This window comes from Halichoerus grypus, chromosome 6, assembly GCF_964656455.1.
Source record: "Halichoerus grypus chromosome 6, mHalGry1.hap1.1, whole genome shotgun sequence".
In the NCBI taxonomy this organism is placed as follows: domain Eukaryota; kingdom Metazoa; phylum Chordata; class Mammalia; order Carnivora; family Phocidae; genus Halichoerus; species Halichoerus grypus.
This window is the reverse complement of record NC_135717.1, coordinates 17599251-17886562: the sequence shown is the minus strand read 5'-3', so window position 1 is coordinate 17886562 and position 287312 is coordinate 17599251. Positions and strand designations below refer to the sequence as shown.

The 287312-nt window shown below is 49.6% G+C and overlaps 3 protein-coding genes and 1 long non-coding RNA gene across 24 annotated transcripts in view; 1 reads left to right on the top strand and 3 right to left on the bottom strand.

Moving 5' to 3' along the window:
* Nucleotides 1–59228, bottom strand: part of GSG1L (GSG1 like) — a 230726-nt gene extending 171498 nt beyond the window's left edge. For 2 of the 12 annotated variants that reach the window (XR_013448788.1, XM_036066351.2), the window contains exon 1: nucleotides 58734–59224. Coding sequence is in view for 10 of the 12 variants with exons in the window: in XM_036066351.2 (XP_035922244.2) it covers nucleotides 58734–59085 (352 nt within the window). In the remaining 2 variants the exon portion in view is untranslated. Of the gene's footprint in view, nucleotides 1–58733 lie in introns of all 12 variants that reach the window. The other 10 variants (XR_004908983.2, XM_078074665.1, XM_036066339.2 and 7 more) reach the window with 10 other exon arrangements.
* Nucleotides 59229–83698: 24470 nt separating this feature from the next.
* On the bottom strand, nucleotides 83699–185668 carry XPO6 (exportin 6). 6 transcript variants are annotated; one of them, XM_078074657.1, is made up of 25 exons: nucleotides 185078–185668; nucleotides 156049–156139; nucleotides 152294–152406; nucleotides 151319–151516; nucleotides 145686–145845; nucleotides 143467–143544; nucleotides 133527–133980; nucleotides 130098–130224; nucleotides 124466–124575; nucleotides 115719–115827; nucleotides 113861–114013; nucleotides 112672–112741; nucleotides 106344–106503; nucleotides 102717–102809; nucleotides 99960–100104; nucleotides 98475–98621; nucleotides 97435–97624; nucleotides 92748–92903; nucleotides 91586–91700; nucleotides 91236–91407; nucleotides 89630–89791; nucleotides 87321–87419; nucleotides 86913–87143; nucleotides 86052–86304; nucleotides 83699–84396 (listed from the first exon to the last, which is right to left on the bottom strand). In XM_078074657.1, the coding sequence occupies exons 1-25, from the start codon at nucleotides 185078–185080 to the stop codon at nucleotides 84326–84328; spliced, it is 3660 nt and encodes a 1219-aa protein (XP_077930783.1). In that variant the 5' UTR covers nucleotides 185081–185668; the 3' UTR covers nucleotides 83699–84325. The 6 variants fall into 6 exon arrangements, with proteins under 6 accessions (XP_077930783.1, XP_077930784.1, XP_077930785.1 ...); XM_078074658.1 differs by having other exon boundaries at nucleotides 113921–114013; nucleotides 185078–185666; XM_078074659.1 differs by lacking the exon at nucleotides 143467–143544.
* Nucleotides 185669–194453: 8785 nt separating this feature from the next.
* On the bottom strand, nucleotides 194454–216823 carry LOC118519147 (uncharacterized). 3 transcript variants are annotated; one of them, XR_013448786.1, is made up of 3 exons: nucleotides 216454–216823; nucleotides 202931–203574; nucleotides 194454–194768 (listed from the first exon to the last, which is right to left on the bottom strand). It is a non-coding gene; the product is annotated as an uncharacterized LOC118519147 (long non-coding RNA). The 3 variants fall into 3 exon arrangements; XR_013448784.1 differs by lacking the exon at nucleotides 216454–216823 and adding an exon at nucleotides 215272–215409; XR_013448785.1 differs by lacking the exon at nucleotides 216454–216823 and adding an exon at nucleotides 214490–215090.
* Nucleotides 215550–264725, top strand: SBK1 (SH3 domain binding kinase 1). 3 transcript variants are annotated; one of them, XM_036066404.2, is made up of 4 exons: nucleotides 215550–216361; nucleotides 258563–258795; nucleotides 260116–260318; nucleotides 260887–264725. In XM_036066404.2, the coding sequence occupies exons 1-4, from the start codon at nucleotides 216336–216338 to the stop codon at nucleotides 261718–261720; spliced, it is 1296 nt and encodes a 431-aa protein (XP_035922297.2). In that variant the 5' UTR covers nucleotides 215550–216335; the 3' UTR covers nucleotides 261721–264725. The 3 variants fall into 3 exon arrangements, with proteins under 3 accessions (XP_035922297.2, XP_077930781.1, XP_077930782.1); XM_078074655.1 differs by lacking the exon at nucleotides 215550–216361 and adding an exon at nucleotides 239731–240571; XM_078074656.1 differs by lacking the exon at nucleotides 215550–216361 and adding an exon at nucleotides 239731–240586.
* The last annotated feature ends 22587 nt before the right edge of the window (nucleotides 264726–287312 follow it).

The following is a 287312-nucleotide window of genomic DNA, read 5'->3' as shown; positions in this document are numbered from 1 at the left end:
GAGGAGAGCCGGGAAGTCTTTCCAAGCCAGAAGCAGGAGGCCATAATGGTGCAACCTCACCCTGAGCAAGTGGAGGAAACCTGGCAGGGGCACAGGTAGAATGGAGGGAGGTGGCCAGAAGCAGATGCCCAGGGCTGGCAGAAGGTCTGGGGAGCGCTGAGGGTCGGCCAAGTTGCCCTTGGCATGAACACGTGGGAGTCCAGGTCTGGCTGGCAGTGGAAAGATGGGCAGCAAGTGGGAGGGGCGCTGGGGAGACCAGAGTCCTTGGCTGGGTCCCCAGATCCCAGGTCTGAGGGTTGTGACTTAATTCCATACCCCACCAGATGGTGTAGTTGAGGTTTCTGTGGCGGGCAGGGTGGGGAGCGGTATCAGGGGACCCATGGGGAGGGGACTGGTGAGAGAGAGGCAGTCACACTAGCCTCACAAAGCAAGCCAACAAATACTTGCTAATATATATGGGGCACGAACTTCGTGCTAGGCCCAAAGTGCTTTATAAACTACCATCCCCACTTTTAACTGATGAAGAAACTGAGGCACAGGAAGACCGAGTAACTGGTTTAAGTTCACTCAGCCAGTGGTGGGAGCCAGGATCCAAACTGAGTCGGCTCAGCGGAGCCTTTGCATTGGCCACAACCACCTCCTCGCAGAATAAGCAGGTTCTAGAAAATGCCATTCTTCCCAAGGGAAGTCCCAGATGCCCTCCAAAGAGGACTCCACATGTGGCAGGAGAAATCAGCAGCCACCAGGATGTGACCGCATTTGCAGATGCCCAGCCAACAGGACCCAAACGTGGCTGATTCTGAGTTGGGTTCTGAGACCCAAATTCCGTGGAACCCCAGCTCCAGGCAGATGCATGGCTAGTCTTTCTCTATAGCAGGTGCTTTCAACTTGCTAGGAGGGCAGAGAAGAGCTGGTCCTGGACCCCAACAGCCAGGGCCAATGAGAAATAATTTTAACTGTTTGGCAAGGGCAAAAGTTCACACACCTTCACTGGCTGAATTCAAGGAATTCAGCTCCAAGATCAGAGAATAAAGAAAAATGCCAGCAAATCTTGTGCGAAGCTTCTCCTCTCACGATCCAGGCTGACAGCGGAGCCTTGGCAAGCACTCCCTTAGAATTCTCCAGAGGCCTCTGCCAGTTCAACTGACAGGGCAGCAGATGGTACACACTTATCTGCTGATGATATTTTGATTTATTTATCTCTTACAGATGGTACCATGCCTTGATTTCTGGCAGGAGTCCAAAATGTGGGTCAACTTTCTGGGGATAATCATTTCTCCAAGTGGATAAAATAGTGGAGACTGAAATCCTGCCTGGCATCATGACCTCATCACCATGGTCTCCAGACATACCTTGCTCAGGCGTTTCAGGCACTGTGGGGAAACCGTAGGGAAAGAATTGTTCTAAAGACCTTTTTATAGCTGGAAGAACCTAAATGCTTATTGTTAAATTAATACCATACTGATTAAATATAAGAACTCTGAACTCACAGAGCCCTGAGCTGAAGCTCCATGACTCAGCCCAGACACTCTGGGTCTTTGTTTCCTCATCTGTAAAACGGGTATGATTGTCCTCTCTACCACATAAGTTGTGACAGAAAGAGCTGACTATCCAAAAATTGTGCTACTCCTTCTGTAGTGTGGGGTCACTGCTAGGAAGTGGTCACCCAGCCAGGCATGATATTTTCCAGCAGCCCTGCATCCTGGTGGGGTCACATGACTGGTTCTACCTGTAAAGTATGAATGGTGCATGGCCCTTCCTGGAGAGGGCTTTTATGAAGCGGGCATGCCTTCACTTTCCTCTGCCACCTAGATACACAGGCCTCCAAGACTGTGGGAAGCGGTGAAGTCACATTATGGAAATTGCCTGGTCCCCGAATCACCGTGTGGAGGAGTGCTGCCGTCCACTGGAATCACCTACACTGAAATGTTACATGAGCAAACAATGAATTGCTACTATGTTAATCCACAGACGTTGCTAATCCACAGATGTCTCTGGGTTTCTTTGTTACAGCTGCTACTATTGCCTTGTACATAGTCAGGCACCAAATGGGACCCCACACATGAGACAGCTGGTGCATGGCAAGGATTCAGTAAGTGTTCACAATTATTACTATCATCATCTTTCAAGGGAGCTTGATAAATTAAGGAGATCGTGATTTTTTTTATGCCATCCTATCTGTTGGATTTGGTTAAAGCTACACAAATCTGCTTTTCCTAATACCTCAGTCTTATTTCTGCCCTTTTTTTTTTAAATACCATCAGGAATCCATGAGCTGTCCTGTCTCACTCCCCAAAATCATGTTTTGAAAGAGAAATTTAAGAGGTACCTGAGTGGCTCAGTCGGTTGACCGTCTGACTCTTGATTTCAGCTCAGGTTATGATCTCGGGGTCCTGGGATTGAACCCTGTGCTCAGTCTGCTCAAGGATTCTCTCTCCCTCTCTCTCTCTGTCCCTCCCCCCATTCATTTTCATTCTCTCTCTCAAATAAGTAAATAAATCTTAAAAAAAAAAAAAAGAAATTTAAAAGGAGAAAGGGAGCATAGATCGTTTTTCTGTGGCACACAGGGGCTAACATGGAGATAATGGTCCTCCAACCTCGTCCTGGTATTTCCTCTCTGCCCTGGGCACAGAATTATCCAAATCAGCTAGAGATGGAGGAGGGACATAAGAACCATGGAGCCCACAGTTTCTGGATGTAGAAACAAAGGCCCAGGGAGCGCCCATGGGTTGCCTGAGTTCTCATCATCGGTCAGATATTAAGCTGAAGCTGGAACCTGAATCCTCTGCCTTCCGATCCAGGAGAAGGTAAGGGAGGATGAGAAGCCACAGTCCCTGGCTACAGAAAACAACAAAAGCAGACATTTCCTGAGCAATTACTATGTGCCAGGCACTGTTTGAAGTCTCCATAGGCACTTACTGGTCTAGTTCTCAAACCACATAAAGGAGGTACTGTTATTGTTCCCATTTATCAGATGATGAAACTGAGGCCCAGTGAGGTTAAGTACCTTGCCCAAAGACACAGAGATAGTATGTGGTGGATTCAGCATTCCACCCAGGGGGCTGTAACTCATAGAGGCCCCACTTTTAAGCATGTTTGGAGAGAGATAACTTAGAAGAAGGATTTGACTTTTCTGCTTGATTCCAAGGAGCGGAACTAAACCCACTTGGGCCCAAGGAGCAGGCATCTGTCCGATACAATTCAAGAAGAGTCCAGCCATGGAAAAGGCCCCTCCAAGGTAGCATCAAATTTCCCAGTGGTGACAATAGCCAAACTATGGAAAGAGCCAAGATGCCCATCAATAGATGAATGGATAAAGAAGATGTGGTGTATATATATACAATGGAATATTATGCAGCCATCAAAAAAAAACCCACGAAATCTTGCCATTTGCAACAACATGGATGGAACTAGAGGGTATTATGCTGAGCGAAGTAAGTCAAACAGAGAAAGACATGTATCATATGACCTCACTGATATGAGGAATTCTTAATCTCAGGAAACAAACTGAAGGTTGCTGGAGTGGTGGGGGGTGGGAGGGATGGGGTGCCTGGGTGATAGACACTGGGGAGGGTATGTGCTATGGTGAGCGCTGTGAATTGTGCAAGACTGTTGAATCACAGACCTGTACCTCTGAAACAAATAATACACTATATGTTAAAAAAAAAAAAAAGAAGAAGAAGAAGAAGATAGTAGGAAGGGAAAAATGAAGGCAGGGGAATCGGAAGGGGAGACGAACCAAGAGAGACGATGGACTCTGAGAAACAAACTGAGGGTTCTAGAGGGGAGGGGGGTGGGGGGATGGGTTAGCCTGGTGATGTGTATTAAAGAGGGCACGCACGTATTGAATGGAGCACTTGGTGTTATACGCAAACAATGAATCATGGAACACTACATCAAGAACTAATGATGTAATGTATGGTGATTAACATAACATAATAAAATAAAATTAAAAAAAAAAATTCCCCGGGGCGCCTGGGTGGCTCAGTTGGTTAAGCGACTGCCTTCGGCTCAGGTCATGATCCTGGAGTCCCTGGATCGAGTCCCGCATCAGGCTCCCTGCTTGGCAGGGAGCCTGCTTCTCCCTCTGACCCTCCCCCCTCTCATGTGCTCTCTCTCTCTCTCTCATTCTGTCTCAAATAAATAAATAAAATCTTTAAAAAAAAATAAAAATAAAAATAAAATAAATAAATAAATAAAAATAAAAATAAAAAAAAAATTTCCCAGTGGTGAAAGAATATAAGCAAGGCTTAACCCACCCCGTGGAGATGTTGCCAAGAGCTTCAAGCAGCCTGGAGTGGGTGGTACATCAGACTGGGCCAGTGTTTCCTCACACATCCCGTGAGTGGCTCGTGATGGGGGTATCAGGCGCTAAATCACATCATGGGGGAATGATTTCCCTTCCCAATTCCCTTCCAACCCTTCAGATTGCTTCCAGGAGAAAATTTCAGTTTTGTGCTAGCTTGTCCATAACATCGCTCTAATACTTGCTAATCTTCCATTTCAAACAAGGAAAAAAGGCAGAAGTATCCAGCAAGAATTTGATAGCACTGCTCTGTGTCAAGCACGCACACACACACGCGCGCGCACGCGCGTGCATATACTATTTCTTCTATTTTTGGCAAGTTGTGCTGGGTTTTCTATTTCCAATTGTAATATAAAGTTTCCCTTTTAAATTCATTTATGTAAGGAAAATGTGAGCCAATATAGAGCAAAAAAAAAAAATCATAGTAGAACAGGGGCATGTGGCTAAGAACAAATCCACAAAGGTGATATGAGAAAAACTAAAATGTGGGGAACAGTGGGATAAAAGAATTCTGCACTTCCAGGCCCAGTCCAGGCCACGAGCTTGCAGGGCCGCCACCCCGCACAACCCTGGGAGCACCATCCACACCGTGCTTTATACGAACGACATTCCCTGGAGTTGTGCAGTGCACAGCCTAGGTGGCTGTATACAGCTGCCATGAATATTTTTAGAGTAACAAATATCCCAAAGAGGGGAAGGAAAAGGGGTAATCTTCTGCTCAGCTGCCCTGAAACTGGCAGCCAAAAGTTCCTCCTTGCAAATGATGGCATTTGTCTGATCCCCCGACAGTGTCCCCATGCTCAGGGGGCCACCATGCCGCCCAAGAAGAGCTGGCACTCAACCCATCCTCAGGAGAAATGGAAGAACACAGGGACAGTGTTCTTGGGGGAGGCTTCAGGAAGATAAATAGCAAGGGAGCAGCACGTTCAAGTCTAAAGGCAGCGGGCTGACATTCTCAGCCATGAAAGTACTTGAAGAGCAGAGGATCCCTGAGCTGTTCTCAAAAAAGCTAGATGACACTGAAACCTGGCTCACCCTGGGAAGAGTCAAAATTAGCTCAAGAATGAAGAATTCATAGTAAAAATATCAAAGTAAAAAACAAAACAAAACAACAACAAAAAAACCTTATGTAAACACACAACCAAAATAAAACAATTGGAGATACTGTGTTACAACACCCGGACGTAACTGTAAAAGTCATAGGAGCGTCGGAAGTTACGCTTGTGCTCTCTCTCATCTTCCTCAGAAGGGGTCTAATCTGGAAACACCTGGTTCAAAGGCTACAATGACACATTTCTCTATTCCTCCCCGCCCCTCCCCCCCTCCCCCCCCCCCCACATCACAAAGGTAATTATCTGCCCAGGGTCAAAGCGAGCAGGTAGAAGAGAGATTAGAATCCAGGCCTCGCTTGTCTTCAGGGATTCCGGCCCCACACCCCACATGGCTCCTGACCCAGGGCCATTGAGAACAAGCCTCTCATATCCTAGGGATTTCCCAAACTGATTTCAAAAAATAATAAGAAGAAGAAAATCAACTTACACTAGGCCAGGCCAAGCCAGAACACATTCTCCCTCTCTTTCTCTCTCTCTCTCTCTCTCTCTCTCTCACACACACACACAAGTTCATCTCTCTTAAGGCCCCCTGCTTCAGCCTCTCCCCCGGCCTCCCTGCCACAGGGATGTTTACAGAGCCCAGATCTGAATTCTGTTCAGCAACCTCCATGTTAATTTCAGTTCTCACCAGAATCATCATGCCCTCAGACATTTATTAAAAATGCAGACTCCCAAAGATGCATATTCTCCGTGAGCCAACAATTTCACTTCTTGGAGCTCATCTTACGGACACACTCACACGTGTGCAAAATAGCACAAGGTCAAGATAACTGCAGCATTATTTTAAGAACAAAGGACTGGAAATAACTTAAATGTCTGTTAATTAAACAAGAGATATACATTCAATTTATGGAAAATTCACACTCATTAAAACAAAGGAGGCAGATCTTTCTCAGAATATTAATATTAACTAATATTAATACAGAATACAGAGTATCACTATTACATGAAAAAGTGGGAACGTCACAGAAATCTGAGACCTGGTGCTCATATAGAATAAATCTGAACAACTCCAACTGCCCCTCCTTCTGTCCAGTGTGGTCAACTTGACCTTCCCCATCAGACGCCATATTCGTTGCCCATTGCTGCAGTAACAAATTACCACAAGCTTAATGGCTTTAAACAATACAAAAATCTTTCTTGGAATTCCATATGTCAGAATTCCAACGTGGGTCCCACTGGGCGACAATCAAGGTGTTGGCAGCGCTGTGTTCCTTTGGAGAGGCTCTAGGGAAGATTCTGTTCCCTCGCCTTTTTGAGCATCTCGGCTACACACCCTCGTCTCCCCACCTTCCCTTCCACCATCTGCAACATCAGCCCTGTTGATTCTCTCCTCTCTGATAGACACGCCCCCTTCTCCCACTACAACTAAGATTCTTCACTTTTAAGGATTCATGTGATCAGCTTGGGCTCATCTAGAAAATCCAGGATAATCTCCCCAACTCAAAATCCTTAATTGAATCACATCTGAAAACGTCCCTTTCACCATTTAAGGTGGCACATTCACAGGTCACAGAGATTACTGTGGACATTTTGGGGAAGGGGCAATGTTCAGGCTGCCATGGATAGCCTGGACTCCAGCCCCCAGAATATTCATCACTCTCAACAGACACAAGACCTCGTGATGATGTACCTGTCCCTCTGCCTGAAATGCCCTTTCTCAGCTGTCTGATTCTTATGCAGACCTTCAAGGCTGAACTTCAAAGTCCTCTCCTCTGTGAAGCCCTCCCTGATTACCCCAAGCAGAATGAGGGACACCGCTAGCACTTTGAAAAGTGTGACACTTGTCACTTAGCATTTGAATTATTTGCCTACCTGTGCATCTCTCAGCAGCCTGCAAGCAACTTAAGAGTGAAACTGACTTATTCATCCACGTGTCCCGCCATTCAGTGTGATGCCTGGCACACGGGGTGTGCGGGGGGCTGGTTTCACAGACACTGAAGGAACAAGTGACCAAGTCCTTTCTACATTACCATGCTAATCCAAAACACAATTTTACCTGCCTGTGGTTGTTATGATGACTCCATGTGCCTGGCATATGACATAAGCTCAATAAATATTTGCTTTGGAAATAAATTAATATGCATGCTTAATATTTATTGAACATTTTCTACATGCTAGGCACTTTGCTAAGCTCTTTATAAGCTCTGCCTCCCTGTTTAATTTTTCACAATGACTCTCAAAGGAGTCCTACTGTATTCCTTTGTGTAGTTAACACTAGTTGCTGTTGCAAACACCCCAAAATCCCCAAGGTCCCGCATGACTCCCATCCACGCAGTGACTCAGGGACCCAGGCTCCTTCCATGACTTAGCTGCACCACAGACAGGGGAGAGAGAGCATGGGGAGCGAACACTGTATACTTACCCACCTCAGCCCGGAAAGGACACACATCACTTCCACTCATACCTCACTGGCCACACCAGTCACATGGCCAATCCAACAGCAGAGGAGGCTGGGAAATGCAGGGAGCTCTTGGATATTGATAAGCATAGCGATCGCTGCCACGTTTATGATCTTCCTCATTCTATTGCTGAAGCAACAGAGGTTCACAGGAATGGAGACGCTGCCCAGGGTTTGCAGCTAGGGTGTGTCGGACACCAGTTCAAGCCCGTCTACACAGACCACGCTCCTAACCATTGCTTGTTCACATGCACACATCCTGTGTTCTCCAAAGTTAGGCCACCATGGAGGGCGAGGCCTGGGACACTGCTGAGTGGCAGGAAGGACCCAATGTGGGGATGGGACATCCCCTCTGGACAATCCCCACAGCAGATCATCCACACAGAGATCACAGGGAGGCAGCTGGGTCGCATTTCCCCATCTATTTGCTTACCCCCGCTGGTGTCAGTTTATTCATCAGCGTCTAAATGATGACACGAGGCAGCTGTTATGTGCTTGATTTTCCCTTCCAGACTGTTGCAAGAGGGGAAATAAAATCTATTTTTTTAAGCGAGCATCAGATGAAGCTTGAACAAAACCAATAACTCTTTCAGGACGAGCAGCTCTCTGAGCTTCCCACAGACGCTCTTGGAGCGTTGTTTCTGGGGGTTATTTGGCAGTTGTTACTGTCTAGAAAGAAATATTGCTCCTTCCTGTGTCTGTTTCTCCTCTCCTCCTCCCTGCAACCTTCCCCCCATGGTGTTAGCCCTTTGCCCTTGTAGTTTAAAATTGTAATAAGAAAATGTTCCCTCACCCCCAAGTTGCTTCGCATTGACCCCGGATGCTGCGTCCTCTCTCCAGACAGACCCTTTCATTCTCGTCTGCCTGCTCCTTGTCTCCCAGACTCAGCACCTCTAGGCCAAGGCAACTACAATGTCCCGCCAACTCTCCTTTATTCAGGGCTGATTATTCAAGGAGTGGATTATTTGGGCTTCTTGCATCCTCCTCGCCGCCACCTCCCCCTGCCATAGCACTGCTCATCGGCACCTCCATCCACAGGCAAGGAAGGAAAAGAAAGTTTACCAAACTCCCATCCACTGAGACCAGCTGCTGGTCAACCGATTCTATCGGCAGGGAGGTGAGGGGGACCCTGGACCATGTCTGCTCATCCCGCCTCTTCCCCATTCACATAGGTAATTTGGAGTTTGCCATCATTTTTCCAGAGAGAAGGGAAGCTATGGCCAACACTAGCCCGATCTTCTACCCTCGGGGGTCTCCCCCCAAGCCTGTGATGTCTGTGCAGCCTGATGGCAGGGTGGTCTCTTTACAGCATGAAATATAGTGCGGGATCAGTGTGTAATGGCATATCTAATTAATACAATGAATTTTTAAAACAAAGCAGAGAGAGACAGGCAGAAGGCAACTCACCCTCACGTGAAATGGTCTCTCTCACCAGTTTATCCAAGAAGGGGCTCGCTTTCAGACACAAGACCCTTCCCCGGGCCAAAGTCCCCAGTCTTGGGGCATCTGAACTGTGGTCACTTACAAAAGGACTCTAGGAAAGACAGGGGACTCTCCTGGGGAAATCATTCCCAGGGTCCCCAAGAGAAAGAGCAGATACTTGTCCAGTGGGCGGAGCGCATGTCGGCCCAGAAGGGGACCGGAGGGGTCCAGGAGGATCTGCCACTCCACTGCACTCACCACCTCCTTGCAGCCCGGCCACCTGGTCTCTACCCACTGCTTGGAGACCTTTAGAACTATCACCTACTGGGTCAGAGCAGCCGACAGGCAAGAGGAGAAGAGGTCCTGTCTGTGCGGGAGAGTGAGAAGCGTCCTTTAACTCCCTCCCAGCAGACCCAGCCAAGCTCCAGGGCATCTCTCAGCCCTTTTACCATTTCTTTTGCATTCAATCGACAGATCTTCCTTAAGCACCTACTATGTGTCCAGCACCGTTGGAAGCACTGAAAATTCAGGAATGAACAAGACAGGAAGTTCCAGCAGAGGAGACAGACTGTAAACAAGTAAACAAAGAAGTAAACAACAGATGACAACTTGCACGCTGAATGAAACAAAACAGGGAGCTGGGATGGAGAGACGGGCGTGGGTGAGGCACCTTCAACAAGGTGACCAGGGCCTTCTCTCTGGTGAGAGCACATTCTAGCTTTAGCCTGATGAAGACAAGCCAGCCATGTAAGGATCCTGGGGGACAGCATCTCAGGGAGAAGCGTATCAAGTGCAAAGTCCCTGGGGCAGGAATACACTGGAGCACTGGAGGAGCAGCAAAGAGGCTAGAGGGCCTGGGGCTAAGTGGCTGCTGGGCAAACAGAAGGAGGGACACAGGAGGAGTGAGCAGGGCTGGATCGTGCAGGCCTTGGGCTGGGGCACACGTGGGGAGCTAAGCTGGGGCTCTGGGAAGTCACTGGAGGGAGCCAAGCACAGAGCGCTGTGATCTGATTTGCATTTTTAAAAGCTCTATCTGGAGGCTGTGTGGTTGCAAAAGACAGAACCCACTCACAGGGTAGGGCGTGGAAGCTCGTTAACATGGAAGGTTATAAGGCTGTCTCCCTGAACCCAGATGCAGGCCCTCCCGGAAGAGAGGAGCCGCCCGCAGGCAGAGCGGCCCCTCGAGAGGCTGGTTATCTCAGCTCTGAGGTCTTTCTTCTGGGCCCCTCTCTGCTCCTCTGAGCACAGGCAGTCACCTCAGCCCCAGCCCGGCATGCAGCCCTACGGAGCCCGACCGGTCTTTGGGTCCTCCAGGTTCCCAGGGCAGAGCAGCGGATTGGCCCAGCTCAGGTCAGGTGTCCAGCCCAAGAGGCCAATCAGCACAGCCAGGGAAGGGCAAGGCCACCCAGGAAATCACGGCCACCACTGTAGGTGAGAAAACTCTCAGAGAAGGAGGCCTGGGCTGGGAAGACAGCTCCAAAGTGCCCTGTGTTGGGCAGTCCCCAGAATTCCCTCTCGGCAGCCTGCCTTGACTTCCTCCAGCCCCGTCTCCATCTCAGTCCCCCTGCAACTCCACAGGAGGCCACCAGAGTTCCTGGAGCTTAGGGACGTGAGGAGCTCAGGGGCTCACTCAGAGCAACAAGGGGACCCAGACGCAGGGGCAACAGAGGGGACAGGCCAGGTCCTAAAAGTTGAGCCTGCGGTGTGGCGGGCAGGCCTGCTCTGCAGACGCCGAAACCAGGAGCCAGGAGCAGACAAACAAGAGTCACTGCGTCAAGGTCACGGTGATCGCCAGAACATGCCCAGGGCCGGTGTCCCGCGCCAGCCAGGCCTGGTGGGGCGGCTGGGCTGACAGCCACTCAGTCGGAAGCTCCTGTGTGCACAGCAGGGTCGAGAGGAAGGAGCGGGGGAGAGGAGGCTCGGCTTGGCTCCTCTTGCGGCTCATGGGCCTCCACTCTCAGACTGGGAAGCCTCTGCACCCGGCCCCCGGATGGCCAACCCAGAGCCACCGCCACCGAGGCCCCCAGCAGAGCCAGGGCTAGCACCCTGGGACTCAGACACACCTGTGCCTTGATCCGTCCGTGGTGCCATTACAGAGGAGTGCTCTGGGGGACACAGTGGCCGGAGGGAGATGGGGCAGTGGGGGGGGGGGGGGGCGGAGCTGGGAGGCAGGAGCCAGGGTCCCCTCTCGGTCCGCAGGGCAAGGAGGGAAGGAGGGAGACAGAAACAGATTCAGCAGGATTAAGCAATGAGGAGACAGGACACAGTGAATGAGAAAAAGAAGACAGGAGAAAGGTCGGGACAGAGCAAGGCAGAGGCAAAGGAAGTAAAAAGAGAGAGAGGTAGAGAGGAGAGCAAGGGGCAAACAGTCTGCCCAAGAGGGAGGCCAGGTTCGAAGCCACGTGCCACAACTAACATAAATTAGCTGTGTCAGTTTGCTAGCACCACTAAGTGGGGGCCTTAAACGACAGAAATCTACTGTCTCACAGTTCTGGAGGCCAAGATCAAGTCCAAGATCAAAGCATCAGCAAGGTACATTCCTTCCAAGGGCTGGGAGGGAGCATCTGTCCCAGACCTTTCTCCTTGGCTCCTAGCTGGCCGTCTTCACATTCACATGGCATCCTCCTTGTATGCATGTGTATCGCCAAATTTCCCCTTTGCATAAGGACACCACCCTAATGACCTCATTTAACTCAATTACCTCTGTAAACACCCTATCTCCAAACAAGGTCACAGTCTGAGATACCAGGAGTTAGGACTTCAACCTATGAATTCTCCGGGGACGGGGGTGTGTGTGACATAATTCAACCCATACCATTACTTCATCTCTCTGTACCTCAGTTTCCCCTTCTATAAAATGGGCATAACAATAAAGGATCATTCTGAGGATTCGGTGAGTTGCTGAACATAAAGCGTGTCATGTAGTAAATACTTAACAAGTGTTAATTACATTACAATCTTTATTATCATTATTTGGTGTGACAGGCAGACTAACGGTCTCCAAAGATATCCATGCCTTAATCCTCAGAACCTGTAAGTATGTTCCTTTCCATGACAGAAAGGATTTTGCAGACGTAATTAAGGTTGCAAATCTTGAGATGGCGAGATCATCTGGGAATATCCAGGAGGACCCAATGCAATCACATGAGTCCTCAAAAGCAGAGAACCTTTCCCAGCTCTGGACAGAGACAGACGCAACATGGAAAGAACCTGACTGCCTATTGCTGGCTCTGAAGATGGAGGAAGGGCTCATGAGCCCCAGACCATGGCGACCTCTGGAAGCCAAGGACAGCGATCAGTTTACAGCCAGCAAGAAAACAGGGACCTCACTCCTACAACCTCAAGGACCTGAATTCTGCCAATGATAAGCATAAGCAGAAACAGATTTTCCCCTAGAGCATCCAGAAAGGAACACAGCCTGCCAACCACCTTGGTTGTAAGTGGGTGAGATTACATGGCACCGTTGACTTCCAGAACTAAGATAATAAATCTGCATTATGAAACCACTAGATTTGTAGTAAATTTGTTACAGCAACAGTAGGAAACTAATACATTCTGGAAACACCAGACAAACGGGAGTGAGTGATCTGGTCGACCAAGCCCTCTGGCTGGAGACCAGAATGGCATCAGCGTCCCCTAAGGCCAGTGAGCAACTCTGGCGACCACAGAAGTCCTCTGCCCACCTGGAGGACCCCCAAAACACTGACCTTTGTTGCTGGCACAGCATTTGAAGGTAGAGAGCAAAAGCCAAGGCATAGCTGTGCCCCAGGCAGAGAGACACCTGAGGTCCCCAGGAGGAGCAAAGACAGTCCCTGGGCCCCAGACCACAGACCCTCCACTGAGGGCTGAATAATGGACCCAAAGATGTCCATGTCCTAATCTTCAGATTCTATAAATATGTTACCCGACATGGCAAAAGGGACTTTGCCGACGTGATTAAGGATCTTGAGTTGAGAAGATTAGCCTAGATTACCTGGGTAGGTCCAAGGTCATCACAAAAGTCCGTATGAAAAGGAGACCAAAAACTCAGAGTTGCAAAACAGAAAAGATTCGACAACAGAACTAGAGGTTGGCATACAATGTGTTTTGAAGATGGAGGAAGGGCCATGAGCCAAGGAATGCAGGCTGCCTCTAGAAGCTGAAAAAGCAAGCAGACAGATTCTCCCCCGAAGCCTCCGGAAGGAGCGCAGCCCTACAGATACCTTGATTTTAGACCTTCTGACCTCCAGAACTGTAAGAGAATTATGTTGGTTTAAGCCACTTAAGTTTATGGTCATTTGAGGGCCCCCGGCCAAGATGGGTTTCCTCGGCAGCCAGCTCTGCTCCCCACCCCCGCCCCCCAGATCACGGCAGCAGCCTCCCTCTGGCCTCACTGCCTTCTCTCCCACAGGCTTCCATCTGTTCCAAGTTCCACCGGGGAGATCTTCTAGAAAAGTAAATCAGATTGCATCGCTTCCCTGCCTGCCCTCCCAGCACTTTTGGTCACACTTAGAATAAAACTCAAGTCCTCACAGTGGCCTGCGGGGCCGTAGACCAGTGGTCCTCAACCCTAGCTGCGCATATGAGCCACCTGGATGCTCAGGAGGTGGGTCCAGGTGTCAGGATTTTTAACTCCCCACGCGGCTCCAATGCGCAGCCAGGACCCAGCCCAGGAGCCCTGTACGAGGTGTCCTTCCTACTCCCTGCCCCGGCCCCACCCCTCACTGTATCCAGTCCTGGGGCGTCCGCACTGCTCCCCACACCCCCGGGCACTGTCCAGCCTCCCACCTTTGCACCTGTTTGCCCTCTTCCTTCTTTGGTGGGGTTCACACCCTCAACGAGGCCTTCCTGACCCTCAGTAGAAGATCGCACGCACCCCTTCACCCTCTGCCCCTTGACCCCGCCGTATCTGGCTCAGCGGCACTCGCACCCAACGGTGGGAAGACACATTCGTGTGCGTGCTCACTGTCTCTGCAGACTCAGCTCCATGGGGCAGGGGGTCTCCCTCTGTCTCCTTCATGCACAGGCGGCGGGCTCCTATGTGCTGAATGAGGAAACAAACGTTTTGCAACTACCCTTGGTCTCCGGTCATCCCAGGAAGGCTCAAGATGGAAGCAAACTCAGCACCATGCGCCGGCAAAGAGCACTGGATCTGGACCCCGCGGAGTCACTGCGCCTCCCTATGTGTGTCCGTTTCTCATCTGTAAAGTGGGGGCGATGTCTTACTTCAGCCCCCTCCACGGCTGCGAGAAGCATCTCCAGGTGGGGGACCTGTCTCATCCTAGCTACTGGCACCAGAATTCCTCTGGGGAACAGAAATTACTTTGTTGAGGAAAATGGTTTAACAAGCGCTCGAGTAGAAGGTGAGGGCCCCACCACTGGGGGAGGCCTCAGGGGAGGAGGGGGGCCTCTGCGTGACAAAGTGGGGGCATCTGGTACTCCCTGGAAAAGCAGGTGGAAGGAGGCCGGGCCAGCCAGGTGCCGGAAGCCCCGCCCTGCATGATGCAGCCTCCCACGGATCCTCAGGAAAATCAGCAAATGCCCTGAGCCTCTTTGAGAGGGCTGCTCAGCATCTCCTCTGGGAGCTGCCCCCCTTCAGGAGGAGAGTCCGCCATGAGAGACCCCCACCCCCAAGTGCAGATAGGAGGGGGGACCTGGACCCCAGAGCCCACGCGCTCTGTGGGGAATCGCGCCCAACGTGCCTGGTCCTCAGAGGCGCAGGGGCCCCATCCGCTGCTACACGGCGCTCAGGAAGAACAAATTAGACCAAACTCGGGCTTGTACGGGAGAGCCTTTTGCACGTTGTGAAGTGCTGTATGACTTTGAGGGGTCACCATCCCAATGCCATTTCCTGCCACAGGGGCCTTAGGGACCCAGAAGCCGGCACCCGCTGGGCAGCAAGCCTCCCTGTTCTCCAGCACATGCATCCACGTTGCCCCCGAGAGGAGAGCCATCCATCCCCCTCCCACCTGACAGAGTCTCAGTTCCGGAGGCCCGGTGTCAGGAATAATGGATAAGATGGCACCTACAATCCCGACACGGGAAAGCACTCCTAGGCAACCGGTCCCCAGCAGGTGCGGGGGAACGCAATCTAGAGCTTCCCCGGGGCCATGACTGCGAACTTGTCCTTGGCGGAAAGTCTGAACAGCATCGCAGGTGGAATGGCTGGCCCCTGCTGGGCCAGCCTCAGCCCTTTCTAGGATGGCCGAGCAGGTGCTGGAGCCTCTGCGGGCGGGGCTGAGGAGGGGGCTCTGCGGGGCCGGGCGCGCTTGCCCCACGTGGGGACTCCCAGTCAGAGGCGCTCCCAGGTCGGGGAATGACGGCCCAGCACACAGGTTCAAAGGGCCATTTGGAGAGGAAGCTCGCCCTGATTTCCGGCACGGTCTCCTGGAGAGTCTCAGGATTTGGAAGGCAGAGGGACTAGCTGGGACCACATTCACCAGGAAGGAAGGCACAAAGCCTGGGAGGGAGGTAGGCAGAGCCAGGGCTGGCTCCGGCCCCCTGGCTCAGCACCTGCAGGGCCTCCGTGCCCCTCCGGGGTTGGGGGGTGCTGGGGGGCTGCGTGGGGGTATTCAGATGAGTGCTGCCCAGCTCCATCTGCTGGACAGTGCATGACCACCAGAGCCTTCCTCTCGTCCAAGAACCCGAATCCTGACTCTTACGTGCAATCTCTTAATCTTTCCAGTTTGAACTGAGAGGATCCTGTTTGACCCGAAGAACCACCCCGTCTGGTGGCTGGAATCTGGCCATGACCGTGGTCCATTTCAGACCGCGTGGACAAGGGCCGTGTCTTGGGGACTGGCAGAGCACCTATCTAGAAGAATCCCGGGTCCCCAATATGGACTGAGGTACCTACCTAATTGGGACTTCCATGTGGGAGAGGGAAAAAAGGCTTCTATCTTGTTTAACCCACTGTCATTTTAGGTGTTTGGCTCCATGGTCAGAATCCTAATAGACTTGGCCACGAATTCCACTGTAGGACACGCAGGGAGCCCGGCCGACAAGCACCAGCAAGCAGCCCTGACCTAAGGTGATGCTCTAAACGGAACCTACTGGATCATGTCACACACCACCCCCCACACCTACTTAGGAAGTTCTGAGAATTCCCATCAGCTCAACTGAGCCCGAACTCCCTGACAGCCCAAAGCAGGGCCTTCACAACAAGCCCACCATTTGGTCCCACCTTCCACACTCCCCCACGGTCGCTAGAGCTGCTCCAAACTACCCACGGCTCTGAGTCGTTAAGGTCACGGCCTCCTCCAGGGAGCTATTCACTCCCCCAGGCCGAGTCAGTCATGTCCTCCTCTGCCCTCCCACCACCCCTTAACCTAATACCCACTAATACCCTATTATAGCACACGTCATGAGGCATTCCCGTTGCATTTAGCTGTGAAGGCAAGGGCTCTAGAGGCAGATAGGCTGAAACCTCAGTGCCCAAACTCACCAGCTGTGTGATCTTAGGCCAGTCGCACAGCCTCTCTGGGCCTCAATTTCCTCATCTGTGAACTGGCAATAAAATGGGCAAGACATTTAACAAGTCAAGTGCCAGGTGTTCTGCTAGGTGCTGAGCACTCAAAAAGGCACCTGTCATCGTGCACCTTACACACTCACAGCAGGGACTGACTTGAAATAACATCTTATACCCAAAAAAGTTACTTCAACATAGTTGTGACAAAGTGACAAAGGAAAAGTACAATGTGTGGATGACGGGGAGGACCCAACCCAGTCTGGAAGGGGTGGGGGCAGAGAAAGCTTCCTTGAGCGGGTGACATTTATGAAGAAACACAAAGTAGGGGCTGGGTTGACAAGTGAGGAGGAGAGCCACAGGGAGAAGGAATAGCATATGCAAAGGCCCTGGGGCAGGAAGAGAATTTCCTTTTCCAGGAACCCATTATCCAGGAAAGGATAATGATAACAGTGTTTGAGGTCTCCAGGGCCCAGAACAGCGCGTGGCACACAGTAAACATTAACAGCTTTCTGCCGAGTGAGTGAATGATTCTGTTCAGGGTGCACCACCCTCGGATTCAATGACAGACTGCATCACCACACATCGACCATATGCCGGTGCTGCGTGGGCCTGAAGGAAGGTGCAAAGATGGGCCAGGCCTGAATCCTTCTCCCTCACCCTTTCCAATGCCAAAGCCAGGAAATGCAAACATGTAGATCCCAAACATGAGGTTAAAGGCTTATCAAGGCTTGTGGTGAAGACCAGCCACTGCCCACCAAACCCTGTTTCCCATTCTCCTATGATGTTGAAGCCAACATCTGGCTTCCAGGGCAGTAGGCACAGCTGTGCAAAGCTCTTGCCAATGGCTTGTGAGTGGCCACTCCAGCTCAGGGGTGAGGACGTCAGGCAGGCTTCCTCCGCACTCTGTCCCAGCTTCCCAGGGGGGCCCAGATTCAACCATGCAGACACTGGAGTGCCCTAGGGGATGTCGGAGCAAGGAGTTAGAAGGAACCAGGATCCTGAAATGGCTGGAGGGACAAGGCTGTCCCAGCAAGCAGGACTATTACCTAAGAGAGAAATAACCTCTCCATCCTTGAAGCGTCTATAGGTCTGGGTCTCTCTGTTACAGCAACATAGCTTTCCTCTGACTGATACAACACCTGAGCCAGGACGGGGCTCTAGGAGTTTGGAGCAAGAAGCAGCCATTTTGTGCTCCAGGAATCAAGGAAGACTTCTTGGAGGAGGATAGCATTTGCACTAGGCTTTAAAGAAGCCTATATTCTCAAGAAATAAAAGGGTAGGTACCCACTGGGGGATTACTAAACAGCTATTACAGACAAGGAGACAGAAAGAGAACAAGAATGTGATCCGTGTTACAGACTTGGGGTCTTGCCTGAGTTCTATGTCAGGGAAAGCAAGCAAGTGGGGCATGGTACGCACGTGCCTTTGTCGCCCTATGTGACGGTGTGCTGGTAGATGGAGAAAGCAACAGAAAAATAAGACTCAACTGAAGAGTGGAGCCAACAAACACAGGAAGGAGAGGAATTATCTTAATTTTCACTCTTCTGGCCTACTGGGCTAGTTTATCTTTTGACAATGAATACCTAATTACATTATAATAAAACGTTTCTGTGTCTCTAAAGCAAATTAGAAATGGGCTTTTCCTGCCCTCTCAGGAAAAGAGGCACTCCCGGTTCTTACCTGGACGCCGCCCAGCCCGGCCAGGATGAGAGCCTCGGGCAGACTCCTCGGTACAACTACCAGTCCTCAGAGTGTGGGTTCAGGGGCCCGGGGAACAAGGGGCCACTGCGGGAGGGGAGCAGGGGGGAGGAGTCAATTTCCAATCAGTTAGGTCTGAGCTCAGTGGTTTTGCAGAGACAGAAGTCGTAGAGGCAGGGAGTCTGGCCCTGCTGCCTGGGCCAGGAGCCAGGAAGTGTGACCTCACAGGGCCAGGACATGGCTAGGCCAGTGAAGGCCGGGACAATGTCCTATCAGATGGGGGGGGGTCCCCTGTTTCCTGGGGCACCAGGGATGAATGGTGACACGGAAAGGGAAGCTCACCCACACAAAAGGTGGCCAAATAAATCACAGCTGCTTCAATGGGTGACTCCTCAGAGCTGATCCGTCCTCGGTCACAAAAGAGAAACTGAGGCAGCTCGGCTGAAAAACGGTGAACTTGTCCCTACTGTTTCGTAGGGCCTCTTGGTTACAGCAGCAGAGCTTTATCATGACCCGATACTGGGCTCTAGGAGCCCAAAGCAGGAAAAGACCGTGGACACAGGAAATTGATGATTTTCGTAATTCTAGAACAGGGGTCAGAAAAGCCTGTAAAAAGCCAGATAGTAAACATTCTAGGCTTTGTGGGCCATTTGGTCCCTGCCACAATTCCCCAACTCTGACATTGTATAAAAAAGCCACCATAGGGGAGCCTGGGTGGCTCAGTCGGTTAAGCCTCTGACTTCGGCTCAGGTCATGATCTCAGGGTCCTGGGATCGAGTCCCACATTGGGCTCCCTGCTCAGTGGGGAACCTGCTTGTCCCTCTCCCTCTGCCCCTCCCCCTGCTCGTGTTCTCTCTCTCTCTCAAATAAATAAATAAATAAAATCTTAAAAACGTGGAGCTGACCGCGAGGCTGGATGCAAATGAACCCCAGGAGTTGACGCGCTCCAGTGTTTACGGGGACTGTTCCTGGTTTCGTCAGTGCTCGGGGGGGAAAGCTTCCCTAGGGGTACCCAGCTCTGTTTCTCTCACTGGCCATGTCTTAGCACATCATTGTCCAAATCATGAGCCTTCTGGGGCGCATTATGGCAAGATAGCTGTGATACCTGGGACGTCTCTCAAAGCCCCGCATCCCGCCCTATGGATGAGAGCTGCTAGACACGGCAGTAGCTGCTAACATTTATTGAGCACTTGCTGCATGCTGTGTTGTGCTAACCAACGACCCCCTCTCCCACGATGACCCTGTTTTATCGCCCCCGTTTTGATAGAAGGGGACACTGAGGCTCAGAGAGGTTAGGGGACCTGTCCACGCCAGTAATTAGACCCAAGAGAGTCAAAACTTCCTGCCTGCCCACCTTGTCTCCAACGCCCACTCCTCCCTGCAGTGTGCATGCCTGAGAATCCTGCAATTTGCCTCCACCTTTAGAGCTGATTATTCAAAAGAGAGAGAGAGAACCCAGGGAAAGACATTGGATGCTGACCTTCAGGAAAAGCTCTGGCTGACATGTGGGCAAATCGAATCAGGTGCTGTTCTCATGACTGAGAAAGTCAAACTGGTCTGTCCCCTTATTGGAAACTCCAAAATCAGTAAAACCCAGAGAGAAAGGCCACGAGCGAGATGGTGGCCTTATTTCGGGACCCCCAAAATCACTTTGGGGTGATCATTTAAAGAAGTATGAATGCTGAGCTGTGAATTGTGCAAGACTGTTGAATCTCAGATCTGTACCTCTGAAACAAATAATGCAATATATGTTAAGAAAGAAAAAAAGAAGAAGAAGAATGTAGCAGGAGGGGAAGAATGAAGGGGGGGAAATCGGAGGGGGAGAAGAACCATGAGAGACGATGGACTCTGAAAAACAAACTGAGGGTTCTAGAGGGGAGGGGGGTGGGAGGATGGGTTAGCCTGGTGATGGGTATTGAGGGCACGTTCTGCATGGAGCACTGGGTGTTATGCACAAACAATGAATCATGGAACACTATATCTAAAACTAATGATGTAATGTATGGGGATTAACATAACAATAAAAAAATTAAAAAAAAAAAAGAAGTATGAATGCTGATACATAATGGCAAATGGGGGGAGGGCACCTCCAAAGGTCAGAGGTCAACTCTGCTTGGCCACAGAGCCATTCAGAACAGAACGCGCCCAGGACAGAGTGTCGATGAGGATGTAAGCAACACGAGCAGCCAGGAGTTTAATTTGGCGCAGCCGCTCTGGAAGACTGCTTGGCATTATCTAATGGAGGTAGCAGGTACATTCCTATGACCCAGCATCCCCATCAAAGGTGTATGCCCCCAAGTGATTCTTGCACATGCCAACCACAGAATAAACACATCACCTGCAAGCTAATCTTACAGCAGAAAACTATACAGCCATGAGAATGACAGAACCATCACCGCACCCCCAAAATGCATGCAACTCAAAAACATGACATACGACAAATAGGACAAGAGACGAAAGTTACAAAAGAACGTGTATAGTTTGCTTCCGTTTGTAGACAATTTGAGGACAGGCAAAATTAAATATGATGCTGTTTAGGGACACATGAGGGGTAAAACCATGAAGAACAGCAGAAAGTGATTAGCACAAAATTAAGGCTAGTAGTTAGCTTTGGGGAGAAGGGGGCCTGATGGAGAGGGACATGCAGAGTGTAAGGTTTGATGATGTTCTGATCTTTAACTGAGGTGGTGTATATATGGGCATTTTATTATTATTCTTTATACATGTATTTTTTTTAAGACTTTATTTATATATTTGAGAGAGAGTGAGAGAAAGAGAGAGCATGAGCAGGGGGAGGGGCAGAGGGAGAGAGAGAAGAAGACTCCCTTCTGAGCAGGGAGCCCAGATGTGGGGCTTGATCCCAAGATTCTGGGAGCATGACCTGAGTTGAAGGCAGACACTTAACCGACTGACTGAGCCACCCAGGCGCCCCTATATATGTATGTTTTACACATTCTTCTGCATAGGTGATATATTTGACAACTGAATTTTTTTAATTTAGAGAAAACAGCCTAGGAGTAGGACAGAGAAAATTCAAGCCCCTGTGAAAGTTTAAGGGGCACTCAATTCTCCATATCCTCAGATGAAATGCTCAAACATTCTCTATAACATTAAAAATGCAGTTTTTGGCTGAAACAAAAAAAAAATCAACTAGCAGTGGCTTCAGTAATAACAAGAAGGCTGAACATAGGTGGTTAAGGGTTGATCTGGTGGCTCAGGGATACAATTCTCCAAAATTCTCCTAGAGGCACAAAATGGCTGCTGCAACTCCAGACATCACATCTTCACCCAACCACTCCCACATATAGGAAGTAGGGAACATCTGGGATGGTGAGAAAGACTTTACTCATACACCCAAATCCTTTCATCAAAAGGAAAATATTTCCCCAAAAAAGCCCCCAGCAGAGTCCCACTTACATCTTACTGACCGAAATTAGGTCATTTAACCATGGCTAGCCATGAGGGTTGGGAAAGTATCTGCCCTTTTCAGCCTCCTTGTCCGATGGACAAGAAGGATGACAAGGAAGGAGAGGGAATGTCCACTGGACAGGAAACCACAATGCCTATCCCAACCCACCCCACCTCTAGGCAAGTTAAGTACAAAAGCCCTACTGCTGAAACCCTCAGATTTGTCAAATAACCCAGATCCCACCTCATATGGAAACTGGAGTCCATACCACACAGCCCCAGAATGGACTATTGAGCTGTGCCTATTTCCTCCATGAGATGCTTGAAGGATGCTCTGAATTGCTTTGATCAGAATCTGGCACAGAATGATAAACCTCGCTTTGTCAATCAATGGATGCTATCAGATGAAGGAAGTCAATAAATCCTCCCCACTGCTATGATCTGGCCAGGCTGAACTCTGGTGTACGACGGAACCCAGTTGTACTGTGGTGCTCACAGCCTATGTGAAAGGGAGAAGCAAGTCAGAGGAGGCCACTAGCCACTCTATTCACTGGTTACACATTACCTGGAATACTCGAGCGTTGAGGGCCCAAAGCTTTGCTGTGGCGGCGGGCCGTGCAGCAGAGGACTGAGAGGAGGGGGCAGAAATCCAGGCGGCACTGGCCTGCGGTCTTGCAGACAATGGTCCTGGAGACAGAGCATTTGTTGGCTTATTTGCCACAGTCCCCACCACTCCCTATTGTCTCTCCAACACTGAGGCCAAGGGTCGGCTTGTTGTTTGGCAACACATGGCTCTTCTCACCCTTGGCCACTTCCCCAATTTGGGGTTACCTGTCTGGCGTTGTAGGGACTTGAGTTAGGGATCCTGGAACTCAAACACGGGAGATGGTCAGGTTTCCCGTTCTTCGGTGAAGTAATAAGTCCACTCTAACATCAATGGCTCTACTCATTCTGGGGCACTCATGTGGGAAGTGATTGAAGTCCAAGACTCAGTGCCTGTGCCCAAAGAGATTAAAATCAGCCCTCCCGTCTTGCTGGGCCTTGGTGACTCAGTCCATGCAATGAAGCCAACATGCAAACGACCCTGCAGGGTGCCATCTTTGTGCAGTGGCTCAGAAGCTGCTCTGGAGGCCACTCCAAAGGGCGGCTAGTCATGACTGTTACGCAGTGTGTCATTCCAGGAAACCTGAGAGCTGACTTACAATCACAAAACTGGGAAGTCAAAGGAAACCCAGAAAAATGCATTAGGGTGATGCATTTGGCAGCATTTCTGCAATAATACTAATAACTAGCACTCATATGAAGCTAACCATGCGCGCCGGCTGTTGCTCCAAGTACTTGTACCCCGACGGATTCACTTAACCTCACTAAAGCCCTAGGAGGGGGTGCTATTGTCCCTACTTCAGATGGGATGTGGTAGCCAGCCCCTACATGACTCCCAGGGAGCCTCGCCTCCTGCTCTTCACACGCTCGTACGGTCTCCCCCCAGCCACCCCTCGCACTGAATCAGGGATGACCTGTGCGACCGATTGAATCCTATAGCAGTGACAGCGTGGTACTTCCCAAGCCAGGTTACAAAAGGCACTGCAACTTCCGGTTTGGGCTGCTGGGCTCCTTGCTCTGGGGGAAGCCAGCCACCATGCCCTAAGGACTCTCAAGCAGCCCCCTGTGGCAGGTGCATGTGGAGAGGGACCCACTGGCCAGCCTGAACTCAGCAGCCATGCGCCTGGGCCACCGTGGGGGCTGACTCTCCAGCCCCCACCCATGTCTACTGCAGCCTCGAGAGAGAGACCCCAACCCAGAACCACCCACACCATTGCTCCCAAATTCCTGACCCATAGAAATCCATGACCAACAATCAACGATTATTGTTGTTTAAGTCGCTAAGTTTGGGGTGATCTGGTAGGCAGCATCCGACAACTAATCCAGGGAGGGAAAACTCAGGGAGGGGGACAGAAGTTAAGTAATTTGCCCAATGTCACACACCCAGCAAGTAGCAGAGCTAGGATTTGAACCCAGGACACCTGTTCTGCGACCCGTGCCTCTAACCACTCCACTATGCAGCTCTCTGGATGCTTCTGGAAGAAATTCAGTTTCTGTTTACCTATATCCATTTCCCTTTTCTGAATGCCTACTCCGTGCTCCAGATTTTATCTACATGAACTCATTTCCCCGTCCCCAACAACTCTGGCAAACAGAGTTTTCTCTCCATTTTATTCTTTCTGTTACAGTGTAATAAGCTAAGTAAGGCATCAATACATCCCTCCTTTAGAAAAATCCAGATCGTAGAGAAGATCCCTAAATCTCCTGAGAGCACCCCCATCCCTACATCCAGGCCCCTCTTCCAAACTGACATACATCCTCAATCTGGTGCATACCTTTCCAGACCTCTATTCCTAGCCATTCACCTTCATGTTTATGTCCCCAAAAAACTCCACAGCAGAGCAACTATGGGGTGAAGTCCCACAAAATAACGCTGAGCAGGACACCGGTCATAACAGAATACATTGTGTGACTCCTTTAATTTTGCCTAAACACAGGCAAAATTATACTATAGTGTTTAGGGTTGTAGGCTTAGGGGGCAAAATTAGCAAGTGAACCACAGCAGTGACCACTGTAAATGCCAGGAAGGGGGTACTTCCCAGGGTAAAAGTTGGGGGGGGGTCATTGCAGAGGCATGAGGCGAGTTTCTGGGTGGTGGCAAGTTTCTATTCTGACCTCAGAAGCAGTCATGTGAGGTTGACTTTGTATTAAGCAGAGCATCTTCATTTTGTGCACTTTATTTTTTAAGATTTTATTTATTTATCTCAGCGAGAGAGAGAGCACAAGCATGAGTGGAGGGGGGGAGGGGTAGAGGGAGAAACAGATTCCCTGCTGGGCAGGGAGCCCGATGCCGGACTCAGTCCCAGGACCCTGGGATCATGACCCAAGCCGAAGGCAGACGCTTAACCGACTGAGCCACCCAGGTGCTCCTTGTGCACCTTTCTATAAGCATAATTCACCATTTCTAAAGGCTTTAAGAAAATATAAGTGTTCTCTTTCTGTTTCATGTCAAATTTATCATTCCTTCTAAATGCTGCTTTTGTTCACTCACAAATTAAGTATCCATTTGTCACCTGTAGATTTACTTCATTCATTCCAACAGATGCAGTATATTCTATAGAGTGAATATTCCACTATTTACTTAGCCAACCCCCCAGGGATGAACATTTTGTTCCCAATTTGAACAAGACTGCAATGAACATCTTTGTGTATGGGTGCATTTCTCTAGCCACGGCCCCAGCAGTTGCGATTGCTGCTGCAAAGGGTCTGAACATTTAGGTTTTTGGGGGTTTTTGAAAGATTTTATTTAGTTATTTGAGAGAGAGAGAACAAGTGGGGGGGTTTAGTGCAGAGGCATAGGGAGAAGCAGATTCCCCACTGAGCAGGGAGCCCAAAGTGGGGCTCGATCCCAGGACCCCAGGACCATGACCTGAGCCGAAAGCAGATGCTCAACCAACTGAGCCACTCAGGCGCCCCCAAACATTTATAGTTTTAATAAATGTTGCCAAATTGCTGTCCATTGTAGCCGCACCAGCATGATGCGGGGATCCCACCAGCATTACGTGAAGACCCCCGTGTTCCTACATCCTTACCAATTTGTGATATCATCGAAGTGTTCAATGTTTTTGCCACCTTGGGGAAGGAAAATGGTGCCTCCATTTCATGGATGAAGAAACAGAGGTTCAGAACCTGAAATGCTTTGCCTGGGACCACACAGCAAGGAAGTAGCAGCAAGAGGACTTGAATTCAGGTCTTTTGCCTCCAAATCCAAGCTCCGCCCCAAGACATAGGGTTTTGCTCCTTAAAGAACAGGGGCTCCTGAGATACACCACGATGCCGCCTGTTGTGGGGCTACAGGCAAGTCGATGTCCCCAGGGTCACAACCAGATGAGGTGCGCGTGGAGCCTGGCCCAGGGGCTGGCAGGTAGACCACCACCTGCATGGAAATCATCAGAGAGGAAATGAGCCCGGAATGGAATTGACAAGGTGCTGCTGCCGACTCTGATGGTAAATTAGATACACTTGCCTCTGACATGATGCATTTCGAGCAAGGGCACACCAGGTTCTCGGCTGCTCCCAAGCGATGAGCCACCGGGAGTGAAAAATAAAACAATCTATGAAGCTACAAAATGCAATAATGAATGATAACAGGCCCTAGAACAGCAGGGGCGAATTATTGGAAAATCAGCTAAGAGCCCATCAGAAGAGAGGCCCGGGCAGCTGGCGCCAGGAGACGGTGACACGTGGCCGAGAGAGGACAGGGCTTGCAGTCAGAGATGCCTGGCTTGAAGTGGCTCCCACACTTGCCGACTAGGTGACCTTAAACAATCCCTGGAGCTTCTCAAAGACTCAGTCTGCTTGACTATAAAATAGGAGTGAAAACAGAACATATTGACCTCCTAGCACTGTTACAAGGATTAAATGAGATAGTGACTAGACAGGGCCCAGGGTTGCCAAGCACAGCTGTTCAGCTTGTACACAAACTTACCTGAGGCTCAGTGGGACTTCAGGGGAACCCATCCTCCATGCTCAGAGCAGGAGGCTTTCTCAAATTTACCAAAGCCCCCGTGTGCCGCAGCCACCCTAACAGGTGCCAGGCACATAGTAGGTGCTTGATAAACAGGAGTCTTATGATCATGGCAGACCGATTTCCCACCTGGGGGCTCCAGCTATACTGACCATGGCTGCGACAAGAACTCCTCTCCAGAACCAAGAGAAAGCCCCAGATCCTGAAAGCAAACCTTGCAGGCCTGAGCAAAATGAGCTGTGGCCCCACAGCAGTCCACATGGGAAAGGCAGGGGGCGCCTGGGTGGCTCAGTCGGTGAAGCATCTGCCTTCGGCTCAGGTCCTGATCCCGGGGTCCTGGGATCGAGCCCCGCATCGGGCTCCCTGCTCCGTGGGGAGCCTGCTTCTCTCTCCCTCTGCCCTCCCCCCTCACTTGTTCTGTCTCTCTCAAAATAAATAAATAAAATCTTAAAAAAAAAAAAAAGGAAGGGTAGGCATGAAGCGGACAGGGGCCCCACCTCTAAAGGCCAGTCTCTGTTCTTTCTGCCTCAAATGCTCTCCACTTGATCAACTCACCCATCCTACCAGGCCCGGCTCAAGTGTCACCTTCTCCAGGAAGTCCTCCCTGGTTCCCCAGGCCTCCGCACCCCCAGCCCAGGCCGGAGGGCTAACTGTATCTTAACCATCCTTGTAACCCCCACCCCCTGTATGTGGACATAATTGACTTTCAATGTCTGAGAAAGTCATGAATAAATCAGAAGAGAGCCGCGCCTTTACCCAGGAACCTATAAAAGAGCAGGGATCCCCAGCCCCAGCCTTGCTTTTATAATGAGGACCAGTAAGGTCTGAAGTCAGAGAACAGTGTGTTAGGACAGGAGAAGGCTGACAGTTGGCATGACGCACCTGTCACTCTGATGGCCCCAGGGACTGCAACAGGAGTAAAATGTGACCCACAGCCAAGGCAGAGAAATGCCATGGCAGGCGCTGGATGGAGGATAATGAGCTCGGGGGGGGGGGGGGAAGGTGGGGAATGTTCCTCGCACAAAAAGAAGAATCTCTAGAGCCCTTCAGTCTTGCTGGACGACCTACACTGTAGGACCACATTGCGACCCAATGGGCATTTTTAAAGAAACTAGTAAGACAAACACAGGGCTCTGGTCCAAGGCCAGCCCTTGCTCAGCCAGCTGAGCCCCCCGCTGTCTTGGCCTGGGTCTGCCAGAGTCCTGGTCCTGCCCACCCATCACTCTTCTCTCCAGCTGCGAGCACCTGCAGGGCGGGGGCGGCTCCCGTGAGATCTTGAGGTTCCCGCACCCGGCCTATTGCAGGAGCTCAGGAAACGTTTCTGAGTGAATGAAGGCAGCCCCAGAGAAATCAGGAGAGGAGCCCCATTTGCTCCAACCCCAGGTAGCTCTTCCCTGGAGTTTGCTTCTGCCACGGATCTGCCGCACACTACTGTGTGCCCTTGGCAGAAGCTCAAAGTTCGCAAGCGGGGGAAGCAGGATGGGACTGGAGCAAGAGGATCAGGTATGTACGAGGCAGCTTTTGCTGCAGCCACAGGGAGTCCTCAAATCTCAGCAGCTTTCAATACCAAACACTTATTTCTTGTTCTTGTTCCAGACAGAAGAGACAGCCACTATCCAGGGCACTGTGTTGGCAGGACAGAGGCAGGTGCTGAAGGAAGTCGAAGGCTCCTGGATACAACGTATACATCACATCGGCTCAGATTTCAATGCTCAAAGCAAGTCACGTGACCAAATCCAAAGTCGCGGTTTGAGCTGGTCTACTCATCGCCACCACTGGGTGGGCACATGATTTAGGCCAGCCAATTGGAGCACTCCATTCGCACCCCACCCCCCCAGGCCACAGTGATTGGTTCAGGAATGGCCATGTGATAGAAACAGGCCAATGAGAGCCTTCCCTGAGAGCCTTCTGCCAGAGCCATCAGGAAAAAAGCTCTCTTCTGTCTAGTCCTGCAAAGCAGTAGGGCGTGAGTGCAGGACTTACGGGTAGCACAGTCCAATACGATAGCAATGATGGAACGCTCCGTGCTGCACACATGAGAAATGTGACCGGTGCAAGTGAGTTACTCAGGTTTAAATTTTATTTGGGGTTTAATATAAATTTTGTTTTGTTTTATTTTTTTTTAAGATTTTATTTATTTATTTGAGAGAGAGAATGAGAGATAGCACGAGAGAGAAGAGGGTCAGAGGGAAGAGGGTCAGAGGGAGAAGCAGACCCCCCGCTAAGCAGGGAGCCCGATGCGGGACTCGATCCCGGGACTCCAGGATCATGACCTGAGCCGAAGGCAGTCGCCCAACCAACTGAGCCACCCAGGCGCCCAATTTTGTTTTATTTTAATCTGTTTGCATTTCAGTCTAATAGCCATGCAGCTAGCAGCAAACATATAGGATGCATCCAATAGAGGGGGAGTCTAAGATATGAAGGAGCCTCTGTGACAGTTTTGGGCCCCTGTATCTAATTGAACCTGATGCCACCCATACTTTGTTGTTTATAAGTACAAATCGATTTCTTTTCTTTGCATAAGCTGGTAGGATTTCCATCATTAGAACTGGAGTCTCAACTAATGTTATGGGCAGCACTATCACCTTTCTGTATTCTGTCCTACTGAGCGCCGGGCATTCAGCTGATGCGCCCGTGTCATCTCATGATCTTTCCAACTAAGCCTGTGAGGACCTCAGGAGCCAGACAGCCTGGGCTCAAATCCCACCTTCCCTGCTTACTGCCTGTGGGGATTTGGGCAAGGTCCTACACTTCTTGCTGCCTCAGTTTCCTTATCTGTCCAATGGGGATGATGGCAGTCCCTAACTCAAAGGGCTGTGAAGGCCAAGTGAGTCATTACATGACAACAGTGCCAGGCTCGTGGCAAATGCTCCCTCATGTTGACTATTTTTTTTCTTATTTTTCATCCTGACCCGGTGAGTAACCTGAGACTCGCCCAGGGTAAGTCACTTGCTAAGTGGCAAAGGTCACAGGTGACAAAGCCGGGATTGGAACACGGGCCTCCAGGATTCCAGAGTATCAACTCTTTACCACCACATTATTCTATTTGTGACTTTTCAACTCTGTCTGTGGTGATGATAAGAGTAATATTAATAAGAGTTAGCAGTCGTTGCATGCCCAAGAATTTAAATCCTGGGCAGTTTTGCTTCAAAGCCTAAGCTTTTAACTCTCAGAGAAAAAAAAAAAAATCATTCCCTTTTTAATGTTTCTCTTGCCCTTCTATTAATACCAAGAAGAAAGTCTCAGCTCAGTGCTGGTGTCTTTAATACCTCTCTAGACTATGCACAAAGAGAGAGCCAGCCTCGGGCTCATACTATCTAGAAGGGACCCAATAGGCCCTATGCTTAACTTCTATGTTACACGCCCAGGCAGATGCGGTAATTCCCTCTCTCTAGAGGTGCTATGGCTCCCTGTAGCCAGAAAGGCAGGGTTGGGTGGGGGTGGGGGGACCAGCTTCAGGAGCTCTCGGAGGCTGCAAAGGTGACCGGCAGTCAAGCAGGCTCTCGTTCCTGGCCCAGGTAAGTTACAGAGGGTGATGGATGGCAGGGCCCTGGGAGGCCAGTAGCCTTCTCTGACACCGCCAGATGTCACATAGCCCGCACCAGCTGATGGACAGACTCTCAACGTACAGGGAGCAGAGCTGCGCCTTGCCACACAGCGTGAGATTGGGAGCCACAGACCGTATCTGAGTTCCTTCTCCACCACGCTCACCACGAAGACCCTTGGGCAGTTCCCTGCCTCTCTGGGTCTCAGTCTCCTCGGCTGAGAAACAAATAGCAATGCCTACCCCCAAAGGATGGTGCTAAGAAATAAGTGAGGCCATGCATGAGAAAGCACTGTATAAAGACTGAACAAATGTGAACTGTTGCCATGTTCATGATTGGAGTATATGTGTGTCATAGGTAAGTGGGCATCATGAACATAAAGTAAATGGCTGACCCTGGGGTGAGATGGGGCCACCTGTCTCTTTTTAAATTATCTTTGCTTTTGTACTTGTCTCTCTCACTGGATTTTGCTCTTCCAGGGCAGGGATCTTCTTACCCATCTGGGCAGCCTACTGCCTAAGGCAGTGCCTGGCACAGCAGAGCATCAACAAATATTTGCTATATGGATGGATTATGGATGATGCATAAATGGATAACTGGATTGTGGATAGATGGGTGTGTGGATGGATGGATGGAAGGATTGTTGGGTGAGGGATGGATGGATGGATGGATGGAAAGATGGATAGATGGGTGATGGATGGATGGCTTGTGGGTGGAAGGATGGATGGATGGATGGATGGGAGATGGATGGATGGATCGATGGATGGGTGACCGATGGATGGCTTGTGGAGGGATGGATGAATGGACGGATGAATGGATGAAGGATTGATGGGTGAGGGATGGATGGATGGAGAGATGGATGGATGATGGATGGATGGCTTGTGGGTGGATGGATGGATGGATGATTGGTGATAGATGGGTGATGGATGGATGGCTTGTGGATGGATGGATGGATGGATGGATGGTGATGGAAGGTTGAGGGATGGATAAATGGATGAGGATGGATGGTTGATAAAATCCAGATGCATTTTAGGATGCATTTCTTGACTGGGTCAGATTCTTAGTCTGGTACTGGATCCCAACCATCCAACGCTCTCAAACACAATGAGTATGTGTGTGATTGGTTGTGCCATCCTGAGGGAGAATTTGGCAGAAAATGGGGTTTGTGGGGGGAGAAATTTTCAAATATAAATGTAGTTTTAAAACAGCTTCTGGAGTGTGCCCTCTGCAAGTCCTCCCCAATCTCTTAACACTGGCCACACGCCCAGACCCATGTGAGGAAGGCTTATATTCAGGAGGCTGCCAGTGAGGCTGGTCAAAGTGAAAGACCCTGAGAAGGCATCCATCACGCCATTCAGCACAGCACAGCCCCAAGGGGCACTGATTTATCTCAGATGGATTTTCAAGAATGGCTAGGAACAAGAACCCCCCGGGTAACTGCCACAGGCATTTTCAGTTTCCATCCCCCCGGGGCAGGCCTACTGATGATGGGTTGTCTCAGAGTTCGTCTGCCTCCCCATCGGTCTTTAGGGGCCACATTGAGCCAGAGGTGGGGACAGGGCAGTCATTTCCCCATCCATAGATAGTAACCCGGCACAGTGTGCTTGCAGCCCCTCTTTCTGACCTCACTCACGGGAGCACAGAGCAGTGGCCAACCGCGTCTCCAGGGGCCAAGGACACTTGATCAAGGAAGCAGCACTGACTCTGTATTAAGGCTTGAAGGACACGTAGGAGTCCACCAGAGTGGCTTGCCAAGCGCACAGTCCAAATCCCGGGGACTCGGCCGCATGCATGCCACACCTTCACTGCTGACACGGGGTGCGTGAAATGATGGCTTCACACTTCCCTGTGAGCTGTGGAGACAGAACGGGGTGTGGCGAAGCATGCTAGGTCACAGACAGAGGGAGCCTCATACGACCTTGAAGGAAGAGGAGGAAGGAATTTTCCAGGAGGACCAGATGGGGGCTGCTTCGGAAGGGAACCGTGCGCACAAGGCACAGAGTCAGGGAGGAGCTCTTGGAAGAAAGAAGCGGCAAGGCACTCGCCTGTCATTCTGCCTGCCTGGCATCGGTGTTCCCCCGCTGTGGGAGAGGGGCATCCTGACTCTCCTCTGGGGATACCACTCAGTCTAGGAGATTCTGTTGAGGCTCCAGAGGGGAGCAGATGACCCAGGCCTCGCCTTTCAGAGCCACATCCCTCACGATGGCAGGCTTAGGGAGGAGGACAAGTGACCCACGCCTGGCTAATGAGCCCTCCCTGGGAGGTTTACTGGTGCTAAACTGGGGGGTATAAACACAGAGTTGGTAGGACCTACTACACGAAGAAGGCTTGCATAGAGTGAAGCCAACAAAGGAAGCAGAGCTCTGAGAGAGGGAAGGAAAACAGAAACAGAAGGAGAGACAAAGAGATGGAGAGGAACAGAGACACTGAATCTTGTCGACATAATGCAAGCACCTGGATCTAGCTGACCCTGAAGCCCTGTTCCCTGGCATGGGCCAATAAAAATTCGTCTTTTTGCTTAAGGCTGAGTTGGAGTTGGTCACTTGCGACCAAATAAATTGCCTTACTCGTTTTTGTATCCCAATGCCCACACTGAGAACTCGGGCCATGGAGAAGGGAGGGATTGGGAAGGATGGGATTCAGCCTGGCCCCCTATGGTAACTCTACCCCTGCCATGCTGGAGCTCATCCGATAACTTCCCCAAAGGGGGGTGTCCAAGAGTGGGCGGCCCCTCTAGGTTATAAATGGATGTATCCATTTGTCCATTCATGAAAGCCTTGACCAGAGGGGTGACCTTCATTTCCTGCCTATTTGAAGATCCCAGATGCTTTGTGGCAAGCTGATATGGCCTGAGCGGTAAGCTCAGTTGTGACCCCAGCATATAGACCGTGCTCTGTAAATACCTGCCCGATGAATTAATTCATGCTACCTTATGTAAATGTTAACATAAATACGAGATATGAGATTCACTGGATGCACAGAGCACCACTTCTGACAGAAGGTGAACTCTGTGTCCATTTCCAAAAAAACCAGCCGCTCTGAGTAGAGGGTGCATTTCCCAATTCCACTCCGTGATGTTTGGTGGGGAGGCTGGGGGAGAATGCATCCTGGGGCTTCTGGAGCATTGACAGGGATCATAACCCCATTGGAAAGGAAAATAAGCTGGAAGTAGAGAAAATCAGGACTTAGATTGAAAAAGCAACTGGAATTCATTATAGCAAGATCAGCGGGGAGCCACATCTCCTGGGTATTCCGGAGACACGTGGAAGAGAAGAGCCAGCTCCAGCTCTTTACCAGAAGGTTCCTCTCCAGTGAGCACCCCTGACTTTCAAGGTAGACATGGCTGGAGATGCATGAATGCAGGAAAACCAGAAAGGCTTTTTTTCTTAATCTGGGTACCTGGCTGACTTTGTTCTCACCCTAGATGAGGGAAAGGCACTAAAACAAGGAAGACAGCCCTTAGAACCCCAATACAGGCAGCCATACAATGTCTTTCAATTCACTACAGGCCATGTTTGCTTTGAAAAATTAGAAACAAAATCAAGGACATAAATGAATGATAACACCCAGAGCTGGCACAGTCAGGGTGAAAGTAATAGATTCAGCACTGCTGGGGAACCCGGCTGGCCCCGGGGCTAACAGCCTCCTAAATCGCTATCTCTGGCCTGGCTCACACTCTGACCCCGGGGTACAGTTTGTTTCCCCTCTCCCCTCCCCAACTCCTCCTCCCCCACCTCCCCCCCGCCGCCGTTCCTCCCACCCGCACTCGACATTGCTTATTGGCCCTCATACAGACATCACACACTTAACCCGGCCAGGTCTGAACTCAAAATCCCTCTCTTCCCACTAAATAATTAAAAAAACCAAAAACCTGTTTCCACATCAATCTTCCCCATTACAGTAATAAACACATTTATTTGTTGAGGACAGACACCTAGGAGCTGTCTTCTGTGTCTCTCTCTTCCCCGACTCAACATCCAATAGGCCAGCAGGTTCTGTTGGCTCTACCTTCAAACTATATCCTGAATCCATCCAGTTCTCTCGTCTCCCCCCAAAGCCAAGCCACCAGCGTCTCTCACCTGGACCACCACCTGTCACCCCTCCTATTTCTGCCTCTACCCAGCATTCTCCACGCATCAGTCAGGATGCTCTTTCGTTAAATGCTAATCATATCCTACCACCTCCCTGCATAAAAACCATCAAAGGCAACCCAGTGTATTGAGAATGAAGTCCAAATGTTATACCACAGCCAACAAGGCTCTGCATGACCAGGTCCCTCCCAAGCAACTCAACCTCTCTTATTCTGCAACAGCCCCTTCGGCCTCCTCAGAGTCGTGCAAATCTGCCAAAAATCCTGACCCCAGGGCCTTTGCACTTGCTGCCTCTTCTTCCTGTTTCACTCTTCTTCCTTCTTACCATCCTCTAGGTTTCCACTTAAATGTCACCTCCTCAGAGAGGCCCTCTTTGCCTCCACGCCCCCACATCTAGAGGAGACCTGCTCCCACATACACCCACAGGCAGAACAGTGGGCAGACTGTCACACCATTTATAAAGAAGGGTTATAGACGAATACTTGAAAAATGCTACCAGTGCTTGCCCCTGGGAGAGGGAGTGGGTGGCTGGGAACAGGGAGACTTTTTACTGTGCATTGCTTTATGCCTTTGAATTTCAAATCATGTGCATATATTATTATTCCAAAAATTTAAATTAAATCAAATCAAATAAGGAAGGAAAGAAGGGGGAGAAAGAAAGAGGGACAGGGACAGGGAGAAGAAAGGGAGAGAGAGAAGACAGTGGGAGAGGGAAGGAGAAGGAGGGAGAGGAGGGAGGGAGAGAGAGAAAGATACACTTGGGAAATTGTTTCAAGGAAATAATTCCACAAACAAAAATGATCTATTCAAGAAAATAATCATTGTGGTATTAAACTATAAAGGAACCAAAAAGATAAAATAAATGCCCAGCAACACAGGAATGACTCAGGAAAGAGTGCTTTGTGAACAGAATGGAGTAGTAGGACCCCCTTAATCATGATCATTATTAGGACTGCAGAAATGTGGAGAAATGTTTATGACAATAACTAATGGAAAAGCAGACTATAAAGGAGTATATTAAGGAGCCCTCAGCGCCTGCTCTAAGGAGACCACGACTGAACCACGTCGGCAACATCTCAGCTCTGAGCACAGGCCCATCGTGGAGACTGGAGACCAGGGCTCATCGGTGCACATGCGGGACCGGGGCAGCGGCAAAGGCGGCTGGGGCCGGTGATAGGACTCCAGGAGATCTCGCCGGGGTGACGCCAGGCAGGGTTTCTCAGCCTGGGCACCGCTGACATTTGGGACTGGGTCAATCTTTGCTGCTGGGACTGTGCATAGTGACAGGTCTCACAGCAGCCTGGCCCTCACCCATCAGACACCAGGAGCAGCCCCCCAACCCCCGTCATAACAAACAAATGTCTCGGGACATCGCCAGGTGTCCCCTGGGGCGCAGAATCGCCCCCAGGTGAGAACCCCCGTATGAGGCAAATCACGGAGCGTCTCTGACTGTCAGTTTCCCCAGCTGTAAAATGGGAGTGCACCTCGCACACAGGTAAATTCTCCCTCCTCTGCTGTACACACTAATTACGGCTGTATTTTTTAAAGAATATGTATATTGTGTAAGTTATAGTGAGCTAGTTGGGTTCTTTTATGGTGCCTTTTAAATCCAATAAAATAGGTGAGGCTCCTGCTCCCATGGGACCCCCAGTCACTAGCTTGTCAGTGGCCCACCTCAGAGAAAGTATTTATCATCTACTCACCCCCTCACCCATCCCCGTCTGGTTTTATAGCACACGTGCGTTCCCTCACAAGGGGCTTTAATGGGGCCACGATTAATTCATAAAATATTAGGAAGCACTTTGCCACGCCATGGTAATAGCCTGAATTTCCACACAGGGTCTTTGTAGTTTAATGGCAGCTCAAATAATAAATTGCTTTAATGTCTTATTCAAGCTTTTCCGGAGACCGAAAATGTCAGCTCTAGAATTAGAGATTTCCTCATCCAGCCCTCAGCTTACAGATGGGAGATCTGAGCTCCCTCCACCCAAGGGAAAATGACCTGTCTAAAGTCTCCCAGCAGAGAGCTGGGATGAGGGCCATTCTCCTGGGTCGCTGGGCTACCTCATGCCGCCAGGTCACACTCCCTCGGGAAAACACCATTAATCAGCGCAGGATTCGTTTGGGTCAGCAAACTGGGCACTTCTGACCACCAGCTGGTATCTGAGTGGGCTCCGTGTTTAGAATTAGCCAGAGAGTGAGGCTGGAGTGGGTGGTTTAAGGAAAAAAAAAAAACAGCTTGAAAAGTTATTCTTCTACCATGTCCACCCACCTCCAAACTCCCCCAATCACCTGCGGGATAACAAGGTCTGGGATTACAGCATCTCTCAAGTGGGCAACTCGGACCAAATGCCCCGAAGATTCCACATCGCCCAGGGCAGACTCTGCCCAGCTCCCCATCAGCAGTCTCCCAGGGCACTGAGCCCATTCAGGAAACTCACTGCTGGGTCCCGGGTACCACCCACATGCCCCTGGCTCTGGCCGCCTCCCTAGAGTGGGGACAAGTTGGTGACGCCGTGGTCCCTGGCAGGTGGCGGGCAGGTACCTGATTCTTCATGTCCCAGAGGCATCTCCCAGAGTCCGCATGTGACCTGCTTAGGAGCACACGCTGCGCCACCCACACCCCCCACCCTGTCTCACGGCCCCCCTTTGCCACTGCAACTTCTAGAATCCCCTCCTAAGTGCACTGCCACACATAATGCCTCAAGTCCTCCACTCACAGTCGGCGTCTGGGGGCCCCGCTAAAGGCAGTGGCCCAGCAGCCCAGGCAACTTGAGCGGAGCTTCCTTCTGTCAGTCCTCCCAGCACTGTCTCCCTCTGATGGTGACTCTGGGTCTCATAGGACAAGGCAGACCCTTTTCTCCCACAAAAGCCCTTGACACATTTCAAAAGAGCTCCCAGATGCCCCAGACCACTCTGCTTCCGTTCGTCCCTTGGCTTAAAATGCTGCGCCCCGACAACTGAAACCCCCAATATTGTTAACTGCATCTCCCGCTGTGTACGAGAGCCATGTGCCTGCTCTTTACGCCCTAGAAGAGTATGCACTCCGCAAGGACAGAACTCCTCTGTTCCCTAACTCCTTGACTTGCAAGCCATTAATGGGTGAATAAGACAGAGCCTCCATTTCCCTGTGAATGTCACCCTCCTGGTTCCTCTCCAGAAGATCCACAGCAGTTCATTAATGTCCCTCTTAATTGGGGCTGCCCAGAACTGAATCCAAATGCTTCAGGTGTGCCTATATGGTGGCAAGGAAGAGAGGGACCACACCTCCCTCATACTGTATATAATGTTTCTATTGATATGACCCAAGGTCACATTCTGGTTTTGGAACCTATTTTGCGCTGTTGGCCCAGAATAACAGTAACAACAGTAACAGCTGCATTGATAACAATAATAATATAAAAACGCATATGCATCCTTATTATGCGCCAGACCCTATCCTCACATCAAATTCAGTTAACCAGAGCCTAGCCGTGTCTTATGCTGCTGGACTCGCCAGCTACATCCTGTTTGTTCACTCTTTGGATCTGAGTGCTGTACGTTACATTTTTCCATCTAATATTTCCCCTAGTGGGATGCAGCCACCTCCAACCTCTCCCCATGGCTCTGCACCCTGAGCCCTCCCCTGACTGCCTGATAGCTACATGTTTGATCTAAGTGCCCCCATCCCATCATCTTGCAGGTCATGGATTAAATGTTTCCACATCAGCACCAAGGACAGGTCCTCACCATCCACCACCTCTACACACACGCGCGCGCACACACACACACACACACACACGCCCAGACCCCCCCCCAGCCACCTGCCCTTGCAACTTATCCACGTCTCCCCATCCTGCCCCCAGCTTTGTGACCAGCTCTACTGAAACTGGATATCAAGCTTTCAGGCTTGATGAAGTTCACTGACTTCACAAACGCTCTAGCCAGACCTGGTCCCACCCGCTTTACAGGTATCCATCCGTTTAATCTTCATAACAACAACCGTGTGGTGGGTACTGCTATTATCCCACGTACAGATGAGGAGCTGAGGCACAGAGAAGGTCAATAACTTGTGGTTCCGTCTCCAGTAAGGCTGGAGCTGAGACGCGCACCCAGGCAGGCTGCCCAAGACGGCACCCAGCGCGGCTCCGAGCTGCAGGCTGCTGGAGTCATGGTCCTAGTTCAAGGGCTCTTAGTAGGGTGCCTGGGTGGCTCGGATGGTTAAGCGTCTGCCTTCGGCTCAGGTCATGATCCCAGAGTCCTGGGATCGAGTCCTGTATCGGGCTCCCTGCTTAGCGGGGAGCCTGCTTCTCCCTCTGCCTCTCTGTCTGTCTCTTATGAATAAATAAATAAAATCTTTTAAAAAAAAAACAAGGGCTCTTAGTAAACACATAAATAAAAAACAATGAGGCCACGCATGGACTGAGGGTGACCAGAGGACATCCTGAACCACAGGTTTGGTTTTGTCGGTTTTGCTTGTTTTTAATCAAGGATTTGATTGCTGTAATTCTGGGTTCCTGGGGTCTATATTAACAGTGTAGCAAGTGAGGTCACATTCTAGGCTTTCAGAGCTCACAGAGCACTTCTCCCTTCAAGACGGAGTCTGACCCTCCCCCCCCATAACCCTGTGGGGGGAAAGTACTTTATCTTCATTTTACAGATTAGGAGACGGAGGCTCCCAGAGGCTGAGCGATTTATCCATGATCACCCACTCCAGAAGGGGCAGAGGCAGGGTGTGAACCCACAATCCTGGCATTCAGATTCCAAGACACTGTCCCTCTCCAGAGCCTCCTCTGACTCCTCACTTCGGCCCAAGCCAGAAGGAGTCGTGGTAGAGGGAAGGGAGGACATGCGTGTACCGTGGATACACAGTGCAGGAGTGTGGAATCAGCTCCATGGAAAGAAGGGGGGGGAAGTCTGTCTCCATGGTTACAAGGAACCCGAACAAAACATCACACACAGATTACTGTAGCCTTGAGCACCACCACTCCATCCTCCCTGCAATATAGCCTGAGAGCTGATTGCCAGGCCTTCCAACCTGCCTGCCCACTTCTGAGAGCCTTTCTTTTCCATTATTCCCATTATTAAACCTGGCACTTTATAACAGCTAAATGTTTTCTAATTATTTACAGGTTCACCTTCACAGCACCCCATGAGATAATGATCCTGCTGTGCATTTCTGTAATATTCCACCCGCCTCCAAAAACTCAAATTGAGTTACCAAGATTATCTCATTGATCCTCCCACTTAAGGCTCTGTCACATCCATAGAAAGCAGTTAGCTTTGTTTTCAGCGGACATGCAGGGACACTGAGGCACAGATGGATAAAGACCGCTATCGAGGGTTTTACTGTAAATCAGTGTGTGGGCCACAGACAGCATTCTGGGTTCTTTCTTTTTTTTTTTTTTTTTTCCAGCCCTAGAACAGGGAGATTAAATGGGTTTCCTCTCATTACCAATCTCAGCCACTGGTGATGGCTACTGGTCCATTGCATTAAGAAGGATTCTGGGGACGCCTGGGTGGCTCAGTCGGTTAAGCGTCTGCCTTCGGCTCAGGTCATGATCCCGGGGTCCTGGGATCGAGCCCCGCATCGGGCTCCTTGCTCTGCGGGAAGCCTGCTTCTCCTTCTCCCTCTCCCTCTGCTGCTCCCCCTGCTTGTGTTCCCTCTCTCTCTCTGTCAAATAAATAAATAAAATCTTTAAAAAAAAAAAAAAAAAAAAAAGAAGGACTCTGAGGCGGCGTCTGAGATTTGTAGGAAAAAGTAATACGATCAATGAAGGATGCGGACCATGGGTGAGGAAGGGGGTGGTGCTGTCACTCCTGTTGTGTGTATTCCATTTCTTCCTATGATGACAGTCAGCGTCCCTGGGAAGATTGCACTGGTTGTCAGGCAGGAGCGATTTTGGCCCCCAGAGGACATGTGAAAATGCATAGAAACATTTTGATGGTCATTTTGACCCACTGAGGAGGGTGCTAATGGCACAGAGGCTTCTAAATGCCCTACAAGGCACAGGACAGCCCCCCACAACAAAGAAAGATCCGATCTAAAATGTCAACAGTGCCAATGTTGACAAACCTCCACAGAACACACACACACACACACACACACACACACACACTAGTTTGGACTTCTGTCCTTGGTCTTCAGCGGGTCAGATGTCAACATGAGTATTTATACCTCAATATGCCCAAAAACAAAATTACTGATTTTCACCCTTGAACCTGTTCCTCCCTGTTTTCCTCCATCTCTCAGCAAAAGGCACCACCCACCAGTCTCTCAGATCAAAACCCCAGGGGTCACCCCTGACTCCTCTCCCTCCTTGGCTGGCCTCCTCATCAAGTCCTGTTGCTTCTTCCTGCAAAACAGCTCCCCAGCCCACCCCCTCCCGATGCCCATTCCCCTCCCCCACACCCACCCCTTCCAGCTCACTCTACCGTCTTGTGAGGATCACTGCCATCACCTCCTAACTTGACCCCCAGCCATACCCACCTCTTCTCCATCCCTGCTCCCACTTCAGGGTCTATACACTTGCTGTTCCCTCTGCCTGACCCGCTTTCCCCAGATCTTCACTGGGAGGCTCCTTTTTGACAGTCAGTTCCCAGGGAAAACATCGGCTCCCCATAGAGACCTCCCTCCCCTGTGACCTCCCTTTCACTGTATTTCTCACTCTCTGAAATCACCTTATTAATTTGTTTATTTCTTGCCTCACCACTCTCCCCCTTAAAAAGGAATCAAAAGTTGGTAAGAGTAGAGAGACCTTGTCTTTTTTGTCACTGAAGACTTTTTTTTAAAAAAGATTTAATTTATTTATTTGACAGAGAGAGACACAGCGAGAGAGGGAACACAAGCAGGGAGAGTGGGAGAGGGAGAAGGAGGCTTCCCGTGTGGAGCTCGATCCCAGGACCCTGGGATCATGACCTGAGCTGAAGGCAGATGCTTAACGACTGAGCCACCCAGGCACCCTCACTGAAGTCTTATTACCAAAAAATTAGCCCCCAAACACAAAAACAAACACACAAAAAAAGCACTTGGCATATAGTATGCACTCAAAAAACTTTCTAAGGAGTGAATGAATGAAATTTCAAGGATAGGTGCCTTTCCAGCAAAGAAAATAGAGAACCCCTTCCGCTGAGTGGGACCCAGGAGATAGAGACAGTCTCCCAGCCCCCAGAACAGAGACCCTTCCCTCCGCTGAGCTCCTACTCTGGACACGCGGCAGGTGGGTGACTAGCCAGACTCCTGGGCTGCGCCCCCAGGCATCTCCTGGAGCCAGTTAAGAGCCTGGCATCTCTTTTCCCACCAGTGTCCCCATCCCAGACCATCTCCCTGCATTACAAGAGCTTCATCCAGACCTGAAGGCATCAAATGCGTTCCTGCACCCCAGTGCTGGGCGCTAGGGAAGAGACCTCACCCCATATGTTGCACCTTCTCAAGCTCACAATGACCCTTCAGATGTTTTGGGCTTTTATGGCCATTTTATCGACGGGTAAAATGAGGCTCCGCTAGGTTGAGTCATTTAGTCAGGATCACACAGAGCTGGCCCTGGAGGAATTCTTTGCCAGGACAGAGACCCAATGCTAGCCATTTTTTATCTCCAGTTCCTATCAGGATAAGGCACCTGATAAAATATTAACGTCTATCCAGAGCTTAGTGAGTAGTCGTGTAATGAAGGAGCGAATGAGTGAATAAATGGGTCACAACGCCAACTTATATTTTCTAGATTCTAAATCCAGTGGAGATGTCTACCACACTTTCCCCTCCTCCTTCTCAAAACCTGTGCCCATCAGAGGATGTGGGCTTCTAGCTTAAGACTGGCGGCGGGCCAGGGATGTGTGATTTTCCCCCCTTGTCCATCTTTCAACCAAAATGTCAAGGAGACACATAAAGCAGTGAAATGCTACAAGGGGAGCTACAGTTGGGGTCTATCGGCAATGATCTCTGCTGGACCAAAAAGGAATTTCCATGAGTCCACTTATCTTTGCAGCCAAGGAAGAAGAAGCTTAAAGGGCTCCGCTGCCCTAAGTCCACAATATCGCCGGCTGTGGCAGAGGCAGCGCCCATCCTCTGGAGCACTGAGCACTTTCTATGGAGACCAGGACCACTCACCCCAGCTTGCGGCCGGCCAGCCAGCATCTGCGATCCACAGTGAGGGCACATGCCTGAGAGCCTGAGTGGACAGGCAACAGCGTGTCGCATCTTGAATTGCAAAGAAAACTGGGCAAAGACGGGAAAAATTGTAGGCAGGGTGCACCTGGGGAAGTGTAGTTTTATATCAACCATTTCTGTTAAGGAAAGTAATTCCTCTTTGCCATATTCAAGGTTCATCAGGAGGTGAGCAAGGGAGGTCCAACCTCTAGCTAGCAGAGTCACAAAATATTTTTAAAATCCCCCAAAACAGAAATCAGCTTAGCGATATAAATGCCAGTCTTCAGGACCAGTTAAGGTCTTAAGACAGGTGAACAGGAATTAAGAGCAGCCAGGTGGGTGAGAAAGATCAAAGAGAACCCGCTCTATGTGTGAGCAAATACTAGGCCTGGAGAGACCATTCCATACCCAAAATGAGGAAGCACATGGAAAATAATCACACATAGGGCACTGGGGGGACAATCCTACAAACCTAGAAAGAGGAACAATATACTCAAGATAGAGAAGAGAAGTACCTCTTTGGAAGGTACTCATTAAAGGAAGCACGGATAACTCGTAAAAGCATTTGTTTATGTCCCTAAGAAAGCATAAACTCTAAACTCTATAACCGAGGCTTGGCAGATTGGAGCTAAGACAACAGATTTCATTTGAGGAGAGCTGCCAGCAAAGCAGTCCAGTTGAAATGGGAGCCACATGCAGACAGGAAGGATCGTAAGGTCCCACAGATACAAAGGTAGAGTTACCCATCAGAAGCAATGAAGGGCAGACCGACCCTGCAGAAACCTGAACCAGCAACGTGGAGTGTTAGGGACACTGAGCCCGAGACACTTAAACCTCTGCCCAAAGGAAGACATGACTTAGGGACATAATGAGACCCAACTCAAGAGGTGGAGAGAATCTTTCTTTCTTTTGTGTCTCTGCTCCTCTGGGCTGGAATTGAAACTGGGTCCTCGAGCCTCCTCTCGCCTTGGTGGAGGCACCACATGGCCCACCCTTGAAGTAGAAATGAGATCGGATGTATTTATAAATGTTGTTTGGTTAAGATGCCCCGGTTGTACTGGAAGACTGAATCTAACTATACTGCTCTTGCTAGATATGCACCTACCAAAAAGACATGGAAAGTTAAAATGAAAAGGCTAGAGAGAGACACATCAAAGGGATGCAAACAAAACAAAGCTGGGATAGCAATATTAAAATATGAAAAAATAGAATCCAAAGCAAAAAGCATTCACTAGGGGAAAACAGTCATTTTATCTTGACAAAAGATAAAATCCACAATTTCACAATGAAAATATAACTGTCATGAATCGTTCTGTGATGAATAACATCGAATCAAACTTTATAAAAACAAAAACTAGCAGAGACACAAGTAAAAATGGAAAGAATTCTATGGAAGGGAAAGACTTTGACCTACTTCAGCTTTTGTCACATCAAGACAGCAGAGAAATAAACAAGAAAGTCCTTGAATAATATAGCTATAGAGCTGCTTTACCCGACACACAGGGACTGTCCCTGCTTTTTCAGGGACATTTACCAAGACACTGCCCAAAAAATTCTTAAGGATTATGAAGCAGAAAGTTCACAGGTCACTTTATGATTCAATAAAACTAGAAATCGATGCCAAACATTTCAGCAAATAAGACAAAGCACTGGGAAATTTCTAGTGCTCTACTAAATTATTCTTGCATTAATGAGAAACGAAAATGAAGTTTCAGAACCATTAGAGACAAGGGCGCCTGGGTGGCTCAGTCGTTAAGCGTCTGCCTTCGGCTCAGGTCATGATCCCGGGGTCCTGGGTTTGAGTCCTGCATCAGGCTCCCTGCTCAGCGGGGAGTCTGCTTCTCCCTCTGCCCCTCCCCCTGCTCATGCTTTCTCTCTCTCTCCCACTCTCTCTTCCTCTAATAAATAAATAAAATCTTAAAAAAAAAAAAAGAACTGTTAGAGACAAAATTGTGATTTCAGAAAATCATTTCAAAGAAAGCAATGTATTTTGAAACTCACAAGACAGGGCCAAAGTGAGGCTCAGAGGCAAACTCATAGCATTAAATGCATTTTTTTTTTTTTAACTACAGAAACAAAGTTTTCAACTCAAATATGTGAAAATGCTAATAAAACAAACCCCAAAAAACTGAGCCAAAGGAAAACAGGCTGTATTCGAAAATTTAAACAAACAGAATTGATAGAGAACCGATTCTTTTTTTTTTTTTTTTTAGAGAACTGATTCTTAAAAACAGGCAGGGGGGTTGGGATGGGAGGAGGGCAGGGACCGTAAAACAGCCTGGCAAGATCTGGGCTGAAAAATAAGGAGGGGAAGCTGGACCAAATTATCAGGGTCTCCAGAGTGAGGATGTGACATCTCAGCCCAGGTCCCATGTAAGGATTTCAAGCCAGTCTGCATTTTCTGGAGGGTGTGAAAAGCAACGTTCACCAGGGCCCCTATCACACTCGGCAGACTCCAACAAGAAAAACAAGAGAAAGAAAACTCAAATCCACAGGACAAGGAGTACAAAAAGGAAACCAATCAAAGAGAGACTTTTCCTTTTAATCCTAAGAAAATACTGTGCTAAATTTTACTCAAGTCAGTTCAAAACTCTCGATGAATAAATTATTTTCCAAGAAAACACAACTCACAGAAAATTGACTCCGTGGATAGAAAACCAAAGTGACCCACCACTAAGGATGAACTACTTCTGCCTAGAATTCTCCTCGCCCCCAGAAGGCTGCCTCCCTTAGCTCATTCGGGTCTCACTTCTTGAGGCACTCCTTCAAGGAAGTTTCCATGACACCCTATCAAAAACTCTAATCTCGGGGACGCCTGGGTGGGTCAGATGGTTAAGTGTCTGCCTTCAGCTCAGGTCATGATCCCGGGATCCAGGGATCGAGTCCTACATCGGGCTCCCAGCTCAGAAGGGAGTCTGCTTCTCCTTCTCCCTCTGCCTGCCACTCCGCCTTGTGCTCTCTCTCTGTCAAATAAATAAATAAAATCTTAAAAAAAAAAAAAAAAAGCAACTCCAACCTTGAGTGCCACCTCATGGCCCTGTTCTGTAGCACTTACGTCTCTATGAAATTACTGAATTAGCTATTATTATTTTATTAACTTATCTATTCTCTCTCTCTCCACTGGGATGTGAGCTCCTTGCGAGCAGGGACCTTGTTCATCAAGTTCTCCAATATTCCTGGTGCCCAGCAGATAAACTCTCAGTAAACAGGCTGAATGAATGAGTGAATTAATAAATAAGTAAATGAAGACTGAAGAAGACAAGACAGCCTCCAGAAAATCCTTCCAAATAATCTCTTATTACAAAGGAGGATAAATCCTTGAAAACGGGAATAACTGTCCCAGAAAATACTTGAAGGTCGAGAACAACTTGGCTGGTAGGTGAGGGTCCATATATGGAAAGATGACCATAGGTCTCCAAATTCTACTCCACCACCGTTAGCAGGAAAATGAAAAGTCACAGAGATGTGTCGGGCTGGTGCAAGCAAGAACACATGTGGAATCAGCCAGTCAGCCTTCACTCCTGCAGGGAGTCTGATTGTTTCCCCAACCCCTGAGTCCCAGGGTCACTCTGGCCTGAATCTGGTGCCACATGGCCAGGATCACCAATAAACCTGTTCTCATTGCCTAGGATGTCAGATCTGTGAAGACAAGGCCTTTGTCTGTTTTGCTCACCACCAAACCCACAGTGGCCTTAGCAGGGGCTCAATAAATCTCAGTAAAATGCACAAATGTATATACAACCTCGTGTCTGTCTTCCTGCTCTAGAATGCAAGCTCCATGAGATTAAAAACTCCCTCTGTCTTGTTACCTGCTAACATCCCTGCACTTACAGACAAAACCTAACATATAGTAGGTGCTCACAAAACTCAATGAAAGAATGAATAAGAATCCCAAGGCTCGGGGCACCCGGGTGGCTCAGTTGGTTAAGCGTCTGCCTTCGGCTCAGGTCATGATCCCAGGACTCCGCATTGGGCTCCCTGCTCAGCAGGAAGCCTGCTTCTCCCTCTCCCTCTGCCCCTCCCCCTGCTCATTCTCTCTCTCTCTAATAAATAAATAAAATCTTTTTTTAAAAAAAGAATCTCAAGGCTTCCCTTCGGAGTAATTCCAACTGTTCACTTCCTACCCATCCCAGGAAAAGTGGCTTCTTGGGGAGCGGGGAAGGGCTATTTTTAAATAACCGTTCTTCTGACAAATCGAGCAGAAGTCATGAAACTGAAGATCAAGGTCTGTGGATCTTTAAGGGATAACAAAAGACCAGCAGCTAGAAGCCAGGGCCAAGGGGAACCAATCCGGGTCCCAGCGCCAGCTCTGCAAGGAGTCATTTTCCCTGCAGAGACTGAGTGTCCTTGTCCATAAAACAGAGTCGATGTAGCTCGTGATTCTCTGAGAATGGGCTGACTGTCACTGGGGCATTTGAGGTCCATGAATGTCAGGAGGAGAAGCGTTATAGGAAAAAAAATTAAGCTGAGTGGTGGAAGAGTGCTGGGAGTGGGGGGTCACGGTTTTAAACAGAGTGACCAGAGAAGACCCCCCATATTTTATTAGTGAAGGGGTGGGAATCTGGGAAAGAGTGTTCAGGCTGAGGAATCTGTAAGTGCAAAGGCCCTGAGGCAGAAACATGCCCGGGGGTGGGCACAAAAGCCCAGCAGAGGAAGCGAGGAACAATGTAATAGACAAGAGGGACAACTTAGGTCCGGTTCTGCAGCCACTGGAAGGACTTTGGCTTTACCCAAGTGAGATGAGACCACTGGAGGGACGTCATCCAATGAGTACAGGAACTCTTAGCAGACTATGGGGCACAAGGGGAGGCAGGAAGACCAGTGAGGGGGGTGCTGGGGTTGTCCAGGCAAGGGATGGTCCTGGCTCAGCCACGGTAGCAGAGAGAGGGCGAGAAATGTTTGGACTCCGGATATGATTTTCAAAGAAGCCAATAGGATGTGCTGATGGACTGAGTGGTGTGTATGTGCGTCTGTGTCTTTTGTCGTTTGTTGAGATGGGGCTGAGAGGGGCAGGGTGCGGGTGTGGTAGCCATCCCCGCCGCCGTCACCAGTCTTCCCAGCTCCCTGCTTCTAGGCCCATGGTAGGACGGCCATCCTCCAGCCCCTGAGGATGTTAGATGCGACCTTGGGATTTGCTCTGGCCAGTGGCAGGTGCCATTTCTAGGCAGAAACTCATCCCGTGCCCTGGCCTCAGCAGCCATGGAGGCCTGGAGATGGAGCCTCTCTTATCCGGGTCCCTGAGGAGGACAACATGAAACACAGTCGCCACGGTTGTTTGAACCTTCCCAGATTTGCAGCCGGTTACGGCAGCATGACGCAGCCTGTCCCGGCTGGTGAGGGCGCGACAGCAAGTGGTTAGTGTGGGGTTTGTCCATTCCCTTCAAACCCCCAAGTGGAGGCAGCAACAGAGTGGTGACTGGAGACTTGTGTCCACCCCACCCAACTGTGTTCCGGGGAGGGTCTCCCTCCCTCTCTGCTTCTTCCAGGACCACCCAGAAGAGCTCTCGCATGGCAAGGTGGGGGGATGCGGCATGAACGGGGGGACAGACAGAAGCAGGGAGTTGAGCCTCTCCCTCCCCTTCTCCAGAGCTGGACCCTCTGACAGAGAACGCAGGGTGGACAGAGGCCCGGAGAGAAGGGAGGACAAACGGACACAGACAGAGGGTTGTGGAGGATCCACAAGTGTGTCCCAGAGGCGACAGGGCGCAGATCCAGTTGGCTTGCTGAGAAGCTGCCTCCCACAGACTGAGTTTCCTAGCTTGCGAATGACTGACAAAAATAACCTGGTAGGTTTGGAGAGGCCCCCCAACAGGGCATGGGTGGAGTGAGGAGGGAGACTGGGCGAGGGGCCGGCCTGGCTGCCCTGCCTCCCCCCGCCCCCCCACGCCCAGGGCCAAGGGAGGAAGACCTGGAAGAGCCGCCCTGGGCAGAGCCGCAGACTCCTGGAAAAGGGCAGAGAAAGGGCCAGAGGTGCCCCCTCCTGCCTCCCGGGCTATGTCAGGCTCCCCTCCGCGGCTCCCCTCCAGCTCCTCAGGCCCGCTCCCTCCGCGTGCGCACATGTGTGTGCGTGTGTCTGCATGTGCCCCTGTGTCTGTCTCTCTTCCTCTCTGTCCCTTCATCTTGCTCTGCTTCTCCCCACCCCGCTCTGTCCTCTCCCCACCCTGGTCCAGCCATCACCTTGGACCCGGTCCCTGGGAGGCTGGGACACAGGACAAGGCCCCCACAGCCACTGGCCGTGACCCCAGCAGGGAAGTGGGCAGGCCCCACACCCTACAACCCAGTTATCCCAACGGCCTGGGCAGCGTGGGGCCAGGCCACCTTCCACATCTCACCACCATCACCAGCCAATTACAGAGTTCGGGTCCCTCGTGTTCATTTTTGGAGCTGAGGGACTGTTTGGGGGCAGGGATTCTGGCCTTCCATGTGGAGGAGATATCAACCAGGAATCCCTGGAAGGAGCCCATCCAAAAAGCCTGGTACCACCATTACCCCCACTTTTCAGATACAGAAACTGAGGACCACGTTTCCTCTGAAAACTCGGAAGACGAAAACCTCCTGCTTGCTCTGTTCTAAACCACGGTCTCCACCAGTGTCCCCACCCAAACCACACGTTCCTTGGGATCTGTGAGGTCCATGGGACAGGCCTGGGGAGCCATGGGGGCTGTGTGACCCTGCCCCGTCGCGTTGTCCCCCACCCCTCCCCCGACACACACACAGCCTGCCCACCCCCACCCCCACAGCCCTCCTCAATGATTCCGTGGGGTTTGAGCATTTCCAAGGCAACATGCACATTCCCAGGATGGGGAGGCACTGGGTGTCAGCTCTCCGATCCCAGGGGATTTTGCCACTTCCTAAGGACCACTGTGTCCCGCTCCTGGGACACCACAGTGAGAAGCTGAACGCCGTCTCTGGTCTGCTCTGAGGTGCTCACTTTGGGATGAGAGATACAAATCGTGAAGAGGCACGGAAATAAATAAAAAGGTCATTGCAGGGAGCCGCCTCAGGAGGAGACAGAAGCTAGGGCTAGGGGTTGACGAGGCAGAGACCTACAGATACAGGGGAAGGGAATTCTGGGCGAGGGACGGGCAACAGCCAACCCCCCGCAGTGGGAAATCAGCTTGGAGCATCCAGAACTGCAGGGAGGCCAGCACCTAGAGCAGGGGGAGCAGAAGGTGGTCCCAGGAGACCAGAGAGCAGGAGGCAGGGGGAGCCGGCTGGTAGGGGGAGCCGCCTGGAAGGGGGAGCCGGCAGGCAGGGGCTCGGAGGGAGGGAGCCAGGCCTGCCCACTGCCTCATTCCCAGATGCAAAATGACAGGGCTGGCTCCGAACACTGGTGCTCATGCCCGCCGTGTTCCCCAAAACCCCTGGGGAGCTATTTAGAAATACAGATTCCCGGGCCTCACCCCAGACACACCAAGCAAAAAGTCCAAGGGCAAGACCCTGGGGATCTGCATTTTAACAAGTTCTCTAGATGAATCGGGGGCATAGGCCAAGTTCGGGAAACACCAGGTGGATCAGAGATAGCCTGATGTGGTCTCCGGGGATGGACGTCAGGAAACTGTCGGCCAAGTGGTGTGTTTGGGGGTTGCCTTTCTCTGCGATGCGGGCACCTGGTTTTATGCCAGCATCATAGAGCCGCAGAGCCCCCAACAGTTAAGAACCCCTGGCCTCAAGCACAGCTGTAGTGTCTTGGCTAAAAGAAGGAGGCCAGGGTTGGAGGGCATGGCCACAAACTCCTCCGGTTCCCAGATGCACCCCTGCTGTGTCAGGGGGGCATCTCTGTTCCTACCTGACCAGCATCTACTGCCCCTTTTACTAGGACCAGCCCCGGAGTCTGAAGGATGCCTGTGATAGAGCGATTGCTTTAATACCCCCAATTCCTCCCCCTTCCATGTATCCATGCCCTTGGCCGCCATAACTCTGCAGCACCCCCACACGCCGACTCTGGGCTCGGCCATGTGACTTGCTTTGGCCAATGGGATGTAAGTACACGCGGTGTCTGCAAGGGCTGGAAGAGCACAACACAGTGTGGCTTGCTCCCGCGTTCACGTCTCTGACACGACCATGAGAACGGCCCCGGCTAGCCTGTTGGAGGATAAGAGGCCCAGGTTGCCTCCATCATCCCAGCCCCCAGCCAGTGCCCACTGCACGTGAGTGAGCCCAGCCCAGCCTAAGTTGCTGAGCCACACACTCAAGCTGAGTAAATGCCTACCATGGAGGCATTTATTGTTGTATGCCACGGAGGTGTTGTTGTTACACAGCGTTACGTGGCAAGAGCTAACTGCTACACTCCTCTCACTCTCAGACCACGTGGCTCGGGCAGAGATGTCTTCATCTCCTGCCCCCTGGGGTGTCACCATGTGACCAAGGGCACAAGTGACCAAGGCCTGGCCACCCACTTGGGCCACACTGATCAGTTCAGGGCTGGGGACACAATCCAGTTCATCCTCTGAGAACCAGTTCTGGGACTTTTGTTTCGACCTTGGGAAGGAAGACCTTGCTTTTCCACTGAAGTTCTTGGAAGGACAGGAGGGAAGCTCAAAGCTGTCAGGGACAGCCAGAGGGGAGGGTCCGCTTGAGAATGAAGCTAATCCAGAGGAAGGCAGAGCCAAGTGCTGGAAAGACAGAGTCCCAACAACCCTGCTTGATCCAGCCACGTCACACACCCAGACTCTTCTCATGAGACTTTCTATTAAGAGGCACCACGGGGGTGCCTGGTTGGCTCAGTCGGCGGAGCATGTGACTCTTCATCTCAGGGTTGCAAGTTTGAGCCCTAGCTTGGGTACAGAGATTACTTTAAAGTGGGGGGGACGCCTGGGTGGCTCAGTCAGTTAAGCGTCTCACTCTTGGTTTTGGCTCAGGTCATGATCTCAGGGTCGTGAGATCAAGCCCCGCATCGGGCTCCAAGCTCAGCACAGAGTCTTGCTTGTCCCTCTCCCTCTGCTTCTCCCCCCACTTGTGCTCTCACTCTCTCTCAAACAAATAAATAAATAAAATCTTTAGAAAAAATCAGAATCTATAAAAAAAAAGACCATAGTTCCCTTTTTTTTTTTTTTTTTTTTTGCTCAAGGCCATTTCAAATGAGTTTCTCTTGCTTGCAGTGATTCCTACAGTGCTGGCCAAGAGGATGGACTCCTTTTTGGAATGTCTGCCCTAGGACCCTCCGTTGCCCTGGCTCCCAGTTCTGGCCCTCTCTCCCACAGGACTGGTTGTGCAATCCTACCCCCCTCCCAGAACACAGCAGACGGGACCAATCGCGGCCCCCTGCACCACACCGTCCCATCAGATTCTGTCTCAAGACTGTGAACCAACAGACGTGGAATCAAATCTTGTTACCAGCAAAGCTCGGCTCTAGAAATTGCAAACTGGCAAGAGGAGGGTTTGCTCGCCCCCTTGGAAGTGTTTGCTTTTGGCCTGCAGCAGGGCAGGCTTCTTATTTTTTAATTGAATCGGTTCCCAAATTTTAACAATCAGGAGATTTCCTAGAAACACCTGGAGTTTTGACAAAATGGACAATAGGGTCCCATATGGGCCTCCACCCTGCAATGAGAATGGTCATCTAGGGCTCAGCAGCTGCCCTTCTAGTGGAGGCAGATGCCCCCGGTTCCCCACAGCCCCCACCACCCCTCTATGGCCCTCTCCTGTTGTTCCAGGATGGCCCCTGTAGGATTTTAGTTGGCAGGAGGGCCCACCACCTCGGGCCTCCAGGAGCCCGGGTGGCCTTGGCTCTGACCTGCGAGGCCTGGTGATTGCATCTCCACCTGGACACTGTGGGGGGCAGTAGCCCCCCATGAGGCACGCCTTTTCCATATTGGGGCTTGAGTCTGCTTCTGTCACTTGGGACCAAAAGAGCTTCAACACCACAGTCCTGCGGGCAACACAGAGAGGCCCGAGGTCATAGCATCCCCAAAAGCCTGGTCCCCCAGATTAGACAGGGGCAATGAGCACACTGAACCCCTCCAGCTCCCCACGGGGTCCCACGGAACACCGCTTCTCAGGAGCAGAACAGAAGAGGGGAGAGCGAAGAAGACTGACTGACAGGTCTGTGGGAATGACGGGCACGGAGCACAGAGCCGGGGCCTCTGGCTGTACCCAGAAGTCCAGAGAAGTTCTAGAATCCCAAATGCATTCAACACACCGTCACTGCACCCTCACTAAGTGCCAGCCCGTCTAGGCGCTGGAATGTGGCACTCTGTGACACGGACCACGTCCTGTCCCCACGGAGCTGGCTGGGGAGCAGGGGAGAGAGATCATAAGATAAAGGAGTATGATATGTAGTGGGTAACACCATGATCACAGCCACGGGGGGAGAAGGTGGGAGGGAAGTGCTGGGGCGGGGGGTGAGGTTGCTGATTGAGAGGGCGTGGTCAGGGAAGGCCCCTGGGAAAGAGGACATTTGAGCCCAGACCCGCCGGCCTTGCAGACATGTGGGAGAAGAGTTCCCAGATGGCAGGAACAGCAAGTACAAAGGCCCTGGGGCAGAAAGGCGTTGGCCTGTTCAAGGACCAGCAAGGAGGCTCCTGGGGCTGGGGCGGAGTGAAGGGGGTGCCGTAAGAGAGGTGAGGCGGGTACAGCACAGCGGGCTACAGGCCCTGGAAGGCGCTGGCCCTGAACCTGCGTGAGACGGACTGCACAGCGGACGGAGGTGATCTGACTTGGGTTTCACTGCTGGGTAGAAAGCAGACCAGGGGGGCCGAGGGCAGAAGCAGGGAGCCCAGGGAGGGCCTACTGCCCTAGTCCGGGGGCGGGGTGCCAGGACACAGGCCAGGGCAGAGCTGTAGGGCCTGGTCGGCAGGGGCTGGATTCTGAATGAAGAGCCGGCAGGACGAGATGGAGACAAGAGGACCAGAGGCACCAAGGAGGACTCTTCCAAGGCTGGGGCCCTGGAAGGGGGCAGGTCGTGTCCACAGCGAGGGGGCGGCCTGTGGCCTCCCGGGAGGGCCCACTGCCACTCCCACAGGATCCCGGGCCCGGTTGTTCACGGACCTGCCAGGCTTTTGAGGAAAGCCACAAATCCAGATGTTTCCGTGAAGTGTCTCCATTTTCAATTGTTGTCGACTCATTCCAAGACCGTAAACACTGCGGGGCCAAAGGAAACAGATGGACGGTTCCGAGCGGACCCCGGGCCACGGGGTCAGTCACAGCCCTTACTGGGTGTTTGCGGTGCTTTACCTCCAGCAAGGCTGGTGAGGCAGCTCTGATCGTCCCTGCGTCCCAGCCAAGGAAACTGAGGCCCAGAGACGGCGAGCCCCCAGCCAAGGCCACACAGCAGGCGAGCGGTGGCACGGGGGCTGGGGCCCCGGCTGTCTGTCCCTGAAGCCTGTCATCATGGGGTGCTCTGTTGCCTCTGCCATCCAGACAAAAAAATACAGAAAACCTTCCTTCTACACATGAGGAAAGAAAAGGCCAGAAAGGGTGGGAATGGGACTTAGCCAGAGCCACTCGGCAAGTAGGCATCGGAGCCTGGGCTCGAACCCGGGGCTCGTGACTCCGGTGCACAGCTCTTCTTCTATTGGAGGAGCCCAGGGAGCCTGAATGAGTTGCGTTGGTGGGGGTGTGGTGCCGCACAGCAGGCAAGAGCCAGCTTCTGGAACCTTCTGCCTGGGTGCACATCCCAGCTCTGCCTCTGGTTAGCTGTGTGACCTTGGGCAAGTCACTTCATCTCTCTGTGCCCCAGAAAATAGGTGTAACCATGGCACGAGGCTGTCAGAGAGCTGTTCTGGAAATGGAAGAAAACAACACTGATCTTGGTGGCCTTTCGCAGTCCGAGTCCTCGCCCATCGGACGAGCCTAACACAAAGCCCGTCTGATATTACACCGACACGCTCCGAGCACTAGAAGCCTCCTGGGTGGGGACATCATATCTGTCCTCGTACTCGTGAAAAAGGTTGCGGCCTAACTGAAGGGAACAGGCAGAAGATCTGGGGTTTTCTGTAGAAAAGAAGGGGAAGCAAGAAAGGGGGGCTCAGCTAGGGGCTTTGTCCTCCTGAGTGAGAATGGCCCCACCCCACAAGCACCTGGCTGTGTAAAGGAGGGCTGTGTGTAGTGGGCACCTCAGTGAAAGAGGAGGTGTCCCCGGTTGGCCCCCTGCCTCACTGCAGGGGAAGAAGACACTTGGAGCCCGAGAACGCGCAGCCCTCCCAACAGCATCCAACATTCACCCCACAAATGTTCACTGAGCACCTACTGCGTGCCAGTGTCCTGAGGCCTAAGAAGCAACAATGAACCAAGCAGATAAATGCAGATTCCGCCACCCTCACGGAGCTGGTGGGCAATACACAAAGCAGACGAGGTAAAGTCCGTGGCAAGTGCTAGAAGAAAAAGCAAGCAGGAAATGTGGGGAGATCAGTTTTGAACTGGGTGCTCAGAGAGAGCTCAGCACGGACTTGAAGAAGTTTCCAGAAATAGCTTTGCGGCCATCTAGGGGAAAAGCATTCCAGGCAGAGGGAAGGGCCAGTGCAAAGGCTCTGAGGCTGAGTGTGCCTGGCGTTTGGGGGCCAGTGTGGCAGGGACCATCAGTGACCACGATGGCGGGGGCGGGGGGGGAGCAGGAGAGGAGCCCAGAGAAGTGGCACAGCCGGGAGGAGCCATGGGAGGATGGGGTTTTGACTCTAAGTGACAGCAGGGCCATCGGAGGGGGCTGAACAAAGGAGGGACAGGATCTGGCCATTGCTGTGGGGCTGGGTGGAGAGCCGAGAGTGGGGTCAGCGAAGGAAGCAGGGTGACCGCTGCAGAAGTGTACGGGAGAGAGGAGGGTGGCGGCCCTCTGGAGGGGGCAGGGGGCACTCACACACCCAGCAGGTGAGCGGCACCTTCCCCACACTATTTCCCTGAATATTCCCACCTCCAACCAGTGCCACCTGCTCTGATCCCCGCTCTACAGGGGAGCAAACTGAGGCTGTTGCCCAAACCACACTGCCAACAGGAGACTCGAGAAGCTTCCATCCTTCACAAATGGCGTTGCTCCACCCATCCACCCATCCCGGGAGAAACAGTGCTCCTGCTTCCTGTGACCCGTCCCTCCCTTCCCTGCGGCTGCCTCAGTCCCACCTCCCTCCAGGCACCCCAGCAAGCCCTCCTCCACCCTGCCCAGCCTCCCCTCCAGGCTTCCCGAGTCACCTACTTACTCAGGTTCAAACACACACGAGAGGAAGCCCAACCTCACCTGTGCTCCCACTTAGCACAAGCACACGTCCCGCCAGCCCATCTCCCCAACCCCCAGACCTTCCCTGTTCTTTCTCCAGACCTTTCCTCCGCTGCCCCCACCCCCAGAATGCCAACAACGGGCAACCACCCAGCCCTGCTGACCGTCTAATACAGAGGAGAAATCCAATTTGCGTGAAGGGCTCGGGCTAATTCTGTGTTAAGGCCACGCTCCCTTTCTGTTTGTTGAAGGAGGTTGATGCTCCTTCTTGGAAGAAGGAGAAAAGCTTTCTTTGTGCCCGGTCTGGTGAGATTGAGTCTGTTTAGGACAGGCTGCAGTTTTCTTTGTGAACGCTGTAGACTTTTTCATGTGGGTAAAAGGGCTTATTAGATTTTCCTGTGGCTGCCCAGAGTGGGGAGAGGCTCTTCTGGGCACAGAGAGAAATTACCGAACAAGCGTTGGAGAGGAAGGAGCACTTAGCAGCTGCTTCTCACGGAGAGGTCAGGATTTCGTGGGTGGTGTTTTCGTTGGGGTGAACGTAAAACACTGGGAAGGAAAGAAAGCCTTCCCTGTAGTTTGGGCAGGAGGGAAAGAACATGGTCCTTGATGTCTCAGGGGTGGGGAGAGAGGAGCACAGGATTTTTTATGGGGGGGGAGGGTGTTGGGGCATTTTTTTTTCCCTCTTCGAATAAAAAATAAATTACAAAATGGTCACAGAACGCAGAAGAAAGGTTGTCATAGCAACAAAAGTTTGAGGCCAGGTACTCCCTGACATCCTTACAGGATCATGGAGGCGGTGAGGCAGGATTTGGGCATTGTGGGTTCAGCCAGGGAAACCATCCAAGCTGGCACAGACCTCCCCAATTTCTCACCGGCTCTGACAGGCTGATAACTATTTTCCAAGCTCTCGGGGAGGAAAATTGTGATTTTCTGGGAGGGGCGATCTCTAGCCAACAGCGATCAAGAGAAAAGGGAAAACTGTGGGTTTGTTTTATTTACCCAACAAACTAACCACCCGTGTTTTTATGAACAGAGCACTGGGGAGAGGGTCTCTGGCGGAGAGCCCCCCAAAATGGTGCCCATCCCGGATCCCCCAACAGCATCATTCACTTCACCCTGATGCCCTTCTGTCCCCGAAGATAATCAGGGCCCCCTCACCAGCTGGGACGCCTGGACAAAAACCTCTCTGAACCCCCAATTCCTCATCTGAAGAGTAGGCACCCTAGGAGGGCCTGCCACGGAGGTGTTGGCAAGGAGTCAGCAAGATCTGGCAGGTAAGAAGTTTAGCAGTGCCTGGTGCGCATTAAGGGCTCAATAAATGTAAGCCAACATTGCTTTAAATGTTTTTCAATTAATAATCTTTTAAACTGCTCGGGCTTAAACATCCCGAGTCGAGCCTTGGATGAGTGACATGGATGCGCGCCGCACAGGGAAATCACCACAAGAGGTGGGGCCGTGACCTTCAGGGAGAAGCCAGGAGAGACCCCAGTGAAGAGACTCAGCCAGCCATCGGCGGCCGGGACACCCCACGGAGGCAGGGACCGGACCACTCCAGAGACGCAGCCTTGGGTTTTTAAGTATGTGCGTAAAGGAAGGACAAGGAGGCTGAGCTTCTACACAAAGGAGAAACTTGGTGACAAGTGGAGGTGATGTGTGGGGACCTCTACCCCAAAAGGTGCAGATGTTCCCCAGGATAAGACATTATGAGGCCTCCGTGGAAAAGGTCAGGGTCAGACTGAGTGGAAAGCAGAAAATTTTAGCCAAGATACCTTTTGAGGTTCTTTTTTTTTTTTTTTTTTTTTTACATCCCGGAGTAAAGATGTGAGTTCTGAGTGCACATCAGAAGGGAGTCTGATGGGGCGAAACCGGTCAGAGGTGGAAGCCTATTCAAACAGCGGCTGTCTGACAAACGGCTAGCATCACAGGTGGTCACAGAGAAGTTCATCAGGGCACCTCCAGAGGCAAGGCAGAGCGCACGGCACCCCAGGAAACCTTGCAGGTTTATCATCCCAGGCCCTCTTCCCACATGAATCCCACCAAAGTGTACCGACGACCTCCTGTGCACTAGATGCTCCCCAGAGGCTGGGGATGACCGTCAAGCAGGCAACCCAGGCCCTGCCCTCACAGGGACATCCTGTGGAGACAGGGGACAAGAGGCTAGTGACCAGAGGCAGGCTCCAGGAAATCTCAGGTTGTGCCAAGCTTGATGAAGAAGATAAAGGTGGTGACGAGAGACAAAGTTAGGGGACCCTGCCTCCGAAGGGGATGGGGAGGTCTTCTCTCCAGAAGACCCTGCCTGGCAAGCGGGGTGGGGACCTGCCAGTGGAGTGAGGAGCCAGCCAGGGAAGATGTGGGGAAGGGAACTCCAGGCAGAGGGAGCAGCCTCCTTGGGTTTATTTTACACCTTCTTGTCTCTCTGTCCTTTAGACAACCAATCAGGCCAACAGCTTGTTCAGGGCAAACTCCATTGTCACCCACCCCCATGGACATCAGGGTACCCACATAGACCACGTCCCTGAGCGCAGAAGAGCTGTGCATGCACAGACTTTTAACCTTGGGGAGAGAGGTCAATTCACTCAAGAGGGTCCCCACGCCCCGACCTAGAGCACAACATGATCTGGGAGGTAGTGGGTGGTGTGGCCCTGCACCCCCACCCCGGCCCCACGGCCTCACTGCCCGTCTGGAGGACACTCACTCCGCCCCGGCTGCCCTGGGGCGCGCACGGGAAGAGGAGCGAGGCAAAGGGCGCAGTTCGATCTGCCTTCTGAAAAGTCACCCCCACCCCCACCCCCACCAGTTTTGAGCCGAGCCGAGCCGAGCGGTCCCGCTTTCCCGCCGCCTCGCCCCCCTCCCGCTGCATCCTCTCCCGGGCGGGGCCAGGACACGAAGGGCTCCCCGCACCCCCGACTCTCGTGCTGTCCGAGCTCCGTCTAGGAGAACGACAACCCCCCCCCCCACCCGCCCCTGGCTCCGGGGATCTGCGGAGCGGGGCGGGGCGGGGGTGGACCTCGTAGCAGCAGTCGGTGCGCCCTCCCCCAGGCGGGACGGGCCGGGAAGGGGGAGCCAGTGCCCCGCGAACGAAGGCGGGGGAGGGGGCGAGCCCAGAGACGAGTTCTGGCGCGGAGAGGAGCTCGCGCCCCGCCGACCGGCCGCTGGGCCGGGTGCCCGGGAGACGCGCCTCCCCGGGGCGCGGCGACGTCCCCAAAGGCGCCCGGCGCTCGGAAAGGGCAGCAGCTCCGCCCGGAGCCCCGGCACGGCGGTGCGTCCCGGCCGCCCCCCACTCTCCCCGGGCCCGCTCCCGCGCGCACCCCGTGCCCGGGCGTGCGGCCGAGTCCTGCGGAGCGCGGGGCTCCTCGGCCGGCCGCCGGGAGGGAGCGCGGGGCCGGGGCTCGGGCCGCGGGGGCCGCGCCGCCCGGGGCGGGGAGGGGGTGGGGTAGCCGGGCGCCGAGCCGCAGCTCACTCACCGAGCCCGCCGAGCTCCTCCTCGCACGAGTACCAGATGCCGGTGTGGAAATTCCTGAAGAGGAAGCGGTCGTCGCCCGTCTCCCAGCTGTAGAGCGCGCCGCCAGGGGGGCCGTTCCCGGCGGCGGCGGCGGCGGCGGCGGCGGCGGGGGCGGGGGCGGCGGTGCCGTTGGCCGTGGCGTTGGCGCCCGAGTTGGGGCAGTTGGCGCGCCCGCCCTGGCCGCAGCCGGGCTTGGGGACCCGCTGCGTGCCCTGGCACCAGTGCGTGGTGAGGAAGGCGGTGGTGGCGAAGAGCAGCGCCAGCAGGTTCAGGGCCACGGCCAGGAGCGCTCGGCCGCGGCGGCTCGTCTTCATGCCGCCCGCGCCGCCGGGACCGCGCCGCCGGGGAGCTCCGCGCGCGAAGTTGGCAGCCGGCGCCCCGCGTCAGCGGCCGCTGCCCGCCGCGCCCCGGGGCTCGGGCGCCTGCGATCGGCGGCGGCGGACGCGGCGCGGGCCCATGGCTCTCCCCGCCCCTCCCCGGGGTGAGGGCGCGGCGCGGGGGGCGCGGGGGGCGCGGGGGGCGGGCGGCAGCGGCGGAGCGGCTCCGGCGCGCCCGGAGCCCGGAGCGCGAGTGCACCTCGACGAGGAGCCGCCGGCGCCTGGCAGCGGCCGCGGCGCAGGGACGCGCGCCCCTCCGTGGGGAGACACCTGCAGGCGGCCGGCGACACTGTTGCGGCGCCCGCCCTAAGCAGGGAGAGGGGGCGCCCCGCGCCGGGCTCGGGCGGGGGACCCGGAGAGAAGGGGCGCCCCCGAGGAGCCCCGCACCCGATTGGAGGGGCTGAGAAGCAAGGAGAATGCCAGGCAAGGCGCTCTCGGAGAAAGAAGCTCCCCGCGGGGGACGGCGTGGGGGGCGGGGGGGGGAAGGAGGGGGCCACAAACCCGGCCAGGAGGGGGCATCCTACTCAGTAGAGCGTGCTGGGCTCCCCAGGAGGGACAAGGACCGGCAGGAGGGAGCCCGAGGAAGGAGCCCTGAAGGGTCAGGGCTGCAAAGTTTCCTGGGCTTCCCATAGCCAGGGAGCTTCAGGCTCAGCTGAAAGGGATGCCTTCTGCGGGACCCATCGGAAGGGGTGTCCCTCCAGGAACTCAGGGTTGTAGAGTCTTTGGGGCTTGTGCTTTCCCCCAGGGGGACTTAGACTGTGTAAACCAAAAGGAAGGACTTCTCTGGCACGTGGAAGCTCCAGTCAGCTGGGCTCTATTATGGCATGGGACGGCAGCAGAGGTGGCAAAGAAGTGCCCCATACGGGATGCCAGGTGCTGCGTATGACAAATGAGGCTTCCTCCTGCAGGCCATCCCCACTTGAGATCCAGGGCAGCATGACCCAAGGAGGTCTGGACACAAGGTTGTAGCTGCTAGGTAGGGATGCCCTACAGAGGCTGTCTACCCAGAAACTTCAAGGTTGGGGTGGGGGAAGAATGGTTAAGAATACTGACTTCAGGGGGGAAAAAAAAACAAGAATACTCACTTTGGGGTCAGGCCGTTCTGGGACTTGACCCGCTGGGGGCTTTGAACATGTCACTTAACCTCTGGGAGCCTCAATTCCGTACCTATTAAAAAAAAAAAAAAAAGGAAAGAAAAGAAAAGAAAAAGAATAAAAAGGGGGAGAGGCCTATCAGGCTGTTGTAATGAGATCGTGCCTTTAAAAAAGCATTAGGAGCATAGTAGGTGGTCAATAAATGCCGGCCAGTATGATTAACATCTGAACCAAGATCAGTGGACCAAATTCCCACAAACCCTTTTGAGCTCTCTTGTGCAGAGTGGGATTGCCCAACTGTAAGCACCCCCAGCCCCACCTCGGCTCTGAGGTGACCCGAACTCCCTTCACGCCAGCAGTGCATGGGGCCCAGATGCCCAGGGTATACGACAATTGATTACCTGTTGATTGCAAGAGCTCATCTGAATTCTGCCCAAGCTGAGAGCTGCTCCAAAAACCCCCAGCTTGTGGAATGGCAGGGCTTGCAGAAGTCAAGGTTAACAAAGTATGAATGGCCTTATTCTGGTGGGTGAACCTGTGCTCACAGTCAGCTGGTGGGTGACAGTAACTGTGAGCAATGTCCCTGGCAGGAACTCATATGAAGGATGGCCAGGGGTCTCCAGACTCCTTCATTAGATCCCTTTTCTGGCCCTACACAAGGCCTTCCCAGCTATTTTGAGAAGGAGGACCTCCGTGCAATAATCACGGAGTTGAGGGTATGGGTTGACAGAGAAAATATATAATGGCCAAAAACCTGCAAGGACTTCAGTGTCACTTTTAAATAGTGTGCAATACTGCAGGAGTGTCTGTACACTTTTGAAAATCAGTCCCTCAGATGGAGGCTTGTGACAATGGACATGTGGGCAGGACTCGGTGACCTTCAGGCTGGGAACTCTGTCCTGGGCATTCGAAGCCAGCAGATCCCAACTGAAATATGTCTCAGGGATCACACCCTCTTCACAGAGCGGGGTTGCAATGTCCTTCCACTCGTTGAGCACCCACTGGATGCTCAGAACTGGGGAGAAAAGAGAACACAAACATTAATACCTATGATGTAGGGTATGCAAGTGTTAAAAGCCAAGGGCAGAAATAAAGCAGGGGGCGGGGATAGAAGTGAAGGGAGCAGGTTGGGACTTTAAAGCAGGGTTTCGAGGAGACCTCACTGGGAAGATGACATTGGAGCCAAGGCCTGAAGGACGGTGGGAGCAAGCCATAGGGACATCCCAGGAAAGGAGGTTCCAGGAAGTGGGAGTAGCCAGTGCAAAGGCCCTGAGGTAGACCGATAACTCCGAGAGCAGTGTGGCTGGAGCTGAGCGGGCAGCGAGGAGAATAGCAGAAAACAAGGGTGCAGAGGTGATGGGGAGAGGGTGAGGATCATGGTCTGGGTAGGCCCTTACGAGGACTATGGCATTTACCCCGAGTAGGGTGGAAGCCTCAAGCGACTCTGAGCAGAGGGGAGACAGGATCTGACCCTGGGTATAACAGGACCTCTCTGGCAGCTGGGTGAAGAAGAGGACCAGCTAGGGGCTAGTGAGTAACTCCAGGCAAGGTAATGCCAGTGGTTCTGCCCAGGGGGGTGGCAAAGGCAGTGGAGGCTCTGGGTCCATTTTCAAAGCAGGTCCAGCAAGATTTGCTCAAGGATCAAACATAGGGTGTAAAGACACCCCTGGGGTGTTTGGCAGGAGCTCCTCCAAGGACAGAGTTGCCATTTGTTCAGACAGAAGTCCTTGCAGATCTGGGGCCACACAGGGAAGATCAGAAATTCTGGCTGCTTCCGCACCGGGCCTTGTACTCAAGCTGCAGATAAGATTGAAACAAATGCAAACTCCTTGGGCCGCCCCTTGGAGAGGACAGGTATTTTCAAATAGCCACTAACAGGTGAAATCACCTTGGGTGTGGCCAGGTGTTAAGGAAAACTTGATCGTGGCACCTGTTAAAGACAGCAAGGCACGCTTTCTTTATTCAAGGGGCCACAGCAATGGGGGGTTGGCCTGAGGGGAGAGAGATGGAGCTCAGGCAACAAGGCAAAGAGGGAGGCTAGAGCGGAGGCGCAGGGTGGGGTCGATGGGGGAAAATTACTAAGAGGAAAATAGCACAGCTAGAGGGATTCCCGCTAACCCGACTTGACAGGACTCTCACCGGCAGCCCCAGGTGGGGATGAGGAATCTGAGTGGGTTTCAAGGGTGAGGGATTCTTGCTAAACTGACCCTGTGGGATTCTGGCTAAAACGGGACTAAGCCGGCCAAGGACAGAGCCCAAGGTCAGGGCCTGGTTAGGAAGAGGGCTCAGAGGGGCCTGACGTTGCTTTAGTCAAGGAGAGTCTATGTCAGGAGTGAGTGGGGGTGGGATTTAAGGGGCCCGAAATGTGGTTCCCCTCTCTTGAGCCACCACCATAGGCCGAGACCTCCCATTTCCCTGCTGCACCCCACCCCTGCCGGCCCCCATCTAGCTCCCTTCCCTGCACTTGCTGCCACAGGGATGAGCCCGGCTCCTCTGTTTAACCTCCTCCCCCCATTGCTTGCCCCAGGACAAAGTCTAAACGCTGTTCCAGGTCCTTCCGAGATGGGCTCCGGCCTGCATCTCCAGCGCCTTAGCCCACTCCTCCCGCCACCACGGACACCAAACCACTTTGCAGGTCTGACCACCGGGTGCTCAGACCAGACGATCTCAGGTCCCTGCCTGCCTTCCTCCTTCTGCTGGGGCGCCCTTGCTCTCCTTATCTCGGCTGTCTTTCAAAGGGCTGATTAAACATCACTCCGCTGCAGAGGCTTCCCTGGCCCTGCCCAGCCCTCCTCTGAGCTGCGAGGCCTGTGTCCACACCTGTCTCCGCAGCAGGCCTGGGGGCCCCTCGAGGTCTCCCCCACTGACAGCCTGCAGGCCAAATTTGGCCCATAAGCGTGTTTTGTTTGGCCTGCTTGGACTTGCCTCCACAGCATGTCAAATTTTCATGAGTTACCAACGCTCAATAATCATGAGATTTCATACAAAAATCTAGACTTCTAACTTCTTTGGCAAGATCAAATTGTGTGCCCACACCAGGCCTGCTTCCTGGCCTGGTAACTATTGGCAGAAGTCCCTGTGCAGGGGACACGAGGGGCCACAGTCTCTCTGGGGCCCTTCCATCCTCAGGGATGCCTGTGGGGGCCCCGGGGTGGGGGTGTGCATTTGAATCTAAGAACCTGGAATCAAAGCCCAAAACATTTTTGACAAAACCAATCTACAGTGCTAAAAGTCAGCATGAGGGTTATGCTTGGGAGGCGGCCTGGTGGCTGGGAGGGCCATGGTGGGGGGGCCTCTGGGGGCCGCTCACACAGGTGGGTTCAGTTTATGAAAACTCATCGAGCCGTACAGTTGGGAATTGTGCACTTTTTTATATTCAACAAAATTGACCAGAAAAAAAAATGTTGCTATTCATAATGAAATTACTGCTTTTCAGGAAGTATGAATATGCATTGGAAGGACATGGCCCACTTGCATTTTGCTTCCGACTTTCCCTTGGAGTGGGCTGATACAAAGGCATTGGTTAGCTTCTGGGCCTCCTAAGTCCCTTCCTATATCCTAAACCTTCAAAATAGAGCTTGGGAAACCAGAGCATCCCTGGCCCCTGGGCCCTCCTAATTATAGCAAGGGATTAGTCAATTAACAATTATCGGTGAGGTTTTTTTTAAACATTCATTCTCAAGGTATCTAAGCATAATACCCTCTCTATTCCCCTGGTAAAGACACTACTCCAGGCTTTCCGTGAAAGCCCCCCCACCCCACCATCCCAGTGCTGCTGTGTTTAGAGGCAGCTTGCTCCTCGGGGCGAGTGTTCCCAGGGGAGGAAGGGACCCTAGGGCTCCGTGCAATCAAAGAAGTCCCAGGGGGTGGGTTCTCGCGAGGAGAAAGGAACCAGCTTCATTAGATGGGCCTGTTCTTTGAAACTGTCTTAGCTCTTCCAACAACCGTTCCAGAAGAATTATTGGGCCCCTGCTCTGTGCCAGGCATTCGGCGAACATGACAAACCAGGTCCGTGACTCTGTGGGGCTCACGTTCTCGAGAAAAAGACAATGATAAACAAGGACGCCGCTAATAAACTCGATAAATGCACATGGTAGTCTATATGGTCTATGCAGCAGAGTCTATGCAGTGGAATAAAGGAAAGAGGGAGCAACTGGGGGCCACGCTAAGGGGGGGGGAGTTGGAGAGTGAGGTGTTCGGTCGAGGGCGGAAGGTCTGAATTTTCATCCGGGCCCTGCCACTTCTGGGCCACACCTGTGTCTCAGAGCCTCTGTTTTCTCATCTGTGAACAGGGGTGGGGGAAGGGAACACTAGCATGAGCCGAGCGTGGGGACCCAGTGATGGTTGTGGAGCAGGAGCATGGTGTGACCGGGGCTGTGTCTCCGGAAGGTCGCCCAGGAGGCCAGCAGGGGATAAGGGGTGGTGCATGGGAGGTGAGGCGTCTTGAAGATGTGTCAGGCTCACGCCACACACTGAAGCTGGCTCTGAGCGTCGGTCAAGTCAGAGTCTGAGAACATTTATTTGGCACCAACTGCATGCCAGGCACTTTGGCCAAAGAGATATCATTGAACCCTTATGGGACTCTTACGGAGAAACTGAAGCTCAGGAAGGAGCAGGGGGGCAGGGGTCAGAATCCAGGGCTGATCTCCCTGGCGTCTTCGGGTGAATCAGGTGTCAGCCCCACGGCCCAAAATGAACCCCCCTTCCTCACTCACTGACTCCCCTCCTTGTTCTCAGCGCTCAGTGGGATTTTCCTCAGTCTCCAAGGTCTGAAGCTGGTTTGTTTTACTCCAGTCTTGAGGAGGGATGACAGGAAGACTGGGGAGAAAACAGACGTTTTAAGGTGTCTCATGGACCAGCCTCTTCTTGGGCTGTTTTTTCTGAGCGGACCTTCCGAAGCTGTTGTTTGCTTCCCTCTGCTGCCCCCTAGGGGCCAAGAGAAGCACAGCGGACCTTGCTTTCCCGACCAGGGAGGAAGCCCCCTCCCTCCCCACCCACCACCACCGCCAAGCTAACACTGCCTGGGGAGAGATCTGTGGGGGAGGGACCTGGGACTCCATAAGTGATTAAGAGCAGAAGCCTGGAACTGAGTATCAATATTTATAAACTCCCTAGTGATGCACAAATATATCACGAACAGTATAAAACATACATATAAAAACCAGAAAAATTTAAAGGGCATAAAGACTAGATCAACACTACTTTTAAGTGTTTCTATTTTATTTAATAACAGCATAACAGACCTTTTGGTTTTCACTTAAACGTTCTTAATGGTTTTTTTACTGCTTGCAATGCAGCTGCGTGTGTTTTGTTTGTTGGTTTTTGAAATGCGTGGGTTAACACCGCATTGTGGTAGGTCAAAGGTCTGGTTTTATGTAAGGTTCTTTCCATACTTGATTTGAGCGGCTGTTAAAGCTGAAAGCAATGTTGAAATTTTGATTTATACAAAGATTGATAAATCCAAATGGAAGAGCGGCTTGTGGGCTATGCTTTCTATGTATCGATACTCACATTTGAGTCCCATTCACAAAATAGGGAACCGTTTTTGGTGAAATTTGGCTAAAGTACATCCATCTTCCTTGATGTCCATCACTTAGTCTTGCAGACAAATCAGCAGATTGGTATTTGTGTGTTTTTAGCAAATGGATTCAAGTCTCCCTAAAAGTTTTCTTTTGAAAGATTTTAGAATTGGTTGAAATTCTCTGTTTTCAAGTTCTTAAAGCATGCAGACTTGGAGAGTTTTTGAAGGAAACATACTTTCATTGCTTTTTGGCAACAAAAGCTCATAACAATGGAAGCATTTCCAAACATCTGCTTTCAAAATGCTCTTCCGAACACCTGAGTTCCTCTCAAAAAGCAATTAGTCTCATGCATTGTTTGAAAGTCACCTTCTTCTTGAAAGAGCAGATTAGGTGCATTGTTTTTGGGGGGGAAAACAGCTGACGGTCACGTGTCACCCCAAAAGAGTTCAGCTAATGTGGGCACTTGTCTTTTTCATGAAAGAAAAACGCAAGATTCACATTCAGTCTCAGCAGCTGTGGAAAGTCATCCTCAGGGTCGCTCCCCAACTCGTAACAAAGGATCACTGAGAAGTCTTCTGTGTAAAGGTCTTGTTTTTAGCAGTAATAATATAAGTGATAAATATAACGATAGAAAATATGGATTCTGTGCCAGGAGCTATGTAAGCAGGCTCCCATCTATTAACTCATTATACCCACAAGCCATACGATGAGGCAGGCATGGGTCTAGTCCTCTTTGACAGCCAGGGAAACTGAGGCACAGAACTGGGCAGAACTCGGAGAGGTCAACCAGAAAGCGTTCTTAGGACATGATTGTTGTGGCTGTGATAGATGATACTGTCAAAAGGGATACTGTTGGGAGGGCAAGGGGGAGTCCCCGGGTGTGAACATGGGGACCCTTGAACTTGGGGATCAGAGCTTTCCCCGCCACGCAGGAGACACTGTGGGCTTCTAGCCAACTGAAGCCCAGGCCTGTGCAAGGGATGCCCAAGTCCCCCGCTCTCATGGAAGGTGAGGGGCACAGAACTCGCTGGAAAAGAGGGAGCCTTCCTGTGCTGCTGAACGCTGCCTTATTTTCCCCGGGTTTATAATCAAGACACATCTTCTGGAGTCTTTTTTTCTTTACCACACAATCTGTTAACCAGTGCAGATGCGCACACACACACACACCTGCCTAACCCTCCTTTCATTGGTTTAGTCTCCCAAGTAAAAGAAAAAGAAAGAACATCCACTAAAGGCCACACAGAGTACCCAGAGCTTTGCACACATGACCTTGATGGTGCCCTTATATACCCATTTTATAGATAAGAAAACCGAAACTGGAAGAGAAGTGACCTGCCCGAGGTCGATGGCACAGAGCTAAGCTTCAACCCCAGGCATGTGACTCCAACTCCAGTGGCCCAGGATGCCTTAACCTGGAAAGGGCCTCCCCAGGAACCCTCTGAGTGGTCAACTCCATTCTGTGTGTTGGAAGTTTTGGACCAGAAAAGCAATCTTTGTATTAGAAGAGGGTTTCACTGACATCGTGAAGTCAGTGAAGCATGGAGGAAAGAATGGAGCCCCCTCTTGGGTTAAGGATATTATTGAGAGAAAATCTACCCCTGGCCAGCACCCTCCACACAGAGTGCACTGTGAACCAAGGATGGGCACGCAAGTGGGTGGATTTGGGCTATAAGTCAAAGGGATTGTAGTAAGTCTTCACACTCAGGAATGTGGGTACTACTGGTCTAAAGGGGTCATAATCAATGCGGGGAGGAAGCAGACCAGGTGGTTGTGACCTAGTGTGGCCCCTCCCGTGTATACCTGTAGTCTGGCTGCAGGGCAGAGGGACCTGGGCCCTGGGAGAAGGTGGAGCCTGCCTTCTTGGTGGTTTGGGAGAAATACAGTGGAGTTTGGAAGCTAATGTGGCCTTTCTGCCTAGGCTGTTGTTCTGGCTCTGGTACTTATTTCTGTACCATATTTCTGTGTCATATCTTTTGCCATGTAACTTTGGAGTACTCTTCCACTATGGGCCCACTTCCCTGGCTCTTGACTTTGGATTTGGCCACGTGACTTGCTTTGCCAATAGTATAAGGTAGAAATATTGATGGGCCAGTTCCCAGGCTAGCCCTCAAGGTACCTTTCGTGTTCCCACTTGCCCTCTGTCAATACCAGGATAAGAACACACCTGAGCTAGGCTAGCTAGCCCCAGGAGGAGGACCTTGACTGACAGCCCCCCAACTGACTTCCACATGGGTGACTGAGCCCAGCCAAGACCAGCAGAGCTCCCTCACTGACTGCAGCCTAGTTTAGTCAACCAACCAACGCACAGGTCCTCATGAATAAACAAGTGTTGCTTTAAGGCACTGACTTGGGGGGGGGTCATTTTTTACATAACATTTTGGGAGGAAAAGCTAACCGATACAGTGGACATTTGTGTTCTCATTACTTCACATTTCCAGCCCCCAGCCCTCTCCCTAATGACCTGTGTGAGGCATGTCCTCAAAGATGGAATTACTGGTGGCCCCAGGCATCCAGTGCAGCAAGTCTGGGTCACCAGGAAGATGGGAAGAGGTCAACTGGAGACATCTCCCCATTAGAACTCACAGCTTCTCCAGAAACAACGTATATAGAATTGACAGAACTGAAAAAGAATGTGGAGAGCAGAAATGGCCAACATATGTCCCAGAGATGTTCATAAAACATGCCTTCATAAAACCCTTCCTTTTCGATGGACAAGAGGGAAGAAAGAAAGGGAACTCACAAGGACATCGGTTGCTCTAACTGCTGAGCCTTGGTGTCTTCTCACGACGTGGCATGATGGACAGAAGTGTAGTAGCCCCTGGAGCCAGACCATGTGAGTTTGAATCCCAGCTGGCCATTTAGTCTTTCAGGGTCTTGGTTTCTTTGTCTGTAAAGTGAGAATAATAGTAGCCTCTGCCTCAGATTTCTTGTGAAAATTACCTGAATAATACAGAAAATGCTTTAAGCCATACTGACTGTCCATGAGAGTCTGTTGAGGGGTTCACAATAAGAGTATTTGTGGATTCCTGGAAAAATGCAAGGGTCTAATAAACATGGGTTCCTCCCTCTTGGAGTACTAGTCAGCCATTGCTGTGTAAAAAAATACCCAAAACACAGTAGCTTAAAATAGCAAGAAGCTTTTATTAGCTTGCAGTATCTCTGAGTCAGGAATTTGGGACTGGGTTAGCGGGGTGGTTCTGGCTCAGGTTCTCTCACGGGGCCACTGTCAAGATGTCGGCCAGGGCTACAGTCTCTGAAGGCTTGACTTGCAAGATGGCTGCCCCAAAAGTTCATGCTGGCTGTTGGCAGAAAGCAGCAGACCCCCCCACCCACCGCCATGCTCATCTGTCTATAGTGTGGCTTGAGTGCCCTCACAAGATGGCAGCTGGCTTCCTCAGAGCCAGTGATCTTAGAGAAAATGAGGCAAAAGCTGCAATGTCTTTTTTTTTTTTTTTTTTAAGATTTTATTTATTTATTTGACAGAGAGAAACAGCCAGAGAGGGAACACAAGCAGGGGCAGGGGAGTGGGGGAGGGAGAAGCAGGCTTCCCGCCTGAGCGGGGAGCCCGATGCGGGGCTCGAACCCAGGACCCTGGGATCATGACCTGAGCCGAAGGCAGACGCTTAACGACTGAGCCACCCAGGCGCCCCTGCAATGTCTTTTATGATCTAGCTTTGGATGTCACATTTCCATAATATTCAAGGCATTACACAGGTCAATACCAACCAACATGAGAGAGGACTACTCAGAGATGTGACTAGAAGGTGGGGATCATTAGGGGCCAGTTTGGAGGCTGCGGGCTACCTGATCAATATCCAACACCAGTCCACAGAAGATGTCTTTTATCTTCTTGGAATTGTTATACCATTCGAGGGCCATTTTCCTTTCTTTCTCCATTCCTTCCTTTCTTCTTTCCTCCCTCTCTCCCTTTCTTTCTTCCTTTTTTTCCCCCTAAGATTTTATTTATTTGAGAGAGAGAGAGAGCACAAGCCTGAAGGGAGGGACAGAGGGAGAAGGAGAAGTAGACTCCCTGCTGAGCAAGGAGCCTGATGTGGGGCTTGATCCCAGGAGCCCGGGATCACGACCTGAGCTGAAGGCAGACGCTTAACCGACTGAGCCACCCAGGTGCCCCTATTTCTAGTTTTTTGATAGAAACAACATTTTAATGCACACCCCTTAACATAATTCTTTGTCTATACGTGCCCTAATGTCTTAAATGAAAAAAATCTATAAGTACATCCCCTGGATGCTCTTGTGCCACATATGCAGGAAAGTGTGTCATTTAGAGCTGGCTTAAACCATTCAAGGGACACTCATTGGCTTATACAATTGAAAAGCCCAGGGGGAGGTCTTGCTGTAGGTATGGCTTGATCAAGCTGCTCAAAGATGTCAAGGACATGGGTCCTCCTCTTCAGGCTTCTGGTTTATCTTCTTTGGCATTCATTTCATCCTTCTGCCCTTGGCTCCACATGGAAGTCCCCAGAATGGCTCCCTTGATTCCTGACCTCACATTTTCACAGCACACCAGCTCTTTCTCAGGCAGTGGGGAGGTGCTCTCTCTGGGAAGCCCCAGTACATCGTTCCTGATGCCTCAACATGGACTGGGAGAATGGGATGTTCCGATTGGCTTAAGCCAGTCAGGACACACCCCTAGAGCTGTGTGTGGCTCAGCCCCCACCCAAACCTCATGGCTGAGACTAAGAGGTGGCTACAGCTGTCATCCAGTTCCATTTAACAAACTTGCCAAACTCAGTGGCGTAAAGCAGCAACTGTTTCTCATGATGCTATGGGTTGGAATCTGGGCAACCCTGCTCCTCTCTCCTGCCGTCATGCATGGGTTGCAGTTTTCTGATGGCTCGACCGGGGCTAGGGGGTCAATGATGACCTCACTGGCACATCTGGCAGCTGTCAATGTGCTGGTTGGGGTATCTCAGCTCTCCTCCCCGGAGCCCTTCCGCTGGGGTGAAAGCTGCAAGACTTCTGGAGCTCCACCCCAGGCATGCACATGAGTCCCTTCCATGCATTCTATTGGTCAAACCACCTCAGCCCGGACCTCAGGGGAGGGCAAATAGACCCAATCTCTTGATGGGAGGGGCATGTTACAAAGGGCTGGTAGGTCTGCAGACACTCAGCCACAGGTGATTAGGGCAGAGGCGGGAGAGGGCGGCTCCCTCTGCCCGCAGATGCCCTGAAGACAGCGTTGGTGTCAATCACAGGAATGTTCCCGGGACCGACTCCCGGGGATGATCTCTGAGATCAGGGGGGATTACATGTCTCCCTCGCTAAATTGAGTCATGAAAGTTTTATTAAGGGATATAGTTTGTCAACGCCAAGGAAACAAGGCAATTCTGGGCAGACTCATTAAGAACAAATCCTTCTCCAGCAGAGCAGGTGCCGAGTCTGATGGGATTGTGAAATGAGACGGTGCAGTCAGGAGGGGTTTGCAGAAGGGCTGTCTAGCCTGCTAAGCACATGCAGAGTGCTTTCCTGGGCCCCGAAGACGCAGGCGCGGAGGGACACCCATTTTCCCAAGGTTTCTTTAACGAAGGGTTGGCTCCTTGGCAAACATGAGCAACAGCTGCTTCCATCAGACATGGGGGTGTGTGCCCGGCCACCTCTCCATCAACCGAGGAGAGTCACATGTGACCTTGTCACTCCAGGAACCTGAACCTCAGTCTCTGGCCCCCTCTGACTGGAGGGACAGGACCCACTGTCCCAGCTGGAGAGAGACCCTCTGAGCCCTTTGTCTCCACCCAGTGACCGCGGCCCAGGGAGCCCTCGCTCAGAAAACTGCAAGGTCACGGACACACAGACTGACCATCTCAGAGCTGTGTGCCGTTGGTCAAGCCCCCCTGAACCATCATAAGATGGGTGTGACAATATCCGTTTGACACATGGAAAACTCCTGGCATGACTTTTTTTTTTTAGTTTAAGCCAAGATTGTTTTTTCTTGAGCCAAGTTTTGAAATCAAGAGATTTCATACAAACAACTGGATTCTCTACCTTCTCAGGAACCATCTAAAACTCTGCCAGCACGGGGCCTGCATTCCCAGCTGGCAGAATTAGCTGGAGTTGAGGTGGTCTCCCCACTTTGCCACACTCCCCGCCACTCCCAATTGTCTTACATCAGACCTACTTGGCTAATTTACACTCCCGACCTAATCCCGGCAGCCACTGACCGGGCTTGCCCACCCCTGGGTTAGAGGTTCAGCTCCACTGTCCTCAGAGCTGTACCTGGATGGTCTGCCCTCATAAGTCCACAGCTCAACGTCCAATCTGTGTAGGGAGTGCTCCTGGCTACCCTCCGCCTCCTCCATCGCGTCAGCCATCATGGCCCAGACCAGCACGGAGGACCTGGGGACAACCTCCCCAGTCAGTTTGCTGGGCTCCAGAATCCAAATCTATTTTAATCGCCGGGGAGGTCAGTGTGCATGCGGCTTCCTCACGGTCCCTGGGCTAACTATTTGACTGGAGCCTCCAGCCACCTCCCCGTAAGTGTCTTCAATCCGTCAGCAAACACTCATCAAGCTCGTGTACAGTGGCCCCCACGCCAAATCCAGCCCACCACCTGTTTGTGCTCGACCCGCCCGCTAAGAAGGTGCTTTTCACATTTTTAAATAGTTGGGGGCAACAATCAAAATAATATCTTGTGACACTGGAAAATTCTATGAAATTCAAATTTTGGCATCCATCAGGTTTTATTAGAACACGGCCCTGTGGCCTCCCTATCGTCTATGGCTGCCTCGTGCTCCGTTGGCAGAGCTCGGTTGTGGCGACAGAGACAAGCGGCCCGCACAAGTTTGCTGTCTGGCCCTTTCCAGAGAAAGCCTGATGCTCCCTGTCCTGCTGCATTTCAGGCCCTGTTCTGGGTACTGGCGATACATAGGGGTCTGGTTTCCCAGGGCTGCCGCAACCCATCACCACAAACTGGGCCGCTCCACACAACAAAAATGGACCCTCTCGGTTCTGGAAGCCAGAAGTCTGAGATCAAGGGGTTGGCAGGGCCACACTCCCTCCGGAGGCTCCAGGGGAGGATCCTTCCCTGCCTCTTCCAGGAAGAATGCTGGCACACGGGAGGAGCAGCTAGGGGTCCCCGTGCAGCTGGAGGGGAGTGAGCAAGGTGGGAAGAGAAGGATTATAGTCTTGAGTACCGTCAGTTAAGGGGCTGCTGTGTCCAGCTCCTTGGCCACATAGCCAGCAGGACGGACCCCTACTGCGGTTCGGTTCCTTTTATGTACCCATGTCTCGTGGGGACAATCTCAGTTAATCCCTAACTTGGAAACTGTAATGATTGACCTCCTTCCCTCTTTTATTTTGATAAGTGACCTGCAGTGACTTGTGGGAGGTCACTGAGCCCGTGGGTGGCAGGGCAGTGACCCCGGAGTTACTTCCAGGCCTGGAGCCCCCTGCTCCTCACAGCCCTTCCGTGGAGAATCGGGTTTAACAGACCTCACCCAGATTACAGAACTAACAGCAGGAGGCTTGGGAGGAGCTCAGGAGGGGGCCGCCCGTTGTGTCCAGCTTTGACTTTCAAGGTCCATTATCACAGAAAACACGATGGGCACTCTGCTGGACAAGCCCATCCCGTGTGATCCGCGCCGGGCCAGCAGGCCGGCCAGCACCAGCAGACAGTCTCTGAGCCGCCTCCCTGTCCCCCAGTCCCTGTCTGGGGCCCGAGGGTCTAGGCCGCTTTTAGGCTGCCCGAGTTTGGGGTAGGGGCACGGAGGCTTCAGCAAGGGCTGCCGAGGAAGGGCTGAGGCTCCTGCCAAGCAAGGCAGCGGCGGCAAGACGTCAGCTCCCGCCTGGGCAGGGTTGGGGGACCAGGGATCACAGTGTTGTACTCCTGTGGACCTTCCAATATTGTTTAAAATTCATGTCAAAATAATACCATCAAATAATATCTCATAATACTACCCCCCCCCCCCCCGCCTTCTCAATTCTAGCCACACTGGTCTTCCTTCTGTTCTCTACCACACCCCGCCGATTCCTGCCTCAGGACCTTTGCACGGCTGTTCCTCCTGCCCGAAGAGCTCTCCTTTTGTCCGCTCCTGAGAGAGCCTCCCCCCACCACCCGACCATCCAGCCAAAGGTGCCCTCTCCTGCGACTGTATGTGTCCCATCACCAATACAATCTCCTTCGATTGGCACCGCCTGAAATGGTCACCTGTGGTTCCTCAGTTGTTCGTTTACTGGCTGTTCTGTCCCCTCCCCTGGAATGCCAGCTACTGGAGGGCAGGACCAGGCCTGTCGTGCTCGCTGTTGAGTCCCGCATGCCTAAGGCAGAGCCTGGGGCATGGTGGATTCTCACCGGTTGTTAAAGGAAGAAATGAAGAAGGGAGGGAGGGACAGGCCACCAGGCCACTGTCACTCACCTATTTCCTTACTCCACCCCCAGCAAACGGCGCCCAGGCCTCACCCGCAAACCCGATGCAGGATAGCAGCCGCTCATGGTGTGCGGCGAGGGGGAGGCAAGCAGGAGAAGAACGGTGAAGAGCCACTTCCAGACGCCGCAAGCCCTTCTCAGCCCAGACTCTGTGAGGCGGCCAGAGAGGGCTGCCGGCCCCGCTGCTCCCCGAGATGCTTTGCCTCAGGATGTGGCAGGACACGGTGACCAGGAACACAGGCTCCCATGGCAGGCTCCTCTGTGTTGGGATCCCCGATCCATCACTTGTGTCCTTGGGCCGGTCACTTAACCCCCGCTGACTCAGTTTCCTCAGCTTGCCGGCTGGGTGGTGGCTGAGGCGGAGGCTCTGCGGGCCCACACCGCTGCCCTGCCAGCAGGAAGCCTGGGCAGGAGCTTCCTCAGAGCCTGGGGAGGTGAGTAATGCATTTTTATTTTCAGTCCCTCACCCCCGGAGTGGGGTGGAACATGGGGGTGGGTATCAGTTACCCGGGGCCATGATAATCCTGTATGACAAAGAGCCACAGAACGTCAGTGCCCACAACGCATGTTTGTTTAGTTCAGGAATAGCAGCTCACTGGGGCCGGATGATCTAGAATGAGCCGCCTGGAGAGCTTTGCCGGCCTCCCCTGGGCCCACTCGTGTGTGCACATCCTCCTGCTCTCAGCTCCACCTGCTCACCTGTCTGGGGTGGATCCAGGCTGGGTTCAACAGGGCAGCTCGCTGAGCTCGGCCGGCCCACTCGGGGGTCTGCAGCGGGCTGATGTTGGCAAGCTAGGCTGGCCTCGGCTCTTCCCCACGGGTCCTCCACCCCCCTCCTGGGACCAGTGGGGCAGTCCTGGCCGACTCTTCCTGACAATGGTAGACAAGGACACAAGCATGGGGTCTCCGAAGGTCCGGGCTCAGAACTGACCACTGTCACTTTCACTTACCCTGTAAGCCCAAGTAAGTCACAGGGCCAAACCCAGAGTCAAGGGGTGGGAAATAAATTCCTCCTCTTTAGTGGAAGAGATGCAAGCCACAAGGCAAAGGGCAAGCGTGGAGGGGGTAAAGAGCCAGCGTGACGGTGATCTACTGCACAGTGCTGGGCTACTGGAATTTGGGGGTACACTTGGGAACCTGGACATCAGTGGCATTTCTGGCCCAGTGACTTTTGAAGGTGGGGGGCCCATTGCAGGTGTCCAGGCCCCTAGTTGATCTTGATCTGAAGGCACTGCGCCTGGTGGGACCAAGGGGAAATCACCTTTTTTCCCTGGGGCCCTCAAAAGGATAGGCAAGGGCCCCCTTTGTCCCAGCAGAAGTTAGAGGAGGAGATGGCATGAAAGGACCACTCTGGTGACCACAGAACTGAGGGGTGGTGCGGACTCCTGACCTGGACACAGTGCTGAGGACTGAGCCATGGCGGGGGCCAGCTCAGTGCCCGACGGATCCTCTGCTCCGGACTGACGTGGGCCCCCATCTGTAGGGACCTCGGTGCCTCCAAGCCCGAAGGAGCCGGTAAGCGGGCGAGGGTGGAGGAGGGTGCCGTCGAGCCAGATGCGCCCCCGCAGGCGTGCACACAGCAGCCCTGGGGCCCAGCTCTGGGCTCTGGCTCCTTCAACATCCCTGGGAGGAACGCGTACTGAGTCAGCTTTGTAGACAAGGGCCCAGCACCAGAGAGCCTAAGTGATTTGGCCAAGGTCACACAGCTGGGCCGACGGACGTGCGCTTGGATGCCCAAGAGATCAGCCTACATACAAGGGAAATAGTATCACTTCGAAATAGTAAATCTATCTAATTCTGTGACTTTAGTATTGTTTTTGTTTCTCTCCCTACCCCCTTCCCCAGTTTTACTAACTGACTGGTCTAATTGACTTAGAACTGTTTCTATTTACTTAGGGGTGGGCGTCGGCACTACGGTGTTTCCAACATTTAGGGTCTGACCCTGCTGTGAGGAAGCAGGAGCATGGGAACTTGAACCGAGATCTGCCCGAGTCTGACTCTTGCCTCCTCAGTGAGGTCAGGCAGACCCTGACTCCCACCACCAAGCCCTCAGACACCCACCTCTCCGGCTGCCTCCAGAGGGGTCGGGACTGGGAGACAGGAAACAGAGGGTGCCCCCCCCCGCCTCCACCTGGAAGGCCCAGGCCTGCAGCCTTGCACCGCGGGGCCCCCCCCTCACCGATGGGGAGGGTCTGTGGGGCGGGTCTGGCTGTAGGAGGCCTAGGGATCCAGAAATACTTGTGTGGCCACCTAGTGGGTACTGGTCACCTTGCAGTTGCCCATCGCTTTGTGTCTGGGGAAAGTTCTCCTGTCAGGAGTCCCGCCCACCCCCCCCCCAGGTGTAGACGGCGATTCTCGCGTCCCAGCCCCCCTTTCACCAGATGTGCCTAGTAGGAATCCAACATGGGAGCCAGTCAAGCCGCTTCCCGGAGCAGAAGGCCAAGCGTGCGCGGTGAAGGCCATCAAGACTTCAGAGGCGGGCGGTAGGACGGACTGGCGGCTGGAGTGTAGCCCCTGGTGGTAGAGCTCCAAGCCTGATTAAGGATTCCCTGAGCAGCCTGATGTCCTCATCAAGTCCCACGGGTCATATGTCAAGCACGGACATATGGCAACAAAGCACCTTCCCCCTGGTTCTTCCGAGTGTGAGCGGCTGGCCACAAAGCTCCTGTCCCCTCAAGTGTGTGAGTCCAGGACGGACCCCAAAACTCAGCCCCTGGGAGGCTGAAGGAAACTGGGGGATGGGAGGGAGAGAGAGCAGACAGACCAAAGGAGGGGGAAGGGGACAGACCACATGGAGAGAGAACCAGCGGCCACCACCCCCATGACCTTCACCTGTCGTCACATCCAAGCTGCCGGAGCGAGGACTGGCCAGTGAGCCTCGGACCCCTCGGGAGCCACAGTGATTGAGCTTCTCATGGGTGTCCCCTGAGGACTTCCTGTGGGTGGCAGCCAGCATGTTGCCGCGGGACCGACCAGCAGAACGGATGTCCATCTGGCTCTTCTCACTGCCAACTCCCTTTTCAACGGCCATGGATTCTCCAGAGTTATCTAGAAGGGCAGTGGGGGTTGGCTCCAGGGGGTGGGGTGGTTGACAGCAGGAGGGAAAGTCCTAAACCTCCAGGGCCCCCAGGAGGACCAGAGGGGGGCCGCTGAGTCACCTGAGCCAGGGCGGGGGGATGGGGCCGGTTCCCATGATGGGAGAGGAAAGCTGAGGCTCCTCTCATGAGCAGGGGGACCTCAGTGCTGCCCAGAGCAACAGGCCCCCCGGGGGAGGGGAGCGGCTGCAGCCCCCACCCCAGGACTGGTGGGGCTGGGAAGGCAGGGGGTCTGCTCCACACCCACTACAAACAGCCCTGAGGCCTCAAGGCCACTCCCTCTGATCTTCTACTCCGCTGACAGGGAAGGACGGTGGGGGCCGCAGGGGCCGGTGACAGCTTTCATTAATATTCACCTACTGCGACCCGCAGGAGACTGGTGCAGGTCAGATGTTACAGATGGGAGCACGGCCTATAGACTCACGGAGCCTCGGATCCGGGATTGAGTCCATTTTGGATATTAAGGCCAGCCCCATCTAAGAGTGGCCTTTTGGTTTGTGGGTCTAAAATCCAAAACAAGGGCTAGAGATCCCTCCCGCAACCCCAGACACATAAGCAGCACCCCCTTGAAGCCACCTTGGAAAGAGGAAGGATGAAGGGAAAGGGAGATCTTTTGAGACAAGACAGTTTTGATGGGGAGTTTGACAAATCCACCATGGACAGCTGTGCAAGTTGTTCACTGTCCAAGAAGGCCTGGCTGAGGGGGTAGGTCCCGGCTGAAATTGTGCCCACCCTCCACCCTCCTTGGTACAGAGCTGCACCTGCTCAGAGGAAGAGGTGCCTTTCGGAATTCGCATAAAGCCCATCTAGAGTTTGAACTTTAACTGAACATTTTATCCAGAAGAACCTGTTTTAAATGTGGAGAGAATGGGTTCTGTTAAATTAGCACATTTTTTTAAAAATACATTTTTCCTGCCACCCGTTTTTCAGAGCAAAATGAGATCAGTTACAGAAGGAGGTACATTTTGTGCACATCTGACTCCGATCAGAGTACAGAGTACATTTTGTCCACCCCATAGCACGCATGTGTGTGCATGCACACACACATCCTCACGTAAAGCCACGTGGCACACAATAGGATCCCCCCTCCCTTTCTGGAGGACAGGACTCCTGTGCTTCGTGCCTAGTCCTTGACCCAATACCTGTCACAGTGAAGACCCTCAGCAAATGTCCAGCGATGAGCGAAAGGACTGGACCATAAATGATACGTATCCTTGAGCTAAGGGTGAGTCCGACGTGCATCGTCACGGTGAGGGAAACCTACACAGCTGGCCCTGGATTCCACAAGCCCCATCCACGTAGAAACCCCAAGGACCTTTGCCCTCAGTGGGGCCGGAGTGCCCAGGGCCTCCCCGATGTGCAGCCCCGTCTGGATCACCTGCAAACTGAATTCTGCAAACAGCTCTCAAAGCCCCTGGGACGTGGGGGCAGGGGGAGCAGGACCCCTGGCTACGGAGTCCCACCTTACTGTGCGCCAGGAAGCAGGCCCCCTCCTCACGCCCACTGGCTTGACTGCCCACCACACCTCGAGAAGAGATAGGGCCCAGAAAGGGAAGGGGACGGGATGGGCAGGCACAGTGAATCCAGGACCCACCACGGGGACCCAGACTCCAAGCTCTCAGCTCCCTGTTCTTCCCACAGCTCAGGCACCACCTGCAGAGTGCCTCAACTCAGGTCTGTCACAAGGCAGAAAACAGTAAAGTAGCCATAGAGCCTCTGGCAGGGAACAGAGCAGGATTTGGAATTCTCCAGACTCGAGCCCTATAGACCTGAAAGTGGACCCCAGCTTCGCCAGTGATATGCTGTGTGGCCTTGGGCAAGTCACCACCCCCTCTGAACCTCGATTTTCTCATCTGTAAGCTTTTGCTCTGAAGGCAGGGAATCCTAAGGGGGTAGGTGGGCACCTGCCAAAGGCAAAGCCGGCTGCATCCGGGAGGCAGTGACAGCCTGTCTCCTCCTGTCTCTTCCAGCATGGAGGAGGTGGGGACCATTTTTGGAAATGCCACAACACAGATCATTAACGTAATAAAACCCCCAGAGCTTCCTCTGGGCTCCCGGCACCTCCCCAGGCAGGCTCAGCAGCGAAGATTGAGAAGGTCTGCCCATCTTTCTCTGGAGTCTCAATCACTCCTACTTGAGTGTCCTTCCGAGGCTGGAAGCAAGGTCGCCGCCACTCCTGGGGAGCTCAGGAGTCATCGGCTCCCGCATGGGAACACAGGTGGGGAAGAGGCAGGACGCGGACCTACTGGAGCCTCTGGGCCTCAGGCTCCACCTCTGCAAAATGGGGATTATGTCTTCCTCAGTGGCTCCAAGAATGACCGTGGTTCTCTCTCTTGACTTCAGGGAGAAGACGCACCTTTGGATGAGCCTCTGGCCTCAGGCCCCAGCTAGCTGCAGACACCAATGTGAGTCTGAGAAACTAGGTCCCAGATTAACTGCCCACAGTGTTCCAGAGGCCACTTCCACCTAACTGGCCCGCCGTGGCTTAGGCTGAAATAGCCAGAGAGAGCTGGGGTCTCTAGGGACCACACAGCTCACCCAAAGGGGTGTGTGCGTGTGCGTGTGCGCAGCGAGTGTTGTTTATCTCCAAGGAACATGTATTATTTCTATAATGAAGCTTATTTTTATTTTTTTAAAGATTTATTTATTTGAGAGAGAAAGCACGTGCATGCACGTGAGCGGGGGAGGGGCAGAGGGAGAGGAGAAAGAGAATCCCAAGCAGACTCCGTGCTGCGCACGGACCTGAGGCGGACTCGATCCCACAGCCCATGAGATCATGACCTGAGCCGAAACCAAGAGTTGGATGCTTAATGGACTGAGCCACCCCGGCTTATTTTTAAAATCTACCCGTTGCCAAAATGCCCACCTGTGTCTGGCCTATGTTTCACTTCAATAATTTTTCAGCCCACCCCGGGGAAGGCACCCAACGTGGATTCAGCAAGAGCTCCCAGTGCCCTTCAGGGTCACCGGGGCTCAGAGCCAGCTTCAGGCCTGAGCCAGCTTCAGGCCTAACCCAGCAGGCCGCATGACCGTGCTATCCACCATGCCATCCCACCAACTCCAAGGCTGGAGCCAATTAATTAACATGGATTTCTACAGATGTTTCCAATGATGCAAGCAGGGAGGAGCGGAAAGGGGAGCCCTTGAGCTAAAGAAATCCTTCACTGAAGAGCTGTTCACTCGAGGGCTTTTCCCTGAGGAGCCCTGAAAAGTAAGGCTTGGCGTTGGGAGCAGACACCAAGAACGTAGCTTCGTTATGTTAAAAATTAGAGTGACTCCAGGCTTCCTCGTGTGAGGAGAAACCCATTTGGATGAATCTGGAAAACCCTCAGGCACTCGACATTTTGGGGCACCTGCTGTGGGCCGAGACCCACCCCTGCCCTCATGTGGGCGGGGCCACCACAGGTGCCGTGGGGCAGTCAAGGCGATTCAGGGGCGCTCCTGAGGAGGCGGTCAGGGAAGACCTCTGCTTTGCCCCAGAGCGGGTCCCGGAGACGCCCCAGCGCTGTCAGGCCACATCCTCCCACGTGCTCGCCGCACAGAACAGGACGCTGCCCGTCATCAGCTGTGTGTCTCCGGGCTGGTGACCACGGTGGGCCCCTCCGATGAACCAGGGGGCTGCACCTGAAGCTGAAAGGAAGAGCGTGCCTCACCCATCTCCCCATCAAAGCTTCATGACAATTTGGCAATTTGCAAAGTCTCCAGGCAGCTCCAGCCCGCCGGCCCACCTTCAGACCCCATCGCCCCTGTGTCCACACCCGTTTGCCCACCGGGGAGCTCCTCCACACCCTCCAGGAACCGGCTCGGTGGTCGTCACCCTCGGTGAGGCCCCCCTGATCCTCGGCTCTCCATCCGTTTCCTGGGCCCCCAACCCCCATCACTGCACTTAGCACACCTCTCGGCAACAACCTGTCCGTCTCCTCACGGGCCTGCAAGTCCTGGCAGGCACCAGCTGCCTTATTAGCCTCTAAGTCCTTCACTTGCAACCCAGCACCGGGCTTAGACAGGGATTCCGGAAATAACGTTTGTTAAATTCACTGCCGTCAATCAGGGTTCCTGTCAAGGCCCCGGGAGTCAACTAGAACCATCAGCACCTCTCTTTTCCCTGGTCCCAGCCAGCCTCCCTGCGGAGACGTCACTCAGGGATAACGGTGGCGCTCAGAAGTGGGCAGGAGAGTCCCCAACATCCACAAAAAGCAGGGGCTGATTTGGTCAAATGATCTCAGCCTTACAAGCTCAGACATTTTGCAACTCTGAAGTCTGTAACTTAAGCTTCTTCAGAAGAGAAATCAGGCCTAGCAGGATCCATCAGAAGCCTCGAGAACATGTGTGCCGTCACCTCCACATGGAGGACGAGGACCCGTGGAGACCATCACACAAGCACGGAGATTCGTGTGCACCGATGCTCGCTGCAGCAGCAAACGTTTGTAATCAGAAAAACTGTAAACAAAGCATGTCCCTGGAATGCCCTCCGCCATTAAAAATCACGTTCTAGAACAGTAACACGAGGAAACGGTCACAGCACAATAATGAATAAAAGAGCCTGCAAAACAACACGAGCTCAATTTTACAATGAAAAAAAGGAAAAGGAAGAGCAAAACCATATATATATGTTTGTACGTATTTGGGCAAGAAAATTCACCAAAATATTAACAGTGGTTTTCTCTGAGCAGTAGGATTAGATGACCTTTTTAGCTTTCTGCATTTTTCACTACAATGTTTTAGTCAGGAAGAAATAAAAAAGGCTATGGAAAAGAAAGTCGACCCTCTGTGGCGTGAGGCCGATGGCAGACAAGTGGAGGAAAAGGTTGGAAGTTGGAAGTGTTTCATCAGACACCATCCCAGAGCCAGTGGCTATGCCTCGGGTGGATGTCACTGATGGGGACAGACCATCGTGACAGCCTCCCTGCACTCAGAAGGCGGCAGGGCAAGCGGCCCACTTGGTGAAATCCTCGGCGTTGTCAGTCCACGGCCAAGACTGACTAAAGGCTCGCTGGGGCCTCCCCCTGGCCCCTCCCTCAGAATGCAGTCTCTGGGTTTGTCAAGGGCCTGAGAAGACACCCAATTCCAGCCACACTCCTTAAGGCCTGCTCTGTGCCGGGCCCTGCAGGGGGGTGGGGCGGTGCACACTGCAGACAAGAGGGATGAGTCAGGGGAGCACCAGGGGAGCAGACGCTTTCTGCAGGTCACCCAGCCTCTGCTTGCACACCTCCAAGGACAGGGAGCTCACTACAACCCACACAGCTGGAGCCATGCCCAGCAGTCTAGAAACAAAACTGCTGGGCCCACCTTATTCCCCGCAGCCTTTCCCCTACCACCCCAAATCCTGCCTCCTCGAGTTCTGTCCCAGCTCTCAGGCGACAGATCCCATCCCTTTGCCCCTTCCATCTGCCGGCATTCAAAAAGCCCTTTCACCGGCTCAGGCGTAGACCACACTTGAGCCTTCCCACACAGGCAGGTGACATGGTATTTATAGCCCAAGAATAATTGGATGTTAATTCCTTTCTGCAAAAGAGCGACTGGAGTTTCAATTTCCTCTTCTCCGAACTCTCAAGTGGGTCTAGCTGCAGCTGGGAGGCTGTGATTGACACGCGCACGCACACACGGCCCAGGTACCCCTGCCCCCCCAGCCCCCCACAGTGATGCTAATAAAGGCCTCAGAAGCAGAAGCCATCAGCCCCCCAACTCCTTCCTCTCCAGTTCTACCACCGAGCCAGTGGCCACCCTCACTGCAGGTGAGCAAGCCTCTTCCGGCCAGGGCTGGGATTCCACATGACAATCTAGCCTCATCCAGGGGTGCCTGGCTGGCTCAGTCAGTGGAGCGTGCGACTTTTGATCTCAGCGTTGTAGGTTTGAGCCCCACGTTGGGCGTAGAGATCACTTAAAAATAAAATCTTAAAACAAAACAGAAGAATCTAGCCTAGTCCTGTCAGTCTGGTCACCGGGACCCTTAAGGCAGGAGGAGCTGCCGATGCGTCATCCCAGCAACCTCAGGACAAGCACCACTGCCACACACGAATGGCTGACCAGGCCCAGCTCTCAGACATCTCACCACTGAGCCCCGACTGCCCTCTCCTGCACAACCTCTCCTCTCACACCCGCCACCCACTCAGCCCTCTACCCGGCTGCTGACCTCCAGCGAGACTTCGGTCCACCGACGGGCAATGCCTGGCTGGGTCTCGGGAAGGATCCATTCTCTAGGAGGAGGGGTGGCAGACCGCACCTGGGCTCCACACCCACCCGCAACGCCCGGTGAGCCTGGGGCCCCGTGTCTTCCCGCAGCCTAACGGAGCGGCTGTCTAGGAGACCCCGCCCAAGCTGGCCCTCCTCTGCGGTGCTGTCCCGGGGCCCCGCCGCAGGCCCCGACCTCGCTGCCCTGCTCCCCACCAGGACGGCCCTCCACCTGCACATGGCTGGGGCGGGGGGGCTGAGTGGAAAGACGCTCCCTGACTAGGGTTTATATAACAACAACATAAGCATTTTATTTTTTCATTAAGCGTCTTAGTTTCTTAGTATCACAATGGAATGATGAGAAAACAAGAACAAAAAAACCCACAAGTCTGCAAATCTCTGACGAAGAGCAGAGACTTCAAGGCAATCAGAGGGGAGGGCAGGAGAGGCTTGACAGAAGTGCCAAAACAGTTCCAGCACCAAGTCTCTCCGGGGCCGGCTGGGCCGGGGGCGGAATGGTGAGAAGGTGGCACTGTCATGAGCGGTCCTTGGCGTTTCTGCCTCGTGGCTGACGTCCGCGGGCACGGCGCGGACCAGCCCGCAGGATTCCCTGGGGCCTCCCTGGAACCTGGTCGCACGACCCTCCGCCTGCTCCCGATGCCCTGGGCACTCCAACCAGTGCTAAGATGCACCCTGCAGCCCGCTCGGCTGGGTGGGCAGCAGAAGAGGAGCGTGGAGAGGGGCGGGGGGCAGGCACCGCTGTCCAGGGTGCGAGAATCCAGGGAGCGGCCGAGGCCTGTCCGGGTGCCGTCCGTGGCAGAGGGCGGAGGGGAGGCGGGTGACAGCCGGAGCTCGCGTCCCCTGGCGGTAAGCAGGCCGTGCTAGAGCTTCACGGTGCCGGGGGGCAGGCTGTCATTGCAGAGTCTGTAGTAACGCAGGTCGTTGACCAGCCTGTGCACGTTCTGGGTGAACGAGGGCAGGTCCTGGAAGGCAGGGGCACAGCTGCAGCCCAGCCCCACCCAACGCCCCAAATCACCCCCCAACCCCACCCGAGCTACTTCGATCCTGGGGTGGGCCTCAGAGCTCTGCAAAAGCTTTATGATAGTCAGAATACCTACCCCCATCATGCACCACGTGCCAGCCAAGGCCCTGTGGGAGCCCACCACAGGCCAGCCCCTGCCCCAAGCAATCCAGATGCTAAGTCACTCCACCTTCACCACGAGCCCGCGGGGCAGGTTTCATTAGTGCCCCCGTGTGAAGGGTGAAGAAAGTGAAGCACAGAGAGATTCTGAAACTTGCCCCAGGTCCCACGGAAAGAAGGGAAGGGGATCCAGACTGGACTCGCTCGTGAACACAGGTATGTCTGCCAACGCACACCTCTCCTTCACCCCAGCCGGCCGAGCCGTAGCCATAGACTCCTCCCCCACCCCGGGCTCCGGGCAGGCCCTCCCGATCAGGAGGGACACCCCCACAGGAGCCCACAGGCCGCAGACACCAATGGAGAGGACCCCTTGCAGCTGGAACCCCCAACTCTACCATAACCCAGCGAGACCACCCGAGGTCCGCCTCCTCGTGCTTAGACTGGGATCACTGGGTGCCATACTGCAGGTCCAAATGTAGAGTAACATCAACGGTGCCTGCCACGGAGCCAGTGGGACCCCACGTGGCTGGCGGTGCCACGGCAGTACCTTCTGGAAGCCCGCTGGCAGGGCTCTGCGGTGCGCCTCGGCCCACCCGCCCTTCACCTGGCTAACCTTCTCTCCTCTTCAAACTCACCTCAAAGCCTGCCTCTGCCAAAGAGGCCCCAGCTGGCGAGGCGGGCACCTCTGCTCCGCACTCTCCAAGTGCCCTTGGCTCACCCCGCGTGTGGGCCGTGCACGCTGGCTCGGCCCCGGCAACCAGCCAGGAATCCTGCTTCCTGGCTCTAGCATTCCCAAGTTCCCTAACTGCCAACTCCCAGCTGAGCTTGCTGGGCCTCGGCTCATCTGTGAAATGGGATTAGTAACAGGACCTACACTTCGGAAGGTTGTTGGAAGGCTTCCAAGAGCCGGGGCATGTGAAGTGCTTGGCCCAGTGTCATCCACAGAGGGCGATGCTGCCTGTCTTCCCAGCAAGGCTCCTTTGAAGGCGGGGAGAGGGACTGGAGCCCCAACACCCCACACAGGGCCCAAGAGCCAGCCAGTGTCAGGTACACGGTAAACAGATGAATGAAGGCGCAGGTTTGTTTACTTATTTCATCCTCCAGAAAACAAACCAAAGGGGTGTCTTTTAAATCAGTGGCTCCCAAATGCCAAATTCAAATGTCCTGGGGGAGGGGGGGGACACAAGAGTACGTTTCTGTATATTTAATAAGCCCCCCAGGTGCACAGATGCAGAACTAGATTTGGTAGGCCACTGCTTTCTCAATCAAGACATTGGCTGATAAGGACATCATTAGAAACTGAGGGTTAAATATTAGGACTTGGCCTCAAGGAACAGGAAGGAACACTACCCAAGTGGCTGAAGTGAGCTTCCAGAAGCTCAGGAGAAGACAAGACAGATCCCGGGGAAAGATACATTCCAAGACAAAGGAAAACAGGGAAAGGAGGAGTCCAAGACAAAGGTAAACAGGAACTGAGTGAGTCTAAGAGAAAACTACCGTGATGCATATCACAGATGAGATAAACAAGGAATGAGCAGAGTTTGCTCCAGCAAGAGCCCTGTGTAGGTCTGCACATGGAAGTGGGACTGCGGGCCGGCTGCTCCAGCGCGGGAGGCAAGGCAGGGACACCACGAGGATGAGGGAGAAAGGTTTCATTCTGCCGCGTGTCAGGCGGTGAAGGATGAAACGGACTCGTTCCACGGGAAGAGTTCCAAGAAGGGCCTAGCAGGCAAGTGCAGAGACCTAACGGCTGAGAGAGGAAAGGGGGCAGGTGAGTGTCCAGACAGGACACCCCGGGACAGGAGAAGCTGGGGGCCATGGGACCCAGACGCACCGGCCACAATGGCTGTGTGTGCATCCAGCGCCTTCACCACCCCAGTCCCCACCCCATTCCCGCCACGTTCCCTGGGCAGACAGCAGGTCAGCCCACGCTGAACCAGGAGGCCCGGGCAGAGCCCAGGGGCCCATCCCTAACCCTGGGGGGACTCAGAGACGTGGCTCTTGAGCGCCAGTCTTCCCAGACTATCTGCAAGTTTGGGCTATAGTGGCTCAGGACCCGGGAGGAAACGATGACTGCGCCCAGGGGGATGGGTGTGCTCGATGGGGTGCAGAGGCAATCAGACGGACTGCTGGGGCCGGGGCTGGGGCCCGACGGCTAAGACGAAGAACACGCTGGCTGTAGGAGCCCCCACCGTGGGGAGGCGGGACCCCCCGCGTCCAGCCACAGCACCAAGTTGTTCAGGAGCCACTAGCGGGCACAGACCACACACAGAAGTGGCCTGCCCCTTCCTCCCTGAGCAGGTGCCAGGGTGAGAGCCCACGCCTGCCCTCCCCGTAGCCTGGCCTCTCTCTCCTCACCCGATCCATCTTGAAATTCCGCCCCAGCACATTTTTCTGGTTGGCATCCACGCCATCACAGCTGGTCAGAAACTCTGGGAGGAAGGCTGCAAAGAAGCCATCAAAGTCCACAGAAGCCATGTTGTAAATGGCAATGCCGATCTCCTCCTGCAGAAGGTCGTGGGACTTGTGAACCAGGACCTGCAGCAGCACGTTCACAAACTGAAACAGCATGGTGGTCCGGAAGATCTTCTGCAGACAGAGAGGCCAGGGTGAGCGATGGCATGAGGGCTCACTCCGCCCCCGGGGCCCGTCCGCATCCCAGCCCACTTCCTGCCACGCGCCCCAGCTGCTGCCCCAGAAGGGTGGCACTCCGCCCACCCCACTGACGCCTCGGAGGAGGGACCCTTTCTGAGAGGGGGCGCTGACCTTGTGGTAGAGCTTCTGCTTGGTGTTGAGAGTTTCCAAGTAGAAGAGATTTTGTTTAAATAGGTGGATGTCAGGCTGGAGAAAGGACTGTCCAAAAGCCTAGGGAATAAGACCACTATGTTATGAGCAGCATTTAAAGCACCTCAGACCTGGCCCTCCTAGGGCCCCCACCCCACACCAAAAGAACCAGCACTCTGCAAGTGGTTCCTCATGTCCATGGCAGGATGAGGGTATCCACGGCCTTGAGTCTTCTGGTCAGATCTTAGAATGTTCTGGTCAGCTCTGAAGTCCTCCCCACTGGGCCTCACTTCACATGTGGGTCTCACCTTGACCTTTTGTAATAAACCTCTGGATCCCTTCATGGATTCCGCCTTTGAAGCGAGAAGCTAGTCAAGTGACTCTAGTCAAAACCTCAGCAAACCCAGCAGACTGAAGCCTGCCTCCTGCCTCCCCTCGAACCAACCCCTCACCCTCTGCCAGCCACATACCCTCTCCCTGGCATCCCAACTCTTACAAACCACAAATCCTGGGAGGCTCCTTCAAACTGGCTGCCTCTGCCTTGGGGCTAAGCAACAGCAAATTTTTAAACTCCTTTGCAGTTTCTGGGCTGTCAAAGTTACAAGTGCTAAAGCAAAAAGTAACACCCCTCCCCTGCCAAAAAACCCCAAGCCAGTGATGTGCAAGCCCCCACTCCCAACAAGCTGCTGCCTGCTCTGTCCTTCTGTCCCCGGGCCCCTGAGCTATGAGGGGTCTCATAATGCCTGATGCAGCAATGGGATCTCCATGATGCCCGATGGTTTTATTTTTTTAAGTTGGGTTTACTCAAGTGTGACACTGAGTAAAACTCACCCTTTTGGGGTTCACCCTTGTGTAATTCTGACCAACACACGGTCATCTAACCACCATGACAATCAAGACACACAACACTTCCATCTCCCCAAAAAGGTCCCTCGTGTCCCCTTTGCAGTCAGTTTTCTCCCCCTACCCCTTCTCTGTCCCTCTGTTTTTGCCTTTTCCAGAACGTTACATGATGGAGTGGAAATCATACGGTCTGGAGCCCTTGGGGTCTGGCTTCTCACCCAGCATAACCATTTGGAAGTCATTTACGTTGGTCTCAGTGTCAGAATATGTTCCTTTTTACTGTCAAGTAGCAGTACCTTATATACATATGTCTTGGTTTATCCATTCACCAGCTGATGCATATCTGGATTATTTCCAGATTGGGCAATTATGAAAAAAGCCACTATAAACACCTGTGGACATGTGGCATGAATATGTTTCCATTTAGCTTAGGTAAAATGCTTACAAGTGGTTCGTCGGGTAGTAACTACATGCTCAACTTTATAAGAAACTGCCAAACCGTGAAGCTGTTTTCCAAAGTGGCTTTCACCAGCCTAGTAGAGGGCCAGGTACCCATCTGCCCAAGAAAGCTTAAAAGCAAGGTTGACGTGGGGGGTAGGAGAGCAAACACTGAATATTCCACACCCAAGGCCGCGCTGGGGACAGAAGGGCAGCGAGAGGCCAGGGGCAGGGCGTGTGCTCATCCAGAGAAGCATCTCCGCACAGGGACTGCACGTGTGCGTGCTGACGCAGAGCTCAAGGGAGGAAGGCAGAATCCCTCTGGCTACCCCGAGGAGAAAAACTTGCACTGGAAACAAAAATAAACAAACAAAAAGGAAACCCTCTACTTGGACCTGGGCTCAGAATAAAAAGTTCTACCATGAAGTGTGGAAGGACAGCAGTGGACAGTAGCCACAAGGCAGCCCGGGCACCCTCAGCAAGGGGAGGCGCCGCGGCCCCTACGGCAGGGTGCGGTCAGCCCCCCAGGGCGTCCGCTCACAGGGCAGCGCTCTCCCAGGATGGTACGAGCCAGAACGATCTTTACAAGATGCAATCCCTGGGCCCCTCCCCAAGAGACTCCACTCAGCTTCCAGTTAAGGGGGCCTCCACGTGCTGCAGCCCCTCACACTGGGGGCGTGCCGCTACAAGGCATACAGAGAGATATTTACCCAGCACCTCCATGCGTCAGCAGCTGGGCAGAAGCTAACCCAGTCAGCCTCACCCTCGACCCACGAAATAGGCAGCATTCTCCCCACTTTACAGATGAAGAGACTGAACCCCCAAGAACTTAACTAACTTCCTAGATACTAAGAGGCAGTACTGAGCTCTGACCAGAGACTACGTGGCCTCCCCGTATGCCAGGGAAGCAAACCAAGGGACAGACAGCTGAGGGACCCAGGTGGTGTCCAGAATGAGGCTCTCCGTCCTGGGATCATGTGGCAGCCTCACGGGCTCTTGCTGCACGTTACCTGCATGATGGCACTGAACTGAGGCTCATTCTCCATCTGCTCCTCAGCAATCCCCCTCTGCACACTGGCCAGGACAGTGGACTTGAAGAAGTACCTCCAGTTGTGATGGAGCGTCCGGAAAAGGAGCTCAAACAGCTCAGCCTTCACATCAGGGGAGGGGCGCTGCGGAGACACACAGACCCTCACACCTGCCCTTCCTGTGGCTCAGAGCAACAGAGGGACCTAAACGATGCCTGCTACCAGCAAGCAGAGTGTCGGTGTCCCACCCACACTCTCGTCCGGTCAAGTCGCCCTCGGGCCGGCAGTTCAAACCAGGCGTACTTCCGCAGAGACACAATGCCCAGGCCAGGGCCAAGGGCCCTTTATTCTTCTTTTCTTTAACAAAATTTTTCTTAAAGATTTTATTTTTATGTAATCTCTACACCCACCGTGGGGCTTGAACTCACAACCCCGAGATCACGAGTCACATTCTACCGACTGAGCCAGCCAGGCACTCCGAGGGGCCCTTTTTCTGACAGAAGCACTCAGCCCTCTCAGGCAGGAAAAAAAGGCTACCAAATGGCAGAACAATTAGGAATATGCGTTTCCTATTTAGAAAGCAGCTGATGTGACCTGTCACATCTTCTTGGTCATGATCCTTTTCCCAGGATAAAAAAGGCTGTCCCAGCTAACCTGTTGATCTTATTACGCAAAACAAGTAAGAAGCTTTAAAAGCAGTTCTGCCCTCTATGGAGCAGGAGTTTAAAGAGCACCTAGAGCCACAGAAAGCAACGGCAGAAGACCTCCAGGGGGAGGCAGCGTGAGGGGCTAACTGCTCCCTGGGCCTGTCTCCTCTGTCACTGGCTGCAGGATTCGGGGAAGGGGGGGGAGGGAGGCAGGCTCAGCAGTATTTTCTAACTGAACTGAAAATCTCCAAGTCACTGGAGGGCATGCCAGGTTACAGTATTCCAGATGTCTCTGGAGAATTCAAAACTGTAAGGCCCAGATATATTTAATTCAGTCTTGACTAAATTAAATTGGGACCAGAGGGCACGAGCTCCCATGGCAGGAATCCTTACAGGACCCAAATGTGTTTAATGATGCAAAGCAACTTACTTATTTAAGCCTTAGTTAGGACACTTAAAAAGGTTAGCTCTTATTTAACTATCACATAAAATGTAGTTAAATCCACACTTATTCTGGATCTTGTCACGCTGAACGTCTGTTTTCTAAGGACGAAAAGCGTTCCTTTAACAATAAAACCTTTGCACGGTTCCAAGAACTAGCCTTATATCCTTGAGATCAGTGGAAGTTCTTACTAGGAAAGTACATTTGTTACAATGTTCACTGGAGAAAACCGTATATTCACCTAAAATTATAAATTGTTTGCCATGGCAGATGGCTCTTACTCACCAACCAACCTTGCTATGCTTTCACTAGACTAGTTCTGATTAATTCAACCAATATAAAAAGACTGGACCAAGCTAAAGGCCTTCTTTCTTGGAAAAAAATATCTTACGAAAAAAAACAACTAGCAAATTAGCTTTAAAACACAATGCCTTTTTTTCACTAATTCCCTCCCCAGGGCAGACAGGAGGCAGCACGGGACCGGCCCAACCCCTCGTACCTCGGCAATGATGGGATACACCTGCTCCATGCACAGGGCGATGATGCTGGGGAGGAAAGGCTTGAACACCTGGCCAGGCTCCTGGACCACCACCTGCAGGATCTTCAGGAACTTCTCCACCACCCGGCATCCAGTGCTGCCTTCGTGGAGGATGCTCTCGGCCAACTGTTCTCTGCAGATACGGGGAAGCATGCGGTAGCCAAGGAAATGTTTCTCTGGGGGCCCACATGAAAACCAACGCTTATGGCACGTGAAGAAAAGGAGCAGAAAGTCCCAGGCTCTTTAGCCCGGACCCACTAGTCCTCCCTTGGGAGTCTGGAAGCCACGGCGAACAGCAGGTCTGCGGTTACCTGGTAAACATGTTGAGGAAAGTCTGTATGATCTGCTCCGTGAAAGGCACGCCCATCTGTACTCTAAGGCCTCGAAACAGAGTGAGGAAGAAGCTCAGCATCTCATCGGTCACATCTAAATGAAGGCACAAAGCAAATGGTCAGAAGTTGCACACAGGGATAAATGGAAGCCCCCTCGGTTTGATGGCCTTCCTTTTGCAAGATGCACTACCATCTCGCCTGAAGGCTTCCTGCTGGAAGAAGTTTCCCCAATGCCCCCAGAGCCCACGACGGAAAGTGGGAAACCATTAGGGACATGCCGAGAAAACAGCTCTGGCGTCGTGAACCTCTGGCTGACGACGGCTCACTAGAAGAAGTGAAGGTCACGGGGCAGCTGCCTTCACCACCCAGCATCCAGCGATGCTGAATTCTCATTGCAGATGGATCATTTTGTGCTCACACTGATGGATGATTCAACTGGGTCAACACCTGAGTGCTCTTGCCATTTCTCTCTCTGACCGCTAATCCCTGCACTTGGGTCAGGGGTTAAGTGGCTGAAAGTGGATAATGAGGGTGTATTCAGGCTGCATGGCCCTGGCCCATTAAAGGGATTAATTGCAGAAAATACTGGTTACATTTAGTCTGGTTCTACTTGCAGATCTAGACAATCATCTCGTACAGGGAACGTGTGCTAACTAGCAAGCTCCGACACTTCCCTCGTGACTGACAAGACTACTTTAAGTGCTCTCAGGAGAGCCAGGCCCCGTGCATCAAGAGAGTCAGAGAGCCTCTATCAGTGGCACTGACAGAGGGCGGGAACCATGTCAGCAAAAGCCACCTTGCCATCGAAGGAAATAAGCAGCACCCATGGGAAAAATTCTCTTTCCTCTCCTGTACAATGACCCCATCACCTCATCCTCTGACGTTCCGCACTGGGAGAAGGCAAAGACTTAGAAGAGCATGAGGCAAGATGCCCCAAGTGACTCCAGGCCACATGACACAGGTGCAAGGCCCAGGTGAGGGTTCCGGGGGGCCTTAGCCCCAGACTCCCCATAACCGTCCCCGCGCTCTGCCTTCAGCCTCAAGGCCGTACCGCCCGCCCGCTCGGTGTGCTCTACAGAGCCCAGCAGTCCCTCTGGACTCTTCCGCTCCCGCCACCAGGGGGCCTGCGGCCAGCTCCTACCTGACTGATGGATAAAAGCTGGAAAGAGGGCCAGGGAGACCTGCACGGATTCCTGCAGCGACTGGTAGCAGATCTGCCGGGACTTGGTGGACTCCCCGGAGATATTCTCCACGATGTCTTCTAAGACACTAAGTGTCTGGTGGATAATCACTTTGGCTGCAAATCGAGATTCAGTGTATGTCAGGACTTGTCTGAGGATAAAGCAGGGTAACAGGGAACACACGAGAAGGGGGGACATTTGCACAGGTATTCAGGGGACTGCTGCAGAAGTCTTGCTAAAGGAACACCGTCTCTCTTGATTGAGTTATCCATCTCTCTCTCTCCCTATATCCTTTTCTCTCATTTTTCCCTTTTTACCGCCAGGACTCCGGTGGCCTGCCTGCTCAGGTTTTTGCCTCTCTTCTGCCTCTATCCATCAGAAACAAGTCCATAGGGAGGGAAAGATAAAAGTGTAGCCTGCGGTTAGGTGACGGATAAAAAAATAAGCCTCACAAGGGAACTACCCCAGGCAAGAATGGACACATGCAGATGAGACACGCAGTCAGTTCCAGATAGATGGCTGGCCAGGCAATCCATACCAGCACCCGGCGGCACATCTGCTGCCGCTGTCAGGGCCCAGGGCCTGACAATATGTACGATATTATTCTATGATATTGTGTCATTAACCACATTACTCCTAACCAGACCCCGATGCAAGCTCACATGATGCCTCCACACAGCGCCCAGAGAAACCAGAGGCAGGGGCCGGCAAACAGGCGGGAGCTCAGAGGACACGGCAAGGGCCCAGCTCCGAGGAGCCCCGGAGGAACTACAGACGAGCACCAGACGGCTCTACAAGCGGGGCAGGCCCCTTGTCAGGACACCAGGGACAGCCAAGAGCCCCAGCTTTGCAGGGCTGCTGTGAGGACAGACAAGGTTGAGAATGTTTCCAGCAAAGTGCCTGGACTATCGGAAGGTTCAGCATAGGGAAGGTACCATCCTTCCCCATCACTGGTGGAGCTGGCTCTCCCCTTAGACACAGAGCTTGCCCCCAGCTGCCTCCAAAAGCCCCCCATGGCGCAGCCTGCGCTTGGCAGACTCAGCCCTGGTGGAGCTCCGGGGGCAGAACCAGAGCTGGGCTGAGAACTGGCCTCCACCTGGCCCTCCACGCTCACCAGCCTCTGTGGGAGCGGAAGCAGCTTCCAGGGAAGGGTACGGCAGAAAGAATCGATGCTCCGGAGGTGGATGCAATCAGGTTTGACTCCTGACTCCACTAGATTCTAAATCTCAGTTCCTCATCTGAAAATGTGGATAGATAGGTAACACCACCTCACTCAAAGGATTTGAAAATAATGGCTCACAACAGGCTGGTCTTCACGGCTGGTCACGCGGACACTGGCACGTGAGCCACAGACACGTGCATCACACTGAAGGAACCACTCCCATACCCCTACCCCAAGCACAGGGACTCTAATGAGCCAGGGAACTGCACTTGGGTCAGACGTTTCCCTCAGATACACAAGGCGCAGGGAAAGCAGTTTAGCGGGAAAAGCCAACAGGGGAAAGAGACCAAAATCTGACCTCTGATGTGTAAGGAAATTGAAACAAGAACCAAAATGTATTCACAGAAATGTACAAGGGGAAACTGAAAGCACCACTAAATATGTAATAGGAGAACAGGGATATAAAGTGTGGTACTTCCACTTGATAGGTGGTCTGTTACCAGACCATTAAAAACAGTGCTTTCAAGAGCAAAGGGGCAATGTGGTGAAGAATCAGGATCTGGAGCCATTCAGACCCAGGCCTGACTCCTGACCCCACCGCCTTCTCTCTGATCCCGAGCAAGCTACACGTGCCAAGCCACAGGGCGGGGGCAGGGGCGGGGGGGGGGGCACTTGACAGCGGAGAGACCAGCAGGCCCTGCTGAGGCAGGTGACCACACTGAGCATGCCAGTAACGGGACACACAGAAGCGATGCGACGGAAAACACACAACACGGCCCAGGTGGTATTCCTGCCAAATTGCTGGAAACAATCAGAAGAGCTTCCGGGACATTTTACGAGAATATGGGTTTGGACTCTTTAAAAACGTCAATGTCATGTAAAACAAGAACCAGGAATGCTTTTCTGTATTAAAGGACTGGAAAGATGTGACAACCAAAGAGAACATAGGATCCCAGACTACATCTTCCATTTTTAAGAAGCAAAAAAGGCCACTCTGGTAGCTCCTGGGAACACTGACTGCATCTATGTGTTAAATGACGTTATCATTACCAGGTCGCACAACTTGGTTGTGTTTGTGGTGTTTGGGTTATAAGAGAGCATCTTGTTCTCAGAAATAAAGGTTAAGAATTCAGGGATAGGGGTGCTTGGGTGGCTCAGTCATTAGGCATCTGCCTTCGGCTCAGGTCATGATCCCGGGGTCCTGGGATCGAGCCCCGCATCGGGCTCTCTGCTCCGCGGGAAGCCTGCTTCTCCCTCTCCCACTCCCCCTGCTTGTGTTCCCTCTCTCGCTGTGTCTCTCTGAGAAATAAATAAATAAAATCTTTAAAAAATAAAATAAAATAAAGAATTCAGGGATAAAGTGTCAGTGTCAGCAACTTACTTTACTTAAATGGCTCTGTTAAAAACAAAAAGTGGGGGGGGGTGGGCGAGAACACAAGTGTGGCAAAATATTAGCAAGTAACCCTCACGTAAGATATACAGTGGTTCCTTTGCTTAGTCTTCCAACTAAGTTTAGGTTTCAAAATTTGTCAAAGTACTAAGCTGCAATGGGAAAAGCTTTCCAGGCCTTCATGTTATCACTCGGAGAAGAAGACAAACCTCACCGGGCTGCAGAGAAGACTGAATGAACATCTGTACAGGAAGCTCTCAGCCCAGCGCCTGGCAAACAGGGAACACGCCACAGATGTTAACTCTGCTGTTAAGTCTATTCCCTGTGGAAATGGCTGCTCCCATTCAGCAGATCACTCCAGCACATGGTGGCTCCAACACAGGGTGGCACCCGTTCTGCAGGAAGCTGCGGCCGCAGACCCCTATGCTCTGGCCAGTGAAACGTGAGTGGACATCTGAAGGCCAGGTGTCCCCCGCAGACCAGCGCTTCGAGCGCCCCTGCACCATCCTCCCCGCCCCCGTCCCAGCGTAAGCACAGACCGCAGGGTGGCCTTCAGCAGCCTGGGGACTCGAGTGACCAGAATAATAAGCAGGACGTCCCCAACGCCCTTGGCCCCAGCTGAACATACAGCAGGAGCAAGAAATACATCTTTTCCTGGATTAAGCCACTAAGCTTTTGGGATTGTTTGTTACCACATAGCCTATGCTGACTGATAATAAGCACGTGTAAGACAAAGGGAGAAAAGACCACTAAACTTTCTAAAAGGTGAGTCCACACTAGCTGTATGTAACCCCTGGGCAAATCAGGTCGTTTGACCCTAGTTTCCTCAGGGACTAAATCAGGATATCTAAAAGCAACTAACGCATAGGCTCACGTGGGAATTAAGTGAATGACTGAACGCAAAACACTGAGAACCAGGACCAGACAAACACCGGACTGTAAAGGGCAGTGCCGGCATGGCCAGAGATGCAGAGACGGAGAGAAGACCCGGGCAGGGGCCCTGCGCACAGGGTGCCCTCCCTAACTGCCATTTCTCATGCACCCACAGAACTACAGAAGATCCTGAAACAGAGAAAAAGGAAGACAACAAGATTGCTAAAATGGTTACTTCCTAAAATACTGAAACAAGAGATTTAAGAGTTTTTCCCGTCTTTATACTATTCTAGTATTTTTGTACAATGAGCACGTGTTAATGTTCCTGATTATAAAAATAATGTCCTTAACAAGAATGTTGAGTACTTATTGCTATTTCTAACATTTTTTTTAAAGATTTTATTTATTTGACAGAGACAGCGAGAGAGGGAACACAAGCAGGGGGAGTGGGAGAGGAGAAGCAGGCTTCCCGCTGAGCAGGGAGCCTGATGCAGGGCTTGATCCCAGGACCCTGGGATCATGACCTGAGCCAAAGGCAGACGCTTAACCATCTGAGCCACCCAGGCGCCCCTATTTCTAACATTTCACAAAGTGTTTTTGTTGACATTCTATAAACAACTTCTTCCAATGTTCCAGTATTTTCTTAGTGTTAAAATACCGTATTTTTTAAGTATTTCTATAAAATTCGTACTTTCTGGAAGACTTTTCAGAGAAATCTGATGCCTTCTACTTGAACTGAGTTTTCTTGATTCATCTTTTTCCTCCCTTTTGAATGTAAACAATCAGACTTGAAGTGCCATTTGTGAAGATACCAAGTTCTTTCAAAGCCTCTGAAACATGTTTTTGGAGGAAGGTTAAAATAGTTTCAAAAGACAGTACTTAAATCCATTTTTCCCAATGTGTAGACTAGGTGAATTGCTTTGATTGCTTATACAAGTATCTGAAATGGATCAGTTAGTCACTGTGGATTTTTTTATCCATGGAAGGCACCATCAATGGTTTACTTATTTTAACTAAGAAAAGGGGTGTTCTACATTCAGGAAACAGGTCCAGCTGACGTGTTCACAGAATTCCACAGAGAAGCATGACCCCATCACCCAAGGCTGGTTCTCCCACCCAGCGGCCGTGAGACAACGGACAGGTGAATACTTCATCAGCCACAAAGAAAGACAGAGCCTGCCCTACCTATCTCCCCGGCTGCCCCTGCCTGGGGGACACTTACTGTCATCCAGTGGCATCTTCCTCTGCGGGGCGACAGCATTGGGTTTCAGGTTGCGATAGTCCCGCGAGAGTGCAGAGATGAGGTTGGCATGGTTGATGGAGCGCACAGGCCACTGCTGCTCATTCTCGGGGAGGTTCGGCCACGGAAGCAGCAGGATGTTAGAGAGGGCTCGGCACACCAACACCTGAGCCTGGAAGAGACCCCCACGGGCATCCGTCAGAGGGCGAAGAGCAACACGCAAGTGCACGTGACACGACCTAGGCACCCACCACACACACACACACACACACAGCTCGGGCCTCCAGGCTCCTTTCTCACAGGCTGGGCCTGGAGCTTTGGTCCAAGTCTAAGGTAATGCAGGAGGGGAGAGAAACTGAAGTCTGGGTCCAGCACACTCCAGGCCCAGCCCTAATAATCTTTCCTGGGGCCACCCCTTCCCTCTACTCGGGTACCAGAAGCGTTACAGAGGGAAAGGTCACAGACACCGCAGACACTGGCCTTCACACCCTCCGAGGAGCTGCTCAGAACAGGGCTGAGAGCGCGAGGCCGTAAGAGCAGCTCTCTCCCTCAGTCCCAGGTGCTCTCCAGTAACTGCTTTGACTGCCCTCTGATACCCTCTCTGTTTTGTTTGTTTTTAACTTCTAGCCTGAGCCTCCTGAAGTTTATGAAGATCCTTGTCTGGATGGAGTGTCTCTATCCAAAGAAAACAAATATAACCACAAAAACAGACTGTTTTAAGCCAAAAAGAACGCAAGGGGACTCTGACAACCAGCCAGGTCGCCGGCTAAGCAGCAGTGCCCGCGTGCCCCCAGCAGGAGGTTTTTGCAGCCTAATCGGCACGCTGCGCAACGGCCACACTGGGAAGGGCCTGATGAGAGAGCGCTGAGGCTGCCCTATGGGCCACATGTGAGGAACCCGTCTCCGTTGGCGTGGCCTCTAAACTCTGAGTGCAACAGAAAGGCCAGCCTCCCCTTCCTCAGCCTCCCTGAGTCTGAGCCACACAGCTCCAGGGCCGACGCAGGGTGGCCCCGGGGTCTCACCTTATCGACAAGTCGCTGAGCAGAGGCATCGGTGATTCTGTTGAACACTTTCTGCACCGCGGGGATGCTGATCAGAAAGACGGGCCGCACGGTGGTGGCCAGGGAGACCAGTAAGTGGCATGCGGACAGCAGCAACTTGTCCTGGACCTGGAGACGGAAGAGAACATGTCGGCCCTCCTGGGAGGCTGCCATTAGAAGAACTTTAACGAGACAGCCACAAGCCAAATACGGCGCCGGGAGCCATTATACCACCTAGGCTCTGTACCAAAGCAGCTTCCAGGGACGACGCCCAGCAATGAGGCACCCAACTCTGTGCCTCGTCGAGGCTCCTGACCTCAAGCCGGAAGCGCCCCCCTCTGGTTCCTCTTGTCCCTAGCCACCGACACATCTGGGCTCTGTCACTCCTCAGCTCTACAATCCCTTGGCAAATTCCTTGGCATACCATTCAAACTACTCAGGATTGTTCATCTCACTCCTCTTTGTTCCAACCAAGCCAGTCTTTCTCTCCACCCACCTTCCTGCACCCCACCAGTCATGCCAGGCTCTCCTGCTTCCTCCCCTCGGCATGCCAATCAAAACCCTGGTTCGAGGACCATCTGTCCTTTTCAAGTTAGCAAAAGAGAAAACTCTTTATAGATAGGACCTAATGCTGGTAAGACTGGTGAAAAAAAGCACACCAAAGAGTCATGGGCATGCAGAATTATTTTGGAAAGGAACATTATTAGAATTTCCTAGAACCACAAACTCCCTAACCTTTAATCTTATCACTTACTCTAAGAAAATCACCCAAAAGGATAAAGCTAACTTCAGGAGTACATGCATTTCAGAATTATCTAGGATAACTTTTTTTCAAACAGAGGCAACTTTAAAGTCCAGCAATGGCTAGGTAAATTATAAATTATATAAATCCCCATCATGGGACATTGTAACTCATTTATAACAAACTCAACAAAAATGGACAGAATGCTATGTGTGACTAAAACTACAAAAAGACAAACATCTATATGCCATATAATATAAATTGGTAGTCTTCTCAAAGGACAACTGACTAGAACCTACAAATTTACTTGGATACACCTTTGACCCAGCAAATCCACTTCCCGGAATCCATCCTACAGGGATATACACACCAAGAACTGACTTCCATCAAGAGGAAAATTATAAAACATCCCCACTACAGAATAGCAGTGTTTTGGAGAAGGGGACTAAAGAGTATCACAACTTTTTGGTCTATAAATTTGAATGGTATTTTACATTTTCACAATGAGCATATACTCATGTGGGACTTGGCTAAAAAAATAAAGTTATGTTTGAATTTATGTGGCCCACAATTCAAAAGGAACATTTGGAATGACACATGGTTCTCTCACAGCGGTGAGAATTAAGGGTCGAATACCAAGCAAGATTTTGATTCTATAGTAAGTGGGTATAGGAACAGAAGGACAAAGAGTCAGCTACAAAGTGCAACGCCTGCTGTTCCAGGACCTTGGTGCTGATCAGAGGTGTGACTGCATCCATGGTGGTGGAGATGAGCGTAACAAACTGCTGTGTGTTCTGCCGATGAGCTTCACTGCAATACTGTGCTAGCCAGTGAGAGTAAGCCTGCAGAGCAGCCAGGGACTGAGCGTGCCTGCGAAGGGGAGAGAAGATGCGACTTTAAAGGTCAAGGTCAAAATATATTAGCATTGAAGGAAGAATTCCACCCAGTGCATTTACTGTTCTAAGACACAGGTGATGGTGCAGAAATCATTTACTTGCTCAGGTAGGACCTGAAACTGAAAACTCATCATCTAAACCTTACCACCACTGCCTCTAACACAGGAGACAGTCAGCCCTCTAAGGAGCTGTGGCTCCTTTTGATGGAGAATGCACTTTAGAAACCAAGAGCCTGGGTCCTCAGGGGAGCATTCTTTCTGGGGTCTCACTGCTCCTAGGACCTTTTAGGGGACAGAGCTAGGATTCAGGCTGACACCACGTGGAAATCAAACTGAGCATCAACTCAGGAGGGCAAACTGACCTCAAGTGCCTCCAGATATGATACAAGAACAACACATTGCCACCTATCTACTGTTCTTACTAAAAATGTTAAACATCAATCTCATACAGTACAAAAACAACTAGACAAATCCAGATTTTTTAAGATCTTCTTTAAAAAAATAAGGTCTAAATCTCCAAAAATTCAGTTTCTCTTTTCCTCTCTTCTTTTCTTCTCTCCCTCTCTCCCCTGCCCCCCACCAACATGCACAATCTGGGGAGCTGGTCTAGATTACAGAAGGTAAATGTAATACATGATTCATGATTAGTTAGGCCTTGGATTAAAAAAAAAAGATATAAAGGACATTTCTGAGATGACTGGGAAAATCTGAGTATGGAAAATATTTTATACATACATACACACACACACACACACACACACACACCCCTTAAAAATGCTACATATTGGGGCACCTGGGTGGCTCAGTCAGTTGAGCATCCCAACTCCTGGTTTCGGCTCAGGTCATGGTCTCAGAGTCACGAGATCCAGCCCAGCACAGTGCAGTCTGCTTGAGATTCTCTCCCTCTCCCTCCACTCATGTGTGCTCGCTATCTCAAATAAATAAATAAAATCTTTTAAAAATTGCTAGATATTACTGTATCCATGAAAGTCTTTGAGTGGTGATAATGGTATTGTGGTTATGAAGGAGGATGACCTTGTTCCTAGAGAAACATGCTGAAGGGTTTATAGGTGAAGTGACATGTTGTCTGCAATTTACTTTCAAACAGTTCACCTAAAAAATTTTTAAAAGTGTGGTTTCACATGTGTATACAAAAAGAAAACAAAAGCCAATGGGGAAAATATTTATAATTGATGAATCTAGTTTGAGAGTGTAAGGGTGTTCATTCTATTTTTTCCCCTTTTCTATAGGTGGTAACTTTTTCAAGATAAGAAGGTAAGGTAAGCAAAGGTATTAAGTACCTTAAAGTAAGAAAATGCTGGTAATTCATAGTGACCAAGCAGTTAGTTTGTTATTTTGTATTTAGAATGCATTGATCGTTTTACCCTTCAAGCTTTGAGTACCAAAATTAAGAAAAAGGACATCAAAGTGTGGCTTCGGGGTCTAGGAATTTCAGTCACTCTATTGAATTCACAGAGCTCCGTAAGGCTGAGAAGGGGTTCTGAAACTTCCTGAAATTGTGTGCAAGATGTTATATGTTTATGAGCAAATTAGCATTCTTCTCGGCAGAAGCTTCACAGCTTTCTCTAAATTCTCAAAAAGGAAAGCTATATATATACACGCGTACACACACACTCTCAAAAAAAAAAAACCAACCTAAACCACTATAGTAAATAAGACTATCATTTACCTAATTTGCAGCTCAAGAACTAGCTAGCACAGGGGTCAGCAGACTTTTTCTGCAAACACCAGGGTGTAAATACTTTAGGCTGTGCAGGCCATACATACTCTCTCCGTCCCAGATACTTGATGCTGCCCCTGCGGCATGAAAGCGGTCACAGGTGGTACGTAAATGAACGGGCAGGGCTGTGTTCCAGGAAATCTTCATTTACTAAAGCTGGCAGTGGGCCGGATGTGGGACAGGCCCTAGTCTGCCCACCCCTGCTCTGGTCTAGAGCAAGCCTTCTGGGCAGTGTGATCGCTGGGACATGGCCCCATCTCCACTCCCCATTCCTTTAGCCCTTCCACAGTCACTTTCCTAATGGCTCTCCACTGTCCCAAAAGCTTCTCCAAGTGTGGTCCCTGAATGTCCTTCAAAATCACCCCAGTTCCTGGGTCACACGTAAACACCCGAGGAGCCTCAGGCCATCCTGCTGTAGTCAGAATCTCCGAGGCATTCTCCGTACGCCACAGCTTCAGTCACTGGCCTACAGGATAAGGCTTAGGGCACTCGAGTTGTTCCCACCGTAGTCCTCCCATGCCTTTCCGCCCCCTCTCCCACCGCACAAACCGCTCACCGCCTCCCTGACTGCGGGACCGTGCGACACATCTGTGTCTCAGTTCCTCCTGCTCTTCCCTCCTGAAATGCCCGCTCCATACACCCTCTGCTCCCAGCTCTCACCCGCCTGATGCGTTCCACTTACTCCAACCCCCCGCCCCCAGGCAATCCTCTCTTCCAGGTTTGGAGGAGGGAGTCATTTTCCTCTTCATGGCAACCACCACTGCTCCTTTGTATCTATAAACTGATTTATAAACTGGAGGACTCGGCCTTTCCCGAGAATGCACCAGCAGCCCACTCCGTACTTACACATCGATGAGATCAGGTTTCAGTACTGACGGCACAGCAGTTTCAATGTTGTACAATTTTATCTGAGATCCATACAGAGTGACTTTGACCAACCTGTTGGCAAAGAAATTGGTAAGAGGAAACACTCAGCTTATGGACTAAAACAGACAAAATGGACAAGGTACCAACAAAGGTCCTGAGGACAGACATGTTTCCATCTAAACAAGAATCAAGACCAGACCTTCAACTTTATCCCAAAGATCTAATCTGAGATGTGCATAAAGATTTATACAAAGATACTAACTAAAGCATGACTTACAGAGCCAAAAAATTTTGAACACAAAATAAATATCTAACAGGTAGAGTATAATATACACCATAAAAGTAGTTAAGATGGAAGTATTTTATGTTGTGTATTTTACAATGAAAAATTTGAGAAAAAGTAAATGTTTCAGATGGATAGCTATATGATAAAGAAAATATAGAAAGTGGTCACTGCAGAATCTAAGTGATGGGTATATATGGGTGTTCGCTCTACAATTTTTCCAACTTTTCTGAAGATTAAAAAATGTTCCTGTTAAAATATCTGAGGAAGGGGCAGGGAATGAAGTAAAAGCTTTTAGAACAAATTGAAGGGTTTTTAACTTCAAGCACAATCCTTTCAGAAGCAAGTTGCTGAGCCCACTGGCTGCCCAAGGGCTCACTGCATACAAACAAGCCTTCAATCCAGTAACTGAGAGCCAGCTCCATGGGGAAATGGAAAACGCCTCTTTCATTAGAGACGAACGTTCCTTTCTGGGCAAAAGGAAGAAGCTGGAGGCCCGGCAAAGTTCTGTCTGTGCCTGCTCTGTAAAGAAGCTCTCTAACGGAGCAGGTCTGAGGCGGACGCCAGGGAAGACAGCGGGCATTCTTCTCCCGCGGTGCCCCAGTGCAGAGCTTCTCAAGCTTCACCCAGCCGAAGAACCCACTGGGGAGCTTGTTACCCTGCAAGCTCCCTGGTCCAACCCCACAGACTGACTGTGCTCACGGGGAGGAGCCTGGAAATCTGGACCACACTCTGAAAACTGCTCCTCTCTGAAGGGAGCAGAAAGCAGGACTTCCCTAGAAAACCACAAGCTTGAGTCCCAAAGCATGCAGGGTTAGGGAGCAGTCGGAAAATGAGGGTCAAAGAGCCAAGGGCTCTCAAGCGGGAAGTTCTGGAAGGGGCCAGCATGATGACATAAGCGATGCACACACGTGCACCCGGCATGTAATTCTCTAAACTGCTCTCTGTTCTGTGCCCAGTCAGAGTACACTTCAGCGGCGCTTTACCCTTTCAGCCTATAAAACTCAGTATCTGTACCTGCTGAGGAACAACTCCATCCCCCCAGCCCCAAGCCTGGCCCCGCCACTGCCCTTTCTCTCAGGCTCTGACAAGTCTCTGTACCTCCTGTGAGTAGATTCACACCATGTTCGACTTCACGTCTACAGCAGCCTTTAGTGCTGTTCCACGCTAAAAATGGCCTGCTAAATGTGTCTTACCATTTCTACATTTAGCACTTTCAGTAGTAGGCTTGTGTGTAACCTGTAAGTGAAAAGCCAGCTCATCACACTGACTATGAAGATCACGTAGCCATAACAAGGAGCCTTCTCTCACACTTTATTCTAAAGGAAGACAAAATAGCAAAGTATCTTTAAGTACTGGGCCTGCAAACCCAAGCAGTGCAGAAAGATGTACATATAAGGACCTAGAAAATACCGATGCAGGGACTCTGAAGTCTGAAAAAATATGGATTTCAGACAGGAAGAAACCATCAGCGGCAACAGGCCCCGCCAGGAAGGAGAGGAAGAAGGACGCTGGAGGCAGAAGCTCTGTGGTCCGGAAAGAGCACAGCAGGTGGACTCAGGAAACTGGTTACAATCCACGTGTTCCCTCTTGTGAACAGTGTGACCTGAAGCAAGGCACTCACCATCTCTGGCCCACAGTTTGCTCACAGATAACATGACCATCCCGTCCCTCAAAGTAAAGCATGAAATAAAATGTGCAAAACCACTTTTGAAAATTTCCTACTACCACATGCTTTTATTATTATTATTAATCTGGCTTTTAAAGATTTACTTGAAAACTCTTAGTTATCTCTGCTTTTAAGCTAAGAGTAACAGTTAAAAAAAACTTTGGTGTGCAAGTCACTAGGCTTGGGGCTTGGTTTCGCTCAGTGTGTTACCAATGATTTGGCTACTGGGCCAGTGAAAGAGTCCGGTGTCCCAACTTTGGGCTGGACCCACATCCACCCAGTTTTGATCTAATCAATCCACCAGTTACCTTGAAACAATCTGAACCTCCTATCATATTTGAAGCATCTGACTTTTTTTTTTTAATTTCTTATTTAAATTCAATTTAGTTAACATACAGTATATCATTAGTTTCAGGGGTAGAATTAAGTGATTTATCAGTTGCATGTAACACCCAGTGCTCATTACATCAAGTGCCCTCCTTAATGTCCATCAGCCAGTTACCCAATCCTCCCACCCACCTTCCCTCCAGCAACCCTTAGTTTGTTTCCTAGAGTTAAGAGTCTCTTATGGGGGGCGCCTGGGTGGCTCAGTTGTTAAGCGTCTGCCTTCGGCTCAGGTCATGATCCCAGGGTCCTGGGATCGAGCCCCGCATCGGGCTCCCTGCTCTGCAGGAAGCCTGCTTTTCCCTCTCCCACTCCCCCTGCTTGTGTTCCCTCTCTTGCTGTGTCTCCCTCTGTCAAATAAATAAAATCTTTAAAAAAAAAAAAGGAGAGTCTCTTATAGTTTGCCTCCCTCTCTGTTTTCATCTTATTTTTCCTTCCCTTGCCCTATGTTCATCAGTTTTGTTTCTTAAATTCCACATAAGTGAGATCGTACATTGTCTTTCTCTGACTTATTTCACTTAGCATAATACTCTCTAATTCTATCCACATCATTGAAAATGGCAAGATTTCATTCTTTTTGACGGCTAATATTCCTGTGTGTGTGTGTGTGTGTCACATCTTCTTTATCCATTCATCTGCCGAGCATCTGACTTTTTAAGCATACGAGTTCCTGAGAGGGAAGCAGGGAGGCCTGGGTAGTGGGAAGTGGTCCGTAACAAATACAGCTATAAACCCGAGGAGGGCCCCAAGGGGAGGGGTAAGGAATGAAGGCTGCTGGCGGAGAGGCTGGGAACCACTTCTCGGGTCAGCGTTAACTCCTCAGGACCTTAACAGGACTGGGAAAAATCCCACCTCTGGCATTTGGCTGCCTACTTGGAAGAGGCCAACTGACTTTGTCTGTCCTTCGACTACCAGGCCTTTCCGACTGTCTCTTTACCCTGTGGGTAGAGACGTACGACTGACCTCACCTGGTTTCTTCTGAGGCAAGTCCTGTCTTTTTGTCTACAGACCCGATCTTCGACGAAGTAACAGCTCATGTGTGTTGTCTGCTACATGCCAGGCACTGTACTAAGTGCTTCCTCTCATTAATTCTCACAAAAAGCTACAAGACACCAGGTCCCCTCCATGTTACAGACAACAGACCTGAAGTTCGCAGAGGTTACGTGGCTGCTCCATATGCACCTTGAGCCTGGCAACATGCCGCCCGCACACAAGAAGGAATGACTGGGCTCTGAGGGAGGAAGGGCGCCACGACGGGAACGCCGCCTACCTCTCCACGACCGTGAGGGCGTCGCTGAACCGCGCCGCAAACACGTCTCCGATGAAGTACTCGGCCAGCCGGCCCACGGCCTGCAGGAGGGAGCTCAGGTCTCTCAGGGAGCAGTGCAGTCGCCGGCAGTCGTTCTCCGCAGTGATGTTCAGCCTGTGTCCTGAAACAGAACACCGCCAACGGTTTCCCACGGGCAGAAGGGGCCGTAGGTACCACACCGGCAACAGCTCATCCAGGCAAGCTAACCAACTGCCGAGGGGCGCCTGGGTGGTGCAGTCGGGTTAAGCCCTGGACTCTTGATTTCAGCTCAGGTCATGATCTCGGGGTCATCAGGCTCCGCGTTCGGCAGGGAGTCTGCTTGAGATTCTCTTTCTCCCTCTCCCTCTGTTCCTCCCCCCACCGCACGTGTGCAAACTCGCACACACTCTCTCTCTCTCTAAAATAAATCAATCTTAAAAACAAAAACAATGTGAAACACAGCAACCCACAGGCTGTTTCCCAGTAACAAGCCAGGACAGCAGGGCCTGTCTCCACCCAAACCTCGGATGGAGCACCTGATGTGATTCCTCTTGACCCAGAGGTAGTGACACCACCAATTTTACACCCAAGGAAACACACGCAGGGCGGCCCAGTCACTTGCCCAATGTGGGTCATATTTCTGGGGCAGAACTGGTGTCCCAGGCTAAGCCTCTACAACTGCAAACCTGCTCGCTTTCTACACATGGCCCTGTCACAGAATGCAATCTCCACGGGCCGACAGGCAGGATTCACCTCTCTTCAAAGAACAGGGTGTGGTCAGCACTCCACACCCCAGAAGGTCCCAAGTACAGTCTGGAATAAAGGCACAGGGCCTGGATTCAGAAGACTCATGTGCCCTGTTGCCTGCTGGCTCTGGGCCTCAGCCAGCCCTTCTGAGTCTCAGGTCCTTATCTTTAAAATGGAAAATAATGCTCCCCATCAAATTCACTAGTTTAAGGGCAGTTAGAATGCATACGAAACCCTGTAAACTATAAAGCATCATTCAGTGCTTGTAATAATGATATATAACAAAGAGCGTGTGATTTTCTAAGGCCTGAAGCTTTCTTTTCAATATAATTTCTTCATGCTGAGTGATGAGGATGCAAAGGTGAAGGACAAAAACATCTGCAATTCAGCCACCTCCTTGCCCTGTGGACCCCTCCTCTTCACAAAGGTCCACAAAAGAAAGTGAGAACCGCTGTGCCGAGAGAGCTCGCTCTGCGTCTATAAAGTCCTCCGCCCTCACCCAGTCGGAGGGAGGGAGACCCCGACCCCTGCCTGCGGGGCACCTGCAATACCACCAGCCCCCTCCCACTGCCACCTCAGGAGTTTCCTCTCTGTTAGGAGACGAACTAGCTAAAGGCAACCCTCCTCCCGCGGCGTTCCACAAGCATCTTCCTAGAACCCGGACCTAAGCACACAGCTCCCCTTAAGCAAGGTGCCAAACCTCCTGGGGCTCTCTCCTGGCTCCATGGGAGAACCTGAACCCCCCAGCATCCACTCCAGGGCTTTCGTGACCTCACTGCCTCCTGCCATTCCCATTTCTCACCTGGACCCACCGGGAACCCCCGGGGCCTCAGGTCCCTGCCTGGACTGCCCACGGCATCCCTTGCACACTCTTACACAGTCTCCAGACTCACACAAGTCCCCTTCCGGGAGGCCTGCCCTCTGCACTGCCCAAAAGAAAGAACGCACTTCCCTCCCTTCCTGCATTCCCCTCCAGGGCACCTCATGCACATGGCAGATCAACTAAGGATCTACAAGTCTCCTCACGGACTAGGAACTTCCTCACAGGGAGGGGCTGTGGCTGGTATCCAGCACGGCGCCAGGTACAGAACAGGTGGCCACAATGAATGACTGAACTAAATACAAGAGAACACAGAGCAAACGAGAGCAGGACCGGGAGTCTCGGGTGTTTAAGTTCCTCATATGGCCTCTGGGAATGTTCCCTTGATTATTTAAAGGTGACTACGGATAAGCAACACCTGTGGAGGTGCAAACAGCAAGGCTGAACACCTAAGAAGGTGCTGGGAAGTAGCAAGTTTGATGCCTCAGATCCTTCACTGACTTCCGAGTGATGAGGCTTGGAACAGAGCCGGTGACAGCCCCCAAGGGTGGACAGGAGTCTGGAAAAGGGTGTGGGTCACGTTCCGGGGAGCAAGAGGACAAAAGGAAGGGGAAACTCCAGGAAGGACCTTTCAGGGACAGAGCCAGTGACAAAGGCCGGCTTTCGCCTACCCCCCAAATCGCCTGTCCCTCCGGAGACTCACCACCCTGCGCAGGAAGCAGTGCCTCGATGCAATAAACACCAAGTGGGATTCTCAGCCTGTAGGCAGCCCTGCCCAGGCCATGGGGGTGGGTGCCAAAGAGAGCGAGCCAGCTTCCCCCCGGCAGAACAAGACCACCCCACACTGCCAGCCACACGAGCCCACGGAACAGACAGAACCAGGAGGTATTTTTGGTCACGTGGAGAGAACACTGCCTCTCCTCCTCTCACAGCTAACAAAAGCACCACAAATACGCACCTTCTGAACGTCAAGGATTTTCAGGGTTACAGCTACGTAACGGACTCCCAGGGTAAATTGAGACCTGTTGTTCCTTTGCACACCAACCAAGCTTTAGGGCTGTGGGAATAAAGCCTTAAGAAAACTCTGCCTGGGAACCGGGTGTGGTGGTAGTATAGGCCGAAAAGAGAGGAGGCCAGCGTTTATTCCCCAGGGCAGCATGGCCAAGGCTCCGACTCTGCACTCTCCTGCGCACCGTACCTCCACCTTCACGGCCCTCACCCTCACCCATGAGGCTCCACCCTGCCCACTGCTTCTCAACTTACTCACGTACTTAACCCTACAACTAGGTACCCTTGTTTACCTAAGAACTAGATGCTTGAATAGTGTTTAAACATGAAGGGAAACATTTTGTGTTTCCCTTTTTAAAACCAAACGAAAATACCACCCTAAATTGGGTTTCCATTGGAGTACGGTTCCTAACAGTCATTAAGTCATCCCGAGCAGGCCTGCCCCCACTGCCCCCCCCCCCCCCCCGCCAGCCCATGCCCCTGAATCCACACAAATACACCTGAGGCAGGGCCTCCTCCCAGCACTGCCCCTTCGGCCTCTTCCCCGATGCATCTCCAGGGAGTCTTCCATCTTTAAACAATGAGGGGAAAAAGTGTCCCCCCCAATTCCTTATGATCATCCCTGGTCCCACCCCGAGGGGAGAACACAAAACAAGCCTAAGCCTGCTGACACACAGCAGTCTTGGGGAGAGGTGAAGAAGCTTCTCCTCTCGGCTGAAATACACCCCTGGGTCCCTTCATTTCCCATGTCACCCTCCTGCTGAGAATCCTTGCCCTCCTGATTGTTCCCCTCTAACCCGCCCGAATTTGTCAAACAAAGAGCAGTACTTAGAATAAAAAACAGCTTGGGACTGCTGTGATTTTAAACTATTAGTTTGAACCATAAGAAATTGCTGATATTGGACCATTTCTGACCAACCAAAACTGCAATTCCATATAATTCAACTGAATACACATGTGCCATGTAAGGTTCACATTAGTGCAAACTGCTGCTTCTTTCCTTCCCGCTCTGTCTGCAAGGCAGGAAGTACCCCAAATCAAAGCCGCTGCCCCCACCCCCAGACCTAGAACCCTCGTACCACCAGCAGCACAAAATGCGGCAAGCAGACACCTCAACTCGAGGGGCAGGCCTGAGCTCCCACCGAGAAAGCCGCTGCAAACCACCCACATCTTCTTTCGCTAAGGCTTGGATGTCCCCCTAATAGCAAAGAACAGCTGCGAAGGGGAACCCTCCAAAGGGAATTACTGCTGAGAGGTTTCGAGAGAGAAAAGACCATGGCCACACTGAAGTCCTCTCGCACATAAAGCAAGTCACCCTGAGGCTGTCGAGATGCACTTGACCACGTCCAAAGGACAGCTGCCTGGCAAGTCACACCTTCATGTTAACTATAACTCCGTCTTCTCTTTGCTGGGGGCCTGGGGAGGCAGGGGTGATGACACTTGAGGGATTCCGCTCTGAGAGAACAAGTAGGTCGTAAATAAACCCCAGCGGAACAAAGGATCTAAGAGATGCAGCAACCAAAGACAGGATTTCTCAACCCCCAACTGGTGAGGAGGAGCAACGAGGGGAGCCAAGGGGGACCCCCCGGGGCTGGGAGAGAGGCGCACAGGCACTGTGGCAGCGCAGGCAACAACACGTCTCGCCTCGGACCTAATCACGGGCGTGGGGGCAGAAGGCCAGCAACGGTCGACAGGAAGACTCCCATCGGCACAGGCCCCAGAGGAAACAGAAGAAGTAAAGGCTGGTGAGAAGTGGTGCACACGAGTGGCGGGGCCACCCTGTCAGAGGAAGACACCCCGATTTCTGTTAAGAGGCAGCAAGGCTGCTGACCCAGCACGGAGGTTACCGGAGAGGGTGAATGGCCATGGGAACCAGGGAACAAAATGTATTCAGAGTTTCCATTTGTTTTAAAGGCCTTGCATTGGAAACTTGGCTTCGGAGCCACCAAGGGATGGGGGAATGCTTCGTCATGGATAAGAGAGCTTGTTTTAAAACGGGAAGTATTTCTTTGGCCTGAGAGGTTTTGCCCCTGGAGTATGCACCAAGGATCAGCACTAGGGATGAGATTTATAAACAATCCGGAGAAGCCAAGCACACTGTGAAATTGTCAGCAAATGGCTTTCAATGAGAACAGGTACATGATATTTCATGTAGGGAAAAATAAAACAGATTATCCTTCTCGGATTATGTCTCAGAAAGAGGACTTAAAAATCACTCAGATTTTCACCCAAAGACAGACTCAATGTAACGTCAAAAAGGCAGCGACAACCCCGAAAAGGAACGTGGGGTCAATGCAGGAAGTGTGGGGGAGGGAGTGCCTGCTCAACTTTTTTAAAGATCAAGAATAATGTCTTGAGGATGCCGAGTACATTCTAATTTGATGAGTGGCCCTGAGGGAGAGACCACCAGGGCACAATTTTTCCCCAAGAATGGCTGCTAGAAACATCTGTCGCATTGGTACACAAATGACTTTCGTTAATGGTGACAGCACATTTTACAGGCATGTTTGCTTTGAAAAGTGGTCTTTTTAAAGTTCTTTGTAAGTTGTTCTTAGCCTATCTACAAACTCTGGGGCATGCCAAGTCCCATCAACCTCCTGGGGCCCAGTGGATTATTTAGAAGCTAATAGAGTCATGGAAACAAACCGTCACAGGCCACTAAGGGCAGCCTCAGAAAGAGCCTCTCGTGGAGGCTCTGCCATGAATAATAAGCTCGTCCAGGAGATGGTCTCTACCCCAGGCAGTTCTGTGCCAGGCTGAGACAACAGTTACACAACAGAGGGACTGGAGGCCAGGACGGGCACAATGCCCAGAGGGGAAAGACGGTGAAGAAGAGCAGTGTGAAACGACCACCAGAGATGGGAGGGACTGGGAGGCGAGGGTGAGCACAGTTGCGTCTGCAAGCGCAATGGTAAGTTTCTGGTGTTTTTAGCTAGCAAAATGGACGTCAGATTTGATTTAATTCAACTTCTTAATCATCCCCTGTGATATCATATTGGGACAAATAAACATCTCTGGACATCAATTTCCCCTTCCGTGAAACAGGAGCAACTGGTATTAGTCCTCCCCGCTCCAGGACAGGTGAGAGAGTTAAGGAGCAAGTAGGCAAATACTACAGTGCCGAGCAGGTAATGCGCATTCGACAAACAGAAGCTATTATTGTTATCAACAAAATAACCCCAAAATGCCGAGCCAAAACCCCAAGGAGGCGAAGCCTACAAAGGACCGCCCAGCTGTGGCCAGGCCGCCCGCAGGCCATCGACAAGAGGAAAGCTAACGATCACTAGCTGTCAGCGTGCTCCACACGCGTCCGCCTGCGCCGGAGCCACTCCTATGTCCTGCTTCCAAACACCAGGCAACAAAGAGCACATGGCAGGGAAGCCCAAGGCCATTTCTCCCTAGCGTACTTGCTAGTCTAAAAGACCTAAGGAAATATTCTAAGTGCTGGGGGTTTTTTGAAAGTCCTCCCTCTTTACTCCAAATTAGCTGCCTCTCTCTCTCTCTGAAACAGCTCTTCGGAACGCACTGTCAGAGTCTCATCTTTTACCTCCCCCACAGCTCCTTTTTATCATGATTCTTTAGGAAAGTTTTCCCTGTGTAGAAGTGGGGAGAGATAGAGCCCTGGGAAGGTGGCAGTGGAGAAATCATGTTCCGACAGCAAAGACGGCAATAATTAAGTATCAGCCCAATATTTTTCTTAATGTTGATTAAATTAGAAAATAAAAACCAGTTTACCTGACCCTGAAGTAACTATAAACTGCTGTAACCCCAGATAAACTTCTAAATTGTCCTGAAGAACTGGGAACTGAAAACAAAGAAACAAAGATTAAAAAAAAGCAAACAAACATAAATGCAAATTTTAACAGCATTTTAACATTAAAACATTATAAGTATCTATGGGGGGGGCAGGCATCAGATAAAAGAAACTTTTCTCTGGGAACCTTTACAGGCAGCTAAGCAGAAGCATCTCGATTCAGTGCCCTGCCCCCTCAGCAATTTCTCCAATTCACACCACCAATTAACGTTTGGAATAAGAAAGAAAACAACATCATCAGTTCGATACTCTTTTTCTAAACAAAGCAGTGGATGCTGGGTAGGACTATAATGACGGTCATGTTCCTAGAAGAGGGGACATCAAACCCCAAATGATCTATACCTTCTAGAGCTCGGAGACAGGGCCTATCTATCTCCCTTCAATTCCAAGGAAAACTCTAGTCTGGAAAGAACTACCAGATATGCCTTATTCAAGTGCATAGCGAAATGAAAAGACAGGTCAAATTTTTTGGAAGTCAGATTCCCTTACTCATTTAGCAGATAGGACCTTCATAACCAAAGCTGTATCTTTTCTCTCTAAAGCTGCTCACTCACCATTAAGATATAGATCAGACTTAATGTGACAGGTCCCTATGAAAGGCAGCTGACAAAACACAACAGCACTTTCTACAAGAGAACACAAGCCCCCGAAATCATCGTGCCCTTGAAGAAGAGCTAGGCTTAGTGAAATCTCCTCAAATAACAAGCACCACTTCATGAATGAAAGCAGTCCTTATGCCTAAGATTCTAGCACATAAATATAGGCAGAGTGCTAGCGATGAGCTTTACAAAGGCTCGCTTTCCAGCAACGTAATCTTTATAAGTCCTCTACATGGCCTGGCCATTTTTGAGCTACTGATGCAGGCATGAAGGAAGGCATTAGGAAAATTCATATTACATCCAAGAGTTCAGGAAAGAAAAACAGCACTTCCAAAAGTTGATTTAAAATATTTGGGGGAAATGTTAACATTTGTTAAACTTGAGGTTTGGTTATGGTAATTATTATTCTCTTTAAAAAGAAATAAATAAAATAAAATATATATATATGTACATATATACACACACACATATATACATATTTTAAATATCGGTGAGCAAAGAAGCTTACTACCCATGCTACATGTGCAGGGAAAACACTAGTCTCTTCATTCCCCTCCAAGAGGCGAGTTACCAGTGTTGAGAAGGCGTGTGTGGGAAGGAGCTCCATCACTTTGGCCACCACCTCCAAGCTCTGGCGCAAGTATCGCTGCCACTCTGTCTGCTGCTGCAGGGGAAACACAGAAGGATCAGCTCTCCCAGAAAGGCAGAGTCTTGACATCTCCCCTGCCCCTTCATCCGCAACCTCAAGTCCACTCTTAGACAGAAGATCTTGAAGAAATGGCAAATGATCAAACCAGGTTACTTAGTACTTTAAAAAGATCAACCTAGAGTATTTTTTAATCCAATGAATTAACTTCATAAAAAGTTATTTCCTCAGAAAGCACATGATCCACAGAGAATGACCTACTTTTCAACTACAGTCACAGGAATACAGATTTCAAAAAGCCACTTGTGAAGTGTTCAAGTCCCCTTTATGACATCCTAGCTATAGGAAGTGGCTACTCATTCATTACCTCTGAGACAGTCCATGACTACCTTCCTTTCAGTATAATGGACTACATCAGGGCCACTCAAAGTATGGTCCACAGACAAGACAGCACCAGCATCTGCTGCAGGTCCGGAGGTAATGCAAATTCTGTGGCCCCACCCCCAAATCAAAGTCTGTTTAACAAGCTGTCCCAGTGATTCTCACCCATGCTCAAATATGAGAAGCACTGTACTAAATCATACAGTTAACAAGAAGTTGAAGCTCAAGTTTACCAAGCACACACAATGTGCCAGGCATGTAGCCAGTCCTTCCACAAGCGACCCTCGTGTAACTGTCAGCACAGGCCAGTCAGACACATTGCTCCCCTTTCGTGAGAGGAGAAAATTAAGGCTCAGAGAAATTGAAGGCCCAGACTTCTATCTCCTTCGGGTCCAAGGCCTTTGGGTTCCAAGTACAAGGCTCTTTCTAACCCAAACATAGCCACCCCTCAAGATCTTAACCATGCCACCGTCACTGTTATTTTGAAAGCCATACCAGTGACCTGAAAATTCTAAAGTGCATGGTGATTAAGACAAAGGAACATGGGAACTGTGTCCTTCAACACATTTTCGTTATCCATGATGCGCACACCGGCATCAATAAATTCAGGATTGATCTTAAGATACTGATTTACAACATACACTCAAAAGAGTCTTCCTTTCGTTCTAGGCTTACCAGTTAAGTCATGCTTTATTTCCATCTGCATCCAGCCAGCTTTTTGTCACCCAGGGTGGGGAGCGGAGGTGTGGGTACGAGGCAGAGGAACGAGAGGAGTACAGAGCCCTTACTAAACCCCTTCTCACTGTGCATATGGTTTCTCTGCTCATATCTCTAGTCCATACAGATAAAAATGCCTGTCAACTTCCTTTTACAATTAACGAACCCACAAAGACAAATAGGATATACAGCTGACCTTTAAACAACAGGGGTTTGAACTGCGCAGGTCCACTTATATGGGATTTTTTTTCAATAAACAGTACAGTACTGGAAATTTATTTTCTCTTATGATTTTCTTAATAACATTTTCTTTTGTCTAGCTTACTTTATTGTAAGAATACAGTATATAATACATATTACAAAATATGTGTTAATTGACCATTTGTTGATAAGACTTCCAGTGAAGTTTTGGGGGAGTCAAAAGTTATACTCAGATTTTTGACTCTGCAGGTGGTCAGCGCCTCTAAGCCCTGCACTGTTAAAGGTCAGCTGTAAAGTTCAAATGCACAGCTCAAACTGTGAGACTCCTCTGGCTCCAGAGCAGAGAGCTTACAGGTTCCCAGTCTCCATCTGGACTCACACCAAAAACGACAATGACTAAGGTCGATTAGGACACGCCGCTTACATCGTCATCCAGAGTCTCGTCATCCAGCTCCTCCAACTGGGCCTGGTTGTATCTGAACTGGATTCGATTCAACACCTCCGTGAGCAAAAGGACTAGAGCGTCTTCGTACCTACGTGGCAGGGAGAAATTCAACATCAGGTGACAGCAGGCTTTTAGTTTTGAAAAGTCCTCCTGAACTATGAGAAAGAACGGCGTCCCTGCTGGATTACCACATACAAGCAGCACGTGAACTAGATTTAGTTTGTGGGTTGACAAGAGCGTGTGCAGGGTGGAATGGTAGCAGGGGTATTTCTTCATTTCACCATGTTCCAGGCACCTTCTTGATGGACGGATGGATCCATCTGGACTGAGGGACTGAAGGATCATTAGATCATTAGATGACGTCCTTCTCTGTCCCTGGCAGCCACTCTTTTTCTTTTTTTTTTTTTTAAGTAGGCTCCACACTGGGCCTCTCACGACCCTGAGATCAAGACCTGAGCTGAGATCAAGAGTCGGACACTTAACCGACTAAGCCACCTGGGCACCCCACCCCTACCCCCAGCAGCCATTCTCATCTTCAAGTCTATTCTGCCTGATATTAGCATAGCTACCCCAAATCTCTTTTGGTTACTGTCTGCATGGAAAAGCTTTTACTTTCAACCTATTTGTGTCTCTGAAACTGAAGTGAGTCTCTTACAGACAACATGTAGTTGGATCATGTTTTTTTAATCCATTCTGCCAATCACTGCTTTTTAAACCAGAGAGGTTAATTCTTCACATTTAATGTCATTACTGCTAAGGAAGGACTTCTGCCACTGTGCTACTTCTTTCCTCTAGGTCATGGCTTTCGTTCAGTTCCTCCATGACCGCCTCCTTTTGTGTACAGACATTTCCTAGGGTGCCATTTTCATTCCCTTGTCATTCCTTCCACCACGCATTTGTTCTATAGTTGGCCCTGGGAATTACAGGTAATTATATATAAATATCAATTTATACTGATTCAATGTATGATTCAATAATTCAATCCTTTTAACATCTGTGAGAGGTAGATGGTATTACTGGTGTTTTTCTGACGAGGCAACCACAGTTAAAAGAAGTTAAATAAACTGCCCAAGGTCACCAAGCTAGGTGATTTGAACCCGGGCTTCCATAACTCAACATCCCATGCTCTCTGCGTAAACCACCAATGGTCTTTGAGCCTGCTCTGCCCACTCCCCAAAACCTTACCTTCAGTCAATTTTTAAGAACACTTAAACACCTAAAGGAATAAATGGAAAAAGCTTGGGGAAACCCTGCCCCTTTGACCTATATCTAAGAACTTCTGGAAGAAAACACTGAAAGCCCCAGGTCTGGGTATCCCCCACACATGGGAAGAACCTACTTCAGAAGACACCAAGTTACCTGCAGCAGTTGTACCACAAGGGCCACTAATTTTCAAGAACAAACCAGCTGCCGAAACATCTGTCTGTCCTGAAGCATTTCTAAGATAGGTTCAGGAACTACTCCCCCTCATAAAGCTGAGCACCCATGCCAGGCCCTCAGCACCGGTCTACGCCGTCCTCCGGGCTGCTGGAGCTGCGAGTGCACAAAGCACCCCTGTCCTCCGCCTGGAGCTTCTGCAGCAGGGGCACCGCAGGGAGACCGAGCGGCAGAAGGGGCACAGGGATGCCATTCTTCCTGTGGGCTCACCATCCTGGCAGTGTCGCCCAGCCAACACCCACCTGGAAGCAATACATGGGTCCACTTTCAGCTTCCCCACGCCTAGACCCCGCCTCAGGCACTCTCAGAGGTGCCAGCAGCAGCCAGCCCGCATCCCCTCCTCTACGCCGTGAGTACCAGCTCCACCGGGGCCCTCCTCTGAGCTCCCAGGGCAACTGGGCACCACCCCCGCCTCAGAGACCTGCACTCCAGGGGCATGGGGTCCAGCCCTCTGATCTAGACTTTAATAACTCCACCTCTTTCCTTTGTACCCTCAGCCCTAGGGGTGGGGCTGCTTCTTGTAGTTCTCATCTGCTTTATCTCGGTGCTTCCTTCTTGCTCTTCCAATCCTCCGGCGCCAGTTTCACCAATTTCCTACACTGAATTCTTAAAATAATTAAGTCTGGTTTCCATCTTCCTGACAGGACTCTACCTCATAAACCATCTAATCCAATGCAGGTGAGTCCCGGGACAAGCTAACCATAGCTAAAAGGTATCCAATGCCAAGATCAAATACAGTCTATCTAGTCTAAGTTACGACCCCTGTAATGAGACTCTGTACAGACAGTCTAAAGACTTCATTAGCATTCTCCTGAAACGTCGTATTGCAGAGTTTGGTGGGCACAAGAGCTCATTTTTCCACTAAGACAGAAACACTGACCACCCCTCCCCACAGTGTTTGCAAATGATTTAACCTAGGCCAGATGGGCAACTGAGCATGGCCCAGAAACAAATGCTGGCGGCGAAAATCCCTAATAAAAGAGGCAGCATCTGTGGCAAAAATTGCCAATAGCCTCAAAATTCCATTTCAGTAGACTTCAGAGGAAAAGGTAAGATCAAACACTTAAGCCTGGAGCTTGTATTTGCCATTTGCTCAGACAGATATTCCAAAAGTTAGTTACAGAAGTTCTATGCTATAAATTGCTATGATGGACCAACACATCTTCACAATTTTGCTAGGAAAGAAAATCCACTTCAGACCAGAGGGCAGAAGAAACCTGTCATCTACAAATTGTCTTGCTGAACTAAAAGGGAATTTAGAGATTTTGTATGCATAGGCTAACCCTAAATTAGACCTAAAACCCTACTGGCAGTCAGCAACTCTGGCTGCAAAAAAAAAAGCTTATCTAAGCATAGAAAATTAAACACAATTAGAAACCAGGCTAAAGCACACTTAGGTAGTAATTGCTCCCCCAAAGTATTTGATGAAGGTGGGGAGAGTATATGGGTGTGGCAGACTCTGGTTGCCTACCCAATACCCATTCTTCCTTTCTCCCTCAGTTAGACAACTGGGCACTGAGGTCAACTGGAAGACTACATTTCCCAGCCTCCCTTGCAGATGGCAGTGGTTGAGGACATATTAAGAAAAGTCATTAGGCAGAGCGCCTCTGGAAAAGCATCTTTTGTCCAACCTCTCCCCTTCTCATTCCTGCTATCTGAATCGTGGTGTGATGTCTGTAAATGCAGCATCCATCTCTGACCACAAGGTGACTGTGGAGATGGAAGCCATGCCTGAGGCAGGTAAAAGGATCCAGAATATGAGTAAACATACAAAGAATGAGGAGGCACTGACCATTTATCAAGGGAAAGACAATCAAGAGAAGCCGACCTAGAGATGACAACACACTGGAATTACCAAAGACTTTTAAGGCAACTATTATAACCATCTTCCATAAGGTTTTTCAGATAGAAGATGCTAGGGACCGAATTGGGTCCACTCAAAATTCTTATGCTGAAGCCCTAACCCCCATGTAACTATATTTGGAGATAAGGCCTATAAAATGGCCAGTGGTATTTTGTTATGGCAGCCTGAGCTGATTAACACAGTAGGTAAATGATCATGAGAAAGAAACCTGGCACTTCAAGAATGAAGGACAAAAGAAAGAGAACTGCCAAGTGTCTGGGTAAATACCATTTCTCTAGTATTTTCCAGTCTGCTTCTCTCCTCTTAAGATCTTTAAAATAGGGGTGCCTGGGTGGCTCAGTCGTTAAGTGCCTGCCTTCGGCTCAGGTCATGATCCCAGGGTCCTGGGATCAAGCCCCACATCGGGCTCCCTGCTCGGCAGGAAGCCTGCTTCTCCCTCTCCCACTCCCCCTGCTTGTGTTCCCTCTCTCGCTGTGTCTCTCTCTGTCAAATAAATAAATAAAATCTTTAAAAAAAAAAAAAAGATCTTTAAAATATTAATGATGGATGAAAGCAAAATAAAACATTGTCTGACGGGGTTTTCCATGGATACAGATGTAAAATGTGGCAACCTCAATACAAAGAAGGAGGGGAAAGGATCTATGTGGTGGTAAGGTTTCTACTTATACTTGAAGTGGTGAAATGTTAATGCGAAAAGCGAATACACTGTAATACCAGAGCAAGCTCTAAAAGACTCAGAGATATCATCAAACAATAAATATATTGAAAAGGGAAACTAAATTTGTGTGAAACTAACAACAGAGTCTCAAAATAAATGAAGCAAAAATGATAGGGCTGAAAGGAGACCCACAAATATACACAAAGAGCTCGCCTCTGTCCCACAGACAGAACATGACAGAGGACACACAGAATGTCACCGCCAACCTGACCTAACCGACATCTACAGAACACCCCATCCAACAACAGCAGAATAATCACCAAGAAGACTAAGTCATTAAACAAACCTCAGGAAATTGAAAAGAACTGAAATCACACAAACTATGTCTGCAGATCATAGTAACTAGAAAATAGTAACAACAAGATGGGAAATCTCCAAATATTTGGAAGTTAAAAAACAAAGAGAAAACCCCAAGAGAAATTAGAAAATCTCTTCAGCAAACAGGAAAACAGAACATAGGACAACCTGATGGACACAGCTAAATTACATGCTTAAACATGCAATGGAGATAAACCTATAGACCTGGGTGGCTCGAGCCACAAATGTGATTCCAAAGCACCCTAACACCTGGGTTAAATAAAAATGTATATGGAAGCAACTACACAGTAGGTGTTCAGTAAACAAACGATGCGTGAAAAGTACAAATGAACAAAAAAATGAATAAATGCACAGGCAAGAAACAGACAAAAGTCCAAGTCAGGCAACTACAAAGGACTGGGGCAGGACCCTAGACCGCTTTCTCAACTCAATGAATTAACTGAGACCCCAATCACTTGATCTCTGGGTCCATCAACAGCCTGAATTTCTCCTCACAGGACCTAGAAAACTACTGGAGCCCTGACACAAACCTAGTTATCACCTTTTATTAACTGTATCAAAATGCCACGTGCCACAAAGGCACTTCCTTTTTGTTAAGCAGAAAAACCCATCCGGAAAGAAAGGGGAGCAGGTTTTCTCACGCTCACCCACATTTGTTTACAGTCCAACCCAGCGTCACTCAGAATCCCTGGCTGGTTTGTGGCCAGTACTTGCCAGTACTCTCACGACAAAGGGGCTCACAGGACATGACTCAATTACTTTAGGTTGCTTAACTCCCTTCAGGTTTCCTCATCTTCCTGTAAAAATAAGTTTCTACACAGGTGGCTGCTTTCACAGTGACAAGCACAAAGAGAAGGGAGTGAGGGAGAGAGAACAGAAGAGAACCAGTACTTAATCACTACTGTCAGCCAAGGTACTGAACACGCACCGGTTCACTTCCTTTTCTCAACAGCTTGTAAGTAGACACAACCCTCCCCAGAGTAGAGCAGAGGAAAAGGAGACTGAACTTCAGGTCTTCCCAAACCACCACCTGAAAATGGCCAATCTGGACAACGAAACTCCAACAGCAGCTTTGCTCAGCTGGCTATGTTACAGAACACATTCCTTTGACAGTGGGACGCGAGTCCCCAGCAGCTCTGATCAAGAAACTCTTGAGCATTCTCACTGAGTAAGGAACATGCAGAGCTCCAATTTCCAAGCTCCTAGGTCCAAAAATAAATCCGTGTACATTTGTGCTTCTAAATTTATAGCCTACAATGCCTACACCACTTTGTTGTGATGAATGATGCAAAACCTGTAAACCACAAGGGACAGGAACTGAGTGCTGTCTCTGTAACTTAACCACACCTACGTTTCCCATTTAAGACACCAAGAAAACATTCTTGACTAGTTCCTGCAAGATCACTTGCTTCTGAAATTCTGGCTCAAGCCACCAATGTGATTCCAAAAGCACCTCAACTTCTTTCAGATGAATTTTATCAGCTGAAAAACATTTGATCACATTTATGTGCTTTATTAAAATGAGTGGGTCATTACCAATAGCCAGAGCTCTTTATCAGCCCTTCTGCAAAACAGCACATGTCTGACACACCAGGGTCTCTTAGAACCTAGAACAGTGGTCACATTTCAAAACTTTTCTTGAAGGACGTGAGCGCACACCTGCATAAATATATAGTGTAAGAGGTGACAGGAAAAATATAGACATTAAAATTCAACTATTTTCTTTGTGCCCCTCAGGGGACGACCTTATACACCTTCTTTGTAGCCTGCGACCCTAGACCACTAGGCAGTGTCTGATCAACAGTTTCCCAGGTGATGGTTACTATTCAATGGCAAAAAAACCACAGACCAGCTTTGAAGGTTTAGGGTTTGTTTGTTTTTTCAAGGGCATAAAAGCATTCTAACTGTATGTTTTTAAAAAAAAAAAAAAGTCATAAAAAATTAGAAAGCCTCAGGGCACCTTGGTGGTTCAGTCATTAAGCGTCTGCCTTTGGCTTGGGTCATGATCCCAGGGTACTGGGATCGAGCCCTGCATCAGGCTCCCTGCTCGGCAGGAAGCCTCTTCTCCCTCTCCCACCCACCCCCCCCACCCCCCGCTTGTGTTCCCTCTCTGTCTCTCTCTGTCAAATAATAAATAAAATCTTAAAAAAAAAAAAAAATTAGAAAGCCTCATTTAGGATGACGATCAAATGATCAATGAGAAAAATTCTAGTGTTTAAAGCGGTCAACAGCCATCACCCCTGACAACTGTGACAGGCGGGTCAACATGTACAGGTGGAGGGCCCTATCACCTAACTCCACGTTCATGGGCATGGTCAAAGGGCAGCAATGTCTCCTGTTACTTATTATCACAGTTGTGGTCATCACTGTGACCAATGACTGAGGGCCAAAAACAGGCTGACTACTATGCCAGGCACTTTATATACATGATTTCCTTGAATCCTAACCATCCTGCAAGAGATGTCAGTATGCGCATTTTGCAACAGGAAATGTAATCAGCATATAACTTGACCAAAAGTAACACTGCTCCCATGAAGCAGAAAAGGAATTTAAATTCTATACCCCCGTTCCTTCTGTTGGTACAATAATATGCACAAGTGTATATTTAATACTAATAATCTGCCAGCACACATTTTCTCAATGAAACCATATTCTCCACACCTAAAACACATTTGTACTGTGCTTTAAAAAGCATTTGCATATTAATCATTTCCTCAGTTTATTCTTCCAACAAACCTGAGAGATGTGAAAGAATATCTACCACTAAATATAGCAAAATCAGGCACAGTCCCAGAACCAAAGAATACAACTGTTCAGCATACAAAATAGAGAATAAGGCGGAAATACCTTTTCTTTGAAGAATCTCATTCAAAAACACACTTATAGTTGGCAAATTCACCAAAAACAGGATCTACTGTTGTGTAATGAAGTTTCAGATACACGAACATACTACCCATAAAGCACATCTGACCTGACACCATAGCAACATGGAGCTATTTTGCAATCACAAAAATAATGTTTTGGGAACAAAAGTGCAAATGTTTAAACTTGGAATGTAAATATTCTATTTAGAATTTGAAAAACTCATAAAACCTCAGCAATACAAAGGGTTTGAGAAGGTCAGTCCAACCTCTTCCCAGGCGGGGATTCGCCTCACCACCTCCATTTGGCACATTTCTGGGGAAGCGGTGTTCACTATCTCCACCACGAACCACTGATGTCATTTACTGAGCAAGCATTCATAATGTGCCAAGCATTAGCTCATTATTTCATTTCTGAAATAAATAACTATAGTGTACAGGAAATATACGTTCTGCCTATAAGAAAAATGACCTTGAGAAACACACGGGGGAAAAAACATTTCCCCATTTACTGTTTTTAAAAAATACAATAAAAAGGGTGCCTGGGTGGCTCAGTCATTAAGCGTCTGCCTTCAGCTCACATCATGATCCCAGGGTCCTGGGACCGAGCCCCGCATCGGGCTCCCTGCTCCACGGGAAGCCTGCTTCTCCCTCTTCCACTCCCCCTCTTGTGTTCTTGCTCTCGCTATCTCTCTCTCTGTCAAATAAATAAAATCTTAAAAAAAAAAATACAATAAAAAGTACAAAAGTAATTTTCGCTGGACTATGGGATTATGGATAACTTTTCTTTATATTTTTCTATCTTTTCCTAGTTTTTAAAATACTTATTTTTCACAAGCCTTTATTACTTTATTTAGGAAATTTTCAAACACATACAAAAAGACCACAAATATAACGAACCCCAAGTCAGCATCAATAAAGGTTAACATCAATTATCAACAGATGGCCAACCCACTTTTCCCTCTATCCCCAGTGCATTACTCTAAAGCAAATCCCAGATGTCGTATCACTTCATCCAATAAATACTTCAGTTTTTCATCTCTAAAATAAGGGCCATTTAAAAACAAACCCATGGGCGCCTGGGTGGCTCAGTCGTTAAGCGCCTGCCTTCGGCTCAGGTCATGATCCCAGGGTCCTGGGATCAAGCCCCGCATCAGGCTCCCTGCTCGGCGGGAAGCCTGCTTCTCCCTGTCCCACTCCCCCTGCTTGTGTTCCCTCCCTCACTGTGTCTCTCTCCGTCAAATAAATAAAATCTTTAAAAAATAAATAAATAAATAAATAAAAACAAACCCATGAAAACATTGTCACACCTAAAACATTAACAATACAAATTACTTTTTTAATCAGAAAAAAAAATGTTTTAAGAAAATGAGAATATGAAAAAAGAATACGAAAATGCGTAATGACATAACTACCTAACCAGTTTACGTGACCCAGTCTCACTGAAGAGGTCTGGCTGCATGGCTATCCCTTCGGGCCACAAGAAAACTGGCAAAACTGTCTATTTATCAATGTTTCTGGGGTTTACCTGTTGAGAACTGCTTCCTTGTCTCCCAGACGGCTTTTAATTTTACTTGTCAGATAGTCCAAAAAGAGTGTCCAGATATCCAAACAAGAGAAGTAACCTTCATGAGTAGGCTATGATGCAAAAGAAATCCAGACAATGAAATTACTTAATGCAACTCCTCTTTAGAAACATACCCACCAGTGTTTATTTCCACCAGAATGGTGCAACCATAAGCCTAGATTCCCTCCGCTTCCCGGTAACCACAACTGGTATCTTTTAGATGGTCTTCACGACTAGGCCCTGGTGATCCTAACAAGACAAGAGTGCCGCAAACACATCATTAGGGAGATACTATGCAGGACAAACTGAATTACAAAATAAGCCAAGCAGACGCCAATCTTTAAATCTAAGATTGATTCGGGCTGGGGGGGCGGGGAGAGGAGGGACGGGGCTCTCACAGATCATCCGATTCAAATCTGTTTTAGAGAAAAAGAAATTGAGATCCAGAGACATGATTTATTCAAGGTCAGGGGTAGGAGTAGGTCCCTTTACCCCCAGCCAATGCTCTTTCCACTACATACCCTTACAAAACCAAAAACCCAGTGGCAGTGGCTCAGAAGGTGCCAAGTTTACATATCTGAAGGTTAGGAGAGTAACATTTGCAGTCTTCCTACAAACAGACCAAAAATGAGCTTCATTCTGACCCTCAGGCATTATCTCCTCTGCAGAAGAAGGGGTGTCCAACAGGCTAATAGCAATCTCTAACCAGGTGTTGATAAAGACAAAGTGAGCAGAGAAGAGCGAGTCTCTGTAGGGTCCTAGTGCTCCAATTTCTCAAGAGCCTTGAGATTCTACTTCATGCAAAATCTTGGCACTATGTTCTCCAAAATCTAGTCCTTCTCACACATACTCGATTTCAACTTCCAGCCCCCAATCCCTTCTATATCCACTCAAATTCCTGCTACCTCCAAGAGCTCTTTGATTTTATTTGTGACTACTTCACTGAGCCCCATGTTTGGTGGCAGGATCAGACAGGAAAAGAAATAATACCATCGACTTCTAGGATCAGTTTCCTTCCATTTCGGATCTACAAGGAAATCCAGAGGCTTACAAGGGTGTATGTGGGATTTGCATATTGGGTGGTAGCATGAGATGGAAGTTCTGTACCCATAACTAACTTTTTCTGGGGCAGATGCGGGCAGAGTCCAACCTCACAACCCACAGGGTCGCCCTGGAACTGGAATGCATAGCTCAATAAGGATCACCGACAGGGCCATCCTCAGAAAACAGAATGACCGTTTCCTGTCTCCACTTCATCCTTTGCAAAACCCAGGATGTCCACGACATGAAATGAGCCCGAAGAATAAGGAGAAAAAACAATAAGCCACGTGGAGATAATATGGGTAGCTTGTAGACAGGAGATGGAATCTTTCCTGGCTGTGGCTTGCTGAGCTTTCTGCAGGTCGATCACTCAGTTGTCCCTCCTAGATCTGAAAACACCCACCTTCTCCTCCACAGAACATAACTGATCAGATGCTTGTGGAAGTGCTTTTGGGAAAAGTCACCACACAAACCCAGGGTTTATGGTTATGTCTAAGTACCTTACAATTATACACGTCCTTCCCATGCCTCTGAATTGAGGATTTACCACGTGGCTCAAGACCAGAAAATAAGGTGGGCAGGTACACCCTCTGTAGGACCTGAAACACATCCCTACCTGCAGGCCCCACTGTGAGGCCTTGTGCGCTGCCCATAATCTCACCTATGACAACTGCTGTGGGTACAGATCGTTAAGCTCATAAAGATGACAGGCTGGCTGCACTTTTGGAGTCATCCAATGTTTCAGAACCCTCACAGACCCATTTTAAAAATGTACCTGTACTCAGATTTATTTTTCACACTCCAGGGCTGATCAATCACTAAAGAGCCTGACAAGTTTCTTCAAGAAATTAGTGATACCACCCTTCTCCAAGCACTTTACAGTGGTTATTTGCATTGGTCTATTTGATCTTCACAATAGCCCTGGAAAGTGGACAGGTACTTTTCTTCTTCCCATTTTACAGATAGAGAAACCAAGACTCAGAAGCAAAGTCACCTGCCCAACGTGACAAGATAAGGAACAGAAAGAGAACTAGAATGTGGGACTTAAGCCTCCTGGTCCAGAGCCCTCTCCCCTGGGCTAGTACCCCAGGCATTGTTGTAAGAAGGACAGGTGGGGGGGGTGTTGAAAATGCAAGACCAAGAAGGACCTGGTGATGATGTGGTAAGAGAAGGACAGGAAGACAGAAATCAGATACTTCTAGGCACACCTCAGCGGGGAGAGCAATGGTGGAGGCAAACACCTGCTGAGCTCTGGGGGCTGGAGGCACTGCGACAGGATACTTTGGTGAAAAAAAAAATGTAGGAAAAGAAACTAAGAGAGAGGCAAGAGTTACAGAAAGATACTAACACCATCTTTGTCTCATTACTATTCTTTCAATATATGGTGACCAGTACTAAAATTTCTTAGGAATTTTTTTAAGTCATCTCTATACCTAACATGGGGTCCCCGAACTCATGACCCTGAGATTAAGCGTCGGATGCTCTACCGCTGAGCCAGCCAGGCACCCCTCTATGAATTTTAGAAACAAAAGGTAGAAACACTTGAGTACACTCATAACCCTCTACTAGACAAGAGGAAAGTACATTTTCCCACTTCACAGATAATTAAATTATGATAAAGTTAGATCACACTGTTAATGAATAGATGAGAACTTAAAGCTATCTCTTGAGAGCACTTCATTTCTTATTCTTAAATCTTACCCCAAAAAACTCCCCTACTCCCACCAGCTCCTGATCCTGGAGTACACCCTGCCATCTTTTTTCCACCCTGCCTCTCCAGGGAAGGGCGGCCCAGCCTACAGTAAACTGCACAGAGCACCTTCCAGCTTCCTGCTCCTCTGCCTGATGCTCAAATCTGCTTCTGCCTGGACCCCAGAGGATACCGACTCCCACAGTCCGAAAGCCTGTGCCCAGAAAGGAAGATCCTCATACAGGAGGCCAAGAGAGTACAAGGGAGCTCGGCTGAGTGACCTCAGCTAATGGAGGGAGAAAGAAGCTTGCTGTTTGCTTCATGACCATAGCCATTTCTTTTCTCAGTATATAAATATAACACATATAAATATATAAAACCACCACTATGAGTTCAATGGAAAATGAACACATAGGATTCTAGAGAGGGGACCACAGATGATGAACACTGGGCCAGACTGTGAAGGTGCCCACCACAGTCCATCTCCTTAGGTGAGGAGACTAAATCTAAGGAAATTACGATGACTGGTCCAAGGACATAGGCCTCATAGAAATAACCAGAGCTCAAACACAGAACTGGGTCCAGGTCCAAAGCAGTAGGCATAAGACCTGCATACTTTAAAACTTCTAATTTAGGGGGCACCTGGGTGGCTCAGTCGGTTAAGCGTCTGCCTTCGGCTCAGGTCATGATCTCAGGGTCCTGGGAATGAGCCCCACGTTGGGCTCTCTGCTCAGCGGGGAGCCTACTTCTCCTTCTCCCTCTGCTCCTCCCCCTGCTCGTGTGCTCTCTCCCCCCGCAACCCCTCTGTCAAATAAATAAATAAAATCTTTAAAAAAAAACTTCTATTTAGCTTTTTTCTATACCGCATATAAAGGGCAGATAGAAAACTTCACACACAGAGCAAAATGGCAAAACATTTTCATTCCATTTCCCCAAATAAACCCCTTCTTTCTGACCTCAGCACTGGCTCATCTCTTTCATCTCTGCTACACTTACTCTAAGGTATCTACCGAATCCTTTCTTCCTGGTCCCCTCTGGATCCATTTCTCTGGATCCATCTCAAAACGTTCCCACCTCAAAAAAAAAAACATTCCCACCTCGAATGCTTCTGTCCTACCTCCTCACCCTCCCACATCTCGTCACCTCTTCCATTCCTTCTTAGGTCTGGTGAGCTCAGCGTGCTGCCCTTCTAGCTCCGTGCCCACTGGTCCCTCTACCAGACATCTTGACACTTCCTCAACCCTGGTCCTCCTCCACCTGCACCCTCCCCGCTGCGCCCAGGAACAGGTCACCCTTACCCACTGGGGGCGGTTACTTTTATGTGCCCTGAGAAAACCAAGCTCACCACCATACCCTCGACCACATACACACTCCCCTCCCGGCCTAGGCCCGTGTCTCTCTTCCAGCTACAACATTAAGCTACAACATTAGTGGTTTAAACTACCAAAACAGTCTACTTATAAAATCACATGCCCTCACTGACCCAGTAATGTCATCACCAGGATACACCAACAGAAAGAGCTACACAGGGACACCCAAAAGCATGCACGAGAACATCCACTGCATCACCATTCATGATCACCAAAAACCCAAAAGCAGCCCAAATCAGCCATGGAATGGATCTGCAGATAATGACTTACTATAAAGCAATGAGGGCAAACTACTGCCACACACAACACAGATGAATCTCACCAACGGACGCTGAATGAAAAAGCCAGACAGAACAAATACATACTGGAGACTTCCACTTAGAGAAGTTCTCAAAGAGGCAAAACTAATCTGGGATGTTAAAGGCAGGGTTGGGTTCCACATGGGGAGAAGTGAAGGGGAAGGAATTGGGAAGGGATATAGGGGGTGCTGGCAGGAATGTTCTATTTCTTGATTAAGGTGGCGGTGACATGGGTTTGTTCATTTTGGGAAAATTCATCAAGCTGTCCATGTATGATCTGTGCACTTCTCTGTATGTGATACTTCAATAAAAACCTTATTCTAAAGACACTCACAAAAGGATGAGCTCTGAGTAATGTACAGAATTGTTGAATCACTACACTGTACACCTGAAACTAATGTAACACTGCATTAATTATACTGGAATTAAAAAATAAATCAGACACACAGGTGCGCAAGCAGGATAGGATATGATAGAAATGTCTGAAACCCAACTGTGATGATGGTTGCACAAGTCTATAAACTGACTGAACATCTCTGAATTGTACAATTACAATGGGTGAATTTCATAAGATGTAAATTTTACTTCAGAAAGCTTTTAAAATATACATATATATGTAAATAAAAGACGCTGGGTCACAATGTAAACTCAATGAAGGCCCGGACTTTGCTTGTGAGGGTTATATGCCTAGCCCCTGATATACAAGACAAGCTCAAAAAGCCCCTGATATACAAGACAAGCTCAAAAAGTATCAAAAAATGGGGGCTAAAAGCGGATCTGCCAAAACTTAACTCTTTCTTGAGAGCTTCACTACTTACAATCTCCTTGTAGGGAGTTTTAGTGACAACTATAGAATAGAACTAAAGGCCCTAATTTCAGACTATTTCCATCTTTTGTTTCTCCAACAAAACAGTGGTTAAGAACACAGACTCTATGAGTTCAAATCCTGGCCCCAACACTTACTGACTGTATGACCCTGAGCAAATGACTCTTTGTGCCTCAGTTTCTTTATTCTGGAAAATGGAGATGGTTAGGAATACCTACCTCCAAGGGTTGTTACAAAGGATACATGTGTTAATCTTCACAAAGTAAGTACTATATAAATGTTTGGGAAATAAAGAAGCTCTTTCCCCTGAAAGCAACAGAGTGGACTTTTTTTCAGGGGGAAAGGATGAGCAGTTCTGGTGTTTTACCTGATGAAACGTGTACTTGAACAAAAGCGTCAAAAACTCCACCACGGGGAACTGAGAGTAGGACTCGATTCTTCTCAGGTGGACACTCACAAAGAGCCTCAGGAAGTCAGTAAACTTCTCGATGTAGCTAAGTAAGACAAGAAGACGAAGGGTGACAATCAGAATCCCAGCCACCTCCTTAGAAGAAAACTCAAATTCAATCCAAATTTCTTTCAGTACAGAACTATACAGATTTAAAATACATTTTCAGTTAAAAATATAAAGGCCTGCAACAATTACCTACAGGTCAGGCAACCCTTCATTCCATTACCACCTGAAACATAGCAGAAAAGCAACTTTAATCCTCAGACACTCTCTATTAAGGCATCTTATAAACTAGTGCTCTCACAGATTCTAACTCCTTCACGTTATGACCCAATTCAAGTGAAAGGAAAAGGTACTAAGAAGTCGGTGGGCAGAGCATGTGCATCATTTCAATGTGGCAAGTCCGGAAGGCTGTTTGTCTTTACTAGGGGGCCAAAGTATTAAAATGAATGTGCTAAGAACAAAAACAAAACAAGGCTAGACCAGTGCCATGGCATCCAGGTAAAGTCTATGCAGGCTTGCAACCTAATGCTCGTGCTCCCCCCCTGCCCCGCCCTCTGGCTCCCAGTGTAATTAAACGCAAGTCCACCCCGGTCCACTCTGAAAGTGATTGCAAAAATAAGGGAGGAGGGCTGCCCGAGCTGGACAGGCCTCGGGGACAACTGAGTCTGGTGCTTCATTGGCCAGACGAGGCCCAGGGTGATAAAGTGACCCGCCCGAGGTTGCTGAGCCAGCTCACGGCAGAGTGGGACCCCCATCCACTCCCACGCCAGTGCTCTTTCCTTTCCCAGCACAGTGACTCCCCAATTCCTGTGTATTCACAGTATCATTTCCCAGAGGAGTGTGGGTCCCAGCTGCAAGGATAAGAGACTGCTGTTACTAAACACACAGCACATCATCACTCTCACATTTCAGCAACTGTCATTGTAAGCCCCTCAATACCAAAAGGTGATTAGAAAATGAGATGGACATACCTCCATAAATCACATTTCAGAGACCAATAAACAAAGATAAAGATTCACTACAGGCCTTAGTCAAAAATTAATTAATGGCTACAGGCAATTCTGAAACTCACCACCCAAAAAAAAAAAATTTTTTTTTTTAAAGCAAGGATTATGCAAAATAATAAAGGGGGAAGAAAAAGACTACTACTTAGAAGAGCAAAATCGGCCCATAAATCCAATGTCCCGCACCGTTCCTGGGACCCAGCGGCCAACCCGCCTCTCTGATCTCTGCACGGCTAGTAGCTAACACGTACGTGCAAGCTTTTTAGCAGTTTAAAAAAACAAAAATAAAAACCATTAATTTGCTTGATAAAGAGAATGGCCATCTCTGTGGATCATGGGACCAAGTCCTTGAAACACAGTAAGGCATCTGAATCAGCTGTTTTTAGAGAAAGTCAAGTATGAGGAGACTTCTCTCTGATGCCTTGGATCATGAATACTCAAGAGCGGGAGCTCCTCATTCCTCGCTCTGCTTATCACGTGATATTCTGCTGTAGTTATTCAGAGCCATCATTAGGAAGATGCACTCAATTCCCTGCCACCCATAAAATAAACAGAAGTCCTGGGTAAATGCCGCACTGCCTCGATTTCATTTTAATCTCCAACCCAATTTTTGAAGCATACAGACAAGGGCCGTTCGGTAGCTGAAACTCTAGATTTTATTTCACCTCATTTTCTTTCCCTTGCCCACCTTCTGGCACAGGTGCTAATGAGCAGTAGAAGGTTAGAAACAGGCACTGGGGGAGAAGAGGGGCAGAGGCCCTGGGTCAGAAGCTCCTAAACAACTGAGAATGGACTTAGCTGTTTAGAATGAGTGGTCGGGGGCCCGAGAGCCAGGAAGCAAGCACACAGGACTGTTTAGGTCACCTTTCTGCTGCCGGGCACCTCTCAGCTTTCTCAGGGCAAGAGGAAGCACAGGATTAAAATATAAAACCAAAAGCACAAAAGTTACACGTAACAAAAGCATTACATTGACAAGCCGTGACCACATTTCTCTACCGCCCGAATGTGAGCCATCACGAACACTGTGCTACAAGTGCAACTCAGAACAGCCAATACCTGACGGTTGGTGCGAGCAGCTGGACTTTTTGTTAACATATGAAAATACAGCCTTCCTTAACGAAAGCTAGAAAGGATATAAAATTGTGTGTTTGCATACTGATGCCTTTGCATTCATAGAGAAAGCTATTACAAAATAATGAAACATAAAACCAACATATCACCATACAGGATTATGAGCTCTTTTGTGATTATACAAACAAAATTTCACACAAAGCTTGTTTACAATGAACCAAACCAAAAGAATCTTAAGAATCCACGTTTTTAACTTTAGAAAACCCTTAATAAAATTGCTAAATTTAAAAAGCACTAGGACGGTCTTTAAACACTTGACTTTATATTCTGCTACTTAACTCTAAGGAAAAGGAAAATGCCTTAACTCTGCTAGCTTTGGAACAAAAAACAAGCCAAGGAAAACGAATTAAGATATTAACAACATTTGCTGCCTGGCAATCTATAAATATTTTCTAACTCAATACGATTTATCCGCCGGGATGTTTCTGAACAGTCAACACAATGCTGGTAATGTAAGTTTCCACTTTTCCCGCTCGCTGGGACACAGCGGTAGCATCGCATCACCGAAAGCTGTGGGACAGATAAAGGACATCATCCAGAAGACCACGCCTCACAGTACCGTGACGGAGTCATCTTTTGGAGTACTTCAGAAAGAAAAGCGAGGTCATTTTCGGCTCCACTCAAGGGGAGGTAACAAAGAAACCCAAGTGTGCGCCACGTGAGTATGTGCCCTCATTCACATCTCTGTCTCTGGATGAAAGTGGGCCGTCCGTGCGAAGCTCAGAGCAACACCATTCCTCTACACTGCACGGTTTCCCTTGGGAAGGGTCCAACAGTAAACACTGGCGGGCAACAGCAAGTGAAGAGGGGGCATTAGCGCTCCTGTACCTCCACGGCCTCCTCCCACGCTCCTGGCTACGCACGAGCAGCAGATTCAGCTCCTGCGCCACCTCAGACCTGCAGGCCAATCGTGAGGACGGGGCGGGGGGTGGGGGGGGAGGGCGGAAGGGAGGACAGGAGGCAGAGCGGGGGGAAGACAACACACCTACACAATTCACAGTCCCTTTCCCAGCTCGGCTCATCCCCCTAGCCACCCTAGCCCTTCCAGCTAAGCTCAGACTTACTGGTACACACCTACCTGTCCATTCCTCATCAGGAGCCCCACACTCTGAAACCAAAGAGGATTACAGACACTACGCAGCACAGCGTGACAAACAGTCATGGCCCCTTCTCAGGACACGGCCGACTCCACACCTGTTTTCATTACCTCTCATCGAGTTCTTCCAGCCTGCTCTTCACCGTGTGGGCATTGTTATCCTTGGTGATTTTCTGCAGGAGGTAGAAAGTCTGCTGGAACATACGTAGTAAATACTCCTCGAATTCCATAGGCACACAGTTCTTGGACATGAGTTCATTGATGCAGGACATGGCCAGGACCCCAAGCCGGCCGCGCTCCTGACCCAACACACAGTTCTGGCTGCTGCCGTTAACAGATGCCATCTTTCTGGCCCGGATGTCACAGCCAAAGCGCGCAAAGTGGAAGATGGTGGTTAGGAGGGATGGGGTGATGCTGGCAGACAGAGGAATCCAACTGAAGAGATGGGCCAGGCACTCCAAGGCCAGGGAACAGATATACTCACTCTCCGCATCAAGGATGGGGATTGGCTGATTCAACAGTTTGGCTGAACTAGGACTCTGCAACAGGTTACTCAGTAAGTCACCTGGAAATACAAAGAGCTTTCAACATACACACTACTGAGTCTCGCACAAACCAATTTAACTACAACAGAGAGAAAGCAAAAGCCATCTTTCATTAAGCTCCATATTAAAGAGATCTACAGAAATGTAAAAGAAAGCCATTCATACTCCTTGGTGCTCAGTAAATTTTTGTTTGCTTTGGAGAAAGTATTTTTCATGAAAACATATCACTTGTTTATATGCAGAGTTCATCACAGCTCTTTTTAAATGAATCAATGTAGGGCATCTGGGTGGCTCAGTCAGTTAAGCGTCTGCCTTCAGCTCAGGTCATGATCCCAGGGTCCTGGGATCGAGTTCCACGCCCGGCTCCCTGATCAGAGGGGAGCCTGCTTCTCCCTCTGCCCCTCCCCTGCTCGTGTCCGTGCTCTCTCTCAAATAAATTAAAAAAAAAAAAAAATCTTAAATGAATCCATGTAAATGTTCCCAGTGTTAATATCAATAGATATAACCCATAAAGCTCTTTGAGGACCTCGATAATTTTTAGGAATAAAGGGGTCTGGGTGGCAGAGTAGGCAAAATGGGTGAAGAGAGTCAAAAGATACAAACTTCCAGTTATAAGATAAAGAAGTATGGAGGGTGTCACATACAGTTGTGACTACAGTTAGTTAACAATACCGTATTGTATATTTGAAAGTTGCTAGGGGAGTAAATTTTAAAAGTTCTCATCCTAAGAAAAAAAAATTTAACTATGTGTGGTAATGGATGTTAACTTTCTCTTGCAATCAGTTTGCAACATTTAACACATATCAAATCATTATGTTGTACACCTGAAACTAACAGTGTTAAATGTCAATTATATTTCAATTTAAAAAAAAGAGAGTAAAGGGGTCCAGAAACTAAAACTTTTGAGAACTACTGGGCTACTCGAGGTTAGGTCTGTAGACCTGCACCATCAGCACAATCTGGGAACTTGTCAGAAATACGAATTATCAGGCCCCACCCCACATGTACTGAGGAAGATCCTGGAGGAGTGTGGCCCAAAAACCTGTTTTTACACACTCTCCAAGAAGTGATTCTTATGCTTGCTTAATTTTTTTAGGTGGTTTTTTTTTTAAGTTTTTATTTTAATCACCCTGTGCTCATCACGAGTGTATTCCTTAATCCCCATCACCTATTTCACCCATCCCCCACCTACCTCCCCTCTGGTAACCGTCAGTTTGTTCTCTACAGTTAACAGTCTGTTTCTTGGTTTGCCTCTTTTTCCTTTCCTCACTTGTTTTGCTTCTGAAATTCCACATAGGAGTGAAATCATATGATATTTGTCCTTCTCTGACTGACTTATTTCACTTAGCATTATACTCTCTAGTTCCATCCATGTCATTGCTAATGGCAAGATTTCATTTTTTTTTAAAGATTTTATTTATTTATTTGGCAGAGAGAGACACAGCGAGACAGGGAACACAAACAGGGGGAGTGGGAGAGGGAGAAGCAGGCTTCCCACGGAGCAGGGAGCCCGATGTGGGGCTCGATCCCAGAACCCTGGGATCATGACCTGAGCCGAAGGCAGACACTTAATGAATGAGCCACCCAGGCACCCCAGATTTCGTTCTTTGTTATGGCTGAACAATATTCCACTGCATATATATACCACATCTTCTTTATCCATTCATTAATTGATAGACACTTGGGCTGCTTCCATATCTCGGCTATTATAAATAACGCTGCTATAAACATAGGGGTGCATTATCCCTTTGAATTCATGTTTTTGTATTCTTTGGGTAAATACTCAGTAGTGCGACTGCTGGACGGTGGGGTAGTTCTATTTTGAACTTTCTGAGGAACCTCCAATATGCTTAACTTTTGAGAAGCATTAGACTAAAGAAAATCATGTAAACTGAAATGGGATTACAAAAAAGCTATAAAATGATTTTAGAGAGGACAAAGGACAAATATTCAAAACTATAACAAGAGAAAAACTTACCTGAAATAAAGAGGTGTGTATACAAAAGAAAGGGGCTTATTCTGCCCCAAGAAGAAATGATAAAAGCTAATCAATACTAAGAATTTTAGGAATAAGGAAGAAATGTAGGCCAAAAAAGCACATACACAAAGGAGAAAACACCACATTCAGACTTCCTCACAGCACACAAGAAGCCAGACAACAGTAGTACCGTGTCCACAAGTGCTGGGGCAGGGAGTTACTTAACCCAAAGCTCTCCTTTGAGTACAAAGGAAGAGGACATCTTCTCAAACTCAGAAACTCAAATAATATATTGCCCACAAACTCTTCTTTTTTTTTTAAGATTTTATTTATTCATTTGACAGAGAGAGCGAGCGAGTGTGCGCACGAGTTGGGGGGGGCAAGAGGGAGAAGCAGGCTCCCCGCAGAGCAGGGAGCCCGATGCGGGGCTCGATCCAGGACCCCGGGATCATGATCTGAGCCGAAGGCAGACGCTTAACCGACTGAGCCACCCAGGCACCACCCCCGGCCTCCCAAACTCTTCTTAGGGAGGAGACTGAATAGTGAAACCATGCAAATAAAGCAATAAATAAAAATGAAGAATTAAGGAAGGGAGCAGCTGTGGCAAGGGGACCAGAGCAAGCATTGAATTAAATATAGAATCAAGACTAAACAGATGTAGGAATCACAGAGCGTGTGCTAGCCAATCTTCTTTCACAAGCAAGAAGTCTCAAAATATATGGGCTAGAATTAAAACATGTAGTAAGGAATTGGTTTTCATCTTCTTTTTTTCTTAAGCCTAGAGGTATCTTTTACAAACTAACATTCCTTGTGGAAAAAGCAATTCCTTTCATTTTAAAACCTCCCGTTAAATTCAGGTAAAATTATAATTTGTTTTTATTAAAAATAAAACTGAGGGCTGGGTCAGTCAGAAGAGTAAGGGACTCTTGATCTCAGGGTCCGTGAGTTCAAGCCCCATGTTGGGTATAAAGATTACTTAAAAATAAAATCTCTAGGGACACCTGGGTGGCTCAGTCGGTTAAGCTTCTGCCTTTGGCTCAAGTCATGATTCCAGGGTCCTGGGATCAAGTCCCATGTTGGGTTCCTTGCTCGGCGGGGAGCCTGCTTCTCCTGCTACCTGCTGCACCATCAGCACAATCTGGGAACTTGTCAGAAATACGAATTATCAGGCCCCACCCCACATGTACTGAGGAAGATCCTGGAGGAGTGTGGCCCAAAAACCTGTTTTTACACACTCTCCAAGAAGTGATTCTTATGCTTGCTTAATTTTTTTAGGTGATTTTTTTTTTAAGTTTTTATTTTAAGCACCCTGTGCTCATCACGAGTGTATTCCTTAATCCCTATCACCTATTTCACCCATCCCGTTCATGCTCTCTCTCTCCCTCTCCCTCTCTCCTTCTCTGACAAATAAATACATTTTTAAAAAATAAAATCTCTAAAAAACTAAAAATAAAAAAATAAAAATGTATATGATGCCACTTTGTCTTTTTATTTAGCTTACTATCTCTGTAACTACACATAAAGAGGCACCTGGAATGGTGTTATTTCTGGATGGTGGAATACTGGCTACATTTCTACACTGTATTTTGTGCTTTACACAGCAGCAGTTCTCAAACATTTTGGCCCCAGAACCCCTTTATACTCTTAAAAATTATTGAGGATGTCAAAGAACTTTTGTGTATGTAGGTTATTTCTGTTGATATTCGTCACATAGAAATTAAATAAAAAATAGAAATTAAAAAGTTTTCAAATATTTCAAATATTCACTTAATAAACGCATTACATGTTAGCATAAAATATTTTTAAATGAAGAAAATGTAGTTTGCCGCCAACAAATAAGTGAGAAGAATAGCACTGTACATTTTTTGAAATCTCTGTAATGTCTGTCTGGCTTAAAAGAAGACAGATTCTTTAATCTGCTTCAATCTGCTGCAATATGCTGTTTTCGCTGAAGTATATGAAAAAAATGGCTTCACAGAGATATGCAACTGACAAAGACTAAAACGTTTCTGCCGCCTTCCTAGGTGACTATACCTGTTCTTTAATACGATATAAAAATTTTACTAGTAATAATTTCTTAAAGGTTAATTGCAATGTGGGATCTGAATGAGTTTTATTCAGTATATTCATCAGAGAAGAAGTAAAAATGACAAACAACATCTTAGTATTTTTATGAACATATATTTGACCTTTGGGACCCCTGAAAGGGCTTGTGGGACCTCCAGGGCCCCCAGATCTATTGAGAACTCCTGCCTTACACTAATGCGGGATGAACACGAACAGATTAGTTAACCTTTCTCAGCCTCATCTCCTCGGCCATTAAAATGAGGATTTTGTGATTTATTAATAAGGGGTTTAATTTCTATTGTTAAAAGTAGATCAAAAAGTTGTCCCCTGGTATCTTATCTTGCAAGGTGTTCACCGGCTTCTGTCTGAAAGAGCTGCATTTTTTCCAAAAGATTTTATTTATTTGAGAGAGAAGAGAGAGAGCACTGGAGAGTAGAGGGAGAGAATCTTCAAGGAGGCTCCCCACTGAGCGCGGAAGAGCCCACATGGGTTCGATCCATGACCCATGAGATCATGACCTGAGCCAAGTCAGATGCTTAACCAACTGAGCCACCCAGGCACCCCGAGAAAGAGCCGCATTTAATACTAGATGAGACTCATCATGATCTCAGCTACCCACGCTGATAATCAGAGGACCTGGTTTCAAAGAGTAATGCAAGGATGTTCAAGTACAATCTGCAAATACTTATCCAATTTGCTACTGGATTAATAAGGTGATTTTTGAATTGCTGTGGTGGCTGTCCACTTGAGTCATATGTACAACTTTCTCTCATTCAATGACAGTGACAGTTTCTGGCATTGCTTTTCTCGTCATTCATGAACCGGTGGCCATTTACCAAAGATGCTGGAGTCAGAGAAATCACCGCTACCCAACTAGAAGAATTATCGGGGCAAATAATTAACCGGAATCAAATGGAGGCTTTAGCAAAGGAGGAACCAAAAGACACCATCTCAGTATGATCTTCTATTAAACCTGGACATCTTTGGGCCCCTGGACCTATTTAAAGTCTCTTGAACATTTTTAAATAGAAATAAACTGTGGCTTTAAAAACGAAAACAAAACAAAAAAGTTGTCCCTACTCTTTAGCTCAGAAGAATTTTTCCAGAATAGGACTGCTAAGGGGGGCGGGGGGCAAAACAACAATAATTATGTGACGAACAGCTCCCATTTGATGTGCTATTATACGCATAGCGCAGCACTAAGCACTTTACATACATATTCTCATTTCATGCTCACAGCTCTAAGGTAGGTATTATTATCTGCATTTACAAACTGTTAGAATAACTAAGATACAGAGATATTAAGCGTTTCCCCCATGTTCCTCAGCTAATAAGTAGAGCGGAAACGGAAACCGAGGTCTGGCCCCTAGGTCTGGCCCCTAAGCCTATGCTCCTTCCCAGAAAGCAGGTCAACTAGAAAGATCATGCAGCCAGGAAAAGTGATCTGGAAGAGAGCTAATATTCAAATGCAGAAAAATATGCATGATCCGAAGTCCTGAGTAAAACAGCATGTATGCCATGACCGCAACTTCAGAAAGATACGGGCACAAGGACAAATGCTGAACGGGGTGATGCAAGGTAAAAATTACTGAAGTAGATAAGATGACCAATTATTTTTCTCCCCTCAAAAAAAGAATCTCTGAAGGTTGTTCTCGATGAAAATGGTTTTATTCAACTTTAAATGTTCCAAAGTCTTTTAGTAGGTTACAAAGAATTTTTCAAGACCTGTATTTTAATCAAAGTGGGAAGGAATTCCCACAGAACAGAACAGAGGGACTCTGCTTCATGCTGCAGCGTTTCCAATGCAAACTCAAGAAAGCTTCAACAAGCTACCTACGCAAGAGGGTATACCTTGATTATAATCAAGCCTGCGGACGACTTCAGCTTCTCTGAATCAGGCCAGGCTCTGGTGGCAGTACGCAACCCCTGCCAAGAGGTCGTGGACAACTCTGCTGCATTTACTCAGTTGGAGGCAACCCAGACGGGTTAAGCATTCATGCAAAGATCCCTTTGGCTTTTTTACTTTTTTAATTATTAAAATTTAATGTTTTCTATTCAGTTCTACATTTACTAACTCAGAGTTTCTCACTCAGTACTATTGACATTTGGCACTGGATAACTAATTCTTTATTATTCTGTGCATCGTGGGATATTTAGCAGGACCCGTGGCTTCCACTCATCAGATGCCAGTAGTACCCTCTCCTCTCGTTATGTTAGCTAAAATATTTCTCCATGTTGCCTAAAAGCCACTGCAGGACAAAAATAGCCCCAAATAAGAACCAGGGATCTCACTGTAGCCTCAATCCAGCAAAATGGGGAAAAACTCCATTCAAGGAGCCTGAGGGATAAAATGAGCTCACGGGAGTTGAGTGGCCCTCCCCAGTCCCATCTTCCTACAAGTAGCTTAAAAGGGAATACTTACAAGGGGATACGTGGAAAGATTTGCAAGTGCACAAAGACCTGCAATTTGCAAAGTCTGGGAGAAAACAGAAGGGTATAAACTGGCCTCCACCAATCTGAGCTCCCCGGAAACCTGTCTTTGCCAGTATATATACAGATCCATACTCAAGAGAATGCACCATGCAGACAGGAAAGACAGGCTCTCAAGTTTTATCGCAGAACGATGAAAGCAAACTCAGAATCTCAGTTATTTACACCATTTCATTTTGTTCACAGCTTCCTCCCTGCCCCCCTACTTGTCCAAGCAAAGAGAGGTGAGAACAAGAGGAGGCTAAGGAAGGAAGAGGGCTGAGGTTGCCCCAGTGCAGCAGGACGCCCCAGCCCCAGCGTGCGGAGGTCCTCAGAGGACCCCTCCTCTCCTTTCTCAGCACAGGGGCCAGCGGTCAGGGAACACACAGAGTAGGTGGCAGAGCCAGGGCCCTAAGCCAGGGGAAGGAGGAGGCCGGCAGACATGGGAACAGTGGCGGAGAAAGCAGACTTAGGACGAAGACCACGCACCTAGGCTCAGATGGGTTTCCATCCCTGCTCTGACACTTACTGGCGATGGGACTCCCCCCCCAACCCCAGCCTCCGTTTCCTTGTTTGTAAACAAGAGATAAAACCATCATCTATGTCACAGGATTCTGGTCTAGTGAGGCCAGTTTAAAAGATAAGGCAACAATTTGAGGAACTATTCTGAGAAGCAGACCACAAGCGCCCTTCAAAGCTTTTTCTATATCCAGACTGTTAGAGTAGCCGTTGCAGGGACTAGTTCCTGGGCTTTGTTCTTTGAAAGTGATCAGACCAAAATCGATGTTACCAGAAAGCGTATGAGGAAAAAAATGCCAAAAGCCAAGGGGCTGCCAGAGAGCTGTGTGGGGATTCGGGTAGGGCAGAGAGTGCCAACGGGGGCGGGGGGGGGGGGGGGACGGGACGAAGTATCTGGGTTTCCTTTACTCACTAAGGTTTCTCAGAATGATTTTCCTCCACAATAGTGAGCTTATGGTCACTAAAGCTAAACAATTTTCTTAGAAGTTTTATTGCTTCACTTGGTGTCTTCAGTGCACAGAGGCAGTTGAGCAAAACCATCAAAACAAATGTTAATTAAATCATCAGCACTGTCCAAATAATGGAACAAGTTCTGACAGCTTCACTTGCAACCGTCATAAACAGAAAAAAGGCGTATCACATGAACGTGTAAGCCTATTGTTTTTTAAGGAGAAGTACACCAGCTTACAAGCCTACTTCACTTCCCAGGCCCCCAGCAGTCTCCATTTATTTTGCCTTTTCTCAAATACTAAAATTCAAGACTTCAAAAATGTTTTAATAGTGCCTAATAGGCAATTTTCAAGAAGTACGCACCACATTTTTAGGTTCTGTTTATATGGCAATGTCAAGTTAGTTCATACTGTGTTTCACCTTACCTCATCAACAAAACTTAGGCAACGCAGAAGAGAGGCAAGCATATATTTTTGATTTGTATTATCTGATATTCCCCAACCTGGCCTCCAGGAAAATAGGTCTATCAAAGCAGAAATGGAGTTTGCTCAGAACATGCAGCTGAACAAAGCCAACTAAAACACACAGCTTTTGGCATTGGAAAATGATTTCTGAAAAACAAGTTTTACTAGAGCAAACTGCTAACTCCAAACTGAATGCTAAGCCAGTATTCACCTACCTAAAACCAAATCCAATCCAACAGAACTAATCTTTGCTAACTATTATTTAAATGAAATGACACATTTTAAGATCAGCCAAACTGCAGGAGATTCCAAAGCGTACACTCATAAAAATCAAAGCTCTGCCTCATTTGCAATTTTTTTCTTTAATCATCAAATATTGCAAAATATAAATCTGCTAAGTCATCTCAAATATCCACGTTGAAAATGAAAGCTACCAAGTACAAATAAAGTTCAAATCCCTGTCGGCTTTTAATACACTCTCAAACTCTGTAATAGTGTTTAATCTAACAAGTGTGACAAATAACTCTCTAACAGTTTTTAATCCCAGTATGATAAATGGAATTTGGAATAAATTAGTATACTATGAGCTGTCCTCAAAACTTCATGCTATATTTTCAGCTCCACAGTAGCTCTGAAAGAATTTTAACTTCCACTTACTAACAACAACAGGCTACATGAAACAGCTCAGGCTTGGAGGGGTCTGATTTCAACAGCCTGTTTCCTGGGGTAAAGGAGAAAGATGGGGAAATCTTTCATTAGCCATACCAACCTTTACGGTAGAGGAAAAAATGTGTGCAGTTCACAGGACGTACTCTACTTGAAAAGCATTTGTAATCATTCAGTGTAAAACACAAGCATTCAGAAACTAAAAGTTTCTGCTCAGACACAATTTCCTCTTTCTATCTACCATTGAAAGTAGCCATTTTTAGGCAAACTGCACTTTGACTTTTGAAAAAGGTATTAATATAACTGTGGATAATTAGCCGCCAGTAAATGAGTTACTGACTGCAAATATGCCCACACTTGATCAAATTATTCTGAACTGACCTCATCCTCCCTAAGCCCCAAGTAGGGAAGAAAGCCCTCCACATCCTCTTCCTCCCCCTCCCCCCTCCTCCTTCAGGAAGCCAACCAGCTCTTGCGACCTTGACCCCTGCGTAACTGCACAGCAGACCTATCAAGCCCACGGGCACATGCTAACCCCAGCATGAGCAAGACACCACGAAATCTGAGAAAAAGCAAAAAACAAACCAGAAGGGACAACCAAGAGCTGTAAACTGAAGGGGATGGAGGTGGATGACAGAAGATCAAAGGAAAGATGTCATCTTTCTGACGGGTAAGGAAGAAACAACATAAGTTGTTCAAAATATATTAGAAAGTACAAGTACTTACGAAGAACTAAGCAGAGCTAGCTCCTTAGAAAACATGGGCAGAAAGGCCAAAAATAGATCAAGGAAGAATCAGCATCTGTATCTGGCATAGGTAAGCAATCGCTACCCCATCGAGACCCCAAACTGCATTTAAAAAGAGTAAGAGCATATGTGGTGGGCAGACCATACCACTTTCTCCTGAGGTCGGGGATGGTGGTGGGGTGGCAGCAGTGACACTGTGTTTGTCCCAGACAGTCTCCAAGATACCTATCAAGAAAGGAGAAACTGAGTTTAAGAGAGAAATGAAGTCTAACCTTTGAAAATCAGACTGAGAAAAATGATCTCATATCTCTGATCAAACATCAGTATTTAAACATCCCTCTCTCCACCGTATGTCCAAGTGGACATTCCCGGACAACACCACTCGGATGTTCCAAACTCCCTTTATTGTCCCCCACAAACCTGCTGCTACTCCTTACCTCCTCACCCAGCCAACAGCACCATCCCACACAACCTCCACCTCAGGCCTCTGCTGGCCCATCTGGCCATGCCCCACCGCCACACAAGGCTGCACCCGCTGAACTGTGTGCTACTCCGTCCACACCAACCTCTGACCTGCTCTCCTCCTTCCCTCCAAACTTGACCTGCCCCCCTCCCCGCCCAGACTGATGGCTGCTATCTGTCCCTCAGAGTTACACCCAGCTGTCATCTTTCCCAGAAAGTTTTGTCTGCTCAGTTCTGCATGCGCTTAAAACCCACCTCTACTATAACTCTTAACACACTGGTTTTAGCTGTCTTTCTCCCCTACCAGAGTACCCCATACTAGAGGCAGAGACTGCGTTTTACTCCTCTCTGTATCTCTTTACAGAACCCACCACATAAGATGATGGATTGTAAAAGCTTTTGAAAATACTGTTTTCAAAATGTTTAATACTATAATATAGATAAACCTTGAAGTATCACACTATGAAAAAGAAGCCAGACACAAAAGGCCACTTATTATATGATTTCTTTTTTATGAAAAGGCCAAATAGGAAAATCCAGAGACAGCCAGATTAGTGGTTTCCTGGGGCTCGGGGCGGGGAGGGGGGGTGCGGTAAGGAAAATGTTCTGGAATTAGATGGTATGATCGCTATGCAACTCTGTGAATATATTAAAAACCACCAAGTTGTAACAATGTAAAATGGTGGATTTTATGCTATGTGAACTAATCCCAATTTTAAAAATTTTAATGTCTGCACAGTAGGATAGAGAGGTATCAGACATGGTCCTTAACTGCAGAAATGTAACCTCTAGTTGGGGGCATCAATAAATGTGCTCTGAATGAAATGCTCTGAGGTGTGGGTTTCTCCTAGGGATGCAGGGAAGGACAGGGGGCAAATGACAAGTTTACTTCTGATCAAGCATTCTTCACCGATTTTAAGTGCCCACTGCATGTCAAGCACTTCTGTAACCCCTACAAAAAAGTTCCTAGACATCCAAGAGGAAAGCCAGGCAGAGGAGCTGGAGATTTTTTTTAAAAGGCTTTTTTCGGGGCGCCTGGGTGGCTCAGTTGTTAAGCAACTGCCTTCGGCTCAGGTCATGGTCGCAGGGTCCTGGGATCGAGTCCCATATCGGGCTCCCTGCTCCGCGGGAAGCCTGCTTCTCCCTCTCCCACTCCCCCTTGCTTGTGTTCCCTCTCTCACTGTGTCTCTCTCTGTCAAATAAATAAATAAAATCTTAAAAAAAAAAAAAAAAAAAAAAAGGCTTTTTTCACTACAACATCCCTTCCAGCAGCAAGCCTGGGCCCCCACCCCCCACCACCCCCCCAACCCATGCCTCAAGGGTCCTGGGACCAGGGCTGCACCTGTGCCTCCTCACGAGCAGCCTGGCCCTACTGGGCCAACACGCTCCACCCTCGCCCCACCTTCCGGTCTCATTCTGCGGTTTGCTTTTGCTTTCTGTTTATTCTTACTCCCCACACGCCGTCACAAGGCTCTGACAAAACAAACAAGATGACGAAGAAAATGCTACTTACAACTACAACCTAGCGCACAGGGTGCTGATTCTACACCTGGTCTTCCTTCTCTGCACAAAATTTGCAAATTTCCCATCTTCCTGTTCTCCAACTTCTCCTGATCTTAAATTCAAATCCTTTTCAATAAGGTGCTTGCCACCCACCTTCCTGAGAATGCAGTGCTTGGCATTTCAATCACATCCCTGCAGCCTCATTAATCACAGTTCCCAGGCCGACCAATACATAAAGACAGTAAAGGAAAGAGGTCACAAGTACATTCGGAGGTCCTACCGCATGCCGGACACCGCGCCCGCTGCAGACAGCACATGCCACATTCTGTTTTTCAGCTCCGTCACAGTCACAACTAGAACGACTGCTCAAGACTGCAGAGCACCAGCGCCATACTGCTCACCTGTCAGCAGCCCGAGCACGGCCTGCACCTGGTCCAGCAGCAGCTTCCGCAGCTCCTCCTTCCGAGCCACGCTGAGGTCCTCGCGGGGACAAGCCAGCTCTTCCGAAGTCGTCTTCAACATGATCAGCCCGAGGGGGGTTGTCACGGGGGACTGGATCAACTGCAGGGAAAAGGAAGTTCTGAGCAGGCTGTCCAGCTGACGAAAGTACAAGGAGGACGGAGGAACATTAAACCTCGAAGTCCTTCCATGGCTGAATCTCGCAGGCACAGGCCGCATCGCTCAGGGCTCTACAGTCCAGTTAGGTCCCTTTTGGAGCCAAAGTGTATTCTCATCTTAGTCTAAGGACTAAGATTCTAACCATGAACACAATGCTCTTTTACACCTAACATGACAATTTTTTTTTACACATCCACAATCCCAACAGAGCCTTGGTCACTTTGCCCAGATTCAAGTGTTAGCGACAGAGATATGTGTGAACCAATTTGTGGTATCTTTCCAACATTCGGGTGTTAAATCAATTTTATATTTCTAAGCTTTGCATGCTTCATGAAAGTTCAAGACTAAACATGTGGCAGAGCAGAAACATGCATACACATCATCCACCCATGACTTCATCATCGACTACGGTTATGATTTTGCAAATACCTATGTAGCAAATTTTAGTTACTCTTTCTATCACCGGCAATATCCACTATGCTGTAAGTTGCGTTAAACAAGAGACAGAAGGTACACCTTCAAGAGCATAACCCTACTTAGCTCTTTCTAATCAATTTCACAAAATTCAAAGCATTACTTACTATTCATTTTTTAGTTTCCAGAAACTGGTAAAAGCAAGTTGCCACTAAAATTCTGTTGACTTATAGGCTACAATCTATTAAAAGACACACAATTGAAGAAACACTTGACCATCTTCTTTAATCATAATAATAAGTTCTTTAATCATAATAATAATTCAATCTACGAAACAAGGGAGGAGGAGGGCACCGGGAACGGCAGCTAGGCAGAACGCCTCTTCTCCACTTGAAGCAGCGCAGGGCACTTGCCTTTCCCTTGAAAACAGCTCTCCCCACTGCAGACCAAGGGAAAGCTCATCCCAAAGAGCAGGAAATGCCTTCAACAGTGTGAACTCAGGATAAACTCAACTGCCCTCAGGAGCAGCATGATATAAAAACAGTGGCCATGAGCGGCGTGTTGAAAATGCTATTACATCAATTCTCTTGAAGGCTACAATTTCAAATACATCCTCTACAAGCTTTCTCTTCATTCTGTGCAAGTCTGGGCTACTTCTAACAACTTGAGAAAATGCAAGAGGGGAGGAACAAGAAATCCCCACAGCACCTTTTCTTTACAGAATAAAGAACTGACCCTTCATAAGCATCTCCGTCCATCCAGAGGCCCGTGGGTTATCAATCCATACTTTAGGGTGATGGGCGTTAAGGAGGAGGGCACTTGTTGGGATGAGCACTGGGTGTTGTATGTAAGTGATAAACCACTGAATTCTACCCCTAAAACCAATACTGCATGGTATGCTCACTAACTAGAATTTAAATAAAAAATTGAAAAAAATAAAAATAATAAAGAGTTCCATTACTTTCCTCCCCCACTACCCCCTTACACTTCTGCTTTTCTCCTCTACCTCTTTTGTCTCTATTTCCCCCCAAAGCCCTCATTCTTACTCTCTCAGCTGGGAATGCCTTATATTACCAAATATTCCATTTGGCAATACATTTTTCTGTAGATACGAAATGCTCTATGCTCCCAGAAGTAAAAAATTCCTACACTATGGAAAATGCAGCCGAAAGCCCTCCTTTCTCTCATTTGGAAGAAGGGGAGACGACCAGGCAAAAGCCAACTGAAAATTATTCTTTACCTGAAAGAACAGCCGGATCAAATATTTTTTTCCTCACTAGCTTTGTGTCCAGAAGGCTTGTTAGCAAAATAGTGTTTCCCTTTACCATCTTCACATTTATAATTTATGCTCGTAACATAGGTAATTCTTGGCAATTTATTTTAACAGAGAATAAGCACTTTTAGGTTGAAGTTCAGGTTCTTAGTGTGAGCTTCTGAAAAAGTTCAATGATTTTTATTACACCACCGTATCAGAAAAGAAATGGCAATTCTTTCTATGCTGCTTGCCCCTTAATTATCTGGTCCCAGGCACAATGTGACCACAGGTCCAGCTCAGCAGATTTCAGGAATCTGAAGAATAGACTTTAAAAGGTGTGATGTTTGGGCTTGTGTTTGGGGGAAAGAAGGAGCAGAGGTCAGTTTCGACTTCAACTACTTCCTTCTCTGGTGGCTACAAAGGGTATAACCAACACATAGAACTGCAAGTATCCTTCTGGGGCCCCAAATCAACTCCCCTCGGCCTGCTATGTGGTCACCACAATGATGGCATAAATTGCATAGATACCCAGCCAACCATCACAGAGTTAAAAACAAAAGCAAACTACTATGCACCCCAGACAGCAAGCAGGCAATGATGGGAACTAAGCCAGAAAAAAACCCTTTTAGATGCTTTATTCAAAGGATCATAGTATGGGGGCACCTGGGTGGCTCAGTTGGTTAAGCAACTGACTCTTGCTCTCAGCTCAGGTCTTGATCTCAGGGCCGTGAGTTCAAGCCCCACACTGAGCTTCACGGTGGGTATGGAGCCTACTTTAAAAAAAAAAAAAAAAAGGATGGGGCGCCTGGGTGGCTCAGTCGGTTAAGCGACTGCCTTCAGCTCAGGTCGTGATCCCAGAGTCCTGGGATCGAGTCCCACATCAGGCTCCCTGCTCCACGGGGAGCCTGCTTCTCCCTCTCCCACTCCCCCTGCTTGTGTTCCCTCTCTCGCTGTGTCTCTCTCTGTCAAATAAATAAATAAAATCTTTAAAAAAAAAAAAACAAAAAGGATGTAGGATGGTGAGACTGACTCCAGAACTAGTTTGCTCTTGTTTGCCACTACCTAAAGAAAAGTTTACTTTGTCATCATTATCAAAAATGTCATCAACTGGAAGCGCAGTTAGTTAAGCATCTGGCTTCAGCTCAGGTCATGATCTCAGGGGCCTGGGATCGAGCTTCACATTAGGGTCCTTGCTCAGTGGGGAGTCTGCTTGCCCCTCTGCCCCTTCCCCCTGCTCCTGCTCTCTCTCCCTCTCTCAAATAAATAAAATCTTAAAAAAACAAAACAAAACAAAACCATCAGCAACGGAGCACCATCATTCTAGACATGGTCTTCATGCCACTAACTGGTTCTCATGGATAAATGAGAAGCAGAGAATACGACTAAAAGGATTTTAGAGATCACTTTGTCCAATCCTCTTGTTTCACAAAGAAGGAAATGGAGGCTCCCAAAGGGGCAGGAGTTGCTAAAATCAAAGATGATCTGTGACAAAAATGGACACAGACCCCAAACCCACAGGCTCTCTCCATGCTCTTTTCACTACGGGGTGTTTCAAAGTCACAAAGGTTGCATGAGGTAAGCAGAGTCACTTCTGAAGGGTGGGAAGAGGGAAGTGGTGAACAGAGAAAGAAAACTAGCCTTTTTAAACTTCATGAGCACTTCACCTAAAAATGCTCTTCCAAATTGTCATTTGTTACCAGTAATTACATTATACTTCAAGGGTAGACAGGAAATGTCTGCTCTCCATCACAGGAAGTGATCCCAGCTGGGTGGAAACATGGCTCCTCCTCACCTGCTGCGGCTAGCACTGTGCATCTCCGGCTCACATTCCACTGCTTCTTCTCACAGGTCATGCCCTGCACTAACCCACCTAAGAACGCATTCTCCCTCTATGGGGGCGATGGAGAGTTACCACAACTGTCCTCATCTTGGAGTGAAGGCAAGTGTATCAGAGAGAGCCAGGAAAACCTCTCACCTCATGTCCTACCACTCTAGGTTCGCTAGCCTCCTTGCCATTCCTCAGGGAATGGCACTCCCTCACTCAGGGTCTTTGCACCTGCTAGTCCCTCTGCCTCAAATGCTGTTGCCCTAGATACCCACATGGCTCACTCCATCACTTCCACCTAGGTTTCTGCTCAAATGGCTGCTCCTCAAAAAAGCCTTCTATCATCATCCCATCTACATAACACCCCCTGGCATTCTTTCTCCTTACCCTGGATTTAAATTTCTTCGTCATACTTATCACTACCTGTAAGCTTATTTGCTTATTGTTAATGGATGTCTGCCCCTTGAGATTATAAGCTCCATGAAGGCAGGGACACTGTTTTTGTTTCATTACTTTATCTCCACCAGATGTTTAGTTAGCACACGGCTGGTATTCAACAAATACCTTACTGAATAAATGAATGAATCTCCTTTGCAGCATCAATCCAATAAATCTCTAGATAAATGGATCACTATAGAGAACAAAAAAAAAATTGAATGAAGAATTTTTGTGCCACTTTGAGGAAATTTGAGAGAAGCAATAAGGATGCTGTATTTTTTCTTACCGGCCTCATCATTCAAATGCTTTGTAGAGAGAGCAGACAGAATGTTAGAAAATGGTATTGTTCTAGAAAATCCTGAACTTATAGTCACCGAGACACTGATTTTCAGAGAATTTTATTCCTATAAACTGTACATAATCCCCATTTCCTGCATACCCACAACTATCTCAATAATATGAAAATGTTTACAACTTCATCACAGGATTCAAATGAACAACAGCATCTCCTGCCTGGCTTTTAGGTCCCACCTTTACTCTGATGAGTTCGAAATCCTGACCAGTGGCCAGATCTCTTTCTTGAGCCCCAGATCCACAGCTCTCAACGTCTCACTAGATATACACAGAACACACAAATCCTGAATGCGCTTTCTGCCAAACTGAATTCCCCATCTTCTACCCAAATCCATTTCCTCTTCCTTCACCCCTGGCCTAGAAAATCGGCTACCTGAAACAGAAACCTCCTTTCCCTCACCCCTACCACCCCGTCACTGATCAAAGCCTCTTGACTGGGTGTCCTAAGTGCCCCACCTCCACCCACCAGAAAGGCCTCAGGGCCAGGTCCTCCCTGTCTCGCTCACACTCAGGGCTCCAGCCCCTCTGCAATCTAGACCCCTACTGTTACAGAACTGTCTTTCCAACACAAAAATGTGGTCATGTGTTCTCCCCTCTCACACACTTTTCATTAGCTCCCAAGGAAGGACTATGAATTACAAATCAAAGCCCCCTGCAAGAGCAAGGCCCTTCCTGGCCTGGCCCTGGCCCATCAACCTGGCCACTTACTCCAGCACCCAACAACACTGAAAACACCTCAGTTCCTGGAGGCTAAATGCTATGCCACCATAGTAATTACCACAGTGCTGGATAATTATTGTTTGCACAGCAAGCCCCCCCATCAAATTATAACTACTGAAGGCCTCACCCTTGTACCCCTACACCTGACGCAGTACCTAACAGGTTTTCAAATCTTTGCTGAACAAAATTTCACAAGAGGTTAACAATGAGACTGGGTTTTCCCCCTCTTTTGCCACTGCACAAAGGCACAACATGTCTCAAGAATACAAAGTTAAGCGAATGAGATCATTTATCCTATAATGAGCTTGCTACTACGGTTCCAAAATGCTTATCTTAAAACTCCTCTTCAAGACAAGGAAATAATCACTTCTACAATTTATGAGATGAGGTTTTCTTAGGTAAATCCTTACCTGTAAAATGTTCGTAAAAAAGTCATGGTAGAACATGGGCCAATCTTGACGGCCAATATCAACAATAACTTTGCAGAGCTTGTTCCGGATAAAGTAAGGTAAGGTTTTGTGGTGAGCCAAAAGGAGTTTGGGCAGGCAGCTACGGATTTCCATCTTATCTTGAGATGGGACCCCAAGCCACATTTTATTGATCAGATTCTGAAACACAAATATACATCTTTTAAGTTAACCATTCTATACACAAAAATAACTGGTTTTCATCCAATGGTTAGCTATATCATCTCAAACAAAAAACCCTGCTTTTAAACAAAGGCTTAGAGCAATTTGGCAATAAGAGTACCAGGAATATTTAAACCCTATAATACAACATTCTCACTCCTGGAAAGATCTGCTAAATAATTTCACAGAAACAAAAAGCTCCATGTGTAAAATTTTCTATTACACCACTGCCTCTGATGGCCACCAAAAAATGGCAAAAACAACTTTAATGTTCAAAAATAGAAGAATGGCTTGGTGAACAATGGTATAAACACTTAGTGGCATGAGCAATAGGATTAGAATTAGGTTAAAAAAAAAAAAGATGCGCATAGAAATACAAAAATTGGAAGACAGTTGAAATAAATGAAAATGTTTGTGGTTGGGATAATGGTATTATGGGTACCATCTCTCCTCCCAAACTGTTCTTCTTTCATTATCTTTCTCTTTTAAATGATAACATGGAAGGAAGAGTTCCATGTTACCACCAACAGCCTACCTACTGACCCAGCCCCATCTCACCCTTCTGGGGTCAAAGATGGAAAGATGCCCCAGCACAGCAGACATCCCGACAGAGGCAGCATCTGGGAGGTACCCCTGCGCTGAGCTACCACTCTTTTCCAGCTGTCTGCACACTGAAGCTCAAGTCCAGTGCCAACGACCCAGCACTGTGACCACAAAATACTTTTCCAAACAGTAGAGAGTCATCTGACAACTCACCTCAAACACCGTTAAACTATACATCATGACATAGTCATTCCCAGTGCTGGAGAGGAAGTATAGGCAGAGTCTCCAGGCTCCTATTTGCTGCGCAAAGTTATCAAGAAGCTCCTCTGGAAAAGTTAAATAGCAACAAAACAAGGCTATGAAAAGACATGAAATCAACACAAGGCTAGGCTGTCACATTAGTTTTTTAAACACACATCTCTCCATATCATGTGATTGATGCCAAAACCAACTAGAAAAATCTGGACGTGTCTTCGAGATAGATCCTACGGGCACTCGTTCAGGCAGAGAAATTTTCATTGTTGAAGTTCTTACTTAACCTGGGGCGCCTGGGTGGCTCAGGCAGTTAAGCACCCGGCTCTTGATTTCAGCTCAGGTCATGATCTCAGGGTTGTGAGATCGAGCCCCATGTCAGGTTCCGTGCTGGGCGTGGAGCCTACTTAAGATTCTGTCTCTCCCTCTCCCTCTGCCCCTACCCCCCTCAAAAAAAAAAGTTCTTACTTAACCTAAGTATGGACAGTTATAAAATATCATTTCAAAAAAAAAAAGATCATTTCACCTTATAAACTATGGCTAATTGTTAACCTGTTTCCTCTGGGGTACTGGCTATATATATTTCCTTAGGACTCACACTGTTCACACAAACCCACACAAAATGATGGCTAGAGAAGCAGGACAAGAAAATATTAATTAATTATATAATTAATGCAGGGCAGGAAAAAATGCAAGAGAATTAAAGATGGATAATTCTCTTTATTTGGTTTTCATTTGGTTTTATTTTAAAATACCACACCAAAAACAGTCTGTAAATAAGAGTAGCAATCATGGAAGTTGCCAGGAGCAGCCCAGCCCATATCAAATCAGTTAGAAATGATTTTCCTCCTCCTTAAGACTGCTGGTAGCATCAGCCAGAACCCCAAGACAGCAAGCACTAAAAATCTGTCACCACATTTCTGGACACGCTGCCCCTTAGTCACCTTGACCTGCTGCTCTGGTCATGAAATACAACACAAAAGGGGTAAAAATTTTAAAAATCAAAATAAACATAAATTTAAAAGGGTGGGGCGCCTGGGTGGCTCAGATGGTTAAGCGTCTGCCTTCGGCTCAGATCATGATCCCAGGGTCCTGGGATGAAGCCCTACATCAGGCTCCTGACTCAGCGGGGAGTCTGCTTCTTCCTCTCCCTCTGCCTCTCCCACTGTTCATGCTCTCTCTCTCTCTGTATCTCTACGTCTCAAATGAATAAATAAAATCTTTAAAATAAAAAAAAAGGGTAAAAAAAAATAATTAATTTAAAAATAAAAAACTTTAAAAGAGTAAAAAGATATATAAACGTCAACACCCCAACAGATTCTAGGACACGCCTGGAAAAGCAGGAAGTACAGCAGCCCGTTCTAATCCTAAAATCACTGTTCTGCTAGTACTCCACAGCCTCACTGAAAATCCCACACAAGGAAACTGATGACCTAGTCTTTCAACTAAGGGAAAGTCTGTAAGAATCCCAGAGCGGGAGTCGAAACAGACAGAATGAGCTCTGGCCGGAAATGAGGAACTCTGGGCTAGAGACTCTGCCGCTCATTCACGGAGTCTCATTCCAGGTGATCACTGCTCCTCTTTGAGGCTCCAGCTTCCTCCACTGTGAAAATGACCAGATTGTTCCTCAAGGTTCCCTGCGAACAGCTCTATCTCTAGAGCACTAATAACACGCCTTTGGTGGAAGGTGGGTGGAGCCCCTGTAATAAAAGGCCTCCTTCCTTTCTCCCACCTCACTAGGAAAGCCTTCAGTTTCTCCTAAGATACCAAAAAAGAAGCAAGTGGTTCCAGCCCACACATTCAGACAAAGCTCCAAAGACTAGGTACAAAGAGAACTGAACTAAGGCACACCCACCATACAGAACCAAGCCCCCAGGGATCCCCCTTAGCTTGCATTTAAATTAGACATTTGTAGTATCTGGTTATTTAACGCTATTTTATTATTTTTTTAAGATTTTATTTATTCATTTAATAGAGAGAGAGACAGCGAGAGAAGGAACACAAGCAGGGGGAGCGGGAGAAGGAGAAGCAGGCTTCCCGCGGAGCAGGGAGCCCAATGCAGGGCTCGATCCCAGGACCCTGGGATCATGACTGGAGCCGAAGGCAGCCGCCTAACCAACTGAGCCACCCAGGCGCCCCTATTTAATGCTATTTTATATCAGATTAGAATACGATTTTAGTTCAGAGGTTCCACTTTTAATTCATGAACACTGAAAGTGAGCAATATTTGCTTTGCAAACCAAAAAATTAAGAGAAAAACCAAAAGCATTTCAATTAATAAGCTAAAAATAGGACTTCAAAGATATTAGTGTTGGGCTACAGCAGACTGATGTAAGGGACAGATCCTTCACCTGCTTTGGTAAACATCACCAGTGGTATTTTTACTTAAGTATAAGGTACTCTGGTAGCATAAAACTAACGAGAAGATCACTCTGGAGGCAGAAGGGTCAGCCCAACAGAGTAATAAGAGAATCTAGGGAAGCAAGCAGAGTGGATCTTCTAAGCCAAATGCCTGATGATCTATTGGGTTCAGCTTCCGTCAGCACTCCCGTTTACAAATATTCTAATTCTCTACTTATACTCCCTAAGAAAAGACAGGCATAACATGCACAGGGCAGGCCTAAAACCACCAAGTTTAAAAGTAAAAAAAAAAAAAAAAAAAAAAAAAGGTAAGAAATTCACAACTACCAGGAGCTGATGTGATGTTCAAAGAATGCAAGAGAAAATGGGCTACAGCCAAAGGTCTACTGGCCACCTGGAAACCCAGACTCCAGTCAAGCTCTGGACCAAAGGCAAAAATCAGTCACAACACTCAACTAGCCAATATGACTTAGAGAAGCCAAGTGGGGCAGAGAAATGGGTCTTCCAAGTCCTAGAGACCGAAAAAGGCCTCTCCAGAGGTGAAAGCAATGAACGTGAGGTCAGTACAGAGCAGTCAGACATCCAAGGGGAAAAGCCTTTAGGTTGAGATAGGGAAGAAAACATTTTTGTTTGGAAGTTCTGGGGTTAAGTGAGGACTCAGAGGGAAAAAAAGGATTACTCCAGGAACACAGGGCAACATGTCTCATGTCTCGGAGGCAGAGATCTGACACTTGAATACACATTCTAGTTTACGCTATGCTTTAATGAATATTGTTCATGTAAATGAATATGAAATTCAAAAGGAAGTTCTAGAAAGAGCTGAGGTTCCCAGAAGACCCAAGGTAATTATATCTACATCTCTGTGTTGTTTGAAGCCTTTATTCATCAAAACTTGCAGAATGGGAGAGACAATAGTAGAAAAAGAAGCAAGAAGCCCCCAAAGGGAATACCAGTTAAAGGACCTGTGGGCACTAGATAAGGTTTGGATGAGACTTCCACACACCAAAACCGTGTCATTTTGACACTTTCATGAGGTTTTGTTTAAGTTAATAGTCGCAGGCCTCTTTCACGTAAGTTTAACATTGCTGAAATTCAAGAACCAAAGCAGCGGAAGGGGTTTTCCACACTCGGCCAAAGGGAAGAAAACCCATCACTCTGGATGATAGTGGGCCCCATGGACTACAGTCCTTGCACAGCTAGATTTGCAGCCGCCACCAACCAGCAAAATGAGAGCAAAAAGAGCAAGAATTCCAGGCGAAACAAGCAGGCTTGACTAGCGCAGGCAACAAACTCCTTCCTCCTCACTAGGGCCTTTTCGTCTTAAGTGACTCTTGACGACTCAACACTTCACTTACCTATCTCACGTTTTCTTTCATTGGTTGTACAATCGTGGAAAAATTCTGTCATCAGATTTTCCAATGCCCTGAGGGAGGCTTCTTCAGATGCCTAACAAAGGAATTTGAAAGAAAAGAAAAAGATCAGTAACCGTGTCTCCTACTTTCTTCACTTCCCTCCAGGTCACATTTGTAATTTATTTCCTCAAACATCTTGGTTCAACATTCTTCAAATGCATGGAATTCAGAAAAACTGAAGGGAATTTCCCAGCTGGCTCAAAACCCAAATTTTGAGTATACTCTAAATTCATGCTACTGTACAATCGATTCTCAATTATTTATGCTAGGGAAAAGGGAATAACTCAAAATATAATTCCGGAAATATATTAAAAGCAAAATAACAGCCCCTGGCCCTGACTGAACAGGCAGAGTGAAGAGACTGGGAGAGAAGGCTAGGGCTCCCTAGAGACTTCCTGTCGCTAATACATTTGCCCCAAGTCTAAATAATTAGCCAAATTTGGATTCAGAAGAACTGCAGTTAAACTGCTGCATGGATCCGTGGGGGTTCTGAAGGCACTTCCAGAGTCACATGTTCTGACAACTCTCAATCTCGAATGAGCAGCCACCAGAGACTAAGGTTAAGGCAGCTAAGAGCCAAGTTGAGCGGGAACTCAAAATGAGCACATCCCAACCATGGACCCACAGAGAACCAGATTCTCAGCAGAGCTGCTCAGGTGGAGCATGAGAGGAGAGGGGCTCTCGACCCCAATGCCCATCCTCTCCCTCTTCCATGTGGAGCCCCAAACCCATATACTCTTCTCCCACTCACGTAGGAGATGTCATTTGAAGCAGTGCGTTGGAGTCAACACTCCTTCACTCACCCGTCTGCAGAAAGGTGAGCATTCCTAGACCATTTCTGAATCCTCACTGGCATTATCTACCCAGAGATAATCAAGAGCCAAGAGCAGTTCTGATTTCTTAATTATCTCTTAATTCCAGTCTCCCCACCTTCCCCCCCTCCTCCCTTCTCCACATCCTCTCCATTGCCCCCAGAGTGAGGGCAGACTACAAAAACTGCATTTTAAAACAAGTCCACACTCAAATGTACATATCAAACTGTAATATCACCAGAGGCCTCCACTTGGTAACTGACTTTTGAAGACACTGAGGAACCTGGGCCATCTCTGTGGATAAACCAGCACTTAGGACTGGTACCAATTATAGAGGCTGAGTCAGGCTTGCACCAGCCCATCGACAACTAGCAGAACAAGCACACTGCAGAGCACACGGGGGCCGCATTCCAACAGAGCCGGGCACGGCTGTCCCTCCAATGCTGCAGTCACATATGAACGGCTGTGCCAGGACAACTCACAATGACATGCTGAGTGATGCATCACTGCCCAAGAGCTTTAGCACTTGGGAGTTGTCTGAATTTTATATTTATGATCAAGATTAGCCCTCGAATCTTACTCTTTTTTCAAACCAATGAATCAGTTCAACTGAAAAATATCCTTGGATTGCAAGTTAAGCTGTTTTATTAAAAACTACACATTTTGGGGTGCCTGGGTGGCTCAGTCGTTAAGCGACTGCCTTCGGCTCAGGTCATGATCTCAGGGTCCTGGGATTGAGCCCCACATCGGGCTCCCTGCTCCACGGGAAGCCTGCTTCTCCCTCTCCCACTTCCCCTGTTGTGTTCCCTCTCTTGCTGTGTCTCTCTCTATTAAATAAATAAAATCTTAAAAAAAAACAACAACAAAAAACCACACATTTTGGGGCTCCTGGATGGCTTAGTCGGTAGAGCGAGTGACTCTTGATCTCAGGGTCATGAGTTCGAGGTCCATGTTGGGCATGGAGCCTACTTAAAAAAAAAAAAAAAAAAACACTACACATTTTTTCAAATGGAGAAATTGAAATGTCAGGCTAAAAGAAGCCTGCAATCTTTTTCACCTGTTTCAAGTTTCTGTGTTGATCAAAACATCCTCACTGTTCTCGCTTTCTATGTAAATGCTGAAAATTCAAATTCCTAAAATGAATGATATAAATAAAAGAATGCTTTGGTCTGTTTCATAAATCAACTTGGGACACCCATTTCATTTGAAAAAAGGATTTGCTGTTTTAAGAAAAGTTTCTGGAAAGATATGAAAGAATCAAAGGAAAATCTCACAAGTAGCTTACTGGCAAAAAAATAAAATAAAAATTAACATAAATTGAAAGATATCTGTTGAACTTAAGTCAGCTATTTAGTTAAAATAAACGAGTTCCTCTGAAGCCAAAATGGGTCCCTGAAAACTAAGGACACATTTTCAAATCCCACCTGCTCCACAACTTTTTCTTGTAGTGAATCATTTCAGAGCAGATCCTAGCAAACACCTGAGCTCATCACATTCAGGCACTCAACCATCAAGGTCTATTTTGTACTGGTTCTTGAGGCAGAAGTTTGTGAACTTGACAATTACCAGCCATGCATTAAATGCTACTGGGGCATGTTCAGGACAATCTCTCCAAAGAATGCAATTCCAGCTCCATTCCCAGTCCCATCCACTCCTCCCCTGCTCCAACCCAAGAAGCATTCCAGCAGAAAAGCAGAAAGATGAAAGTATCCAAAAGGATCACAGATGGGATGCTCTCCACCAAACGATGGTTACATGAAAAAGGAAACTCTAAAACCTAACCCAGTAGGGTGCTTCCCAACAAGAACAAATAGTGTGCTGTTTGCATTTTCAATCACTTCGATAACTGTAGTAAGTACTAATACCTACCTCAGAGTGACCCATGTAAAGCTGCTATTTAACTCTAAAAAATTATCTAATTCATAGTTATGGCTGTTATCATTTGTATTTGGTCTCAAATACCAAATGAAAACAGACCAAAATAAAAAAAAGAAACGTGGTCAGGCCCACTTTGAAACTGGAGATTCATGTCCTCAGGCTTTACAGGCTTTGTCCAAACATATCTAGTGAGGCTTTTCCAACTGGATTTCAAAAATGAAACTATGTTAAGTCTACAGGAGACAAAAAGGAGACTAAGGCCTTGCCAAAGTCATACAATCAGAACAGAGATGTAAAGACATAAAAGACAGGCTGAAGACCTGCAAATGGTCAAAGGATATTGGAGAATTCACCCCAACTGGCACGAAGGCTACTGGAACCTTTGCCAGAGGTTTCAAGCAGGTAGTGAAGCCAAAATCCAGATTGCTGTGGGTTTAGGAATTAAAGGCAAGTAAGGAAGTGGTAATATTCCAGCAGACTACACTTTCCGGTAATAAAGGGACAAAGAACATAAAACAAAAACCAAATGCCACGATGTGGTAGGAAGAGAAGGCTCCAATTCCCAAAGACCATTCAAGCACCGCACTAATTTATAAAGCACATTCAGGATTCAAATACACCCAACTGCTTCCCAGCTTGTGCTTGGGATTTAAGATCCAGATCTTGAAGAACGAAGGAAAGAAAAGATTAAATTAAAACCAAGTAAGACACATTCACATGAAAAAAATCCCAGTTGAATTGCAGATATAAAATGTGAGAGATAAAATAGTAAAGCTTCTAGAAGACAATATAGAACATCTTCATGACCTTCGAGTAGGGGAAAACTTCTTAAATAAGACACATAAAAGCACTAAACATAAAGGAAAGGATAAATGAGAACATTCATCAAATGGCACAATGAAGAGAGTTCAAAAGAAAGCCACAAAATGGGCTAACAGAGGATAACTAACAGAGGACTCAGAGGAAAAACAAATGACTCAATTTTTTTTGACACTCAAATAGTTCATCGTAAGAAGGTATTCAAAAGCCTATACAGAAAATTAAGTGCTCAACCTCATCAGTTGTCAGGAAAATGCAAATTAAAAATACGATGGTTTACCCATTCACCAAAATGGCTAAAATTAAAAAGACAATAACAAGTGTTGGTAAGGATGCTGAGCAACTGGAACATGCATAGAGTGCTGCTGGTGGGAGTATGCACTGGTATAACCACTTTAGAAAACCATCTGGCTGAATGGAAGAAGACATTTGCAGGTGACATATCCGATAAAAGGTTAGTATCCACAATATATAAAGAAATGATACAACTCGACACCCAAAAAGCAAACAATCCAATTAAAAAATGGGCAGAAGACAAGAATAGTCATTTCTCCAAAGAAGACATCCAGATGGCCAACAGACACATGAAAAGATGCTCATCATCATCATTCATCATCAGAGAAATGCAAATCAAAATTACAATGAGATACCACCTCACACCTATCAGATTGGCTAAAACCAACAACACAAGAACAACATGTGTTGGTGAGGACTTAGAGAAAAAGGAACCCTCATGCACTGTTGGTGGGAATGCAAACTGGTGCAGCCACTTTGGAAAACAGTATGGAGGTTCCTCAAAAAGTTAAAAATAGAACTACCCTATCTCCAGTAATCACACTAATGTTTATTAACCCAAAAAATATAAAAACACTGATTCAAAGGAATACATGCATCCCTATGTTTATAGCAGCATTATTTACAATAGCTGAATTATGGAAGCAGCCCAAGTATCCATCGATAAATGAATGGATATAAAGAATTTGTGGTATATATACACAATGGAATATTATTCAGCCATAAAAGAATGAAATCTTGCCATTTACAACGACATGGATAGAGCTAGAGAGTATAATGCTAAGAGAAATAAGTCGTCTGAGAAAGACAAATACCATATGATTTCACGGACATGTGGAATTAAGAAACAAACAAAAATGAGCAGAGGGAAAAAAAGAGAGACAAACCAAGAAACTGACTCTTTAAATTACAGAGAACAATCTGATGGTTACCAGAGGGGAGGTGGATGAGGGATGGGTAAAACAGGTGATGGGGCTTAAGGAGTGCACCTCCCATGATGAGCACAGGGTGATGTATGAAGTGTTGAATCACTATATCGTACACCTGAAACTAATATAACACTGTATGTTAACTATACTGGAATTTAAAACAAAATAATTTTAAAAAAGAAAACCAATGGCAGCTGAACACACGCATACCTTATGATCCTGCAATTCTACTCCTTGATAACTCCAACAGAAATCTGTACACATATACAAAAAAAAGGTACACAAATGTCCATACCACCATTATTCATAATATCCAAAAAAGTCAAAAGAACCCAAATGACCATCACCAGTGGAATGGATAAATTGTTTATTCATCAGGAGAATATAAGACAACAAGAATGAATAAATATTGCTACATGCAACAACATGGATGAATCTCACAAACACAATGTTGAGTACAAGAAGCGAAAACACATCCTTCATTATTCACTGTATGTTAATTTTAAAAACAAGCACAATGAACCTGTGGTGTGTTATAATCACAATAGTGGTTACCTGTAGGGAAGAGGGATTCTGAAATACTAGTAACATTCTATTTTCTTGATCTGAGTGTTAGGCACACAAGGATGATCTTTACGTTACAATTTGTGCACTTTTCTGAAAATACACATACACCATTTAAAAAACTAATGTCATACTTATTTTTAGCATTCAGGCTGGTATTTTCAGATACTGAATTTAGAAGTTGTGTTTTTTCTTCTATTAATGCAACTACTGAGAGCAATTGGGGGCCTGCAGGTCACATCTGAGTGGGAGACTCCTGGACTGCTGGGAGCCATCACCTATTTGTAACAACACAAAGGATTACAATCCCAAAAGCCTATGTATGCTTCTCCAAGAGTTCCTTGGCTTACCACAGCAGCAAATTAAAACCCCGGGGCAGGAATTGAAAATAAACCTGGGTCAGAAGATACTCGCAGAAAGCTATGTGCGTATCTAAAATAAACCAAAGTTTTCTGTTCCAGAAAGAGTTAAAATCTGTAAAGTGGAGGAGCTTTCAGCTGTGCCTGCTCGGAGTTTATCTGCTCCTTTTATTGCACTGCTCACGGTTCAGCAGTTCACAGACCTATCTACAACTGACTCATTTATTAAGGAACAGCGAAGTCAACCAACACCCATCATCACCTAATAAATTACAAGAAAAACCTGAAAGGGGAAGGATCACGTAATCTGAAATCTTGGACTCTTCCTTGTATCTTCTATGCCCACAACTAAGGTCATCAGGCTGGCTGGTTCCTGCTTTACACTGTCTTTTAGATTTGTACCTTTTCCCTCACCACTACTTCTACCAGGCCCTACTCCTCTCCTGCCTAGATTACTGTAATTTCTCTTAACCTGGCCAGCTTGATGTCAGCTTCCCCAATTCCAATCCAATCTGTGCTTCACCACCAGATAAATTCTTCTAAATATTGATTCTCTGTCCCCAATTATTCTAAATCTAGCTTTAAAGAGCCTTTGAATCTGATCTGAGAAACTCAGCATTCATTCGACAAATAAGCTCAATGCTCACTAAGTAACTGACTCTGCATTAAGCCCCAGAGATATAAAGATGAGTAAGACCGTCCCTTCAAGGAACTTGAGGTAGCCTGGGGAAGAGACGGAGAGACGGGGAGAGCCTATAACAAAAAAAGGAGACTATGATGGTTTACATCGTCTAGTAGTGACAGATGTATAAAAAGCTTCAGGAGCCCAAAGGGAACTAACTCTGTCTGACGAACAGAAGGAAAGCTTCGCAGAGGAGATAATATATCTTGGGTTTTGAAGAATGCAGAGAAGTTTACTAAGATGAAAGGAGAAGGAAAGCATGCCTGATTCACCATCACTCACCACAAGAAGCCATCACTCCAGTCTGAACACCCATGGTCTCCCAAGCAAATGTCTATTCCCATCCTGCATTTGCTCCTGGGTCTGCAATTCATAGTTCTACCTTCATGAAATTTTTCACAAAACAAAAGTTTACAGCATGGCTCCTTTCTTTGTATCTCGAGCCTCTGTCATGTAATCAGTACCACAGTTTTGCCCGTGGCCCTGTTCTCTGGTCAGTTCAGCATGGCATGATGAAAGAGCACAGGCTCTGGGCTTGGGTTCCTTGGGTTTGACTCCAAATGCACCTCAACCTCGGCCTAGTTATTTAATCTGTCACTTTTTTTCCTTTTGTGCCCAACTGGGGATAAGAGAACCCAACACATGGGGATTGTTCTAAGGATTAAATAATCTGTGTAAAGCACACAGTGAACACAATGTCAGGAATAAAGCAAGGGCCAAAAGCCCCACCTGTAAGTGTTAACAAACACTTCATCGGTACTAGGCCTCTCTCCTTAACCAGAACATAAAGTGCCTGGAAAGAGACTCTGCCTAACACATCTGTACTTTCTACCACATCCAGATATTTTAGTCCGAATTCAGGAGAGAAAAAGGAACAAGAAGAGAGTATCACTTTTAGTTTCTCAGGAATACTGGTAGTCCCTCCAGATTTAAGATACATGTGACTATTTAAATTTCCCCCTTTAGGGCCTCTGACCACAATGACCTTTGCTCACAAGCACTCAATAAACATTAAAAACAAAAACAAAAAAGAAAAACCAGGAGACTGCTAACAATTTATCTTAAAAAACACTGAGACTGAAGGTGGATAAATGGTGCTTTGTCCCTTAAGGCACCTAACATGACAAGTTTCTCAAACCCTGACTAAAATTTGTTATGTTTTATCTAATTGCCTCTTAAACACCCCCTCTGAAGCATAACCTTTGGGGCACCTGGGTGGCTCAGTCAGTTAAGCATCTGACTCTTGATTTCAGCTCAGGTCTTGATCTCAGGGTCCTGAGGTCAAGCCCCACGTTGGACTCTCTGCTAGGCGTGGAGCCTACTTTAAAAAAAAAATTAAAAATAAAATAAAAAAATAAAGCTTAACCTTTTTACAAATCAATGCTGGGGAAAAAAATAGCTCTTTTTCAAAGAAGCTTTTATCAAGCTTTTTGGCACCTTTTCCAGGAGCCACGTTCTGCATATCCTATAAGGAGGTAAATCATATGAGCCTCCTATATTTAGGTTCATGGCCTCCTTGACACCAAACCTAAAAAAATGAAGACTAGCATCCCGGATTCCCTTTCAGACATTCCTGTGCCATACCCAGAACAGTGTTTTTACTCCATCCGCCTATATATAAAGAAGATTTCTGAGAAAAGTGATTCTGTACTAGCTACTGACCAAGGCTGGAAAGTATGCAAAGCATACCTGATGTTATTACAACAGATGCCATTAGCAAAGACATTCAATTTCATATAAACTTCCTGGGAAGCTAACAGGATTATCGTGGGTGTTCAAACTCTCAAAAGAACCCTCTTTCTCCACTACTCTCTTCATGGCAAAGAAAACAGATGAGCAAAGAATTCCCCCTGGCCCTCAGGCCGGCGTACAAGCATGAGATGAAATACAAAGATAAAAGAAGGCATGATGGGAATCAATGTGACATCTATGTGGCCCCCCTGATGTCACCCGGCTCAGGCTCAAAACACTAGAAAGCAGGAAAGCCTGGAGAGGAAGCCCCAGTCAGGAGGGCACCGTTCACAGGTCTTCTCCCACCTTCCTGTCTCTGTTCTGTGGGTCTCAAATGGCAGATACTAACCTTAAAAAAAAGAAAGAAAAAAAAACACACGTCGTGATTAAGTAGAAATCTCACTTCACTTCTCTAAAAACAAACTGTGTCGAAACCAGTTGGACCTTGGAAGTCCAGCACTCAGAAGGGCAGGCCCTGAAACCCAGGGTGCCGTGTGCCTTGCTCACGTGCACGCAGCTAGTGAGCAGCAAGCCAAGCCTCCCAACTCCGTCGCATCCACGCCCGTGTCCAGGTGTCCCTTAGCCTGTCTAATAGAGAAGTAGAGGCAAGGCTAAGCAGAGGGGTCGTCTAGGGCTCCAGATGTACAGTGAAGTAACTCCAAAAATTCTGTGAAGTTACAGGAAAGAACGTTTTCTACTGCAGGAAAGAAACGGACACATGCCATGTTCTGGGAAAGCAAGGCCAGGGCAGAAGCACTTACCATGACTCCAGGAATGCGTGTCTGGAACGAATGATTGAAGTTATGCATTTGTCTCAGAAGGGCTGCTCGTTGTCTTGCCTACAGCATAACCCTGAAAGTATGTACCCTTTGGGAGTAACCATGGATATAACTTTGTACAGTATCATCATGCAGATACTGATGCATGATGATCAGATTAATATCTGATTAAAACATGTACTTTAGCCACATCTAAACAATTCTAATCATTAAAAGGCACTTTCCTGCTTTAGTCTAAAACTACCATCAAGCTGACCAATGGCAAAAAATACCTCCCAGTATTTCTTGGGTTTGCACAGTATTTCTTGGGTTTGGGTCAAATTCTGTCTCTTCCATTAAAAAAAAGGGGTCTGTTTACTGCTGAGGACTAGGAGGTAGAAACAGGGTTAAGTGCCAGGCATCTGGGCCAGAAAGTCCAACTGGTCCCCCTGTGGTGGTGATAAAGTCGAGGCAGCATTTTCTGTCCCCCTCCCGCCCCGGGGACCAATTAGAGGAAACATCTTGTACACAGAGGACAGTATGTTTTATGCTGGGAAAACCTATCCATGTACTATACGGGACAGTACATAAAAACAAGAAGAACCGGGGCGCCTGCGTGGCTCAGTCGTTAAGCGTCTGCCTTCGGCTCAGCTCATGATCCCAGGGTCCTGGGATCGAGCCCCGCATCGGGCTCCCTGCTCAGCGGGAAGCCTGCTTCTCCCTCTCCCCCTCCCCCTGCTTGTGTTCCCTCTCTCGCTGTGTCTCTCTCTGTCAAATAAATAAAATCTTTAAAAAAAAAAACAAAAAACAAGAAGAACCAATTAGCTACCAATGGACAGGAGCCCTGGTTTCAAAAATTTAAAACAAATCTAAAAAAGATTAAAGAGTCATGACAAGTAAATGCTACACTTGATTCTAAGGCTAGATCCTGTGCTGAAGGGGAAAAAGTGCTATGAAGGACAGAATTGGGCCAAAGGACAAAACTGGATACTGACAGTAGATCAGATCAAAGTCCTGAATCAATGTCATATTAACTGAGGCTGATAACTGCACTATGGCTTTGGAGAGAACATCCCTGTGAGAAAATACACTACATAGGGTCAATGGGCCAGAACGTAGGCGACTTCCTCTCCAACAGTTCAGAAAAAAACACTACTTGTGCATACATTTATATATGGATGTGCATATATATACATAGAAAAGGTGCAAATAATAAGGCAAACAGGGCAAAATGTTAACAATAGCGGAGTCTGGGTAAAGGGTATGAGAGTGTTCTTGCTACTACTCATTCCTTGCAATCTTTCTGTCAGCTTCAAATTATTTCCAAATAAAAAGTTTTTTAGGGGCGCCTGGGTGGCTCAGTCGGTTAAGCGGCTGCCTTCAGCTCAGGTCATGATCCTGGGGTCCTGGGATCGGGCCCCATGTCCAGCTCCCTGCTCAGCGGAGAGTCTGCTTCTCTCTCTCCCTCTGCCTGCCACTCTGCCTACTTGTGCTCTCTCTCTCTGTCAAATAAATAAATAAAATCTTTAAAAAAAAAAAAAAAGTTTTTTAAAACTCTGTCAGATTGGTACCCTCCCACTTTGCTCCTCACTGCTCCAAGCTGGCTGGGTAAAGAGGCAAGAGAAAGTGAGACAGGATACAACAGGCAAGAGGAGCCCGAGAGTTCTCTCACATGCCAGGTTTACTATCACGCTGTGTTTGAAGAGGATAGTACGTAGCCTAGGCATTAAAAATTTTGCATCTGCTGGTTGGGCAACAAGCATATCCCACTAGGAGCTAAAATACATGTAAGTTACATGCTTATTTATTTATATTACAGTGGAAGGCTTTAATTACACAATCAAAAAAGCGAATGATAAGAATAGTTATTCTGCAAGAAAACTGTCTAAGATAAGTAAGTAATAGAGCCCAAAATAGGCTCGCTCTTCACGATTCCATCTGCTGCGTTTTCCCAGGTACTTCTCCCAGGAAGATGAATATTTATATCTGCATGCCTAGTCAATTAAACGCAAGAGATACTGAGCACATTAACACAAGGCATGCTATCAAGAAATCCTAAGACAGGACCACAGAATCTTAAGAGAGAAATACAAACCCCAGAGATCAGCAAGTCCAACCTCACTTTCAGAGAAGGAAAACGAAGCTCAGAGAGAGTATCCTGCCCAGTCAACCATCTATTGGTGAAGTGAAGGCCCTGAGCAGGGCCACCAGAGCCCTCTCCCAGCGGCAGTTCCTCTACCCCTTAAAGAAAGACACAGAGTTCTAGGGCTATGAGGATGATGAGTGAGCTGGCGTTACCTTGCAGGGCATGAAATCAGGGAATGAATGAGTGTGAAGTTGATAGAGCACTATAAACGCATGCTGCAAATCTAAAATCCCAATCAACACTACAGCTCATACATAAAGGGTTTCACATCAGCTGCTCTTACTACCTGCAACTGCTTAAGAGCAAGTTTTGTAAAACCCTTGCCACCTTCATCCTGAATTATCCCCAGACAGCACTGGCATTTTAAATACCAGTTAAAATAACATTTATTTCATTTTGGCAAAAAACTCCAGGCCGTATTACAGACTGTTGGGTTTTGAAGGAGCATAATCACTTCCTTTCTGCTTTCCAGGTTCTATCCAATTGCTACAGAGTCTCAAGCAATCAAGTGTAGATCAAAGTCCAATGTCCTCTTCACAACTGGCAAAGCTGCAATGCCGCCTCCTCCCCATCCTGAACTGACCAGCCAAGCCCAGCAACAATAGGAAGGCAGGACACGGCGGGAGACAAACTTCTCTTGAAGATAAGCAGGTGAGAGAAGTCCAAGGACAGAGCTAGGCAGTGTTCTGACACAGTGACCTCACACCTGGGAGGTAAGGGCCAATGGTGTTGGGCTCTTCCCAATGCACCCCTCATAAATAAATCAGGAGTAAGGAAAGAATGAGAAGGGGAAGACAGAGCTCAGAAGAATGTGCTCCAATACTGCTCCCACCCGGGGTGCAGATAACAACCCCTCAAACGCGCAGCAAGCCAGTAATGAGGACAGAGGAGCAACATGGTGAATGTACATACTGTAATGTTACTGAACTGCACATTTGAAAATGGTAGGGACACCTGGGTGGCTCAGTCGTTAAGCGTCTGCCTTCGGCTCAGGTCATGATCCCAGGACTCTGGGATCAAGTCCCGCATCGGGCTCCCTGCTCCGCGGGGAGTCTGCTTCTCCCTCTGCCTGCTCTGCTTGCTCTCCCTGCTTGTGCTCTCTCTCTCTCTGACAAATAAATAATTTAAAAAAAAAAAAAAAACAAGAAAATGGTAAATTTTATGTTTATTTTACCACACACACACACAAAAAAAAACAACCCTTGACTGGGGGGGGAATACATTAAGGCACCATTTCTAATATATTAAAGTATAAGCATGATTAAGTAAATAGTAAACAAAATGAACCTATAACCTATAAGTGTGACCTATAAATCCTATAAAGAGACAAAAATAGGGGAGGACGTAGGTAGCAAAAAATAAAAAATAAAAAAAAAAACAGACAAAAATAAAATCTAAGTTGGTGATAACTTTTCCTACCGCCCCCCCCAAAAGATATTACGGAAGAATGAAGCCATTTTTTTAACCTATTAAATTTGCAACAATTTTCTTAAGACTACCCAATGCTGAGGGGTGTATTATCTACAGCTGGAGGGAAGAATAAACTCATATAAACTTTCTGAAAAATATCTGATGACGTACCTTAAAAATGTTCATACTAAATCTAAAACAATTTTAAAATAAAAGGTTTAGGGGCGCCTGGGTGGCTCAGTCGTTAAGTGTCTGCCTTCGGCTCAGGTCATGATCCCAGGGTCCTGGGATCGAGCCCCACATCGGGCTCCCTGCTCGGCGGGAAGCCTGCTTCTCCCTCTCCCACTCCCCCTGCTTGTATTCCCTCTCTCGCTGTGCCTCTCTCTGTCAAATAAATAAATAAAATCTTAAAAAAAATAAAAATAAGAATAAATAAAATAAAAGGTTTAGGGGCACCTGGGTGGTTCAGTCGTTAGGCGTCTGCCTTTGGCTCAGGTCATGATCCCGGGGTCCTGGGATCGAGCCCCGCATCGGGCTCCTTGCTCAGCGGGAAGCCTGCCTCTCCCTCTCCCACTCCCCCTGCTTGTGTTCCCTCTCTCGCTGTCTCTGTCTCTGTCAAAAAATAAAATCTTTAAAAAATAAAATAAAAATAAGATAAAAGGTTTATTAAAAAATCTTCATACCCTTGGGTCCTTCTGGGAATCTAGCCTAAGGCAATTTTCTGAAATACAGAAAAAGCTCTTTGCAAAAACATTAATCACATTATTATTTACAATGGCAAAAAAAATGGAACAACCTAACGGCCCAAGAATCCATGCAATGCAATATTACACAGCCACTGTAAATATTTATTAAGTATTTGATGATCTGGAAAACCACTTATACTATAATGTTACATGGAAAAAGCAGAAGGAAAAAAGTGCATTTACAGTGTGATCTCAGCCACATTTAAAAAGTAAACAGGAAAAAAGACTAGAAGGAAACAAAATCCAAGAAGCTGAATCAGAGGACGGTGAGCTCCTGTCTGTTTTGTACTTATAACAATAGTCTACAGAGTTCAAAATACTTTTTCCCATCAGGGACAAAAATAACTAGGCAAAATCAAGAGGTGGCAGAGAAGACCGGGACAGCATCAGCACCTACTTCAATCACCGAACGGTGGGAGAATGAAGCAGCCACAGAAACTGAGCTAACTCACTGGCCACAAATCTTGGAAGGCTTGACTACTTTTTTTAGTCACTTTTTTAAAACTAAATCCCCATGGGAGAAGAGGATGCAGGAACCCCCTGTGCTATTTGTGCAACTCCTCTGCAGGTCTAAAAGTACTTCAAAGTAAGATGTTTAAGTTAAATACATAAATCCTTGAAAGATCACTTACTTTGTCTTTCTCTCAAAACAGAATGTGGAATGTAGATGAATAATTTCCTGGGCTGGATAGAAGCACAAGGCTCCTTTTGTCATGAATTAAATAAAAGCCTTTTCTGGAGTGGATGCCTTCACAGAAATCACCGGGGCTGCCTAGTAGACGGCTCGCTCTTCAGCATTTCAAAGCTTTCGTCGTCAAGAACTGACCACTCTTCCATGTGTATCTGTGGCTCCATCTGCCCAAAAATGGGCCTTCTGCCTCTCCACCTCAAGCCCCAAATTCTTTGCCTTGTGACTTCCTATTTCTGCTCTGAAACCCAACCAAGGTGTCACCTCCTCTGTGAAGCCTTCCCTGATACAGCTCTCCAATTTGGCCAGGCTTTTTTTTTTTTTAGTACAGTTGTACCTCTTACAAGGCTCTATTTCTGCACTTATCCTCCAGCACAGGAATCATTTGCTGACATGCACATCTCATCCAGAGTTAGAAACTTCCAGAAGTCATAAACTTCTAGAACTTCTCTTCACACTTTCCATCCTCACATTCAATAACTGTAGACCAGATTTGTTCCCAATTATTTTGAAACTCTATTGCAAGCAAGCCCTCAAATTCACCAACAATGCTTCCTCCACCTCCTAACTTTCCATTTTGGTAAGGAATTACAAATCACACACATAGGGGCGCCTGGGTGGCTCAGTCTGTTAAGGGTCTGCCTTCAGCTGAGGTCCTGATCTCAGGACCTGGGATCCAGCCCCACACTGGGCTGCCTGCTCAGTGGGGAGTCTGCTTCTCCCTCTCCCACTTCCCTCTCCCCCCCCACCCCGCTCCTGCTCTAATACAATCTTAAAAAAAAAAAAAAAACCACACACACACACATATCCATGCATACATAGACTTCATACCACAATTTAAAAGTCTTTTTTTTTTTAAGATTTTATTTATTCATGAGAGAGAGAGAGAGAGAGAGTGCACACATGAGTGGGGAGGGACAGAGGGAGAGGGAGTAAGAATCTGAAGCAGACTCCACACTGAGCACAGAGCCCAATGCAGGGCTCGATACCACAACCGCAAGATCATGACCTAAGCCGAAACCAAGAGTCTTGACGCTCAACTGAGTGAGCCACCCAGGCGCCTCTCAAGTTAAAAGTCTTTTCAACTTTCCCTCCATCATCAGCAATATTTGCAGTAGCCCAGCACTCTTCCAGTATTAGGAACTGCTTTCCTTTCTTTCTACACCTAGGGCATGGTGAATCCAAGACACCAAACTTAACATTCTACTCTTGAATTTATCCATGACTTCTATTTCCTCACTAAGAACTTTAATTTCCTCATCTTCTCATTTGTATCACCAGTTCCAGTAGTTGAATTTCTTTGGGGGATTATCTTCCATACAGTAATGAAGACTTTTATAATTCCCAAGTCACAACCCAGAATGGTAAAGAACCCCCAGGTTGCACTGAGCTAGGAGGTCGGCTGGACCCACTCACTAGCCAAGTGACTTGTTCTAGACACTGCAAGACAACCTTTTTAAAATAACAAATGACTGGGGCGCCTGGGTGGCTCAGTCGTTAAGCGTCTGCCTTCGGCTCAGGTCATGATCCCAGGGTCCTGGGATCGAGCCCCGCATCGGGCTCCCTGCTCAGTAGGAAGCCTGCTTCTCCCTCTCCCACTCCCCCTGCTTGTGTCCCCTCTCTTGCTGTGTCTCTGTCAAATAAATAAATAAAATCTTTAAAAAAAATAAAATAAAATAAAATAAAATAACAAATGATTTATCAAAGGCTCTGAAGGTCACTGGCAATCATCAAGACCACAAGTGTTAAATGTCAAGGAGTATGTGCCGATAAAAGTGGTCCACTCAAAGCCCTTTCACTTTCGATCTGTTCATTGTCAAGGTATAAAGGGGTATTCTTTTTCTCAAAATGTTTTCTGATATTTCTTCGAGGTCTTTAAAAACCTTCAAGTATCTTCTCTTCATTAGAACTCTCAGTTACAATTACACCAGGATGGGATTTTTTCAGCTCTTCTCAGCCAAGTAGGTCTGCCCCCAAAGGTCTGGAAACATGGGCCAGTCACCCCCACAGTAAAACAAGATCAAGGCCACTCGGTGTCCCCCAAAGATAACATATGGGCCTGAGCCTTTAATTTGCTTGTGAAGACTGGGGAGGGCAGGAAGGGAAGAGGGAAGAGAGGAAGAAAGAATATACATTGATTTTTAAACAATAAATGTAAATTAAGGTACGACCCAAGAGTTTCAAGAAAGGTCAGATTTACAGAGAGATGCTCTGACCTACAGCCCCAGGACAGGTGCCTTCCTTTAACCAGGTGTAGGCGCTCTCTGCCATTAGGGGAGTTTCAGGAGAAAATAAAATCAGAGACACACTATGCATGACTGGTAAACTCCCTTATGAAATTACTTCATATATCCTTTAGCATTCTAAATTAACATTCTGGCTCATCAACCCAGTTAACAGACAATTACCAGAAAAGTCACTTCACCAAGGTGAGCTCCGCAGCTTTCTGGCAATGGAATTGCTTCCCACAATTAAACCTGTTTTTACGTGATGTTATGACAAACACAAAGCCAAGTGGGGAAGAATGTAAGTCTTACCCACATGGATCATCAGATAAAAGTTTAGAAAACAATCAGGTTACACAGTCCCATCACTAAGACAATCACCTTAGTCAAGTCCACAATATAAGTATACATGAAATGTTAGCGTTCTTATCCTGAATAAAATCAGCTGCATGAGATTCATCAACCAAATGTGCAAGCCATTCCAAACATAACTTTATCAATTCTAAAATTCAGCCAAATTATATTTTTTTAAAAAAATTGTTGACTGACCCAATAGAAAAATGTACAAAGTTCAGGAGACCAGGAGTGGTCAGCAGAAGTGGGAAAAAATACATATGGCAATAAAATATCAAAAGATGTTCCACTTCACTCACAACTAAAGAAAGGCTCGCATATGATGTGTCTGATGTGCCATTTTCACTCTTCACATTAAAAAGCTGTAATGGTCGGCCAGAAGGCAGGGAAATAGGAAGTACCCATTAATGAGAATAGAAACTGACAGAATCTTTTTGCAGGACTAGCACTATCTACCACAATTTTTAAATACACTTACTGTTTGCCCCACAATTCTTCTAGAGATTTATCCTACAATTTCACAAAGTGGACAAAGATATATTCAACATGTTTACTGCAGTATTAGAAGCAAACACTAGAAATCTAAAATAGCTAACATCAGGGAATTAGCTAAATACCTTAAGGCAGGCATACCAAGTTCTAGGGCAAAATGATAAAAAAATAATCCACACTTGGGGCGCCTGGGTGACTCAGTCGGTTGAGCGTCCAACTCTTGATTTCGGCTCAGGTCATGATCTCGTGATCATGAGATCAAGTCCCAAGTCAGGCTCCACACTCAGTGGGGTGTCTGAGATTCTCTCCCTCTCCCTCTGCCCCTGTTTGCACTCTCTCTCTAAAAAATAAATAAATCTTAAAAAAAAAAACACACTAAAAGATATCCTAATTGAGTTACTAAACTTCAGCAACATATATTTCTTCTAACAACCATGTAAAAAAGGCAAGCTACCTCTAACTGGGGTAAAGGGACAGCACTATATGAATTAGGCTAACCATGCTTTTCCACACAACATCATTCGATGGAGAAATATCAACAAAATTCTTAGGAAAAGAAGGTATGACCCATGAGTATTACCATTTATGGATAAGGACAACAGACAGGCATATTCAAACATGAAATAATTCAAGGAATACAGCAATCATAACTCTTTTGAAAAAAATTACCAGCTAATCAATCCTGAAGAGATTAAGAGGGTCAACAAAACACTCAATCCCAGATGGTGGAACAATGTCTAAGGATCTGCAAGAAAGAGTGCAAACCCAGAATTTTATACCTAGCCAAGATATCCTTCAAGCATAAAAGCAGGCATTCTTAATTCACTGAACAAGTGACAATAAAATCTAGCCAACGGGAAGATGAATTAAAGACTTCAGATATAGAAAGACCAGTTAAAAGAACCAGTGGGGAACACTGAATCCTTTAAAATATAAAACTAAGACTAAATACTGAGGGAATATGGTAATGGAACATACTATAAATGCTCTAAGACCCTGACAAAGTAAAGTAACAACCAAGAATGAGAAGAGAGAAATAGAAGGAGTCCAAATATTCTTATTTTTCCTATTATTAAGTTCACTGATACTGCCTAGAACTGAAACATGGAATATATTTATTAAAAATGATGCCATCTTGGAGCACCAGCCTGGTTCAGTCAGTACAGCACACGACTCTTGATCTTGGGGTCCTGAGTTCAAGCCCCACATTGGGCATAAAGATTACTTAAAAATAAATAAAATAAAAATGGTGCCATCTTCTTAATATCTTTCATAACCTTTTTCCTTAACCTACAGGAATTTATCAAGAGCTAATAATTATTGAAGCAAAGATTTATTTGAAATTTGACAATTCCTTTTTCAGTTTCACTTGCTTTCTTTTTTTGCTATTAAATTCAAGTGACCTCAAGGGCACTAGGCTTAGTGAAAAGAGTCCATCTCAAAAGGTTACAAACTGACTACACTCATACACCATTCTCAAAATGACAAAACTATATAGAGAGAAATAAGTGGATGCTAGAAGAGGGGAGGGGGCTATAACACAGAGAGCATCAGGCTTGAGGGAGTTCTATGCTGATGGGACAACTCTGTATCCTGACTGAGGTGGTAGTTACACGAATCAATACATGGACTAAACTACACAGAATTATACATACAAGTGACTACAGGTTAAAAATAGGTGAAAACTAAATAAGGTCTATAGTCTAGTCAATAATTGACACGTACCAATGTCAATTCCCTGGTTTTGATACTGGACACAGGTTTGAAGATTCCACACTGGAGACTCGTGGCACTCCTTTTGCAACTTTCTGTATTTAAATATTTCAAAAAGTATAGCCTTTCTTTAAAAATGCAAGTAATAATAAATTGATTTTTCTTTTACTTTAAAACTAACATGATCCCAAAAATCAGCATGATCGCTTTTTAAATGAAAGTACTTATTTTAGGACTCCATCTCACTTATCCAGAGAGATACATACATACAAAGACATATGGATGTTTATGTAAGGTTAATCATAGTTCAGGATAGCAGGATTCGGGGTGACTTCTTTTTTTGCCAATGTTCTTGGCACCTTTTACTACTACTTGATTTTTAATAAGCACATGTCATTTTTATAAAAAATTATCCAGTTGTTACTCTTTTTTAAATAAATAAATAAAGAGATCTTCCCAAGTCTGATTACACGCCAATTTAGAAACCAATGATTTTTTTTTCCCCCAGCTGCATTTAGCTCATAAAATACCTTTACCTTTTCAGGGAGTCTGAGACCAGATATCTTTTTCACGATAACCTTCGTATAAAACAGCAGCAGGCTGCTCTAATGTTAACTGAGCTACTGCATCTGCTACACCTAATGACTTAGCTGAACTGAACTGTATGAAGTCAAGCCACCCTCCTTACTGCAGATGTCCTGTAATGTGGTCCAGCTACCACTGTGCTCTCAATAATCACACTTTTCCTATTCCTATCACATTAGAGGATATGCAGGTACCTAGTTTCTCCTCTATTATCAGGAAAACTTTTACCATCTTGCACTTTCTATTATGAAGTCAGTTTTACAGGTTTTACAGTTAGATGACTATATGTACTATTTTTCCTGGGACAATACACCCAGTTGGGCTACATTTCAAGTAAATATGCCTGTGTAAATGTGCACTGGCTTAAGGAGAAACCTACTGGTACAGAAAAAACGTGGGCTGTGGAGTTAGAACCTTGAGTCCGAATCCCATCTCTATCAACGTGCTGTGTAATTTTGGTCAAGTTACTAACATTACCCTCCCTGAGCCTCAGTGTCCTCATCTTCCCAAATGTACAACGGGGACAGATAAGACCTACTTTGCAGGGCTGCCGTTAAATTAAATAAGGATTTACAGAGTGTACACGAGGGCCCCTCAACAATGACTAGTGCCGAGTGTAATGATGAAACATGCAGACCTTTTGCTCCCTCTGACCCCCAGCTTCCTTCCTTTCCCATCAGCCTCCTGAACCTCCCTCACTTCCCTCTACCCTGGGAGTTTCCTCAATATCCACAACCCCTTCCCTTACCACACCTCATCCCCAATGCACCCCAGCAGTTCTCCCAGTGGCAATTAGTGTCTGGAGCCTCCCCCTAAGCACACATTTACACAGCATTTCTTGTAACAACTTCCCTGCTCGTCTGTCCACCCCGTCAACCCCCCTCCCACTGTGTCTACTTGCCCAGGGGAAAAATGCCCTTCTCTGAGCGTGCTGGCTGCATAGGTTTTGGAAAAAGAGGGTGCTAGTTTACTATATTCATACTCTATTTCAATCTTACCACACTCTCCAAATACTGCCATTGTCATCCTTCTTGGATTTTTTTTCACCCCTGCCTCTTTTGATTGCCTCAATATCTGCAGAATGCTTAAGGGGCACTGGAAATGCAAAGAGGCCTAAGACTCACACTGATATGGACTCTTAAAGACAAAGAAGTAATCCTCCCCACCTGCAGGCTTGGAGTGGGACTAAAGGGAGGCTAGAGGAGTTGAAGAGTCTTACACTGTGCTCTTCAAACTTCTAAACTGACACTTACTAGAAGAACGTAGTCTTAGAATTTCTATACAGTAATAACAAATATATCAAAATAATAAAAGCCAAAAGAAAAAACCTAACTATAATCAAAGATGATAACTGTTAAACTACTAGCTGGAAGGCCTCAAAGAGATTATATTTAGGGTGGCCTTGAAATGGTAGGGAAGGTCTCACCTTCGAAAATGAAGAAAAGGACAGTAGATCAGAGGGAACAGCACTGAGCAAAGAGAGGTATGAAGTGTACTCAGTGTTTTGGGAATGACAGGTGGTTTGTTGTGGCTAGAGAACAGGTATAATTTGGGAAGTCTTTAAAAGACATTCCAAATAAATCACTTTAAGCATTTAATACATCATCTTCAATCTGTAGTGAGAGGACTAAAAGTAAAATTGTGAAAATCCAGGGTCCAAGTGTTTTCCATCACTCTCTGGTCTCACTGGTCTCTGGGGGTGCCTGGGTGGCTCAGTTGGTTAAGCATCTTGATTTCAGCTCAGGTCATCATCTCAGGGTCATGAGATAAAGCCCCTCGTCACGCTGGGCGGAACCTGCTTAGGATTCTCTCTCTCCCTCTCCCCCTGCCCCTCCTCCCTACCCTCCCTCCCTCCTTCTCATTCAATTCTCTCCCAAAAAAACAACAAAACAAACAAACAAACAAACTTGGCCTCTGACAATGGGGACCCTCAGTTCTGAATGATTTGGAGTCAAAGGGCATGCTCCCATCTGAGCTCTGTGAAGAGGACTCTGGCAGGAATACTGAAGATGAACTGCTAGGGGGAGAACCTGGAAGCTGTCAAGACACTAAGAGCGAAAGCAAGAGACACGGCTTGACCAAAGTGGAGGGAATGGAAGGAAAGGCTGGGGTCAGAACACGAGTCAGCAGAGCATCTACAGGTCTACAGGTGGGGGACGAGAACCAAAGAGAAAGTTAAACATGACTCAGGTTTGCCACTTGAGTGTCCAGTGAAGAAAAGCTATGAACAGAACCAGGGCACAGGGGAGGAGGCACTAACCTGAGGGAAGGATGATGGATTTGGTTTTAGACAGGTTTAATCTGATGTCTACAGGACAGTCAGGTGGATACCAAGGGCAGGAGAGTAGGGCCGAGTTCTCCCTGGCACACAGGCCCTAACTGAGGCCATGGGAAAGACCAAGGGAGACTGACCCAAGGCAGTAGTATCATCGGAGCCAAGAAAAAGTGTTTCAGAAAAGAAAAAGTCCAGTGGTTGCCAAGGGCCAAAAGGAAAAGTCAGATGGCATAAGGACTGAAAAGAAGCCCTTTATATTGGCTTCAGCACACAGAAGTTGTAGGTGATCTTGAAAAATGGTGAAGACAGAAGGTCAGTCTGCAATGGGTTACAGAAAGTGCGGGCGGAGAGCAGCAGCTACAAGCTCAGGAGCTCCCCCCGCTTCACCCCAGCCTGTCCTGTCACATCTTCCTCGATTCGGACACATATGTCAACAATCCACTTTCATAAAATCGTCAAGACCCTTGCCCTGCCCAATGCCAATCACCTGCATCTCAACACCGCAGCAACTGCCCATCTCCTTACAGAGCGAAGTCTCCCGTCATCTTCCTGTCAGGTTCTTTACCTGTCATCTCCATTCCTACCAAATCCAAATCACCAATTAAGTAAAACACCCACTATTCCCAGTCACCACATTAGAGGCTTCCAAAATCGGCTTGAGCTTTTCCCTTTCCTTTACCCCTTGACTCCAGAATCAGTTTTTCAAGCAGTGAAAACTCTCTTGCTCAAGTCCTCCTCACCCTAATTCCACACCCAAGAACCGACCTTTGTCACATCCAGACATGTAAGGTGTCACAGGTTTCCCACCAATCTAACCTCTGCACGGCAGATGGATTCATCTTCCTTTAAGGAAAAACCAGCCGACAAAGCCAAACTCCCTAGAGTAGTATTGAAGGCCCTCCATAATCTAGCCATAAATTACCTTTACGGCTTTCTCTCCAACTACTACTTGACAAAAACCACCACAGCCAAACCAGTCTATCCAACAGTCTGAACATTACACGGTTACACCCTTCTCTTCTGAAATATCCTCTCTCTGCAAGTTCTCTTTGTCACAGGGAACCTCGCTTACTCCCATGCTCTAAAGGCCCCTTGAACAGCCAAGACCTCCACAGCATTCCGACCACAACGTAACTGTCTCCTATGCCAGAAATTGTTCCAGACTCTTGGGACACATCAATGAACAAAGTGAAGATCCCTAGCTTTATGGAGTCAATATTTTAGCAGGAGAAGACAACATAAAATAGACCTCATAAATAACATTATGTATATAAAACATTTAAAAATGGTAAAAGCTACATAGGGCGCCTGGCCGGCTCAGTCGGTAGAGCACACGATTCTTGACCTCAGGGTCATAAGTTCAAGCCCCACGTTGAGCATCGAGCTTACATTAAATAAATAAAGAAAGAAAGAAGAAGGTAAATGCTGCAAAAAGAAGTAAAGCAGGATGTGAAGGAGTGGGAACGGAAGCTCTGGAGAGGACTTGAGAACTAACCATCACTGTAGCACCGGCAGACGGCCGGACCTTGACTGTGAGCTAGAGAGAATGGAAGGCGAGCAATCAGAGAGCCCTCTCCCCTGGAGTTCTACTGCAAAGGGGAACAAAGAAATGGGGCAGCAGCTGACCTGGGTAGCAGTGATAAAGGTATTTGCCATGAGAAGACATAACATGTTTGTGTCCTGCAAGTACCTAGAGCCCTAAAAAGTCCCAACACTCAGCAAACAATTCCTTCACTTTCCCTTGACACCTATGATTTTGTTATCTTTACTGATACATATCTGATCTGTGTAACTATCTGCAAACAACTTTTCCTAACCCTTCAAGACTCAAATACGCCTCCTGGGAAAGCTTCCCTGGCCCCTCTCTTCAGTGAGTCTCCCTCAGATAGGCTACCTTTGTACCAATGCATTCTTCTACTATCACCCTCATCACAGGCTCTTGTAATTGCCGAATATAGTCCCATCTGCCTCATGAAACTGACTCCTAGAGGGCAGGTGCTACTAACCCTCTTGGGGTCAAAGTGTAACAGTTATGAGCTCTGACTGTGCTCTGACTCTTGAGCCAGACTGCCCGGGTTTGAATCCCAATTCCATCACTCAGTTGCAGCGTAGAAGGGCCCTGGATGTTTTCATCCATAAAATGAGAAATAAAAATAGCCTCTACCTCCTGGCACCGTCTGGAAAAGTAAATGAGTTAATATATGTAAAATACATGGCATATTCTAAACCCTATAAATATTAACTACTGTATTATTATATTGTATCCACAGTACCTAAGATTACAAGCTTGACATAGGAAATCAATAAATTATTTCACGAATGAATAAAATGAGGCACTAAAAAGCTCTCGCTTACTGTAGAGAATTACTTCTCTATACATTACAGACTGTGTTTTTGTTTACTTTACCAGTAAAGTAATTCCATCATTTGAACCATGTCATGTCTAATTTTCTCAAAAGCTGTTAAAGTCATTTCTTGATTATCGAACCTGCCTCCCAGCCTAGGTCTAATTATGTGACTGCCTATGGAACCTCTGAGGACTGCAGAACCTTTCCCTGGCATCCCCCTGCACCACCATGGCTCCTTCACACCTCCCATGGCACGGGGTGCCATGTAACACCATTGATGAACAAGTGGATGACACACCACCTGAGTGGCCAAATCTAAGGTCTGATTTTGCCTCCATTATAGGGACCACTCACCACTCATTACGGGAATGTCACGGAAGGTGACATTCAAACATAAGTCTTTGTAACCAAAGCAATTTTCTAAGCAACTAGAAAAACACTAATTTAAGCAAGAACTGTTTTGCACACAATTTCCATAATAACCAACAGCTCGTTCAATATTAAGTAACAACTTTTCAGAGAAGTAGTGGGAACCTCTAAGATATTACATCATTAAGAACTCATGGGAATTCAACAAAACCCAGTGATTTAATCAAATGTACTTACAGTATAGCTGTTATAGTAATTTTGTACTACAACTACAAATTTTTTTTTTAAAGATTTTTACTTATTTAGTTGAGAGAGGAAGAACAAGCGGGGGGAGGAGCAGAGGGAGAGGGACAAGCAGACTCCCCACTGAGGAGGGAGCCAGATACAGGGCTCAATCCCAGGACCCCGAGATCATGACCCTATCCTAAGTCAGACACTTAACCGACTGAGCCACCCAGGTGCCCCTACAAATCTCTTTAACTGGTTCTAAATTTGTAGGTCAAGATGGCTCCTAGAGGAACAGTTTAAAGGAAATGTCCATACTCTCCAGGACCCATCACTATCTACCTCAGAACCAAACAGAATATATTTGGATGACATTCCAATCATCTTCAATGATCTTCCACGTTGAGATCTGCACATGTGCAGATGGGCAGTCCCCAACCTACAATGGTTCGACTTTAGGAGGCTGCAAAAGCAATGCACATTCAGTGGAAACCATCCTTCGAATTCTGACTTTGGATCTATTCCCGGGCTAGTGACATGCAGTACGAAATTCTCTTATGATGCTGGGCAGTGGCAGCCAGCTGCGGCTCGCAGTCAGCACATGAGCACCAGGATCAACAACCGATACACCTACAACCATTCTGTTCTTCACCTTCAGTACAATATTCAATAAATGACATGACATATTCAACACTCTATTATAAAACAGGCTGAGTGTTAGATGGTTTTGCCCAACAAGCCACCCCTTGTGTGCTTACGTGTTCTAAACACATCTAAGGTAGACTAGGCTAAGCTATGATGTTCCGTAGGTTAGGTGTAGTAAATGCATTTTCGACTTACAATATTTTCAATTTACAAGGGGTTTATCGGGACATAACCCCACTGTAAATGAGGAAGACCTGTCCTGCCAAAAAGTGCAGGCTTTGGAGTGGAGCGCCTTGGTCCAAATGCCGGCTCCACCCAGGTATCCTACAGCACGTCTGTCATCTCCCCCTCTGGGAAAACTGGCCATAATGTAACCTAGCAGGGTTGGTCTGGTTAACCAGACCAGACCGAAGGACTACAAGAAAAATGAACAAATGAGAAATAGCTTACAGCAGATATATAATAAATGGTGTTTTTAGCATATTATACTATTTTCATCTCATTAGGATTGAAGTTTTACAAAGACATTAAAAAGGCTCAAACAGGGGCGCCTGGGTGGCTCAGTCAGTTAAGCATCTGCCTTCAGCTCAGGTCATGATCTCAGGGTCCTAGGATCAAGCCTTACATTGGGCTCCCTGCTCAGCAGGGAGTCAGCTTCTCCCTCTCCCTCTGCCCCTCCCCCCCTTGTGTGCTCTCGCTCTCTCGAGCTCTCAAATAAATAAAATCTCTAAAAAAAAAGAAAAGGTCGAAACGTGTCAACTAATACTCCTAAAAGTAAAAATGTTAAGTAAGAAATAGAGAGGAAAAAAAAGTTCCTGGAATAAAGAAAGAGATGTGATCCCAGGGAAAAGCTCCTCCTCCTGTAAGACACACACCAGGCAACGGTTTCCTTGCATTCTGGGGACAAGGCCTGCCCCACCCACACCTCTGACCCTGGGACACCTACAGGATATGAACTCCCGGTGTCACTGATGAAGAAAGGATGTGATTAGAAGTTCCTAATCTGGTCACAGCCACTGTGGCCACCCCTTGTGTGCTTAAGTATGTGAGGTCTAGCTCACAAAAACCTTGACTCGAAACTTACCCCTAGAAAAAAATGTACATCGTAATCATGAAGTCAACTACTTTACAATAATTGCTCAAAAGTGGCCATTTTCATAATGCTCTGATTGCCAATTAAAATGAAATCTGAATGCAAGGGTGCTTGGCTAGCTCAGTCAAAAACCAATAAAACTCTGCCCAGGGGTCCTAAAGCAACATTCCTTGCAAGCTCCCTGAAGGGAGGAGCTTGTTTGCTTGTTCATCTGACTTTCCCTAGAGCCTGGTGTCCAGTGGTAACTTAAAATTCACTGAAAGATTTGTACACCCCTGTTCACGACAACATTACTCACAATAGCCAAAAGGTGGAAGTAACCCAGGTGTCCATCAACAGATGAATGGATAAACAAAATGTGGTATGTACTCACAACAGAACATTATTCAGTGTTTAAAATGAAGGAAATTCTGACATATGCTACAACATGGGTGAACCTCCGGGACATTATGCTGAGTGAAATAAGCCAGTCAAAAAAGATCCAATACTGTATTATTCCACTTCTATGAGATACCTAGAGTAGTCCAATTCACAGAGACAGAAAATAGAGTGTGGTCACCAGGGGATGAGGGAGAAGGGAATGAAGTTATTGCTCAATGGGTAGTTTCAGTTTCACAAGATGAAAAAAGTTCTGGGGATGTGGGGATGTACATTCACCACAATGTGAATGTACAATGTGACCCTTGAACAACATGGCTTTGAACTACACGGGCCCACTTATACACGGATTTTTTTTTTCAATAAAAACAGCATAGCACTGTAAATGTATTTTCTCTTCCTTATGATTTTCCTAATGACATTTTTTTCTCTAGCTTACTTTGTTAAGAATACAGTACATAGGGGCGCCTGGGTGGCTCAGTAGGTTAAGTGTCTGCCTTCGGCTCAAGTCATGGTCCCAGGGTCCTGGGATGGAGGCCCACATCAGGCTCCCTGCTCAGCGGGGAGCCTGCTTCTCCCTCTCCCACTCCCCCTGCTTGTGTTCCTGCTCTCGCTGTCTCTCTCTTGCTGTCAAATAAATAAATAAATCTTAAAAAAAAAAAAGAATACAGTACATAATACATATACAAAATAAATATTAATCAACAGTTAACGTTATCAGTAAGGCTTCCGGTCAACAGCAGACTAATAGTAAAGTTTGGGGGGAGTCAAAAGTTATACGTGATTTACCACATCAATGGGGGGCAGCACCCATGACTCCCATGTTGTTCAAGGGTCAGCTGTATTTAATGCTACTAAACTGTAACACTTAAAAATGGTTAAAATGGTACATTTTATGTTCTGTGTATTTTACAACTTAAAAGGAAAAACCAGAAAATTAACTGAAAGAATAAATGAAGAAAAGGAATACTGAGTACTATCACTCACTAAATGTTCTCATACCTTTGGATTATTCATTAAGGAATTCCTAACACCACATTTTATAGATGAGAAAATTGGGACTCACAGAGCTGAACCCATCTGCCACTATACCACATACAGTACCTACTACACAGTGCTGCTCAGCATTAATGGGGCATTTTACCGCACTGGTTCCAAGCCCCATGAAGACAAGGGCCATGACTGAGGTCTTCTTTCTATGCCCAGAACCTAACACAGCACCCACAGGCCCCTTGCATGTTTTAAAAAATCCCAGTGGCCTGAACATCTATGTCACAGATGTCACTATGTCCCTTTCTCTACTAAGTCCCTAACAGGGGTAAAATGGACAGCCTTAACACTTCCTTCACTGGAGGTGCTCAAACACAGGCTGAGCCATCAACCGCTCCGCCATGGGTTTACTATGTACCAGGAGTTGGGGCAGATAAAGGTTCAGACAATTTCATCTTTGAGGGAACTGAATCTACTGCTGTGGAGAGATAAGGCTCAGAAACAATTATAACAAGACAAAGGCTTAATAAACAGATGTGAGTACACAAATGTAAGGGAGTGCTGAGAGTGTCTTTGGGTCTGAAAAACGTGGTATCTTCAGAAGAGGTGGCTTCTCAGCTGGATCTGGAAGGAAGAACAGCTTTCCAGGCACTACCAGGGAAAAGGCCAGAGCATGAAGCAGAAACAGCATGCTGGTGTCAAAAGACACCCCTGTTCCTGACTTTGCTATTATCCGGATGAGTGACCTCTGCAAATCACAAACCCTCTGTTTCCTTCTATATAAACCTACAGCAAGACCCCATCCAACCCTGTGTGTTATAGCTAATAGAAGCTCTGAAGTCAAACTGCTTAACTTCAGATCGTGCCACTGTCACTTAAGAGTGACTGCCTTTGGCTCGGGTCATGATCCCGGAGTCCCGCATCAGGCTCCCTGCTCGGCGGGGAGTCTGCCTCTCCCTCTGACCCTACCCCCTCTTGTGCTCTCTTTCTCACTGTTTCTCAAATAAATAAAATCTTTAAAAAAAAAAAAAAAGTGACCTTGAGCTGGGTAATTAGTTGCTCTGTGCCTCAGTCTCCCCACTTCAGGAGAGAGCTAGTGTACTCATTAAGTAACAAATGTCAATCACTCAGCACAGGCCCTGGCACATAGTAAGCCCTCAATAAATACAGGATAGCTCCTGTCAAATAAGCTACATTGTTAAGAGAGGCAAACCCCAGATCCAAGGGTAGTGCCTGCTGCGTTTCCAGGTCCCTCCCAGTCCTGAGACATCCCTGGGGGGGATGGGAGCGCCGAGCTGGGGCTGCAAAGCCTGCACGCATGTGTCACTGCTGGGCTCGGCACGCGCCTCTCCCCGCCCCGGGGAGAAGCGATGGCTCAGCAGTCCCGGGGCCCGCTCCCACCCCTCAGACCCGGCACCGGGGGGCGGGGGGACGGGGGAGGGAAGGGGCTCGGCCCCCACTCACCATGCTGGCCGGGGGAGGGGCGGCTCAGGTGAGCTGGCTCTCGAGCTTCGGACACGTCCCGCTCGCACAGTTCAGGTCATGGTCCCGGCAGGCTCGGGAAGTCCCCCGCCCATGCAAAGACAACCGTTGCCCCACCCGGGCCCCGCGGGGACCCTCTAAAAAGAGCGCGGCCCCCCGGCCCGCCTCATCGGGGACCCCCGGAACAATTCATCTAGAACCACCCGCCCCTCCCCAAGGAAACTGAAAAAGCAGGAAATGGGGCTCGGAGGCCGGTGAGGAGGGCAGCGGCTCGGGGGGCCCCCCGCCCGGGCCCGACCCCCGAGGGGAGGCTCCGGGCCCAGGCAGGGGCTCCCGGCCTCCGCGTTCAGAAGCGGCTGCGGGCCCGGCCCCGAGGCTGAAGGGGCGGAGGCTGAAGGGGCCTCGGCGGCGCAGCCCGGACGGCCGGCTCAGGGGAGAGGCCCGGGGGCCCGCGCTGTCCTCGCCGCCTCAGCCCACACGGCCGCCGCCGCCGCCCCCCGGAGCATCCCTGCGCGCGTCCGCCTCGGAGCCGCCCGCTCGCGCCGCGCGGCCGCCCCCGACCAACAGCCCCAACGCGCCGGAAGTGGCGAGCGCCCGGCGCGGCCCCACGGCGCGGCCGCCGGGCTGCGGCGCTGGAACCGGACCAATCCGGAATCGAGCGGGGAGGGGGTGGGGGGGCGCGGGGCGGGGCCGCACCTGACGGCTCCCGCCTGGCCCCGCCCCCGCCCGGCCCCGCCTCGCGCCCGCCACCCATCCACGCGGGCCGGCGGCCATGTTGGTAAAGGGCCCGGGTCTGCCATCTTAGTAAAGGGGCGGTTTCCCTTTCGCTTCGGTAGCCCATTCATTCCTCAGATCTTTAGCGAGCGTCTTCTACACTCCAGGCTCCCGGCCCGGAAGTCAGTGACCCGCAGCCTCTGCCCTCGTGGAGCCTACAGTCACTCAGTTCACGCACGTTTTAGGCCTGCTATGACCCAGACGCTAGGACCCGTGCAGTCAGCAAGACTGCTATAGTCCCTGCACTCGAGGAGGCAGAGAAGCAACAAGGGCAAATGAATAAATTAACCGTAAGAAAGGAGGAGTGCTGTGAATGTTATGAACGCAACAAAGTAGCAGCGGGCTGAGATAGAAAATGCAAGGGAGGGATGGAAATGTAAACTGACACCCAAAGAATAAAGTCAATAATGGAAAGCATGATCAAAGTCGAAGGAGCAGTAGGGGTGCCTGCTGGCTTAGTCGGTGGAGCATGCTGTTCTCGGGGTTCTGAGTTTGAACCCTACCTTGGGTGTAGAGATTACTTAAGAAAAAAACTTTAGAAAAAAGAAGAAAAAGCCGAAGGAACAGCAACTGCAGAGGTGCTGGGGGCGTAGGATGTGATGAGTTCCTGTTGCTATCCTCCAACCCACTTTACTTTGTGAAAGTGCTGATTTTAAGAAATAGATGCAGGAAGATCCCCGATCAGCAGAGGTTGAGCCCTAGGGTATACGCACTGCATAGACTAGAGCAAATCTGTATATAACCCAGTGGCTTTCAAATCAGCGAGAACCAGAATCACCTGGAGGGCCTGCTCAACACAGATTGCCATCCCAGCCTACTTCTCAGAGATTCTCACTCAGTAGGTCTGAGTGGGGCCTAATAATTTACAATTCTAACAAGTTCCCAGGTGATGTTAATGCTTGCAGGTCCTGGGACCGCCCTTGAAGAGCTGCTGCTAGAACTCCTAACCACAGAGAGCAACAGCTTTCACTTACTCTTCATCAAATATTTACCGTCACCTGCTAAGTGACATCCACGGTTCTGACGATTCAGTGCCGAGAAAACAGATACACGTGTGCCCTTATGAAACAGACAAATTACTTTAAAAGTATCATACGATAGGGGCGCCTGGGTGGCTCAGTCGGTTAAGTGGCTGCCTTCGGCTCAGGTCATGATCCCAGGGCCTGGGATCGAGCCCCGCATTGGGCTCCCTGCTCGGCGGAGAGCCTGCTTCTCCCTCTTGCTCTCCCTCTGTCCGCCGCTCTGCCTGCTTGTGTTCTCTGTCTCTCTCTGTTAAATAAATAAATAAAAATCTTTTAAAAAAAAAGTATTATACAATAGGATAAGTCATCAGTTACAATTGTGATAAGGGTGTGAAAGAAAAATACAAACCACCATGAGAATTAATGGCCAAGGGATCTAGGTTAATTGCCAGGGTTGGAATGGGGAGGAGGTCAGGAAGTGACATTTATTTAATCTGAGGCCTGAAAGGCAGAGAGAGGAGGTATAGACCATTCTAGACAATAGAAACGGAATGTATTAGAGAATCCATATCCGAAGGTAAATGGATGAATCAGAACTGAAATCAAGTGACTTGACCTTTCTTGGCTCAGCTTAGCGGGATGAGCGAAGGCTGTAGGATAAGACAGATTTGGAGTGGAATCCCAGCTCTTACCACTTGCTGAAGTATGTTAAGCACATGACTATCAAAGTCTTGGCTTCCTCACTGTGTAATTGGATGAAATAACAGAAACTCAACTCAGATTCAGAGGTATGCCTTTGACTCACATAATTCCCATAACTGGATTTGTGGAAATAGGTCAGGTTCAGGGCACTTGACTGGTTCGGTCCATAGAGCATGCATGCTCGTGAGTTTGAGCCCCGCATTGGGCAGAGAGCGAAAGAAGAAAGAAAAAGAAAGAAAGAAAGAAAGGAAGGAAGAAAGAAAGAAAGAGAGAAAGAAAGAGAAAGAAAGAGAAAGAAAGAAAGAAAGAAAGAAAGAAAGAAAGAAAGAAAGAAAGAAAGAAAAAGAAGAGGTCAGTTTCATGCTGGGAGTAGTGGAAGCCCTGGGTTCATTCCTCTAAGATTTTCTTGGCTCTGCTCTCCTCAGTGGATCAGCCTTGTCCTCAAGATGGCTGCCAGGAACAGCCAGGACCACAAATGTCCAAGTTCACATCCAGCAAGAGAGAGCACCTTATCTCACATCCTTTCTCATGGCAATAAACTTTATCCTACTGGTCCTAATTGGCCCAGGCCTGTCCATCCCTGAGCTAGCCACTGTGGAGGAGGATGGAATTGCTATGATTGGCTTTGAGAATCCTCCCCTGGAGTTGATTTCAACTCCTCAGAATAAAGTGGATGTGTTGGAGTCCCCACATGTTCAGCATACCTCCATCACCAAGCTGGAGCTAATATCAAATTGAATGTACACAGAACACCTGGCACATAAGACATGCAATAAATCACAGCTATTATTAATTTTTGTCCAGGGATTTTTGTCCAAGTCAACTAAATAACACTTTGTTATTAATATTAATCTCAAGCCTGGCTACTCCAAAAAAAAAAAAAAAAAGATTTAAGACTGCTATTACTTTTTGTTGGCACTGCAGAGATGGCCCCCATCCATCTCCTCCTGCCCATTCCTATTGCTCCCGCCTTGGTCCCATTCATTCAGTTATTCATTCAACAAACATTCAGTGAGTATCAACTTTATGCCAGGTTTTTTCCTAAAGACTGAAAATTCCAAAATGAGTAAGATTCAGGCAAATCGTTCATTGCCTCATAGCAGAAACAGCCACCCTAACAATTCCAGCACAAGAAGGTGCTATAATAGAGGTGTGTGCAAACCTAAGTGTACAAGGAAGAGGGGAAGGAGCAACTAGCTATGAAGGGAGGAGTGGTTGGAAGGTTGAACAAAGATGGTAACATTTTCATTGGGTCTTGCTGGATGAACAGAGGTTCGCTTGACTGCTGCAGAGGCCCCACTCCCCTTCCCACTCCAAGCTCTCCTAGGGCATCAAGACTCTTTCCGTTGCAAGTGATGAGTTTGCAACTCTGGAATTGGAACTCTTTAAGAGGGGAAAAGGGATTTTATTGTCTCATATAAGAGAATCATCCAAAGGTTTACATAGATTTCAGACATGGCTGCATGCAGAGTCTGAAATGTCATCACAGAACTCAGTTTCTCTCCATTTCTTGGTTCTGATTCCTTGACCAGGGGTCCTTGATCCACACTGTTGCCCCTGGCATATCGCAAATGGAAGGCTGGCAGAGAAGAAAGCTACAAGTGTTCCAGAGAAATAATCCCCTTGGCTTTGATTGGATCACTCCTGAGCCAATCACTGTGACCAGGGGAATGTGATGCTCTGATTGGCTAGACCTCAGTCACATGCTCCACCCCAATTTCCAGAGTAGCCCTTTCTATGGCTAAAATCTCTCAGAGCCCCACCACAGCTCTGTGAGGCCATCAGAGCCTGAGGAATTCTTTCATTTTCCATGCGAGGAAGCTCGTTGTTTTCTCAAGAGGCATAGGCGTATCACTCAATATGGATTTAATGAAAAAAGAAAGAAGGGATGAACATCTGGCACCCTCTGTAGGTGATAGGAACATTCTCTGTTTAACATGGCATTCAAGGCCTTTGAAGGTCTTTGAACTGGCTGGTTGAGTTTTTACTTTTTTTATGTACGTGGATGGCCTTGAGCAGGTCAGCTAAACTCTCTGTACCTCAGTTTCCTCATCCATAAAATGGGAACAGTACTAGTACCCATTTGGTCCATTAGGTACCTCTATCAGTCGGGTTCTATCAGGAAATTCTAGTTAGAATTTGAAGAATTGACAAGGGAGCTATTTTTAAAGGGTTGTAAGGAAACCCTATAAAAGATCATACAGTATCCCCAATCTAGTAACAGCAGGACTATGAGGACCCCTAGACCTGAAGGGGCAAGAGGAGGCACCATTGCCAAAACCTCTCTAGGGAGAATGGTGCGAGAACACCGGCTGAGGGGGTGTTCCTGCAGGGAGGAAGCCAGTAGAACAAATACCGTGAACTCACTCTCTTCCCTCTCTCTATCTCCTGCTGGGGCTCCCCATTGGACTGATCCATCCAGAAGCCAGAGAGCAAGGGAGCATGGTGATGTAGTTGGTGGGGCCAATGTCCTGGACACAGAGAAGGGGGAATGGGACTCAAGAGGTGCACATGGAAGAGATCCAACAGAGCATTACCATTACTGTGGCAAAGCACACGAAGCACTTAGAACTATGGCTGGCACATCAAAAAGATGTTCAATAAGGTTTAGTTATTAATTATTGATATTGTTTCCCTCCGAGTCGCAGCCCACCTTACCTCTTGCTTTCCCTCCGCAAGCCCACCAAGCTAGACTTCTCATGGCTCCTAGGCTCTTCCATCATTTGGAATGTCCTTTTCCTCATCTCTTCCCTTACATTCCTACTCATCCGAAAGACCTGATTCAAATGCCTCCTCCTGAGTGACCTCCTCATGTAAATAAATAGCTATTTACAAACATCCACTAATCTGATTAAGGGAGAAATCTTGTCTGAAGTCTTACCTAGTTGTGACATCCACCAGAAATATGCAATAGGAATTATCCATGGGCAGGGCATGATGGGATAGAGACATCTAATGTTCAGCGATATCTGCCTCGGCTCTCTTCCAAGTACAAGGGAAGTTTATATTTCCCCACTTCTTGCAATTGGACAGGACGATGGCAACTGGGTGGAAGTGACCGTGTCACTTCTGGGCCAGAGCATTTCCTTGCCTGTCCAAGTCCCTCTGATTCTGCTCTCCCCTGCCATAGTGACCCCTGAGGCATCATGTTGAGATTGGGGCACCATGAGATGGAGTGACTACATGGGGCTGAACCCTGCCCTCAACCATACCAGCCCAGCAAAATGAGCAAGAAACAAACTTTGTGTTTTGAGGGACTGGGATTTAGGGGTGGTTGGTTACTGCAGCATAACTTGGCCTATCCTGACTAGTACACAAGACTATGTGTGGTAGGTGGTCTACAAAGAAGGGCCCTCACTGAACCATGTCAGAATTCCCATCTTTGTAAGTCCCCTGACTTGACTCTGGGTTGGCCCTGTGAATTCACTTCTGACCAATAAAATGGAATGAAATAGAACATGATTTTCAAAATTAGGTCTTAAAAAGCTGTACAGTTTTTGCTTGGATTTTTTAGGATATTTTCTTTGGGACAAGCCAGCTAGCATGTAAGATTACCTGAGAACACCAAACTGTGAGAAAGTTCTAGCCAGACATATGGAAAGACCATATGAAAAGAGAGAGTATTGCCTGACCAGCTCCATCCATCACAGTTAGCTCAGCTGAGGCACAGCCACGTGAGTGAAGAGGCCATCTTGGACTGTTGAGCCCAGTCATGACTTGGGAAGATCCAGCCCCTGGTACCTCTCTGACTGCAACTGCATGGGAGACTCCAAATGAGAACCACCCAGCTAGGGCCCATCAATGGTGCAGAACTACAAAGGATAATAATGAGTTGTTATTTTAAGTCATTACATTTGGGGATATAACAATATATAACCAGAACACTATAGTAAGGGTCTGACCTTTAAGGAGACTCATAAGGAGCCATCACAGCTCCTTTCTAGGAGGACTATGAAAAATCAGTTGCCTATAACTCCAATCAGCCGCTGGGCAACCCCCTAACTTAAGACCTGGCCCATCTCTGTTGACTGGGTCCTTAAAAGACAGGAAGTATTTCAGGCTCACATTATGCAAGGTCACCCCTCATCCAACCCCAAAACACACCCAGGTCTCTCAGCTTCAGTGAGTCCAAGGCAACCTTCAGATTAGAGACCCTCCAGCTTGAGCCCAACTCATCACCTTCACTGTGAGCTAGTTGCTGAAATGGATTTCTGTTGGCATGGCAAACTTTGGAAGAAATGACAAAGTGCTAAAGCAGGGCATATGTATAACTAATAGGAAAAAGTCTGTGAAATTGAAATACCTCAATTCTGAACAATGTGTGTAATAGTTATTTTTATCTAAATTATTTCCTGAACAAGATCTAAATTTAGGAAATCCAGTGTGTTATGGAACAATAATTACTTTTTTAATGGCACACAAAAATGGGGAGGATAATAAAAGATCACAAATGGATCCAAAAATATGGTGCTGACAAAAAAGAAGATGAGCCTTGGTCTGTGGACCAATGAATACAAATTGAATACAAAATACCTCTATTTTATATGCAGATTAGAACTAATAAAAAATAAATGTAAAATGCAGAAAATTAAAAGACCAGCTTATTACGAAGCAGATGACAAATGAGGAAATAAACTAAGGCTGTAATGAAGGAAGATATAAAAAGACTCATTATGTGATGATTATATATATCATCAAAGTCTTCGATACAGGTGCAACCCAGGTGTCAGCTGCTCTTTTGTCCTCTGGTTCCTGTGTGCTTTGGTTTTGTCCAGTTTCAACCCAGATACAAAATTTTGAACATCTTTAAGTTTCCCATAACAATCCACTCACACCAAAGCAGTGTTTCCAGTGGGGGTGCAATTGGCCTTGTGCAAGAGACATCTCATCAGGTGACATGATCCTGGTCACCAAGTCAGGAATGACCATGCCCCCAACCCCCGGCAGTCATTATGGCAAGTAAAACCAAGCCCACATGTTTCCAGTGCTCCTGAAGGCAGTATAACCCTCAACAGGGAAAACCTGCACCAAAGCAATGGGGACTGATCTTTACTGAAGATTTCATAAGGTTGCAGAAGAAAGGACTTACATCACACATTCTGTAGCAAACAATCTAAAGCCTTCATTCCCATTTTCTGAGATTTTCTGCAATCCTTCATCAGCCAGACTGCTACTAGATTATTTTTGCCTTAGCCCCTCAAACCTCATAATGCCTGGCTGTCTACTTTATCTTTCTTCCCTCCAGAATTTCATTCCAAATCTCAAGTTTCTCTCCTCACTATTATGCAGAGAGGCACCTCAACATTGCCCGTGATGCTACCCCATATTTGTATATTCCAACTCATCATGGGCAGTGCAAAGGGCCCTCACATTAATAGAACCCACCATCTTGGGCGCCTGGGTTGCTCAGTTGGTTAAGCGACTGCCTTCGGCTCAGGTCATGATCCTGGAGTCCCTGGATCGAGTCCCGCATCGGGCTCCCTGCTCGGCAGGGAGTCTGCTTCATCCTCTGACCCTATCCCCTCTCATGTGTTCTCTCTCTCTCATTCTCTCTCTCTCAAATAAATAAATAAAATCTTTAAAAAAAAAAAAATAGAACCCACCATCAGTAGAAGGTGGTTGACCCACCCCTGCTGGTTATTTGAGCACACCCAAATGTTGTATCACCTGTGTTTGCTCTGGAACATTCCAATAAACAAAGTTGTCTCCATCGTGTGAAACAAGAAGGGTATAGATGATGCAGGGGATATCTGTTTCTGGAGGGTTTGTTTCATGTCCCTTCTGATAACTCCAGTTTTGCTACGAAGGACCATCTTTACTTTATGCTCAGTGTTTGAAGTTTGGGTGGGGCTGACCCCACTCCTCGGTGTCAGGAGTAAACCTGTGGCCCAAGACAATGTGATTTCTGTTCATTTATCAACAACACCAATGCTGTAAAAAATAATCTTATGCATACACATAAATGTGCAGCTGTACCTATAGGAGAAATTCACAAAAGTAGAATTACTAGGTCAAAGGGTAAATGCCTTTGTGATTTGATGGATTTTCCTGAATCATCCTCTATAGGAGTTGTCCACTCTTACCAGCTACACGGACAGTATCTATTTCCACACAGACTGGCCAATAGGATATACTGTCAACCTTCTGGATTTTTGCCCATCTGAGAGGTGACATCACAATTTTTTTCTTTTTTTTTTTTTGAAGATTTTTTTTCCTAAAGATTTTATTTATTTATTAGAAAGCGAGCGAGAGAGAAACAGCATGAGAAGGGAGAGGGTCAGAGGGAGAAGCAGGCTCCCCCCTGAGCCGGGAGCCTGATGCGGGACTCGATTCCAGGACTCTGGGATCATGACCTGAGCCGAAGGCAGTCACCTAACCAACTGAGCCCCCCAGGTGCCCTTTTTTTGAAGATTTTATTTATTTGAGAGAGAGAGCACGAGCAGGGGGAGAGGCAGAGGAAGAGGGAGAGGGACGAGCATACTCCTCGCTGAATGGGGAGCCCAACGCAGGGCTCGATCCCAGGACCCAGAGATTATGACCTGAGCCACCCAAGTGCCCCAACATCACATTTTTGTGTGTGTGTGAACTGTCCGTTTTTGTACTTTGCCCCTCTTTGCTCTTGAGTTGTTGGGCTCTTTGGCCACATTTCTAGGAATTCTTTATGCAACAGGGAGATTAACCCTTGGTGATATTGACTTGCAAATATTTTCCCCAGATTTTTGTCTTTGGACTTTGCTTATGGTTTTGCTTTTCAGTGAAGAAGTTTTGATTTTTTTTTTATAGTTGAATTAATCAATCTTTAATGGCTTCTGAATTTTGAGTCATACTTAATAAGGATGATTCTATGCCAATGTTTAAAGGAATTTACCCACACTCTCTTCCAGTACTTTTATACCTTTAATAAAAAACACAGGTTAATCTTTGATCTACATAGAATTTATTTTGGTGTATGGTGTGAGGTCAGAATCCAAGCTCTTGTTTGAGACAGGAGAAGCCAAACCCAAACCAGGCACAGAGTAAGGTGATTTAGTTCCCAGAAGGACGCCAGACCGGTTGCCAGAACCTGATGCATGAAACAAAACAGGTGCCCAGAACTGGCCAGGACAGCTGGGGCAGCACCACATTCCAGTAAGGTGACAGCAAGAAGACAGCAAACCCAGGGTCCCCATCAGCACGAGGACACAAGGAGACCAGGAGAAGGACCTGAGTAGCTGCTTCTGGGCTCCAGACAAAGCCTAGAGAAAAATAAATAAATTCAGTGTTCTTTTGTGTCATTCAAGTAGCATTTTAAGGTTTCCTTCATACAGATTTTTTTTTAAGTAATCTCTACACCCAATGTGGGGCTCGAACTCACGACTCCGAGATCAAGGGTTGCGTGCTCTTCCGACTGAGCCAGCCAGGTGTCCCTTCTTCATATAGATTTTATGCATTTCTTATTAAGTCGATTTTTAGGTCCTTTATCTTTTGTGTTGCTGTTGTAGTTGGGGGTCACCACTTCCATTATCTCTTCTAAGTGGCTGTTTTTAGTAAAAATAGGGAGGCTATTGATTTCCTTCATTAAATTTTGGACCCAGCCAACTGAGTATTTTTATTGTTTTGTTTTGCTTTATTTTTCCCAACAGATTCACTTAGGTTTGCCAGGCACAAAACTGTATCATCTGAGGGGGGCCTGTCTGGCTCAGTTGGTAGAGCATGCAACTCTTGATCTTGGGGTCGTGAGTTCGAGCCCAATGTTGGGCATAGAGATTACTTAAAAAAAAATCTGTATGAGCAACTCTATGCCAGCAAATTAGATAACCTGAAAGAAATGGATGCATTCCTAGAGATGTATCAACTACCAAAACTGAACCAGGAAGAAATAGAAAACCTGAACAGACCTATAACCACTAAGGAAATTGAAGCAGTCATCAAAAATCTCCCAAAAAACAAAAGCCCAGGGCCAGATGGCTTCCCAGGGGAATTCTACCAACATTAAAAGAAGAATTAATACCTATTCTTCTGAAACTGTTCCAAAAAATAGAAATGGAAGGAAAACTTCCAAACTCATTTTATGAGGCCAGCATTACCTTAATCCCAAAACCAGACAAAGACCCCATCAAAAAGGAGAATTACAGACCAATATCCCTGATGAATATGGATGCAAAAATTCTCACCAAAATACTAGCCAATAGGATCCAACAGTACATTAAAAGGATTATTCACCACGACCAAGTGGGATTTATCCCTGGGCTGCAAGGTTGGTTCAACATCCGCAAATCAATCAACATGATACAATATATTAACAAAAGAAAGAACAAGAATCATATGATCCTCTCAATAGATGCAGAAAAAGCATTTGACAAAGTACAGCATCCTTTCTTGGTCAAAACTCTTCAGAGTATAGGCATAGAGGGTACCATACCTCAATATCATAAAAGCCATCTACGAAAAACCTACAGCGAATATCATTCTCAATGGGGAAAAACTGAGAGCTTTCCCCCTAAGGTCAGGAACGCGGCAGGGATGTCCACTATCACCACTGCTATTCAACATAGTATTGGAAGTCCTAGCCACAGCAATCAGACAACAAAAAGAAATAAAAGGCATCCAAATCGGCAAAGAAGAAGTCAAACTCTCACTCTTTGCAGATGATATGATACTTTATGTGGAAAACCCAAAAGACTCCACCCCAAAACTGCTAGAACTCATACAGGAATTCAGTAAAGTGGCAGGATATAAAATCAATGCACAGAAGTCAGTGGCATTCCTATACACCAACAACAAGACAGAAGAAAGAGAAATTAAGGAGTCAATCCCATTTACAATTGCACCCAAAACCATAAGATACCTAGGAATAAATCGAACCAAAGAGGCAAAGGATCTGTACTCAGAAAACTATAAAATACTCATGAAAGAAATTGAGGAAGACACAAAGAAATGGAAAAACGTTCCATGCTCATGGATTGGAAGAACAAATATTGTGAAGATGTCAATCCTACCTAGAGCAATCTACACATTCAATGCAATCCCCATCAAAATACCATCCACTTTTTTCCAAGAAATGGAACAAATAATCCTAAAATTTGTATGGAACCAGAAAAGACCCCACACAGCCAGAGGAATGTTGAAAAAGAAAAGCAAAGCTGGCGGCATCACAATTCCGGACTTCCAGCTCTATTACAAAGCTGTCATCATCAAGACAGTATGGTACTGGCACAAAAACAGGCACATAGATCAATGGAACAGAATAGAGAGCCCAGAAATGGACCCTCAACTCTATGGTCAACTAATCTTTGACAAAGCAGGAAAGAATGTCCAATGGAAAAAAGACAGTCTCTTCAACAAATGGTTTTGGGAAAATTGGACAGCCACATGCAGAAGAATGAAACTGGACCATTTCCTTACACCACACACAAAAATAGACTCCAAATGGTTGAAAGACCTCAATGTGAGACAGGAGTCCATCAAAATCCTAAAGGAGAACACAGGCAGCAACCTCTTCGACCTCAGCCGCAGCAACTTCTTCCTAGAAACATCGCCAAAGGCAAGGGAAGCAAGGGCAAAAATGAACTCTTGGGACTTCATCAAGATAAAAAGCTTTTGCAAAGCAAAGGAAACAGTCAACAAAACCAAAAGACAACTGACAGAATGGGAGAAGATATTTGCAAATGACATATCAGATAAAGGGCTAGTATCCAAAATCTATAAAGAACTCATCAAACTCAACACCCAAAGAACAAAGAATCCAATCAAGAAATGGGCAGAAGACATGAACAGACATTTTTCCAAAGAAGACATCCAAATGGCCAACAGACACATGAAAAAGTGCTCAATATCGCTCGGCATCAGGGAAATCCAAATCAAAACCTCAATGAGATACCACCTCACGCCAGTCAGAATGGCTAAAATTAACAAGTCAGGAAATGACAGATGTTGGCGGGGATGCGGAGAAAGGGGAACCCTCCTACACTGTTGGTGGGAATGCAAGCTGGTGCAGCCACTCTGGAAAACAGTGTGGAGGTTCCTCAAAAAGTTGAAAATAGAGCTACCATATAATCCAGCAATTGCACTACTGGGTATTTACCCCAAAGATACAAAAATAGGGATCCGAAAGGGTACGTGCACCCTGATGTTTATAGCAGCAATGTCCACAATAGCCAAACTGTGGAAAGAGCCAAGATGTCCATCAACAGATGAATGGATAAAGAAGATGTGGTATATATATACAATGGAATATTATGCAGCCATCAGAAGGAATGAGATCTTGCCATTTGCAACAACGTGGATGGAACTGGAGGGTGTTATGCTGAGCGAAATAAGTCAAACAGAGAAAGACATGTATCATATGACCTCACTGATATGAGCAATTCTTAATCTCAGGAAACAAACTGAGGGTTGCTGGAGTGGGGAGTGAGGTGGGAGGGATGGGGTGAGTGGGTGATGGACACTGGGGAGGGTATGTGCTCTGGTGAGTGCTGTGAATTGTGCAGGACTGTTGAATCTCAGATCTGTACCGCTGAAACAAATAATGCAATATATGTTAAGAAAAAAAAAAAAAAGAAGAAGGTAGCAGGAGGGGAAGAATGAAGGGGGGGAAATAGGAGGGGTAGACGAACCATGAGAGACGATGGACTCTGAAAAACAAACTGAGGGCTCTAGAGGGGAGGGGGGTGGGAGGATGGGTTAGCCTGATGATGGGTATTGAGGAGGGCACGTTCTGCATGGAGCACTGGGTGTTATGCACAAACAATGAATCATGGAACACTACATCTAAAACTAATGATGTAATGTATGGGGATTAACATAACAATAAAAAAATTTAAAAAAAAATCTGTATGAAGGAAACCTCCCTTTTTCCATTTCATAGAGATGACTGAAAATCGAGAAGGGTGTTTCCCCTGATTCCAAGTCCTGCATGTTCAGTGAGGAGGAAGAAAAGAGAAATTCACATCTCCGGTGGTACCTCCTCGCCTTTACATAAGTTCACTTCTTTTCCACCCCCTCTCCCTTTACATAGTAGATTTTTTTTAAGATTTTATTTATTTATTTTAGAGAGCATGAGCAAGAGAGAGAGAGCACAAGCAGGGGGAACTACAGAGGGCGAGGGAGAGACAGGCTCCCTGCTGAGCAGGGAGTCCAATGCGGGGCTCAATCCCAGGACCCCAAGATCATGACTTGAGCCGAAGGCAGATGCTTAACTGGCTGAGCCACCCAGGTGCCCCTACATAGTAGATTTCTATCAGACTTCCAGCCCAAGATCAAATATCACTTCCTGTGGGAAGCTCTCCTTAACCTCTCAACCCAAATCTGGGTGGCCTGTACTTGTCCATCATGGAGGTCACCCCAGTCATTGCGCTGCACTGTGGGAGGACGTGATGAGTCTGTACCCCTCTGTGGCTGTGGCTCTAAGAGGGAAGGGAATGTGTTCGTTTCAGGGAGCGCTTGTTTTCAGTTTGCCCAACATCCATCACTCCCTCGATGCCCTTCTGAGGTTTTTCTCCTCTCATTAAATACAGTGAGTAGGGGCTGAAATCAAAAGTTTTCTCTCCTCCAGCCAAGGTGAGGAACATTCGGCCAAAAGTAGGCCAGATGGACCTCCCTCCCAGGAATTTGAATATCGGGACAAAGATAGAAATGTTTGGACTGCTGTTCCAGATGCGTGCCCACTCTATGTGACAAGTCCTCCTTCCTAGCCTCTAGAGCTGCCCACTTCTAAGGCTCCTGTTGACCCCATGAACAGCCCATTTCCTGCCAAGAAATTCACTTTTGCTTAAGTTGGCCACAGTTGATATCAGGGTACACTATGCTGCAGTAACAACCTAAAATCTCAGTAGCTTAACACAGTCGAAGTTTATTTCTTGTTCATGTCACAGTCATGGAGGGTTGGCAAGTCATTCAGGGTCACAGGCCCTTTCCATGTTGGGTCTCAACACTCCCTTCAGGTCTCTAGAGTTCAGATCTTCTGCATTTGCTGCCAAACAGGAAGAGAATGTGGAGGGTTGCCTCAGAAGTGCTTTAGGGGGAGAAAGGTCATATATCACTTTCTCCCCAAATTCTATTGGCCAGAACGTAGTCACACGGCCCCACCCAACTGCAAGGGAAGGTAGGAAATGAGGTCTACCTATCAGAATGAGAATAGAAAGAGGGTTTATACTGCTCACCACCAACCAAAGTATATCTTGAGTGTTACACTTGCCATTGTACTTTCAGCCCCAACCCCATGCCTACACAGAGTGCCCACTCAGTAAATATTTACTGAATGAACAAATGAATGACACACGATATTGTGTAGTCTTCATAATCACCTTCGTAAGGCTCAGAATAGCTAAGTGACTTGCTGATGGTCACCCAGCTAGTAAGTGGCCAAGCCAGGAGTCAGGGCTAGTGTTCCATTGTCCCATGCTGCCACCCAAAATTTCCATCTGTGTGCTGAGCCCTGAGCTGTGTGGGAAAATGAAATCGATAAGAGCCAGCCCTTGGCCTGGAGGAGTTTACATCAAAAGAGAAAAGTTGAAGAGCAGCCCAAGTTTGCCAAGATTTAAAGACCAGCTCAGGACAAAAATGGAATGAAATGGCACACACTTCCATGCCAAATGCACTGCACAGATGGAGAGCAGAGAGATGCACTCTGGGGTGAACCCAGTGGTCTGGGAAATCCGAGACAAGGCAGAGCTCAAACATCAAGAGAAGCTATGTGCACATAAATTCTCCCAGGGACATCTTGGATTCAGGCTCTGGTCAATCAGCATGCTGCACTGGATTCAACAGCAGGCAATTTGGGCTTTAGGTGTCAGCCTAACTGCTCACCTGCCACACTATTTGTCATGGGCTGAAATTCTCAAAACTGTTTTAGTTTGTATGAGAGAAAAGCAATTCAAATTGGCTCTAACAAGATAGGTATATATTCTGATTCATATATATTAAAAGTCTGGGTATAGGTGGCCTTCAGGCATAGTTTGATCCAGGGACTCCTACCAGGTCCTTGGAACTTGATCTCACTGTCTTTAGTCTTGGCCAAGCTCTCCCCTAGTGGTGGACCCTGGCTGTATCAGACTCTTATCCTCTCAGGAATAAGTCTAAAGGAAAAAACTATTTTCTTCCTGAATTGTTCTGGAAAGGATCCTATGACTTATTCTAGGTTAGCTTTAATTGAGCCTTCACTTTTGAGCTGGGTGGAATCTAATTTGAAGTCCTGGATGGTACATATCTGTACTCTGTCACTCCTCTATTTCCAGATCTTGGTGACCTCAGGAAGGATGCAGAAGGGAGAGACTAGCAAAGGGACTTCTCCCCACATAAAGGGAGACCTCAGCCTGGCACCTCCTCTTGGAGCAGTCAGGAACCTGCCCAGCATATCATGACACATGCCGTAGAAACCTTTAGTAGATGGGTCTGGATTTTCTTCATTCAGTGAATGGAAGCCTCTGCTGGACAAAAGGGAGCCAAAAAAAGGTGTTGTAGGTCCCAAGGTTGACAATAGTTGGTGAGCTATCCCCATCCTCCAGCTGCTTGAAGGAGCAAGATATTCTTCTGTTGAGTACCCTTGAGCAGCATTATCCTATCCACATGACTCACTTTGACAAATAGAGCCTGGCATGGGAACCACTGGGGACAGAACTGGTGGCTGGGTTTGGGCTGAGCAGGCTGGAGCGTGGTTAGGAACTGTCATGCATCCACATGGCCCAGAATTCAAGAGGCCGCCACTGTTTAGGCAACATGTGTGACAATAAACAAAAACCCACTTGTGCTAATTTAAATACAGTGATAGTATATACATTAGGAATGCTTCAGCAACAACTAACAAAGACTTAAAAATGAGGACTTTTTTTGCATACTAGTAAATAAGTGACATGACGCTGTGTAGACTCAGCTGCTCAATGGTGCTATGGCATCTCTGTGATTCTCTTAGCCTTGCCCTCACGGTGGCAAGATGGCTGCTGCAGGTCCAGACATTGTGTTCACATTCTAAGTAAGAAGCAGAGGGAAAGAGAATGTGCCAGACACACCTGGCCCCCCCTTTTTTTGGATAAAGAAAAAGCCTTCCTATAAACGTTGAGCAGCTTTCTGCTCCCATCTTATTGATCAGAACTGAGAAATACAGCTTCCTTAAGCTGCAAGAGCAGCTAGGAAAGGAGACAGTCTAGTTTACTAGACTACGATGACGGTAGAAGGAGTGAGGAATACCAAACAGCATCAACCACAGGAAAGTTTATTACAAATATGGCAGTATAATATTTTGGGGACATCAACCTCTGTTCTTTTCAATTTCTTGATATTTTTTTTCTTCCCTGCCATCAAGCTAAAAGCTGTGCTTGTCACCTCAAGAGAGGAATGTGAAAAAGTGAGAAACAGAAAAAGCCATGAGTCTGGCTTTTGTGTCTCAATACTTTAAGTCCTTATCAGAGAAACATAAAAGCCAAAAATAGGGTTTGCCACCTTCAGATCAGGAATATTTCCCTGGGGTATAGGGAAAAAGACAAAGAGGAGATGTAATGCAAAAAGAGAGAGTTTGGGAAGTCTCTGAAGGCCAGGCCCTGAACCCTACTTCTCGTGGGGGAGGCAGCAAGACTCCAAAGAAAGGTTTGAGAAGCCCAAGAGCAGATGGAAAAAATGCTTCCCAGAGTGCCTTGGTTCCCAGCGGGCATGAGAGCAGCAGAATGATCCCTGAGCCTTGGCAATGGACCAGGAGAGGCCAAAGTAGCTGCGCAGACAGAAACTAAGTGGGCTGTGTAAGCTGATGGTCAGGGATAGATAGCTAAGAACGGATGTCTTGGGCACACCTGCATGGACTTCAGGACCAACACTGCCCACCACAGCTAGGCACTTCAAAGACCACCCAGGAATTAGACACATTCCACAGCAAGGTGCAGGTGCCATCTTGGCTTGCAACAGAAATGATGGTGAATTACGAAAAACGTAGAGAAAACTATTCATGCACCCTTGAGTATGTGGACTGAGGGGATAGTCCATGACAGAGATGGCTGGTTGCCTCCCCCAGCATCCATTCTCCCCTTGTCCCCTAGGAATAAACCCTTACTTTTAGCTGAACACATTTCCCAGACTTCCTTGCAGTAAGGTGTGATTGTGTAACTATGTGGTGGCCAGAAAGATGTTAAAAAATTGCTCTGTGGGACTTACAGGAAGTTGCCCTAAAAGGGAGGGACCTGGGGAGCCGGGGTGGCTCAGTCAGTTAAACATCCGACTCTTGATTTTGGCTCAGGTCATGGTCTCAGGGTCGTGAAATCGAACCTGAGTTGGGCTGCACCTGGAGTCTGCTTAAGATTCTCTCTCTCTCTCTCTCTGCCCCTTGCCCCACTCGTTCTCTCTCTCTCTCTCTCTGCCCCTTGCCCCACTCATTCTCTCTCTCTCTCTCTCTCTCTCCACCCCCCCAAGTAAATAAATAAATAAAGGGAGGCACCTGCTCTTTATCCCTTCTTCCTGGTTGCTACCTGACATAGACAGCTCCAGCAGCCATCTTGGTCCAAGAGGTCACCTTGAAAACAGAAGGTGGGAGAGAAAGTGGAGCCCGAGTCTCTATGACGTGGCCTGCCTGCCTCCGGACGTGTTTGACATGAATGAGAGACGCACTATTATCAAACAAAGTGCCACAGGCTGCGTGGCTTAAAGAACAGAAACATATTTTCTCATGATTCTGGAGGCTAGAAACCCGAGAGCAAGGTGTCAGCAGGCCTCCATCTTGGGCATGTAGACGGTCATCTCCTCCCTGTCTTCACGTGGTCTTCCTTCTGTGTGTCTCTGTGTCCCAAACTCCTCTTCTTCCAAGGACACCAGTCATATTAGGTCAGGGCCCACCCGAACGACTTCTTTTTTACCTTCATCACCTCTTTAAAGACCCCATCTCCAAACAACAGTCATGCTTGGGGCTGCGGGGGTTAGGACTTCCGCACACGCACTGGAGGAGGGCCACGCCGCTCAGCTCTACACACACCTGCCAGGAGGCTGGGACTGGCTCAGGCCCTCCACTAACCACCGACCGTCCTCCCGCGATGCACTTGAAGGAGTTGAGGACAAGGCCTGTCCCCGCGGCCAGCCTGCCCTGGGCTTCAGAGAAGAGACGAGTTATGTCTGACAAAGGTCCATTCTAGATGCCTTTCATGGTTAGCTGGAGAACCCTCATTTTACAGATGGAGAAACTGAGGCAAATCCCTACCCTTATACCAGGGCCTTGAATCCCACCTTCTCCCACCTTCTTGAAAACTTCTCTCTTCTATATTTTCAACCCCTTTCAACTGGACCCATCCCATTAACTTGTTAAAGATAATTCACCAGTTAAAAAAAAAAAGGGGGGGGGGCACCTGGGTGGCTCAGTCGTTAAGCGTCTGCCTTCGGCTCAGGTCATGATCCCAGGGTCCTGGGATCGAGCCCTGCATCGGGCTCCCTGCTCGGCGGGAAGCCTGCTTCTCTCTCTCCCACTCCCCCTGCTTGTGTTCCCTCTCTCACTGTGTCTCTCTCTGTCAAATAAATAAATAAAATCTTTAAAAAAAAAAAAAAAAACCCTAAAAACAGAAATGAAGTTTCATTTGTCATCCCTCTTCCCCACCCTCCCCATGCCTGAACCCCTTGTGGAACCACATTTTACTGTTTTCCCCAGTGTTTTTTATGCAAATATAAGCAAATACAGAAATATTTTCTTATTTCCCATTTTCCCCATGACTTACACAAAAGATGGCACACCAAATACACACTTCCTCCCATTGCCTTTTTTCTTTTCACCTAACGGTATATCCTAGCGATCTTTCCATTACAGTACATAGAAACTTTCTTCATTTTTTTATAGCAGCAGAATATTCCGTTTATGCATGTACCATGGTTTATTTAATCTGTGCCCTATTGGGCTATTTCCAGTCTCGTGAGAAAAAAGTCAAAGCCACAATGACCAACACACACACACACACACACGCATTTTTATCCATGCCAAGTAGCTCCATAGCATAAATTCCCCAGAAGCGAGACTGCTGAGTCAAGGATAAATGCACCTGTAATTTTGATAGATAGCGACAAATCGTCAATCACAAGAATTGTTCAAATTTGCAAAACCCCTCACAAGTGCCCATTTCTCTTTCAGCTCCCTCGAGTCAGGAGAAAAATGACAAACTAGGGAAAAATATTTGTAACTCAAATCACAAATGAAGGACTCTCCTGCCTAATATGTGCAACTCTTAAAATAAAATAAAATAAAATAAAAAGACCAATGAACCAATAGAAAAATGGATTAAAAACATAAAAAAGTCTCTAAAGAATAACTTCCCCAGACCTATGAAAAGATGTCAAGTTCACTCGTAATAAGGGAAATGAAATGCACATCAAAACCATACCAAGAGGCTATTTTTCACCTGTTAAAGAGTGACCAAAAAATCCAAAAGGTTGACATTTCATCATTATTTATGCATTTCCTTTTTTTTTTTTAAGTTTTTATTTAAGTAATCTCTACACCCAACATGGGGCTCGAACCCACGACCCCAAGATCAAGTGTTGCATGTTCTTCCAACTGAGCCAGCCAGGCACCCCATTATTTATACATTTTCAAAATGCTCTCCCTTGTCCTCTCCAGCCACTATCCTATTTCTCATCTCTGCTCCACAAGCAAACTTCTAGAAACAACTGTCTAATGTCACTGCCTCCATTTGCACACCTACCCAAAACACTGCCAAGGTAGGAGTTCTCAACCGCGTGTGATTTCGCCCTCCAGGGGACATCAGGCAATGTTGGAAACAATTTTCGTTGTCATGGCTGGGGGTGGGGTGCTTCCAGCCTCTAGTGAGTAAAGATCAGTGATGCTTCTAATCATCCTCCAAGGCCCAGGACAGGCCCCACAATGCAGAATCATCCAGCCCAAATGTCAACAGTGCCAATGTTGAGATTCCTGACATTGAGATTATCTCTGGCGTCCAATCCAGTGGACTTCTTCTAAGTTTTCATGTACCTTGACCCCTCATAGCATTCAATGTGTTGACTGACTCTCCCTTCCTCCTTTTCGAAATGCTAACTTCTGTGATGCTAGCTTCCCCTCCTCCATTCCCTTCATAGGCTCATGTCCCATATGTGGCAATCCAATGTTGGGGTTCCTCAAGGCTGGGTTTCTCTCACCCCACAATGACCCTAGTTGACATCACACACACGCCCTTGGCCTTAATCACTGTCTGTCCAGACCTCACCTTAGAGCTTCAGTTTTGTAGCACTAACTTCCGGCCCCACAGTTCCACCCAGGTGTTTCCAAGGTCCCTGGCTCCCACCAGGCCAGGCTTGCCTTCTTGGTCCCCCATACCACCCTTGGTGACTGGTAAAACCATCAGTCTAGAAATGCGAGCTGGATGCTGGGACATCATCCTCGATGCCTTTGTCTTCATCATGCCTCACCAGGTCCTGAGATGTACCCTCTAAATAAATACCTCTCTAATTCATTCACTTCTCTCCAGTCTCACTACCACCAGTCCTCTCCAGATCACCGTCACCTTTACCCTGGACCGCTGTGTCATCTGTGTGGGTTCTCCACCACCACCCTGCCCGCCCCCCCAGCAGCCACAGGGAGCTTTTCGAACCCCACATTGACGTCCACTTGCTCTTAGGATCAAATCAAAACCCTTTACCTATTGGCATGGCCTGGTACCTGCTAGCCTTATCTCAGAGCAGCAGAGAGGATCCCTGCCCCAGAAGACATCACAGGGGACTTTCCACCTGAGATATCCTGTAATTCAGGCCCCTGGTCACTTATAGCCCTTCGTGTCACTTGATACACTGACACTTGAGTGACACAGACCTGAAGGAATTGAGTGGCAAGCTGTGTTGCGACCTGGGGCAAGAGTGTTCCAGATAAAAGACCAGGAAGCGCAAAGACCCTTGAGGAACAAGACAAGTTGAATATATTTCCCCACATACTTGTTGGCAGTTTGTTTTTCTTTATTTTGGAACTGCCATTTCACGGTCTTTGCTGTTTGTCCTATGGGGCTCGGGGGCCATCTCTTTCTGATTTATAAGAGCTGATTTTGTAGTAAGAATACTAACCTTATTCTGTCATTTGGATTGTATGCTTTAAAAATAGTTGGCCATTTGTTGGGGCGCCTGGGTGGCTCAGTCGGTTAAGCGTCTGCCTTCGGCTCAGATCATGATCCCATCCCTGCATTGGACTCCCTGCTCAGGGTCCTGGGATGGAGCCCCAAATCGAGCTCCCTGCTCAGCAGGGAGCCTGCTTCTCCCTCTATCCCTTCCTCCTGCTCGTGCTCTCTCTCTCTCACAAATAAATAAATAAAATCTTTAAAAAAAAGCATCTGCCTTCAGCTCAGGTCATTTCCCAGGGTCCTGGGAGCGATCCCTGCATTAGACTCCCTGCTCAGCGGGAAGCCTGCTTCTCCTTCCCCCTGCTCTTGTGCACTCTGTCTCTCTCACTCTGTCTCTCCCTCTCAAATAAATAAGTAAAATCTTTTAAAATAATAATAATAAAAATAAATAAAAACAGGTGGCCATTTGTGTTTATTTTGTTTGTGGTAGTTCTTTTTCTTTTTTTTTAAGATTTTATTTATTTATTTGACAGAGAGAGAGACAGCTAGAGAGGGAACACAAGCAGGGGGAGTGAGAGAGGGAACACAAGCAGGGGGAGTGGGAGACAGAGAAGCAGGCTTCCTGCTGAGCAGGGCACCCAATGCGGGGCTCGATCCCAGGACCCTGGGATCATGACCTGAGCCGAAGGCAGACGCTTAACGACTGAGCCACCCAGGCGCCCCATGTTTGTGGTAGTTCTTACTGTGTAGAAATTTTAACATTTTTTATAGTCAAATTTATGATTTCTGAACTTGTTTTCTTGCCAGCAGGACACTTCCCCATTGAGATTTTTTTTTTAATTCATTCATATTTTCTCCTAATTTTTTTATAGTTTTAGCTTGAAGTTTGAAATGCTTGATCTATCTGGTGTTTCCTAGGCTTTGAAGAGTGAAGTATCCTTGAGGTGCCTGGGTGCTCAGTCGTTAAGCGTCTCTGCCTTTGGCCCAGGTCATGATCCCAGGGTCCTGGGATCGGGTCCCACATTGGTCTCCCTGCTCAGCGGGAAGCCTGCTTCTCCCTCTCCCACTCCCCCTGCTTGTGTTCCCTCTCTCGCTGTCTCTCCCTCTGTCAAATAAATAAATAAAATCTTTTTAAAAAATAAAAATAAAGAGTGAAGTATCCAGTGAGTAAGGATCTGGATTTATCTTTTTTCAAAGAAAACAGAAAAAGAAAGAAAATAGAATAGCCCATCTTTTCCTCACTAATTTGAAATGCCCTCATGCCAGATATTAAGCTCAAACCTACCTCTTTACACTCTCTGCAATGCGGAGGGCAGGGTTCTACAAACCAGCTTTCTTCTGGGTCAGCGCCCTGTGTACACTCTGCCCATAGGGGGCGCTAGAGATAGATGTTGAGGCTAAAGGATGAGAAGGACCTTCCTGACCCTGGGGCTAGGACCCAGGGACTATGGTGATGCTAAGGGGTGGCTTGCAGGGCTTTAGCCCTCCTACCACTTCACCAGATCCCCGCAATCCCAAATAAGTATATTCTAAATTCAGCAGTACCCCCTGCACTCCATTGTTGCCACAAAACGAACACCTCTTCCTCTTCCTCTTTGAATCAGATTGCCCTCCCAAAGATGTCTACAGAGAAATTCTAGAACTGATCTTACTTGGGTTCAGAAGGAGAGATCAACAAGGCCGTAGGGTGCTGCTGTCCCACACTTGAGACCCGCCTCACTGAGATCGACACACAGCTCACCCAGCCCGTGAAACTTGTCTTTGCAAAGCGGAGCCCACACAGGGGTACTGACTCAGAGATAGCAATCCCAGCCCCTCACTCTCCGGTTCCTCCTCCCAGCCACGTCCCACTCCGGAAGAAGGACCCAGGCCTCAAGACAAAGTCCCCTGGTGCCAGGGGTCAACCCATCATAACACAGGATCATGAGGCAGGAGCTCTCTTGTTGGCATCTGTTGCAGGGCTGCAGTATGCAGGGGAGGGGTTCTATTTTGTGTGACTCCCCAAGGGCAGACTTAGGGCTCAAGGGCGGAAGGCATGGGGCCCTTCCCATTGCCAGCAGCCATCTTGGGAAGGAGTGAGTGAGTTCCCCATCCCTGATCCTTTGCCTGGAGTGTGTTCCCTCCAGTATTAACATGACTCACCACTCATCTCCTTCAGCTGTCACTCAAGTGTCACTGTATCAGTGAGTCCATCTGTGACCGCCTTATCTAAAATTGCAAACCTCCCACTCCATCCCTCTTCCTTGCTTCACTTCCTTAGCACTCATCATCATATATTTTAACAATTTATCTTGCCTATTATCTGTCTCCCACCACTGGAATATAAACTCCACACAGGCAGGGATTTTTATGTTTTGTTCATTACTGAATTCTTCGTGTCTAAAACAGTGCCTGGCACATAATAGATGCTCAACAAATATTTGTTGAACAAATTCCTCCCAACCACCTTAGAGACACTTAGAGGTATTGTTTTTATTCCCATTTCACAGGAAATGAGGCAGATGAAACAACTGGTCTTAGCAGCAGCCACGGGTTTCCAGTCCAGACATGCTATGGCCAGCACCCCTGCCCTTATTTCTACACTATATTGAGGTTACAAAATGCTTATTGCAGCATTGCCTGGAACAGAGGAAGCCTGGAAACAACCTAATTTCCCATCAGTAGGGAGGCAGTTAAATAAATTACAATACTAGGCATCCTGTAATAGCCTATAAAACCAAACTATAAACAAATTTGGAACAATCTCCAAGATATTGGTGAGTAAAAAAAGAGCAGGATGCAAAACAGTGCATTGCATGTGCTCTTGTCCATTAAAAAATAAACAGGATAATCATACGCACATTGGTTGGATAGGCAGAGAAAAGTTCTGAATGGATACTATAGAAATGGTTGACAAGGCAAAAGGGAAGCTTGGGGGTCTCTAGTAAGAGGAAGTTTGCATTCCATTTTGTATTGTTGGGATTTTAAATCATGAGCATGATTTACTTTTTTTCAGCATCGTAAATCTTCCACATTGTTTAAAACTCAAAAAAAGCTACAGGGCTTATATAAAAAATTGGCAGTCCCTTATCCCATCTCTTTGTACTGCAGGTCTTTTCCTAAAGGCAACAACTTCAACTCTTTTAGCTGTTCCTTCTGTTTGTTATTCTCTTTCTAAGTCAGGGTTTCTCAAACTTTAAGGAGCACGTGAAACACCTGGGATCTTGTTAAAGTATAGGTTCGGATTCAGCAGGTCTATGTTGGGTTCCAACATTTTGCATTTCTAACAAGTTCCCAGGTGATGCTGATGCTGCCGGTTCATGGATCATTCTTTAAATGGCAAGATTCTAAATAACATGCTAATACACCTAGTTCTTGATTTTTCTGCTTTTGATCTTACTTCCTAATATAGAAAATGAAAATTTAGTTCTCTTACACCCTCACCCCAGCCTCTCCCACACACATGCATCCTGTCCTCATCCTCCTAATATAGTTATATACCTTTTTGGTTAAAATAATTTTTTAGTATTTAGTAGATAATATTCATAGCTCAGCCACATAGTATGCTATGATTATATTTCCCTTATTGTGCAACTTTTTGTTTTCCCTGGAGTTAATAATTGCTTTATTTTTTCCTTTCATCTTTATTAATGCATTCTCAAACTCTCCTGACAAAACTGAAAATCTATTCTTGATAGATTCAAACACGTCATATACTCTAAATCTCAGAGCCTCTGTCTTCTTAGTCCAATATAGATTGGTTATTCCATATTTTTTTATTTTTTTAAAGATTTTTTATTTATTTATTGAGAGAGAGAGAGAATGATAGAGAGAGAGCATGAGAGGGAGGAGGGTCAGAAGGAGAAGCAGACTCCCTGCTGAGCAGGGAGCCCGATGCGGGACTCGCTCCCGGGACTCCAGGATCATGACCTGAGCCGAAGGCAGTCACTTAACCAACTGAACCACACAGGCGCCCAGTTATTCCATATGTTTCCTCAATTAAAAAGACCAAGAAATAGACTGGTAAACAGAGTTTGTGGCAGGAAACAGAAAGGAGTGTTGTTCCTCGGCTATAAATTAGGACTTAATGACTGTTCATTGTATCCTAATCTCCCTTATTCCTTTTAGCAATACTTCACCCCGTCCCCGTTTTTGGCTATGCATATTGGGCTGTGCTGATAGACGCTGAATTTCCCAGGCTCCTTTCAAGCTGGTGGACTAAATACTTGCTGACAATATGAGTAGATGTGAGGAATGGCACTTCTGCATCACTCTATCTTTCCTCCCTCTTGAGGACGAAAACGTGAATAGGGTGCTCATAAGCCAGCTTCAGCCAAGAGGATCACCTACCTCTGGACTGTTACCTGAAGAGAAATAAAATTCCACCTCATGATAACCTTGGACCAGACCTGGACTGACACAAAACTTTTCCCCTGTGATGTAATTCACATGCTCCTCTGGGAAGACACTGGCATTCTCGACAGAATGCTTGAACAACATTCCCATAAATTTTAATTCAAGTAAGACCTCTTCTAGGAAGTGAGCTTCCTATCCACTCAGCTGTCAGTCCGTCAGTGCCACTAATGTTCCAGAATCAGACATTCTATTTTCTTGTGTCCAACAATGAATATCTAACCATTCTCTTCCCTATAAAAGGGAAAGGTCTCTTTGAACCAAGTTGGTCATAAGCCTCTTTCCTCATGGCAAACTTGAAATAAAACTTTGGCATATACTCCTAATTAACTTATCAGAAGACTTGTTTGAGCTGCTGTAAATGTGGGGCCTCTTTGTTACCGTGGCTTAGCTGTACCCTAATTAAGAGGGAGAGAAGAGCCATCGCCTACCCACCCCCACTGGGCAGAGAATCCCCCGCAAGTGGGACCCTTTCCTCTCTGGGCCTGTCTGGGTCCCCATGTGCACTGTCCAGTGCATGGCCTGGCCTAGAGCATGCACCCGGCGACTACTGAATTTGAAATTGAAATGGGAGCTAGTGGTGCTCATATTTGCTTCTTCACCAGACTGGGAGGTTCATCCCAGTGATCATGCAGGTCTTGAGTGAAGGACTTTGAAAAACAGCCATGCTCAGTGTGCCAAAGGGGAAGGTGTTTTGTCCAAGCTTCAAAGAGCCCTGGGAGAGAGGGCTGGCCCAGGAGATGGAACTTAACTGACCAGTTACTGTTGCCAGGCATTTTATATGCTTTGATTCATGTAATTCTCCTGAGAGCCCACAAGGTGGGTATTTGTTGTTGTTGTTTTTTAAAGAATTTTTATTTAGTTATTTGACACAGAGAGAGAGAGAGAGCACAAGCAGGGGAAGCGGCAGACAGAGGGAGAGGGAGAAGCAGGCTCCCCGCCGAGCAAGAAGCCAGATGCAGGGCTCGATCCCAGGACCCCAGGATCACGACCTGAGGCAAAGGCAATCACCCAACCAAATGAGCCACCCACGTGTCCCCAGGGTGGGGATTTGGAGTAAACCTCAGCAGTTTTTGCCTGCCCATCATCCATGGGCCATGAAAGGGAACAGGAAAATGAATAAAAACCGGGAGGGGCCCTGCGTGGACCAAGAACAATAATGTGTCATGAACTAAAGAGATGGATTAACTCTCTTATTAGAGTTCTGCACACCTGAGTCCTAAATGGAAAATAAGGGGATGTCGGGGAACGTCCTCTAGGGCTTGGCTGGGGCCTGGGTGAGGCCTCACAGTCACCATTCTCCACATCCTGGTCCCTGGGTTCCGGAGGGCCATGGCGCTAAGCTAGGAACCCAGCAGACAGCCCCTGCCCATGGCCTGAGTGTTTCCAATTAGCCAGGCATGGGCCCTGGGTCCCTGGGGAAAGGCCTGGGTTCCTTTTTTGGAGGCTCATTGTGTTCTGAAAACATTAAGAAATGCCAAAATCAGCCTTATGAAGACCGAAGAGTATCTTAAATGTTTACACTTGCCTAATAAACACTTTTAACACACACACAAATACGGTGCAATACAGTTGTTCCGTTCACAAGGTAATTACGGGATTCATAAAGGATATTGACTCAGGGCACCCCATGGGATGCTGTGGGGAGGATGTGGTCTGAGATGGGACACAAAGACATGCTCTTAATGTCCCATGAATGTTCCAGGTCCTCAGTCCCTTCAGGGAAATTGTCATGCCTGAATATATAACTGCACGTATAAATCGTATCAGAAGCTTACATTGAAGTCTTTTAGGGAATGTGAGGCCTGGACCAGATTTCCCCCATGCCCTGGGCAGGTCTGTGAGCCTGGCCTGAGCCCAGGAGGATGACTGGGGCTGACCCTGAGTTCTAGGCAGGAGAAGGCTCCCCCAGGCTGCCAACACGGGAACCAAGGACTGCAGGCCTAACTCCAGCACCCACAAGCTGGTGGGGCTGCCTCAGTTGGCATGTTTCTGGCCCATGGGTCTGGCATAGGGACCATCCGTCTTGGAGCAGGGAGCAAATAAATGGCTGAGATTTAAGGACTCAGACCTGCCAAGATGCTTGGGGCAGAGTTTGGAGCTGCCTAGTGTCCCTAATCTTTCCTCCCTGGCTGGAATCAGAAGAAGGTAGGGGTAAGAGAGAGAAAGGTGGGGTCTCAGACCCCTACAAACTTGGTCTGAGCCTCCAACCCCCACCCCCAAGCCCAAGAGCCAGGCCCAGTCACCCAAACAGGAGACAGACAAAGCTTCACAGCCACTGAGAATTAAAACCTATTGATTTTCCCCATTAGCTAGAGAACACCATCAGAGTGCATTAAAACCAGGCAAAGCACCAGCATCGTGAATAATTAACATCCACAAATGACAACCCATGGGGCCCAGGGGAGGGGGCACAGGGAGCCTGGAGGCTTGCGACACCCTGACCCCTTCTGACTCCCACCCGAGGGAGTCAAAGCCTGGCCTGGCCTGGCCTTCCCTCCTCCTCCTCCCCCCTGAATCTCCACGCTCCTTCCTGCCCCCTCCCCTTTCCTCTCCTCTCCTCAAGGAAACACCAACTCTCCAAGGCAAGCAGCCCAGGCAGACAAGGAGCAGAGAAGATAGAGCACTGAGACGAGAGTCCAGGTGCCCGTCTCTGCCGTGTGTCACTGCGTGACCCCAGGGGAGTCTGCCCCTTTCTGAGCTCATTCCCTCCTCTGTGGAGTGTTGGGGTTGGATTAGCGTGCTTCTAGCTAAGTCTATAGGTCTGTGGTTCCTGAGAGGGACAGTGACTGATGCAAGGCATCCAGCAGGGACTGTAACAGAGCCCGCACTAGAACCTGGGGCCCCTAGGCCAGCCCCCCTCCAGCCCAGACTAAGGGACACCTTTGCGCAAATCAGAAATAAGTCCCCCTCTATGGACAGATTCAAAAAGGCACCCCTGTAGGTAGACTGATGTTAGGAAGGCGCTCTTCGGGCTGACCAATTAGCAAAATGTGACCCCCCCCACACACACCCCCCACACTGTCACAGGGCTAAAGACGCAAAGCTTGGCAGAGCAGAGGTAGGGCTGGATATCAGCCCCCCACTCACCCTCTGCCAGGCTGCCCCGTGCACTGTGCACAGCCTAAACACTCCATGTGGCGGCTGTGTCCCCAGCCCCCACCTTCTCTTAGCCAAGGAGGAGCAGCTCTGTCCTTCCAGCCAGTGGAATTCAGTTCAACAAATATAGATGTTTCCTTCCAAGCTTCTCCGCCCTCGTCCGCCTCCTCAGCCCCTCAGCGGACCCAAGTTCCTGTTCCATCCTCCTCCCATCCATCCTTCGGCCTCGGAGCCCCGGGAGAGGCACCTCTGCGGTGACTACTTGCTATAGCCCTGACCGCATCACCTCCGTCTGCTGCCTTGCACCTCACCGTCGGGCCCGCATCTACTCCGCTCTCTCTGCTCCTGAGCCCCGGGAAAAACTCTGCTCGCTCCTTAAAACCCAGCTTGAAGACCTGCTCCTCCACTCGTCCCTGTCTTCCTCAGACAAGCCAGCTAGTTCTTGACTCTGGGCCTTTGCCCCTACTGACCCCTCTTCCTGGACAGTCTCCCTCCAGATCTTCCGGCCGCTGCTCCCTCCTCCTCCTGCTGGTGGCAGCTCCAAGGTCACCTCCCCTGGAGGTCCTCCCTGAGCACCCTCTCAAACCGCCTGCCCATCTTCAGCCTCTCTCACATCTCCCTGCTTTATTTTTTCATAGCCCTTTTCACACTCGGAATTTATGTGTCCTCCGTTGATTGGTGTTTCCAGGGCCACTGTGAATGGTTGTGTGCGCTCTAAGTTGCAAAGGAGGTGAGTGGGGCCGGAACCCAGGCTGTGACGGACACTCGGCGCTGCTGTTCGAGGGCCGCACCTGCCTACACTGTCACCGTGTATGTGAGCTGGGACCCCGCCGGCCTCCCGCCGTGACATGCAAAGCCCCACCGAGGCAGGAGCAGTGTCTGCCCTCTCCATTGCGGGGTGCCCAGCGCCCAGCACGGTGCCTGGCACATAGATGCTTCCAACATTTCTCAAGCAAGCGAATTCTATCCGGGTTCCCTCACTCCCACCCGATTCCCACACTCCTCAATTGGATGTATGACTGCATGTAACCGATCTCTGGGTCCCACGGGGGGTGGGGGGGCGTCCAGTTGGGGAAGGAAGCCAGTCAGGGAACCGGACCCAGAGTCAGCGACGGTGACTGTTCAGGGAATGTGGTGGGAGGATCCAGGGGCTTGAGGGGTGGACGTGTGAGTGGAGGCGTCCAGCAGATGCTCCCTGGAGCTCAGAGCCCCGTCCGTCGCAGGGGTGCTGTCCCGAGCCCCCCAGTCCTACCTGGCTCCCTGGAGGTGCTTATGGAGGGTTGAGGTGGCCCAGGCACTCTGACCACGATCCCGACGCCCAGTGCCCCTCGGAGCCGGCTGGGCAGGCGGTGGCAGCTCAGGGTCCCACGGAGCTGGGGCCGGACCTGAGGCGCCGCCCTTCCCTCCGCTCCCTGCAGCCGCTGCCAGCCCCGCCGGCCTTCCCAGCTCTGGCAGGGAAGGAGTTAAGCTCCAGGCTTCTCAGCGTGAATGTAGAGCTATTAATACCCACAGCCAAGCGGTCTGCCAGAGCAGCCACCGGAGTCCAGGGATCAGGCAGCCCGGGGAGCAGGCGGCCGGGGGAGCAAGCTCGGCCGAGCCAGAGCCAGGACTCCGAGGGCCCGAACTTTTCTTGGGGGACGGCGTGGGCGCGGTGCCAGCTTCACCCACCTTTGAGCTTCAGGTCCTGACCCTCTCTCCTGGAGGCCACCCACGCCAGCCACCCCAGGAGGGCAGAACAAACTTTCTTAGGGGAAACCACCTCTGCCGCCCGCCGTGCTGGCCGGACAGGGAGGAGCAGACGTCCGGACGGACAGATGAGCGGATGGACAGCGCATCTGCGAGCCTGCCCTCCCAGTCCCCACTCTGACTGGCCGCCGCAGAGTGGGCAGCCAGGGGGCCTAGGTCTCCGCCAGGGGCAGCCAGGGGCCCTGCTGGACCTTGGTCTACCAGCCAGCAACCTCTGAGGGCGGGCGGCTCCCTGGAAGCCGCTTCCCAGGACCCAGCCCCGTGGGCCAGGACAGGAGTCCCCATCAGACAGAGCCACAGGCTCTTCCACCCGCCGAGGCCACGGGGAACCTGAGTGAAAAGGCGCAGGCGGCAGGTGGGCAGGCGCGGGGCCCTGAGGCCAACCGGCTGCTGACCCTGGAGCGCTCTGGCTCGGACACCCCTGCCCAGGCCGGGGACGATGCGGCCGAGGCCCCCAGCAGCCACCCCTGCCCCGTCCTGGAACTCCCTCCAGCCTGGCCTCTGGGCTGTGGAGCAGAAGATGGACCAGCCTTCTGCTTCGTGTGCTTCCACAGGGAGGAGGAGGAGGAGATGCTGAAAGAGGTCCCACCGCAGAGGTCAGTGGCCCGGCGGAGGGGGGTGGGGGCGTGGGCGGGCTGAGGGCACAAGGCTCAGACCCGGGGCCCTTCTCTGTCGGTCCTCTGCTTACCACTCACGGCCACCTCCGCGAGTCAGACTCTCAGACACCCGGCCCGCACCGCAGCTTCCTGCCTGGCTCTCCCATTCTGGTCCCACGGGGCCTTTCCCGTCCTCTCCTGTTGTGCTGCTCACGCCCACCCTGCTCAGAGCCCTCCACGGCCTTCCACTCCCCCGGGATGAAGTCGGCACTCGGCTGGGCGTTCAAGGCCTGCGTGATTGGGCTGACCCCACCCACCTCACTGTGCTCTGTTCCCCTATATTCACCCCCAGTGAAACTGCCCAGACCTCCCTTTCCCTGGTTCCCGTCCATCCAGGCTCAGCGGCAATGTCTCCTCCTCCAGGAAGCCCTCCAGGAAGCCCCCGCCCCACTCTGAGCTGAGAGCCACCTTTCCTCCCTGCACTGCATTGACACCTAATCATGTTCAGTCTTTGTTGAATTACTCGGTGGAAAATGTCTGCGTGTATATATGCTCGAGTGTGTGTGTGTGTGTGTGTGTATGCTTGAGAGTGTGTGTGTGTGTGTGTGTGTGTAAAAGGGAGAGAACAGTGACAGGGTGGGAATGTAGGTTTGTGCGGCTGTGTGATTGAACATTGCGGGGGTGACTGTGAATGTGCATACGTGTTCGTGGGAGTGGGTGCAAGTCCTACGTACCTATGTAGGTGAGGGTTCATGCCCCAGGGGCCATTGCCCCTTTTGCCAGCTCTCCCCACCCCCACCTGCAGGGAAACCCAGGCTCCAGCCAAGTGCATTACCCAAGCTGTGACCACAGGCTCCGGGAATGGATGGCAAGTCTGCAGGGGACACAGGGGTCACCTCTGCTCCAGCCCAGCCTGCCCACGCCTCCATCACTGCCTGAGTCAGCACTACCCTGGGTGGGGAGAAAGTCAGGCTGAGGGCTGACCCGGGTGCTCCTTCCGGGCCCCTTTCAGGAGGGTGGAGGGTGGGGGTTCCTGCAGCCTGGACTGGCTTCCTCCCTGAATTTCTCTGTTGGACCCCCAGTCTATAAGTTTCCCTCTGTGGGCCTCTGTCTCATCTGTGGAATGGGGAGAAAGCTCCTGCCGTGGTTGTCAGTTCATCACTCAGCAGTGACTGAGTCCCCCCAGAGCACCAGGGCCCTCACCTTCACAGGGTCACAGCCTGCCAGGAGAGACAGACAAGCAAACAGATGAGTTTGGCAGAGTGATGGGCACCCGGACGGGCGTGGGTGCACTGTGCTCAGGGAATCGGATGGGAAGATGGACAACTTGTGCCTGCAGGGGCCCTAGGAGGCCTGCCACGTCTGTCTTACTGTCCGGGTCCTCCCCCAGGTGGTGAGTGACATTGAAGAAGCATCACAGGGAGTGGGGACAGCAGGAGCAAAGGCCCGGTGGTATGAGAAAGAAATTGTAGGAGGATGGGGGGAGATGAGGCTGGCGGGGTCCAGAAGGGCCAGGTCACAAGGGGCCTTGACTGCCGAGCGAAGGACTTAATCCATCAGCGGTGGAGTGAGCAATGGGGAGGGCCAAAGCAGGAGACTCAGTGCAACTATCCGTGCGTCCCAAAGCAATGGGCTCCTGAGAGAAGCATTATTCTCATAGTAGGGGCTTAAAATGCTTGTTGCATGAATGAAGATGGCATGGGGACATAGGATACCAGAATCATCTGAGTGGATTGTCAAAAAATACACACTCCTGGGACGCCTGGGTGGCTCGGTCCGTTAAGCGTCTGCCTTCAGCTCAGGTCGTGATCCCGGGGTCCTGGGATCCAGCCCAGAGTCCGGCTCCCTGCTCAGCGGGCAGCCTACTTCTCCCTTTCCCTCTGCCCCTCCCCTCCTCCCCCTGCCATGGGGGATGCCCCTCTGCCTCCTGCCCTGGGGATACAGTGGCCTGAAAGTCTTCTTTCCAGCTGGTGGGCGCTGGCCCTTTAAGGCCCAGAGAGGGGACACCACCAGGCTGGCCGACAGTGACCACAGGTGCCAGGTGGTGAAGCTAAAAATACTGAGTGATGTGGACACTCAGGCTGCAGGCTGGGGCGGGTGGGAGGGAAGGCTCTGGAATCTTTCTTTCCTACTGTAGGAGGGGCAAGTGAGCAGTGATGTTTGGTAGGGTCCCCTTAGGGGCTGAGAGGAAGTGTCCCCCACCCACACCCCTCTCAGCCCTCCTCCAGCCCCTGGAAGGCGCCAAGATTCACTCCCAGTAGCCACTGCCATACTCAGTGAGGACAAGAAGGCACACACCGGACCGACTGCCCGCAGGCGACGTGCTGTAATTGAGGTGTGAGCATGGAGAGCCCGGGGCTTCTGTTGGGGATGATGCAAGACATCTGCATTGGATGAAGGCTTGTCACCCGCAGTATTGCTTCCCAGCCACCTACCTCTGGCACTTTGATGTATTAATTAAGGCGACGCCAGCTGTCGTAACAAATAAGCCTGGGAATCACTGTGGTTTGACAGAGTAGAGCCTACATCTTGCCTCTGCAAAGTTCTAGGGGGGTTGCGGTGTCGGGGAGACCGTTCCCCTGCTCGGTCTTTCGGGGACCCAGGCTCCTCCCACCTTGTGATGCAGTTGTCACCCAGGGCTTCAGGATCCACTGCTGGATTCTCTGCAACCACTGGCAGACAAAGAAGAAAGAGCACAGGAATTGCATGTGAGGTTTTACGAGCCAAAGCTGGAAGTGGCCTACTTTACCTCGTCCACGCTTATTGGCCAGAACGGCTAATTGCAAAACAAAACAAAACAAAACAAAACAAAACCCCTGGGAAATGTAGTCCAACTGTGACAAGTTCCTAGGGCTGTAAAAATGAAATATTTGAAATATGTGAAAGCACCTGGCACGTAACAGGTGTCCAGTGTGTCCGTCTGTCCATTCATTCATTCATTCCACAAAGTTCACTTGAGACTGGAAGGTGAAAACACCATCTGTGTGCACGTGGGGCTTATAGCCAATGTGGGAGCCAAAGAAAACATAAGTAAACAAATAAATATGATCGAAACCCACTGTTAAGGAAATAACCAGAGGGATGGTGGGGAAGACACCACCTTTGCATAAGGTGAATAGGGGAGGTGGGGATATTTCAGCTGAGAGCTTAAGAATGAGAAGGAGCGGGCGCCTGGGTGGCTCAGTTGGTTAAGCGACTGCCTTCGGCTCAGGTCATGATCCTGGAGTCCTGGGATCGAGCCCCACATCAGGCTCCCTGCTCAGCAGGGAGTCTGCTTCTCCCTCTGACCCTCCTCCCTCTCATGCTCTCTGTCTCTCATTGTCTCTCTCACAAATAAATAAAATCTTAAAAAAAAAAAAAAAGAATGAGATGGAGCTGGGCAGAGTGGGGGTAAGAGCATCCCAGGCCTGAAAAACAGATGTGCAAAGGCCCAGGGGCAGACAAGAGTTTGGCCAGCACGGCTCGCACAGAGCACATAGTGGGGAGAGTGGCATGAGGTGAGGAACAGGCTAATTTACAGAGTGGACACAGGGTACCAGTGTGGAGGTCATGGTGAAGATAGAAGGGCCATGGCGGTGGCCTGGACCAAGGCGGGCCTTGGAGATGGGGAAGCAGATGTCTCCTAGGTATATTTAGGAGATGGAGTTTGCTGATGGGCTAAAGGAAGAAGGGAATGGAGGATGAATCTGAGGTTTCTGGGTGGGAGAGACACATGGATGATGGGAAGGCTCAGGGGAGGGAAGGTGCGGTGAGAAACTCAAGAATTCTGTCACGGCTGTTTTCAACTGCCACGGAGAAGCCCTTGAGCTGGCCAAGAAACAATGATGTCAAGTGAGGGCTTGATCCTGAAAGTCTGGGGCTCAAAGGGGGAGACCCTTGGCTGGTGATAGACTGTCAGAGACATCAGCAGCCAAGAGAAGAGCGTCTCCAGGAGAAGGGAGAGCGGACAACTGGCCTCAAAGATGCCAAACAATCAAGGGAAGAGAGAACGAATTTGGCAACACAGAGGTTGAAAGTGACTTGGAGAAGAGACGTTTCATGAAGGGTTGGAGACAGAAGCAGGTGTGAGTGGAGCCGGCCGGTTAGGATGCAGAATGAACACAACACATTTAACTTCTCTGAAACCCCATCGAAAGGAAGGAAGCGAGTGAATGCTTTAAGGTATACATTTGAGTCCTGGGTTTGCTGCCATAACAAATTACTGCGAACTTGGTTGCTTAAGACCAGACAAATGTATTATCTTACAGACTGTATGTCAGAAGTCCAACGCAGGTCTCACTGGGCTCAAACCAAGGTGTCGACAAGGCTGCCCGAGGAAGCTCTTTCTGGAAGAACTTTCTGGAAGTTCTAGAAGAGAATCCCTTTCCTAGTCTTTTCTGAGGTGCCCTTTTCCAGAGGGCACCTGCACTCCTTGGCTTGTGGCTCCTTCGCTCCCTCCCTCCCACCAGCAGGTAGCATGATAGCATCTCTCTGATCACAGCTGGGAAAGAAACGTTTTCTGCTTTTTATGCTTCATGTGCTTAGATTGGGCTCACCTGAATAATCCAGGATCCTCTCCCCACGTCAAGGTCCTTAACCTTAATCACATCGGCAAAGTCCCCTTGTGCCAGGTAAGGTAACCTACTCACAGGCTCTGGGCATTAGGACACAGACATTGGGGGCCGAGGGGGCGTTATTCTGCCCAGGACAGTATGAATCTGCAAGAACTTATACATTTCACGGCAGACAACAGCGACAAAATTTTGAATCTGGATGGCAGATGAACGTGTGGTAAGTGATTTCCCAGCCGGATGACGATGCACCTGAAGCCAGCCCCAAACTGGGAGTGAGAGAAACAAGGAGCTCCACAGTTAACCACACAAAACCCCCAAAGCCTCCAGCTTTAGTGGGCTAAGTACTCCTGGAAATGGGAGTAGAGCTGGGGCCCAAAACAGGAGGATTGGTGTAAGAAGGGCTTTAATCCTCAGATTTCCTTCTTCCCACAGCTGGGCGGCCGCCCCTCCCCCACCCTGACAAAGGCTGAACGTTTATTCTCCAGAAAGAATAAAACACAGGGTCTCCAAAAATATCCTGGAGTCTGATGGGCCAAGAAAAGAATACCTATGTAGGCTGGCATCAGGGATTTCCCAGTGAAACAGCGCAGCCAGAATTCTCTAGATTGAACCCCCTGAGCCAGCCAGCCCCCGACCCAACACAGGGCTACTCATCAGCTTGCTTTTATAAATTGTATTTTTATATTCTTTAATCAAGGCATCCTTAGAGTGGAATGCAAAGGCCTTAAGTGGTTGGTTTAATGAGTTTTAACAAATGTATACACCTGTAACCCACACCTCAATCGAGATCTAGAACATTGCCATGTAAGGTAACACATTTGCAGGTCTCTTCACGCCCTGATCCATACCTGCCCCAACACACACGCACACGCAACCACGCTTCTATCAGCTCTTTAAATCTTTTAAGCATGAGCCAGGGACTGCCAACATTGGAGAAAAACCTGTAATATAAGAAACAGAACAGGGGCGCCTGGGTGGCTCAGCTGTTAAGCGTTTGCCTTCGGCTCAGGTCATGATCCCAGGGTCCTGGGATCGAGCCCCGCATCGGGCTCCCTGCTCCGCGGGAAGCCTGCTTATCCCTCTCCCACTCCCCCTGCTTGTGCTCCCTCTCTCGCTGTGTCTCTCTCTGTCAAATAAATAAATAAAATCTTAAAAAAAAAAAAAAAAAGAGTCAGATGCTAAAAAAAAAAGAAACAGAACAAAAACAGAAAGGGGCGCCAGCGTGGCTCAGTCATTAGCGTCTGCCTTCGGCTCAGGTCATGATCCCAGGGTCCTGGGATCGAGCCCTGCATTGGGATCCCTGCTCAGCGGGAAGCCTGCCTCTCCCTCTCCCACTCCCCCTCCTCGTGTTCCCTCTCTCACTGTCTCTCTCTCTGTCAAATAAATAATAAAAATTTAAAAAAGAACAGAAAAACAAAATTTGGAGGAAACAGAATATACAAGGGAAAGAAAACCTAAAAATAAAACAATTATGACTATATTCTGAAATTTAGAAAATACCTTGCAACTATGAAACAAACGCTAGATGCTATTTTGAAAGACAAAAACACTCTGAAAATGAACAAAACAAAAAAAATTCTTAGAAATTAAGAATATCATCCAGAAATGAAAAATGTAAAAAATGTATTTAAAAGAGTTAAACAGGGGTCAGCAAACTATGGCCCGCAGGCCAAACCCAACCTGTCACCTGTTTTTCTTTTAAATAAAGTTTTATTGGAACACAGCCACACACACACACACACACACACTTTTTTTTTTTTTTAACTATGTCCTATGTACTATGGCTGCTTTCACATAAGCAGAGACCATATGGCCCGTAAGCCTCAAATATTTCCCACTGGGCCCTGAATAAAAAAAAATTGGCTGACCGCTGGATGAGAAGATAAAGAAATTTTTCAAAAAGTAGAACAAAAAGGTAAAGATACATGTGTAGATTTGGATCCTCCAGTCAACAGATGCTATGATACGGAGTTAGGAATGCAAGAAGTCCTGGGGGCTGATGCTTAGAAAATAAAGGAAGAGGAAGCAGGACTGGACAGGGAGAGTCTTCAGATTGCGATGGAGAGCCAACACCTGTGAAATGGATGCTGGAAGGAAACCGATCTAAGCAAAGGGCACCTGACCTGGAGGCAGATCAAACAAAATCTTGGCCAACCAAGAGGGGCTCCCAGAGCAAAGACTGTCCATCCGAGGTGCCCCATATTGGGCAGAAATGGCTAGGCCCTGGTGTCTCTGCTGAGCTCAGTCACTGGTTGGGGCTTCCCAAGAAGACCTTGGTCTTGACTCAAAGGCTGTGGCAGATCTCAAAAGCCCTGTAGTTGGAGGCTGTCGGCTACCTGCACCCCTCATGGGTGAGTGACAAGTTCTTCAAGAAGGTAGAACCCAGCAGGGCACCTCCAGGGCTGCCACTTTGTGGAAAGTAGGAAAGAAAGAGTAAGAAAATGAGAGGACCAGCACAGGAATCTCACACCCGAACAAAAGAGTTCCAGAAAGAGAAGAGAGGGAATAATCAATGAAATATTTCAAATACTTTTCAAAATGGAAAGACCTGAGTTTCTAGATCAGAAGTGCCCACTGCATGTCCAACCAAAGGATAAAAATAGACCCACACCAAGGCCAGTCACCAGTAAATTTTAGAACACAAGGACAAGAAGAACATTCTACAAGATTCAATAAAGCATCAAGAATTGAAATATCATCAGACGTCTCAACAACAATCCTGAAAACCAGAAGACAATGGAGCTGTTTTCAAAAGTATGAAAGAAAATGATTGTCAACCTAGAATTCTATACCTAGCCAAACCATTCACAAAGTGAGGGGAGGAAAAAGATTGTTTCAGATTTACAAGTGCTCAAAAATTTTACCTCCCATGCACCTTTTTTTTTATTTTGTATTTAAATTCAATTTAATTAACATATACTGTATTATTAGTTTCAGAGGTAGAATTCAGTGATTCATCAGTTGCATATCACATCCAGTGCTCATTCCATCAAGTGCCCTCCTTAATGCCCATCACCCAGTTACCCTATCCCCCCACCCACCTCCCCTCCAGCAACTCTGTTTATTTCCTAGAGTTAAGGGTCTCTTATGATTTCCCTTGCTCTCTGTTTTCATCTTATTTTATTTTTCCTTCCCTTCCCCTATGTTCATCTCTTTTGTTTCTTAAATTCTACATATGAGTGAATTTGTCTTTGTCTTTCTCTGACTGACTTATTTCACTTGGCATAATATCCTCCAGTTCCATCCACATCATTGCAAATGGCAAGATTTCATTCTTTTTGATGCTGAGTAATATTCCATTATATAGAGAGAATATATACATATATTCCAATGTATATATAATGGAATAATGGGATATATATATATATACATATATCACATCTTCTTTATCCATTCATATGTCAAAGGACATCTGGACTCTTTCCATATTTTGGCTATTGTGGTCCCATGCACCTTTCTTAAGAAAGCTCCTGAAGGATGTGTTTCACTAAAACCAGGAAGTAAGACACACAAGAGAAGGACCTGGGATCCAGGAAACAAGGGAGCCAACACGAGAGAGAGAGATGAGGGGCATCACCCAGATGATGGTGAAGGGAGATCCCTGGGGCAGTGTCTCTGGGCAGCAGGCCTAGTGGGCAGGCATTTCACACTGAAATAAGTCAGAAGGGGGTGCCTAGCTGGCTCAGTAAGTAGAACATGAGACTCTTGATCTCAAGATGGTGAGTTCAAGCCCCACATTGGACATGGAGCCTACTTTAAAAAAATTGTGAAATAAGTCAGAAGGTTCTAGGAAAGATTTCTTTAAGGAGATGAAAGAGAATACCTAAGTATTTTAACTTTTGAGAGATTTACACAAGTAGGAGAGAATGTGGGTCACATTAGACATAAACACATAGAAAAAAAACTTTTGTGCAAAAAAGGGAAAGAAACTTAAAATTTAAAACTTCCACTCTGAAAGACACCGTTTAGAGGATGAGAAGACAAGCCATAGAATGGGAGAAAAATATTTGCAAAAGACAATTGATCTGATAAAGAACTCTTTAGCCAATAAAGGACTGTTATCCAAAATATACAAGGAATTCTTTAAAGAAAAGAAAAGAAAAGAAAAGAAAAGAAAAGAAAAGAAAAGAAAATCAACAGCTCAATTTTAAAATGGGCAAAAGATTTGAACAGATACCTCACCAAAGAGGATATAGAGGTGGTAAATAAGCATATAAGAGATGTTCAACATCGTATGTCATTAGGGAATAGCAAATTAAGACAATGTGAGATACCACCACAGTCTTATTGGAATGGCTAAAATTCAAAACACGGACAACATCAAATGCTGGTGAGGACGTGGAGCAACGGGAACTCCCGTTCATTGCTGATGGGAATGCAAAATGGTACAGCCACTTTGGAAGATAGACTGACAGTTTCTTATAAAGCTAAACATAATCTTACTGTAGGATCCAGCAATAGCCTTCCTTGGTGTTTACCCAAATGAGTTGCAAACTTATGTCCACACAAAAACTTGCACATGAATAGCAGCTTTATTTATAATTGCCAAACTTGGAAGCAACCAAAATGTCCTTCTACAGGTGAATGGATACACAAACTGTGGTCCATTCATATAATGGAATATTATTCAGCAATAAAAAGAGATTAACTATCAGGCCACAAAAAGAACCTTAAATGCAGATTGCTAAGAAGCCATTCTGGAAAGGGTATGCACTACAGGATTCCAACTACCTGATATTCTGAAAAATACAAATCCGCAAAGGCAGTAAAAAGATCAGTGGTTGCCAGGGGGCTTGTGGGGAGGGAGCAGGGGGATGACTAGGTGGAGCACGGGATTTTTAGGACAATGAAATTATTCTGTACAATAGTGCAATGGTGGGTCCACGACACCATGCATTTGTCAGAACCCATAGAATGTACAACACAGAGGGAGCCCTCAGCCCCAACTATGGACTTTAGTTCATAATAATGTATCTATTGGTTCATCCATTGTAACAAATGTACCGCCCTAAGGCAAGATGTTAATAATAAGGGAAACTGGGGGCATCGGAGGCGGGGGAGGTCTATGTCCTTTCTGCACAATTCTTTAAGCCTGAGACTGCTCTACAAAATAAAGTCTTGGGGGCACCTGACTGTCTCAGTCAGTAGAACACACCACTCTTGATTTCGGAGTCATGAGTTTGAGCCCCACGTTGGGCATAGAGATTACTTTAGAAAAACAAAATCTATTCTAAAAAAGGAAAAGGAGGGTGTGGAGAAAGCTTAGTATTCCACATGAAGCTGTCAGTAATGTTTCCACAATATGTAGGTACCAGCAATGTTCCGATGAGACTGTATTAGGAGGGCGGGAATAGGAAGTGTGTGGGGGACGGATGTAAGGGAGTGTAAGGGAGCTAAATCCTCATCTTCCAAAGTGGGGAGTTGGCAGGGAAAACCTAAAACTGGAGAGAAGCAATGGGAAGGTGCTAGGTAGCAAACCCAGGAGTAAAAATTCCCGCAAGAGTTGAAAGGATTGTCCTCAAGCAGTGGGCAATGGGAGTGGGGCTGCTCGTGTTTCTTGATTCTAAGCTGTGGGCACGTTTAACTGGAATAAAAACCCAAGCCATATTTGCAAAAGGAAAGTGGAAAGAACACTAAGAACAAAGGAGAGACGTGGAGGTGGTAGGGCAGCGACAAGAAGCCAGCTCTGTCCGGAAGCTTTGCGCACCGTGCGGGGTAAAGGAGGAAATGCCCGAGCCTGCGTGCCCGTGGCCACGATCCTGGGACAAGAACAAGGTTGGTGGAACAGGGAGGCAGGGGAGTCCTGAAGAAACAAGGTCCTAAGGGAGGCTTGGCCTCACACGGAGGAGGGCTTCCCCCAACCCAAGCAGATGGGAAGAAGCGAGAAGTGAGCAGCTGGGTGGGTTTGTGCTTTCGTGGCGGGAGGCAATCTGATCCATCTGTTTTCTCAGTGAAGTGGGAGCCACGGTTGGAGGAGAAAGGAGAAGGTGGGAAGGAGTCATCCAGGACCTTGCTGCTCAGAGTGGGGTGGACAGACCAGAAGCATTGGCACGAGCTGGGGGTTGGGTAGACAGGCAGGATCCTCAGCTCCACCAAGGTCCCTAGGAGACTCACAGGCAGATGGAAGTTTCCCATCCCAGAAAGGGGGAAAAGAAGCTGGCAGGCATAGCGGGTGGTGGGGGGCGGCAGTGAGTGCCCGTTCAGGACTGTGAACTAGGAGGGAAGCTGCCAGCCCAGTGCAGGATGCTCGTGCAGAGCTGGCTTGCTCGGTGCAGGCAGAGAGCGGGTGATGGTTGCCATCCTGCCAGGCAGGGACCGCGACAGCAGAGGGGGGCACAGGAGTGGGGGGTCTAGGCAGCAGCTATGGTGATGGTGTGCGGAGCCCAAACAGGACGAGAGGGACGGTGGTGGCACAAGGGGCTGATGGGCAGCGGACCGGTGGGCTCGAGGAGGTCAATGAGGTCAATGAGCTGTTGCATGCGGGTACCAGAGTAAGTGACCACGAGGACAGAAGGGGGAGACACTGAGATCTCGGGGTAGGGGGTGAGGTGTGGGGTCATTATGAGATCTGAGGTGTAAGCTTGGAAGCAGAAGAGGTTGGGAAACCGAGAGGCCTGCTATAGGCTGCCTGAAAGTTCCTCTATCCTCCCACCGCCCCCCCCGGAAGTTTGCTCCCACAAATCTAAAGACGGCGAGAGGAAATGGATTGATTTGCTCTCGGGTGTGGTCTGTGCATCATGATTTTTGAAAGCTTTCCAGGAGATTATAATGCGCAGCAGAGTTTGAGAGACCCACAGGTGTAGACAAAGAGACCCAGGCATTGACAGAGAGAAAGGGCCAAGCAGGGGGACAACAAGAAGGTACCCTGGAGTGGGCATAGCCCAGGGAAGTCTGACCAGGAAAAGGGGCCTCGGGTGAACCAGCTGGGCAGCGGCACATGTCCTGTGTTGTAGGTGAGCGGAAGATGGAGATGGGGCGGTCTTCCTCTGCAGGACCAGATCGTAAGCAGGGGTGTGCGAGAGTGTGTGTGAGACAGACAGGCAGACAGTCCCCCAGTCTGCGCTGCATTGTGTCAGACTAGCCACTAGAGGGAGCGCTGCGCTCACACATGCAGGGACTGGACCCGCGGGTCGCTCTGGCCTCTTGATCGGACAGCTTCCACGTTCTTGTTGCAGATTTTGTAGCCACACACCCCTGGGTTTAACTGCAGTCCCCACTACTTCCAAGGCCGGGTGACCTTGGCCAGGTTACCCAAGTGCTCTGTGACCCAGTTTCCTCAGCGGTAAAATGGGCACGGCCATGGTTCCAACCTTCTGAGATTGTTGGCAGCATGAATGAGGTCATGCCTGGGATGCACAGTGCCACACTGGGGGATGCTAACCCGACGTGATGGTGGAGGAGGTTTTGCTGTCGCCTCTGTCTCTCTCTGCTTCTCCTGCAGCCCCTCAGCCCAGCCCAGGCCCAGGGACATGGAGATGGGCTTTCTGGGGTTGGGGGAGAGCAGAGACTGGGGTGGGGCAGGTGGTCCCTAGGGGCAGGGACAAGGAGAAGCCCAGTCACCTTCCCTCCCTGCTCAGTCGTGCTGGTTCTCTTATCTTGGAGCATTTCTCATCCTCTGGCTCATTCCCGGCCGTGGTCTCACCCTTCTGGCCACTGTACCTTCCTCCCTCCTCTGGGGAGCCCAAGGGACCAGCAACTACCCTAGCCTGGTAACCACATCATCCCTGGAGCAACGCCACTGCCTGGTACCCAAGGGGCTTGGAGGGGGTGCTCCTTCCCAGCCATTCTCCTAACTGGCCCCCTCACTGTCTCCTGCCCACACCAGCCAAGAGCTGACCTATCAAGCCGCACCACAGGGGGACCCGCATTTCCAAATCTGCAGACACCCCAGGTGCAGAGGTTGCTCTGGGAAGAAGGCCCACAGAAGCAGCCCACACAGGGGGACAGCCTGCCCTGACATTAAACACCGATTTGCCAGTATTGTTAAAAGCAGGGCATTATATCCTAAGATCTGGATTTCCAACTTTTCTTGAAAACTTGGAGGCTCTGAGAGCCTGAGCTTACATTCCCACGTGGCACCAGTAGGCCCCAGGGGAGAGGAGGCCACCGTGCAGGTGAGCCAGGCCTCTCCGGTTTACCACTGTCCCCACCCAGGCCGTGTCCCCCAGCCACAGTCCCTCCCCGGCCGCTGTGAACATCTCAGTCTGGGAGCCTGTGCCAGAGAGTTCGGGTGAACCCTTCCATGGTGCCGCCGCTTGCCCAAGGCAGGCTGAAATGAGGTGGAGGATCGGGGTTCCCCCAAAATGACAGCAGACCCTCAAGGGCAAGGAACCCTGGGGACCAGAGAGCTGCTTAGTGTCCTCACCTGTTCATAGAAATTCATGGTCCAGATGCCCACCGTAAACTACACACACACACACACACACACACACACACACCCCTTACCCTCGTGGTCCAATCCGTCAGCAGAACCCCCGCTTCTCCCCACCTTTTCCTCCTACTGCCCCAGTCCAAGTTGCTGTCTTCTCTAACCCAGCTGGGTGCAGGAGGCTCCTCATTTCTCCTCTTGCCCCCCAAAGGCTGTCTGCCCCACAGCAGCCAGAGGGAGCCTATGAAAGCCCACGACATGGCTCATTCCCTCCAGTGACTCCCACCTCACTCAGAGTTAAAGCCGAAGGCTTATGGTGGCCCTGAATGAACTGTCCCCATTACCTCTCGTCTCCTCTCATGCTTTACCAGCCTCCTCGTTGTTCCTGACATCCCAAGCACACTCTGGCCCCAGGACCTTTGCACTGGCTGTTGCCCTGGCTGGCCTATTGTTCCCTGCCCAACCCCCCCCACCCCCGTATCCGCATGGCTCCCTCCCTCACCTTCGTCAAGCTTCTGCTCAAGTGTAACCTTCTCTATGAGGACTTCCCTGTCCTCCCTGTCCCCTCTCCGCTTTTTATCCCCCCTCGCATGAATCCCTTGCATAACTGTTGACTGAAGCGCCCTGTTTGTTGTCCTCCCCGTCACGAGAATGGGTGAGAACAGAGATTTTTTTTTTCTGTTTTGTTCATTGCGTAGAGGAAGCACGCAACAAATATTTGGTAACTGAATGAGTGAAAGGATAAATGGGTGAAATGAGAGCGTGCGGAAGGGCTGTCAGGACTACCAGATGGTGTGTGTCACGCAGGGCCCCAAACCTGGGGCTCACTGCTCTATCATTAGCGTCTTGCAATTGTACGAACTTCATCTTTGAATTTGTAAGTGAAGTCTGATGGGACATCCCGCCCGCGTCCCCTGCGTGGGTTCTCAGCTACCGGCTCCTGGCCCCACGCAGTCACCCCTGCTGTTCCTTCATGTGGCGGGGGCCTGGGTGAAGGCAGGGTCCAGGCTGGGTCCAGGCTGAGCGTGCAGTGGGGTGGCCCTGGGCACCTGTGAGGGGCTGCACTGACCCAACGCGTAACCCCGCGCGCAAGGGAGCATGACACTGAACAGTAACTAAAAACCCGCCATGACGGCCTGAGAGAGAGAGCTGGGTAGAAGGGCAGGCTTTTGCTCCGCTTTCTGAACAAGAGGCCCACATTCTGTAGCTGGCCCTACTATCAAGGGCTCACGCCTCCCCAGGACTAAGTGCTCTACCCGCCGGAGCTGGGGTGGTGATGGTGATTAGAGAGAAACAAGGCTCAAGCAAGAGAAGGCCCCTGGGGCTCCTGGAGCAGGTAACTGGCCTGGAAGAGAACATTCCCTCGACCTCCTGAAGGCCCTGCCCTGTCTGCACGGTGAGCAGGAGGCTGAGGATGAGCCAGGGCAAGCTCCTTCCTCCCTGGCCTCAGTTGCCACATCCGTGGGCCGGGACAAGAGGCCTGCACATCCTTCCGATAGTGACAGTTGGCAAGCTTTGCAGACTTACACGCGGTGGGATGTGTGCGTGGCAGTCATGGTTCCCGGCCCGCCACGGGGCTTGTCAGGTTGCTCTGAAGGGTTCCTAAGTCAGGGCTCAATTTCTGTCCCTGTGCCCCAAAATGTTCAAAGGGAACCTGGTTTTAGCCTCCAAGGGATGGGTGACAGGGACCAGCCCTCAGTGATGACTTCAGGCCCAGGTGTCGATCGTATATACGAGCTTGGTGAGGGTGTCAGACCTTGATGGTAAGTTCCGACCGGCCCCTGGGGGTGGCCGCACACCCTGATGGTCACTGCAGGTCTTGGTAGTGGCCTCAGACCCCCGTGGTGGCCGCAGACAGACCCTAGTGACACGTGGGAGGCACCAGGCATCTCATTCCCTGGCCCTCCATCCTGCCTAAGCCCCCATCCCTCCCCAGTCATTAGAATTTGAGCCATTCTCCAGGATCCACTTAATTAGCCAAGCTCATTAACTCCCACAGGCTTCTCCTCCCCACCTAATTAACTGACTTAATTAGGGCTTGCAGGCCTGGCTCCACCCAGCCCCCTCCTGCTCCCACCCTGCCCACCTCCTCCAGGCCCTGGCTCAGCCGAGCCTCCACCAGGCTGGGAATGGATTGGTTGTGGCCGGGACCCTTCTAGCACCCAGACCTCTGCCCTGTGTCCCTCCCCACTCCCTGCACCCCAACCCCAACATTGTCCCAGGACACCAGGACAGGGCTCCTCCCGGGCAGGGCAGCAGCTCATAGGCAGAAATAGATAGAAATCGGGAAATTGTGATAGGGAGGGGCAGGGGGAGAGAGATGGAAATGAGGCAGAACAGAATGGGATGAGAGGAGGAGGTGAGGATGGCTTTGTTGAGACGGATGGGCTGGGCAGCACAGTGGCTCTGGGCCTGGACTCTGGAGCCTGCCTGGGTTCGAGTCCCAGCTAGGGGTGTGAACTTCAGCAAATACCTCCCCTTTCTGTGTCGTGGAGACACGATGAGAGCAGCCTCACCATAGGGTTGTCGTGAGGTTTGAATGAGTTAATATGCGTATGATGCTTAGGACTTGGCCTGGCACAAATCTGTGCTTGTGAAATAAGCAGGCAGGGATGAACAGAGGTTCCCTGAGGGCTGGGGGCTGGAGGAAGGGATCGGGCGGCCAGAGGGTCCCATCCCTGGGGGGCAAGGACACCCCCTCCCCAGGCAGATTCTGGGAGGGCCAGTAATGGACGGAGGCCGCCTACTGGGCAGAGCCCTTGGCCTGGGAGAGGCTAAAAGAATAAGAACACAGTGTCCATTCCCACTCCAGGGATGGAAGAGGCTGGCCTTGTTAGTTCAGGACCTCTACAGCCCATGCCTCAGTTTCCCCATCTGGGGGAAGGCCAAGCCTTGTGGCAGTACCTGGCATACCCTCGATGCCCAATAAACGGTTTGGGGGGCAGGTGCTCAGCTGCGCTTCGCCTCCCCTGGGGCCAAAACAAAGAAGGTGTGCTGTGCTGGCAGGACGCAGGTCAGACAGAAAGCAGAACTTCCTGGACTTGAGGGGTACAAGCTCTGCAAGGTGGGAGAAAGGAAGTGTGTCCGAGTTGTTGAGCAGGCTCTAGGGGAGAGATGGAGGTTGATACCCAAGAGTGAGCAGGAAGCAGGGAGAAGGAGGCTGAACGCCGAGATGGCCCTTTCCCTCTGTAGCCCCTGCTCACCCGCCCCTGCTCACCCGCCCCTGCTCACCCGCCCCTGCTCACCCCTTGCCAACCCAGCGCAGCCGTCACTTTCTCCAGAAAGTCCTGACATTTGTCTCTCCTTTGTAGTCTGATCTCGGTCAGAATTTGCCATTTATTGGCGTGATTAGAACAGTGTCTCCCCCACGAGGCTGGAAGCTCCTGAAGGCAAGGACGGCTGTGTACCTCACCTATTTATACCTGGTGCCCCCTTCCGGTAGGCGCCCATTATCGAGAATGAATGAATGAATAAATGCATGCCTTGGCCTAGAACCCAGAGGTTCCTGAAGCTTAAAGGGAAAGGGACCCCATGTGGCAGCCCAGGAACCCACCTGCGTGCTCAGCTATGAACCCACCCAGCTCCTCAAGTGACCCCAAGAACAAGTGCCCTTGGGGAGCAGGAACTAGACTCCGAGGATCTGAAACCCTTGCTCCTGGGCGGGCTGAGCTCCCTCTGAGAATTCCCTTTCACAACCTGGGATGCTGAGGAAGTAGTGAGTATGGGGACAGACGGCAGAATTATTCATTTACCCCTGCATTTTTAAACACTTCAGAAACCCACATTTGTACATAGTATAAAGAACTTGGGGTTGTAAGTGGCAGAGACCCAAGTCCAGCTCACAAGCACAAAAGAAACTTTAGGGGGTTACATACCCGAAAAGTCCAGAGTCTTCAGGTATGGCGGGATCCAGGGGCTCAAATGATGGCATGAGGATTTTGACTCATCATCTCTTGGTTCTGCAGTCTGCTGTTTTGGCTTTCACCTCTGAGAGGGTCTCCCTGGTAGTACTAATTCCAGACGTATATCTCTGTATCTTTTGGTTCAGTGAGAGTTATTTCCTATTGGCCCGGCTCAGGGTACAGACCTATCTCAGAAACAATCAGGGTGGGGCGCCTGGGTGGCTCAGTCGGTTAAATGTCTGCCTTCGGCTCAGGTCATGATCACAGGGTCCTGGGATCGAGCCCCGCATCGGGCTCCCTGCTCAGCGGGAAGCCTGCTTCTCTCTCCCACTCCCCCTGCTTGCTCTCTCTCTCTCTCTCTCAATTAAATAAATAAAATCTTAAAAAAAAAAAAAAAAAGAATAACTTTTGCAGTATGTGATTCTGTGTTTTCTAAAGCCAGATCCAGGCATTATCTAAAATGACCTCACCTCGTACTCTCTGAGAGACACAGGACTGGGCTGTAGCTCGGCTCCCTGACCCCCTGCACTCATACCTGCTGCTCTCCTTAGGGGCTGGATGTGGCTGTTTCTCTGCGAAGTTGTGGAGGGAGGATCTGATAGGTCCTCACCTCCCCACCCCCAAGCTTATTGCAGGGGAGCAAGAAGCATCCTCTGGAATCCTCAACAGACTCAGGGCTACCCAGAGCTGGTTCAGTCCCAGCTCCTTCCTCGGGAATGGAGCACCAAAGCTATCTCCAGGAAAGTAGGCATTTGGAAGGAAACAAGTGCTGTCTAGTACACATCCCCAGGGGTCTGGATCTCCTGATGCCCTAGTTTGGATTTCCCAGAAACAAACCCTGAGACAGGGATTGGAAAGGAAGTCGTTTATTTGGCAGGTGATCTCAGGGAGGGGAGTGGAGAAGCGGGCCAGGAAGGCAATGCCAAGCAAGTTACTGCAGGTACTGCTGTGGGTGTGAGCAGAGCAGGCGGGATCAGACAAGGCCCACAGGAAAAGTGATGAGGATGCTGGCAAGTAGGAGTGGGGGAGGGGCCGGGGAAGACTGGGTAGGGGACTGACAGCGTCTGCCACCAAGACTAGCACTTACCACGGGGCCCTGGGGTTGGCATGATGCTCACATAGTCCAAGTAGAGTACAACTCTCTTATCCAGCATCAACTCTCCCCCCATCTTTTAGCAACATTACCCCAATTTTCCCTTGGGGACCCGTATTCCTTGACATATCCTTCCCTACGCATTAGGGGGTTCTCGGGGGGAGGAGGGGCTCACTTGTTGGGCTCTAGGAGTCGGCTTGTGACCCAGCGCCCACCAATCAGTGTCTACCAGCCCCCTGGTCACCCTGATTGTTTCTTTTTCTTTTTTTTTTTTTAAGATTTTATTTATTTAGGGGCGCCTGGGTGGCTCAGTCGTTAAGCGTCTGCCTTCGGCTCAGGTCATGATCCCAGGGTCCTGGGATCGAGTCCCACATCGGGCTCCCTGCTCGGCGGGAGGCCTGCTTCTCCCTCTCCCACTCCCCCTGCTTGTGTTCCTGCTCTCGCTACCTCTCTCTCTGTCAAATAAATAAATAAAATCTTTAAAAAAAAAAAAAAGATTTTATTTATTTATTTGACAGAGAGAGAGACAGTGAGAGAGAGCACGAGCAGGGGAAGCAGAAGAGGGAGTGTTCTCCTTCTCCCTCTCTCTCTCTCTCTCTCGAATAGATAACATCTTTAAAAAATAAATAAAATTGAAAAAAATAAAAAGGCTTCCACTGAATAATTTTTAATTATTTTGAAAATTGTAAAAGAAAATACAGAAAAGTGTAAACCTGTGCATATCTACAGCTAGAATCAATGTTAACATTTTGTCATATTTGTGTCAGATATTTTTTTAAAAGATGTATTTATTCATTTGAGAGAGAGCACACGCAAGTGGGGGGAGGGGCAGAGGGAGAGAATCTTCAAGCTGACTCCCCGCTGAGCACAGAGCCCAAAGCTGGACTCAGTCCCACGACCCATGATATCATGACCTGAGCTGAAACCGAGAGTCAGATGCTCGACCGACTGAGCCACCCAGGCGCCCCCCGTGTCAGATATTTTTAATTAAAAAAAAAGAAAAAAAACATGACACAGAAAAATGAATTCCCATTATCTACCCTGACCCCAGGCCCATTTCCTAGATTCCATCTCCAGGAGCAACCACTCTCATGATTTTAGAGATATTCTTCTCCTATCCGTTGGCAAGCTTTCAGCTACAAGGAGCAGAATTCCCTTCAAAGCCGCTCCAAGTACAACTCAGCAGCTCAGCAATGTCATAAAGAAGCGGGTTCTTTCCTCTCTGCACTGCCATTATACTGTACTTCCCATCATCAGTGGCATCCTGCTGGTTGCGGTCGCAGTGTTGTATTTTGACACGGGAGGTGGGGACTCATCAGGACTCTTGCCGGAACACTGTGTTTCTCACTTCAGAATATATTCTCCATAAAGGTAATGAGAGATTTAAAGATCCATCACCTCCAGCTGCTGTCCATCCTGGGCTGCCCTGCTGTCTTCCTTCTGATCCATCCTGCGTTCTGGTGGAGCTGTTGGTTTTTGTTATCGGCAATAGCTTGACCTGTGTCTCCCAGGGGCGCTGGATGCTCCTGTTCCTGTCTGTGAAGAGCTTCCATAACCTTTGCTCAGAATGTCATCATGGTCTTCAGCTTCCTAAACCTAATCTGCTCTCTGAACTACTCAGGCACCAATGCCACCAGGATCTCTGGCCATGCTGATGGCCTGGGCATGATGGTGGCCATCTGGGCAGAGGGTGCTTCCTGCACTATCATAATGCGGACCAACAAGCCAGGAATGCCTTCTCTTTGTCATGACTGGGAACGTGAGGCAATAAGGAGCTTTTGCAGTATGTGGGAAATCCCCAAATGCCACCATTTTTCCCCAACATGGGGACTACCAATATGGCCGACACATCGATTTCAGTTCAACTAGTAGAGTCACCCAAACTCATATAGTTTGAAACGTGATGTATATATTCTAGAGGACAGGGACTCTGTTTCGATTCCTTCCCCAACCCCCACAACAGTAGCAGAAACTTCTGACACATCAGTGACCACAAGATGCAGCCCAAGGGAGGTCCTGGGATGGATTCCTAGCCCCACAAGCTTCCTTGAGCACGGAGTGGCAAACTGATTGCCTGCGCGTGTGAATCCACACCAGCATCAGAGAGGGTGTGGGCCCCAGGCCGAGGAAACCTAAAGGGACATCTGTTTTCTGATGTTTCTTCTGTGTTGTTACGGAAATCAGAGCTAAGTTTTATCTTTGTGTTCTGCTATCCAGATCACACCCATTAAGACCCTCTCTGGAAGGGCAGCATTGCTTTGGATACAAAAGTTTGAGCTATCAAGAGTGGATTATCCCCAGGTGTCAAGGAAAAAGGAGTGCAGCATTACGAATAGCTGTTTTAGCTCCTCTCTTCAGATATATCGTGAAGGTTCACTCCTCCAAGAAGTGGGCCAAGGATGGGGTCAGACGCTGCAAGCAGCTATCTTACTGGGGAAAACGCTTGGGCAGGAAAATCAGAAGGGAGCCAGAGGAGGCTGGGCGAACCATCAGGCTCAATAGATCCAATGCGTGGAAGAGGAAACAAAGGAAGGAAGGTGGGATAAGAACGTTAAGAACGTTTTGATGAAGCCAATGGGAAGTCCTTGATCCCCAGTTGCCTATCAGAGAAGCTCTGTGTCTCTAAGGAACTGGGTGCTTTAGTGTTTTCGAGGCACTCAGTCACTGACTGGGATCAGCTAGAAGGAAGCAAAGTGGGGCCAGCCTTCTTCATGAACTCTGGAGAGCCTCCACCGCTGCTGCCCTGGGCAGTCAGAGATCTAGATGGTGCGTTTTCATGACTGCCACATCCCACCCCTCGGGCCACGCAGCTCCACCGTGGATGCCTTGAGTCTGTCTTTCTAAATGGAAACTGTGAAGAGGGTGGTTGGTGAAATTAACTACAGCCCCTCCCCCTCGTTGTACTTGATCTCAGGGCCAGGACTGGTACCCGTCCTTTCCCCCTTTACTACCCATTCTTAATTATCCACACTCTCAACTTGGCAGGTCTCCATGGATCACCCGGGGGTGTGACCCAACCCTTCAGTCCTGAGGGGTCTAAACTCTTGGTTATCATAACCAATGGATCACTCCAATGGATTACTGACTTCCACCTGTATTTCTCCCTGCTCCCACTTTGTATAAGCAGCCCTGCCTTCTTCTAGTAACTAATCAGGGTACTTGTAACTTCTAGTAACGGATTAGGGTCAATTATTACTGCCAGGAAGTGACTCCTCTTCTTGCCTGCTGGTTCCAAACACATGGAGCCCAAAGTGCCCTGGCAACAGCCACAGCTTAAACATTAAGGGGACCCTGGATGTGTCCCCTGAGAAGAGTGTGCCCCCTTTGGGGACCAGGACTTCTCACCCTGCAGAGGGGCGGACTTGAATACCCATTTTGGCAAACATTTACTAATTGCATTGTGGGTAATCAAATCCCCAGGCCAGGAATGAGGGAAGGCTTCTGCAGAAGGTGGCCTTGATAACCTTTGATCACCGTGGCTGGGAGCATTTCAAGGCCAGATTCCGCTCCTGCCCCTCTCTAGGCCTCAGTTTTCTCGTCTGTAACAAGAGGAAAACGCACTCTAAATTCGAATGTTCTGGGACTCGGTTACTAGACATTTCCTTCCCTCTTTCTCCCTCTCTAGCCTCCTGCTTCTGCCTGCCCCATAACTTAAACCCCTCCATTAGTCTGTTTGGGGCAATAAGGCCTTACTGGGAGAGGTGTAGAACAAAGGGTGAAATTTGAAACTCTGGACCATCAGCAGGACATGGAGGGGGGAGAGAGGAAAGGCAGACAAAGAAGAGATACCTGGAGTGGGGAGGGGTGGGGATAACTTGTATGGAGAACAAAGAAGAGGGGAAAGGTGTTCTACTCAAAGGAAACCAAGTGTAGAAGGCACGGAGGTCTGAGAAAGCACATATTCTAGGAACGCTGGCTAAGGTCAAGGCTTAATGGAGCAGAGGGGACCTCATTATGGAAGGGTAGAGGCCCCAAAGGCTACGGGGTCTGAACACCAGGATAGGGAAGTTAGATTTCTCTCCCTGGAGGTAACAGGGCATCCTTGGCAATGCTATGCAGAGGAGCAACCCAGTCCACTTAGTGCTTTACAGAGCTGATGGTCCCACAGTACTTGGATTCTAGAACAAAAGCATCTAGACAGAAGCAGGAGGGAGAAAAGCTGGGGACTTAGACAATATTCTCAGAAGCAGAGTTTCCAAAATGATGGCCCATGGTCTAGATTTGGCCCCAAAGCACATTTCATTTGGCCCATTCACTATTTCCGAACTTGGGGATTGGTTTCAAATACAGAAAAATTGGAAGACGCTACGTTAGAATATGGATTTCCTGCTTCTCTTGAAAGATCATCTGTCCTGTCCAGGCCCACGATGCTCCAGTTTGCCTCATCTCACCACTTCCTATCACCTGACACCTGACCCTTGTCACTAATTTGTGTGATCTATAGATACATGAGTCTGCCATCCCTTGTTCAAAATTATCTAGATGCAGTCAGGGTGGTTGGGAAGAGTATGCTAGGTGGAGAAAACAGCCTGAACAAAGAAGAAATAGGGAAGGTGCTGGGTGTGTTGGGGGCTTTTTTGTTAATGAAACAGTGCGGCTGGGGCTTCATGGAGGAGTCTGAGAAAGAGGGGGAATAGGGCCTGGGAGGATGAGTGGTCTCTATCTCATCTCCACCCTCATCTCCCCCGCTTCCTTCTAGGCCACCAAACATCAGCATCAGACAATGCTCCTTTCTAACATCCAGGTAGTGTCTTTGCACACGCTGCTCTCTCTGTTCGGAATCCCCTTTCCTCTCTTCTCTCTGGTGAGCACTGTGCAGATCAGCTGCATCCCACGACTAGTCACTGTTCATAGCGGGGGTCACAAAAAGCGACCTAGTCTGGTCACGCGCGGCCCCCAAGGCCCCAGGTCACGACCTCTTCCCTGAGTAGACTGGTAGTTCTCCGAATTCTCGCTCAAAATAGAATGGATGGATGGATGGATGGATGAGCGGACAGACAGGACAGACTGACGGATGAATGAATGCACACGGGATTGCAGAGCAGAGCTTGGCTGTTTCCCTCCTTGGAACAGACACATGCTCCGCCCCACAAGAACAGACTGGGACAGTCTGGGGCAGTCTGGTCCCGAAGGGGCCAGGAGGCTGGACCAGGTGACCCTCTCAGACTCCCCCGAGTCCTCCCTAACCTCGTTCTCGCCCCCTCGTGGGCTCTGACCTAGAAAAGACGGGGGTGGGAAGATGGAGCGGGAGCCCACGGGCGCTAGGACCCAGCGCGGCCGGAAGGCGGGGTGGGGGCGCCGCGCGCCGCTCCTTCTGCGCGGGGAGAATCTGCGCCCCGCGGCGCGCGGCGGGAGGGCGCGGCGGGAGGGCGAGCGCGCGCCGTGGTGAGTGCGCGTGCGCGAGAGCGCGCGCCAAGCGGGGCGGACAAAGGGGCGGGCGGCGGCGCGCGAGCCGGAGGGCGGAGCCGCGGGCCAGGCGGGCAGGTGCGCGCGGGCCAGAGGGCGGAGCCGCGATGCAGCGATGGAGCGCTGCCCGGGCGGGCGCCGGGGCCGGGGCCCGAGCAACTGGCGGATCGCGAGCCGGAGCCGCAGTCAGAGCCCGGACCAGGCCGGGGTTCGGGACCTCAGGGCCGGGCTGCTCGTAGCGGCGGCAACGGAGCCCCCCAGCGGCTGAGGGGCTTCCTCCCAGTTCCTGCCGGTGGCCGGGACTCAGCAAGCCCCCGCAGCCGGGGAGCGCGGGGATACCCCCCACCACATCCAGGACCCAGAGACCCCCAAGAAAGCGGGAGACCCCTCCAGATCCAACAGAGAGCGACTCCCCAGCTGGGGAAAGCGGAGACTTCCTCCGTATTCAGAAGACAGTGACCTCCCTACGGTACGGCTAAGACTACCCCTCTTCAATCTGGGCCCCCCCAAGACCTAGAACGCAGTGACCCCCCGTCCGGGATTGCTGGGACACCCCCCCGTCAAGAACCTGGTCATTACAACTCCACACCTCAAGACACGAAGACCCAGCTCAGAACGCCCCTAGATCAGGGGGTTCCTAGACCCCCCAATTCCGGTACACAGGAACCCCAAATCTAGGGAACTGAGGACAGTGCGAGAGCTACCCCTCACCAGCAAGAGGCCTCGGGGCCCCCTCAAAGCTCCAGGACCCGGGCGACTGAGCCCCTCGCGGCGCCCTTCGCATCCCAGCCTATGGTTGTGGCGCCCTGAGCCCCCCCGGGCCGGGCTGACGGAAACCGAGACGGCGCCCAGGCCCCCTGCCGCGGCGTCCCCGCGGCCCCAGCCCAGGTAAGCCGGGCCCAGGTGAGTGGCCGCCGAGGTCCCTAACCCTGCAGGTGGGGAAGGAAGTATTGGGTGCACACTGCCCCCTCCCCAGCGTCGCCATGGAGCCGAGGCTGAAGGACGTCTCTTTGTGTCTCGCTCGGAGGAGCCGCCCCCTCCTCCTCTCCCTTCCCCCACCTCACACCCTAGCCCTGGGGTTTGGGCGCTGCTCCCGGGCCCCACGGGGGGAGTAGTGGTAGAGCCCCTTGTGCCATAGAGAGGGGGGAAGAGGGTGGAGAGTCTCCCCCCGCCCCTCCCAAAACTGTGAGCCTGGAGCTGTTGGACTCTCAGTCCTTGGAGTAGATTTACCCCTCCCCCCCAGGCCAGGCTGAGTTCTCAAGTGAAGTCCCCCCTGGGAAGGGAAGATTTGGGGATGTCCACAGGTGAGGGGGTCTGTGGCATGTGGCCCTAGGGTGATGGCTGAGGTTTTGGGTGTGTGTCTTTGTCTGTGAGAGGGCAGGGAAGGGGTGTGTTTGAGAGAATGGGTGGGAATCCTATATTTTCTCTGCAATTCCATTGCCCCCCCGGCCCAGGCCACAGGGAGGGGCTTCCCCCAAGTCATACTTTGTATGTTTTGCAGGAGGGAACAAGCTCTTTCCAAAGTGAGGCAGTGATTTCTGGGGAGGAGAGGTAGTCTGGACGAAGAAGCCATTTCAGGTCAGGGCACCTTTCTGTCCCCGTGTGCCCTGGGGCCAGCAATCCCAAGACCTTCCCTTCTCCTCCTGATCTCCATAATACCCAGGGCCAAACCTCAGGTTGGATCCGTGTGTCCTGGACAACCAAGGGACCATTCTAGGTCCTTGCTTTAGCTTTCCAGGCTAAACACAGCAGTAACCCAGGCCGGCCCTCAGTGAGGTCCCAAACCCCAGGCCCCGCAGCTCATGGGAAGACAAGCACCCAGGGGATGTTGTACCCTGAAGTTCTGGATCAGAGATCCCGAGAAGGGGCTGGACCGTGCTGAAGGAACACTCTGGGCTGCTGGGGTTCCCCCAGTCTCTTCTCTCTGAGCCCTCTGCAGGCAAGCAGTGATGCTGGGGAAGGCAGGACTTGGTACAGGTAGCCCCACTGGGAGTCCTTTGTTCATTTATTTATTTAACAAAGCTTTAGGTAGTGTTTGTGATGTGCCAGGCACTGGAGTCAGGGGCTTTTCTCCCCACATCATCCCGATCCCCTTTCCTGATCTCTCCGGGTCAGAAGACCCTGGGCTGCTCTCAGTTTGCCCAGGCCACTCGCTGTTGGGCCAGTGGAGGTAGGCCTGGTCAGGTCCAGCTGACCAGTCCTGACCCCACACCTGAAGCACCTGGTCCTCCTCTTGCTGTAGACTTGGGGGCCCTGAGCCTGGGTGGCTGATCCCTCTACTCCCCCATTCCCAATACCAGGTGCCCCCCCCCACCTTCTGCTGGCATTGACCCACGGGAGAGGATGTGACCAAGGAGAAGAGGTTGGGGGTGCTTCCGGCCAGACCTCTGGCAGCCCCTCCTGCAAATTCAAGGACAGCTGAGGCAGCCACCCTCAGCCCCGCTGCTCTGAAGACTGGGTGACCTTGGACAAGCATGTGGCATCTCCCAGAGAAAATGACAGAGAGTGAGCCACTCACTCTGCAGTATGTAGATCACAGTTGGGCCACGAGGAGCACCCAGGTGTATCCTCTCCCTCTCTGAAGGAGTTCATTTCCAATGGGTTCCCAGGAGCCCAGGGCCTTATCATATGACCCACAGGCAAGGGAGTGGAGTGAGAGGCCAAATCCAGAGATTTGAGTCACTGTGACTAGGGAAAACCATCAAAAGGCCAGAGGGGGACCGGAAGTAAGATCTCCCCTCCTCATTAACCTGCAGTGGCTCCCCACTGAGTCTGGAATAAAGCACAAGTCCAAACCCTTTGTGGCGTGCCCCTAACCCGTGCCTCTCAGCCGTCAGCTCGCTCCTCACTCACCATCTTCTACTTCTGGCTCCTCTCCTCTGTGTCCTCTGATTCCCTCCCTCCTTTGGGGCTGGTCCCTCAACCTGAGAAGCCCGGCCATAGGATGGCTCAGGAGCAGCCTTCTGCCTCCAACTTCCCTTTTGACCTGAAATGGCCTGACCCAGAGAGCAGAGCTGAGTTGGACTGGCTGATGGTTGGCTTGGAGACAGTAGCCCGTGTCCTCATGTGCTGGGAGACCTTGTCTCCACATCTAGACCCTGGGCTCCAGGACACGAAACCCCAGGTCTGTCTTGTCCACGCTGCGGTGGCTTGTCCATCCTAGAGGCCAGCGCATTGTACAGCACCTGTGTAAAATACAGCTTCTAGACGCGTTCTGGTGATCCAAATAGCGTTTTCTCGTGTTTGCGTTTGTTGCCAGTGTTGAAAACAACATACGATTTCACAGGCGAGTTCTGATTTTTGGATCTTCTTGAATCAGATGACGTGGCATCCCCAGGCCAAAGCCGAAGAATCACCTCCTTCTTTAAGGGCACTTGCCCTCCAGCCCACCCGGGGCCTCCCCTGGCCTGCTCACTCATTTACGTGACCTGCTGGCCCCTCCTGCAGGCATCTGGCTTTGCAAGCCCAGGGCGGAGGCCAGAAAATGTTTGCTCAGCGTGTGACCTCCGTCTGTATGTGTTTTGCACACGTGGGTGTTCCTTGCCTCCACCATGGCCAAGTTAGGACAGGCACAGAGCAGTATCCCTCCGGGGCTAAGTGGGGAAGTGAACCCGAATCCCTGTAGCCAGAACATCCCAGCCTGGCCCCACCTTTACTCTGGGCTCCGGCCTGTGACCTCTCATTGTGCTAGAAGGATTCAACTACCAAAACCTTTTTAATTGTCCTGCTTGCTCAGGAGCAGAAGTCCAAGGCCCTAGGCCCAGGCACTGCTGAGGACTCTTGAGGGAGGGCTGCTGTCTGGACCTCAGTTCACCCATGTGTCCAGAGAGGAATTGGACCTGAGGTTCTCTCTGCTATAAGCTTCCTCCTTGCTCTAACTTTCTAGGACTGAGTTCAAGGCGCTCTAAGTTTTGGTCAGGCAGGAGAGGTAGGGGCCTAGATGCAGGAGTCACTCAAAACTATTGACATTCCCTAAACATTAATGAAACCAACGGGTGTTGCCAAGTGGCTGGGCCGGGGGCCAGGGGCCAGCACTGGGCCCCAGCCACTGGGCATGGCCCTGGAAGGGAATGTGCCATCCTCCTGGATGAAGATCTATAGCAGCCCGAGGTCAAGGGACATAGCAGAGCACCATGCTTGAGATCCCAGGCTCTGGACTCTGCCAGGATTTCCCACTTAGCTGCCGTGTGACCTTGAGTAAGTTACTTATCCTTGATGTGCTTCAGTTTACTTCTTTGGAAAACAAAGATAATACCTACCTCAAGGTCATCCAGGGGAGTCAGTGAGCTAAAGCATGAAGAGGGCTTAGGAAAGGGTCTGGCACATAAAAAGTGCTCAATTAACTATTGGCTCTTATTAAAAGGGGCATTGGCAAGCAGGCCACTAAGCCTTGGTGGTAACGCCACCTCAGTTTCCCCATAGCCAGTCCGGGGAGACCACAGGGCTTCTGCTGTCCCCATGAAAGGGGAAGAGAGTGTTGGAGAGCCCGTACTGTGTGGTGCTTAAGAGCGTGAAGCATGACCCTGCTATGGGTGGGGTGGGGTGGGGTTCGAGCCTGAGAAGGCCCTTCCAGAACCTGGCGCTGTGGCTCTCGGGGTGGGATCCAGGGCAGCTTAGCCAGAGTTCTGTAGTTGAGGCCCTCCTTCCCACCTCTGCTTTCTAGGTGAGGCACCTGCCTGTGTCTGCTGAGTGAGTTCCCCAGGCGGCTGGGCATCAGGCCAGAGCCAGGAGCAGCATCTCCAAAGGATCCCGAGTCTTACCCAAACCACCCACTCCCTCCCCTGCTCCCCTCAGCCCCCTTTCTGGCCACAGGAAGCAACAGCAGTAGGCCTGAAGGGTCCAGTTAGAGCCCCTCCTCTCTCCCTGCCATAGTTGGGCTTCAGTCTGGAGAGAGAACAGGTCCAGATTCCCAGCTCAGCCCCCACTTGGGGAGCCGCAGAATATCAGAGTTGGGAGGAAGCAGTGGAACGTTTTTCAATGTCAAGTGCTCCCTGCCGGACACTGGGCACTGCTTTCTCATTTAGTGCTGAGAACAGCACTACATTAACCCAGAGGGAGGATTCTGACTGCCCACCGCTGTGAGCCACCAAAGTGAAACCGGCGTTGAACTGCCTGGGTTCGGATCCCACCTGTACCGGTCCCTAGCCATGTGACCTTGGACAGGGCAGTTGTCCTGTGCCTCAGTTTCTTCTGATGCAGTTATGGGGGTGATAAGAGCCCCTACCGTCTAGAGTTTTGGCGAGGACTGTTACAAGTAAAGCACTTCAGCAGTGCCTGCCACTTCAGTGTTTGCTCTGTCGCTTCTGCCACACCCTGCGGGGTATGCAAATGAGCTGGTCCGGGCGGGAGGAAGCCACGGCGATTCCCTGCTGCACCAGCTCTCCTCCCCTGCGACTCCAGCCACAGAATGTTCCAACTGCCTCTGGTTGTTGGGATGGCCCTGAGGGACCGGCGTGGAGGCTGGGCAGGACAGAGCCTCCTCATCCTCCTCCTGGTCAGGCCCCAGAGAGGCTGCACAAATCCCCACCCCAGCACCCCCAGCCCCCATCACAGCAGGAAGACTTCCCTCTCCCTAGCCAGGGCCCACTGCCCTGGAGGGAGATCTTCCCATCTGCCGGCCCCGACCCCAACTGTCTCCAGGAGGGGCAGCAAGGCCCCCAGTTAACATATTTTAGTGGCAAAAAGCACGACCTCTAGACCCTGCTGTGTGACTTTGGGCAAGGTGCTTAACCTCTCTGTGCCTCGGATCTCTCATCTACAAAAAGGGATGGTGCTAGTACCTGCCTTGTAAGGTCATTCTGAGGATTAAGTGAATGAATATTCGTAAAGTGATGTGAACGGCACTGAGTACCCCACTAAAGGTTTGTTGTTAATGTTAGTCCCACAAGCCCTGAGCAGAAAGGGAATGGGAGTGCCACTTTTACAGGTAAAAAAAAAAAAAAAAATGGAGACTCAGAGGTGAAGGTCTTTACTCGAGCTTCCATATCTAGGATTCAGAGAACATTCTGCCGACTTTTCCACCATTCACACACAGTTCACAGGGCAAAGCCGGCCAGAAGGACCCAACAGAACCTAACCTGGGCTCTGGCTGCAATTCTGGACATGTCACCCAGCTTTCCTGCTCCCACACCTCTGCTCACATGGGGCCGTGACAGGCGAGCCCTGCAATACAGAGGAATCTGCAGTGCAGGCCCACGGAACTTTTCCAGAAGCTTCTAAGGCTTCCCTCACCCCCTTCCTCCACAGCCACATGCCTAGGGCAGTGGTGGAATTGCTGTGGGGGGCTGGACTCCAAGTCTCTTAAGGGTAAGCTAGGTCAGGTTCGTGCTGTCTCTTCACCTCCCAGAGCCTGGCACACAGGTTGGCTTCAGGAAGGGTTTGCTCAGGTTGGGGGTTTGGTGTGCGTGTCACCGAGTGAAAGCCAGGTCCTTGCCGTGGCCTCCTCACTGTTTCCAGAGCCTCTGCCATGAAAGCTCTTCCACCACCATATCCACATGCCTGGAGCCTTCTCAGTGGGACCTTTCCTGACCACCCACCTGTCTATGATCTCACCCCTCATCCCTAACATTTCCTCACCTCTCCCTGCTTTGTTTTCCCCTCTAGGACTTCGTACTCTCTGACCTACATCTCTTAGCCACCTTCCTGATTGTCGGCCTCCAAACTAGGATGGAAGCTCCTTGAGGGCAGGTCCGTTTGTTTGGTTCATGAATGTATTCCAGATACAAGAACAGTGCCAAGCACGTAGCAGAGGCTCAACAAATATTTACTGAACGTTCTGGAGCCAGACAGATAGCTCTAAGCCACTTCTTAGCTGTGTGACACCAAGCATGTCAGCTAATCTTTCGTTCTCTGAGTTTCCGTTTCCTGAGCTTTAAGGGACATAATGGGAATAATAATAGCTTCTCCCAAGATTGTCATGAGGTTTAAACGAGTCTCTATATATACATAAAGAACTCCGTATTTTACGTGGTTCGTAAATGTTAGCTATTATTAATAACCTTTTAATCTGCATATTATCCCCATTTTACTGATGAGGAATGGAGGCACAGAGAGAGTAAGTGACCTACCCAGAGCTTCATGGCTAGAAATTACCCAGGAATGCCTGAATGTGGGCTCCTTCCTCCTTCTACCCCCTCTGTAGGGGCTCGGGAAGAGATGAGGGCTATAGCTAGGGAAGGGCTCATTTCTCCAGGGAGCCTCTGTCTCTCCAGTGGTCACCACCTGTCCACTGGTGGACACCCAGCCACCGCCCCTGGGCCAGTCAGCGAGTGGCAGGCCACCTCTGTGCTCTCAGCCCTCCACTCCTGTTGATCGGCCTGGGTGCCGGGCTGCCCGCCTCACCCAGGCAACAAGGCTCCTGCCTCCTCCCACACCCACAGGGGCTGCCATAGGCACTGGGCCCTCAGGCAGCTGGGGAGGGGTGAGGCCCGGGACTGCTACTTCCCCCACAGGGTCTGGCTGGGGAGGGCGAAAAGAGGCAGAGAGCCCGTTCCAGCTCTGGGCACCAGCTGCAGGCGAATAGCGTCACAGGCTATTAATAACCACCAAGGATGTGCCCCAGGGAAGGGGCAGACTGCGCCAGCTGGAGGGGAGGCTGAGGCAGAGCCTCGCAGCAAGGGGAACCCCAGGCTGCCCCTAGCGGGGAGGGCAGCGGCGAGAAGGTCGTTTGCAGTTTCTGCTGCTTGATCTTGGGAAGGCTTCAGCTCTTCCTCTCAGTCTTCCCACCTGGGAAATGTGGGACCTGGGTCAGATGGTCTCCAAAGTCCCTTCTGGCTCAAGCGCGTTCAGGGGGTGAGATTTAGCCGAGCCCAGACAGCCGCCATTTCCAGCGTAGAAAACCAAGGTGCAGTCAGGGTGCAGCCTTCCCCAAGATGGTACAGAGTCACGGCCAATCCACGACAGAACCATGGTCCCAGACCCCTCCGTCCAGCCAGTGCCGGCTTAATTCTTACAGAGGCCCACGTTAGACGGGCATTGTCAGCCCCCTTTTACTGATGGGCAAACTGAGGCTTCGGCAAGCGGCACAGCCTGCCCAAGGTCACACAGCAAGAAGGGGCGGAGCTGGAGTTGGCACCAGGAGGGGAAGCAAGGAAGTGATTGGAGAATATCCTTCTCTTCCTCCTTTTGAACAGAACAGGATGTTTGCTGGAGTCTCTGTGTTGCAGGACCAAGGGGAGGGAGAGGCCTTATCTGGAACCTCTTGAGGGCTCCCTGGGGCCCTGACACCCCCCGCCAGTGTTGCGTGTAAAAGTGTGCACGGGGTGACTGGGAGCTTTTTCAGAGGAGAGGGTACTGAGCCTTCAGTGACCCATGAAGAGATAAGAACCACTAAAGAGCTTATTTCATAGATTGGAAAACTGAAGAGAAGGGAAGGCAGGGGGCTGCCCAGAGCTCCCTGGGACCAGCAGCAGGGGTCCGTGCTCTGCCAAGCACCTCGCAGGCCTCTTTCTGGGGCCAAAGGGCCAGGCTCTGGGTCCCCCCACTCCCTGGCAGCAGATAGGATGACCCCCATGTGAACACATTTCTGCATTGGGGTAAACAAATGAGGGTCGAGGACCCCCTCTAGGGAAGGTGGCCAACAGCAGAGAGCCAGACTGGGGCACCTGCCTTGGGGACATAAAGAGGGCTCTGCTCAAGGTGGGGTGTCAAGGGGGCTCCCAAGGGCCCCCACCTTCCCGAGCATGGGAATCCAGGGCAACCAAGCCGGGCCACTCCTCCTCAGGCCCTTCTCAGGGGATCCCAACCCTGGGCTGTGGAACCTGGGTGGATGGGCATGATCTCTCCTTGCATTTTCCTTTGGCTTTGTCTGGACCACCAGCCATGCCTAGTTCCTTTTACTGCCTAGACCTAAAAGGATCATACCTAGTGAAAAGTTTCATTCCTGCCCTGCCTCTGTTCACTCAGTTCCCACTGCTGTCCCCAGAGATGTGTTCATGCATTCATGCATCCATTCATTCACCAAATACTGATGAAGGGCCTACGATGTGCAGGCACTGCGCTAACTGCTGGGGGATCCGGAGTGAACGAAACCAGCCCGACAACATCCCCGCCCTCCTAGCGCTGAAGTTCCAGTGGGGAAGAGAGGGTCACGAGAGATCTTGCCAGGCAGTAAATTATATAATACATTAGAGTGTTGCCCTCTACCGGGGGACACTAGAGCAGGATAAGGGGAGTGCGGTAGAGTAGCCCTAGTTGAGATGGTGTCAGTTGAGCAGAACTTGGAGGAAAGGAGCCATGTGGCCATCTAAGGGCAGAGAGAACAGCCCCCAGGCCGGGAGCTGGTGTGTTTGGGGAACAGCAAGGAGAGCAGCATGTCTGGAACAGGAGGAGGGAGGAGACAGGTCAAAGGGGTAAACTGAGGGTGCTTGTAAGGATTTTGGAATGAAATGGGAGTTGATGGTGGGTGTTGAGCTGGGGAACAATTGGATCCAAGTGGGCTGTGGTGGGTGGGGGCACCAGTTAGGAAGTTACTGCTGTACCCGAGGGACCAGGATGGCTCAGACCAGTGGGAGCGGGTGCTGAGGGAGGTCCAGTACGTTTATTAATGTCTGGTGTTGATTCCAGAGTTACTTTATGCAAATACACGCAAGTGAGAAACCTATCCGTATCCCCCCCAACCCCTGGTGCAAAGTAGCATACTAAACAAAGTGAGCCGGAGACGCAGAGAGGGCGAGGGAGCTGGTGACAGCTGCTTGCTCCACCAAGAAGCAGCTCTCTCCTACATGGCTGGGGAAGGGCCGGTGGCAGTGCCCTCTGGGGGACACCGAACATTCTACAGAAATCCCAAACCCATTCACCCTTCAACCTGGCCACCCATTTCTAGAACTGAGCGTATAGACTCATCTGCACCTTGCCAAATGACTTATGTACAAGGCAACTCGTAGTTTACAGTAGGAAAAAGTTGGACACGACCCAGTAGGGGTTTGGTTAAATAAATGGCAGTATATCCACTCATACCTTTCCAGCCCCCTGGGAGGGGGGCCTGGGTTCCAGTTCTGCAGAGGTCCCTCCATCCCCCTCCGGGCTGTCTCCCCTCCTCGCGCTTCCTCTAGCCTTGCACAGTGTCGTGCGGGGCCTGCCTGGGTGCTGTCCTCGCCTGTGGTGCTGAAGACAGTGGGGCCAGAGACCAAGAGCAGAGAAGAGATGAGCAGGGAAGTTCAGGGTTCAGTCCTTGTCTCTGCCCTTTACCAGCTGAGTGGCCTGGGGCAGGCTGCTTAACCCCTCTGGGCCTCAGCGTCCTTATCTGTAACACGGGGGTGCCATGAAGATGACACCCCCAATGTGAAGCATTGGCATATTGAGAAAATGAGTGATAGTTTGCACGATATCAATTTAGGAACAATGAAACAGAGTGGTTAGGTTTTTGGACACTGGAGTGGTAATGCCTGGGTTTGAATCCCAGCTCTGACATTTATTGGATTATCTTGATCAAGTGACATGACTGCTCTGGGCCTCAGTTTTCTCATCTGTAAGTTGGGGTGAATAACAGTCCCCGTGTCGTAGAGTGTTGTGAGGCTTAGATAAGTTAATTTCTCTGAGGCTCTTGGCACACCTCGGGGATCCTTAGTGTTAGCGGTTATGTCACTTTCCTCTCTCACTAGCCTCTCTGTCCCCTCCCCAGTGTCACTCCCAGCCACACACCTCCTCTGCTGTGCTGGGGCTGGGCTATGAGAGGGAGAGCACACCCCACCGTGCAGAGGCCCTGGCCTCTAGCCCAACCCTGCCACTGACTTTCTGTGATTTTGAGCAAATCACTGTTTTCTTCTGGCCATCGGTCTCTGCATCATTAAAATGGGGCTAATGGGGGCACCTGGGTGGCTCAGTCGTTAAGCGTCTGCCTTCGGCTCAGGTCATGATCCCAGGGTCCTGGGATCGAGCCCCGCATCGGGCTCCCTACTCTGCGGGAAGCTTACTTCTCCCTCTCCCACTCCCCCTGCTGCTTGTGTTCCCTCTCTCGCTGTCTCTCTCTCTCTCTCAAATAAATAAATAAAATCTTTAGAAAAAAAAAATGGGGCTAATGATACCTCACACAAGCCCCTGGGAAAATAACTATATGCCTACAGGGTCACGTTCAAGAAAGCGAAGACATGAAAAATTACAACTTGCTGAACACATAAAGAATTATTCACCTAGCATTTGTCACACCCTGGCTAAGTACTAGGGATACCAAGGTGATTAAGGCATGGAGCTTGCTGTCAAGGAGCTCTTGGGTTTCTTGCTGGATTGTCAATCCCCTTCAAAGCCCATTTGTGTGTCACCTCCACCAGGAAGCCACCCTGATCCCCACTGCCATGTCCTCCTTGGAAATGCTGGAGCACTGACATTGCCTTTCTGGCCTTCTATTTATCTGAGTCCTTATTTTGTCTGCCTTCCTAATTCATAGGTTCATATCTTCTACCTGATGCATTGCTCTAACCTATTCACCCCATGCCAGTGCCCAGGCCCGAGTAGATATACTTGTCCGGAATCTTTAGGTTGCAAGTAACATCAACTCAACTCAAAGTGGCTTAAGCCAAAAAAAGAAATGTATCAATGCATGAAACAAATGGTCAGGAGTATAACTGGCTTTAGTCATGCCTGGATCCAGGTGCCCAGAGTCATCAGAAATCCCTCCACCTTACAGCTCTGCTTTTTTCTCTGATGCTTCATTCTTGGGCAGGCTCTCCCCGCACGGTGGCAAAGCCGGCCCCCCGCAGCTCCAGACCTTGTCCTCCGGCTTTGCATCCCAAGAGTCAGGAGGCATCTCTTTCCTGATAGCTGCAGCCCAAGTCCTAGGTCTAGATCCCAATGGGTCACCTTTGGTCACAGGTTCATCTCTGAACCAGTCATAGTGATCTGGTGGATGGGATGGACCTGCTGGCCAGCCAGGCCTGGGTCCAGCCTGCCCCTAAAGCCTGGGTGGAGACATTCTACTGAACCGTGTGGCCTGAGAGAGGGGCCATTCCCTGAAGAAAGCAAAATTCATCTGAGAAGGAAAAAGCACCACAGGCTGACTCAAGAAGCCACTGAAAATGCCTGAGCAAGGCAAGGCGTGGGTCAGATGTGGTCTTAAGACATGGATAAGGAGGCCTCGGAGGGAGAAGCCTGGAGGTGGGAAAGGGGGATTGGGGGGTACCCGACGCTGGCTCAGCCATGTAGACTAGGGGCATGAGGCTCCAGCCCCTCCCTCTACAAAGAATCAAAGTGGAGCAGGCCCCCCGTCCCCACTCAGTACCTGAAATAATGCTTTTGTCTTATGGCTGCTTTTGTGACACAGCTTTTCATAATAAGACAGACCCAGAGCGGTGACCCACCGAGCCAGCAACAATCATATGTTCGATGGAATCCTTCCAGGTCAGGGCCTGGTTAAGGATACCCTTGGGGTTTGCATGGGCTAAGGGCACAGCATGGGTGCAGTGACCTGAGTGAAGGGACCTGGGCATGGGGACAGAGAATCTTAGAATCCCAGAGTGAGAGTAAGAAAGGCCTGGCTGATGTCTCTTGGTCCAACCTCAACCCCTGCTGCCGATTCCCCAACAGATGGGCATCCAGTTCTCTGCTTCTCTACCCCCAGTGATTGAGAACCCGTTTCCTCCCTGTTGTGACATGAGAACTGTCTCATTTTGAGTTGCTCTCTGCTTGGGTTTACCTTCAGGAGCCTCAGAGGACACTGTGCACAAGAGCATGGGACCTGAAGCCTGACAGCCTGAGTTCAAATCCAAATTAGTTAGCCCATCTGTATCCCTTTCTGTAAGATGGGGTGATCATAGTAGCACCTACCGCCCAGACTTGTGATTGTTAAGTAATTTAATCCATCATGGTTAGCCCAGCACCTGGCATATAGAAACACTCAATAAATATTTGCCAGTACTCTTGTTCTCCCATGAGACAGGATAAGAGCAGGCCCCCCCTCTCTTTACAGACTGGTCACCCTCCAGGCAGTTGGACATACAGAGGTTCAAATCCTAGCTCTTTGGCCTCCTTGCTACATAATCCTTGGATTAGACTAGTAGTGCTATAGCTGCTGTAACAAATAAGCCCCTATATCTCAGCAGCCTAACACAACGGACATTTACTTCGGCTTCCATAGAATGTCAAGTGGGCAACCTTCAACAGCAGGAGACTGCCCACAGCCAGGCACTCAGGCTGCTCCTAGCTCCACTGTCTTTTTTTTTTTTTTTAAGATTTATTTATTTCTTTATTTGAGAGAGAGAGAGAGAGCCCGAGCAGGGGGAGCAGGGGGAGCGGCGGGCAGAGGGAGAGGGAGAAGCAGGCTCCCCGCGGAGCAGGGAGCCCGATGAGGGACTCGATCCCAGGACCCTGGGATCATGACCTGAGCTGAAGGCACAGGCTTAACCGACTGAGCCACCCAGGCGCCCCTCCACTGTCTTTTAGGACCCAGGAGGCCTCTGTATCAGGCCTGCTTAAAGGAGAGAAAATAGAGACACCCCGCCCACTCTTAAGAGGCCCCGCCCAGCAGTGACTGCCATCATTTCTGCTCACATTCCATTGGAGAAACTGGTCACACCTGGCCACACCTGGCTGCCAGGCGGGCAGGAAATGTACTCCCCTGCTGACAACCGCCCTCCAGCAACAGCTCTGTATTATAAAAGAGGAAACCAGGGGCGCCTGGGTGGCTCATTGGTTAAGCATCTGCCTTCAGCTCTGGTCATGATCCCAGGGTCCTGGGATCAAGCCCCGCATCGGGCTCCTTGCTCAGCGGGAAGCCTGCTTCTCCCTCTCCCACTCCCCCTGCTTGTGTTCCCTCTCTCGCTGTGTCTGTCAAATAAATAAATAAAATCTAAAATAAAAAAATAAAAGAGGAAACCGAAAGTTTTTTTTTTTTAAGATTTTATTTATTTATTTGACAGAGAGAGAGAGACAGTGAGAGAGGGAACACAAGCAGGGGGAGTGGGAGAGGGAGAAGCAGGCTCCCCGCTGAGCAGGGATCCCAATGCTGGGCCCGATCCCAGGACCCCGGGATCATGACCAGAGCTGAAGGCAGACACTCAACGACTGAACCACCCAGGCGCCCCAGAAACCCAAAGTTTTGATGGACAGTTGGCTATCTTTACCAAAACCATGGTAAATCACCAACCTCCTGGGCCTCTGTGCTTCATCTATAAAATAGAAAGTATCACTTGATCGTGGCAATGGACATTTACTAAAATCCTTGAATTGTATGCCCCACTGTGGGTAAATTTTGTGGTGTGTACTAAGTTAAGCTGTTTGTTTAAAAAGCAGGAGACCTCTTGCCCTTCTTCTCAGGTACTTATGAGGACTCAGTGAGTGAAATTTTGCCAGGCTGGTACTGTGTGTGTGTGTGTGTGTGTGTGTGTGTGTGTGTGTGTGTGTGTGTGTGTGTGTGGTTGGGAAGGGCTGTTCCAAAGCAGGCCTGAGTTGGGTTATGCATTGGGTGTAGTTCTCATAAGAGAGGCGCCAGCTCAAACCACCTGCCAACAGGAAGTGGTAGGCAGTTCGGTCTTGCTTCTTGCTTGGGAAGCGCCCCCAGCGTGTGGCGGAAGACCCAGCCCACAGGGCCAGAGCCACAAGTGCTGCCGGGAAGGCCGGGTGACACCCCGCTGCCTTCAGCAACAGAGGGGAAACCAGGGGCCTCCCTTGGGGTCAGTGAGGACACACACTTGAGGCGCAAAGCATGTGGGGTCCCCCGGAACAGCACGGTCAGCTTGAGCGTGGATGGTAGTGTCAACCACACAGGATGGAGGGGGGGAGGGGAGCAGCCAGGGGCCTCCACCACCCGCTGCTGGAAAGTTCACAGCCACCCAAGTGCACGGCTGCTCCTTCAAGGGGAGGCAGGGGTGATGAAGGTAAAAGAGTTTGAGATCAAGTTCCCGCAGATGCCAGGCGTATATGCCCTCAAGCACTCGGGGAGGCAGGTGTGCCTTACTTCACTCTCTGGCCTCGAGTCCCCGCCTGAAAGAAGTTGCTCTGTCCTCACTGCTGTGGGGATTAAGTGAGTTAATACACGGGAAGCGCCTGACAGCCGGTCGGCTCTCCGCAGGAGCCGAGTGAATACATGGGCAGCTTTGGCTCAGGCTTTGTGCTCTCCTGGGCCTCAGTTTCCCCACTTGGATACCCAGGGATCCGGATGGGACACTCCCAACATTCTGACTCAGGAAAACAGTGGTTAAGAGCGCCAACTTTGGAACCAATCCCAACGTGAGCCGTCTGACCTTGGGCAAGCTGTCCGGGCTCTCTGCCTCATTCTCCTCCTCCGGAAAATGGGGGTCATGAGAACACCTACCCGCTGAATCGTGAAGATGAGCTCATCCTTAGAGCTGGGCCCTGTTTCAGTGTTAGCTGCTGCTGTCGTCATTGTTGTGATTCTCCCTGTCGTGAAGGTGTGGTCACCGAGGCCCAGACAAGTGACTCGCTCAAGGTCACCCGGCTAAAAAGTGGCGCACGGCAGGATCAAGGGCAAGCCTGCTGAGCCCCGAGGTCCGTGCTGTTTCTGTCGCTCCCCACTGTGCCTCTTAAGTCACATGCGTGGTAACTGGGTCAGAGGCGGTGTGTACCTGGGCCATGACACAGCGACAGGGACGGCTATGTGGATTAATTCCTTGTCTCCTGCTGACGCCTTGCAGAGAACAGGCCGGAAGGGAGAGAGAGGTTGTGAAGGAGGGAGGGGTCAATAGTGGAGACCCCCAAAACTGGGCCCTAGGAACCAAAGGAAGGGATGAGGGCAAGTTGAATCAGATGTAGCCCCTCCCCCCGGGGATCTCTTGGCCTGTTGATGGGGACAGACAGGGGACAGAGTTGAGACCACCCCAAGACATTTCAACAGGAACCCTCAGAGAGAGACACACAGACCCTGTGTGAATCCTGGGGCTCAGCGGAGGCAGGAATTGGCACCTGGGGCAGCAGGGAAGGCTTCCTAGAGAAATGGGACCTGAGGATTGTGGATGGGGCAGGGGGAGGTCAAGGCAGGCAGCAGGACCGGCAGAGGAGACGAGAGAGAGGCAGTGCAGGGTGGTGGTCACAGCGCGGGCTGAACCTGGAGTGCAGGGGGCAAATGTGGGACCCAGACCCACCCCGCTGTGGCTGGGCCCCTGACCCAGGCCGGTGCCTACACAGCGCAACCCTGAGGCCAAAGCAGCAGGGGACGAGCCATGCACCCAACAGCCCCTGCGTGAGGGAGGAGGGGAGAGAGGGAAGAAGAGCTTCTAGCAACTTGCAGCTGCCAGTCAGTCTCCCAGAGGATGCAGAGACAGCCCAAAATGACTAGCAGGGCCACAGCCCGAAGTGGGAGCGTCGCACACGTGTGTGTGCATGGACGTGCACGCCCATGGCCTGCCCCGCGTAGCAGCCCTGGGGGAGGCCACACACGGCAGGAGAAGTAGGTCAGCCGAGCAGCCCAGCAGTCTCTCACTGGCAGGCAAAGAGGGCGTGTACTCCTCGGAACCCCCGGGGGAGAGGCCCGCACTCTCCCCAGAACGCGATGTCCATCTCCCTGCTGCATCAAAGCAGATGGCCTGCGTTTCCTCGCTCCGAATTCTCAGCCTCCCCCCCCTCCGGGTAGTGTGTGGGCATTTGACAGAGGTTGGGACGGGTGACCCCTTGCAGCGCTGAAAGCAAGGAAGGACCATCGTGGGGAGAGGCCGCCCACTTTAGCCTAGTTGTGGCTTCAGTAAGAGCGACCCAGTGCTGTCCGGCCAGAGCTGGGATGGCATAGAGACTTGGTGACAGGTGCCACGGCCCAGCTGGGTGGCCGAGGTAGGGGAGCAGGACCCCGTCTCTGTGGGCCTGGCACCATCCCTCCCCCTGGGGGGGTCTAGGAAATGAGCTAGTCCAGGCTACAGACGGGCCCCTCTGAGGGCATCCGACAGACTGAAGGAATTAGGAAAAGCAAGGCAGTGGCTGTGGGGGGGGAAGGTTCTATAGAACAGGGCTTACTCATGAATGGAGGGGAAGGGGGCTGAGAGGGGGAGCAGGATCCTGAGGCAGCAGAAGGGGCAGAAGCCAAATCGGAGGAGGGGAGGAGGGGAGGAGGGCCCCCTGCTCCCCCAGCCAGCCGGAGGACGTGCAGATGGAGCTCCGTTTGGGGCTGGGTGGGAGGCCAGGAAGTTCCCTCCTGATGTTCCTCCTCTTTGTGTGAAGTGGGAGGCTGGGTCGTGCCAAGAGGGAAGGGGAAGGCAGAGGAGGAGAAGAGGGTTTGGGCCTGGAAGGGGAGCTGCTGGGCCAGGGTGAGCATGCAGGGCTCCCGGAGAGCCCACCCCTGCTCATAGCCTCCGCGGGCCCGGCTAGAGGGAACACAGACCCACCACTGAATGAGCACAGGCACCTGGCCCTTACAGAGTGCTTACTGTGTACCGAGCACCAAGCACTCCACGGCTAAGTCCTTTAATAAGTCACAAGCCCGTAGGGAGAAGGCACTATTCTATCCTTTTTATGGATGGAAAACTAAGGCAAGGGAAGGTGAAGGTACTTGCCCAAGGCCATCCAGCTAGCAGGTGACAGAGCTGGACCCAAAGCCAGGCCGGCCGGCTCCAAGTCTGCTTTCTCTCCCAGAGCCCTGGGCTGTCTTGCAGGGGTGGGGGCTGGGGGAGCACAGGCTGAGTCACCTGGGATTGGAGGTAGGAGGGAGTGAGGTGAGGGCAGAGGAGGTGCGCCAGGAGGCAGGCTCCTGGGGCTCGGCTTCCAGAGGATTCAGTGCTGGCCTCTCCTGCCGATACACACACAGACAGGAGCACACCTGCTCTGGAAGCCCGGCTCCCCGGCCCAACCCCCTCCCGCTTGACAGACAAGAAATGCAGGCCCCAGATGGGCATTCGCTGTCACCCAGCCCCGGACTCTCCCTGCTGCAGCTCTCTGCCCCCCAACACCATCTGGGGACAGACTCAGTACCTCTGATGGGTGCGTGCAGTTTGTGTGGATTCCAAAGGGGTCAGTCAGGCTGTGAATGGGGAGGGTTGGGGCTTTGCGGGACGGGCGCCCTGCCTTGTGTCCGGGGTGGGGGGGGCCCTGGGACTGCACCTGTAGCTGTGTGGCCCTGAGCGGGGGGGTGTTGTCTGTGGAGGGGCAGGGTGGAAGGCCACGGTGGGTGTGGCCATATCTGCACCATCCTGCCAAGAGTTTTGTCTGACGCTACTTGGGTGAGGAATTTGGTACTGTGATCCCTGCCCTCAGACCTCACCTTCCCCACCCCCTGCCTTCCATTCTCAAAAGCCTAGATCACCTTTTATGAGCATATATAATGCATGTATTCACTATTTATTGTCCATCGCCCCCCCCCCCCCCGGAACATAAGTCCCATGAGGATGGGATTCTTTTTTTTTATATGTAAAAGATTTTATTTATTCATTTGAGAGAGAGAGAGCACAGGGTGGGGAGGGGCAGAGGGAGAGGGAGAAGCAGACTCCCTGCTGAGCAGGGAGCCCAACGAGGGGCTCGATCCCAGGACCCTGAGATCATGACCTGAGCCAAAGGCAGACGCTTAACCGACTGAGCCACCCAGGCGTCCTGAGAGTGGGATTCTTATCTGTTTAGTGTTGTGTCCTCACGGCTGTGAACAGCAAGCCCCTGGTGAACAGCAGGTGTGGATCAATATCTATGAATAGGAGCCCCCGTGTGAACTTGGTATATGGAGTGTCTCTGTGTGACGTAAACACGTGTGCCTTGTCTGACGCAGCATCTGAATGACAGCCTGAGACAGATAGGCCAGTGGCACCCAAGTGGGGACTGCGGGTGTCTGCTGGGAGTGCTGGCTCAGGCCTGGCCCTGAAGCTTTGGGGAACGGGGATGCAGCAAAGATGCTTGTCGCCCCCTTGTGGTCATCTTGAGCCCGGCATCCCGGGACCCTAGGTACTGGGGAAGGAGGAGGTGGGTGGACAAGGGGGCCCTGGCTTGACGTCACATTTCATGCCATATCCCCCATAACAGGGAGAAGATGAGCGTGGGCTGCCCAGAGCCCGAGCCACCCCGCTCCCTGCCCTGCTGTGGGCCGGGGACTGCCCCTGGGCTGGGTGCAGGGGTGCCCCTCCTCACTGAAGACATGCAGGCGCTGACGCTCCGCACCCTGGCCGCCAATGATGTCACCAAGCACTACGAACTCGTCCGGGAGCTAGGCAAGGGCACCTACGGGAAGGTCGACCTCGTGGCCTACAAGGGCACAGGTGAGCCTCTGCAGGGCGGCCGGTTTTGAAGGCAGGGGTGGGGACTTGTCTGGGGCTCTCAGGTGCTCTCTTCGGGAGCCAAGAGGTCAGCAGGGAGACAGAGTTCCTGGTCCAGGTGGAGAGATGCAGCCTGAGCGGCCCAGGGAGACCTGAGAGGGGGTACAGGGCCCAGGCTGGAGGGTGGGCTGCTTGGGGATAGCTGAGGGGCTGACCCTGGGACATCTGGAGCTCAGGAGAGAACTCAGGGCTGACCCTACGGAAGTGGACAGGGCTGAGGGTGTGTCCTTGGAAACAGGGCACCATGCTTAAGGAGAGGTGGGAGATGCCCCTGGGAGGTCAGTATGGCCATCTCCGTTTCTCAGATGAAGACACTGAGACCCAGAGATCCAGTCCCTCAGCTAAGGTCATGCAGCTAGAGAGGGTTCGAGCCAGGACGAGACCCCACTAATCAGCTCCAGAATCTTCTCGCTTAACCAGGAGCACGATGCCTTCCGCACAGCATAGGCTCACAGCGGCGCCCGCTCAGCCAGTCAGGGACAGGGACTGCATGAGCTCCCACAGCTGCACACAGCTGGGGCAGGGGGCTCCGTGCCAGCTGACAGCTGCAGGAGGAACCACTCGCTCTCTGTGTGACCTTGGGCAAGTGGCTTAACCTCTCTGTGCCCAGGTTCCTCCTCTGTAAAATAGGGTAGCAACTCGGGCTGGCCCCCCTCCTAGGGTCATTAGGAGAAGCAGGTTGTGAATGGGGAGTGCCGAGGGGAGGGCCTGTGATGTGTAAGTGCTCTGTGGACACGTGTGCGTCCCCCGGGGGGGGTACAGACGGCCACCCAAGCACAAAGTCGGGGACAATAGGCCTTGCGGCCCCTCACCTCTCAGTGCCTAATTCCTTCTTATCCACCCATTCAACACACATTCGTTGAGCAGCTGCGATGCACCGCACTCTTGTAGGCGCTGGGATACAACAGTGAGCGAGACAAAGATTCCTGTGCTCAGGGGGCTACATCCTAGCGGGGGACGGGGGCGGGGGGAGAGCCACCAGATGAAATCAGTATGTTGTACGTCAGGCAGAGAGGGAGAGCGTGGAGGAAGGAGCGGGCCGTCCTCACCGAGGGCTGCAGGCGGGTGCAGGAGACCCAGGCTGACCCCTGAGTCGCTGCACGGCCTCTGGCAAGTCCTTTCCCCTCGCCGGGCCTCAGTTTCCTACCAGTAGGATGAGGACAGACCCCCGCGGCCTCGCGGCCGGGACAGGCAGGCCTGGGGATGTCGGGTGCAGGAGCGCTGGGTCGGGGGCCTTCACCACTGCGGCTGCTGCCCCGTCAGGCACGAAAATGGCGCTGAAGTTTGTGAACAAGAGCAAGACCAAGCTGAAGAACTTCCTGCGGGAGGTGAGCATCACCAACAGCCTCTCCTCCAGCCCCTTCATCATCAAGGTCTTTGACGTGGTTTTTGAGACGGAGGACTGCTACGTGTTCGCCCAAGAGTATGCGCCTGCAGGGGACCTGTTCGACATCATTCCCCCTCAGGTACTTGGTGTGGTGGCACAGGGACGGGGAGGGTCCTCCGGCCCCAGGACAGACGGAGCCAGCAGCTACACGGGAACAGTGGGGACCCGAGAGGGGAGATGAGGCAGCAGGGCCACCAGGGGCTTCCCAGAGGAGGTGCTCTGGAGTGGGGGGAGAGTGCCCGGAGGACTCCAGGCTCCCGGCTCTGTGTTTGGGGGGTTGGGGGAGTCTGCGCCGGCGCCCAGGGGGCGAGTGGCAAGGCCTCTCAGAGCCTTGGGTCCCTATAAGGGAAGTGACGCAATGGCTGCCGCCAGCAGGTGGTGAGACGGTGCGGGAGAGCGCGCTCAGGGCAGTGCCGGGGAGGAGGGTGCGGGGCGAAAACTAGCGGGCCAGGGAGGGAGCAGGCGTACCCCCCTCCCCGTGGGATGGGGGGAGGCAGCAGGGAGGGCCACGGCCAGAGGGGACTGGCAGCAGTGGGGACTGAGAGGCGGGAGGGGTGGCGGGGCGGGGACCGCCGTGGGGGGGGGGAAGGCGGCCATCCCTGAGCGCGACTCCCCCCTCCCCCTCCCCCCCCCCCCCGGGCCGGCAGGTGGGGCTCCCCGAGGACACGGTGAAGCGCTGCGTGCAGCAGCTGGGCCTGGCGCTGGACTTCATGCACGGGCGGCAGCTGGTGCACCGCGACATCAAGCCCGAGAACGTGCTGCTGTTCGACCGCGAGTGCCGCCGCGTGAAGCTGGCCGACTTCGGCATGACGCGCCGCGTGGGCTGCCGCGTGAAGCGGGTCAGCGGCACCATCCCGTACACGGCGCCCGAGGTGTGCCAGGCGGGCCGCGCCGACGGCTTCGCGGTGGACACGGGCGTGGACGTGTGGGCCTTCGGCGTGCTCATCTTCTGCGTGCTCACCGGCAACTTCCCGTGGGAGGCGGCGTCGGGCGCGGACGCCTTCTTCGAGGAGTTCGTGCGCTGGCAGCGGGGCCGCCTGCCGGGGCTGCCGTCGCAGTGGCGCCGCTTCACCGAGCCCGCGCTGCGCATGTTCCAGCGCTTGCTGGCCCTGGAGCCCGAGCGCCGCGGGCCGGCCAAGGAGGTCTTCCGCTTCCTCAAGCACGAGCTCACGTCCGAGCTGCGGCGCCGGCCCTCGCACCGCGCGCGCAAGCCCGCCGGGGACCGGCCGCCCGCCGCCGGGCCGCTGCGCCTCGAGGCGCCCGCGCCGCTCAAGCGGACGGTGCTGACCGAGAGCGGCAGCGGCTCCCGGCCCGCGCCCCCCGCCGTCGGGCCCGCGCCCGCGCCCGCGCCGGTGCCCGTGCCCGTGCCGGTGCCCGAGGCCGGCCTGGCGCCCCCGGGGCCCCCCGGCAGGACCGACGGCCGCCCGGACAAGAGCAAAGGGCAGGTGGTGCTGGCCACGGCCATCGAGATCTGCGTCTGAGCCGCCCCCGCCGTGCTCGCACCAGGCCGGGCCCGCGCCGAGCCGGGGGGATGGGGAGGGTGAGAATCCGACCGCCCCCCCCCCCCCCCGACCCCGACCCCCGTGGCGGCGGGGTGGGGGGAGTAGCGCTAGGCTGGGCGGGGCGGCGGGCCCGGGCGCCCGGTCCGCGGCGGGCTGCGGAAATAGCCACCGAAAGACCTCTTGCCCCGCCTGTGGGGCGGGGGCTTGGCTCACAGGAGCCGAGCCCCGCAGACCCGAGGATTCAGAGGCACCCCTGACACCCGGAGCGAGGGAGCTTGCGGGCAGACTCCCCTCCCCAAAACACACACACACACCTCCCCTAACCCTGGGACCCTGACTAGTTGCTCCTAGCCCTTTGCACCCCCTGGCCGATCATCCCGCAGCCCCACCCCTGGTCCTTCCTCCTGGCCGCCCCCTCCGCACCCTCCCCGCACCCGGACACAGAAGGGGACGGAAGTGTTGGGGCAGAGAAGGGGCTACTTAGGGCCCTCGGATGCTGGCTAGGGGGAGGGCGACGAGCTGAGGGCAGGGGTGTTGCTCAGCTGCGCCCTGCCCCTTTCCTGGGAAGCTATACGGGAGAGGCAAGCCCTCTGCAAAATGTAGCAAATGTCTGGATGTGGCAAAAGTGTGTGTGTGTGTGTGTGTGTGTGTGTGCGCGCGCGTGCGCGCGCCCGATGTGGCAAAAGTGTGTGTGTGTGTGTGTGAGCGTGCCCGATGTGGCAAAAGTGTGTGTGTGTGTGTGTGTGTGCCCACGCAGCTACAAGCCCGAAGAATCTAGTAACCCCCACAACCCATTCCCCCGAGATGAGGACACTGAGCCCGGAAAGAGGGCAGCTTGCCCCCGAGCTGCAGGGACCCTGAGAGGTGGAGCTCTAGAAGCCCTCCCCCGCCTCCCCATGAATCGTCCTGAAAACTCGCCAAGGGAAGGGCTGCCAGGGTGGCGGCCCGGCATCCCCAGGGCGACAGGTGTGAGTGCAGAGCCCAGGGCCGGCCCAGCTCCCCCCAGCTGGCCGCACCTTCCCCAACCCGGGAACCTCAGATCCCCTCGATCCTGGCTCCCCGAGCCCAGACACAGAGGTGATCTGTGCCAGGAATTTCCCTGGGTTTCTGCTGGGGACCGGCATGTCAGCTCCGGGCTGCCCCCATCCCCACGTCTCCCAGCTTCCTGGTACTGGAGTGGGCCGCTGTGGGTGTGAGGATGCTGTGGAAAAGGGTGGGGGTCCATGGAAACGCGAGGGGGGTGAGTGCGTGAATAGGTGTGTGTGCAGCGTGAGTGTGAGTCGAGTGCCCGCGTTTGCGTGTAGTCTCGTGTGTCCAGCGATGGCATCCAGACGCCTCTGAAACTCCGCCCGGCCCCCGGGTCCTCCCCAGGCAGTTGCCAGCGGGTGTCCAGGCCCGTGCTTCACCACGCGCCCCTCAGGGAATCTGGCCGGGAGGCACTACAGGTGGGTTCAGGCCCCGAGGCAGCAAAACAGGAACCCAACCTCACCCAGTGTTCCCTCGTGACCCCTGCCCTCGCTGTGGAGGCCCGGGACCCCGCAATAACCTCGACATGGGTGAGGCCGCTCCTTCTGCCTGGCAGGGGCCCCTCGGCCATCCCGGGCCACACCTGCCAGGGTCCTACCGGGGCTCCAGGCCGTTGGAGGGGGCTCTCCGAGGAGCCCGGCTGAGCAGAGAGGGCCCAACCACCCTCTGGCCCGGAGCCCCCACCTCTCTCCGCTCATCCCTCATTCCCACCGCGCAAAAGGGCTATAGGTCCCCCTGCCCTGCCTGGGTCCAGTTTACAAACAGCGTGCGGTTTGCCCCAGGGCCCGGCCCCGCCCCCCTCGGTGTGCCCGCCCCTCCCGAGCCCACCTCTGCCCTGGGCCCTGGGGCCCTCCACACGCCAGGTAAGTAGCAATCCCTCCTCCCACCAAGGGCCACGTTTCAGAGAAGGGCCCCCCATCACTGCCCCCGGCCCACCTGGAGCCCATCCGGGCCACCTCTCTCTCCCAGCCGCGACTTCTCCTTTTGCCTTAGGCCTCTCGACATCCTGTCTCTCCTGCAATAACACGGACGCAAGATTCCAAGTAGATGTCCCTCGCCGTGCGCCCTCTCTCTCTCTTTCTCTGTTAAGATCCTATTTGGGAGTTTCTCCCTCGTCGTAGTATCTAGAATGTTAGAGCTGGAAAGGGGACTGTAGTTCTGTAGCCCAGTGCCTGTGTTCAGAGGCACAGGGAGGGGCAGCGACCGCCCGACACCTGAGCGGAACCGGGCCAGGCCCGCTCCGTCGCCGTCGGGGCCCTGCCGCTGCTGTCACCGCCACCTCTGCTACTTGGGCTGGGACCCTTTGCCCCTTAGGAGAGGTGTTGGTCACTGATGTTTACCTCAGTTTATGTCACTGTCAAAGAAACAAATAGCAAAAAATTAATCACACCGTAGACACGAAGACTTAGAAGACAACACACAAAAAATCTTCCTCTTTCGATTCTTCTGTGAAGCTGTGTGTATGTGTGTGTGTGTGTGTGTGTGTGTCTCTCTCTCTCTCTCTCTCTCTCTGTCCCACCCTGGGCAGGCCGGGTCATCCCCGATCTCTGTCCCAGCCCCTGTGCCCCCACACTGCCCCTGTCCTTCGGTGCTTCCCAGAGGCCCCTCTGAGCTGGCCTGTGGGGTGTGGGGAGCCCCCTGGGCGGGAGGCAGGGCCACAGGTTATCTAGAGGGCCTCCCATCAGGCCCACTGAGAGAGCCCCAAGGCTGCCAATACTCCCTGAGCCTGTGCCGTGGCCGGTGGGACAGTCGTGGTGACTAGCATCAGCGTCCAAGCCTGGCTCAGGGCCTGGGCAGAACCCCAGTTCCCGAGCCCCAGCCCCTCATGTCTTGCCACCGCCCCCCCCACCATGTGTTTGTAAATACTCTGGCATCCTTTGGCCCTGAGAAGGTTTTTAAATGTGTTATTTACTTCTCTAATCATGACAATTGCTATAAAATAAAGTCTAGAAAAATTACCACTGAGTGGCTGTCTTGTCTCAGAATACCGGCAGAGTAGGGAGTGGGGCACACAATTATTCTTGAGCTGAAAGCTTGACAGATGTTCTAAAGTAGGGTCTGCGGAGTCTGAGAGCAGTAACTTCAGACCTAGAGGAGGCTTGAAGGCCACAGGAACAAGGACCAGGTTCTGGGAGGGAAGGGGCAGCGACTCGTCCCTGGCCCGATGTCCAGGTTCAGCTTGGAGCCCTCAGACTGGGCAGAAAATAGAAGCCAAAGCCCAGAGGAACAGAGTAGGCTGATTTCCCCAGTCGTCACCCAGCAAATATTTACCGAGCACATTCTGTGTCCCACCCGGGATGCAGCAGTGAGCAGGCCAGATGGCGTCCCTGTCCTCAGGCAGCCAGCAATGGAATGATGGAGACAGACATAACCCACATTTAAGGCTGGCTGCTGGGAAAGTACGTAACTGGGAAGCTCATCAAGTTTGGGGGTGTCAGGAGCTCACCAAAGACAGAAAACCAGAGGATTCGGAGTTCTCTGGGCAGCGGGGCATGGCTGGGTGGGAAGAAGCTGAATGGGCAGAGTTAAAGACAAAATGGAGTGCTGAAGGTCGGGGGGCTGGGGTGGGCTGTAAGGAGTTTCATGATTCCACATTCATTCAGCAAGAATTTATTACCGTCTCATAGATAAGACCTTTCCTTCTGTTCCAGACCCTTCGATAGCTCCTTATGCCACCCAATCAAGGCTGAAGTCCTTAGGGTGGCCTCCAAGGTCCCACACCATCCCCCCTCCCCTCCCCCCCTCCCCCCCCCCCCCCCGCCCCTAGGACCACCCAGCATGCTCTCCCCTCAGGACCTGTACCTTTGCCTGGAACTCTCCCAAATCTCCCGCCTCCCTCCTGTCCTTCAGGTCCCTGCTCAAATATCAAGTGATCAGAGAAAACTTCCTGGAGCAGAAGTCCCTTACCCTGAGCGCTCATCACCAGTCCTGATACCATGCTTGTCCTCCATCTCTGTCCGCTAGCACGGAAGTTCCGAAAGAACAGTCAGTGTTTGGCAAACTGCTATCCCCTCAACACCCCCAATGCCTAGGAGAGGGCCTGGCACAGGACAGAAACTCCCTAACGATCTGTCAGCTTAATGAATGAATGCCCAATACTATTTTAGGCGGCGAGGATACAGCAATAAACAAGACAAACAATCCCTAACCCCTGCAGCTTACTTGCCGAAGAGGAAAATAGACATTAATTCGATTACATAATTATCCATGAAATGCGGGTGGGGGTCAAAAAATAGGAAAAAAAAAATAAGAAAAGAGAAAAACAAATCCGCCCAAACTAGATCAGAAGGGAAAGGACTCGTCCCCAAGAATTTTATCTAGGATACGTTAAAGAAAAACTGTCATTTCAAACCATCTTCCACTTCTCTTCAATGATAAGACTGGACACCCAGGGGCTTCACAGAACACTTTAATGGATTATTAAGGGGTGGAGGGGAAATCCACAAATGCAAACAGTATCTCTGGTTCCCCGCCTTGGTGTACAAATATCACCTTGGAACGGCCAGTGTGTCAGATAATGCCAGGACTTGCCACTAGGGGGCCTTGGTTTTCCACCGCTGTTGCTCTTGTCTGCCGCTTAGCATCACTGCGTAACTGCCCTGTCGCCACGCTCGGTCAGGCCCCAGGGACTTGACCAGAAGGGTTTCCAGCCCCTCCCACACAGTATATCAGAGCCAAAGCAACCCCTGCAACCCTTGGGTCCTTCCATTTAGCCTGGGTCACCTGCCCTTGCTCGTGGGTAGTGCCTTCTCAAGGGCACTTGGTGTCTTCTCCTGCCCATAGTCTTCAGGTTAGACTTAGTCTGTCAAAGAGATTCCAGTAACAGTGAACTTCAGAAGGGAAGGGATTGTATTCTTTGTATTCTCCCTTTTTTCCCAACATGCTCCTTGAGTCCTGCACAAGTCTTCCCAGCTACTCGCCAGTGACAGCTAAGCATTCCAAGACAAGGCGTATTGAAATGGAAGCGTCTGCCTTCGGCTCAGATCATGATCCCAGGGTCCTGGGATCGGGCCCCCAGTCGGGCTCCATGCTCAGCGGGGAGCCTGCTTCTCCCTCTCCCTCTGCACCCCCTCACTCAGCCTCTCTCTCTCACATGCACGCTCTCTCTCAAATAAATAAAATAATTTTTAAAAAAGGGGGGGCAGCCTCAGGGTCCCATTCTACCCTTCACACAGGGCAGGAGATGCCAACTCAACTTACTTACATCACTGAGGGAGAGAGTCCCCAAACAGCATTTCTCTCTAAAAAAATGTAGAGCCTTACCCCCCGCCCCCATCTAGTGCCTGGTTCAGGGTGGAAATGTGGGTGTAAGAAAAGTAATTTCAAGTTATTTACTGGCAGTTGAGGGGAGGAGAATGTTCATCAACCCAGCCTTGCTTTAAGGTCAATGGAGAAATTGAGGGGCTTTCATTTGGAGCCAAAAAAGGGCCGAAGAGTATGGCGGCTCCCAAGGCCAAGAGCGTACAGAGGCAGCCAAAGAAGTAGGCGGTGTAATCCACAATCGTGGATTGTACACTTGAAATTTGCTAAGAGAGCATTACCTTAGGTGTTCTCGCCACACACACACACACACACACACACTCAAACCCTAACTATGTGAGGTGATACATATATTAGCTTGTGGTGACCATTTCACAGTGTACACATATTTCAAAACATCAAGTTGTACACTTTAAGCATATACAGTTCTTACTTGTCAGTCATACCTCAGTGAAGACGAGAAGAAGAAAAAGAGGTTGGCTGTGGCCTGACTCAGGAGACCGTGAGCCCCAGTTTGGAAATCCTCGGAGAGATCCTGGAGGGGCCTGGTTGTCCTTAATATGTGGCAAGGGGGCTCAAGTCATTCTATTTTGATGTTAGAGGAAAACGGGGGGTGCCTGCAGAAGGCGGAGGATTTGGGGTTACATTTAATTACAGTTGTGATAAGGATCACGGGATGCTAAGAATAGTGTAAGAGGTAGTAGACATCCGCTATTTTTGCCTGTTTTGCACCTTCTCCCCCCCTTTTAGTTGATAGCACCCCAAGTTTCCCTTCCATGTTCTTGATCCATGTGGTTCAGGTGGTGCTGATCCCCCACCCCCACCCCGGTTGGTTCCGTGGCATGGCCACATGACCAGGTCTGGTCAACCAGCACATTCCATCCCCTGAGCCACAGCAATTGGCTCAGACATGGACATATAACCCAAGCGAGGCAGGTCCTGGCCTTTCTCTACACTTATTAGGGGTAAAGTGTTCTCTTGTCACTAGATTTGCTAAGTTTGTGCGATGTAAGGCTGGACCTGCTGGTGGCCATCTTGGCCACCACACAGGTAGATTCTGTCCAAGCATGAAAACCACACAGAGTGACTGAAGCAGGGCCAAGAGATTAAGGGAAAAGGAATCTGATGACATTATTTGAACACTAGGATCCAAGACTGAAATTAGATATAAATAGGTTTTCCATCACATGAGCCAATATGTGCTCATAAATCCATTTGAGTCTGGTAGCCTGCAAATAAAGAAGTTCTGACTAATATCCAGAGAAACTTAATCCCTAAGGCCCCTGAAGCCACCCGTATCTCTGGGGCCCTGCCTACAGCATCTCCTGACCAACAAGTGACCTTGATCAAGAGAAGCCACTGAGCCTTTCTGAGGCTGGACGCTCACTTCTGAAGCTGAGACTACCAGAGTATTCGCGAGGACCCATTTGGTCCCAAGCGACAGGAAACCCAACTCAAAGTGGCTGATTTGGAAAAAAAAAAAAAAAAAAAGTCCCTAAATAGAACCAACTTCAGGTGTAGCTTAATAAAAAGGCTTCAACTTTGACACCAGGATAGGTTTCTCTCTCCAATTGCTCTATTTCTTCAGGGAAGACTTATTCCTGGACTTCGCCCTCTCTCCTCATGGCGTAGGATGGCTGCCAGCCACCACACCTTCCATCCTCTCAAGAGCGACGCCCAACAGGAAAGAGCTGAGACTGGGTCCCAGGCGACCTGTCCCGGTTGGTGGGTTCCCTGTGCTTGCTTGGTTCTGACTGGGTCCCGTCCCCATCGCTGATCTAATCGCATAGCCAGGGCAATGCGGTTCTCTGATTGGCCGAGGCCTTGTCACGTGCTCCCCCTGAGCGGGGACTGAAGCCCCACCGAAAGTGACTGACTGAGACCTGGTATTCTCCCACGGATAATGGGGTGGGGGTGAGGTGGGTGGTGAGGGATGGGGGGGAGTAGAGGGGGGAGAGGGGCAGGGGTTGGGAGTGGAGGTGGAAGTAGAGGTGGGAGAGGGGGGTGGGAGTGGGGGTGGGAGTGCAGGTGGGAGGGGGTGGGGGAGTAGACGTATCATTTGGCCCCAACTCTGCCCGCCTCCGTGTACCCATGTCCTCTGCCATGTTATTTTGCAGTGTGATATTAGTATATCTCCTTCAGCCATCACTTGGGTGGACATTCACTTTGTTTCTGCTGGAAATCAGCTACATAATCATCCTTTTAAAAACTTATGGGGACAGGAGAAAAATTATGAAGAATAATGGCTGAAAACTTCTTAAATTTTTTAAGGATTTTATTTATTTGAGAGAGAGAGAGAATAAGCAGTGGGAGGTGCAGAGGGGGAGGGAGAAGCAGGCTCCCCGCTGAGCAGGGAGCCCGATGTGGAGCTCAATCCCAGGACCCCAAGATCATGACCTGAGCCAAAATCAAGAGTTGGCTGCTTAACTAGTGACTGAGCTACCCAGGCGCCCCTGAAAACTTCCTAAATTTGATGGAAAACATAAATCTGTCCATCCAAGAATCTTATTGAACATTATTATTTGCTATTTATTATTCTATTAGCCGAACCATGTAGTAAATTATGATCACCTTTCCTTTCTGCACGACCTTTTATTTTCTAGGTGTTGGTAATTTTCTTTTTTTATTTGTGTAGAATAATCTATGTACTTATTATTAATTCAACCCCAATCTCTCCATCAGTTGTTTACATTGTTTCTCAAGAGGTTTGGTTTGATTAAGTGGTTTCCAAGTTTAACCTTCTAGAAAGCGGCTAGAGCCCCCTGCCCTGCTCCAGGATGCACCGGCTGCTCTCTGGACCTGTTGCAGGATCGTCCTGGGGTCTGTCTCCTCTCATCATTTCCCCAAGGAGTCCGTCTCCCTCTTTTCTATGTTGGAGCTCCTATTCCTGTATTGAATTACGTTTCTCATACTTGATTTACTCTCTCGTTTTGGTGGAGCACATTTTCCTGTAGTTTAAGGAATAAGTATAGTTAAGGAATAAGAAGTAAATTTTTTAAGATCTTCCAAACAAATAGTATGGGATATTGCCGGATTTCTTTCTAAAAGAGCTCTTAAGGGACGCCTGGGTGGCTCAGTCGGTTAAGCGGCTGCCTTCGGCTCAGGTCATGATCCCAGGGTCCTGGGATCGAGTCCCACATGGGGCTCCTTGCTCAGCAGGGAACCTGCTTCTCCCTCTCTCTCCCTCTGCTCGTGCTCTCTGTGTCAAATAAATAAAATCTTTAAATAAAAACAAAAAATAAAGAAAATAAAAGAGCTCTTAAGAGTTAACCTCTCCGTCAGCAAAAATGACAGTGTGCTTCCCTTAAAACCCCAGCAGCCACTCGTTGTTGCCTACCTCTCAGTATAAAGTGCTAACTCATCGGTGCTTTAATTTGCCATTTGGACTTGCTCCTCTTCAAATAGTCTCTTCTACCCTTTGCCATTTTACTTTGCGACTCTTGGGTCTTTTGCTGTCCATCTATATGGACTGGTTCGTTCATCTGCCAGATTTGCAAATGGAAATCATCCTTTAACTTAGCTTGGGTATCTTCCCATAATCTTCCCTCCTAAGTTTAACATAGATTAATCTGAAAGATTTTTGGTGTCCTCTGGGCTTCTTTTCTGGGTTTGAAAATTGTCTGCGGTCCCTAGATTTTAAGTGTAGTTCCCTAAGTGTTCTCCTAAGACTTTTACGAAGGGTTAATTCATCTTTAATTTACTTTTGCTGCTATTTATCCAATTTTATTTGCTTATTTCTTCCAATGGACAGCCAGCTGTGCTGGCACCTGTTTGTAAGTAAACTGGCCTCTTCTGACTGAATTGGATTTCCACTTTTGTCACGATTTCAACTCCCATAAGATAATGGGTTCCATTTCTGGGTTGTTTGTTTAGTTGCCATGGTGCAGATTTGGGGCATTTTCCATGTGCAACGTAATGTAGGTGTTATCTGGTTTTTTAAAGGCCCCATTGGTTTTTTGATTGGAATTACATGTGGGGAAATTCGTGTTTCTCTGATGTTTTTAACTTGTCCCGTGTTCTGATGTTAGCTCTTCTTTATCCTTCAACACATTTTTCTTCATGGAGCTCCTACCCCTTCTCTGTTAGATGTATTTCCCAGTAATATAAATGTGGATGAAATCTTTTCCTTTTTCTATTTCTAGCCAACGATTTCTTACAATATCAAGTTGCCTTATCTCCTCTTTCTCAGTAGTGAGCATTTCATTGTTTTTTATCCTGGTGTCTTCGACTGAACCTCCAAAATCACTGTTTTGTTTTGATTCTAAGAGAAATGGCTTTAGTATCTAGAATGATGTTTGCTGTTAGTTTGGGCAAAGAACCTTTATCATACTTAAGTAGTTTCTCCTTCTTCTTCTTCTTCTTCTTCTTTCTTTTTAAAGAGTTTTTCTTAAGAAAAAGAAATTGAAATTTTTCAACATCAATTGATATGATCACATTGTTACTCTCTTTCATGATGATGTAAAGAATTATGTTGATGAATCACTTAATATGGAACCTGTCTTGCATTCCTGAAATAAGCTCTAGTTGCTCAAAGTCTGTTATTTTTTTGATCTTGATAAAATACAACTGCATTTTATTTGCTAGCATTTGATTTAGAATGTTTGCTTCGAAATCAGGGAGAGATTGGTCTACGACTTACTGGTTTTTGTTGTTTTTGTTCTTGTTATATTTTGTTGGTTTATTTGTTTATCAAGTTTTTATGTTAAGGTCATGCTGCCTTCATAAAATAAAGTGGAGAGTTTCTGGGGCGCCTGGGTGGCTCAGTCGGTTAAGCGTCTGCCTTCAGCTCAGGCCATGATCTCGGGGCCCTGGGGTCAAGCCCTGCATCAGGCTCTCTGCTCAGTGGGGATTCTGCTTTTCTCTATCTAGCTAGCTCTCTCTCTCTCAAATAAATAAATACTCTTTTTAAGATTTTATTTATGGGGCGCCTGGGTGGCTCAGTCGTTAAGCGTCTGCCTTCGGCTCAGGTCATGATCCCAGGGTCCTGGGATCGAGCCCCGCATTGGGCTCCCTGCTCTGCGGGGAGCCTGCTTCTCCCTCTCCCCCTGCTTGTGTTTCCTCTCTCGCTGGTCTCTCTCTGTCAAATAAATAAATAAAACCTTAAAAAAAAAAAAGATTTTATTTATTTATTTGAGAGAGAGAGAGAGCACGAGCAGAGGGAGCGGCAGGCAGAGGGAGAAGAAGCTTGCTCCCGCTGAGCAGGGAGCCCGATGTGGAGCTCGATCCCAGGACCCTGGGATCATGACCTGAGCTGAAGAAGGCAGACGCTTAACCGACGCAGCCACCCAGGTGCCCCTCAAATAAATAAGTACTCTTTAAAAAATAAAAATAAAATAAAGTGGAGAGTTTCTATCTTTTTCTATGACCTAGAATGGTTTAAGTAGCATTAGAATTACCTTTGCTTTTATCAATTTGAATTATCGGAAGATCAACTAAATTCTTCTTTGAAATCATCCCAGGGCCTGGTGCTTTATAAATAAGTTTATGCATACAAAAAAGGTATGTAACAAAAAAAAAAAAAACGGTATTAACAGAAATGTAAGTTATTACTTGTCGGGGTCACCAAGGTTCAGCTTGGCTAAAAGGGGGTGGGGGGCACCCACTGTGTTTCCTGGTGGCAATGCTGCAGCGGGCCAGACTGGCTGGGAAGTTACTTGGGAGCTGGTGAGACCCTGCAGTGTGATTCCTGGTTTTCTCTCCTTCCCTCCATTCTTCTCTGTAATAACAACGTACCCACATTTAAACTCCTGCCGTTTTATTAACAGGCCGAGGCTATGTAGCCAACAGAGAGTCCGATTCTGGGGAGAGAAGGACCCATGAAGGTTTGAAACCCACCCCTGCCCTGGGCAACTTGGACACCTGTGTAGGGCTGGCTTCTTGGCTGTAAAACAGATTTGTGTGAGGTTTCAATAAAATAAAGGGTGCACAGAGTCTGCATATTCCACAATCGTGTCTCCTCCTTACCTACCCCCACCCACCCCACCACCCGACTCCCCACAGAAGAAGGCTGCACTTGGTTGTGTGGGCAAAGGGGAGCCATGGCAGGTCCTTGAGGTGGGGAGTCACCAAGATCCAAAAAAGCACAATAGGAAGGGTTTAGCGCCAGGAGGTGGATTTAATTAGCCTGATGTTACAGGACAGGAAACTGAGGCACAGAGAGGGGAAGTTCTTTGCCCAAGATCACACAGCTACAAAGTAACCGTGCTGGAATCTGAACCCAGGGCTTTCTGACTCCAGGCCTCGCAGTCACAGGGCCTATCCATTCCCCAATCCGAGAATCTGGGAGGCACCCCCAGCCCTCCACAGCCCACTGTGCAACCAGCTTCTTGGGAGGGATGAGCATCTCCCCTGGCGCCCTAGCACCTTCCGTGCCTACCCCCGCATGAGTCACTCCCCGGAGCCAGAGTGAAAGAACCCACCTCCTGGGGGAGTTCTCCGTGTGAGTGCATTTCGGGTTCCCGTCTTAGTCACCACTTCTCTTGGTTCCCACCCCTCCCCCCAGCTGCCAGGGGCCTCCAAGTCCCCAGCCACCCGTGCCACCCCCATCGGGCTCAGGCCCCGACCGTGGTGCGGCTTTGGTGGTGGGGCAGGTGAGGCCGAATCCTGGGATGCGGGCAGGGCGACTGGGGGGCAGTAGGCCCCATAACCACCGTTGGCTTCCCTTAACCTAAGTGAAAGCTGTGAACGTGTCAGGTGGACAGTCGCACTACCATAAACAGCCAGCATTTCTAGAGCACTGACTTCAGCCAGGCCCTGCTCGGAGCCCTTTGCGTCTATTAAGACATGTAATCCTCCTACAAGCCCATGAGGCCCTGGCGTCCCTGTTTTATAGCTGAAGCAATCAAGGCTCAGAGAGGGAAGTGGCTTGCCCAAGGTCACAGAGCCAGCAAAGGACAGAGCAGGGAGTCCCACTCAGGCAGCTGGACTGCCTCCATGATGGGCATTCCCGCACTGACGCTGTCCCAAGGGCCGGGCAAGGCTGAGTCCCTGCCCGGGGCCTGGTCCTGCACCTTGAGCCCAGCCCAGCCAGAGCCCCTGAGAAGGGCGAGCAGGGGCCAACCCTCCGGGGAAAGGCACCAGCTCTACTCGGCCTGGGTGAACTCTGGGCCAGGCCACGTGCAGCCTCCCCAGGTTGCCAGGCTGGTCAGCCTCCAGGCCTTTGTAGGTGGTTTCCTTTGCTTGGAACACCCTCCTCCTCCTCTCCATGGACCAGTCCCCTCTCCCATACAACTCAAGGCGGCGGCACCTCCTCTAGGAAGCCCTCTGGGATGCGCCCCCCCAGAACCCTACACTTCCCCTAGGAAGTCCGAAATCTGCCACTTGTTTGCTGTGACCTTAGGCAAATTACTGAGTCTCTCTAAACCTCACTTTATTCATCAACAAAATGGGGCCAGTGATAACTCGAGGGGTTTTTGCAAGGATGAAGAGATAAGCCTGGCTGATAACAGGGCAGGGCCCACAGTAGATGCTCACTCCACACTCCACGGGCTCATCTTCTAGCATTGATTTGTGTACACTGGGTTGTAACCGTTTGCATCTGCCCCTCCCTCTGGACCAAGTGTTCTGCAAGAGCAGAAATGGTGTCCTGTTTCCGAGCTTGTCCCAGATCCCAGCACATGGCCTGCCCGGTGGGACATCTCAACACATATCCTATTTACTGGCTGAACGGCCCAGGGCCCAGCTTCCTGCTTGCGACCGGTGCTGAGGGCTGGGCCCAGCGCTCACTGAGCAGTCAGGCCGGGCTTGGCCCGGACCGGGAGCTGCCCCTTCCTGGAGGTGTGACCTCGGGCAAATCATTTATTTTCTTTTTTAAGATTTACTTATGTATTTATTTGAGAGAGAGAGAAAGCCTGAGCTGGGGGCAGGGAGGGGCAGAGGCAGAGGAAGAAGCAGACTCCCTGCTGAGCAGCGAGCCTGATGCGGGGCTCGATCCCAGGACCCCGATCATGACCTGAGCCGGCTGAGCCACCCGGGTGCTCTGGGCAAATCATTTAAATTAACCTCTCTGCAACTCCTTGCCCTGGATGGCCAAGTGGGGATGACAGTAGTCCTGCCTCCAAAGGCTTTCAGGGGGATTCCACTGGACTGGTGCTTCGAAAGCACTGAGGCCGGGCCGGCCCGTAGTGGGTGCCGTAGGAGTGTTGTTGAAATGAGTAGCTGCCTCCCCTGCACCTTCCAGCCTGTTCTGTAAACACTTGGCCAGCTCTCACTTCCCGCCCTGGGGACCTCGGGGTCGGGGTCCCGAGGAGCCCCTTTCCAGCCACCTCCTCCTTCATGCCCCGGCCTCGCGGCCTGGCGGTTCCGGTTGTCCCCAAGGCCCTGCTCACAGCTGCGGCTGGTGGTTCTAGCGTCTGGGGCCAGGGGCTCCGTGTATGGAGCCAGGAGGACGGTCCGCGGAATCCAAGAGCAGAAGACAGTGGAACCTTGTCATCCGGCCCAACCCAGTTTTCTTGACTCTGACTCCCCACTGCCCCTGACAATGTAATCAAGACAGGTTGGGGGAAATGCAGTCCAAACCGGTGATGTTTCAGTCACATGGAAGGCTGAGTCCCAGATTGGAGGACATGGTGTCACACGAGGCTTGCCTCTGGGCTGGCCTGTGGACCCCAGGCCCACAGGGCCGCTGAGGGGTGAGTAGGAGCCTGCTAGAGTGACGAGACAGGCTGGCGGTGGCAGGAGGGGGGGACTGGGACTGAGCTGAGGCTGGTTACCGCTTCAGTCCCATCCCCCACCCCCCCACCTGCCCCAGTGGCAGGGTGACAGGAGTGCTGTGGTTTCCCCTGCAGCTTCGACGCTTCTTCATGCTCGCTCTGCTGTGGCTCTTCGGGCCTCCTGCTTGAAGCCCAGTTGGGTGCCAGCTCCCAGCTCCAAGGTCAGGTCACCCCTGAGAAGAGTGAGCCTCCCTGGTGGTGAGCACCAGCCAGCAATTCCTCCCAGCTTCCTTCTGCGTCCCCATTGGAGCCTGCAAACGCTTCTGGAAGGCCTCTTCACTATGCAAAGGATGTGGGATACCCCGGCCCCCTTCCCCCCAAATGCCCTCCCATTTGCCCTCTCTGCCCTGTCCCCTTCATGCCTGTGGGTGCGCTTGTCGGATAAGCCACAGGACACTGGTTAAATTGGAATTTCGGACAACTGACAAATAATGTTTTGACATAAGTATCTCCCAAATATTGGATCTGGAATTTTTATTTGCCAAATCTGGCGGTGTAACTCGGGGGCCTAGCGGATCCAGCTATGGAGAGGGGTGCTGGTCCCCCTTTCCCTCAGAGGCACCAAACTCCTTGGGGACCCTCTCTCTGCATTTCTTTCTCTTCCCTCTGCCCTCCCTCCTCCCCCCGACCCTCCAACTGGCCCCAGGGACAAGTAGGGAGGAAAACCTCCACCAACTCAAATGTTCTCTCGGCATCCCCTTTCCAGCTCACTACAGTTCCTCTCCTCACACTCGGCCTCCCCTCCCCAGGCCCCTCTGTTCACACCTGGCACACACTTTGAACTGGCAGTTTGGGCTCTGTGTCTCCATTCCCAGCTGCTTTTGTGGGGGGTGGTAGAAAACAGAACCCTCAAGTGAATAGGCCACCACAAATCAACCCTCCAAGCTAATCCGCGGCACACACGTCCTCTGCTCTGAATCGCATTACAACCTGCCCATTTCACAGATAAGAACACTGAGGCCCAGAGAGGTTGAGCCCTCCCCCCAGGTCACACAGCTGGTGAGTGGAAGACTGGGGGTCTCTTTCAAGGGCCCCGGGGATGCCCAGAGTGGGCCCCTGCCTCCTCGGAGACCTGTCTTCCCTGCAGCAGCTGTGCAGACCCTGGAGGAAGGGGCTGAGCTGTTGAAGCCCCAGGTCCCCCTGGGTCCCCTAGGCCTTTTCACACGGGACCTGGTGCTGAAGCCGCCTGGTGAAGCCTCATCCCACCCCCCTCTGCAGCTGGGCCTCTGTGACATTTCCTCTCTGAGGATCAGCCACAGCCGTGCTGGGCTGGGGGAGAGGGAGGAAGAGGAGGCCCCTCACACCCATGGGAACCCAAAGTCTGACTGCTCGAGGTGGCCAGCCCCGAACGTGTGGGGCTCAGGAATGGGAAGACCCCTTTCGGAACCAGTGCAGCTGGGCAAGTCATTTCTCGGCTTCAAGTCTCCATTTCTTCATCCAAAAATGGGGTCAACGATATTTTACATCACAGAGCTGATGGAAGGATTCAAAATGGCCTTCGGAGCTCCTGGCTGATTCAGTCAGTGGAGTCTGCGACTCTTGATCTCAGGGTTGTGAGTTCAAGCCCAATGTTGGGCATAGAGTTCACTTAAAAAAAATAAAATAAAATAAGGGGCGCCTGGGTGGCTCAGTCAGTTAAGCACCCGACTCCTGATTTTGGCTCAGGTCACGATCTCAGGGTTCGAGCCCTGCACTGGGTGTGGAGCCTGCTTAAGATTCTCTCTCTCCCTCTGCCCCATCCCCGCCGCCCCCCCCAAAAAGAAAAGTGAAATAAAAAATATTTTTTAAAATGGTTTTAAATAATAAAAATTAATGGTTAGCACTTAGGACGTATTATGTAGCAGACACTGTTCTAGGCACTTTACATGATACATAAAATTACTTAATCCTCTCAACCACCCTAGGAGGTAGGTACTATTATTATCCCCACCTTACAGATGAAGAAACTGAGGCAGAGAGTTGAAGTCGCTGCTGGAGTCAGTAATTCAAACTGAAGGCTCAAGGGTCCAAGCTATTAATGACTACAGCTTCCTTGTTAAACAGCACAGACGTATTCCTCCAAATCAAGGATCGCCAACTGAAACGGCCCCTGACGAAACAGATGTCATGGAACAGAGCAGAAAATCCAAAAACAGGCCAGGGGAATTTTGAGGATGCAGCACCATGTCAGATGAGTAAAGAAAATATGGATTATTCTCTAAATGGCGTTGGGACAAGGTTTTGCCACCTGAAAAAAATAAATAAATAAAAGGCTGCTCCGTACCTCACACCTTACACCAAGGATAAATTAAAGATTTAAATGGAAACAATAAACCACTACGTAAAAATTTAAAAAAACAGAAACAAAAAACTTCTCATAGCAAAAGCCCCAGTGATATAAACAGCAATAGAGAGGTAATACAGGCGGGCTTGCTTTGTGAAGATTCATCAAGCTGCGCACTTCTGATCTGATACTTTGCCGTGTATGTTATACTTCAGAGATCTTTGTGTTTGTTCTGGTTTGTTTGTTTGTTTTTATAAAAACAGCCAAACTGGGAACACAACAAACTGGGAAAATATATTTGCTCCCTCAAATAACAAAGAGTTAATTTTCCTAATATGTAAAGTGTTTCTAGAAATAAACAAGAAAAAACTACTCGAAAAAGTGACAATGGATACAAATGGGTCACAGAAAAGAAAATACAGATGACTTTTAAACACATAAAGAGACGCTCATCTTTTCTTCGTGAAAAGAGAAATGCAAATTAAAACTGCAGCTAGATGCCTGACAGTTTGGCAAAAAGTTAAAGAGTTCAATAGCATTCTGAGTTGGCAAGGATGTGGGGAGACAGGCGCTGTCGGATATTGTTTGTGGGGGTGTCAGCCGGCCCCCTCCCCCGAAGGGGAATTTGCCAATATCTATCAAAATCACACATGCTTGTTCACTTTGACCCAATGACTCCACTTCTAGGGATTCGTTATACAGAGATACTCCCACATATGATAAATGCCTTATGTATAAGGTTGTTCACTGTGACTTTTTTGGGGTTTTTTTTTTTTGGCAAATTATTGGAAACCATCTAAAATGTCCATCCCTGGGGTGGGGGTGGAGGGTTGGGGTAACTGGGTGATGGACATTAAGGGGGGCTCGGGATGGAATGAGGACTGGGTGTTATTTAAGACTGATGAGGGCACCTGGGTGGCTCAGTCAGTTAAGCGTCTGCCTTCAGCTCAGGCCATGATCCCAGGGTCCTGGGATCGAGCCCCAAATCGGGCTCCCTGCTCAGCGGGGAGTCTGCTTCTCCCTCTGCCCCTCCCCCCTACTCAAGCTCTTGCTCTCTCGCTCTCAAATAAATAAATAAACTCTTTTTAAAAAATAGAAAGACTGGGGTGCCTGGGTGGCTCAGTTGGTTAAGCGACTGCCTTCGGCTCAGGTCATGATCCTGGAGTCCCGGGATCGAGTCCCGCATCAGGCTCCCTGCTCAGCGGGGAGCCTGCTTCTCCCTCTGACCCTCCCCCCTCTCATGAACTCTCTCTCTCTCTCATTCTCGCTCTCTCAAATAAATAAATAAATAAATCTTTAAAAAAAAAATAGAAAGACTGATGAACCACTGAACTCTACCTCTGGAACTAATAATATATTTTATGTTAATTAACTGAATTTAAATAAATTTTTAAAAATAAAATTAAAAATCAATCAATCAATCAATCAATCAAATGTCCGTCCCTGGAGAACTAGTGAAGGCACATCCATATAATGGTAAACTATGCAGCTATAAAAAGGAATGGGTCCCCGGTGATGCTGTGAAGCTGGCATGTCTCCCTGGACTGCTCACCTCACAAGGTCCCTACATCCACAGGTACTCTGCTTACATGGTGGATGCTGCAGATTTATCTGTATATTGTGACCATTTTCTGGAATATACTTATTCTTATTTGAACAAAATCAACATATGACAACAGTTTTCCAACAAGTGGAAATAAAGTCTCTGGGAAACGGAACATCTTTTTCTAATTTGTACAAAGACTCTGAAGCCTCTCTCAAGTCTTTTTTTTTTTTAAGTCATCTCTACACCCATCGTGGGGCTCAAACTCCCACCCCCGAGATCAAGAGTTGCATGCTCCACCGACTGAGCCAGCCAGACACCTCCCTCCAGTCTTTTTTTGTTTTTTTAACACCCAAGAGAATTAGACTATTATTTTGCCTGAGCTACTATAGTCAGGTCTCTGTTACTTACAGTCAAATTTAATTCTAACTGATAGAGCAACTAATTTTTAAAAAAATTTTAAATAGAGGGTCATCTGGGTGGTTCAGTCAGTTAAGCATCCAACTCTTGATTTTGGCTCAGGTCATGATCTCAGGGTCATGAGATTGAGCCCTGAGTCGGGCTCCACACGGAGGATAGAGCCTGCTTAAGATTCTCTCTCCCTCTGCCTCCCACCCCACTCACGCTCTCTCTCTTTCTTTTTTTAAGATTTTATTCTTTTAAAAGATTTCATTTATTTATTTGTCAGAGAGAGAGAGAGTACAAGCAGGGGGAGTGGCAGGCAGAGGGAGAAGCAGACTCCCCACTGAGCAGGGAGCCCAATGCGGGGCTCGATCCCAGGACTCCAGGATCGTGACCTGAGCCGAAGACAGACGCTTAACCAGCTAAGCCACACAGATGCCCCTCACACTCTCTCTCTTAAAAAAAAAAAAAAAAATTAAATAGGAAAAGATTCATCTTAAATTCATATGGAATCTCAAGGGACCCCAAATAGCCAAAATAATCTTGAAAAAGAAGAAGAAAGCTAGAGGTCTCACACTTCCTGATTTCAAAACTTATTACAAAGCTACAGTAATCCAAACAGTGTGGTAGAGGCATAAAGACAGACATATAGACCAAAGGAATAGGATAGAGAGTCCAGAAATAAACCATAGCATACATGGTCACATGATCTCCACCAAGGGTGCCAAGACCACTCAATGGGGAAAGGAGAATCTTTTCAACAAATGGTGTTGGGAAAACTGGATATCCACATTAAAAAAAAAAAAAAGTTGGAACCTTACTTAACAACATATATGAAATTGAACTTAAAATGGATTAAGATCAGGGGCTCCTGGGTGGCTCAGATGGTTAAGGGTCTGCCTTGGGCTCGGGTCGTGATCCCAGGGTCCTGGGATCGAGCCCCATGTCAGGCTCCCTGCTCAGAGGGTAGCCTGCTTCTCCCTCTCCCTCTCCCTCTACCCCTCTCCTGCTTGTGCTCTCTGTCTCAAATAAATAAAAATCTTTTTGAAAAAATAGGAGAAAATATCTGCAGATCATACATCTGAAAAGGCGTTAATATCCAGAATATATGTAAAGAGCTCCTACAAATCAACAACAAAAAACAAAAAAACTAGATTTTAAAAATGGGCAAAGAATTTGAATAGACATTTCTCCAAAGACAATACCCAAATGGCCAAAATGCACATAAAAAGATGTTCAGGGGCACCTGGATGGCTCAGTCGGTTGAGCATCTGGCTCTTGATTTCGGCTCAGGTCATGATCTCAGGATCATGAGATCAAGCCCCACAATGCGCTCCACGCTCAACATGGAGTCTGCTTGACATTCTTTCTCTTCCTTTCCATCTGGCCCTTACCTAACCGCTTGCACTCTAAATAAATAAATAAATAAATAAATAAATAAATAAATAAATAAAATATTTTTTAAAAAGGAAAAGATGCTCAACATCATTCATTAGGCAAATGCATATTAAAACCACAATGAGATATCACCACATATACGATGACTACTATAAAAAAGTAGAAAATAACAAGAGTTGGCACGGACTCAGAGGAATTGGAACGCTTCTGCCCTGTGGGTAGGAATGTAAAATGGTGCAGCCACGATGGAAAATAGTATGCCGTTCTTAAAAGAAAAGAAAAGAAAAGAAAACTAGCTTTACCATAGTGATCCAGCAATGCTACTTTGGGTACATACCCAAAAGAATTGAAAGCAGAGTCTGGAAGGGATATTTGCACATCTGTGTTTATAACAGCATTATTCACAATAGCCGAGGGGTAGAAGCAACCCTGAGAGCCCACCAATGGATGAATGGATACACAAAATGTGGTGTATACGTCCACACTGGAATAGGATTCAGCCTTAGCAAGGAGGGAAACCTTGTCACCTGCTACAACATGGATGAATCTCGGGGACATGCTAAGCGAAATAAACCAGCCACAAAAAGACAAATAGTACACGATTCCAATTATATGAGGTCCCTAAAGTAGTCAAACGCATAGAAACAGAAAGTAGAAGGGTGGCTGCCAGGGGCTGGGGGAGGGGGACACGAGAAGGTGTTGTTTAATGCATACCGAGTTTTCGTTTTGCAAGAAGAAAACGTTCTGGAGATCTGTTGCACAACAATGTGAATACACTTAACACGATTCAACTGCACCCTGAGAAATGGCTAGATGGTTGCATTTTCTGTTATGTGTGTGTTTTTTTTACCACAATAAAAAAAAATTAAATGCTGCGGCAGGCCACTGGTTTGCAATCTCTCCTGTAGACAGTGCTCCCCCCCCCCCCGGGGGCTGGGCATGTACCACTTGCTTGGACAAAAGGACCGTGGGGGAACTTGTCACGTAGGGGCTGACAGGCTTGTCTTAAGCTCTCTTTTACTTGGTTCATTCGACAACACTTACCAGGCGAGCCAAGCTCCAGGCCCTGGAGCGACAGAGATGAGTGGGGAGCTCCCAGTCTGGAGGGGACGAGGACAGAAGGTGAATGCATGAAAAGATCAGCTTTGACGATACCAATTCAATGGGGTTGCAGGATACAGGGTGACTGGGAGGGCACGAGATTATAGGGAACGGACCGGAAGGGCTCTGAGAAGGGGAACTTCATCTGAGATCCCAGTGACAGAAGCTTGGGGGCCTGTGAGGATGTGCAAGAGCTCCAGGTGGAGGGAGAGGGAGGGCAGGGACCTGGAGGCAGGGGCAGGCCTGGAGGGTGTGCGGTGGGTAGGGGCAGGGAAGCCTGACTCAGAAGCCTCTGGGGGCAGGATGGCTCAAGTGCTCTCAGCAGCCCTGTGTGCAAGAAACAGATAAAGTCCAGTCTTCTATTGGCATAAATTTGCTTTGTGAGTTCAAATGTATCATTCTCTTTTATGACCAAAAAAAAAAAAAAAAATTAGAACAATAAACTATATTTTCCTAGAGTCAACAGACAGCCCTCAAACTCTTGTATTTGCCTCCACACATCCAACAGCTGCTGAATCTCTGAATTAGCTCCTTGGCATGATTTAAAAACCACTGATCTGCCTGGGCCCCGTCACCCCCACTCGGCAGATGGGTGTACTGAGGCCCAGAGCGGGGAAGGAGCTCCAAGCAAGCCCAGGGCTGAGCAGGAGTCGGGTCTGGAGGTGAGGGGTGCCTGGCTCCCAGGTCAGGGGTCTTACTGGGGCACGGGACGGCCCTGGGCCCTGCTTCCTTTATGGGGAGAACCTGCTCCCCAACCTTTGGGCAGTCTGGACATGGGCGTGAGGCCTGGGAGGGACAGCTGGGGGTCAAGCCAGTGGCTCGCTGGCTGGGCTGGGGGTGTCTGGGCACCCTGGCAGCAGTAGCCTCCTGCTCAGAGGACCATCCCCTCACTTGCTGCTGGGCGTCCAGGCCCCCTTAGCCCTCTCCCATGATCCTCCGGGCCTGGCTCCCCCACCTAGGAATCTCTGCATCAGACAGCCCCCGTTGGTGTCTAATGCTTGCTCCCAGGATCTCCGAAGGAGCTGGACGGCTTCTTAGACTTCAGTGCCACGGCAGTCCTCCCACAGTCTCTGTGGTGGCTGCTAGGGTCCCAGCCCGGCCACCGACAGGCCGTGTGGTCTGGGGCAGGCGGCCGTGAGCCCGGCTGGGAGGGACGTGGCAGAGCCGCTGAAGGGTCCTCAGTCTCTCTGGGCTTCCTAAGACTCCATCCTGAATCCACACGGAGGACTTCCTACCACACCCATAGCTGCCCGAGCCGATTTTCTTATTAGTGCTCTTTAGAATGACTTCCTTTTTATTTTTTTTGTTTTTTTAAGATTTTATTTTTATTTGAGAGAGAGTGAGAGAGAGCATGAGCTGGGGGAGAGGCAGAGGGAGAAGCAGACTCCCCGCGGAGCAGGGAGCCCGATGCAGGGCTCGATCCCAGGACCCCGGGATCATGACCTGAGCCGAAGGCAGACGTTTAACCGACTGAGCCACCCAGGCGCCCCAAAATGACTTCCTTTTTAAACTGAAATTCATTTCCAAGACAACGAAATGGAAAACCAGTGTTGCTTGCCCTAAGTTAAAACAAATCCAGCAAAACCAAATCAAATTAAATTCCATAGAGCTGCCTGCTCGGGGCGCAGAGCTTGAGGTTTTCTCCCTCTGTGGGGGGGGAGGCAGAGCAGCGAGGGTTTCGGGGTGTCAAAGGGCAGAACCCAAAAGAGCCTCTGTCTGTAACCAGAATCATTGAGAAGAAAACGATTTTGTCTCCCCAGGGGATTTAAGGCGCGTTCATGCTGCCTCTGCACGAAGGGGCACGTCTAGGGCACACCCAGACTGTGGCGACCACCTGTCTCCTCCAGAGTCCTGGCACGTAGAGGGTTCCTAGATGTGTGACCTTGGGTGGGTCACTCAACCTCTCTGTGCCCAGTTTCCCCATCTGTAAAATAAAGTTGGTAACAGTACCCACCTCACAGGGGCGTCGTGAGGATTAAAGCAGTTAAACACAGAAGCTCCCCGCCCCCACCCCGTAGAGATGGGAGAGAATGAGGTGCAGGGAGGGGAAGGGACGGGCTCAGGAGCACCTGGGAGCCTCCCTGCTCTCAGCCCCTCTCAGCCCCTCTCAGCCCCTCTCAGCCCCGGCCAGCCTCACCCTCAGGCTCCCCTGCACATGCCCTCCCTCCTGTCGCTCATCCCCAAGCCCCCTGAGCCCCTCCCTGCTCTGGCCAGGCTGCTTGATTGACTTCTCGCACCAACCCTGTGAGGGAGCTTGCTCATCAGGCCCAGTCCACAGAAGGGGGCACTGAGGCCCAAAAAGGGGACATAATTCCTCTGTCTCTGTGTGCACCACACAGAGGGTAGGAGGAAGACGCAGGGGGTTCTGGGCTCCCCCACCCCCATCCAGCCCCAGCCCCCCCCCACACGCATTATCTCTAGGCCGCAGCAGCTGAGCCTCCCAGTATCTCTCTAATCCCCCAAATTTCCGGTTCCCCAAAGACAACTCAGGATGTGGGGAGGGAGGGGCAGGGAGAGGAGGAGGGAGACAGAGAACGAGAGAGAGATCACAGAGAGAGACAGCCACAGAGAGATGAGAGAGACAGAGACACAGAGAGGAGAGAGACGATCGGAGACAGAGAGCCGCACAGAGACAGAGAGACAAGGCAGAGAGACAGATGAGAGACAGCGCTTCCAAGACAGATGAGCAACAGAGGGAGACAGGCAGAGATGGGGAGACACAGGTGGAGAGAGAGAGCCAGAAAGGGGAGGGGTGCCGCAGACACAGACCCACAGGGAGACATGAGCGGAGGCCAAGAGTCTGAGGCTGAGGCAAAACTGAAAGTGGCAAGTGGGAGAGGGAGTCAGTCGGTGTCGGGTGGGAGGCGCGAGGTGTTGGGGGCATCCGGAAACAGAAAGGAAAGTGGTGAGTGTGGAAGCCAGGTGGGAGAGGGTGAGGAAAGCTCAGAGACCCACTCAGGTGTACAGGGAGGCAGCCGGGGACAGGGACCCGAACATGTAGGCCAGAGGGGCCCAGGGGAAGGAGACCAGAAGCCCCACTTCCCCCTCTTTCTTGGAGCCCCCACGGGGCTGCACGCGTCCACCCACTGGGCTCATGAAGCCCTGTGTCCTCGAGAAAAGGGGCTGTGTTCAGGCCCAGCCCCTGCAGCCCCAGAGCCAGCAAGCCCTGGAGACGTCCAGCTGGTGTGCTCTGAGTGGACTCAGCTGCCCACCCTGCTCAGGGACAGAGGGGGGCTGAGGCCTGTGGAGGGACCTCGTGGGCACAGAAGAGGCACTTGGGAGCAGGGGTGGCCTGGCTGCTCAGGGAGGGAGTGCCAACACCCTGCTTGGTCTGGCCACCTGCCCTCTGTGAGCCTCAGCTTCCTCATTTGTCCAAGGGTGGTCATGAGAAGAACGTACGCAGGGCCACGGTGAAGGTCAAACATGTGTCAAGTGTGTGGCACGGCATGACATATGTAGGTGCCTGAAGGTGGGCCTGTTGAAGTTGATGCTCCACAGCATCCTGTCTAGATGAGTCAGGGCCCTTTCATTTGCAAATGACAGAAACCCAGCTGGATGGAGCTGAGCCAAGTGAAGGAAGGGTGTTAATAAACTCAAATAACTGAACAGTTCTTGGGTGGATCCAGTTTCAGGCACAAATGGATCCAGGACCTCAACCCACATTCCCAAGAACCTGTCTCCCTGGCATGGCACTGCTCACCTCTGTTCTGCCTTCTCTCTCTTGGGCGCCCTTCCCGTGGTGGCCTTTGGCGGCTCCAGGCTCATGTCCTCCCTGTTGGCTGGTCCCAGAAGACAGAGAGAGAGAGAGCGCGCGCCTTATTTCCCAGAGTTCTCGCAAAAGTCCCTGTGCAGAGCACAATTTACTCTCTGTGGAATTTCTCTTTTGGTTTGCCTCTTTGTTTTCTCCTTTTGGTAAAAGTCTAACATTTAACCAGAACATAGCCTCCCTTCCCCCACCCCAAAGTAGGCTGTGCTTCCATAAATAACTTTGGAATGTGCTGTGTGACCTTAAGCAAATCACTTAACCTCCCTGAACCTGTTTTCTTTTCTGCAAGGAGGGCTCCTACCTTACATAGACAGGAGTGTAGTGAGACTCACTGAAATGAGTGTGACACAGTGCATCTCAACAGCCATCCTCCTTTCTATCAGCAACAGCCCCTAAGCTTGGGAGCCTTCCCATCTCCAGTCCCTCAGAATTGGGGGTGCAGTGTATGACACAGGCCTAAGTCAGTCAGCACACGGCATTGTCCTGGCCAGCAACTGGTTCAGGGAGTCACGTGCCCCAAGCTAGGGCAGGTAGAGTAGTGTGGGGCTTTTGCTGGAGATGCTCAGACAGTGTGCTCCCCAGGCTAGGAACGCAGAAGCACGTGGTCTCTGGAGTGGCTAGGACTGTCACGTGACCACACAACGGGAGCCTACAAATGGAGGCACTAGAGAAAGGAGGGCTGAAGAGAAACTAGAAGGTGGTGATAATATTCAGGCCTCTGACTCCAGCCACCCCTGATCATTTCCTACCTTCTCAGCAACCAGGGATCCCATCCTTCTACTTCCGGGGACACCTTTTGGGGCTACGGACCTCAGAATGAGAAGGTTTTACAACTGAGGTCCAACATCCTCAAAGGTCCCCAAAGTTCAGAAATCTAGTGGCGGAGTCGGGACTAAAATGAAGTCTCCTCGCTTGTATTCCAGTGCGCTTGCCACCAAACGTGGTCCTCTTTCTGGAATCATTGCTCATCAGCTCCGAGCCTAAGAATACCAAGTAAACAAAGCAGAAGTAAGGAAAACCTGGAGAGATTTTCCTGAGGGGATCAAAGAGGGGGAAATGGGATGTGGGGCACGCATGAGGGAGGGGTGCCTGGGACAGATG

What these genes read in the sequence shown, in the direction of transcription:
- XPO6 (XM_078074657.1), bottom strand. An exon ending in CTCAGCGACTTGTCGATAAG is followed by an intron (nt 97,625 to 98,474) that starts GTGAGACCCCGG and finishes GGTCTCTTCCAG; the next exon opens with GCTCAGGTGTTGGTGTGCCG. An exon ending in TTCCTCAACATGTTTACCAG is followed by an intron (nt 91,408 to 91,585) that starts GTAACCGCAGAC and finishes CCGTATCTGCAG; the next exon opens with AGAACAGTTGGCCGAGAGCA.
- SBK1 (XM_036066404.2), top strand. Translation starts at nt 216,336, where the DNA reads ATGCTGAAAGAGGTCCCACCGCAGAG. An exon ending in AAAGAGGTCCCACCGCAGAG is followed by an intron (nt 216,362 to 258,562) that starts GTCAGTGGCCCG and finishes CCCCCATAACAG; the next exon opens with GGAGAAGATGAGCGTGGGCT. An exon ending in TCGACATCATTCCCCCTCAG is followed by an intron (nt 260,319 to 260,886) that starts GTACTTGGTGTG and finishes CCGGGCCGGCAG; the next exon opens with GTGGGGCTCCCCGAGGACAC.